Consider the following 288358-nt stretch of genomic DNA (forward strand, 5'->3'; position numbering starts at 1 on the left):
ATTCAAATGGAATTTGCTTTAGAAATGTGAGGTTGCCAAATAATTTTCTTTTAGCTGTGGTGACCTGAGTTAGTTACTTAAGGAAAGAGGTACAGTGGGAGCCTGACATCTCTTGATTTCTGGGGGACAAAACACTGTTGTGTAGAGTTTGGGTTTCTACAAAATGCTGATTTAGGCAGTTGAGTTTGACTGAATTGCCTTCAGGCTAAATCAAATAACTTAACTCATATGGGTGGCAACAGGTGATGTCTATTGTGCCTTACATTACAAGCAGAGGAGAGATTTCATTTTCTTGATGTTGGTGTACCGCACCACAGGATACTAGGAACTGTAATATAACCTCTGACAGGATGCTACATGCAGCATTCCAATAGTGAATTTTGTGAGACACTGACATGTGCATGGCTGAAATGTTCGTATTGCTATGATTCAGACAGTTGGAAAAACATTGGTTCCTAGGTTCCTAGTAATTTGCCATCCATGTTAGCTTGAGGTCGGGGGGGGGGGGGCAGGTGCACTCAGCAAATGTCACAGATGTGGTACAGAATAGTTGTTAAACCTTTAGTAATCAAGGAGCTCTTGACCCCTTAAGCTGACCAAACACCATTATTGGCCATGTCTGATTTAACATGGAAGATCATTTATTAATTAACATGTTATTTTAGTACCAAATTTGCAGTGATACAGTACCACACGGTACACCGACTATCTTGGTGTTATATGGCCCGCACATAAAAAATGTGTTTATGCATAATGCTGGACACATTACTTAATCTTTTTTCAGTATTTATGACATGGGTACAGAGACAAGACATGCTGCATTCTATGCCAACAATCATTTGAAAAATCCTGATTTTTCAAGTGTATGTTGGCTAAACACTGCAGATATGTTATGTGCTTCATTTATGTGTTGACATGAATCACAGATCATTTGCATCAGCAATGTTAAACAACTTGCTGCATCAGACTGCTTGTTAATGCATCCCACCCTCTATAAAGACTCAATAATTAGAAATGGAACTTAACGGTTTATATACGTATGCAAATCATACTATAAACGTTTTAAATTTCCATTGTCAGAAGTGCCCCAAAATGTGTTTTCACATCTTGTGGCATCAGTTTTTATTTGTTTTTTTCAGAAAAATATTCAGATAAGAAGCATTAAAATGTTTTACTTTTTTATTCACAACAGAGTACCATGAACCTGTAATACGGAATTCTTATGAAAAATATTAAAAATGTTATGTTAAGTAGCTGCTATGAGTTTTGCAAGCGAAAGCAATTGACCTTAATTTTCAGAACCTTAAGTGGAATGTGCAGTTCACAGATTACTTCACATCTTTGAATTATTCTAATAATTTCCATTTTGAGAAGTGCTCTTAAAAACCGACTCTCAAGATTTTTAACTTTAAATTTCAAATAAATATGGAAAAGATGATATCATAAACTAGCAATGGAGTGTGTGTTGTTATGTCCCTAAATACAAGAAGCTGGTCTTCCTCAAGATACCAAAGCTACACACACACACACACACACACACACACACACACACACACACACACACACGCACACGCACACACACACCCACACCCTCACACACCCACACACCCACACACACACACACACACACACACACACACACACACACACACACACACACACACACAAACACATCCAGGGCTGGATTCCATAATGTTTGTGAAATCTGAGACATTTCACAGATCTTCTTCTTCTTTCGGCTGCTTCCATTAGAGGTCGCCACAGCAGAATATCTGTTTCCTTTTCTTCCTGTTCTCTGCATCTTGTTCTGTCACACCACCCACCTGCATGTCCTCTCACACCACATCCATAAACCTTATCTTAGGCCTTCCTCTTTTCCTGTTACCTGGCAGCTTCATCCTTAGCATCTTTTTCCCAATATACTCTGCATCCCTCCTCAGCACATGTCCAAACCAACGTAATCTTGCCACTCTAGCTTTGTCTCCAAACCTTCTAACCTGGGCCGACCCTCTAATATACTTATTGCTAATCCTGTCCACCCTCATCACACCCAGTGCAAATCTTAACATCTTTAACTCTGCCACGTCCAGCTCTGACTCCTGCCTTTTTGTCAATGCCACTGTCTCCAACCCATATAACATAGCTGGTCTCACTACCCTCTTGTAGACCTTCCCTTTCACTCTTACTGGTACTTGTCTGTCACAAATAACTCCTGACACTCTTCTCCACCCACTCCATCCTGCCTGTACTCTCTTCTTCACCTCTCTTCCACACTCACCATTACTCTCAACTGTTGATCCCAAGTATTTAAACTCATCCACCTTCACCACATCTACACCCTGCATCCTCATCATTCCTCTAGCCTCCCTCTCATTCACACACATATATTCTGTCTTAGTCCTACTGACCTTCATTCCTCTTCTCTCTAGAGCATATATCCACCTCTCCAGGGTCTCCTCCAACTTTTCCCTACTCTCACTGTCTGTCTTCGTTCGGCTTATCCCGGTTAGGGGTCGCCACAGCGGAACTCCGGTCCGCTAATGTTTGGTAGTGGATTTTTACGTGCCGAGTTACCAGCCCTGACACACAACCTTCAACAAAGGCCCATTCACACATGCCTCCACACAGAAGATGCTCTAGCTGAGAATCGAAAGCGACAATGTCTTGCTGAGAGGTGACAACGCTACCGCAGCTCCACTACCACGGGTTACCTTTTCCCTACTCTCACTACAGATCACAATGTCATCTGCAAACATCATAGTCCACGGGGACTCCTGTCTGAACGCATCTGTCAACCTGTCCATCACCATTGCAAATAAGAAAGGGCTCAGAGCTGATCCTTGATGTAATCCCGCCTCCACTTTAAACGCATCTGTCACTCCCACGGCAGACCTCACTGCTGTCACACTACCCTCATACATATCCTGTACCACTCTTACATACTTCTCTGACACTCCTGACTTTCTCATATAATACTATAACTCCTCTCTAGGCACTCTGCCATATGTTTTCTCTAAGTCCACAAAGACACAATGCAACTCCTTCTGACCTTCTCTGTACTTCTCCATCAACACTCTCAGAGCAAATATCGCATCTGTAGTGCTCTTTCCTGGCATGAAACCATACTGCTGATCACTAATCATCACCTCCCTTCTTAACCTAGCTTCCACTACTCTTTCCCATAACTTCATGCTGTGACTGATCAATTTAATCCCTCTGTATTTACTACAGCTCTGCACATCACCCTTATTCTTAAAAAAATGGTACCAAAACACTTTTTCTCCATTCCTCAGGCATCCTCTCACTTTCCAATATTTCGTTAAACAATCCAGTTAAAAACTCCACTGCCATTTCACCAAAACACTTCCATGTTTCCACAGGTATGTTATCTGGACCAACAGCCTTTCCATTCTTCACCCTCTTCATAGCTATCCTTACTTCCTCCTTGCTAATCCACTGCACTTCCTGATTCACTGTCCGCACATCATCCAACCTTCTCTCCCTCTCATTCTCTTCATTCATCAGCCCCTCAAAGTACTCTTTCCATCTGGTCAACAGACTCTCCTCGCTTGTGAGTATGTTTTCCCTCATTATCCTTTATCACTCTTACCTGCTGCACGTCTTTACTAGCTCAGTCCCTCTGTCTAGCCAGTGGGTACAGGTCCTTTTCTCCCTCCTTAATGTCCAACCTTACATACAACTCTTCATACACCGTATCCTTAGCCTTCACCACCTCTCTCTTTACCATGCACCTCCTCTCCTTATACTCTTGTCTACTTTCTTCATCTCTCTGACAATCCGACTTCTTCTTCGCCAACCTCTTTCTCTGTATACTCTCGTGTATTTCTTCATTCCACCATCAGGTCTCCTTGTCCTCCTTCCTCTTTCCAGATGTCACACCAAGCACCTTTCTAGCCATCTCCCTTACTAGCGCTGCTGTAGTTACCCAGCTATTCGGTAACTCTTCACTGCCACCCAGTGCCTGTCTTACCTCTTCCCTGAACTCCACCTCAAAATTACCATTTTTCAATTTCCACCATTTGATCCTTGGTACTGCTCTCACACTCCTCCTCCTCTTCTTGATCACCAATGTCATCCTACAAACCACCATCCTATGTTGCCTAACTACACTTTCCCCTGCCACCACTTTACAGTCTCCAATCTCCTTCAGACTGGCCCTTCTACATAAGATATAATCCACCTGTGTGCATCTTCCTCCACTCTTGTATGTCACCCTATCCCTCTTGTTAAAATACGTATTCACCACAGCCAAGTCCATCCTTTCCGCAAAATCCACTACCATCTGACCTTCTGCATTTCTTTGCTTAACACCATACCTACCCATCACTTCCTCATCCCCTCTATTCCCTTCACCAACATGCCCATTGAAATCTGCTCCAATCACCAGTCTCTCACCCTTGGGTACAGTCATCACCACTTCATCCAACTCACTCCAAAATGTTTCTTTCTCATCCATTGCATACTCAACTTGTGGAACACTAACAACATTCATCATTACACAATCAATTTCCAGCTTCTTAAACATCACTCTATCTGACGCTGTTTTCACCTACAAAACACTCTTAGCATACAGTTCCTTCAGGATAACCCCTACGCCATTTCTCCTCCCATCCACACCATGATAAAACAACTTGAACCCACCTCTGATATACCTAGCCTTGCTCCCCTTCCATCTGGTCTCTTGCACACACAATATACCAACCTTCCTTTTGTCCATCATATCAGCTAGCTCTCTCCCTATACTAGTCATGCTGCCAACATTCAAAGTTTCTACCCTCACTATCACAGTCCTAGCCTTTACCTGCCTTCGGGCATGCCTTCCCCCTCTTCTCCTCCTTTGGCCAACAGTAGCCCAATTTCTGCCAGCACCCTGTTGGCCAACAGTACTGGTGGCGGTCGTTGTTAACCCGGGCCTCGACCGATCTGGTATATATATCTGTACTGTTGTCCGCATGTATGATTTGGCAAAATTTTACTCCGGATGCCCTTCCTGACGCAACCCTCCCCATTTATCCAGTCTTAGGACAGGCACAAAGAAATGCACTGGCTTGTGCATCTCTAGTGGCTGGGTTGACACATTTCACTGATATCAATGCAAAAATAGTGGCTAGGCCTGTAATCTGCAAATATGCCTCTGTGAACTTAAACTATCTCAGCATATAACAGAGATGAGCAGCAGCATCAGCCCACTGACTAGCAGTCACAGCCATTCCGTAAGTCATGAAACTGTCTCATAAAGCTTGATGTACATTAACAAAGTTACAGAAATTATACTATCCCAATGCAAACTGCATAACCTTCTTAAGTAATCCATATCCTCAGCAATCCCTCCAGTAAACCCACAGACAAGTACAGATGTCACTGTAAGTCATGTACTAATAAAATACACTTGGTGGAAATTATGGATTGTGATGGAATATGTACATTTCTAATAATAAAAAAATGAATAAAGGCAAAGAGCAACCATGGTCACTTTGCCAAAGCTAACAGTACCTAACAACAGGTGCTGGCATGTGTAGGGAACACTGGTAATGCACACACCTAAGTAAATAGGGAGATAGAAAAGCAGATGTGGGGTATGGGTGAAAAACAGGGACACCCAAGAAGCATGTTGGAAAAAGGAAATCTGAGGGACTGTCAGAAGTATGTGGGCACTGTTTTGGGTGGGAATAGGTCCCATTTTTTTGTTTTTTGGAGAATAGAAGGAAAGGAAAAGACAGGAAAAGAGGAGAAGAAGGACAAAACAGCAGCTATAAACATAACAAATATCACAAACATGACAAACCAATGTTGGAAATAAACAGTAAGGAAAGGTAAGGCACACAAATGGCACACTCTACAACATGGGCAACAGAAAGTTGACAAAGAGGGCGGGGATGCCTAGCAGCCATGGTGATATGAAAACTACATATGTACCTATGCACTATTATGTTATGACATGTTGCAAACTGTGTAGCAGTCATACCTTAATTTGTATGACTGATTGCTGTAGTGTGTTGTAGGGTAATAAACAAGGGTCACATACACATTGGATACTGAATCCAATACCCATGTAGCCTGTTAGCAGTACAAGCAGAAGCTAAGCAACAGAACAGATGAGCAAATGTCACACATAACATGCTGGACAGAATAAAACTCCCAACCATGCATATGTAAGGCAAACAACAAAGCACAATGCTAAATAGTACCCCTGTAGCAAAGCAACACAACAGTTGCTACTTACACAAGTAGATGTACATAACCCAAACAGATGTCTAATGAAATGCGTATGTCACATAGACATGCCATGTCAGAGGCAACACACAGGTGTGTATGTATGACCTGTATTGGCCTTCCATGAAACTATCAGGAAGCAATGTCAATATACATACCCTCACCAATGACATGTAACAATATACATTGTGAAATCTACAATTAATGCTATATAACAACTATCAGATTGTGCACATGAAGTCCAACAAATTACACTGGTTAATATGTAACACACAAGTATAACAAGAACAAGGATGTATTGCAAGCAATAGTCAGCAACGTGTGTGCAATATGTTCTGCATCTGTACAATGTCCATAGGGTGGCATAAGCTAAGAATCAGTATCATATGCACATATACTGTCATGCCAATGTACAACAATATGTGGAATAAACACCTGCATTTATATAGATATAAAGATAGATATATAGATATAGATATAGATATAGATAAAGATATAGCTACATATCAGTGACCATGGGTATGACTGAGCAAAGGACAGTCTTGTAAACAACACTGCAGCACATTGACATGAAGTCAATGACTGTTCATAGTCCCAAGGTACAATGGTATTCCTCTATTGAGCAGAATATGTGCAGAGACATATACATAAATCAGTGTATATGTACACCATTTGTCAATATATGAGAGTTTATGTGAATAAGGAATGGGTGTGGGGCTGTAACCTATGCCAAAGAAAGCATCCCTTAATGTTACTATATAAATCAGCACTACCAAGGTGTATACAAGTATGGTACAGTGACTGTCTATTCATTCTGTAAAGTAGGACTGCCCATATATAGCGGACACAGTTATATGATACAGTATATCACCATCACTGTTAACACATTCCACACACAATAACAGTATGTCTGTGTAAGAGCACATGTGTCATGCAAAGCACCAGGGTGAGGTCATGTTCTGCTGTTGAACAGACATGACACAACAAACCACAAATCATACTCATCCTGCTTTATTATTTGTGCATTATGGACAAAATGTTGTTTGTGAGTTGCTGTCAATCCCACACATGTATACAGTGGAACTCTTGGGTCAGTATCAGTATTTAACTGCAAAATGCATAACTGTGCAGCATATAGGACCATAGTGAAATGGCCACACACACACACACACACACACACACACACACACACACACGTACCACACCTGCTGACTTGGAGCAATGTTTACATTAAGTGCAGAAACTCATAGACATCAGCATGTTGACTGAGTATGTAATGTAATGTGTGTCATGCACCTGTTGCAACATCATGTGAAATGTCACATGACACCTGCAGTGTACATTTGGATGTGTATCACACAAGCATAGCAGCAAAATGGTATGCATGTACAAGTGTGCGTATACTGTCCACTCGCTTATATGGCAAACATCATGGAGCAGTACGCAAGTCAATCACACAGACAATACTTATGGTCCTGAGGGAGATTGATCTCCTGGGCTATTTCCCTGAATGAATCCCACATCATCCATGCCATATCTTGAAAGAAATTTTCATTCATTTTCACTCATCTTTGTCTGAAAGACATCAGTCATCACCTCCTAGATCTGGTCCCAAAGATCATCTTGTGGTGGTGCTGGGCAGCCATCTCCTCTGGGTTGCAGTTGGGAGAATGGCATGTGCAGGTCCAGGTTCTTCCTCATTGATATCATCATCTCTATCATGGTCATCATTGTCATTGGAGGACTTGTGCAGTGGTCTGGCATGCACATGTCTTTGGCATCTGATGAGTGAACATCCACTGGTCACGTGCTCTGCCAAAGTGAATCACAAGTCAAGAAAGAAAGTCCATAATTTGCATGGCTGCAACTACATGAGTACATAACATATCTACTGTGACACAATGCACAAGCAGAAAACAGTCCATATGGCACCTTACAATAAGGTGTGTGCCATAGAAAAGTGTACCAGCATGCGATGCAGGTCATGAATTCAAACCATAACAGTGAAAGCCACGTCTATCAGGCCACACATTCCTGTGAAAAGCATGCTTGACATTAAACACAAAATGATGTAACTGACATTAACTACTGTGGCTTCAACATATGACCTCTGCATATGAGAAGAAAGTTAATCACCATACATTGCAGGTGTTGTTAAAAACATTCTGAGATGATATGGCATAAAGGGATTATGTAGAAGTAATATGCTGCTAGTGGATGGATATTCATGCAAATGACATATTCCTTATATCCTATTATTTATACTTTTGGATTATTTCAATACAGGTTCAAGCTAGGGCCAACACATCTATCACAAAATGAGATCAGGTTGCTCCAGGCCATGCCATGGCATGCATAACACAGCTTAGCTGTGGAAATCCTGCCATTACTTGACCACTTGTTTGTCAACCATCATTATGCAAGACAAGCATGCGCACAACCAGGATACTTACATATTATGACAATTGAAGAGAAACATGCTATGACATATCCAGTATTCACATATGTCTACATTGCAAAATAACTGCTACATTGTTAGATCATTATAAAATTAACAAAACCCAAGTACTGAGATCTGCAGTGGATGATATATGATGTATACCTCACTACATTGTCCAGTGGACTGTCTGACAAAATACCATTATTTCCAAGTTTCCTGTCTTGTATGTGTGTCTTGCACATTTATGTCTGCATGTGGATATATGAATCACATACAACTGTAACCCTGGTGTCTGTGCATGTAATGAGTCATGTGAACAACCACCAATTAACATATTGGTATAATATAATGAAATGACAATCTAGTGGGAAATATAAAAGCTATATGCAAAAGGCAGCATGGTCATTGGCTGACACATCAAATTCTTGGAATGCAATACACCACCTGAGAAATAATAGACAATCATAAACACAGTGATAGCCTGTGACATATAAAAGCATAGGCTACATCCTGCAAGCAATATTGTATGTCTATTATGTATCAATGCTAAACATACATTTATTAACAAGCACTATATATGACCTTGTAAAATACAAATAGCATAATGCTGATTGGGGATTATGTAACAGAGAGTTAGAAATGAAGAGCAGGAATGGCTATATACACAACTTTCCTTAAACAAAGGATATAAGGATTTTGCAACTAAATCATCAAAGGGGTTGTAAGCAGAAGAGAAACCCATGTAAAACTGAAGTAAATACTATAATCCACTAGCAACATTACAAACACTGAGACAACAAAAACCCATTCCACACATAAGTACGCAGGCTCCAGACTAAGTACAGCAATATTAACTTGTATTTGAACCATCACAATGCAAAGCACAGTGACAGTTACAAATAACTGACTTTCATCTAGGTTGTGATGCACAATTCATAACATTACCTTCAGCAAACATGATTAGCTCCTAACTCATATGTAAACATATTTTTATGGAATTCATACCAGTAAGCATACGGATTGTATGACTATTGCAGTTACCTTACAGATGAATGATGGGTATTCTTATATTAGTAGAAGTATGCAAGGTAATGCAAGGAAAAAAAAAGCCAATTCTAGTTGCAAAATGTGAAAAAGTAATCAACTTACCTCTCTCCCTGCACTGCTCCTCCAGCCTGTGCATCCCCTTGATGCACAAGACACAGATCCTAGCTTCTGCCTCATCACATGCAAAAAGTAAAAAGCATGTATGAATGACACTATGTAGGTATAAAATGACAGTGAAATATGTTGAGCAACTCATGTTTTCTAACGTTTACATTGAATAACATTACAAAATATAACTCCATGTTCTTTGATTTCTCACATACAATACTTTGCACATTGGAAGACTAATGAACACAGATTAGAAGACCTAAGATTCAAACTTGTAACTCTTAATTATGTTCACACACTAAACTTGACACCTACCTACCTAGCTAATCCATCTTCCCTGGGTTTTCATAGAGGAATTGAAGTTAAACAAATCAGAATTATGAATTTTCAAGGGTGGGATAGTACCATGGATCATGGCTTATAGTTTATTAGATGCTTTACATACCTTTCAATCTGTTGTGTATTTGTATAACAAAGAAATTGCAAGCATAAATGCATGTCAGCATGTTGGTCACAGTACAAAAAAAAATTGTAAAATTTCATACCTTATTGTAATCATAGCAGTAGTGAACCTGCACTGCAGTCCTGTAGAGTCCCATTCATTGTTGATGCTCCCTCACAGTCCAGTTCCAGATGTCAATCATTGTGAAGTTATGTGGTGTGGCTCTGATATGATGCTCCACTTCAGCAGAGATGGTCAGCATCTGGATGGTCTCCTCCTCAGTCCAGTTGGGCACCCAGACATGTTAAAGCCTCCCAGAAGTAGTCATCTGATGATAATGGTGAAATGTTGATATTGTCGAATTCAATAAATTGCTCACTGAGGTCCCACTCAGTTTGCAGTTAGCAATGGTTTGATCTGTAAATGTATCAAAATCACAATTTATAAGTGGTGCTTATGGGATGGTATCAGACCATTAGAAGGTAATGGGAACATGCTATATATGTTTCTGTTTTAATATACTTATTGGGTAAATGGGCGGAGCACCTTCCCATTACATCACACCATAGGTTAATGCACCAGATGTTGAGAACTTTGGATGTGTGCAAATAGGATTCCAAAGCCTTGAATTTTGATGAATCTTCATTAATTATGTAAGGCACAAACGGGGATTAAAAGCTGTGTGCACATAGCTGGCCTTGCTTTCAGTTATACGTGACTCATAGGTAGCTGCAAAGGTAATGTTGCACCTGCTAGCAATACTGTGGTGGGATATGTTGCTTTCCTTCTAGACCTATGCTATCATTATTCTCTTGAAATGTATCTGTTTATGCTTAAAATAATGCATTTACAGAAAATAGTGTGCAATACTAAAAATGTATGTGACTTACTGGAGGGGTGTAGGATTGTCCTGTATGCATACAGGTGGGTACGTCTGCATCACTAGCAAGTAGTACTTCCCAATATGCACTTGTACAGAAAAATGCAAATAGCATCTGTGAGCAGTACATAAGGACGCACTAACCAATTTTCCATATATATTGCTGGTGACTCAGTACAGTCTGTGCTATAGATGGGGAAACTTGCAGATTCTAGCATTATCTGTATGTTGCTAAGTATCTGTATGTTGCTAAGTATCTGTATGTTGCTAAGTATCTGTATGTTGCTAAGTAGTATTCTTTTGTAGTTATGTTACAGATATTTATTCAATCGATGATTATTAAAACGTACAGGAAATATCTTTTATGCCTGTTTACTATGTACTTTCTGTGGTATGATTACAGATATGGATGATTTTGACATTTTCCTTAAGTTGTTCAAGTGATAATGTACAGATACACCAATTTTCTTGTCATACAGATGAAATGGGGATGGCATTCACTGCTCACTACTGATGTGTTGATATAAGCTATTCATACACACCAATTCAGGGCTAGAAATGCACTTTGCAGGAATGAAGTGTGGAACGACCACATCAACTTGATTAATGCCGTGGGAGGTCACAATAGATCCCTGGAGGCCTGTTGCCAATGGTGCTCTGACATGATCTATCAAGCAGCCAACAGAGTACACTGGTACAAGAGGTCAAGGGATACCACCAGTGGACTCCTTTAATTGGAATTCCCACATGAGATCACACAATTTCTCGCATCACTGCATATGGCAAATGTGGAGTGCTGCATACCTGGGTGCGATAGAAGCAGGTGTTCCAGGCTGCACATGTATATGTTTCTTGGAATAGCATTTCTGTATATGGAGCACCTCAGTACAGATTGTTGTTACATGCGTTTTCATGTATTGTTATTTTTGTGTTGCAGCAGCAGAACTACATTATGCACACGGGTCCATACAGGCTTATACTGACCAATGTAAGTGTATTGACATTGCCATACAACTTCAGTACATACATAACAGTACAACCAACATGTTTAATGTTGTTTGCACATGTCCATCCAGTTCTGCACAACAGCAGGACAGCTGGACATGACAGATGAGCGTCTCCATATATTGTTCTTGTGACCATTACTTGTTATTGTCTCTGCCTCCTATCATGCCAGCAGTGCATAGTGTCATACTGATATTCCCTGGACATTGTAACCTTCAGGTACATCTTCTGAGGACGTAAGCCATGCAGGTGCACTTACAGACAGACCAGGTATGGTTTTCCACTGTGTTGATAGGCTGCAGAACTGTGCAACATAACTATACTGTATGAAATTAATGTTGTTTTTCTACAGAGGGCATACCTCTCAACCTCTAAGCACAAGAAATATGGACAAAGCGTATAATAACTGATGGAGAATGGCCCAAAAATAGGGACATACTGTAAACATTGTTCTTATAAACAGAAAAAAGTTGCTAGAATAACAGGACTTGTAGTACCATGCATTTTCTGAAGGATATGATGTCTGAAACTCAAATGTATTTCATTATTTAGTGACATCAATCCTCAGTGATTTGCCTGAAAACCATACATTTTATGAGGAATAGATCAAAAATATGAGGCAAAAATGAGGACATTCTGTGAAAATCTGTACAGTTGATAGCTATGACACAGGGACATCTGGCTAACAGATACTCTTTACAAATATACTTAACCAACATGCCTCCCCTCGAACAACCAGGATTAAAAAAAACATGCTCCATGGCTAACTCAGGAAACCAAAACATTCCTCAAAAATAGAAACAAAGCTTGGTCTAGCTACCAAAAAACTAAATCTCAACAGGACCACCAAAAATTCCTTGAATTACGCAACAAAGCTAAAAAACTTATCAGAAAGGACAAAATCAACTATTACCAAAATATACAGCATAAATATATTAATAACCCAAAAAAGTTCTGGGCTGCTATCAACTCCGTGTTACAACCAGGCAAAACAACTACCCCCACACCCAATACATCTGCCAACCAAGAAAACACCCCCACACAGTTCAACAAATTCTTCACAAAATCTATCCAAGCTCTTTCTAACAATCAACTCAGCCCTAACTACTTCACATCAACACCCTTACCCTCTCCACCAATAGCTTCAACCAGTGCCCACAGCTTCAAAATAAACCCTGTACCCACCAAGACCATAGAAAAACTTCTTCTAAAACTCAAACCTACCACCCCTGCCACTGACAAACTACCCACGGAATACCTGCAACTAGCTGCTGAAGCAATAGCGTACCCTGTCTCCATCCTAATTAACAGATCCATCTCTGAGAGTAGAGTACCCTGCTGTGGAAAATATCTCATATTATTCCACTGCACAAAAGCGGGAGCTTTCTTGAACTCAACAACTACCGCCCCATAGCCATACTACCCCCCTTATCAAAGATACTAGAGAGAGTAGTCCACAAACAACGGATTAATTACCTCCTAGAAAACAAACAGCTATGCTCACAGCAGCACGGCTTCAGACCCTTTCACAGCACCACCACTGCACTTACTGTATTCACCAATACCATTAACAATTTCCGCAACAACGGACTACTAGTATCAGCCACCTTCCTAGACTTATCCAAAGCTTTTGACATGGTTAACCATGCTAAGCTCCTCCATTCACTATTCGCCCTCAGCCTTAGTAACTCTCCTGGTTCATGAGCTACCTAGATTGCAGGCAGCAAACTGTACTATGGAAAAATCAACTATCTCCACAACTACCTGTCCACTTAGGGGTTCCCCAAGGCTCCATCCTGGGACCACTGCTGTTCACACTATTCACCAATCAACTCCATACCAGCATCCCCAATGCCTCAATTGTACGATATGCTGATGACACCACCATAATTTGTGCAGCCAAAACAATTGACCACCTCCTCTCCCAAACACAAGAATGTTTTTCTCTAGCTGAATCATGTTTCATTAATAAAAAACTCATTCTTAATCCTTCCAAAACAAAATTACTCATTTTTAGCTACCACAAAGTCACACCCTCTTCAGATAGTTTCTCAATCACCTCTAACAATAACACCACCGTCTCCCCCACCAATCTGCTAGGTATGGAAATTGACAATCACCTTAGATTCGACCTACAAATTTCACTTACCATTAAAAAAGTGCACAAAAAAACTGGGCCTCCTCTATCGTAATAAACAATTTCTCTCCAATCACTCTAAAATAACAATCACCAGAACCCATCTTATATCCACCTTATTCTATTCCTCCCCTGTCCTTACTAACCTCCACAAAACAGACCTAAACAAACTAGATTGCTGTTATAACAAGATAGCCAGATTTGCCACAGACTCCCCCTTTCAAACTCATCACTGTGAATCCCTGAAAAAACTAAATTGGCTAGAACTCCCACTATTACTTCAGTTTAGTGCAGAGGATTAAGGCCATGATTTGAAGTGTTAGGTCGTTTCACTCTGTAGTTCTGAGTTTGATTCTTTTAGCTTCCATTTGCCAGCTGTGTGATTCTGAAAAAAAATGACTTTATTAGACAATCCTCTTGGATCAGCCTGACTAGAAGAATGTATGTTTCTTCATCAAGAAACACATAAAATAAAAATAAAAGCATGCAGATTACAGTGGTAGACCACTAATGTAAAGATGTTTTTACTTTGTAAGTATGTCAGCAATATGCCCACATCATGAGAAGGCAAAAGGCTGAACAGATTGTTATCTGCACTACAGAAGTAATCTAGTAAAATAAGAAAAAATGTTGCAGCTATGCATCCTACTGCAACACTGGGCACTGTCTTACAACAGGAGCTTTATGAAACCACACTGAAGTGCACTGCAGCTTTATATAACACAACACAAATTGTGGCCCTTTACCTCATATTGTAGATGATATGACAACCTGCATAACTCCATTTCTTACTGAAAGCAGGTCATGCGGCAACCACCACTCCCACCCCAAATAAACTGCCCCACTATCCAAAGAAACTGCCATGTTACCTCTGTAGCTAGTGTTTCAGTAAGTAAAACAGTATGATTGCATCTTTTATAAGCTCTTTATTGCAGGGAAACAATGTATGGTTTATCCATTGGTGCTTGCAGTTGTAGTAACAGATTCTGGTGTTGCCCTGGCATGAAGGGGTCAACTAATCTGATATGTGCCATGTGGGTGGTGCACTGGTTAACACTGTCACCTCACAGCAAGAGGTTTTCTGGCATGATTCTAGGTTGGGTGTCTTCTGTGCGAAGTCGGCATGTCCTCCCTGCATTTGCGTGGGCTTCCTCTGGGTACTCTGGCTTCCTCCCACATTCCAAAGACATGTGTCGTGAGCATTTCTCCCTGGGTCTCTGTTGAAACATTTCAGACTGTTTCGTCAAGGTTTTAACACAGAAAGACTGACTGGCACAACTATATACAAATAGGCACATGATAGCACATAAAAGCTCACCAAATAGCACTTTAAAAAATTCTAGATTGTTACTAACAAATGTAACTAACCATATTACAGAAGAAGAAAATCCTAACAGCATAGCTTGTTTTTCCTTTCTTTTTCTTTCTTTCTTTTTGCTTAAATTTATTTATCTAGTTGAGTTTATTGAATAAGACCCAGTAGGTAATAGGATAACAGCAAGACAATGGTCTGCATGAATGGCTGCTTTAGTGCCAAACAGTATGCGAGAAGTTCTAGCATCAAGCCCAAGAGTGGACTGCAGGATGTAGCATCTTTGCTTGGCCATTACCTTAATTGATAAGTTATTCTGTCAGCCATCTCAACCGCAAAGTTATATTTAGCTGAAAAACACTGCTTAGCACCCCCCCCCCTCAAAAAAAGAGGGAGATTGCATTGCAGTGGACAAATACATTCTCTTGCAAAAGGTATCACAAACATAAATTAGTCTAGTTTACCACTAATTTCATATAATGAATTTATAGAAGTTCTCTGAGAGATCTAACATCATAGATTGTTGTTCAGGTCCAAGGCTGTATGATGCTGTGATATACTAGCTTTTTGCATACTTAATCAGAATCATTGATTTTCGAGGCACTTTGCAGGGAAGGCATTAATCCATATCTGTGATGTCTTGCTGCAATATTCTGAGATAGATGTAAATGAAAGCAGGGAGCTTGTTTTAAAATACTGATTTAATAAACTATCTCATGCTATGAATTGCATTACTTTAGCAACATTAATTTGTGCACTTGTTCATCTGTCAGACTTGTGCAAGTTATTTTGAGCAAGCGTCTTGAGAGCAATTAAAGCTACAAAGGCTGCCAAAGCTAAAGAAGGAAAAATAAGTGGACAGACTCCGGGCACTACTGTATAGTAAATCCAGCCTGTCCAAACAGTTCTAGCTAGATTCACAATAAAAGTAAACATTGTACAAGGTTAGGGATTTATCAGCTAATATGTGGTAATCTAAAAATGTTTCTTTGGGTAAACATTTAATTGAAACTATGTTTCTTCTAGAACCTACTCAACAGATTTGTAACTGTGTTAGTGGACTATGGGCTTTGTAACAGCTCCCATAATAGTTTCAGTTAATTATTACTACCTTTAATAACTGCAAAGCTCAGAAATGATCTAGAAAAAAATTATAGATATGAGAAACTCTCTTGACCAGGCCATGACAGAAACATAAGGTTTATAAAAAGCAAATAAATTAACACTGGATCAAAAGAAATACAACAAAATATATTGGCATTGCAAGCATATCTGGCTTATGTCAATTCAGGTGAATTCATATTTTCTGACATACTTTGTCTGCTCTATATTATATGGAATATTTATGAAGTGTATAGGTAAAGTGTATTTGTGTCTATAAATTGCTTTGCTATCAGGCTCTTATTTAAACTTGCAGTGACATATTTGCAAAGCAATAAAGATGATCAGTCTTGAACTTAACTTTAATCAAATTTATGTTCACTGGGAAAAAATGATGCTAAAGGAAAGAAAAAATAATCAGAGTTGATGGTCTACAAAATGCATTGCAAAGTCTTAACTTACTAACGCATTTAGTGCAGTTATGAAATACAATACATACATGTATTTAAGAGCTATTTTTTTCAGACATTCTAAGTATCATGTATGTTCATGCAAGCACACACACACACACACACACACACACACACACACACACACACACACACACACACACACACACACACACACACATATATATATGTACACATATGTTTACTATCAAAATTCTGAAACACATTCCGAGTAATGACTTACTCAAAAAATAATACTGAATATAAAAACATTGTCTAGTCAAAATAACGAAAGCGGTAATTTCAACACATCCATATTCGACAAAGTCGATATTACCCAGCATAACTTGCCTTCCAGTCATTTCCAACTAAAGTTTTGCAGGGTGGTAAGCCCCCCTGCACCTCCCACACCTCTTGCTAATTTTATATATATATATATATATATATATATATATATATATATATATATATATATATATATATATATATATATATATACACAAACTCTGTAATCATACTACAGTGTGGAAATAGGTACATTTCCTGATCCCCACTATACCGAGATCTCCAAGCAGAATGTCACCCTCAAAACAGCAAATGCACACTAGCATTTGCTGTTGTGAAGTCTACCATTTTCAATTGTGAACTGGAAAATAGCCTTTTGACCATCCCAATTCACATGAATGCTGTCTGAAATTTTGGTAGCAGATCTATATATATCTATCTATCTATCTACATATATATATATATATATATATATATATATATATATATATATATATATATATATATATATATATATATATATATATATATATATATATATATAGATAGATAGATAGATATAGATAGCTATACAGAACAGTTTTTTAAAGACAGCTAATTTAATAATAAATAAATATTAATGTACAGTGAGAATGGTCTTGTAGGTTATAGGTTCATAGGTAGGTACTAGGCTATCTGCCCAAAGGCATTTATAAGCCTAGCCAGAATGTGTTGGCTTTTGCTGCCCCCTTAGATTAGTTCCCTGTACCTCTGTCCAGCAGACCCATTGAAGTGATTCCTATGGTAAACTTTCTGTTTCCCATCCACTCGTCAAGTTTTCTCCTGAAGAGGGTTAGCGAGGAGCTCTGCCTAATGTAGATTGGAATCTTGTTCCAGAGCATGGGAAATCTCTGGGACAGAATCTATCCCTCCAGCATGTCCTATTTATTGTTGTGGTGAGGTTTTGATCCCTGGAACATGTGGCTGGAGGGGATATGATTTTCTTTAGGTGGAGCATGTCCATCTGTTCTGGGTTGGACATAGTCTTGTACGTCAGGTAGAGATCACCTCTAAGTAGGTGGTATGCAACCGAGTATAGCTGGAGTTTCTTCAGTCGAGCTGCATAGGGCATCTTCTTGAGGCCAGTGATCCTCTTGGTGAGGTACTTCTGTGGTCTTTCCAGTTGTTGCAGGTGTCTTGTAAGGTACATCCCAAATGGGGCATTGTACTCTATGATGGGTCTGATGAGTGATGCATAGAGGGGTCCAATGACATCTTTTGATCTGGATGCAAACCCGTTTGTGATTAGGTGGGCCACACAGAATGATTTTCTAACCACTTTGCCAATGTGATTATCAAAGAAGAGGTTACTATCTACTTGGGTCTCCAGATCCCTCATTACGTCTTCCATATTTAGGGGGCTACCACCTATGTGTTAGTTTGTGGGTACTTTGTTTTTCCAAAGGGGATGACTATGCACTTTTTGGCATTTAGCTTGAGGCCATGGTTTTGACACCAGGTATCTGTCTCAGTGAGACCCTTTTGGAGGATGTTTGTGTCAGCTGGAGAGTCAATTATAGCCCCTAGTTTGCAGTCGTCTGCAAAATTGGTCAGCGATAGTTCTCCTGTGCTTGCCTGTACCTCTGAGAAGTATATGCCAAACAGGAGGGGTCCTAGGACTGAGCCCTGGTGAATGCCACTTGTAACCGGTTTAGAGTCAAACTTAGCTCCCACAACTCTTGCCATGTGTGTTCTGTCCATGAGCCAGTTGGCAATGCATCTCATGATGTAGGGGTTTATGTTCAGGCTGGTGAGCTTGTCTATAATACCTGAGTGGGAAATGGTGTTGAAGGCCTTTGCGAGGTCTAGGTAGGCTGTGCAGACCACCTTTCCCTCATCTATAGACTTAGTAACTGTCTCAAAGAAGTCCACCAGGTTTAAGAGGCATGATCTGCCCTTAGCAAAGCTGAACTGGGTAGGGTCCAGTGTTTGGAGGTTTCCTATGTCTCTGTTAATGAGATCCATGATGATGCGCTCCATAGCTTTGTAGACCAAACTAGTCAGGCTTATTGGGTGATAGTTCCCTGGGTTCGTTGTGGCTCCACCTTTGTGGAGCAGAATAACCATTGCTGTGTGCCACTCTGTGGGCCTGTAGCCTGTGGAGAGGCTGAGTTTAAACAGTTTGTTTATGTGAGGGGTTAGTTCATCTTTGAGCTCGTGTAAGATGCAGCCTGGGACACCATCCGGTCCCACTGATGCTGTGTTTTTGGCTTTGGAGAGGGCTGTTTTAACCTGAGCGTCTGTGTTTTCAGGGGCACTACATTCTGCTGGTATAGTTATGGGACCTTTTGGAGGTGAGAGGGGGATGAAATTTGCACTGAACCTGTCTGCCAGGATGTTGGCTATATCGGTCGGTTCAGTGTATTTTGTGTCATTCTGCACTAACTCTGAGCAGATCTGAGAATTGCCACTTAGATTCTTGACATAGCTAAAGAATGCCTTGTGGTTATCTTTGGTGTCCATGGCAATTTTTCTTTCAAAGCTAGCCTTGGATGATTTTATGAGGGAATGTAGTTTCTTGCTGATACTGATCAGGGATCTCTTCCCTTCTTGGGATTTGACTCTTTTCTGTACTAGTTTCCTCCTTCTATTGTATAGCTTGTTTATGGTAGGGGTCCACCAGACTGGTTTCCTTTTCTTGGAGGAGCGAGTCTTGGTTTTGTTTGGGATAGCACGATCCATGCATTCTTGTAGTTGCCCATAGAGTGCATTAGTAAAGGATTTTGCAGCTTGGACAATGTTATCCTTTAGCATGGGAGCTTTGAAACTTCCCACCTCGGCCTTAAGTAATGTGAAGTTTGCTTTTGAAAAGTTTTTCACGGTGGTTTCTTTGACCGGGGGTGGTGGCAGAATGTGGATATCCAGAGTGATTAATTTATGGTCAGACCTAATCAGCGAAGGGTGGAACACTGGTCACCCATGTTGGTGATGACCAGGTCCAATATGTTGTCACCTCAGGTGGGAGTGTTGACCAGTTGATCCAAGGCATTTGAATTTATAAATTCTAGGAAATTTTGGGCAAGGGAGTTTGTACTTGAGTAGTTCTCACAGTTAATGTTTGGGTAATTGAAATCACCCAATATCAGGGTGTCTGGTAGAACCTTTATATTTCCCAGTTTTTCCAGGAATGTGAAGTGGGGGTCCTGGGACATGGTGTGTGATCTGTAGCAAGCAATAATTTGGATGACAGTTTTGCCTGTTGTTAGTTGCACATGGATGATCTCTGAAGCATTGTGCTGTGCCACTAACCTGGAGGTGTGGGTATCCTTGATGACTATGGATACTCTCCCGCCTATTGTATTTTGGTCAAGGTTTTGTGGCCAAAATGTATAGTATAAGTTGTAGCCTAGTACTGCTGGGGTGCTCTCTGGAGCATTAAACCAGGTTTCTGTTACTACACATATATCGATTTTCTCAATACTGAGGAGTGCCTCTAGTGTGTGCATTTTGAGCTTTAGACTTCTGGCATTGAGTAGCATTACCCTCAGTTTTTTGTTACTTGTGCTATTTACAGTGGTGGGTTTGTCATTTGAGCCTTGCCTAAAAAAGGCACTATGGGGGAGGCAAGAGCCTTGGCCAGTATTCAAAAGCCTAAGGGTGACAGGTGCAAGCTGTCTTTAGCAAAGCAACATGGCTTGTCGAGCATGTCATCCCAGGCTGACAGACATTGGATCCCCTTTGAATGACACCAGAAGCTTAGCCAATTGTTGAAACTGATCATTTTTTCTCTATACCATGGTATCATTCTTGGTGAGGGCAGGATGCTACTCAGCATCAGGGTCATACCGGCCTGGGCTACGTGATGACAGAGTTCCTCCATGTCTCTTTTCATGTAGTCCAGGGAGGTATGGCTCAGGTCATTCACATCAACATGGACAATGACAGAGTCATATTTGTACTTATTCTGGAGTGACCTGAGTACTTGTGTTATGTGGCGGATCCTAGCACCGGACAGGCAGCTAACAGTAACCTTCTCCTTGTTCAGCCTAGTGAGTGGGAAGTCAGTGTGCCTGACTATAGAGTCACCTTGTTAAATAAATTCGTTAGAGTCAGACTGTAAAAATCATTGAGTTATTCAAAAACAATGTCAATCAATAACAAACAATAATGCAGGAGAGCTTGAGTATCTAAACTTCTAATGTACATTAGGAGCCAAAAAACCATACACAAGTTTGTACAGAATTTTGTCTAACTTTATTCACAGAGTACACCTGTTTTATACAGGTCATTATCAGTTTTGCCCACCTCACTGGTGTGGTCAGTGACAGGGTCTTTACATCACAGTAATTCATGAAAAGTGCTGAATTTGTGTTTTTCAAAAAGTCTTTTTCCCATGAGAATGTTACAGCCTTGCAAGCAGCTGGTCAGTCACGATGACCTCCTGAGGATGTAGCCAATTCAAGGTTCTCTGATTAGTTCAAATACAATAGATGTATGTCTTCCTTAATGCCTTTCTTTGTCTTCCTCGTACCCAGCTGCGCACTATCAGAGATAGTGCACACAAGGCTACTCTCCTGGTGGAGGCAGGAAAGAGGACACACATGCGAACAGATTTATTATTTTCTAACTTTGCAAAATAATCTTTACTTGAAAGACATGAGCCAGGCTGTGTTTGCAAGCTGCCAAGGTCAAATTTCTGATTACACTGCAGCTTGTGCTTCAAGCAATGCAGGTTTATTTCTACTATTATTCTAGTAAGACAGAATTAAATGCATTACATAAACTTTGTTCTCTATTATGGATTTAAGTACATTTATTCCTAAATAAAGCACACATTTCTCTATATATTTGATCACACAACTTATATATGTTTGAATGTTTAAATACACATCTTCCTAAGCAGCACACATTGTAAATATATTTTTCTAGGCAGCATGTATGTAAATATATTTTCTAAGCAGCATGTATAGATTTTTCTAACATTCTCCCTCCTGTTAATGCATTTAATGCTTATTTGAAACATAAACAGTATTAGTTCATTTCTTAGCCTTTTCCTTTCAAGGATTTTCAGCTAAGTAAGTCATTTGTTTTATATTTCAGATAGGCTTTCACTTGGTATCAACAAATTCAATTCCATATCTTGGTACATGGTTTCAGTCACTGATACATCAACTAAATCTTTAACTAATTTTTTCACACAGGGTATCCCAGCAGACACATGCTCCAATTATGAGCAGTACCACACAAATTGCAATCAGAATGTTCATAAGGACCGACCCCCACCCCCCAAACAGATTCTGGAAAAAGTTCGTCAGAGGGTTTGGGCCTGGTTCTGCCATTGCTGACACCTGCTGTATTACCTCCAGGTGATCATTAATTTCATGCTGGTTGTCTGGAATGTACGCACAGCATTCTTCTTTGATAAGCGCCAAGACGCATTACCACCTCTCGCCGCTAGGGTGAAGTCGAGAGCCATTCGGTTCTGTAATACAACTGTTCTCATTGCATTCATTTCATCAGTCACAAGTTCAAGAGCGGAAAAAGTCGCATTGCTCATTACTTGAGGAGTTTTGACAATTTCCTCAGTTCCCAAATTGATTTGACTGCTCCGTAGGCTGGGAATATCCCAGCCCAGGATATAACACTGTCACTCAAGTCCATATGGGTCAATTTTTCTTTGTCCTTCACAGATGAATGATCCTTCCAGCTTGCTTCAATCTTACCCACTGGATTAGTAGGTTTTCTGACTGTTTTTTCGGCTTGCTGAGCTACGTCTCTCACATTACGTATTTTACCCAGGGGCAATTCTGCAGTATGTCTTATGGCTGGAACCAGATAACCCAAAAAACAACTGCCGGACCAATTCTCAGGTAACCATTTATAGGCTTTTTTCCCACAAACAAAATAACAGTTTTCTACTTTTGTACTGATGTGGGTTAACCCTGAATGAAACATTTTCTTATCTATAACAGATAATTGTCTATATATTTCAGGAGTTTTTTGCACATCTCTCAATGTTGTTTTCATCAAGCTTAAGTATGAACCATAATTCGTGCTACAACTAGTACCTTGGTCTATAGGTTTTATATAACATTTGTAAGACACAGTTATGTTACAGTTACTCCAACCAACCTGGAGTGTATCATTTTTAACAAAACAAACAATTCCTTTCTGGGTAACAGGCAAAAATAATGCCACTTTGTCTTGTGATCTCACAGTGCCTGTGTCAAATAACAGGTTTTCCCAAGTTTCATTTATTCCCAAGGGGACAGCAGACATCAAAAGTCCTCCATATGCTGTGGGTATTGCAGTACAAACCCAGCAATTTGAAACGTTCATAGTCTCTACATAAACTCGTTTCATAGCCAGGTATGTGTTAAAGTTTGGGTGCCAGTCTATAGCCAGTCCTTCATCACGTTTTATTAATTTCACTTCTGTAGTTATATGCAGGAAAAACCATAACAACAAAAAGGTCACTACAAACATAGTTATTAAGTGTATGATCAGTAGGCCAGTGAACCAATGTCTCTGGGGTTGTTTCACATTTTTATTCATTCTGCCTCTGGCCATCCTGTTCCTGTGGTATGTCCAAACTAAATTTCTTAACAGGTTTGCAGTGGGTTAAATGAACCCAAGATGATCTCTCAGCAATTTTCACTGCAGTGGGTGTTGCCAATAGTACCTGGTACGGACCTTCCCACCTTGGACTCGCCCAGTTCTTTCTCTTTATGATTTTCAGCCAAATCCAGGACCCCGGGGTCAGCACGGCCTCCGGTTTTGCTTCTTGTTTATCTGAAAAAGAGTTCAACTGCAAAACAGTCTTATTTGTTAATAACTTCTTCATGTAACTAGCTAACGAGCCATCGGCCTCCAGCTCTGCAGGCATGAGGGCCTTCCATTGTGGCACACAATATGCCCTTCAAACACTATCTCAAAAGGGGTCAAGCCCTTTACATTTGGAACAGTTCTCATGCTCAGCAGTGCTAAAGGCAGACAGCAAATCCAAGTCTTTTGAGTCTCACTCATTAATTTTCTCAACTTGTTTTCAAGATTCCATTGTACCTCTCCACCAGTCCTGCTGACTGAGGGTGATAAGCACAATGGTTTTTCAAAGAAATCCCAAAAAATCTCCCAAGCTGTTGTATTGTCTGGTTTACGAAATGTGTCCCATTGTCACTATAAATTCTTTCTGGTATGCCAAATCTAGGAATGATTTCTTTCACTAGGGCCTTTGCTACTGTTGCTGCATCCGGATTTCTAGTTGGAAAAGCTTCTACCCATTTTGAAAACATATCTATGATTACTAAACAGTATTTTTCCCTTCACATTTATTCAGTTCTATGAAATCCATACAAATAGTATGGAGCGGATAGGGTGGTGTTGGAAAGCTCCCTCGCTTTGGTTTAAATGCTCCCTGTGCATGATGTTTGCTACAAATATGACATGTTGCACAAAATTTTTGTGTATAATTCGTGAATCCATATGTTTGGAATGTTTTGTTAACTAACTGTACCATCCCCTGTGGAGACATGGCTCTGCCCATGACTCAACAAAGCTGCATATCTAAACAAATTAGATGGCAATATGGGCTTTTTCTCTTTGGAGATGTACAGTCCCTCTTCAAGGATTGCTCCTCGTTTTATCCACTTTTGCTTTTCTGCTTTTGTAGCTAATGTCTGCATTGTTTTTAACATTTCTAAATCTAGAGTCTCAGAAGGTTGTAGTTCTTCATTTAAAAGCACAGTTTCTGGGTCTGAGGCAGCTTGCCGCAGCTGCATCAGCCCGAGCATTCCCTTTTGAAATCCTATCTTGTTGTTTTGTATGGGCTGCACATTTACAGATAGCTATTCTAGTGGGTAACTGAATAGAATCTAACAGGTTCAGAATCAATTGTGCATGATTAATCGGCTTGCCAGTAGATGTTATCATTCCCTGTTTTTCCATTGTTGTGCAAAGACATGCACTGTAGAGAAAGCATACTGACTGTCAGTATATATGTTAGCACATTTGCCTTTCGCTAGAGTGCAAGCACGTGTCAAAGCTATCAATTCTGCTGCTTGAGCTGACAGGTTATGTTGCAGGGGTTGTGCTTCTATGATTTCGTCATCAGTCACTACTGCATAGCCCACTAGGTTCTTCCCTGTAGGACCTCGTCTACAGGACCCATCCACAAAAATGTCACCTCTCGTCAGCTAAAGGTACATCAGTAAGATCTTGTCTGGGTGTGGTTGTTTGTTCCATTTCCTGTAGGCAGCTGTGTGGTATGCCATCCACAGGAATTGGAAGTAATGTCGATGGATTTAATGTTGTACAACGTTCAATTGTCATATGGGGTTGACTCAATAGTATGGTCATGCAAGAAAGATGTCTGGCAGGGGATAAAATGCTATTTTTCTGCAGTAAAATTATCGCAACTGCATGAGGTACTCTCAACGTGAGAGGATGAAACAACACCACTGAGGCTGAAGCTTGCACTGCCATAGCTGCTGCGACTACTGCTTGTACGCAGGGTGGTAATGATCGTGCCACCGGATCTAACTGTGATGAATAGTAAGCTATGGGGCGTTGCTTGCCGCCATGTTGTTGCGTCAGTACTGGCGTCATATATCCCTGCCTACAATCTACAGTTTGAAAAAATCTCTTATGGTAATTGGAAGCCCTAAAACTAATGATGAAGCTATCAGTTGTTTTAGTCTACAAAGGCTGCTTCTGCTTCTGGAGTCCAGTGCAGTGTTTCTTGTGCTGCCATTGGTGTTTTAAATATTAAATCAGCCAATGGAGCCGTTTCTAAAGCATAATTCGGTATCCAACTTCGACAAAAATTAGTCGTTCCCAAGAAGGACATCATTTCCTTTTGGTAGTTGGTTTAGGTGCTTGTAAGATAGCTGTTTTCCGATCTTCATCTAATGTTCTACCTTCTTTGGATATCACATATCCCAGGTATTTAACCTGTTCTTTCCAAAGTTGCAATTTATGTTTGTTCACTTTATGCCCCTGCTCAGCTAAGAATTTCAACAATGCTATTGTATCTTCCCTACACTGCTGCTGGGTAGGGGCTGCAAGCAGGATGTCATCTACATAAAGTAGTACTTGGCTGCCCCCTGGTGGAGAAAACCCTGCCAGGTTGCTAGCCATCTCTTGTGCGAATATTGTTGGACTTTCACTATATCCCTGTGGTAGTCGGGTGTACGTATACCTTTTGCCCTGAAATGTAAATGCAAACCAATGCTGGCTGTCAGGGTGGATAGGTATTGAGAAAAATGCATTGCTAATATCTACCACGGTGAAATATTTTTGTTGCGGCTTCAAATCATTTAACAAGGTATGTGGGTCTGGCACCGTAGGTGCTCTTGGTATTACCGCATCATTTACAGCTTGTAAATCTTGTACCATCCGCCATTCCCGTTTGCTTTTTACAGGAAATAGAGGAGTATTACATGGTGAATCTAAAGATTCCACCAGTATCCCTTCCTTAAGTAATGCCATTATGATAGGTTTGATTCCTGTTCCGCATCCTTGCTCAAAGGATATTGTCTTTTCTTGGTCTAAAGGCTGATTTTGGTGTAATAACTACTGGCCCTGCTGTTCGAATAAGTCCTACATCTGATTTTCCTGTTGACCAAAGAACATTTGGTATTTCACTCAAAGCTTTTTCTTCTTCTTCTATCAAGAACGCCAATCAGCTGTCTTCACTCTGTTGTAAGTGTACAGCTGGGCGTGCTTGCGTTAACCAATTCAGTTTCTGTTTCTGTACTCCTAAGTCCGATAATTCTGAGTCAGTTAGTCTCTCCCATCCTGTCACTTTGTCACCCAAGTCTACCCACCTAACATTCTTGTTTTTGGTTAGGCTAACGTGTGGTAGTTTATTGGATTTGTACAATTCCAAAAACTCCTGAGGTAACGAACAACTCACTACACTGTTGCCCTCAGTGTCCCAGTATAGGGTCCGTAGTATCAGTCTATTTGCAGGATTCCTGAACAACTTTTGTTCGTATTCTTTATCAGGTCCTGATGTGCTACAATAATATAGGGTGCAATGTAATGAATGTTGCTGGTCAACATCGAGGGGAGGCACCTTGCTGGTGGCTACATTCATCAGTTCCTTGGTCACTGCCCCTGGACTGGTTGTAACCAGATCCTGGCTGTACCAATAATAAGCTTCACCCTCCGACCGTACTACAAAAGTATCAGTTTGTCTCTGTGCCTCCATACCGTTCATGGTAGGGACTACTGCTATGCCAAAAAGTTGCATAAGATCTCTTCCTAATAAGTTCATGGGGCATTTGGCAGAAAGTACTATTTTACTCCTTTGGGTCATGCCCGAGACGGGGTCAGTTATTGCTATATCATGGGAAAGTGGTTCCCTGTACAGCTGTCCGTTTGCTGCTTTCACTAATATGTAATCAGGTGACTCAGAATGTTCCGGTAACTTTGAAGGATGTATCAAAGTTCGTGATGCTCCTGAATCACACAAAAATTTGACTTCTCTCCCTTCCACCAGAAGTGTAACTTCCGGTTTCGTGTCTGCTAAATAGAGCTCTAAGCTCAGTAGTGCCAGATCTAAAACTTCACTTTCCCCAACTTCTACATCCAGTTGCATGTCATCTGCTTCTTCTAAGGTATTTACATCATCCCCCTGCTCATTAGTCTCTCCTGGTGACTGCTGAGCAGCATAACTGTCATATAGTCAATCCTCATCTTCCTTATCCTTTTTTTCCGCAGGTGCCTTGCTCCTGCAATCCCTTGCCAAATGTCCCTTCTTACCGCAATTGAAGCACTCACCTTTTTTCTTTCTGCTCTCATAAATTTCTGAGTTTCTGTCAGGGCGTTTGTTACCCTGAGTATTTTGCTTACCCTTTTGGCTGCTTGTACTACAAAAACTTCCGCACCGTCTTCAGCTGTGAAGACCTGCGTTTTCTTTTCTTTTACTGTTAAAATGTTTTTCGGCATGTCTAGCATACTCTAACAAGGCTTGAAGCCTACTTGTTCGGTGATCTATCATGTGCTTCGTGATGAAGCTATTGATAGGGCAATACAACCTTTCAAAAATGCATTCTTCAATTGTTGTTCATATGAACTATCATTCTTTTGATTTTCAGGAACAGGCATGCCACTATGGTTATTAAAACATTCTAATAATCTACCATAGTATGCATCCACAGTTTCATTATCTTGTTGTACACACTGGTTAATGCAAGTCCAGTCTGCCCTAGGTTTCCATTTTTCAGTAATGCGGTCTGTAAGACCCTTCAATCTAGCATCTAGTTCTGCGTCACTATGTGGGAGTGGCCTGTGTTGCGCGTCACGGGCATTCCAGGCGCCACAAATCATGTGCCAGTCTGGACCTAAAATTTGTCTAACTACTCTTTCTACCTCTTCCCCATTTAAGTGGTAACTCAATCTCATACCCTGTAAATCCTGTAGAAATTTCTCAAAGTTAATTTTTGGATGGAATTCCTTCTGTAGCTTTTCGGATGTCTTCCGGTGTCCATGGTCTATACACTAAGAGAGTTGAGGCCTGGCCCTCCTGTCCTGCCTGTGGGTTTGGTACTTCTATTAATGGACAGATTTCCTCACTCTCATCTAATAAACTTCCGCTTGGTTGTATATCCACAAGCGTTTGGCGTGTTCGGGATCTAGTCCCGATAGGTTCTCTTACAAATGGTTGTCTTAATATCCCTGTTGTCTCTGGGTAGCGTGGGGGTTCAGCCCGCCTCCGCTTCATATTCTGAGTAAGGCATCGGTGGGCGTGGTAGGGAGGGACCGATGCTACTATTATGTTATTATCCTCTTTGTCTAAAAATAATGCCTTTGCATTTTTATTTTTCTGTTCCCTTCGGTTCGCTTCCTCAATCCACCTATGTGCTTGAGGAACACCCAACTGTCGTTGTTTTTTTGCCTGACCTTCTGCGTCAGATTTTAACTGTCTCAAAAGTTTTATTAATGACATTTTATCCAATTTACCATCAAAGTCATACTTGTTAACCCATTTTGCAAAATATCTCACATTATCTGCTCTCTGTGATTGCATATATTTTGCATCTTCTGTTAGGGGCGGGTCACGTGACCCTTTAGTGCACTCATTTCCCATGTCTCTGAAAGAGAAAAAAAGAAGAGAGAGAGAGAGAGAGAAAAAAAACAACAGAACTGTTACGTAACCCTTTCTCTTGTACCACGTGGTATCTTATTCCCCGTATTCACAGTAGTGTCTAGAATGACTGTTTACTTTGCTTTGTTTTATTTCCTGATCTATGACTCAAGATACAATACTTCGACTACCTCTCTCCCTGCTATCACAAACCTTAGCAATAGCACAGTGTAACCTGGTCCCCGATCTAAAACAAAACAAAGAGAGGAATTCTGCTTACCCGAGCCTCCTGCTTATGTTTGATAGGCTTTTTAGGACCCAGTTTTCCGCTTTTCGGCCACAGATCAGACAAGTGGACAGCCTCTTTGGGCACGACAATTCAGTCGGAGGTCTTTCCTTCTTCTGCGCAGACTTCAGTACCACCTATATATTCTGACCTGTAGCTTACCAAGGGAATTCCGGCACGATTAGGACCAAGATGTTAAATAAATTCGTTAGAGTCAGACTGTAAAAATCATTGAGTTATTCAAAAACAATGTCAATCAATAACAAACAATAATGCAGGAGAGCTTGAGTATCTAAACTTCTAATGTACATTAGGAGCCAAAAAACCATACACAAGTTTGTACAGAATTTTGTCTAACTTTATTCACAGAGTACACCTGTTTTATACAGGTCATTATCAGTTTTGCCCACCTCACTGGTGTGGTCAGTGACAGGGTCTTTACATCACAGTAATTCATGAAAAGTGCTGAATTTGTGTTTTTCAAAAAGTCTTTTTCCCATGAGAATGTTACAGCCTTGCAAGCAGCTGGTCAGTCACGATGACCTCCTGAGGATGTAGCCAATTCAAGGTTCTCTGATTAGTTCAAATACAATAGATGTATGTCTTCCTTAATGCCTTTCTTTGTCTTCCTCGTACCCAGCTGCGCACTATCAGAGATAGTGCACACAAGGCTACTCTCCTGGTGGAGGCAGGAAAGAGGACACACATGCGAACAGATTTATTATTTTCTAACTTTGCAAAATAATCTTTACTTGAAAGACATGAGCCAGGCTGTGTTTGCAAGCTGCCAAGGTCAAATTTCTGATTACACTGCAGCTTGTGCTTCAAGCAATGCAGGTTTATTTCTACTATTATTCTAGTAAGACAGAATTAAATGCATTACATAAACTTTGTTCTCTATTATGGATTTAAGTACATTTATTCCTAACTAAAGCACACATTTCTCTATATATTTGATCACACAACTTATATATGTTTGAATGTTTAAATACACATCTTCCTAAGCAGCACACATTGTAAATATATTTTTCTAGGCAGCATGTATGTAAATATATTTTCTAAGCAGCATGTATAGATTTTTCTAACACACCTATTACTAGTGTGTTGGGTATGTTATTTTGCCTTATGGGCTGTGATTGTGTGGCACACTGGTTTTGTGAAGTATGTGTTTCATGTTTTATGTTGGGGGGTGGAAGTTGCTTGGATGTCTGCTTTGGAGGTCTCTGTTGCTTTTGCAGATTTTTGTTTAGAGCCTCCAAGTATGTTTTTGTGTATTTATGTGTGTTTTTTGCCACTGCTGGTTTCATAGGTCTATGTGAGACTGGTGATGTGATGCAAGTAATTCCCTTCTCCTCTTGACTGCCTGGTCCAGTCTTGGGTTGAGAGAGCTTAGCCTCCAGTTTGACTGTGTAATTGCATCTCTCGCATGTAATAGTGTTTCGTGGAAGGAGGAGAGGGTTGTCTGTGTACATGAGGCAATTGTAACATTGCTTCAAAATGCCCAGATTCACAAGTTGGACTGGAGAGTACACCTGAAACTGCCCTTTGTACATGCCTAGATAGGTACAGTGAACTGTTTTACTGATTGGCTGGTAAGGTCAAATAGAGAGCCTTGTCCTTCTCTACAGTCTAGTGCTAAGGTTTATTAGTGCTTGCTATGAGTTTTGAGCAAGTGCCGGGATGAGAAGTGAATGGTTTGAGTGCTTAAGTTAAAAGTTTGTCTAGTTCCAGGGAAAAATTGAAGACTAGACTTTGTGGAGCCACGAGTAGTTATACCCTAGCTAACTGGCGCTGCCCAGCACGCAAAACCTTGCAAATGCATGTTTTATAGCAGGGAAATGAAAGAGATAGAAATTAGCCCAAAATTGCTAATAAACTACTAATTTCTGGGCTGAAACCACTCCTCCAGGGACAGATAGGCTGCTCAAAGCTCCCTCTCTCACAGTGAACAGAGAAACTTCCTTCTATCCAAGTAAAGTATGGGCAAACACAGAAACTTGTAACACAGCCCTGAATTCAGCACTAACCTGAAAACTGGACTATACTAGCTTAGAAAGGTGGGAAAACAAGTAAATTTGTTTTGCTTTTTTTGTTTTTTTTTCAGAAAATAAAGCAGATACAATAAAAAAACACTTTAAATGCACATAAATGGCTATCACACTTGAGTGTGTAGCCTACAACAGTTAAACAGGTAATTTAAACACAAAAACAACTTTGTTAAAGTGCAGGCAGTAAAATAGGTACAATATGTAGCTGAAACAAGCTTTTTAAATCATAGAAACTCTAGAAATTAAGCATTTTAGCGGAATTAGCTAAAGGCAGAATGAAAATGCAGAAAAATGATACTTAATCACTCCAAAGTCTCTCTTTTGTCTCTCTGCTGCTGTAGAACTCTGCAGGGCACTAGGCAGGAGCTTGCTGAGCTGTATACTAGCACAAAATCTTGCAAATGTGGGTTTTATAGCAGGGAAATGAAAGAGATAGAAATTAGCCCAAAATGGCCAATAAACTACTAATTTCTGGGCTGAAACCACTCCTCCAGGGACAGATAGGCTGCTTAAAGTTCCCTCTCTCACAGTGAACAGAGAAACTTCCTTCTATCCAAGTTAGGTATGGGCAAACACAGAAACTTGTAACACAGCCCTGAATTCAGCACGAACCTGAAAACTGGACTATACTAGCTTAGAAAGGCAGGAAAACAAGTATTTTTTTTGTTTTTTTTTCAGAAAATAAAGCAGATACAATAAAAGAAATGCTTTAAATGCACAGAAATGGCTATCACACTTGAGTGTGTAGCCTACAACAATTAAACAGATAATTTAAACACAAAAATTACTTTGTCTTGTTACAATTATGCACTTGTAAAATAACAAGATCAGTTTTAATGCAGTTTTAGTACATAGCTTGCTTTGCATGCCCACTTTTAACAAGAAGTAAAAAGAGGAACAGCTGTGTGAAAAAAGGCACATGTAAGTACAAGAAGGGCAGTATTATGTACAAGAGACACGGTAATACATTGCATTTGTAAAGTAAGTGTTAATTACCTGTGATGAATGACAGATAAGACATACTAAAAGGTATGCAGCTGAGGTTAACTTAAGGAAAAACATATCAGACATCGCTTTTCATGAAGAACAGTTGTTACTTGGCCTTCTTTGTTCATTACTTACCAACAAAAAGCAACGCATTCTATTTAATAATACCTTAACTCACCTCTCATAAGAACTGCTTTGTACATGACTTTCTGTTCACATCTGCTAAAGTTTCTCCCCTTACCTATTTCTTTTCTGTCTTCATATTTCACCCTTTTCCTTATAATCTCTCTGTCTCTTTTTGAAGTAGACACCCATTTACACTCTGTGGGGTCCCTCTCGTTGGTCTCTTTTTGAAGTAGACACCCATTTACACTCTGTGGGTTCCCTCTTGTTGCATTCTTTCCATGGGGTAAAACCTGTTAAATATCTTTGCACTACTTATGTACTGTCTGGTATAGATTTCATATCCTTTATTTTGACCTGCAATGAATTGCCTGTAATATGTCCTTGTGATTATGGACAGGACATCCTCAGGTCTTCACAGGATTTATTATGAATAATCACATCTCATTTAATCAACATGTGATTAAATCAACATAAAAAGTCTGAAAACGTCTTTTTTTTCTTTACAAGAGGAAAGCTTCCCTGTACCCTGTGGCATGGGCATGTCCCTACACACTTATCTGCACTTACGCTAACTACAAGGGTGTACAGACACCAAAAAAAGAGACAGAATTGAAGAAACATACAATTTATTTCCCTCTTCTCTGACTGTAAAATTGATTAAACCAACCCATTAATGTGCCAGTTACAATGCTCTGAGTGTCTCTTAAATGGAATTTGATAAAACTGTAGCTTTTCAGATGCATTAAATATTTTATAATGGAGTCCTACAATCTGAATATATAGAGGAATAATGCTGACTTTGTTTTTGATACTAATGGCACATATTTTTCTCAGATTTATTAGTATATTCATTCAATTTGTTATGTTATCCTGGGTCCTGTTTCTGCATACATAGCTGCTATTACTTTCTCAGCTTTCTTATTTTTATCATGGGCAATTTTGCATTAAATTTACACTGTCATATTTTAGAATATTCCACATAGTTTGTGAATTCTGAAGCATTGGATTCTTCAGTTCTCTTATTTTATGACATAAGCAAAAAGGAAAATGTGCCTTTCTGTACTATCCTGCAATGTTGATTATTAAGATAATAGTTACCATGGTTACCAGCTTGTCCTTTTCATACACCAGTCTCAGGATAGAAACCATTGAAACAAGTACTGCAACACCTACAGGTCAGAGAGTGTACGTGCAAACCATTTGAGTGTTATGGTAAGCAAACTGGTCTGAAACATTAAAGCGATGTCATTCTACAAATGTTGCATGCAATATTCAAAAGTATCTCCCTGTGGAATGCTTACTGACTAATATGTCTTCTCTGGAAAATTATGAGTCTAAATTTTCTATAGTGCCTGTATTATCACATTATTAACCAGATGTACCTTTATCACCTTTTATTTTTATCCTTTTCTGCATCCCCTTTCATCTTATTACTTTTTTTTTAATTTTAGTTTATAGTGCATTGACTATGTGCATGTTCCATTGAACACCAAGTCCATTTAAGATCATCACATTTAGAAATGCTTTAAAGGTTTGCTTGGTTCCTGGCCTTGTCTGTCTACTGGTTCCAGTAGTGTAGCCTTAGAACTATTTATTTAACTTCAGGAGATTCTCATCACGTATCTCAATGCATCTTGGGTAACGATCAGGGTGGAATTCAGCGCTTTGCTCTCATAACCAACATTCCCAGCTGTTTTGATTGAGCTGCTTATGCCTTTTCTTTCTTCTCTTGCTTTTGTTAATGTTTCTATCACCTTCTCTATTTTTTTCTCTCAGGACCTCCCTGTTATTCAACTTCCTTCTCTTCATGCTTCTACATTCCCATTTTTCTTTTTAGCCATCTAGTCTTCTATTAGCAGTTAGGTCCTCCATTTTGTTTGCTCAACTCTTGTTAGATTGACTTACTTCATCCTCTCTGCGCTTCTCTTCCTGACTCTTTTCCCATTGAAGTAATTTCACTTGCCTCCTCTGACTTATTGTCTTATTAAATGATAAATTAGATTTAGTTTAATGATGCTCATTTGTTTTTATTTTAAGGAATGAGAGTCATGGACAATTTCCTTTGTTTGCAACACTTTTTGGATCTTCTGGCTTCCTATAGTCTGCAGAAAATAGCTTGGTGGCTATTAATATTTACAGCAGGGAGAACAGGGCATTACATTCTGCAACTGTCCCCCTGCTTTCTGAGTTCATGCCTGACAGTCCTCATTGCATTGCATTGTTCAGTATCCATTTCTTGGCCGTGTGCACATTGGACCTGCAGATTTTGTGCTTGGGTTGCACTGTGGATCATGATCTTTTCCCTGATTTTGTCTCAAGCGCCACGTTTCTTGAGTGATCCATGTATATTTGTACTGTTTTTATAAAGGATGCAAGCAGTTCATCACTTATTTTACTCTGAGTGTATGGTCAGTTGCTCTTCTGGAGCTCTTAACTTGGATGTCCTTGCAATAAGTTTTTTTTTTCTTGGAACTTTACCTTTTCTTGATTGTCTACTCTGATTTTTTTTTCAGTTAACTACTGTTGCTACTTTCAGGAATTCCGTATTGCTTGATACTTTCTCCATTATAGTGAGGATTTTGATCATGGCCACTGCTATACTTTCATATTCTGTTGTGCTACCTTTCTTCTATGGGCTATTTCTGGTTTTCTACTTCCTAGATATTGTACAAAATCCATTTGGGCCTCTGTAAAGCTCTGAATGAAGCTGTTCTCCTGTTGAAGCTCCTTCTGGGAAGTCTTCTGTCAGTATCTAAAATTAATAACAATTAGTCTTGTGCTGTTCACATTTTCTTTGCACCACTAGATGCTGTATAACAAAAAAGTTCTTTTTAATGGCTGGATAGAGTGATTAAATACTTAGGAGCATGGGTTTTTTGCAGACAGGAAATGGCTAAAGATTAAGCAGCATTCAAAGAACTGAAATGGTAATCAATGCTAGAATAACTCACTATGCTAATAGATAAGTATCTGCAGAATATAAATAGTCAAGGCGTGTTACAGTCTTACAATTTTTTATTCTTTAAGCTTCTTTAGCAAGCATTCATCAATGGTTAGATGAGATAAGCCACATATTTCTTCAGGACTCCCCTTATACCTTATGTTTAATCAAAATGCACTCTGTAAAAGGAAATGGAAGGGTTGGATTTAGCTGTACTGTTTCTCTACATATCTACTTGTAGTACACATGAATATTCTTGCACCATGGCTCTCTACAACTATGAAGAAAGCTCAAAAGTACTTAACATAGAGACTATGCCAACAAAGCTTTCTGCAGACTTGAATAAGTCTAAATGACTACATATATGGACTTTACTTAGTGACTGAGTTGTCAAGAATAAAAAAGTAAAGAATGATTTTATTGTGGTATGCATATATGATAAATATTGTAACCCTAGCAAAGTTTCTGGTAGCTGCATAAAGTTAAATATCATAATAGTTTACTACAGTCATTCAGAGAAACAAAATTATTTTGATGGACATGCCCAAGTGGACTTACAAAGTGGGCATGGAAGGGGAAAACTCACTAACCTTATTCAATTAAAGAACATATGTCAGTTTTATGCAATATAGCCATGAATGATTTGAAGTGATAATTAGAAATCTACTCCAATTTTAGCAGAACTATACATTAGGTATAAGAAGAAGATGATTATGAAAAAGCTAAACTTAATGAATTCACTTTAACAACACATACTCTGTATTGTTTATTCTACCTGGAGCAATCACACTATTTTTCATTATTAGACAGAACTTTTATAAATTTTGTTATTGAAACAATTAAAAAAAGCAGAGGAAGAAAATGAAAGAGAAAGAATGGAATAGGACAGATTTAGGAACTTCAGTAAGAAATAACGTGAATGTACGATCAAAATGTCTGAATACTTCCACATCTTCTTCTTCTTCTTCTTTTCGCTGCTCCCGTTAAGGGTCGCCACAGAAGATCAACTGTTTCCATTTCTTCCCGTCCTCTGCATCTTGCTCTGTCACACCAACCACCTGCATGTCCTCTCTCACCACATCCATAAACCTTATCTTAGGCCTCCCTCTTTTTCTGTTACCTGGCAGCTTCATCCTTAGCATCTTTTTCCCAGTATACTCTGCATCCCTCCTCAGCACATGTCCAAACCAACATAATCTTCTTGCCTCTCTGGCTTTGTCTCCAAACCTTCCAAAGTGGGCTGACCCTCTAATATACTTATTCCTAATCCTGTCCATCCTCGTCACACCCAGTGCAAATCTTAACATCTTCAGCTCTGCCATGTCAAGCTCTGACTCCTGCCTTTTCTTCAGTGCCACTGTCTCCAATCCATATAACATAGCTGGTCTCACTACCCTCTTGTAGACCTTCCCTTTCACTCTTATTGGTACTCCTCTGTCACAAATCACTCCTGACACTCTTCTCCACCCACTCCATCCTGCCTGTACTCTCTTCTTCACCTCTCTTCCACACTCACCATTACTCTAAACTGTTGACCCCAAGTACTTAAACTCATCCACCTTCCCCAACTCTACTCCCTGCATCCTCACCATTCCTCTATCCTCCCTCTCATTCACACACATATATTCTGTCTTAGTCCTGCTGACCTTCATTCCTCTTCTCTCTAGAGCATATCTCCACCTCTCCAGGGTCTACTCCACCTGTTCCCTACTCTCACTACAGATCACAATGTCATCTGCAAACATCATAGTCCATGGGGAGTCCTGTCTGATCTCATCTGTCTACCCACCCATCACCATTGCAAATAAGAAAGGGCTCAGAGCTGATCCTTGATGTAATCCCACCTCCACCTTAAATGCATCCATCATTCCCGCCACAGACCTCACCGCTGTCACACTACCCTTGTACATATCCTGTACCACTCTTACATACTTCTCTGACACTACAAAATGATTATATTTGTTATAAAACCGAAGGAATAAATCTATAAATTCCAATGAATCCACTACATTAATCTAAAAGCTTAATCCACAAATTAGCGTCATTTCTCTCAACAGTCCAGATTTTCACAGTGTGTCTAGATTTTTGCTTCATATTTTTGGTCTGCACCTCATAATATTTGAGGTTTACTGGTAAATCATTGAGGACTGAATTCACTAAAAAATGTCAGAAATTTGAGATTTAGACTTCATATCCTTAAGAAACTGCATACTAATGCAAAACCTATACTTTTTGTAACTTTCTGAGTTTATAATAATAATAATCAAAATTTGACCCTATTTTCAGGCCTATGTCCCCACATTACTTTTGGCTTAGTCCAGATTTCTGGTGATAAGAGGTTGGGAGGTATGAATAGCACTTCTGTGACAAGAATTGCCTGTAGGTACAAGAGAAATTTCATTAAAATAAACCCTCATCATCAACTTATTCCAATTACTTACTGAAGGCAAATCCTTTGCTTTCATTGTCTAATAATGAGAGGTATTCAAGAACGTACCACTGAAATTAACACACCTCAGTGTACATATTGCAGTACCTTTCCCTGTTTCACCAACTGCCCTAAAATGGTGCTTCATGACTATCTAACACACGAACATTCAACACCATGTAGAGATGGCCCTGCAGCCATGCTGAATACTAATGAGGCATTCTGGGGAGAGGCATGTACTAATTCCCCATGTGGTCTTACTCCTCAGAACTGACTCCTAGAAGGCATCTACACTGCTGAGTGATTCAAGAAATTGCTTAGGTGAGTTGATCAACAGAGACATTCCTACCACATTGCAGTATTGAACATGACCAAAAGGCTGTGTTTAACAAGTGTTTTGAACAAGGCAGAAGTACAAGTAGACCACCAGGAAATAATCCTATAGTGCCATAATAGCACTAATCACAGTATGGAGATTATTGGCTGGGGGAACCACTAAACACCAGGGAATATTTTAAAGTTTCATAACAGCACTAATGGCAGTACAAGGATTAGGGGTGGAGGGAACCACTAGATACCCAGGAATGTTGTGATTAGAAGTGCCATAAAGGGACCAGCAGTGTTACAGGAATCAGGGATGGGAGATACAATAGCCAACAGGGCATAACACATAAGTACCATAATGGCACTTCAAATATTATGGAGGTGGGAAAAATGGGAGGCCATACAGATTAGGGACTGAAGTGTGTGTGTGTGTGTGTGTGTGTGTGTGTGTGTGTGTGTGTGTGTGTGTGTGTGTGTGTGTGTGTGTGTGTGTGTGTGTGCGCGCGCGCGTGTGGGGAGGGGGTGACTGGAGGGATAGAATGCCACTGCTTACATGAGCAGCTGTTTACTACCACAGTGTAGTTGTAAATGTGATTCAGAGGAATGAAGATTAGCTGATAATGACATCTTACCTAAACATGGCTGAAATGTCTCAATCACAATGGACATGTTATGGGAGAAGGGTCTTTTTTTCATGAGATATATGGTTATGCTAGGCACTTCAATATATTCCTGGGAATGTATTTTTATTAACGCTTGCATACATTCATCCATAAGAGGTTATTAGTTTAATAGCCCTAAGGCCTTTATAAGCCTAGTCATGTTATACCTGTGTTCCCTAATTAAACTGATTTTAGTTACATGGTCGTTATTTGCAGAATGAGTCTATGATCAGTACCGACTGTCCCTGTCCATGAGGGACATAGGTGTCACCCGCAGGGTCAATTTATAGTCTCCCATCCAATTGTCTAGGTTGCACTTGAATAAGGATATTGAGGAGCTCTGCTTCACATGAACTGGAGTTTATTCCAGAGGAGTGACAATAACTGGGAAATATAGCTGTCTCTCCAGCATGTCCTGTTAATGTCATAGGCTAGGTTGAGAACCCTAGACTGAGTGAGTCTTGTCCAATTTGATTTGCAGACATGCACCATTTCCATTATTGCAGGGTCAGTGGCTGCTCTCTAGACAAGACACAAGTCACCTGTCAGCAGCCTGTAGGATACCAAGTACAGTGACAGACCTTTAAGTCTTTCCATGTAGGTTATGTTTTGGAGGGCCTGAGTTTTCCTGGTGATAAACCTCTGTGGTCTCTCCAGCTTCTGCAGATATCTGGTGCGGTACATGTTAAAGGGAGTGTATTTCTCTGTTAGTGGTCTGATGAGGGTTGAGTACAGAGGAGTTATAACATCCATACTCTTGGATGTGATGCCCTTACTTATGAGATGCACAGTGTAGAAGGCTTTCCTTACCACTGTGGATACATGGTGATTGAAGTTTAGATTGCTATCAAACTGTGTTCCCAAATCTCACACCACTGGATTTGAGTTTAGGGGGCTGCTGTCAATATTGTAATTTGCAGGGATTTAGTCTTTGCCAAAGGTGATAATAATGCACTTTTTTGTATTTAGTTTAGTCCATGACTTTTGCACCAATCATTTGTCTGTGTTAGCCCTTTTTGCAATATGTTAACATCATTCAGGGATTCAATGAGTGCGATCAGTTTGCAATTATCAGCAAACTTGGTAAGCCACAAGCCATCTACTTTCACCTGGACTTCTCGAGAAATAGATTCCATATAACAGCTATGAATGAAAAATTGTGCTGTGATGTAATTTGTATAGATTTAACTTCAGCATTTGACAGGGTCATACACAAAACACTGATCAATAAATTAGTACAACTAGGTATTGATGTACTCTTGATAAGATGGATAGGTGCATGGCTTACAAATAGGACACAGCAAGTATCATACAGCAACCCGACAGGTGAAATCCTTGGTTACAGTCAGGGTGTCCCACAGGGCCCTGTCCTAGGTCCTTACTTGTTTAGATTGTATCTTTCAGACCTAACTTTTTCATCTGAGATGTTCTACAGTCTATATGCAGATGACCTGAAACTGGGTAAACTGATTACATGTGTTACAGATAAGTCATGTCTGAAAATAACTTGACTAAATTGATCATTTGGGGACAGGAGAATAATATGCTGATAAATACATCAAATGCTAAGCATATGAGATTTGGGAGATATAAATTGAAAGGTGAATATTTAATACAGCACACAGTGATTGAAACTATAGACTCATTTAAGGACCTGAGCATATGGGTATATTCAGCTATGATTTTTTTTCTAATTATAGCAACCAATTGGTTAATAATAGTTATAGAACTATACATTGTATAAAATGATTTATAAAGTCTAGGAAATCAAAAATGATGAAGCCCTTGTTTGTTATTTACATTAGACCCAAACGTGAGTATGGAATAACAATATGGACACCCTATAAGAAAACAAGCATGAGTAAACTAAAAGGATTACAATGGAAATATACCAAGGATATCCATGGATGTGAAAATTTAAGTTATTATGAAAGACTAAAATATCTGAACTTGTACAGTGTCTTACAGATATCTAAGAGGAGATTTTATTCAGGTACATAGAGTATTTAGAGACAACTACCTCTGGGAATGTTTGGGGTCACCAAAAAGTACTACAGAATCATCAGACAACCCATGTAGAAGATATTAGAGTAATGAGAAGTGCACTAATTAGTTCTCTGAAACAGTAGCTGATGCTTGGAACAGACTACCAATTTACATTAAAGCAAATACTAGTTTAGATATCTTTAAGAACAGCCTGGACATTTATTATGGGAACAAGTGGTTTGGTATATTTACAAGCTAGAAGGGCATTAATGCCCGTGCTTGAAATATTTGTATGACTGAAACCAGTAGAGGGTCCAGCATAGATCCTTGTGGTGCACCACTGGTATGATCCCTCTTAAGAAATATTTGGAAGGAATGGCATTCCAAATAACAATGTAGATACTAAAAGAAAAAGATTCAACATTCCGTATATTTGACATAGTAAGAAAACTTTATTCCAGATTTTAATTTTTGTACCCATAACAAACATATGATTCCAATCACCCATGATATTTTTGTTATATCTGCAACTCTTTATAAAAATGTATAAAAATAATGTAGAAAGAAAAGTATGTCTCCAAACATAAATTTTATAACAAAGTAAAGAAGTAACCATATATGGAATACACCATAGGGTATCATACTCTTTAAATGAAATGTGATATGCAGTACAGTAACATCTTGTTACAGTAAGTCTCAACCATGTTTCACAATGAGCAGAAAATTGTAGCTATAAAACATAGCTTAGAGATACCTTTTAGCAACACTCCTCCAATTATTACCCACTGGAGAAGATACCTTAACATAGTCAGTTAATTTGTTAGCAGTATCTTTAATATGCTCAGGCAGTTGGAGGTTGGCATAATGGTTAAAATGTTTATCTTATAGATAAAAGGTACAAGGTTTGATTCTTGTCTTTGAAAGAGAAATTGGCTAAGCTTAAAATGGCCTGCAAGGACAGCTAACCCAGTACTGGTCAGATTTATTAGAATTAAATTTGCATCTTGCTTTAGCAAAATCCAAAAATTTCAACACAAATTAGATGAAAAAAGTATATAATACTTCACAATTCCAGTCATTAAACTTACATCAAATCACATTCAATAATAATTTACCAGAAATATAGAAATTTAATTTAGACATTCTTAATGGATACATTTGAATATAATTACATAGTTCAAAAAAAGTCTTTCATTATTTTGTTTATTGTGAAATGTTTATCTATAATAGAATGTGGTAGCTGGATAACACCTAAAATCAAACCATAAGTCAGTCTCTCTCTCTTTTCCTCTCCATATATACATACACATATGCATATGTATGTGTATGTGTGGGTGTTAGTCAGCTGTCATTGAGAGCACACATCATCTGATCAGGAATAATCAAACAAATTGCAGCAAAACTTTTTTGTAAATTCTAGTATGGGTCTTACAAGGGGGGAGAGATGAGTTTATTTTCTCTCTGTAGTTGATTGGGGTTTACTTTATTCTGTCGAAAGTTGAAAAGGGCAACTACAAATAGTGTGACACATAAAGAGCAAACCATGAATACGTCAAATGAAACCGCGAAAAAAGAAGTGTTGAATCATCATAGTTGGCCCATCTGCGGTATACCTCCGTAAGGTAAGTGTGTGATAGTTATGGACCTTAGGGTTAAGGTGCGGGTTAAGGTAAGTGAATAGGTAGGTAATGTATGTAAGGTTTAGTGTAGGGTTTTGTTAAGTGTATGTGTGTGGAATATTTATTTTGTTTGGGTATAGCTCCGTAGGGGAAGTGTGCGGTAGTTACGGACCTTAAGGTTAGGGAGGGGTTAAGGATAGTGCATAGATAGTTGTGTATATAGGGTTTAGTGTAGGGTTAGCAGTAGGGTTTTGGTGGTTTAATTTAGGGTTAGAAGTAGGGTTTTGGTTAGTGTATGTATGTGTTTTTGAATTGTGTTTGGGTAGATAGTGTGTTGAGGGCGGTGGGTTGGCCGACTATGACAGTTCGAGGTTTAAAATTTCGCAGTTTAGGACGTTCGACATATTTGCAGTTCAGTCTTTATGTGTCACTCTATTTGTATTTGCCCTTTTCAGCTTTCAACAGAATAAAGTAGACCCGTTCATTGGTAGTATGGATATGTTCATGCACCAATGTCCACAAAATCAGTGGTGCAGACTCTTCTCGTACAAAGAGATGAATCACGAGCAATAACCTTCTCTAATGACAACTAAAGAAGGAAAAAAACATGCAAAATACATTCTTAACTTCAGAATCTCTTAGATAGGCCTAATATTCTGCTTAATTTGTGTATTGTTTTCTGTCGTAATGATTCTCCACTCTGGTGACAGCACCAAGAAAGTGTCCGTAGAGGTTGCTAGTTAGTACCCCCATGATACATGACCGTAGTGTTAAAGGCAAGAAGTGTGACAGTGATTCCTTTACTGATCTAAGCACTATCCTGCCCTAATTAGCCATTTCCATCTTTTCCAGTGGATTCATTGTTAGACTACAGTTCTGTAACAATCGCTGCAACTACATCAATAACCATTGTACACTCACAGTGCAGAATTCTTGGACATCACAATTCACTTCCCTGCATTCATATTTTGTGCACTAAACAGGCATTATTTCCATTTGTTCTTTATAAATGACACATTTCTTTACCATTACACCTTCTTAATGGTGCCACCAGTCTCCTGGATGTGCACAGGTGTGCCCTAACTGGCCATTGCTCACACTGATGGGATAGACTTGGTTTCTTCTCTTTCCATCCCCATTCTTAGCTGCACTCTGATTTGCAAGATTTATACTTACATTACTATTCCTCTTTTCATCCCTAACAAGTTCCACACACTCCTTTTACCTTGCTACTGCATGATGCTAGCTTATAACTAACAAATTGTTTGCCCCCACAGGAAGTCTGCCCCATCTGATTGCCTCCACTTCCAGTTCAAAAATATAATAGCAAATGTCAGTATACACTAGTCCAAAATCATTGACCAGTCTTCTGTCTGTATCTCAGTCTCAGCATCAGTTGCTTCCCTTGCTTACTTGATACAGCAAAGGGCAGTTCGTCTAGCTAACGGCAGACCTACCGTTATCATCATGCACAAAGACAGAAAAATCAGCATGTCCACCAGCAGCTACATGTCCTTTCACCAGTCATAAATACAGTTCTCTTCATTATAACCCTCGCAGACCAACAGCAACTGAAATATTTTCTGAAGTATAATAATACTGCTGAACAAGACAACTAGCAACACTTCTTCATTTCCTGTTCCTTATTGTAACTACATTGTAGGATAAATGACCAGTGATACATAGCATTAAAAGGGTGCAGATTATAAACTGTTTTACTGTAAGACATGAGTAAAGCATGCAACTTACAAACACCTGCAAATACTTACCATCCTCTGTTTATGGTGCATTCAAACCAGTCCTGGACCACATGACTCAGCAAATACAGCCACTCCTACCACCCCCACAGCACAGCATGCCAAACACAAGCTTCTGACCTTTGCATCCCTTAGCTGTGGCCGCCTCAACATAAAATTAGACCAGGTCCAAGTCTAGCTCTCACAAAACACAAGTGACATCTGTGTAATATCTGGAACTTTGCTCAGATTCCGCTCACACATGCTGCACCTCCTCTTTACTAATGATAATTGTATTCAGAGAGGCAGACCAGGTGCCAGTATTGGTGCTGGCTGATTGCTGCTTCTCAAACCGACCACACACAACAAAGTCATTGACACATCTGCCTCCCTAGATGAACACACTTGGTTACTTTTAAACCTCTCACTACCCATAAACCCACAACCAGTTATAAGTGCTGTCTACTCCATCACTAGCCTTGTACACAATAGTCTCTTTTGCATCATTCCAAAACTTAATACAAACTCTCACAAAACATGCCAAAACAAACAAAAACTACTCCTTAACTGTAAAAACACCAGCTTCCTTGTGTATAACAAGCACAACCTCACTGACCTACTCTCTGACCACCCTCTGTACCTGTTAATCTAATAGACAAAACCACTACTAATAAAAGCAGCCTACAAGATATTAGCATACCCAGTCATCCTTTATATTTCTAAGACATAGCAGTACAGTATTTTAATATCAGTGGCCACTGTGATGTAACATTTATATACTCCCCAAAGAAACCAAAATCCCCACCTATACTGTACCCACTCCATCCCAGTACCATTAACAGCTTACAACTTGTTAAGTCTGCTATTGCAAATATCAACAGGTTTATAATTCGCTCCACAACTAATGCCATTGAAGTAACTATCTTCCTATCTCAAGCTCTGCATAGTAAGCAAAATCAGTTCTTTCCAAACAAATTAAGATTATGCAAGCCAACACATCTACCATGGCTTACCCTGCAATTTCAACAATTACTCAAAACAGGGATAAATACTGTTACTACATGGTCATGGCACAAACATTTGCTTAATTAGACAAAAACATTTTTCGTTAAAACTTGGAGTCCAGCTGGGCATTTCTAGTCTTGGAGAAAGCATATGACAGTGTCTCAATAAAGATGATTTGGACAGTCCTGCCATGGTTCAAAGTCTGAGACAAATTGCTAGAATTAGTGCAGGTTCCATACAAGGGTCCAATGTCTCAAGTATAAACAGTGTTCGATCTCACAGAAGGGTTCACAGTGGGAGTGGATGTGCATCAGTATTCCGTTCTGAGCCAATGCTGTTCATAACTAGTGATGGACTACATTAGCAAACAGGTCAGAGGGTGCAGCTTAGCATGCAGGCAATGTGGCATCATGTGCAGATTCTGAACAAGCATTTCAACAAAGGATCGGGCAAAAGTGAAGGCCCAGAGGAGGAAACTGAGTGCAGATAAGGCAACTGTAATAGCAGCAACTGAGGAAAATCAGAAGAAGTTGAGAACTGAAACAGAAGGGAAAATAGTGGAACAGGTTAACAGTTTCAGGTATCTAGGAGAGGTGGCTGAGGAGAAGTCTAAATAAGGAGGCAAAAGCTAGAATCAGAGGTGCTGCAGTGAACTGGCACAGAGTGTAAGGGGTAGTGTATGACATAGAAATGCTAAAGAAGTTGAATAATAAGGTGTATAAAACATTGGTGTGACCAGTACTACTGTATGGTACAGAAACCTGGGCAGTGAAGTCAGAACAGTTGAGCAAGCTAGAGGTGATTGACATGAAATGTCCGAAATGGGTGGTAGATGCACACTGTGGGACAGATAAAGAAATCAGGACATCAGAGCAAAAAGCCAAGGTGCTCCAATTGCATAGACGGTCAAAGAAAACAGATTACTGTGGTTTGGTGCATGTAGAGGAAAGCAGAAGGAACTCTGCTGAAGAAGATTTTTGGGACAGAAAGGAAGAAGGCAAGAGGAAATGAGGGCATCCAGAAAAGAAATGGATGGATTGTGTGAGAGAAGACCTGCAATAGTTAGGCGTGACTGTTGAAAAAGGTAGAAGAGTAGTACTGAATCTAGACAGATTGCAACAGTTGAAGTAACACCTCAGTGCCATGTAGAAAATAGGAACAAGGGGTTGATGATGATGTTGACCAAAATAGTTATTAAAGCACTTTATGAAATACAGTTCTTCACCGTCTCTAACTCCAGGTTCTTCTGGAAAGAGGTTAACTACCTTTCTGGTCACATCAAAGCTTAACTAATATTGCAAGGCATAACCACATCCAACATCATAACAGAGTTTATCAAATTCCATGCTACGTATGGTGTAGTAAACCTTCAAAAATCAGAACCACTAGAACCATGACTATCTCTTTTTTTGTCTCAAAAAAAAAAAAAAAAAAAAGAAAAGAAAATTAAACTCTTACACAGGGACTGCTCAACGCTGGCCCACCTAATTATAATGGTCTATTCCCATGTTTTCTAAAGAAATATGGAGATCTCACATGATTCTACATCCACTATGTTTTTAACCTCTCATTCTTTCAATAGGTATTCCTTGACATATGGGCAAAAAGCGATAGTTACCCCCTTCCATAAATTTACCAAGCCATTATCCACCTTAGACTTTGGGTAAATCTCTTCTTTTATCGCACCTCATTTGGCTGCTCGATATAACAGTCTACAAACAACTCCCTGTCTTCCTTTTACCTGTGCAGTATCTTTTCCTCCAATCAGCATAGATTCTAAAGCAAAATAAAATACCAAACCAGCCCTAAACATTGCAGTCAGCACTGTACTTAATAACACTAAGCAAAGACTCCTTACTAGAGCCCTCTTTGTAGATCGTATCAAAGGCTTTGTGTCAGTCAGTCTCACACTTCTACTTGACAGCTTTGCCAATCCAGTTTTGGCTCCTCCACATTGCAGTGGTCCAGCAGCTACCTTTCCAACAGACCCGTCTTAGTTAAAAGCAGTAACTCTTCATCACTTCTACCGCAAATTACTGAAAAAGTCTACAAGGATCTATGATTGCACATCCTCTCTTTAACAGCTTTGTTAACTCACTTTGCATGACTTAAAAACAAGCATCATTTTATTTGCTGTTGATGTTATCACTTCCCGCTCTTCCAACAACTATATAGAGGATTATGATCAGTTCGCCACTCATAGCCCACTTATTATGTATTTGAGACATGGATGTCAAGAGATTCACCTTGACAGTGAAGCTCAAGAGGTGAATCTTGCATCCATGCCAAAAACACATCATTTAGGGTTTTCACTGGTGAAACAATCATAATTGTTTGTAGTGAATGAACTTTTAACTGCTCCATGTACTGCCATCTATGGGGAAAAATCGCAAAGCATTTTGCCTGATTTCAACATCACAAAATACAACAGATGCTGTCAGAAAGGCAGTGTAATGCTGTACACTACATTTACAGTTACCATTCATGCCTTTCCACTGTCCATGTTTTTGCAGAACTTCCAGATTATTGCTTCATATTTTTGGTTTGTTCCTCATAATCTGTGGTTTTTGGACAAACCACTGAGTATTGAAGTCACTAAATAAAAATGTATCAGAGTTTCAGAGTTTGTATCCTTCAAAAAATACATGCAAACACAAATCCTGTTATTCTAGCAAGTTTCTAAGTTCATTACAGGAACTTAGGGACATGTTACAAAACAGACAGCAGTCAGAAACATTTCTTGATCAGTACAGGCAGATTTTACTGCCTAGCATGGAACCAGACCTTAACACCTTTCACAGGAGGTGCTTAACATTTATTAAGTTTGCTCTGATGCTTAACAGGTTTGTTTTTTTTTCTGAATATCAGAGCATAGTCAGCTAGCTTCATGCACTACAATATTAGTCTGACTGAAGTTCAAAAAAAAAAAAAAAAAAACAAATCCAAAAGCTGCAACTCTTGCTACTCAGCAAGCAGTTAACAATGAGCCCTAAAAGAGACTACAGTCATGATGCTTGACTCTGCACAAGTACTACCTTCTCTGCCCTCCACGCTGTCTTATAACTCACAACCACCTGAATGAGTACTCCTTCTCCGATACCTATGTGTAGCATTAAAACCAGGTTTAAACATCTTCTTGCATATCCTCCCTGTAGTCGCGTGGGTTTCCTCCAGTGCTCTGGTTTCCTCCCACATCCCAAAGACATGCTGTAGGTGGATTGGACACCCTAAATTGGCCCTAAGTGTGAGTGCATGCATGTGTGTGCCTTCTCTGGAAGGTTGGGCGCTGGGCTGGCAACTTGACACTGTAAAACTCCACTGCCAATCATGGGCGACAGGTGATCTGCTGTGGTGATGCCTAACCAGGAAAAGCCGAAGGAAGAAGAAGTCTCTATGGTTGTCATCAAATACCCCAATTTCTTACCCCTAATGGCAGAAGAGCAATAAGTAATAATGTCCTGTATCCCTAACATGATACTGTCCTATGCCTCTGACAAAGATCTCAAAGCCCCTATCAATCAAAGTTTGTCAGTTCATGCACATATCTCCTAGAAATGAAGACTGCTATAATACATTCAAACAGGTCACTTGTCTTTCTGGCATCATTAATAAACTAAAAAACTAAATGCAAAACCCTATGTTATCCAGCAAACGATCTCTCCAACAGAATACAGTTAATTGGTGTTGGAAGCACACTCTCAACCAAAACAGTAGTTACTGGCAGTATACCCCAGGATCTGTATTGGGATCAGTCCTATGAGGTATCTAGTTCTCCAACACCAAGGCCAAAACCAACAGCCTATAGCTGATGAAGTTTGCTAATGACTGCAATCTGGAGCTATTATAAACCCCCAAAATGACCGCCAAATTGTCCAGGCACACCTAATGTGCACTAATGAGTGGAGTTTATACCATAGTTTCAAGCTTAATGCCAAGAAATGTAGTATTGTGTCCTTTGGCAAACTCAACACTCATACCCCTATCACATAGTTAACACCTCTCCTAAAAATATACTCATTCGTTAAAGAGTTGTGCACTTTCATTGACAATAAACTATCCTTTGAACACAGTGTAAGCACTGTTGTTAGAAAATGTTTTACATCGCCAGACTGATCACTAGGGGTATATATTCTAAATCCAAAAAAGTCATCATTCCCCTCTACTCCTCCATTTCAGAGAGAGCAGAGGGCAGAGTATTATGCCCTCTTTGGTAAGTAATTATCTAAGCCCATGACCCTGCTTGAGAGACTACAGCATTTCCTTTCTTAGACAATCAGTGGTATGCCCACCGTGAGCTGCTGTGACTGCATTAATGCATGCTCATTCTTTTCCATGGCCTATTGACTTTTGAGAGGAGCCTTCTGTCTATCATATAGATCCCTGAAGGATCTGATCTTATGACATCTCCTCCACATCCACAACTAATAACACTCTAAACACTCACAAAAGATATCTGAACTTCCACCACAGTATAAATAGGACCTGGCATGATGGATATCAGACACTTAGAATATCTGTTTTATAAAATAGACTCCCCCTGAATGTAAAGGATAGCAGTTCCCAGACCATTGAACACCCTGGTCAGAAACCTCTAACCCTTATGGAAAAAGAATGTAGCTGGGTCCAAAATGATTCATCGTGTTGGGGGTCTGGTATTAATTTCATGTCTTGGAAAATTCAGTGTGGGGTCTTATGGCTAGAATACAAATGGTTCCACTGGATCATCAGCCTAGTATTGAACTACGAACTTATGTATAATTCCATTTATTCACATGATGATCAGTAACTGACTGAATGAAAGAGACATTTTTAATTAAACCATTTTGACTTTCTTTTGATACTACTAAATATTTAGTACATGTTTCTGGTCAAACGCCTGAAATATCTATTTTCAAGAACTATTAAAGTATTACAACTGATATGCAAAAAGTTCATTTTGAAAATATTATTTTCAATATTTGTTCCCTTATTTTATTTATTTAACAATAAGAATATACTATTAAAATAATATTTGATGGATGTGAGATAGTCATATAATATCATTAGAAATAAAGTTAATCATAGCAAGACAAGATATTATCAAAATTTATGTTAAGAAGAAGAAGATGTTTTATGAAATAACATAATGGGCATCAACCAGAATCCAAGAGTGAGGAACCTTTTAAGAGGTATATGCAACCTCACTATCAGGGTTCTCCTATGAGTTCATGGAAGGATATAATAATGAATATGATATGGTGGATTATAGAAATCTAAAAAATGGGTAAGGTTTTTCATTGGAAGGGTCTGCGTTACACTACTGAATAATGCTGGATCCTAATATGATAACTATAGATCTGAAGATGGCAAACATTGAAACATGGACATTTGAGGGATTTAGACTGTGCATTATCCTCCATAATGAACATGGAAACATTTTATAACTGTTTTCTTTCTGCATAAAAAATGTGTAGAAAGCATTCCAACCCATATATTGCAAGATGGTCCTTAGGCAAGTAAATCCTCATAGCATGTATGTATGTATGTCTTTTTTTTTTAAATACCTTTATTAAATTATCACATTTGATTTGTCCCAGACTTTAATACTGTTAGTAATTGGTTACATGGTTTCTAGAGGAATAAACAGGAGAGATTACTCTAACCTGTCTCAAAGAGTTTTCAGTTTGAAGCATCACTCTGTTCAATGACCTGGCGAGGTCTTCATACAAATAATTCTCTTTTTTAAGCACTTCATATTCTCAAGTCTCTTATATGATGGTTGGGACACCAAAGCTGCTTTCATATGTAATATAATGATGTCTGAGATTCTTTCTCACTGGAACTGAGCCTTGAATTTATATAGATCTGAGTGGGTGGTAGTGCATTTTTTAAATTTTGAGAATAAATCTGCTAATAGATGGAATTGCTGGATGATAGCCACATGCGTTTTAATAGAATTGTTATAACAAAAGCTGGATCAAGGGTATCACAATGTCAGATTGGTCCTCTCCTTGCTTCACCCCATTTCTAGATTTCAGGCTTATTTCCTTTGTCTCATTCAATCTCAGGCTTATTTAAAGTATTCCTGCATTAGTGTAGATGTTTATTTTGCTTCTGGCTTTAAGACTTACAAACAGGAAGCCTGCTTCTTGTTAACTTTATATCTGGAATTACTATGTACTTTAACAACTGAGTTAAGCCCCCCTCTACTGAAAAGCATGCAAAGTAAAAGAAAATCATTTGATGCAAGATTTAATTTGGACATATTAATGTTTCAGACTTATTCAAGTCTGATATCGCTACATCTTGAGGCAAGGACAGTAACCCTAGTTTGGTCATCCCTATCAATTGATTTATGATTTGGGCAGGTGCATTGTCTCAGTCTATGTCATTGCAAAATGTTTTATTGCCAGATTTATAAAAACAGTTATGCATTTTTGGTCATATATGAAAATGGAAGAAGATATACTAAGAAATGTTGTTTTCCCATCTGAAATTATGTCAAATGCTCTAGACAAAGAATCAGAAATAATGTGGAGCTGGCTTTCTCTATAAACAGTTCTGGGTAGCTACTGTTTTGAAATCTGTTGTTGCAGCAATAGTAGTTGTCATTTATGTCTCTTTCCTAGTTAGTGGGTATATAAATTCCTTCAGCAAATCCACTTTTACTTCCTTAACAAAAAGCACTATATATTGTGCAATTATATTAATTTGTAGTGTAATGCCTATTAATATAGTGTGTGATTTTGTGACACTAAATGTCATTGGTCGATGTTATAAATGTCATAATGCAACTTGTAAATAGGATCTGCAATTAGCAAATTTATGCTTCCATTGCATATACAGAAGCTAAATAAGCTTTTAAGTAAGGGAAACACCAGAGCCAGTAAGTTCTTCAAAACCACATTATAGTCATTCTTTCCTTATAGTACATTTCACAGTTTAGATTGTGAAGATGTTTACGATAAACATAAACTGGCCAACTACGGTACCTGGAAAATTCTGATCCATGTTTATTTGGGGGATAAAATAACACCAGAGACTGGCTGTGCTGGCATAGAACTTGATCGTGGTGTATTAAGCTGCTGTTTACGTCAACTATCCACCACTTGAGAGTCTTGAGGGAAAGGGGATAACTGAGCAACTCATGGCCAGCGCTCCAATGTCTCGGAAGGGGAGGACTGTTGTCCCACAAGTGTCATCTGTTATGTATGTGTACGTGCACAAGCATTTCCCTGCATGAGAACAGAAGGCAGGAAAACATCACTGATGGCATGATGGTTCTAGTACAGCAGGTATTAGTGAGCACTGCATATTCAGTGTGCATAAACAGCCTGCAGAGTAGATGCATTATTAAGATAATCCTCTCCAGCTGTGAATGATAACCTCCTGATGTTTGACTGTCACCAACCTATAAATCAGCAGCAATTGTGGGCATAAAAAGACTAATATCTACCAGAAAGTAAGGACCCACCTTGGATGTAGGGTGCTACTGTGCTAGGTGAGATCAGAGGAACAAATTGATTGAGCAGTTCATGTGGCCTGTACTTTAACTGTGGAATCATTTTGAACACAATTACACATTCTAGTCTATGGAGACAATTGCTTACTACCATCTGTCCATCTGATGTAACATGAAGAACATATTACAGTTATATGACAGTGCACAAGAAACATCTGCAGTGTCTTAGCTTTTCTGTATTCTCTTGCAGATGCCAAACTAATAATGACCATTATGTGCTGCTCTTTAATACAGATACTCATGAAATAAACTGCTTTGATTGTGTTGTATTTAATAGTCCATTAGAGGTGACAAGAATGAATTTGGCCAAGGAACAATTTACCAAAACCTACTCACACAATTCTTCAGTCCCCAAAAGTGGATTTAGTAGGGTGAAACTCCAACTCCAGTGTCATGGAAGGCCTCCTAAATCCACAAATAAATATAAACAGATCTGGCAAAGTAATATACTAATCCATATCAGGATATGGTATGCTGCCTTAAAACTCTGAAATTCAGAATCCTGAGTCTGAAAGCGCGAAAACAATTGAAAATAACCTTTCAGCAGCCATCATATGATAATGATTTGCTCTCAGCACTCTCACTGTTACTATTTTGCATTGTCACGCGTTACCAGAATTTGAAATAAGTATAATTTCCATTCAAATCTTCAAATATCAGTATCAGAGGCCTGTGTTTTGAAATTCTAACACCGGAAAGAAAATATAAATCCACTCATATTTGGCACGTAGTCTAGGAAAAATGTGTTGGAATATCTGAAGAGCCTGTGGCATTTGAAATGCTGAATGTTGTTGAGTATACAGCAGACAGACAACACTGGAAAGGTGCATTGGTGTGGATCCATGGCTACTAAGGATTAGTACAGTCCAAGGGTGCTGTATAAAACAGAATATGTTTAACCACTGAAGTAATTTAAATCACTGTAATCGGGTTACTTCAGAGTTCCATACAACAGGCAATGAATATGACAGGGGATATATTTTACAGAATTCTGACAGATGAACTGTAGAGAGGAACAATTATTCACAAGCAAAAAGGATTAATTTTACTCTTTTCAAAGATGCAAGGGGGGAGTGAATGGGTCTGCTGCCGAAACATAATTGGGCCCATTTGTAGAAATAATTCTTAACCACTATGAAATAATACTGCAATATACTGCAGAAGCAGTAGGGCTTTGTAGGGCAAGTGCATTTAACTACATATAACACATGAAAGTAAAAAACGGCAATAATATATAAAAACAATCACTACTTTATTAGTACTAATTGATGGTAAGCACTTTTGTTCAATAAATGAACTGCATTAGACCATCTAATTCAAAACATTCATTTATAGCAACCCTCCCATATCATATGATCAACTTCTTTTAATGCATTAACCCATTCCTTTTTAAAACAACTTTAAAATGTTCACAGTCATTAATACCTGGACTTATACAGGCATTCAACTCCAACTGCCAACAGTATTCCTCCAATCTAGTTCATCCTCTAGCTTATTCTCTGCATCCCATCTAGTACTGAAACCAACCACCTAATCTAAAACGGAAAACTTAAAAATAGCTGCCCAACTATTTTTAAATTTTTAAGTTTTCCCTTATTAGATTATGTGATTGGTTGCTATAAATGAGTTTTGAATTGAATTAGATGGTCTGATACAGTTCATTTATTGAATGAAAGCGCTCACCATCAAGTTGTACTAATAAAGTAGTGATTGTTTTTATATATTATTGCCATTTTTTTACTTTCATTTATGTTTTTTGTGGCTATTTCTTTGACCCTTTGAAGTATACATATAAAATATATACGCTAGCGCCATGTGAGCGGAAATGATTCCCAGGCTTTGGTCCACTGCTTCTGGGTTTAGAGTTCAGTTAGCAGAGTTGGTTCCTGAGGAGTCAGTGAGGGTGGAGTGGGTGGATAGGATTGTGAATGAGAAGAGATATAGGATTCTAGCTAGAGGTGTATTTTGAAGAGACCTGGGGGACTCTGACCCTACTATCAAAAGTATGGGAACATGCAAATTTATTATGTGCAGAGAAGTCACATGCTGATGTCATTGTGTATCAGGCATGGAACAGGAATGTGGGAAGGTAATAAAAAAAATCTTACTGCCATCAGTGTGACACCATAGTGCTGTATCCCAATCTCTTTTCCAGCTACTCCCCCAGAATTCTGCACCGATCCTTTCACTCTGATGAACCCTGGCTCATAGAGGACACTGGTCATGTGCCAGATGGAAGTCTTGGGTACAGACACTGAGAAGGGCTCCTAAACACAGCAGTCTGTAGACTGCATGAGGAGACAAAGCAAATAAGTTAATACAGAAACAAACAAATAAATACTTACACACATACACAAATAAATAAAAATAGTACACATAACTTAAATGCACTCATGGATGGCCCAGTTAAGAGACTGGTAGAATTCTACATTCTTATTGAGATAATCTGAATCAATAAATAACAAACTTGCACCACGCATCATGCATGGCATGTTACTCTAAGAGAAGTAACACTACTGGTACATGGGTACTGACATTATAAATATATTGATGTTCCTCATATGTTAATTCGAAAGAGTATGTCCTGTTAAAAGAATGCAAATACTTAAAACACCATAAAGTATAGGAAAACAATGTACTCTGTGATTTTTAGTATAAGTGCCTTCAGCATTGGGATTTTATTCTTCTTAGACATGTGAGGTAAATGACTCATTGTTATTGTGGTAATTCTGGTGTAGGTTTCATATTCTGTTGTGCCAAATACCTGTTTACCATAATTAGTTCTGTTTATGGTGCTCCTGCAGTGTTTCTTCATGTTGTCATGTCTGACACTAACCAAAGAAAAAATGACACTTCAATATGAGAACTGGATTTTCCAGAGCAGAGCTATGTGAAGCTAGGCCTAAAAGTGAAAAGTAGAAACAGAACTAGATCACATGAGAGAGAAAGTGTGGGAGATAGTGAGACGGAGATAGTCTGAAAACCAAAGCAGAATGTGTACGAATGAATGGAAGAGAGAGTACAGACAGCAGGAGACAATTTTGTAAAATAAATATTGAGAAGCACAGAAAGGCAGCTATCATAAATGTGGCAGCTATTCAATTATAGACCATGAGAAATTTAATTTAAAAAAGCCAGAGAACTGGAATAAATGTATTCTGTGATTTCAGTGGGACAGAAAAGCATCAGGTTTAACTGAAAAGATGATGAAATACAGATTTCAGCAGTGATATATAGAATGCTATGGGAAAAAAAATGTTGGTTCTCTATTAAACTGACACTGGATGAGTGAGTGAAATAGAAAAGAGAGTTAGAGACAGAAGACAGGCAGTAAAATAGCTAGGAACAAAATTTATTTTAAGAGATAGTTCACACCGTTCAAAACAGATTTCAAAATAAAAAGAATCAGGGAATGGATTACAGGGGCATGATGGAGGGAGGAGTCAGTAGACAGATACATGTTATTGCAGGTCATTTCTTTGCAGTTTTATAGTGCTCAGGCAAGTGCTGTGAATTGTCACATACTACTGTAAATATACAAAGCTGTCAACTACTCATACCATCATTATATTAAACTGACTTTTAACAAATATTCTCTGAGTTACGTATGCACTGTTAATTCAATCTTTAATAAAGAAACGAGTTCAAAATGTAAGAGCTGCCTAATGACTAATAGGTTGGATATGATGTAACTTCTTTAGCATGGTCAGATAAAAGAAAATATTGGTGAATAAGCAAAATATTTGGGGATTTTGCAAGCACTCAGCCAGCCATCTAAAGCAAATACATTATTGAAAAACTAAGCTCCTTAACAGATGCTAGTTGAGTTCAGACACCTAGTCAAGCTATAGACTACAAAGATCCGAATGAAAAGAGAATATTCAGCAACTCATTCCTGAACAAGGAATAAACACACGCGGGCATATCGCTTAACATTTCACCACACAAAATCTGAATAAAGCCTAAAATAATGAGGAGTCAAAGACCCCAGAATAGGGACAGATTCTCAACATTGCTCTTATAAACTTAGAAAGTTGCTAGCATAACAGGATTTGTGTTAGCATATATTTTTTGAAAGATATGAAGACTGAAACTCAAATATATGTCATTTAGTGACTTCAAACTTCAGTGATGTGCCAGAAAACCACAAATTTTAAGAGGACCAGACCAAGAACATGAGGCAAAAATCTGGACATTGTGTGAAAATGTGGACAGTTGAGAGATGTGCATTCAGGCTAAAAACTATAGACCAGTGATGGTAAAATAACCATATTCAGGAGATGGGATTATGGAAAGACTCTTTGTTTGAATGAGCAGGGTAATATTCTTACCCCTCTAATTATAATAATTAGAAGAAGGTGCATGTTACAAATCCCTGTTGGAGAGTTTAAGTCGGGGAGAACCTATCATAGAAAACCATCATTAAAAAGTTAATCTCTGTACAATGTACAGTTGCTGTAGTTTTCTTCTACTTCGCTTTGTAGACCCTCAGAAATGGCACAATGTCATTGTGAAGTAGCTAAGCACATTGAAGTCTGTATGAGCCGAGACCTTTAAGTGGCTAATAAAATATATAAAATGCAAAATAAAACAGTTGCCATTTGTAAATCCTTGATACACAAGAGCATTGTGTACTGTTTTTGGATATGCATTTCAGATGGTCAATGTCACTTACCTTCCACATTAACAAATTGAGAAAAGTGATGAGAAAATTTAGAAAATGAGACCTCCACATATATTGATACACACACACACACACACACACACACACACACACACACACACACACACACACACACACACACACACACACACATGCATGCGCGCACGCACACACACACACACACACACACACACACACACACACACACACACAGACACACATGCACGCGCGCACACACACACGCACACACACACACGTGTGTGTGTGTGTGTGTGTGTGTGTGTGTGTGTGTGTGTGTATGGGTGCAGTACATTTAATCTCTGTATTCCCGTGCATGTTAATGTCAAATGATGACTATATCAAACTATGTTTAGGTCAAGTGAAGAGTCATCATCATTTGTTATCATCACAGGTTATTGATAATGTTGTTGTATACCTGTTGTGCATTTGAATGAAGTTGAGATGTATTTGAACAGTAGTGTAGGTGGTTCTGATTGGTTGACTAGTTTTGATTTCTAAAACCACAAATAAAACGAGGAACCAGGAAAAATCAGAACTAATAACCAAAAAATATTCCCAGGTGAAACAGACTGCTCAGGAGCCACAAACCAAGAAAGACATGTTTATTTAAGCTTTAAGTGAATACAAATCAGCTTTTTATCAGTATGACTTTTTCAGAATACAGTAAACTCACTGAATCAGTTTACATATATATATATATATATATATATATATATATATATATATATATATATACACTAATCAGCAAAATTGGAGGATATGTTCCTTGAGAGAGAGGGTACCCTGAGCTTTTTGGCTTTTTGTGAGAACTATTAGCACAGAGGTTGCCCAAAATAGAGGGAAGAAATATCTAGCCCTCTTGGGAACAGCCTTAAACAAGGGAGCTGTTTTGATATCTGACAACAGTAGTATTCAAAATGAGGAAGACTTAGTAGTTGCTTGTCCGCAGTTAGATTATGAGGAAGTAGTAAAGGCTAGAGACTTCCCTAGAGCTATAGTACTTGAATATGGTGCTGGTTTCAATATCATTAGGGGCATCATAAGTAAAAATTGAGGAATATTGGTAGAAAAGGGAGAAATCAGAGACATGGTGGGTGATAGACCTACTTTTAAATACAAAAAAGGTAAAAATATCAAGAAAATTTTAGAATCTAATGGTGACAACAAGGAGAAGAAAAAATTAGTGAAGGTACCCACAAATGTGGAATGTGTAGCCAGTGTAAATATATATTGGGCCATCCAGTGATGCAAAATGCAGCAAAGTCTATCAGCCACTCACAGGAAGGGCATTGTCTACCTAAGGGAGCGGTATATTTGGCTGTGTGTATGTCCTGCCCAGCATTTTATGTAGGAAAAACAGAAAGGTAGCTAAAGAAAAGGACATATGAACACCAGTAATGAGATAACTAATAAAAATCCAAACAATGCTTTGTATAGACATTCTGCCTGTTGTAGTGGCTTTAAGCAATTTTTGTTTACTATATTAGAAAATGTTCCTGCTGATCCTAGAGGGGGTGGGTGGAAAGATAAATTGGAATTAAAAGAGCTGAGTTGGCAAATTAAATTAGATGTAACCCATTTCCCTGGAATTAATAACTGCCTATCCCTATCACCCTTACTAAAATTTAGGGCAGAGAAATATTAGTTAGCCTAAACACACAAAAAGGCATTATTGTTTATGCTGGAGGTTCCACTATTATTGGATATTATATACATATGTAAATATATATTACTTAGAACCTAAATAAGTTATGTTTTTTTCAATTTTTACTGTGTTTTATACTGTGGTTTTATAACGTTTTACTGGGTATATTTACTTATTCTTTATTACAGTTTTTTATATGTATAAAGTTTTTTATATATTTTATTCATTTTTTATGGCAGAGGAAAAATGTTTTAGTGGTGTATTTTTTAAACTTCACTTTAGGTCTTTTCATTTTGTCATAATTAAATTTGATTAAGACTGTCAGCTGATTAGTGCATTTATCTATCTATCTATATATAGAGAGAGACAGAGAGATAGAGAAACTGGTTCAGTGGGTTTATTATATTCTGAAGAAGTCTTACTGTTGAAAAGCTGATTTGTATTCATTTAAATGAATGTTTCATACTTGCTTTTGGCTCCTGAGCAGTCCGTTTCATCTGAGAATATTTTTTGGTTATTAGTTATGATTTTTGTTTGTATAGTAGTGAAGGCTTGAGTGGCATGGGTCAGGAACTTTAATTAGGTGGGTGTGTGACGTGCATTATGTTGGCTGTGACTATTGCTGTGTTTGCTTTGGGTGGCATTGCCATTGGCTTATTATTATGAGTGATCCTGAGGAGGGTTCTTCTTCTGCGGTGTCCAGACCCAGTGTCATTGGATGAACTTATGGCTGTGGCATATCAAGGTGTGGAAAAGACATGCTGCTTGTAGATGGCTAATTGTAGAACTTGGAGCACAGTGTAAAGAAAAAAGGTATTGGTGCTGTCAACTCAAACTTCAAAAGAAGTGTTGCAGAGCTATAACAATATTTAGTAGTTCTGGGATATTTTTGAAAAATCAACATCATATGATCATTTGCCATATTGTAGAGTTACTGAGTGTAATGTGGCTGTGGCAAACATTAAAGCATGAGAGCTCAGCATTGCAGAGATTACCCTTGTGGTCAGTGACGTGCTCAGTAATGTTGGGGAGGAGGCTACAGTGAAAATGTCATCAGGTAAGGCATTGTGTTGGACTGTGCACACAGTACAGCAGACATTTGTTTTTTTCATTTAGACATAGTCTGTCTTGTATGGGTTAAACTGAACCATATACCTGACTATTACATGTTACCAAATATATGTTTCACTGTATTTATGATGAGAAAGGGATATGTGTCATGCTTCTTTTGTCCACACGTTGGGATTTACAAGATCTGTCTATGTCTTCTATGTGGATTATGGATAGCATTTACTTACTGAGAGAATATTTGTTAAGGCAGTTGTATTCCACTCAAGGATGTGTGAATATCAATGGTAAATGTAAGAGTCTTCCTGTTGTGACTGTTCTTATGTTATACAAGTCATACAGATCTTATAGTCTTATGTAGAGTGCTATATTTTCATTGTTCTGTGAGCTTGGATATAGTACTAACCCAGCATATATAGTTTTGGATTTTTGAGCTAGCAATGTTAAAAGATTTACAGAGGAATTTCCCATCGTCTTTGACTAGCTAGTTCTTTCATCTTACAATGAGTGTGTGGCAACATATACATGGCTTGGGTTGTCTTCTAAATATGCATCTGATTTATTTTTTTGAGGAGCTGTGAACCAAATATTATGTTTAGCATTTTCTATCAGATTAAATACTTGAGGCATTTCAAAGCCTTGCCCATTCACTCCCAGGTTATGCATCAGAATTGATTGAATATATTGAGCAGTATTATGTTTTAGGGAAACAATATAAATTCCTAATTAAGTTTACTGTATTGCCATGCTCACCCTTGTATACATCCATCATCTTGTTGGTCTGTGCTTGCTGTTACAAATGCTACCCTAATCCGAACACAGAATTTAGATGAAGGAATAAATAAATGCATTAAGTGCCTCCTTGGACATCATGCTGTTGATTTGGGTTGTAAAATGGATTTAGTGATAAAACAGGGGCTTATGGATGTGATGTGTGTGCATTTAGCTCCTGGAGAATGTTTTAGTACACCACTTGTGGTGGTACAGTGGTAGCGTTGTAGCCTCACAGCAAGATCCTGTTCGGCTGGAGTGCCTTCTGTGTGGCTGGAGTGCCTTCTGTGTGGAGTCTGCATGTCCTCCCCGCGGTCAAGTGGCCTCCGAAAGACATGCGTGAATGGGCGTACCTTCACTGAAGGTTGGGTGTTGGGCTGGCAAGTCAGCACCATAAAAATCTACTGCCAATCATTAGCTGACTGGAGTTCCACTGTGGCGACCCCTAACAGAGAAAAGCCGAAAAGACAAACAAACAGAGGTCCTGTTTGGAGAAGGAGCATGTGTCAAGGCAATTGATTGACAATCGACCATCCTATTCAATTTTAGAGTATTTGTGATTACTGGCATTGCATTTTGCTGCCCTGTGTATCTTCCCTTAAAAAGTATTATGTGAAGAGAGAGGCATTTATTTATATTGCAGTTCTACTCTAGATTTTGAGGACTGATAAAGTATTTTTGTGGTTGTCAATGAAACAACCATTTTTAATTGTTTAAGTGATTTAGTGTACTTTGATATATAACTGGCATTTCTCACTGTTTCAGTTTGCTAGTCAAGTGATTTATTGACATGTAATCATATATATGTGTGTGTGTGTGTGTGTGTGTGTGTGTGTGTGTGTGTGTGTGTGTGTGTGTGTGTGTGTGTATGTATCAGATCATTTTACTGTGATTTTAAATAGACAGTAAAGGGACTGCGTGCTTGGTAGTTTATGCTTTGCACATTAAACACTTCACACATCCTTAAGTAAATGACCCACGTTATAAAAAGATAATCACTGGCCTAACTCCCTACTATTTTATGTAGAGTATGTGGAGCTGCATCACATTATATTAGCATGAGAGAAGAAGGAGACAATAAGCATATTTAGTCAGATTTGTTTTTCTTTCATTTAACATTTTACATTACCTCAGTTCCTATCCTTCTTCTCACATTCTTTCACCAGTCCCATACCCTCATGAATGCTACTCTGGATTCTGTCACTACCACCCACTGTGGTAGTCTGTTCCATAGATCCACATCTCTTTTTGTAAAGTACTTTTGAAGGTGTAAGGAGTAGTTAGTTCTTAGAATCTGCTGCCTGTGATACCTTGTCTGATCTCTGACCTTTAAGAGCAAAATGTCCGCTTCACATCTCTCTGACATAATCTTTGCAGCAGTATCATAGGCTCATAGGCATTTAGTAGGCTAACAAGCATAAGAACTTTTTAAGCCTAGCCATACATCGTAAATCTCCGACAAGTTCTTGTACCTTTGATAAGCGTAAGCAGAGGCTTGGGAGATGAAGCATTTACAAGCAGGAGCCTAGAAGTTGAACTATTTGCGGGCTGTCTATGTCATTTAGAAACAAAGGTGCTAAAACAAGGGATGAATTTCCTGTTCTCCATCCAATTGTCCAAGTTATACTTGAATTGGACGTAGCACCCAAAGAACGACTTGAGGAGTCACATAGATGGGGAGCCTGTTCCAAAGAAGGGTAATCTCTGGGATACATAACTGTCTCTACAGTGTGTCCTTTTTATGTCACAGGCAAGATTTAAGCTTTAGAATGGGTAATTCTGGTGCTGTTTGTTTTGCGGCTATACAGGAAGTCCACCAAAGTGGGGTCTGACAATGCCTTGTATGCTAAGCATAAATCTCTCCTCATCAGCCTGTACAACTCAGAATACAGGGACAGGGCCCTGAAGTGGTCTGCACATGACATGTCACTTATGCCCTGTATTCTTTTAGTGAGGAATCTTTGTGGATGTTACAGTTGTTAGATATGCCCAGTTAGGTACATACCAAAGGGGCACTGTACTCAGTGAAAGGTCTGATGAATGTCAAATACAGTGGAACAATTACTTCCTTGAATCTAGATGCCATACCTTTGTTTATAAGTTGCACAACATAGAATGATTTCCTCACCACTATAGACACATGATGGTCAAAGGCTAAATTATATCTATATGTGTCACCAATTCCTTGACTAATGGGTCAGCTCTAAGGGGTGTGTTGTCAATATGATAGTTACCAGGGGTGGATGATTTCACAAAGGATACTAATATGCATTTCATGATCTTTAGTTTTAGTCTATGGCTCTGAAACCAGATATTTGTCTGAAACAGACTTTACTGAAGAACATTTGTGTCAGTGGGGGATTCAATGACTGCTCCTAATTTGCAATCTTCTCCAAATTTAGTCAGCCAGAGGCCAGTGACAGTAACCTTGAATTCAGTGAAGTAAATGCCAAAATGGAGTGGCCCAAGGACCAAACCTGAGGGACTCCACTATCATGCCTCACTTATCTCATTTGGGCTCTTCTGAGAGGAGCTATAGCTTTTGTATTCTTTGATCATGTTTTCTTCTTCCATGACAAACACCTTTCTGGTGGCTTTTCATTGGAATCCTTCCTGTTGCCTGCTTTCTTTGTGACTTTTCATTGGAATCCTTCCTGCCGTCTGTTTTCTTTTTCATGTATTACCTTCATTGATGCTACAGTATTGAAGATATATCTCTCAAAGACCCTATGAAATGCAAAATTATGCTTGTGGAGTCGATCCCTGTCAGGATTCACCCCAACATTTTATATGTTGCTGCTATAGCCCACTCATTAGGCTCCTAGTCATTTGGTCCAGTTGAGATCAATTCCCCAAGATAATTTGTATGCTTTCTTGCTGCCAGTTCTGCTCTGTCTAGTTGATATTCTTAGCAGGACAGCAGGATTCATAGCTGCCCTTAGTGCAGTACTTTACATTTGCAAACACTGAACTTCAAATACAATTTTTGGCCACTTGGTTAGCTTTTCATAATCCTTCCGTAGACAGTTTCTTTATCTTCTACTCCTGCGAATATGTCCACATCATCATCATCATCGGGGTGGCAGAGCCTGTTCTCTGTTCCTCAGATACATTTGAAACATTAAAGAATACTGGACAGAGGACTAACCCCCCCCTGCTAACTGCTTACTTTCCTTACTCACAACATCGTCTCTCCCACTACAACCCTCTATGCTCTACTAGTTAGCAATACAGAAATCTAATTCCTCGTTGTTGATTTTATACTAACCCCTTCATTTTGCAAGCAGTTATTCGTATAGGACTAAGTCAACGGCTTTTTAAAAAGTCCAGGTATACCACGCCAGCTTGAACTCTCCAATAATGCCTACCTCTAACCCAGTCTTAAAACTGGCTCAGGTTTTACTGATGGTCATCAACCCATGCTGGTTGCAGTCTCCCTCTCAGGATTCTACATATGACCTTTACAAAAATTCTTGTAAAACCCATGCACTAATACTTCCCAGGACTGTTCTGCCTCCCACCTTATTCAAGAGTACCAACTTGTTGTCATCTAGTCTCCAGGCTTCCAGTAATCTGTTATAGATTTCCCCCATAATGTCTGCCTGCACACTGGCTTGATTTGTAAGGCTTCTGGGAGGCAGCCCTCTATGTCCTTATGCATTATTCTGCCAAAGAACAGCTAATTTGCTCTTCACGTGTTCTTGTTGCATCCTTCTCCCTGTCCAGTGTACTCCACATTCTGCTGTCTTCTCTCCAGCATAGCCCCTCCCCTTGCTTTACATTACACAGACTGACTCAGATTATTTATTCAGTAGCTCTGCTTCCCTTCCCAGTCTTGTGTGACCTTTCTCACTTCTTTACTTAGGCTGGCCATGGCAGTCTTTCTCTTTTCTTCCATTTCATGTTATAGCCACCTCAAAACCCACAAGGATAGTTTCTTTTGTAAAGATAAGTTGAAAGGATATCATATAATGCAGGATATGAATCCCCTTGAGTACAGCATTCTTCCCCAATGCTGCATTTGAATGCTAAGGTTTGGGTGAAACTCCAGCTCTGTCCAGTACTACCATGGAACAGTCCCGATTTTGTTTTATGATTTTTATCCTGGAACCCATGCTGCTGGCAGAGTGCTACCTCCTCCTCCTCCCTCCAATTCGCCACTTTTTCAATCTCCCATTTTTTAAGGTACTTCACCAACGACATCTGAACTCGCCAAGTGTAAATACTTCTGAGACCGCTATAACATGCCTTATTTTCTAATCACTAAATAAATGTTGTCTCCCTTCCTACTCTTCCTTGTAGGACTCATCATGAATTTTTAATTAAAAACCTTTATTTTTATTTTGCTCTTATCAGTTTGATAGATATGCATATGACACATCATCTCATAATACTTATGAAAACTGCACTTATTGAAACAATTTAGATGGAAGCTATGTACTTTCTTCATGATTAAGAAAAGTGCATGTTTATCAGATTCAGCCTTAATTTAATCATTCAGAATTCTCACTTTCCCCCACTTAGTCCATCATACTACTAATACATTGTAGAATTCATAGCTAAAACCTATAGTGTATATAACTCTCTTTGTTCAATATTAAGTTACAATCACATGTAGATTATAGAGCTATTTGCATATTTCATTTTGTTTGTTTCTGATCCTATGCATGCCGATTACTTGAATTTAAATATGTTATTTGCTGGACCTTCTATGGATGGTGCAATGGTGCAGCGATAGCATTATCACCTCACAGCAAGAGATTCTCCAATTCGATTCTCACCTAAGGTGGCTTCTGTGTGGAGTCTGCATGTCTTTCCTGCATTCATGTGTGCTTTGTTCCAGTGCTCTGGATTTTTCCTCTGTTGCAAAGACATACATCTGGAGTGTTTCTCCCTGTGCCTCCACTGAAAATTGGCTTTGTTTCAAGTCGAACTTTCCAGGTAAGCAAATGTTAAATAATAAAATAAATGTATATCATTGTTCATAGGTAGTTACTAGGCTTGTAGTCCAGGAGACCATTAAAAAGCCTAGCCTAAATTCCCAGTTTCCTCCAAGCTCTGTTAGTTAAGTAAATTGCTTAAGTCTACACAGTAGGCAAATGAGGACTAAGGGACTCAAACTCTGTACAATTGCAGCCCACGACATTTAAACCTCAGCACCAACTGACAAACTGTTGTTGCTGTATGTGATTTTTTTTCATATTTAATGTTATATGTGGTATTTTGCATTGTTTTTTACCTAGCAGCTAAAATGTGCCTATTTGGTCATTCCACAACTCATATTATGAAGCTTACATTTTTTTCTTTTATTGACCAGGTTAGTCCCACTAGGCTGATGGCCTCTTTTCAGTGGAAACCCCAAATGCCATGAGATCATGTGCATCTATCGAAGCTACCACTAACTCAAGCAAATGGGGCCTCTGCATAATGAATGTTTTATCCAAAGGACGATCGCACGCTCAGAAGTGCAACACCCCAAGCTAACCGATCACCTGCAGAGGGAATAGAACCCAAAGCTGTTTGGTTTTCCAGCACCAAAGGTAAGTATACTACCTGTTATACCACTGATACCTGTAAATAATACTGCATTGTTTTTGGTGCAGATTATGAAAAAAATGGTCCTTCGACCAGCAAATCTACCTGGTTACTAAATGATGACAAAAAATAAAAAAATAAAAAAATCGTATTGCAGGGCATTACAGGACTTTTCCTGTATCCCCAACAGCCTCATTTGAATGTACTTCTGTGGAGCAGATGCTTTGTATCCAGGCATACCCAGCAGATGCTTCCACCATCTAATCACCTCCACCATCCTGTAGTATATTCCACACAACACTGCTTTTATGCTGTCGATGACTAGTTCATGACCAGCATCCAGAAATTCATACCCACCTTTCACATGAAGGACAGCCAATATTATAGTATTTTATTCACTCAGATTTGCCTTGCAACTTCTAGGTTATTAATATTCCCTGAGTAGTAGCAAAACAGATAGGAGTTAACATCAGGCATGTCGCACAGAACAATATTCTTTGATTTTTTTTTTTCTTCCTAATATGAATACATCATTTGCTTAACAGTTAAATGGCAAATTCTTAATAAAGACAGCTGCTGTTGGTGTGATAAAATACATAATCAGCCTATATATAACTTATAACTATAGCTTATAGCTGGAAAAGTGCCTATATTAAAGCTGCAGGTACAGGTTCATTATAAAACTTAAAATAATATAGTGCCCGCTAGGTTTCAGACACATTTACACTTTATAACTATATAAATCAAAATACTTAAAATAAATGGAACCAAACTTCAGCTCTTTAGTAACAATTCTATACTCTCACATGACAAATGAAATGTTTACTGGAGGACTATATACCTGTACCTCCTACCTAGTTTACTTTTATTTATTAATTCTAAGCATACTTTTTATGTAGTACAACTTTTAGATTGTGTACCATGCTAACGCAAACAGCAGCTGTTGATCAAACATTTGAAATCTGATGACCACTAATATGTTCTTTCTAAGTGATGGAGTCTGAATGAAGCAGCTGCTTTCCAGATAGTAATCCTTGCTACGCTCCTTATGCATTTTTATTTTTCACACCATTTGATGATAACAATCACCAATCCTATGAGCAAACCATCTCTTGTGTTCCTGTTTGGGTGCAGTCGTGTCAAAGAACACAACATGTCTACATACTTTTATGTATGCACACATCCTGGCTATAGTGTAAACACTCTGTTTAGTGGACAGATGGATGTCCATGGAACATCATGCGGCCTACTGTCAGAGATGCAGCTAGTGACTCCAGCACCCAGTGCTATCTGCCAGTCTGGCACCCTGTTAACTCTAAGTTGAAGTCCTCTACCATAAACTGCTAATTAGTTAAATTTTATCAAAAACTCTCCATTCTTCCTTTTAAACAGCATTTTCTACACTTTGTGCTACACATGGACTGTTAAGCACTTTATCTCAGTTCTTAGACAGATAGCTCTTTTTTCTGTTTAAGGAGTAGCAAACTGCTTGCTACAATATAGCAAGCAGTTGCTACTGTTTATGCCCTGCATAGGGCAGTAAGCTCTTCAGTTCTGACCACAGTTGCAATATTGGCATTAGAATGCCAGTAATGTGTAGCACTAAAGACTGATCTACATCTGCTGCTCTTGCCCCTTCCCTGGTACTTTGTGCCTGGTATGGCTGCCCTCTTCACTTCACCATAATTACACTAACACTTATCCAGCAATGCAACAAATCTGATGGATTTCTTTCCCTTAGGATGAGTTAGCAGGTTTCATACACTCATTTATATAGTTGCAACTCCAACAGTGACTAGGCCACTAATCAATCCTGTGTCAAGTGTGTCACAGTCAGGTCTTTAACCCTGATGGCCACAGAGCTGGTGTCTGCTCTCATACTTAACAAGACTGCCAAAATCTCATTAGGAAAACCATGGGTTATGGTCCCTCATCTAAATATAATCCACTGTACAAGAAAATGGATCATTAAGGGTACTCTGCTTTATGGCTTTACCTACAAGCTGCAAAGGATTTTGCAGAGCTAGACAGAAATGAAAAAGCTTAAGAAATACATTGTAGCAATCACTAAGACACTGCGGAAAATACAAATACCTGTAAGGAAAACAAAAAACATGTTTAAAGCCCTGATGTTATTCTGGATAACCAATTTTTAACTAGCAGCCCAGGATCTGGAAGAGAGGGTTTCAGGGAGGTGGGAAATAAGAGGCAATTCCCATATCAGCCATCTTAGGGAAAGAGATGTACTGAATTCTCCTCACAGAATCTAGAAAACTATGCTCACACCTGGGGGCTGCCATTTGTTGGGATTTGATTGGGAATATACTGCACTGCAACCGCAGGTAATTAGCAGAAGTCACAACTACAGAAATGAATAGGGAGGTAGGTGCACATCTCAAAACTACAGCAAAATGGGGGGGAGATAGGTGCACAGCTCACAACTACAGCAAATGGAGGGGGAATAGGTGCACATTTCAAAACTACAGCAAATGGGAGGGAGATAGGTGCACAACTTACAACTACGGCAAGTGAGAGAGAGATAGGTGCACAGCTCACAACTACAGCAAATGGAGGGGGGATAGGTGCACATTTCAAAACAACAGCAAATGGGAGGGAGATAGGGTCACAGCTCATAACTATAGCAAATGGGAGGGAGATAGGAGCACAGCTCATAACTACAGCAAATGAGAGGGAGAAAGGTACACAACTTACAACTACGGCAAGTGAGAGGGAGATAGGTGCACAGCTCACAAGTATGGCAAGTGAGGAGATAGGTGCACAGCTCACAACTACAGCAATTGAAAGGGAGATAGGTACACAGCTCACAACTACAGCAAATAAGAGGGAGATAGGTGTAGAGTTCATAACTACTGCGAGTAAGAGGGAAGTAGATGCACAGCTCACAACAACAGCAAATGAGAGGGAGATAGGTGCACAGACCAAAAAATTTTAAATTGCATGACAGATAATGGCCTTTTACCGGGGCATTTGTGTCTAAACTCCTTTAGAAAATAATGGGGCAGAAGGGGCTTGTTCCTGGCAAGGAACAAAGGAGTCAGTAGAATGGCTGAAGAAAAGGACTGATGATCATTGTGGGGTCTAGGAAACAGAAATAAACATATTTAGAGAAAGAAAAACATGGGGAATCCCTAATACAATACATATTAAGTATTGTACATATTGCTGAGTTACTCGAGAAAGCAGGCATGGATACTGAAAAAAGAAATTCCTGAAGAAACATTTTGTCGCACACACACACACACACACACACACACACACACACACACACACATCTATATATATATATATATATATATATATATATATATATATATATAGATGTGTGTATGTGTGTGTGTGTGTACAGGTACAGAAACCTGGGCAGTAAAGGCAGAACAGTTGAAGAAGTTAGAGGTGATGGAAATGAAGTGCCTGAGAAAGGTGGAAGGATGCACAGTGTGGGACAGATGAAGAAATGAGGACATAAGAGCAGAAGCCAAAGTAGCTACAATTGCAGAAAAGATCAAAGAGAACAGATTACAGTGGTTTGGGCATGTGTAGAAAAGCAGAAGACAATCGGGTAAGGAAGATCTGGGAGAGACAGGAAGAAGGTAAGAAGAAATGAGAACGTCCAGAAAAGAAGTGGATAGACTGTGTGAAAGAAGATCTGCGGCAGTCAGACATGAGTGGTGGAAGAAGGTAGAAGTGTGGCACTGAATTGAGAGAGTTGGCAACATTTAACAAGGTAGAATAAAACACACAAAAAATGAAGAAGATGAAACACCAGGTAAATTTTAATCCTGGTACCTCAGCCTTTCACCTTCAAGGGGTAATTATTTACAAATAAACAATGCCTTTAATAACAAGTATAATAAAGTAATTAAATCTCAGTCACATCAATAATTTAATTAATTAATTAATTAATTAATCACCATAGCAGTGCATAAAATAAATGCAACAAAAATCCACATTTAAAATGACAGTATAAATGGAAATACATCATTGGTATTCAAATAACAGCAAAAATTAGCAAAATGAAGATCATGCCATGGTCACAACAAGATTCTGAATATTAAAATTCATAAAAAATTTCCTGATTTAATCCCCAGGAAATAAAGAGCTATAATTAAAGATAAATTCTATACATAATCAGGCCACCATTCTAAAAGCTAAAAATTCATAGGCACTTCCTGATTTAGCCCCGCCAGATGTAAAGTACCATAATTGAAAATAAATGTAGTTTCCAAGTGATTTAACCTTAAATGAACAATTTTCATCTGTCCATGGTGGGGATGGTTCATCTTTATTTTTTAGTGTTTTGGCTAAGGTTGAGGGGTCGAGAGGTGATTTTCATCTTCTCTAGCTAGCTTGCTTATTGAAGCGAGCAGATTTTGTCACAAATTGCACCTGAGTGTTTTTTTCAAGGAATGTCAATAATGTCCATGATAATGAGTCTATGCTTCCTAATAATAGTGATGATTCTCTGCTGAACCTATAGTTGTATGATTATGATGACAGTTTTTTGGAAAGCATGGTAAATAATGAAGTTGTTAATGAAGGTATGGATGTTTTTAATACAGGCTATGGTCGTTTAAACGTACCTACACTTCCTTTTTCTTTTAGTACTTTGCTTCTACCTAAAATAAACCAGTTCTTGTGTTGATTTGAGAAATTGTTATATCATAACATTGAAAAGGAGTTTAAAAACTTTCGGTGTAAGAATTTTAATTTATCTAAGGGGGAATGGCAGGCCCTAAAAGAATTACGAGCCCAAGTTAATAATATAGTGTTCAAAGAAGCAGATAAAGGATGTAACTGGGTGTTAATGAAAATAATTCATTATAATAAAATGTTTTTTGATTTATTGGAATGGGTGAATTATTAAACCTGTTTATCTGTGAACCCAGTTAAAAGTTTTAACAGAATGCTACTTGAACTTTTGGAGAAGGGAGAAAGGCTATGATTTTTGACAAATTCAGATGTTAAAAGTTTATATATTTCTGACCCCCGTGACCCCATATTCTTTGGCATTCCCAAGATTCACAAGGACAAGCAGGGGACCCCCTGGGTAGACCCACTGTATCTGGAAGGCGTTTTCTTATGTATAATATTGGCACTTTTCTGGATTCTCTGTTGAAACCTTATGTCATCAAGATTCCATTTTACATCAGGAATGGGCAGGATTTTTGGAAATGCATCAAGAATTTATAATGGTAAAATTATTACTTTTGGGTTAGCTTAGATGTGGTTGCCCTTTATACAAATATTGACCTGCAGTGGGGGCTTAAAGCTACTGAGTGAACCCTTGGTGAGGGTCCACATTCCTCATATATTTTGGAACTGGTGGAATTTTGTTTGAATCGCAGTTATTTTTTGTTTGACAACAGGGTTTTCCTACAGAATAGAGGAACTGCTATGGGGGTGGCATATGCCCCTTCATATGCAATTCTTTATATGGGTGAGTTCAAAAAGCAATTCATGTATTCAATGGAATTGAATTGAATATGCCCCTTCATATGCAATTCTTTATATGGGTGAGTTTGAAAAGCAATTCATGTATTCAATGGAATTCTTCAAGAATAGGGTAGTTGTGTATAAATGGTTTATAGATGATTTGCTTATTATTTGTAAGGGTTCATTGTGGAATTTGAAATATTTTTGAAAGGCTAAACACAAACCCTCATGGGTTAAAATTAAGTTACCATCTGGACAGGAAAACTATCAGTTTTTTAAATTTATGTTTTTTTGTTGATGGTAATATGAGAGTTCGACATAAACCCTTTGAAAACCCACCACGGTAAACAATTTCTTGCATGCTTCCAGTATGCATTCTGCACATTTGATAAACGCATTGCCCTTTGGAGAATTTAAGCATATTTGGGCAAATACTACCCAGGATTTTCTTAAAGGAACTTTTTTAGATAAAGCTAAGACTGCTTTAAGTAACTGAGGGGTTACTTGAAGGAGAATTTAGAATCTGAAGAAATAGGATTATCAAGAGTAAAAGCAGGAATAATACACACGGGAATTTTGCTCAAGGGCGCAACTTTTGGTCTGAGGAAACTAAAGAAGATTTTTTTTTATATTATGAAATATAATGTTTTCTCAGATAGGTTAGTATATATTGTCAAACAGTTGTGGCCGATGAGAAGTTCTGATGAATTTCTGGGCAGTATTTTTCCCAAAAAGGTAACCTTTTCTTATGGCAGATTTTCTAATCTCAAGGAATTATTGAACAAACCAATGTTGCAAATAGAGGCAAATGCTCGACATGGAGCTTTTCCCTGTGGCAATTGCAACCTTTGTTCAAAAATTAAGAACCTCTCAGGTACTATTATTAATGGCAGGAAATATCAAACTATGGGGAAGTTTAACTGTAAGTCCTGTGGAGTTGTATATTTATTTATTAATTAATTAATTTATTTATTTGTCTTTTGTTAACCAGGTTGGTCCACTGGGCTGGGGGCCCATTTTCAGTGGAGACCCGAGGAGAAAAAAGTTACAAAAATGTATAGCAATACTAAAATCATTAAAATCAAAGAAAATGCAATACAAATGTCTAAAAGTTATACAATGCTTACATATATGATATAGAAGATGTAATGCTGAAAGAAGAAGAAGAATACTTAGGTGGGGTGGTGTCAGTTACAAGATGGAGAGTTGGCCAGGTATATATATTGGGATGTGGCTGTGAGAATGCAAGATGATATATAGGACAAACAAAGAGGATGGCCAAAATAAGAGTTATGGAGCATCTTTTGGATATAAGAAATAATAAGAGAGAAAGCCCAGTTGCTACATATTTTTCATCTGTCCTTGGTGGGGATGGTTCATCTTTATTCTTTAGTGTTTTGGCTAAAGTTGTGGGGTTGAGAGGTGATTTTCATTTAAGGTTAAATCACTTGGAAACTACATTTATTTTCAATTATGGTACTTTACATCCGGAGGGGCTAAAACAGGAAGTGCCTATGAATTTTTAGCTTTTAGAATGCTGGCATGATTATGCATAGAGTTTATCTTTAATTATAGCTCTTTATTTCCAGGGGGTTAAGTCAGGACGTTTTTATGAATTTTAATATTCAGAATGTTGTTGTGACCATGCAACATTCTTCATTTTGCTAATTTTTGCTGTTATTTGGATACCAATCATGTATTTCCATTTATACTGTCATTTTAAATGTGGATTTTTGTTGTATTAATTTTATGCACTGCTATGGTGATTAATTAATTAATTAAATTGATTGAATTATTGATGTGATTGAGATTTAATTACTTTATTATACATGTTATTTAAGGTATGTTGTTTTGTAAAGAATTATTTTATTTTATTTATTTTATTTTATTTTACATTTGTTGATTGGGCTAGTCTAACTGGATACATGTCCATTTTCAGTAGAGGCCCAGGGAGATAAGCTCCGTGCAAAAAATGATAGCAAAAAAAACATTTTTACAAACAATGTTTGTTACAGGTTAATACAGAAATTATCATAGAGGTCTAAGTACCTCCCATTTTAAAATTTGGGTACAATACTAAAGATAGGTCTAATAATATACTATAGTCTGGGAGAAATAGGTCTGGGATAGGAGGAAATAAAACCTTTATATTTACAAAGAACATTAGAAGTTAGGCTGGAAAAAAATCAAAGAGGACAGAAATACTTCACAGTGCCAAAGGCAGGTACAGTGGAAAAATTACAGAGAGGGCAGAAATACTTTGCAGTGCAGTAGGCAGGCACAGTTCAGATTACAGATAGAATACAGAAAGTCAAAATAAAAGAGGCATAAGTGTGTCTTTTATATAAATAAAAGAGTTTTCACACTATGTGTAAGCTTAGGGGATGAAAAGAACAGTAAGGATTAGGAAAAAGGTAAAGTGGCAAGAAGGAAGGTAGAGCTAGTTGTAGGGAAGTAGTGGGTAGGTAGTACCTGTTATGAGTAGAAAAAGTAGAAAAATGATCAGTCAGCTTTAGTACAGGGGCATAGCCAGTGTGTTCTTAGGAAAAGTTTCAGTCTGTTTTTGAAAAGAGACATGGAGGAAACTGAGGAAAGTTCACTGGGGAAAAGGTTCCAGGATTTTCCAACAGTGTTGCTGAAAAGAGAGTCCCCAGTCTTGTTATTAGATTTAGAGGTGTTTACAAGAAGTTTGTGTGATGAGCGCAAGGATTTCAGATTCTTCTAGGGATAGATGAGGTTAGTTAATATATGAGTACTGGAAGGTTGGTAAAGAGTCTTATGGGCAATGGTTAGTTGGTGGAATTTAAGCAGATTCTGAATTTCTAGCCATCCAATCTGCTTAAGATTATAGCAGTGGTGGGTTCTGAATGTGTTGCCAGTAGCAAACCTGGCAATGTTATTGTAGGAGATTTCCAGTTTGGCGAGGTTATTTTTAGACAAATTAGTAAATATGGGTGAGGCATAGAGGAGTGTAGAGATTAGATGGGTATAAGCAATAGTTTTTCTGACTGTTGGTGAAAGGAATGGTTTGATTCTGTAGAGAGAGCCTAGCTTTTTATTGACGGTTTTTATATTATTGTTGATATGGGTGTCAAAGTTAAAACTGTTGTCTATGGTAATACCAAGTAGTTTAGTAGTTGGGTCAGGTGATAGGGGAGTACCATTTGTGGATATAACTGAGAAATCTATTGGGACGGTCTTACGAGTAGGATTGAAAAGGAGGAGTTTCATTTTTTTGGGGTTCAACAGAAGGCAATGTTGTGTAAACCATTGTTCTACTGTATTAAATACTTCTTGGGTAAGGGAGTGAAGTTTAGAAGTGGATGTGGCTGTACATATAAGCGTAGAATCATCGGCGTACTGAACACATGTAGCTTGGGGGATTGCTAGATGAAGGTCATTGATAAATATGGAGAAAAGAAGAGGACCTAATATGGACCCTTGTGGGACGCCAATGTTAATGGGCAGGTGGGTAGATAGAGTGTTGTGCCAAAGTGCTGCCTGTTGTCTGTTATCTAAATAGGATTGGAACCATTTAATAGTGAGTGTATCTAGTGAGAGGGATTTCAGGATATCTATAAGTATTTGGTAATTAACCATATCAAATGCCTTGGACAGATCGATAAATAGTGCTGAGGAAAGTATATTGGCATTTTGGCTTTTGTTAATACAGTCACTAAAGGAAAGGAGGGCAGTAGTAGTGCTGTGGGATGGTCTGAAACCATGTTGACAGCTGGAAAGTAAGTTATTTTGGATTAGGTGGTCTAGTAGTTGCTTATGGATGCATTTTTACATTAGTTTTGCCAAAGGTGAAAGTAGGGCTATGGGACGGTAGTTGGAGAAATCAGTAGATTTTCCACCTTTATGAAGGGGGATAATATGGGAGACTTTCCAGATGCTTGGGATGTGTCCTTCACTAATGGTTCTGTTAATCAGAATGGAAATGGGATAGGCGATGGATTTGGCTGATTTCTGTATATATTCAGCTGGTAATTGATCTGCTGAAGGAGAGCAAGGTTTAAGTTGTTGGATAAGGGAAAGAATTATCCCTTGAAGGTGAAAGGCCAAGGTACCAGGATTAAAATTTACCTGGTGTTTCATCTACTTCATTTTTTGTGTGTTTTATTCTATTTTCCAGCTAACCGTTTGTTGTATTTAACAAAAGGGGGCTGATGATGATGATATTATATGTATACATGTGTATGTGTATATATATATATATATATATATATATATATATATATATATATATATATGTGTGTGTGTGTGTGTGTGTGTGTGTGAGTGTTTTGCAAAGAGTGTACTCAGAGTGTTTCATTTAATTTCTATGACTTGCAACTTTTAAATACTCATTGATTGACAATGTTCTTTTCAAGCTTGTTTTATCTGTCCAATGTGTACGTTCACACAGTATGAGCTGAAACTGAATTTTTTACTTAGTTGATGTGCCATTCTTCTGTATTAGACTTTGTACTATGTTTATTCAACTGTAACCATATTGTGTTAGTGTAGAGCTTTTCTCCTCTGGCCTCTGCTGAAAATGGGATATTATCCCAATTGCACTTTCTCAGTAAATAAATGTCAAATAAAAGAAAATAAATAAATAAAAGAATGCATTTTGTTTTGAAACTAATAAATACATGTGTAGCATATATCTGGCTTAACAGCACCATTACTCAAAGGGATAAAAATGCTAGTGTTTATGTTGTTTGGAACAAATTAAACAATATTAAATGACATTCCTGGGATTCAATAAAGCTTTTATTCCATGCAGGAATAGTGTAGTAGCTCCTGCATGGAATATGGCCACCGAGAGATCCAGTAAACAAGCCTGGGGACGTGAATGAGCCTGCTAGCACTATTCTGCCATGGACTTGACTAGATTATGCTAATGACCTCATTTGCTGGTGAAACCCTTGCAAATGAGGTTAATTAGCGATCCAGTAAGCAGGCAGGCATCCGTGGCGGAATAGTGTAGCTTGCAGAAATGTATTTTTCTGCAAAAATCAAAACAGAGGCATGACAGCTCAAAGTAAAGCATGTATTATAATCCTTAGGCATGCCAATGGCCAAATATATGGCCATTGGCATGGAAAAGTGTTGCAAAATTATAAAAATAAAAGTTTTTTTTTGGCCGATCTCGGTCGTTTAAGCATAGGGCAGCAGCGGGCAAATGGGATCATGCTGAAAATAAAAAAATATGAGAAAAGTCAATTTTAAGTGAAATCTGCATTTTGACATTATAGTCTATGGCATGCAGAATCAAAACAATAGCAGGGAACAGTGGTTGCTAAGGGGAAAGGCTCGGGTGTAGTGCTGTAACTGTGGACTAAGGCAGTGGGGTATGCTAATGAAGGAAAGTTACTGAATCACAAAAAGGACACAATTGCCAAATTGCACCTAACAGTGTATGACCTATAAGGTAGTGATGTAAACAGGAGAAGCAGCTGACATGAAAAGGGTGTGTGTCATTCTTGGTGTAAGCACATTGAAGCTTCACGGCTTCCAGTTGCACAGCTAAGCAAGCGGTGTGTCTCAGGCTGTATTGACTTATTCCATGAAATGAAGAGCGTGTTCGTATCCAGGGGAGGGCCATTTCTGCTTCAAAGTGTTTACTTTAGCTAAACAGGTTTGCATGGCACACACTGGGTCTAAAACAAAGCAAAATAAAAACAAACCCGAAAATAGCAGAATTGTTTACATTTGGGCACCGGGTTTGCATGGTGCGCCTCCGGACTTAAAAGGGGCAGAAATGGGAAGGAAAAAAAGAAAAAAAAAGCAAACAGCAGAATAAAAGCAATCAAGTACTAATAAAATAGCAAGCAGGTGGAATGTATCATAGCCAGCCAATCATACAGGCAGCATCTGCAGCACAAAAGTATAAACTGTGCAAACACCTTTCAGTCTGGTTTTCACACAAACCTTGCACCATTGGTGTACACATGCTGGGGAATTTTAATCAAAAAATGTTAGGGGTTGCTGTTGCTTTGATCTATCAGTATGTGTTAGAGGCTGACAGCGGTGAGAAGGATAATGCTGACAACCACCCCAGACTGAGGAGGAGGAGAAAAGTGTTCAGACCCAGGATAACCTACCAGGGGCTACATGAGCTGGAGATAGTAGAGCGTTACAGGGTGGACAGAGAAATACTTCAGCAAACCATCAAGCTGTGCCAGCTTCAACTCAGACCCAGAGCCACCAGAGGGAAACCCATCCCAGTGGATACCATGGTATGTGTAGTCTTAAGAATACTAGCTTCAGGTACTTTCCAAAGACTTACTGGGGACATGATGGGGGGGGGGGGTCTCACAGGCATTTCTATCCAGGGTACTCCACCAGTTCCTGGATGCCATGCTACCACATTCCAATGACCACATTTACTTCCCCAACACCCATGAGGAAAGGACCAATAATATGCATCTCTTCCACCATGTAGCAGAATACCCAGAGGTACTGGGTGTGATAGAAAGCATGCATATCCACATCAAAGCACCACCCAGTGAACAGGATAGGGTCTACATAAACCACCATGGCTTCCCCTCCATCAACTGCCAGGTCATGTGCAATGACCAGGGTATTATCATGAATGTGTGTGCTGGCAGCCCTGGAAGCTATCACGACTCCCACATCTGGCATTCATCACAGGTGTACCAGGCATTTGCCAGTGAGGACATCTCATATGGCCATCTGGTGGGAGATGCTGGCTATGCACTGGAGCTGTGGATGATGACACCCATCAGAAATGCACACACACCTACTCAAGAATGCCATAATGAGGCACACGCACAAACCAGGATCATTATAGAGCATGTGTTTGGGATGCTCAAGTCACAGTTCCTCTGCCTTGACATATCTGGTGGAGCCTTGCCGTACTCTCCAGCCACATGTGCACACATGTTCATAGTATGTGCCATGCTACACAATATGATTCTGTGGAAACAGCTGCAGAAGGAACAGCATGAGGAAGGGCCACACAGCCCCCCATCATTGCCAAGGTCCCCACAGGCACAGAGAGACTTGGAGGAGGAAGCCCCTGAGCCTGCTCCTGTAGGGAGACAGAGGCATGCCCAGTATGCCCAGGCCTTGCCAAAGAGGCAACACATAGCATACACACTGACACTGTAAGGACCCAGAGACTGACATCTCTCTCCAACTTGCACACACACACAGTAAAATGGATGGCACACACATCACATTCCCTGTAGCTTACCCTGTATAAGCAGTGTACTGCATGCAGCCAACAGAGTTAGCCCTCACCCACCATCCCCACAACTGCCACAGGCACAAGGTACGTCAGTCTCTAAACAATAAATTAATGGAGTAGTATGTTCTGGTAGCATATCTATGGTATCGCTGCATGCATCCAAGGTAATGGGCTGGCCTACTGCGGTAGTAGCAGACAACTGACAGTTATGTGGGACACCAGAAAATGTCTGCCCAGTACTGGCTTCCCCACACTATACAGTATTATCCAAGGTGACAAATCCCACTGCAGTATATGCAGGGGGCCAATGAAGGGGTGGGCATAGGTCTTATGCATTGATGTCAATGTGGGGATCCCATATTCATGCCTCGGAGTAACCCAGCATGTCAGCCAAAGAAAACTATAAAGGAATGTCTGGCAAAGGCCCACAAATGGCAACAATGATGGAATACCCCCCTACAGACTTACACAGTAATATCACAGCAGGCCTTCCAGTTGCAGTAAGGCTCTGAAGGGTAAGAAGTCTGAAACTCAATTGTATGCCATTACAATCTAACCTGTGGTCTCTAGTAATATACTTCTATTTTCCAAGACAGGGCACAATACTATGCTAAATGGAACCAAAATGTAAAGCCAATATCAGCACAGTATGTGCAAATGTATACCGTTGACAGGTGTGCCCCCTCACACCCATATTCCCATAGAAATGCAGTAACATGTAGGCTTGTATGGTAATAGCAGCAGAGCACACATTGCCAGGCTGTCCCGATCAACATGATAACTTGTTGCATGCCCACAATATGCAGGGGTCAATGATCTATGTATATGCATGGGAAATACTGTCAGGATGTGGCCAGCACTTACTCCCGGCTGCTCTGTCTTAGTTGCCTAGATACAGTACTGTGGTAGACAAAGCCATGTTCCAAGAATTTCATTGCCAATTATTTTGCATGTCAGCCACACCTATGGTGGGAATTGTACACAATGTCCAGATGTCAATATCCATTATTGCCGGTAAGCTGGACAGGTCATGGACAGGGGTATGAACAGTATACAGGTTGGAGTAACCTACACAGTCCCTACCATACCGCTCAACTGTACATACCTTTTGCAGACTGTACAGAGGATTGTATCATGTTTGTGGTGTCCCTATCATGAAATGGTAGTTGTGTGGCAAACCACTGGCAAACCACGAATGTCTAAAGTCAGAAGATAATGCCAGATTGTAGTGACTCAGAACTCAAACCCTATAGAAAATGCATGCTAATGCACGATCTGTTACTGGATCACCCTTCTAGGTTTCTAAGGCCTGTAGTTAAAATGGTCCTTATATTTAATGTTTTGTCACCCAATTGCTTGTGGTTTTTCGAGATGTCTGGCTCTCATACGTACAGAGGTATGGCGCCTAGTAGCACAGCAGGTACCCGAAGGTCAGTGTACTGGCAGTTCATAAAAGGCTGCCACCTCACTGTGTCAGCACTGACAACATGTCACTGGCCAACAGCCATACCTCTGGAATGGCAGGTTGTCACAAGAAGGACCACAAGTATGCCTTGTATATCAGTTCTGCTTGTCTTAACATTGCATTTGCCTGCAAAGTTGCAAATCAGGAAAAGGTCATGTCAAAATATCAATGGCAGACAGTGGATAAGCAGATGTCACACCCATAACAGAAAGCAAGCAAGTAACAAACTGGTCCCCCAACTGTCTATGTATGGCAGAACAGTATCAACATCCTGTCCTCATGCGTGGGCCTTCATCTGACTTCATATGTGGGCCTGTCCAGATGTCATACTTAGTGACAGTTTGACAGCTAGGCCAACATGTAGTGATATAATAACATAGTAACAGAAACTGGCTGAAGAACCGAGCAGATGTAGTGGTGCAATGATGGGCAACCAGCCAAACAGGTATGATCAGAGGTGTGTAGTTCATAACCTTGAGTGTGATGTTATGGCACTTACCATGCTCACACCACAATTACAAATACATAACAGCAGCCACTGTGGGCAAAGCCTGTGACCAGACTACAGAAGGATAAAGAGACACACAGAAGGAGGAGGGGAACCACTGGCCAGACAAATGGAGAATGTGCACACCAGAGCACATTTTGCAGTAACATAGGTGACCTGCAGTGTATGGCATCAGTAAGCATCACCTGCAAATACACAATACACACCTGCATAAGTGGAGGTCCACAACAAATCAAACCCCGGCCACGCATACGCCACACACCAGGGTCCTGCAAACATTAAGGCTGTACCATACACAAAACATCTTACTCATAGTAGACTCCACTGTGAGACACACAGATGTGCCACACACCAGGCAGGATAAGGCGAAAGTCACAATTACATGTTTTGCATGAGCAATAAACTGCATTATCACACATGCACTCAAGTCACCCCACAACAGGTACAGGTATCACACTAGCCTGGTCCATGGTGGTCTGAATGATGTCAGAAGAGCCTCATGGACTATAGAAAGACAGACATGATGCAGCGTGCTGAATATGTGTCCAATGCAGGTATGTCCCTAGCCATAAGCAGCATCCTGCTGTCACCCAGAATGATGGATCAACATGAACAGAAAGTTATAGTCAGTATCTTCTGACTCACTTACCACTGACACCCCAGGGGTTCCACTGCCCGGCAGCCTGGGAAGATATGAGTGACTGAAAGCACTGCCTTGTTACAGATAGCCTGCATCAGTCTCATATGGTCTACAGGCCTCTGGCAAAGGCCCATGCTTCACCCATCATGCCATTTTAGTGAATGTTGTGGGGTCTATACTACCAACATAACACAGTCAACAAAATGCAAATGAAAGGCCATGCCGCTAAATGCTAGTAGCATACCTCTCAACCTCGTAGAGAAAGAAATCTGGACAAATACATACATAATGGTGGGATAAATGCCCAAATATAGGGACACTTTTGAAATAATGCTCTCATAATGTTAGAAAGCTGACAGAATAACAGAGGGGATGCATAGTAGCATGGATGTCATGAAGGGTGTGAAGTCTGAAACTCTAATGTTCGGTCATTGTTCTCTGACTGCAACCCTGAGTGATTTGCAACAAACTTGTTAGAAAACCACAATGTTAAGGGAAACTGACCAGATATATGAGGCATGAATCTATATAATCTGTGAGAGTCTGTACAGTTGAAAGGTATGGCCACACCAGGATATGACCTTCCAGATAAGAAGAATACCGCACAACCAGGAGATCCCCAGCCAGTATATCACCAAGGTGCTGGACCTTTTACACAACTTCAGCAGTCAATTGATTGCAGCCACACCTCCCAACTGGCTAGATTGTGCAAGACTGTCTAGCCTTTGCCTCATAATATTGGTCTGTGCATCATCCATTTTGAATTTCTCTGATAAATAACTGTGATGATCAGATGATATCTATCAGTAGGTAATGACACAGTACATTAAAGTGTCAAACATTGCATAAGTCAGAAAATGTCTGCTAAAACAAACCTTGTAACTCAAGCAACTTATACATTAATAAGAGCAATAGTGACAGTATTCCCCTATGTCTGCACCATTCCCTATATTGGCAGCCTATCTCCAGATATCCTGCACAAACAGGTTGCAAGGTATGGCTGTAGCACACAACACCCCGGACTGGAATTACAACTATTCCTGGAATGGATTCCTACACTTACTATAGAAGGTCATACTGGGCATGCTCCTACACTTAGAGAATAAGGCCCATGTCTGAAACCACAACAGACTATATATATATATATATATATATATATATATATATATATATATATATATATACCTGTATTGTGCAGATGTCTTTGCATATGCACAGCTATGTACACCTAACTGTCTCCACACACACCCATCAGACAGGATTACCCACAGTCAGTTGTAGGTGGTCCATATGTGGTATTTCTGCATCTGTTGCATGTGATGCACACACATATCTATATTGGCAACATATTACAATATGTCAAGCATACACAAACATAGACATTGGGAAGAGAGAGAGACAGATAGTGACAGACTGAGACACACAGGGAGGCACACACAGAGAGTGAGTCATGCAAAGGAATACCCTGAATGGCAGTGAGTGATGTCCTGCTGCAGACAGTGACATACCAGTTGTGACTATTGGCAAGTGCCAGCATGAAGATGAGCTTCATTGTCTGATGGTATTGAGGTGGGGGTTGTAATATCACATCACTTACCTTTATGTATGTGTGTGTGTGTGTGTGTGTGTGTGTGTGTGTGTGTGTGTGTGTGTGTGTGCGTGTGTGCGTGTGTGTGTGTGTGTGTGTGTGTGTGTGTGTGTGTCTGTAGGTCCCACTATTATGATGCCTTACCCACCCAGTACACTTCCCATTGCCCTACTTTACAAGATCTGCTGATGTCATTCACCTTAGAAGTACCTTTGGAGTGACTTTAGTCCTGTAAGCTCCATAGCATGTGTGATAACTGTTTAACACTATAATACACATAACTAGATAGGTAGGAGTGCTAATCACAGTCTTATCATATGTAAGTGTATGTGTGTTTATGTGTGTGTGTGTGTGTGTGTGTGTGTGTGTGTGTGTGTGTGTGTGTGTGTGTGTGTGTGTGTGTGTGTGTGTGTGTGTGTGTGTGCATGTGTGTGTGTGTATGTGTGTGTGTATGTGTGTATATGTGTTTATATGTGTGTATGTGTGTATATGTGTGTATGTGTGTGTGTGTATGTGTGTGTATGTGTATGTGTGTATGTGTATGTGTATGTGTATGTGTAGGTGTATGTATGTGTATGCGTATGCGTGTGTTAAAGATTTTGAGCCCATTCACAACCAGTACACTTCTTACTGCTACTTTAGCAGTCCTGATGTCAGTCACCTTAGAAGTACCTTAAAGCAGGCCTCAGCCTTATAAGCTCTGCACCACATGTGAAATCTGTATAACACTGTAGTACAAATAACTAGTTAGACAGGGGTTCTAATCTTAGATCTGGCAAATTTAAATGTGTGTTTGTAGGTTAAAGATTTTGAGCCATTCACAATCAGTACACTTCCCATTACCCTACTTCAGCAATCCTGCTGTCAGTCACCTTAGAAGTACCTTAGGGCAACCCTTGCCCCTATAAGCTCTGTGGTGCATGTGATAACTGTGTAATACTATAATACAAATAACTAGTTAAATAGGGGGTTTAATCTCAGTCCTGGCAATTTTAAACGTGTGTATGTGTTTGTAGGTTAAAGATTTTGAGCTCATTCACAACCAGTACACTTCTTATTGCACTACTTTAACAGTCCTGCTGATGTCAGTCACCTTAGAAGTACCTTAGGACAGCCCTCAGCCCTATAAGCTCTGTAGCTCATGTGATAATTGTGTAACACTATAGTACAAATAGCAAGTTAGATAGGGGTTCTAATCTTAGTCCTGGCAAATGTGTGTGTGAGTGCATTTGTGTTTGTAAGTGTGTATATCTGTAGGTTAAAGTATTTTGTGACCTTTCTCACCTAGTACATCTCCCAGTGCTATACATTACAAGGGCTAGTGATGTTCCTCACCCTAGAAGTACCTTGGGACACCCTATACCCTATAAGCTCCATGGCACATGCAATAAATGCATAGCACTGTAGTAGCAGTAGCTAGATAGGTAGGGGTTCTAATCTCAGTCCCGACAAGTGTGTGTGTGTGTGTGTGTGTGTGTGTGTGTGTGTGTGTGTGTGTGAACAGTATCCTGTGTGTGTGTTTGGGTGGCAGCCATATTCATTGGGTGGTGGGATTTGCAATTTTTTGTTGTGGTCCACCCGGTACACATCCCAATGTCCACTTTACAAGGTCTACTGTTGTCATACACTGTACAGGTAGCTGTAGACACTTTGCAGCCCTATAAACTCTGTGCCATTTGAAATAATGATGTAACAGTATGGAATAAATAACAGCACAGGCAGGGCTTCTAATCCTTTGATAGCATTCCCCAATCAAGAATCTTAGACAAACACAGTCAGCTAGGCATCAACAACCTATATCACTAGGTGGGTTGCAAACTGGCTCACAGATAGAACCCACAGTGTGAAAGCAGCAGACTCCATGTCAGACTGCTGACCAGTCATGAGGGGAGTACCACAGGGTTTGCTTCTGGGTCCTCTTGTGTTCGGTATCTATGCCTCTGAAGTGCAGCCCAACATGAAGGGTCTCTGGCTGACAATGTTTCCAGATGACTGCAAGGTGGGTGCTATTATTACCTCCCCAAGTGATGTTGACATCCTGCAGAAAGGCTTCACTGAGACCTATGACTGTTGTCAGAACCCTGGACTTAAGCTCAATGCCAGAAAATGTGTCGCCATCCCCTGTGGGAACAACTTGGTGCCCATGACTTACCACATCGATGGACGTCCACTGATTGCAGAAATCATTATAAGCGAGCTAGTAACACAGATTGACAGCAACCTCTCTGTTGACCACCACAGTGCCAATGTGGTCAGAAAGTCTTTCCATGTGGCACATCTCATTACTAAGGGTGTTGCATCCAGGAAGAAAGAGGTCATAGTCTCCCTCCACTCTTCCCTCATTAGCCCAATCATCAAGTACAATGACCCATTTGGCATGTACCTCACTAGACACATGCAACACCTGGAGAGGCTGAAAAAGCACCTCACAAAGAGGATCCTAGGCATTAAACACTTATGGACAGACTCCAATAACTCCAAATATTCTCTGTCTCATATTGGCTACTTAGACGTGATCTCTGCTTGACTTAAAATGCCATGTCTGACCCAGCTCTGTTAGGCATGCTACATCTAAAGAACCCCCCCCCCTTGATCTGTCCACACTACATGCCCCCAAGACCTCAGCAGAACATGCTGGAGGGACAGGTTCATAACGCAGAGACTGGCCATGCTATGGAATAGACTTCAGATACATGTCAAGCAGAGGACCTCACTGGCCCTTTTCAAGAGAAATCTGGATGAGTGGATGGGGACTTGAGATCTCACCCTGGGGATCACTCCAGTGGCTATACTTGATAGAGACACTGGGGAGTAATGTCAGGTGGCATGATACCAGGGTAATCCTATGGGCGAGGCTTGTAAGGGCTCCATGGCCATTCACCTAGTACACACCTATGAAACTATGAACCTATGGATCTCAGTACTGGCATACGTGTGTGTGTGTGTGTGTGTGTGTGTGTGTGTGTGTGTGTGTGTGTGTGTGTGTGTTTGTGTGTGTGCATTAGTGTGTACAAAAGTGTTTGTGAGTGTGTAAACATGTAGGTGAAAGTAGTTTGAGACTCTTCTCACCTACTACACCTCCCATTGCCATACGATACAAGGACTGGTGATGTTATTCACTTTGTAGGTACTTTGGGGTACTCTTCACCCTACAAGTCCCATGGTGTGTGTGGTACCTGTATAACACTATAGTACCAATAAGTAGATAGGTAGGGTTTCTAATCTGAGTCCTGGCTAATGTGTGTGTGTGTGTGTGTGTGTGTGTGTGTGTGTGTGTGTGTGTGTGTGTGTGTGTGTGTGCGTGTAAGTGTTTGTAAGTGTGTATGTTTGTAGAATACAACATTTTGAGGCCTCACTCTCCCAGTACACTGCCCATTGCCATACTTTACAAGGGCTGGTGATGTTGTTCACCTTAGAAGATCAGTGGGACACTCTCCACCCTATAAGCTTCATGGCATGTGCAATAAATGCATACCACTGTAGTAGCAACAGCTAGATAGGTAGGGGTTCTAATCTCAGTCCTGACACCTGTGTGTGTGTGTGTGTGTGTGTGTGTGTGTGTGTGTGTGTGTGTGTGTGTGTGAGAGAGAGAGAGAAGTTTATCTTGTGTATGTGTATGAATGAGAACTATATCCACTGGGGTGTGGGTTTTATATTTTTCAGCCATGGTACTCCCAGTACATGTCCCAAGGTCCACTTTACAAGGCCTGCTTTCCTCATCAACTGTACAGGTATCTGTTGACACTTTTCAGCCCAATAAGCCTCATGTCTCACGCAGGAACTATTTAACAGTATGAACTGACTAACAAGATAAATAAGGCTGCTAATCTTGGTCCTGGCAAATGTGTGTATGAGTGTATTTGTGTTTGTAAGTGTGTATAACTGTAGGTTAATGTATTTGGCATCAATTCTCACCAAGTACACCTCCCTTGCCATACTTTACAAGGTCTGGTGATATTGTTCACCTTAGAATTACCTTAGGACACTTCTCACCCTGTAAGCTTCATGTTGCATGTGATAAATGCATAACACTGTAGTAGCAATAGCTAGATATGTAGAGGTTCTAATCTCAGTCATGGCAAGTGTGTGTGAAAACAGTGTTGTGTGTGCTTGAGTGAGAACTATATCCACTGTGCGGCCGTGGTTTACAATTTTAGGCCATGGTACTTCCAGTACATATTCCAAGGTCCCCTTTATGAAGACCGCTGTTCAAATCTACCTTAGACAAATCTGTAGATACTCATCAGCCCTATAAGACCCATGCCACGTGCAACAGCTATTTAACAGTATGGAACGAATAACATGATAAACTGGATGGCTAATGTCAGTACTTGCAAATGTGTGTGTGTGTGTGCATTGGTGTGTATAGCAGTGTTTGTGAGTGTGTAGACTTATAGGTGACAGTATAATGAGTCCTTTCCCACCCAGTACACCCCCCATTGCCATACCTTACAAGGGCATGTGATGTTATTCACTTCACAAGTACCTTGGAACAGTCATCACACTATTAGTTCCATGCCACTTGCGATAACCTTATAACACTGTAGTACCACTAACTAGATGGGTAGTGGTTCCACACCCAACACTGGCAACTGTGATCCTTTGTGTGTGTGTGTGTGTGTGTGTGTGTGTGTGTGTGTGTGTGTGTGTGTGTGTGTGTGTGTGACTGTGTGTGGGGGTGTGAGGTTTACCAATCTGAGGTGTGTTCCACCCACTACACTTACCATTGTCCACTTTACAAGAGTTGCTGATGTCAACAATCATAGACTTACCTGTATACACCCCTCAGCCCTATTAGCTCTTTGGCACATGCAATAACTGTTACACAGACCTGGTAAATGTGTACATATACAGCTGTACCTTGGCTATGACACAGTCACTGTGTTCACATTCTGCCATACCCCTCATTGGCATTGTCTGCAGGGCCACATCTGGTTGACACACATAGAGCACAAACAGAATACAGTATGTGAGACTACATTCAGTCAGCATTACTAACACCAATAATGCATCATGACTTGAAGAGGTGCACACACTCAGAAGTGTACTCTTTACATATGCCAGCTGACAGCACCTTACACAGCATTATATAGCTAAACTGTACTGAATTCACAGTGTGCATCAGAACCATATTAGCATGTCCCTGCATTGGTGGTATGGATGACAAGAATGTGGCACAGGCATCACCATATACACAGGGTGTTGTGTGGGTTTGCCAGAGGCCTAGGCTGGCTCATACGGTTGACATCATATGTGTGTGTTTTGAAGGGTGTTCTATGAATGGGCTAGTGGTACTGCCACTGTAGGAGTGTGAAGGCGCATGGCCATGTAGACTCTTAGCTGATGCTGGTGCTGACTTACAACCATCTGGCTGATGCCCATCTTCCACCACACGCTGCAGCACAAACATTTCATGGTCAAGGATTTCCAATCTCACCCCTCCGTTTGTTCATGCCCTCAGTATTTTGATGTGTGGCCTCAACAAGGTCACATATGCCATCAAGTAAGCCAGGAAGAGTTGCATCCAAGACGCTGAGTATTTGTCTGGTGTTGCATTCACTACCTGCCTGTGCATCCATGACAGCCTAAAACATGTGTCTGGTGACACCAGCTGTGGCACTTGCGACAGCATCCTGATGGGCAGCAGTCCTCCTTTGAGCAACCCTGTCCATCCACCTGTGTGGAACCTCACCTGGACTCTGGCTATGACTAGTGTCTACACTCACACTTGCTGTAGTCACCACACTAGCCTGTTCCATGCCACTACCCACCAACTGTCCATTATCTGTGGCTGCTGGGGATGGGGTATGTGTGGGCATTGTGACTGCATGCGGGGACATTGTGGATGACTGTGGGATGCCAACCAATGGCACAGATTCAGCCCCTGACAACCCCACCTGTGCCTCAGTAGGGCCACCATCATTGTCAGAATCTGCAGAGACACTGATATCAGATTATGAGCAGGAGGGACCATGACCATCATGTCCAACTTTGAGGGGAAGCCTACCTATGTAAATTAATACCTGCACTATGAGTTTGTTGGTACGCACACATGCATGCACACACACACACACACACACACACGCACACACGCACACACGCACACACGCACACACGCACACACACACACACACAGACACATACAGGTGAGGTGGCACAAAGGCATTACACAGACCTCACAATAGCCAACTGGTGACATTCTTGACACACAGTCAGACCACAATATACAAACTCTGGACAGGCCCTCAACATCATGCAGTGCAGCCTTTTCCACTTAATGTTACTACTAATATACACCTCTGGGATATGTGAGTAGTGTTAGTAGGTGATGGGCCTTCACCTAGCACACACTGCATCCATATACACATTATTGCTGTTCACCTGTATAGCACAGTGGCAACTCCTACAGAACATACTTCTCAACTGTACAGAGTTCCACTGAATGTCTAGATGTGTGGCTCATATTTTTGTCTGTTCCTTATAAATCCTATGTTTATCGGATGCATTACTGGGATGATCTGAGGGTTGGCGTCACTAATTAATGACATAATTTGAGTTGCAGACTTCAAAACCTCCAATAAATGTATGTTAAAACAAGTCTGGTTACTCTAACAACTTTCTAAGCTCACAGTGGATATGATAAGTGTACACATCCCTGTTAACATGCCAGGTTTTTGTGATATATAACACGAGACCACAAAAATCATGTCATAACTTCTTCCATCTTTAATGTTTCCTATAACCTGTGCAATCCAATTGAAGAACATACACGTTGGTTAGGGGTAACATATAGTAAATGAAATACATACAATAAGCTGGTTGCATGAGTGTGCACACCCTTAAACTAATACTTTGCTAAAGCACATTCTGATTTAACTACAGCGTTCAGTCCTCTTGGGAAGGAGTCTATCAGCATGGCACATCTTGACCTGGCAATATTTGTACACTCTCCCTTGCAAAAGCTCTCCAAGTCTATCAGATTGTGAGGGCATCTCTAGTGCACAGCCCTCTTCAGGTCACCCCACAGATTTTCAATTGGATGTAGGTGTGGGGTCTGGCTGGGCCATTCCAAAACATTGAATGTCTTCTGCTAAAGCCATTCTTTTGTTGATTTGAATGTATGGTTTGGGTCATTATCATGTGGAAAGGTGAAATTCCTCCCCATCTACAGCCATCTAGCAGATACCTGAAGATTTTTGGCCAAAAGAGACTGGTATTTGGAACTGTTCATAATCCCCCTCCACCTTGGCAAAAGCCCCAGTTCCAGCTTAGGAACAGCAGCCTCAAAGCAGGACACTGCCATCACCATGCTTCACATTAGGGATGGTGTTCTTTTGGTGATGTGCAGTGTTGTTCACGTCAAACAAACCTTTTGGAATTGTGGCCAAAAAGTTCAGCCTTGGTCTCATCTGACCATAACACATTTTGCCATGTGCTTTGGGGAGACTTTATGTATTGTTTTTCAGAATTTAGGCAGGCCTGGATGTTGTTCTGTGTGAGAAAAGGCTTCCTTCTTCCAACCCTACCCCATAGGCAAGACATATGGAGAATACGAGAGATTGTTGTCACATGTAATATACAACCAGTACTTGCCAGAGATTCCTGCAACTCTTTTAGTGTTGCTGTAGGTCTCCTGGCAGCCTCCCTGACCAGTTTTGGTCTTGTCTTTTCATGAAATTTGGAGGGACATCCACTTCTTTGCAATGTCACTGTTGCCCCATATTTTCTCCATCTTTTGATGGCTGTCTTCACCATGTTCCATGGTACATGCAATGCTGTGGAAATATTTTTGTACCCTTCTCTGGGCTTATACCTTTCAACAATGAGATCCCTTTGATGCTTTGTAAGCTCTCTGCGAACCATGGCTGTTGCTGTAGCAGGCAACTGAGTAAAGGTCAGTAAAAGGCTAGTAGGACAGCTGACTGTTATTTGTTCTTAATGAAAGAGTTTCTTCAATTGCTGGCAGATGTGTACCCAAGAAGAAGTAATGCTGTAATTAAATCCAAAGCTGCTTAAACAAAGTATACTTGCTCTCCTAACAGATTTGTTTGTTTTTCAATTGAATTGTACAGGTTGTAGGTCACATTAAAGGTGGGAAGAGTTGTTAAATATTTTATTGTGGTCTCATTTTTGTATATCACAAATACCTGGCATTTTAACAGGGATGTGTACACTTTTTATATGCACTGTATAACAGTACTTTTAAAATATATCCCTATTTTTGACCCTTTGTCCCCCCATTTTGTCAGTCTTTGTCCAGATTTCTTGCACTGACAGGCTGTGAGGCATGCTACAGATATGTTACATTTCCTGCGAATAGGCCCCTGTGATGACCACTTTGATGCAATGCAGTTATCCCCACCACAAGTGAAGATGCACATATTGCAATATGGCTAAGAGTAGCAGATGTGTGCATGGTAAAATGCATGACCTTAACATGCCTGGGGTATTGTTGAGCCACAACGGGACAATACCATACTCACTGGCTTCAGGCTGCTGTCCCACATCCAGACCAGAGGTACCTATGTAGTTGTAGGAGAGAGGTATTGTCAGCAGACTCACATGTGGCATTGGTACAAGATGAATGCTTCTTTTCTGCACATGCACAGTACAAACTTTGATACTACGCAATTTCCTGTCCTTCACCATAGATGTCCACATGTGTGCATTACAAAACCCCACTCACAAATGCAGTTTGACTTGACATATGTGTCTAGATACTCTATGGAAGCCAATATGACTGCTACAGTATTCAATTTATGTACACTGGGGCCTTACCTGGATGCTCCTCCCCGTTGTCTGGGTGCCACCCACCTCCACAACTTGTATCTGTTGACTTTGCTGGCATGTAGTGGCTGCCCCAAGGTTGGCAAAGAGCTCCTTTGTGTAGAGGGTTGAGAGTGGCAGTCTTCCTTGCAGATCGGATGTCAATAGTACTCAGGCTTTGCTTGCATACAGTGTGTAATGGAGCTGGGAGCATATGCCTGAGTTCATGTAGGATGCAGACAGGGATGTTATCAGGTCCCATGAAAACCTGTTTCCCCACATCCTCACCCTTGCCTGTTGTCTGGGTGCCACCCACCTCCACGACTTGTATGTGTTGACTTTGCTGGCATGTTGTGGCTGCTCCAAGGTTGGCAAGGGGCTCCTCCATTGGTGTAAGTGGGGCCTGCATAGCAGGACCCCACCAGTGGTGGTACGGTCCCTGGCCACAGCAGTAGCCCTTTGCCGGGCATGGCATATCAGGTCAGTCGCTCGATGCCTGACCTGATCGTATGTGTGTCCATGATGGCCCAAGTTGTTTACTTTGTGGACAAGCTCACCCCACAGGGTGATCCACTCCCACAGAATCTGTTGGTTATGGCCAAACATCACCCCATGGTGCTGGATTATCAAATCGGTAATGGTCACAGTTTCAGCTGCAGTGTATGCTGGCTGCCTTGCATGCTGCATTTCACCTAGAAGACATAAACAGGGAAACACATCACAGGACCTCATACATCAGTCAATGTTATTTACATAACGTGCACATCAACATAGACTAGCATTAGCCACCACTTACGACCACATCATACCCCTGTCATCTATCAGCACAGTATGAGCTTGCATTGTGCTCCTGGTCCTGATGTGTCATGTTTCCCCCCAATGAGGGCCAGTAAATTGCATAATCCACCATTCATCTTTCACCTTTGTGTAGTGGGATGACAGTGGCTGTCTTCCTTGCAGATGAGATGTCAATAGTGCTCAGGCTTTGCTTGCATACAGTGTGTAATGGACCTGGGAGACTATACCTGAGTTCATGTAGGATGCAGGCAGGGATGTCATCAGGACCCATGGAGACTTACTTTTGTTGTCTTTGATTAGACATTATGGACCTGCTCCCTGATGATGAGGGGAGGGGTACGGGTGCTGTGCATATCCAGCTATACTGATGATGGGACAGGAAGGTGATGTTTTCCCTTAACCTGTCTGCAGTAGGTTGGCTATAGCTATGCTGTGCGTTTATGTAGTGTGATTGACCACCAGTACAGGGTGGGTTGGGTTGTTGCCTCTGAGATTGAAGACATATGTGAAGATGGCCTTGTGATTGGCCTTGATGGATGTGTCCAATATGTACTCATAGCTAGCCTTACAGTAATTCACCTGTGACCTTATTTGCTTGTTCAGTCACAGGTTGACTTGCTATCAAGTTGGTGCCTGCTCTTACTTGGCCCTGTACAGCCAAGTAAGAGCAGGCACCAACTTGGTATCTGCTCTTACTTGGCCCTGTACAGCCAATGTAGCAACCGATATGTGGTTTCTGTATTGCTGCTGACAAGCAATGGGGATTACTCTACCTTGGTGGAGGCAGGTTTTACGAGTCAGGTATTGCTGAGTCCATACAGCTTTGTAGGTGCTCATATAGCTGTTTGTAGTAGCTATGGACCCAAGGTCATAACACAGTTGGACACCTCTCCATTTTCAACCTGATAATCATGCTTATTCTAGTACCAATGTCTGTGTCTGGGCAATGCAACAACCAGTAGCTGTAGACATTTATGTCTGTTTGATGCACAGAAAGTAAGATTACACATATGTACAACATGTACAGCTTATTTACTTGACATTTTGCATCTCATGTCTGTTGTTTTGAGACTTCCAGCTAAACCTACTCATACATACATGTGCACAGGAAATACCTGATATGCATTTCTGTTCTATGTCAGTATGGCACACTGTATTTATACTCTTGCTGCTCAGTCATACCTCTCAACCTGTTAGAGCAGGACATCTGCAGGATGACACACATAAATGGGGGGCAATGGCCCAAAATTAATGACACTTTATTAATATTGCTTTAACACACTTAAGCTAGCTGATAGCACAGTAGGCTTTGCATTCACAGAAATACCCAGGAGGATGTCCGACACTCAAATGCATGCTATTATGTTCTAATGTCAGTATTCACAGATTTGCCAATGATTTGCCAGACATAACACAACTCTATGAGTAAATGACTACAAATATGAGGCACACATATGGTCACTGTACATAACACTGGACAGTTGAATGGTATGAGCTCAGTATATCACATACAGTTCAACAGACACATCTGCAACAGTAGTTTACTATACACATACCCTGTATAGGTCTTAGATTTGTGAAACAAATGTGTATCATAGTTGTATTCACAAGTAACATATGGATATTTACAACATCCCACTAGCTTGCCTAGCAGTGTCACAGTCAGTATTGTTCAACAGACACTCCAGTAGTAGTCATATGCGAGACGTCCTTTCCTGGGGTGACTCAGGGGCCTGAGCTGTGATGCATGTCACTGGAGACAGACCCAGATGCTATGGCAATAGGTGCTGATCAGCAATATATCAGTGCAGCAAGTCTTGTTGAGACATATTTGTTTAACATTCTACTTCCTATTATTGCATACCCCCTACTGCATTCCACTACATGCTTACTTGTTTGACATACTTTTTTTCCAAGTATTGTTGGTTTCTGTTTCTGTTTCTGTCTCTCTCTCTCTCTGTCTGTCTGTCTACACATGTGAGGTATAGACCTGTTTTTTACAGGCAGCAGCTTGACTTTTGTAGTTAATGCTCATGAGCAAGTGATGGCATTTGCACCAATTGGTGTCCCCCACTTGTAATTGCATGCAGAACAGCTGTGTTGTTATTCCTATAGCCAATGGCATGGCTATGCACTCCTATAATTCATTACTTCTTGTGGGTGTTGCCCCTTTTCCTTGCCTTTGAGGTGGACATCATGGAGGTGTGTGGGCAACAACATCACAGAGTATAGTTGGAAATACCTCTTACTACAAAAAATGTTGAGACAGCCCAACAAAATGGGGGAGAAGATTCCAGACTTAGGGACAGAATGTAAGTATTGCTGTTATAGAGTTGGATTAATGCTAGTTTTAACAGGGTTTGTGTGGACATGGATTTTCTGTGTGATTTTAACTCTGACAGTATTATCTGGTTGACATAACTCTCGCTGTAGGGCTATCTGCAGAATGAACAGAGGATTGACTCTTATGTTTGGTCTGTTCCTCAGACAGTTTTTGCCTTTGGCAAATCAGTAGCCTACTCTGGGGATTGTAGTCAGTAAATGCTAACATCTATTTGTGTTTCTGCCTTCATATCCCTCAGAAAAGATATGTTACAACAAATCCTGTAAGACCAGCAACTTTTTCAGTTTATAACAGCAATATTTCAAATATGCCCCTGCTTTTGTGCCTCTGTCCCCCAATTATATCAGGCTTTGTCCAGATGTCATGCAGTAAGAGGTTGATAGTTATGGTATATCATTATTTAGTGCCTTCATTCCTGATATCATCCCAGTGATGTAGCAGAATGCCAGATATGTTATGAGGAAGAGGCCATATATATGAGGACAAAGCCTGGACATTCTGTGGGAATCTGTACAGTTGAGAGGTCTGTGTATGTCTGGCAATTGTTAACAGACTGTTAAGAATGTGTAGCAGTGCAGTATATACATGTTAGTTGGGCTGTGTATGGAGGGGGTGGATGTAAGTGTCATGGCTCCTTTTCTATCTGACTGTACATGCTGCTCCAGTTTCTGGTGGTCTATCAGCTGTATATGTTTGTAGGGGCAGACTGAGACATGTCCCGTACTACCTCAGGATTCCTAATGCACTGAGACTTGGGGCACTATATTTAGGGGTAGTGTGTGAGTGGTAAACATGATATTTTGGTTCACACAGTCATTATTCTCTATTGTTCATTTGGCTTACCAGTATGTCACTGCGACTGTGGTGAAATTGGATGTGGGTATGCACTTTCACATTGGTGTCTTTTTTTTCACTACTGTTACATCCCTGTAGTGCCTGATATATTTGCAAATGCATGTGTAATTCCCCATAGCTGAGTTGGGATAGTGTTGTGTCAATCTGACTGTAGTTTGGATGGTGCTTGGTGACATGCATAGTAGCTCAGTATAGTTTCCCTAATGTCATGTTTTGTCAAGATATGTGTAGGCTGTCCAGTTGTCTGGCTCATATCTTTGGTCGGGTCCCCGTAAGTGTTGTGTATTTCTGACAAATAAGTAGGCTGATGTGAAGATTTAAGTCACTAACTAATGAGAAGCAACTGAGTCTTGCACTTGTGCTATTTCAGTCAATATATTTTAGACCAGACGGTGTTACTGCAGCAACTGTCTCAGCTTATCTACTCAAGTATGTCAGATATGTCCCCATTTTCATAGATTTCACCCCCCACTTTGTTAGGCTTTGTCCAGATTCATTGCACTAATGGGTTCTAAGCATACCTATCAACTGACTGGATTGTTTTAGAATATCCAGGTTTATTGCTCATACTTTTGGTCTGTTCCACAAATTATTTTTATTTCTCTGGTAAATCACTCTGGTGATCTGAGGATTTCTGTCAGTAAATGATGATATACATTTCAGTTTCAGACCTCATATCCTTCAGAAAATTTATGCTGAAACAAACCCTGTTACTCTAGCAACTTTTTAGATTTATAATAGCAATATTTAACATATGTCCCTAGTTATGGCCCATTGTCCCCCCATTCTGACATCCTTTGCCCAGATATCTTGCACTAAGAGGTATGGTTTTCAGGTATGACTGCACTACATGTTGTGTGTGTGTGTGTGTGTGTGTGTGTGTGTGTGTGTGTGTGTGTGTATATATATATATATATATACATATATATATATATATATATATATATATATATATATATATATATATATATATATATATATATATATATATATATATATGTGTGTGTGTATATATATATATATATATATATATATATATATATATATATATATATATATATATATATATATATATATATAATATATATATATATATATATATATATATATATATATATATATATATATGCACACACATATATATATGTATATATACAAAACCTAAGTGATTCCACAGAACGTTTTCCTTACTGTTGAATGACTCTAATTCATGATCTGTTTGAAAAAGCAGCAGAAAATCCTACAGCTCAAATGGTGTAGTGGTACATTGCTCTGAATAAAGTGTTCAGGATCCTGGGTTTGAGACTTATTATTTTGTTGCTAGCCAGAACAGAGGCTGATGGTGCCAGAGTGATTAAAGCAGTTTTAAGCAGCTTTAACCGGGTTTGTATAGGTTTGCAAGATGCTATGTGATGCCAATATGTGGTTAGGTGTAGAGATGCTTAATCTGTTTTGGCTTCATTTAGCATCGCACAAACTCGCTTACTCCCACTTACTCCTGCTTACACCCGAGCAAATTTCTTTAAAAGAACAGAAAAAGGGGTGATAAGAAACTGGTGATAAAGGGGCATGCAGATGGAAAAACAATATGAAAGGTAGCTAGTGATGTGCAGGATGGGTATAGGGAAGGTCCATAGCTGTCCATTTCTTATACAGCAACAGCTATCCATTTGTTCGGAATTTGTACTGGAGACGGGTGCCATGGCCAGACGGGGTGGGACAGGTGGATCTGTTGGGATCGGCCTTCACAAATGTTCTATAGTACTGAGGTTTTCCAAGATATATTAGTTAGTCATGAACAAAACATTTCAATATTAGTTTTAACAGCATGCATGAGTGTTTCAATTAACCCAAAACAGATGTGAAACAGTTACATAACAAACAGAACACATGTATAGATGGAGCAACAGTAAGCATTGTAACAGCTTGCCAGTAACAATGATGGCAACAGGCTGCCAACAATGGTATTTCAACAAAGTATGTTAACATGCAAGCAATTAATTATATGAACAATAATTGAACACGTCCCAACATTAGGTTTTGTAAAAACATACCCATAGTATATGAATAATAATTAGTGATGCAGATGAGGGGTGGTGGGAGAGAAGAAAAGTCCATTAACAACAGCATAGGATTCTATTTTTCACAAGAGTACAGCTCAATACTCTAGAGGTCTGCCCTCACTTTACATCTTCGTATGGCCTACCTATGACATACCCATATTTGTTAGGTGGGCCATGTAGACATCCTTCCGTACAATGGTGCCACATGGTGGGAAACTGTCATGTTGCTACTAGCCTCGGTGCACAAGTCGCCTCACACCTGATTGCATGCTCAGTACATTATTGCTGTCATACTTAGTGTGGATGACATCTGCCACAGCAGGGGGGAATGATGCCTCTCCTGGCATTCAGTTTGCAATAATGCTTCTTGCACCCGTCAGTAATTGAGTGAGTGCATCTTGGGGTACACTCACATCAGTAGGGGAATGTAAGACAGTGGTCAGCTTGCAAGCATCTGTACACCTGGTCAGCCACAGACCACTGCTTTTGTCCTCTACCTCAGATACATATATCTCAAACAGTAGAGGCCCACAGACTGATCCTTGGGGTACATCACTGTGGATGAATCTACTACTAGAGGTGGGTTCCACTACTTTGACTGAGTGGGTACTATCATTGAGCCAGTTAGCTACCCATCTGTTAACCTACAGGTTGGTGCCTAGCTGTGTAGGCATAGGTATCTTGTCCATCTGGGGATTAGTGTGAGAGGATTGGGCTAGGTGAAGGTAGGTATTGTTCACCATCTTCCCCTCATCCCTGCGTTTGTTGACCACATCAGAGAGGTTGACCAGGTTTAACAGGCCCAATCTCCCTTTGACACTACCATGGTGTGTGGGGCCAGGCATTTTAATGTTGCTGATGTCCCTGTTCATAATGTCCTTGATATTGCCTTCCTTGCCCTTGCAGAGCAGGCTAGTTAGGTTGATGTGCATAATATTGGCTGGGTCAGTGGATTGGTCTGCCTTTGTGTATAGGGATGACAGTGGCTGACTTCTGTGTAGATGGGCTGTCACCAGTGCTCAGGCTGTCATTAACTACAGTGCAGAATGGATCTGAGAGCCCATGCCTGTGTTCTTGTAGGGTGCAGCCAGGGATGGTATCAGGCCTCTAGGGACCTCTGTGTGTTGCCTCTGAGAGGGCATTATGGATCTGCTTCCTGATGATGAGGGGGGGCAGGTTCTGTACGTGCACATGTGTATCAATGAGGGGACAAGGGAGTAATGTTTACACTTCACCTGTCTGCAGCTGGTTGCCTATATCTATGCCATATATGTATGTGACTATCACTACAGAGCAGATTTGTGTGTTGCCTCTGGAATTGCAGACACATGTGTGGAAGGCCTAGTGATTGGCCTTGGTGGATGTGTCCAATTTGCACTCAAAGACAGCCTAAGGGTACATCACCTGCGACCTTATTTTCTTGTGCAGACCAAGGTGACATTGTTTCCAGTGAGGCACCTCTTCCTTCTTGGCCCATCCAGCAATTGTTTCGACCTATTATGGTATTTGTGTATTGCTGCTGTCCACCACAGGCATTTACCCTACCTTGAGGGAGATGATATTGTCCTGTCCAGTACTGCTGAGTCCATGCAGCTATTTAGGTGCCCACATAGTATTGTGGTGTGGGCCTGGACACTGCTGCTAGTTCCAACAAATGGGATGCTGGCTGTACAGCTACTTCTACCTGCTCTGATGGGATTTATAGTCATTTGTTCATAGGTTCATAGGTAGGTACTAGGCTATTGGCCCTAGGGCCTATATAAGCCTATCCAAATGGTACCCTGGCTTTTGCCACCCAAGAATATTATTTTCCTGTGTGTGTACAGTTCAGTCTGTTTGATACTGTAAAGGGGGGGGGGCAGGGGATATGGTGACCTTAACATTGATGGCTATGTGCTCAGATATTACCAAGGATGATGGCACTGAAGGAGTGCTACATTGGCTACTCATGTTGGTTAGGACCAGCTGCAGGATATTTCCACCTGTTGTAGGAGTGTTGACTGGCTGATCCACTACATTGCCATTGACAAAGCCGAGGAATATATGTGCATTCATGCTCAGGTGGCATAGGTCATGCACACTATGGTTGGGTATTTGAAGTCACCCAGGAGCAGGGTAGATGATTAAATCCTGACAGATTCCAGCAGGTCCCAATAGGTGTGGTGGGTGTCCATAGTCAGGGTTGGAGGCCAGTAGCCATCAATGATTTGAGTAGGTGTTTTGTCAACTGTTAACTACACTCGGGATGTCACACATGCATCATACTCTTTGGCCAGCCTGGAGGTGTGTGTGTATGCTAATGTTCAACACCCCACCTGCTGTGGCTTTGCAGGCCTTCATTTGAGGTCTAAACATATAATGAGATGCGTGACCTGGCAAGTTTGGTGTGTTCTCCACAGCTACAAAGCAGGTGTCAGTGACTGCCCAAATGTCAGCATCCTACAGGATAAGGTACTCTTGCATTTATATGAGTTTCATGGTAAGACACCTAGCTGCTGTTAGAGCAAGACATCTGCACAAAGGCACACATCAGTGATGGGCAAAGAATAGTAAATAGTGTCACTTTATGGATCTACCTGAAACACACTTAGTTGCCTGTAAAGACGATGGCGGACTCACAGGTCTACTCTGCAGTATATGATGGTTTACTATCGAAAGACTGAAATTCATATGGTCGACAGTCATAATGTCGAAAGTCATTACACCAAACGTTCAAAATACTGAAAGAAATGTCAAAGTTTAAATGGTCGAAAAACACCTGCAGTGCTGACAGTAGTATTTTTGCATGGGGGCAAGCCCCCCTGCACCCCTGACACCCCCCTGATACTTATATATTATACTTATATATTACAACTCTGAGATTGCACTACAGTGCTGACAAGGGTATATCTTGCCCTGTTGTCAACATTATGTTGAAAGGTAATTTGCATGTACTTCCTGTCGACCAAATGAACCACTTAATATTCATGTGCCAATCATATGGGTTGATCAAATGAACATTAGATTATATGAATTTCAACCATTTGATAGTAAACCAGATATGACATCTGACAATCAAATCTATGTTAATATGTTATAGCTTCAGTCTTTAATGGGTTACCAGTGATGTGCTAGACAATACACAACTGTCTGAGGCATTGACTACAAATATGAGGTGGACATATGGTCAATCTGCAAAACTCTGGGCAGTTGTCAGGTATGGGCTCAGTATATCACATACAGTTCAACACACACATCTGCTCCTGTTGTGTAGTATGCACATAGCCTCTATATACATCTCTTACATTTATAAGACAAGCATATGTATCACAGTAGCATTTACAGGTGACATATGAATAATTACAATATTCCATGTAGCTGGCTTAGCAATGACACACTCAGTATTGTTCAAAAGACACTCCAGCAGTAGTCATACATGAGCTGACCTTTTCTGGGGTGACTCAGGGACCAGAGATGTGCTCCATGTCAATGCAGACAGGGCAAGCGGTAATAGACATAGGTGCCAGACAGCAGCATGTGAGTCCAGCAGGTCTTGTTGTGGCCTAGTGTTAATGTCGCATTTGACATCATTGCATCCCCCTTCTGCATTCCATTACAAGCTTACATGATTGACATACCTGTTATAATGCTGAAGAGTTTCCTCACAACAATGCAAATGGTTAGATTTGTGTAGTCGCAGTCTGTTTATGTGTAGTTGGGTTGAGACGTGCGTTGTATAGGCAGCAGCTTGTTTTTTGTAGGCACTGCCCATGAGCAGGTGATGGCTTGTGCACCAATCAGTATTTCCCACTTGCTACTTGCATCCAGAGCAGCTGTGTTGTCTTTCCATTTGCCAATGCCATAGCAACACAGTGTTATAATTACATCCTTCATGTTGGGCCTTACCCCTTTTCCTTGCCTGTGTGGAGGACATTATGGAGGTGAGGGAGCTATAGCTTCACAGAGAGTAGGTGGGAATATCTCTCAGGACAGGACATGTGGAGACAGCCCAACAACATGGGGGACAAAGCCCCAGAATTGGGTACAGATTGTAAGTCAGTAGTGCTGTTATACACATAAAGGGTTGTTAGATTAACAGGGTTCATCTGGACATGCATTTCTGCGTGACTTGATGTCTGAAAGTGATATGTCTCTGACATACCTCTCAAATGTCCTGATGCCACAGACTGCCGAAAGATTTGCCTGTTATGTTTGGTCTGTTCTTCAGACAACGTCTGTTTTTGTGCAATCAGTAGGATAATGCCCCCAAGTATGTCATGCTTTGTCCAGATGTCTTTCAATAAGAGGTTCAGAGGTATGGTATAACATTATTTAGTGACTGCACTCCAAGTATGTTTTTATATAGATATATATGTATATATGGGTCTACCTGATAATGCCGGAAGTCCACAATGCCGACGACGAGAACACCGACACCGGAAGATCGACAACGGAGATAATCGACAGTTGAAAATCCTGACGCTGAGAACACCGACATGTTAAGGTAAGTGTGCGATAGTGATGGACTGTAGGGTTAGGGGCAGATTAAGCGAGTTAGGGTTAGGGCACGGGTTAGGTGAGTGTGCGATAGTGACAGACTGTAGGGTTGGGGGAAGGTTAAGTAAGTTAGGGTTAGGGCATGGGTTAGGTGAGTGTGCGATAGTGGCGGACCTTAGGGTTAGGGTTTGGGTTAAGGTTAGTGCATAGATAGTTGTGCATGTAAGGTTTAGTGTAGGTTTGTAAGGTTTTTGGTGTGCGTGTGTCATGTGTGTGCTTTTTGGACAGGGGATTTGTTTTGTTTGTTGATTGTCAGGATTGTGGTTTGTAGGGCATGTGAAGTTTTGTGTTTTTGAACCTTCAGTTTTGTGGTGTTGGTGATTTCATTGTCAGTGTTTTAGCATGTCGGTGTTATCAGGTAGACCCGTATATATATATATATATATATATATATATTTATGTGTATATATATATATATATATATATATATATATATATATCTATATATATATATATATATATATATATATATATATATATATATATATATATATTTATCTGTCTATATATATATATATATATATATATATGTATATATATATATATATATATTTGTAAAAACATCACAATTTTGTAAAACTCAGATGGTGTGGAGGTATGTTGCTGTGGTTATAGTGCACAGAGTCCTGGGTTCCAGACATTGAAGTGTTGACTTTTTTTCATTAATGTTAAATGACCCGAATGAATGATATGTTTGTAAAAGCGTTACAGATTCCCGCAGCTCTGATGATGATGTAGTGGTAAGTTGCTGTGATTGTAGTGCACAGTATCCCAGGTTTGAGACTTTGCAGAACTTATTATTTTTTTGTCAGGCAGAACAAGGGCTGATGGAAACAGAGTGATTAAGCAGTTGTAAGCGGGTTTGCATAGTTTTGCTCAGAGCTAAGTGATGCTAAGAGATGGTTAAGCTCTCTTAGCTTCACTGTGCACTGCTTACTCCTGCTTACACCCCTCACTAATTTTAATTAAAGAAAAGAAAAAAGGGTGATAGGATAGTGGTGAAATGGGGGCAAGCAGGGGGTGCAACATTAGGAAAAGCAGCTAGGGATGTGCAGGACCAGTGTAGGAAAGGACCATAGCTCTGCACTTCTTCTGCAGCAATAGGTGTGAATAATCTGTAGAATTTGGATTTACAGCCTCACACTCCACAGGGAAGGGTGATGACACCAGACATTTGCAAAATAATCTGTGGGTTGATTGATTAGTTTCACTGTACATGGGGATAAAATGTACAGCTATGTATGGGGCAATTTTGTTTTGTGGGACAGATGCCTTTTTTTTAAGGTGAGAGTGGGGTGTTGGGTATGGGCTCTAGGTATGTTTGGGGAGGTAGGTTGGGTAAGATAGGTTGCATTTGCAGACAGACAAGACAGCAGACAGTGGCCATATATGACACATGAGGAGGGTAAAAACCTTTGACGGGAAGGGTGGTTGGGAATCCAAAGCCCATGAGCCTCCAAATGGATCCAGTGGGACTGATGTCCCCACCCATGGGTAGTCATCACTGCTCCTTCATAGCCCTGAAGGTGGCTGTGCTGGGGGATGGAGAGGAGGGGTGGCCTGCCCCTTGAGGGGCACCAGATGGCCCTCAATCTGGTACAGCTGCCCACGCAACTCTGGTCGGATGGCGCTGCACACCAAACCCCCGAACTGACTGTGGGTAACAGGCACTGCGCCTGCTCCCTGGGTGGAGGGATGGGCTCCGTCCCCTGAGGTGGTTCCACCCAAAAGTGGTGCATGACCAATGGAAGAGAAAGTCCTGGGTTGTGTCCCAGAAGTGCTGGGGCCCGGTGCCATGGCCAGGTGAGGTGGGACAGGCGGATCCACCGGGATCTGCCTCCCAAACGTGCTATGGTTTTGAGTTTTTACAAAATATGTTGGTTAGTCATGAACAACACATTTCAAGATTAGTTATAAGAGCATGCATGGGTGTTCCAATTAACCCCATAAAACAGACTTGAAACAGTTGTATAGCAAACAGATCACATGCATAAATGGTACAACAATATACGTCTTAACAGCATGCCCATAACATTGTTGACAACAGGCCACCAACAATGGTATATGAAAATGGTATGTTAACATGCAACCAATCAAATATATGAACAGTAATAGAACACAGGTCCCAACATTAGGTTTGGAGAACAACATACCCATAGTATATGAATAATAATTATTGATGAAGATGAGGGGGTGGGGGGAGAGACAAAGAGTCCATTAACAACTGTTTATGCTTCTATTTTCTACAACAGTACTGCTTAATACTCTATGGGTCTACCCTCACTTTACATCTACCTATGGCCCATAGCTTCTGTAGCACAAACATACCTATTAAACTGTCAGCCTGGAATGGTATTCTGCAAACTATGACAACTCTGGGTACATGGTGAGAGAGGACTCATGCATGTCAGGATTACATATTGGGCATAGGAGGGGTACCCTAAACTGCTGTTATGTGAGTGTGCTACTGACATACTTCAACTAGTTTCCTATCTGTGTCCAGGGTTATTGGCAGCAGTGACCACTAGCTGTGACAGCATGACACTTGAAAGACATGTATTGGGAAGTGTGCATGTTGTATGTACCTATCTTGCTGTCATTTGCAGGCATGTGGTGGGACAGTTGAACAGTTGGATTATTTCAGTATACCTTTCATACAGCTACTACCTACATTTCCTTACCTGAAAAACCTGTGGAGAAAATATATGTTAACACTACCTGACTGTTTTTACATATAATCCTGATTCATTGTGTGTAGATATGCACACATCTTGGTACCACTCCCTGGATCTGAACCGTGTCTGGCTGTGCAAAAAAACAACTAAGCTAATTCTCATCACACCGGGCTACTGGGGAACTGCTGTTGCTTGTTTTGCTGGTTTCTGCCTATTAGTCTCTTGGTTAGGCAGTCTGAACTTGTAATCCTTTGATGCATGCATGAAAGATAGTGTACTGTGCATTAATTCTTTGAATTACTGCAATCTGGAAAGCAAAGGTTAACACCAGGCATATATATCTGGTTTTACAGCTCCATTCTAAGTCTACAACAACATATCAGAGTAAACACAACAGTTTCTGTTATAGATATTTATTTCAGATCAATCTTACTTGGTCATACTTTATTTATTCATTTAACACAGTAACAGTATACTTACTATCACTACACAATGTACTCCTTCTTAGTTATTTGCACAATATAGTACAAAGTAGATTTTTACTCACCAGCCTGTCAGCACAGCCTCATCAGTCTGTTGGCATGGGCTTCAATGTTACTAGCCCTCTCTGCTACAGCTTTAGGGGAGAAAAACAAACATTATGCATACCTGTCTATCACATCCTCAGTCTAGAATTTGTTACACATATATCTGTGATACTTACAAACTGCTGGAGCACAGTTGCCTCTGGCATCTTGGATCCACTGGTCCAAGAGCACCCCCTCCCTCCACTTTAAGTCGTCATAGTGGTGCCTGACCTGCTCACCAGTTCAGGGGATGCCAGTAGCACTGGTGAGATCATGGATGAGATGGTCACAGGCCTCCGTTTTATACTGGGAGTCCTGGTACTGGCCCTGCAGCAGTCTCTCATCATGGTTAATTACGAGGAGTCCAGCTATGACCCTGGACTCCACAATGCCCCAGTGCTGCACCCTAAAGTGCAAACCCTCACCTATGCCAGCCATGGTTCCTGCACAGGTTGAACTATAACAGGCACTGGCTGTGTTCCTGACTGTGCGGTTTAAATAAGTCCATATTCCTGCCCTTATCTGTAATTGGTCGATTTTGAAACTGCTGAGCACAGCTTAGCAATGCGCAAACCCACTAAGCTGGGTTGAAAAGTGCTTAACGGGGTAACTGTTGAACATTGCTTACTTGTGCTCAAATCCATTTAGCTGAGCTGACTACTGCTTAGCATTGACATTTAAGCAATGCTTACACTAGCTAAGCATAGCTGATCACTGCTAACCATTGCTGACTTTTCATTTTATTAAAATATCAGGATAATAATTTAATTAATAATTGCTGACATATTAGTAAGTGTATATGATTTACTTTACATGACGTCCCTCTGTGTGCTTTCATTACATTACCATGGGGTGTGATTATAGTGTATTGGACACTTTTGTGTACATGGGTTATTTCACATGTTATATGCACTCATACTTACAATTTATACCTGGTATACTACCCTGTTGACAGATATCAATTACTACATCATTTAAAGAAAAGAAAACATTTTAATACTGATTTTCTATCTAAAAATGATACAAACAAGCCAAAAACTTACAAAACCAAGTAAAAAAATCCCAAAGGCAGTCAATGAATTTAAAAACAGCTTGAAGAGCGACTGTAGACTGTATACAAGTACTCAAAAGGTGCAAGCACCACTTTAATAGATAAAACAATAAAAACTGGTTAGCGATTTCATTTCACAATGTGTAAAACTTCATCAGACCAGTCGTTCTTCAAGCTGTTTTTACATTCATTGACTGCCTTTGGGATTTTTTACTATCTAAAAATGAAACACCTGTCTTGTTACTTGAACCATGAATTCCTGCATACATAGCCAGGACTCTAACCACTACACAATCTGAGGGTTAGGATTTCAGCTGCATATTTTTATTTATCTCCTCTGGGGTGTTTAAGCAATGCTGGGCAGGGGGCCATAACATGCACACCCACTCAGCTATGCTTAAACATACCTTAGTATGGAAAAAATATTTTTAATTATTTATGGCCTAGTACAGCTTTGTTACTCTACGAGGTTGACAGGTATGTGAGGCAGGCATCTGGGCATTCTGCAGACACCTGTACAGTTGAGGGCTTTGCCTGTACAGCACTTTCACATGGCAGACATTCGTGTTTCAGTCTTCATACCCTGAAGGACATCCGTGCAAATCTTTTATTCTGTCAGCTTTCAGGTATGTCAGTGCACTTTTTAAAACATGTCCCTATTTATGTGCCTTTGTTCCCCCATTATTTATAGCGTTGTACAGCGTTCTTGCTCTAGGAGGTTAAGCGGTATGTGAGGCAGGCATCTGGGCATTCTGCTGAAACCTGTACAGTTTCGGGCTATGCATACCTCTCAACGCTACAGATTTTCGCAGAATGTCCAGATTTTTGTCTTATATTTTTGGCCTGTTTCTGATCAAATTGTGGTTTTCTGGCAAGTCATTGAGGACTGCAGTCAGGACATAATGGCATACATTTGAGTTTCAGACTTCTATCCTTCAGAAAATTCATGCTAATGCATAACCTGTTTTCTATCAACTTTCTAGGTTTGTAAGAGCAATATTTAAAAAGTGTCCCTTTTTGTCCCACCATTATTTGTGCCTTTGTCCAGATTTCTTGCTTAAACAGGTTGGGAGGTATGGGGCTATGGGCGTACGGCATTTGTACAATGCAGGGGGTGTGTGACAGAATCTGTCACACACCACCTGCATTGCTTTCTTGATCCCCTATGTACTTCAGTGTCCATGGACACTGAAATACTCATTTATTTAATTTCATTGTCTGCAGACACTGAAATACTGGCATAATATTAGAGAAGTTCTCTAATAATATGCTGACATACTTTTACAAAGTGCCATATGACATTTTCTGAGTGCAGGGGGCATGTTAACTGTGCGAGCACTACTGGAACATGCCCCCTGCACTCATTCACTGTTTGTGTCCGTACAGAGCTTATCAGTAGCACACCTTCATGAATATGCAAGGCGCACTGCTGTTAGGGCTCTGCAGAAATGGACATGGTTCACTCTGTTCAAGAATAGCACTATTCCTGCATGATGTTTATTGAATTCCAGGGATTATCTTTGCATTGTTAGACAGTTTTCTTGGTATTGAACTGCTTTGAAACTAACAAACACGATTGGTAGTACATGCTCAGTGTTAACCTCTGCAGATATTAGCAGGTGTTGTCATGCATGCAAAATTTAGCAGGTGATATGGCAAGTCAAGACTAACTCAAATCTGTACTTATATACCACAATGGTGTGAGATGGTACAGCTTGGCTGCAAAGTGGAGATAGCAATTTGAAGCACACAGGAATGTGAATATTCCTTAAAGGACTATGGTTTGATGGAAGGTAGCACATGGCTTTGTCACTGAAAGCCACTTTTAGCAAATGGGAGCTGTTGCACTTTCTCCACTGCTTTTTGACTGTAAAGTTGATATAAAAAGGCTTGAAATCATGTTCTCTGAAAATGGTTTTCAGTGAATCACATTCATGCATTCATCCAACAAAAAATAATCCTTTAAAGAATTATCATGAATCCGATGTATACCACCTTAGTAGGACATGCAGCAGTCCACACAGAACCGATGAGCACTTCTGTCTGACATCAAAGATTGAAACAATACTGAATTCATGAACTTTAATCATAATTTGACTTAGGAATGGGGTCCATTCCTGTCATGGTACAGTAGACTCCCTCTTATCTGGTCTCACTGGGACCAGACCTTAGACTGGATAAAGGAATGGCTGGTTAATCAGAAAAAGCATACAAAATGATATTTTTAGGTTATAAATAAGCTAGAATAACAGTATTTGTGTTAGTATACATTTTACTTATGAATATGAAGTCTAAAACTCAAATATCTGTCATTATTTAGCCCAGAGGAGGTGGAAGTGTTGTTCCTCTCTGTTATCTTTTGCTAGGACTATGGTAGAAATTTGATGGCTGGTTAAATAGGAGGCTGGTTAAAGAGAGGTCTGATAAGAACAAGTTTACTGCATTATAAACTCAAAAGATTTGGAGAAACTAAACAAGAAGAAAGCAGAATTTATATAAAATCTGCAGAGAGATTACACATGACAGAGATGTGTATCCATTTGTTGTTACATGGAAATGCTAGGTGCACTCACAAGTAATCTTGGTCATTTACCCACAGAGGGAAGCACTAGCTGGAGTGGGTCTTGTGCAGCTGCATCTGCAGCAAGTTCAGAGGTGTCAGTGCTGTTCACCAGAAGTACCTACTGCAGGGTAATTCAGAGCACTGTATGTATGCAGTAGATCCATCATGAGGCTCAGCAAAGCTAAAGTTATAGTGTAAATGATACACTACCACTCACATGGTGAGAAAATAATACTGAATGAAAGCGTGCAATCCAATGTAAGAGTACGTGTGATACACTGAACACTAACTTGAAGGAGTCAGATGCAACGAGGAGTGTAGATACAAAGTTTCCATGACTGAGTTACTGGCATGTCATCAAGATGTAAATAAATAGCACTGTGTCCTATGTGAAACATCCTTCACATTGTTCAAACAACAGAATACCAGAAAGAGAGATGTAACTCACATGCACAATACTCTGCTTATAGCTGTAGAAATATGTCATTGCCTTCACACACTGATAACCATGCCAATATGTGAGATGACTCCCTGTTATCCACAAATGTACATGTTATAATGCAGACACATAATTAAGGTTTCAAAGCCTCGATAAAGACAAACAAAAATAAATCAGTGCAAACAGTAACATAAACCTTTCAAGCAACATAACCAAGAAAATCTCCACAGAGGACGAGGGACAGAGGATTTAGAAGAGCAGGTGTGCAGTAGTACTTAATAATCTACAATGGCCATGCACAGTAACAGAACTTTACCACCCCCAGTGCTTTTACCTTCTGTAGCATCCTTTGCTTCCTCCTCATACTTCATTCTTCACTATGTCAGTTCTGCATTCCACAGGCATGTCAGCAATGCTGTCACCCTCTCACTCTGTAGCAGCTACTCTCAGTGGTAGTGAATGTTGGAAACTGTCCAAACTATCTGCTGATGCTGCTACTGTCACATCAGATCCAGGAAATGCTGTTTTGGTGGTCCCCAGTGGTTCCTTTAGAAGCAGTGACCAAGCAAGTATCTGATGTCCAAGACAGTAGCATGGACTGCAGGCTACTATACCAATTCACATCCATAATCATTATCTGACAAGGTTCAATGTGACAGTCAAGTTATACTTGTCCTCCAAAACAAACTGAAGGCTCTGCTACACATTTGCATAGGTGTGCGTGTGTGTGTGTGTGTGTGTGTGTGTGTGTGTGTGTGTGTGTGTGTGTGTGTGTGTGTGTGTGAGCATGCCAGCATGCATATACACAAATATTCATGTTACTACTACCATGACTGCAGCATGGATATAGGTCACAATAATCATTGATACCATTCTAGCATGTATGCAGAGAGATATGTGCCACAGTACTGTTTTGGTATTTTGTTTGTCATTTGAGGAAAAGTCATCTAATTAATCCAGATGAGTTAAACAATCTGAATTTTCACTTCATTTTTGTTTAACTAACTTTGAGATCTGGAGGATTTGGTGTTAGTACTTACAAAGACAGGAGAGTAGGTTTTCTTCCTTGCACATGGCTGTTTGCCCCTCCCACCCACAAGACATATTTTGTGAAAGTTCCATTCCATTTGATTGGGCTTGATTTATTGGCATTCATGGAGTTATTCTTTGATTAATATCTATTCTGCTTCATAGCAGATATATCTAATTCTAGACTGTATGCTGAAAACAGTATGGAAAAGCATTGTCACCTCTGTGTTCATGTCAAACATGTCCTCGATACAGGCCTAACAGTACCTGTTGGGCTTGTTCAACCACAATAGATACACAATGACAAACCACACTTTGGACATTTACCCTTTGAGAGCACACACACAGCACTGCGACCTAGTAGCACTGTCTGCACTACAGGAGTCATCTCTAATCCTGTGTTCATGAATGAAAACAGCACATTGCAGCACACTGATTTTGATAAATTTGCAGTACATGGATATTATGTTGACACTGAGGTACCTTTCACAGGAGTTTCATATGCATCAAACCTTCAGTTTAATTTGATTACAGGGAAAGGAAAAATTCCTATATTGCCTGCTTTCATTCTAGTCTGTTTTTCAAATCCTCATAAATATCATCCGATCCTTTGTTGTAGTAGTTCAGTCAAGATCTTAGTACAATGACCTAGTTTGCAGTCTTCACTGTCTTCTAATTACCTTCCTTTTGTTTACTTGTTCATTTATCATTTAAGTGGGCTGATCTGTGGACCATTTTCATGTTCAGCTATGAATGGAGACCAATTGGCATGCTAGTCCACTGATAATTGGCATGGCAATAACATATTTTACAAGAACAAATAGTGCAAATAAATACAAGAGAAGGTCAGTGCAGTACTAATACCCAAGTTCCTATATTCTTGAAACCAGACTGTAGTATGCAGTGTTCCACACTAGGTACATATAATCTTCTCGGAGTCCTAGGATGATATCCCTTTATGGCTTTTATGTAGTGCTTCTTAGATTAATAGTGCTGATGTTTTGAGATAGTAGACATTTTTTAATACTGTAATTCAATCTGAATAACAGTTTTGTACAGTTTTAAACTTTATTGTCCATTAATGCTTCTACAGTGTGCTGATGTTTTGCATAAGTATCGAATGTCAGTAGGTTCCAGTGCATAATGTTAGTTGCAAATTCATTGTTTTTTCTAAGTAGTGTTTTCTTCTTTTATTTGTGTTATAACATTTTGTCAGGCCAGTAGTCCCAGATATATAATGAAAGTTCTAGTTTTATGAACTGCTGGTAAAGGCAAAGTTTGAATACAATAAAGCTTCAGAGCTGTGAATATTCAATTTACATTTTCTTGTTTAGAGAATGGCTACATGGGCTTCAGCCCTTGTTTGTCTCTGTTAATATTTAGGAATAGCTTGTCTTTCTTTTTTTCCTCTTTCTTTCTTTATTTTTTAATCAGTTTCTTTCACCATGAGAAAATAATCAGCATTCACATGACTCAGCCAGAGTATTTAGTCACCATGGAGGAGATCCATTTACAGAAGGTTATCATCAACACAACCATCAGAACTTTTCCACTTTAAGCTCTACCTCCCAGTTTCCATTGGCAGCTGATGCATACAGTATGATTTCAGTCTTTTTGTGCATGTATGTTTCAACACCATTTTGGCTAAGGGCTACATTGTGCCTGACAAGGACTGCATGCGTGGACTTTGTACAAGGTCGGTATACTAATATCAGTTAGTCAGGTTACCTGTTGTGCTGTACCAGACCTCAGCATCTCCCTGCACCTGGGATGGGTGAGTATTTTTTTGGCTTTTTCATTTCCACACCTCATCAGACTCTTCTAGCAACTGAGCTGACATTCAAACCAGGGCCAGCCTTTCATCAATTAGTGACCTAGGCAAAAGGGCTCCACAGTACCCCCCCCACACACACACACACACACCACCCACTGTCTCCATCTTAGTTTACATACACTATCCAGATTACGTTTTTCTTCATTTTCTTACAGATTGTCTTAATCTTCAGTTTTCCTGTTTTCATTCAACACATTTTAAAGAAACATTCTTTACTACAAAAAAATAAACAAATAAATACTGGAAAAGTGCCCCTGCTAGAGAGGCACCCTAGGCGGCCATCTAGTTCGCCTATGCCTAAGGGCAGCCATGATTCAAACCTGGTTAATCTGTGGTATGATCAGAGCTTCAAGCCTGTATACCATAGAACTGACAGTGATGTTTTCTTTTACTATGAATTGACTCATCAATATGGCTTTCGGATATTGGCAAAGGCTCTTGCTACCATCATAGTGCCTTTTTTTGGCAAGGCTCAAAAGACAAACCCACCTCCATAGGTATCACAAGGGATAAGAAACTAAGAGTAATGCTACTCAATGCCAGAAGTCTAAACCTCAAGATGCATGCACTTGAAACTCTCCTTAGCATGGAGAACATCGATATCTGTGCAGTAACAGAAACCTGGTTCAAGGCTCCCGAGAGCACCCCAGCACTATCAGGTTATACCTCATACCATGCTTTTCGGCCACAAAACTTGGACCGAACCACAAAAGGAGGGGGAGTATCAATATTCACAAAGATACCCACACCTCCAGGTTGGTGGCACAGCACGAAGCATCAGAGACTATCCATGTGCAACTAACAGTGGGTAAAACTGCCTTCCAGTTTATAGCCTGCTACAGACCACCCTCCCAAACCCAGGAACCCCACTCGGCCTTCCTGAGAACACTGGAAAATATGAAGGTCTCTCCAAACATCATTATATTGGGCGACTTCAACTACCCAAACATAGACTGGGAGCATTACTCTAGCTCCAACACCCCAGCCCAAAGGTTCCTAGAATTTATAAACTCAAATGCTATGGAACAACTTGTTACCACTCCCACAAGAGGGGAAAACATACTGGACCTGATCATCACCAACATGGGGACTCTATGCTCCAGACCAGAAGTGTATCCCTCACTGGTAAGATCAGACCATAAACTAATCTCACTGGATATTCACATCCCGACCCCACCCCCTGCCCAGAAAACCACAGTGAAAAACTTCTGTAAAGCAAATTTCACACTCCTCAAAACCAATGTGGAACACTTCAAAGCCCCTGGGCCTGAGGAAAATACGGCCCAAACCGCAGAATCCTTTATAAACGCATTCTATGAACACCTTCAGGAATGCATGGATCATGCAATCCCAAATAAAACCAAGACCCAATCCTCCAAAGGCAGACGTCCTGTCTGGTGGACTCCAGCCATAAACAAACTATACAATAGAAGGAGGAAGCTACTACATGATAGAGCAAAATCCCAAACAGGGAAGGCATCTCTGATCAGTATTAGCAAAAAACTACGGGCACTCATAAAATCGTCTAAGGCCAGCTTCGAGAGAAAAATTGCACAGGACACTAAGGATAATCACAAGGCTTTCTTTAGTTATGTTAGGAACCTGGGTGTGAATTCCCAGATATGCTCAGAATTAGTCCAAAATGACAGAAAATACACTGAACCCACAGACATTGCCAACATCCAAGCTGACAGGTTCAGCGCAAACCCCGCCCCCAACCAAAAGGGCAAATATCTATCCCAGCAGAGTGCTGCCCCCCTGACATCTCAGATGCTCAGGTAAGAGCCGCCCTCTCCAAAGAAAAAAACACAGCATCAATGGGACCAGATGGTGTCCCAGGCTGCGTCCTACATGAACTCCAAGAAGAGCTAAATCCAAACATAAAACTACTGTTCAATCTCAGCCTTACTACAGGATATGTACCCAAAGAGTGGTGTACAGCAACAGTGGTCCCTCTCCACAAAGGTGGTGCCTCAACGGATCCTGGAAATTATCGCCCCATAAGCCTGACTAGCTTGGTCTACAAAGCTATGGAAAGGATCATCATGGACCTCATAAATAAAGATATTGGGGACCTACAGACACTGGATCCTACCCAGTTCGGCTTTGTTAAGGGCAGATCCTGCCTCTTAAACCTGGTCGATTTCTTTGAAACAGTCACCAAGGCCATTGACGAGGGGAAGGTGGTCCACACAGCCTACCTGGACCTCGCAAAAGCCTTTGATACAATACCCCACTCAGGCATTATAGATAAGCTCACCAGCTTAAATATAAACCCCTATGTCACTAGATGGGTTGCAAACTGGCTCAAGGACAGAACCCACATGGTTAGAATTGCTGGAGCCATGTCAGACTCCAAACCAGTTACAAGTGGCATCCCACAAGGCTCAGTCCTGGGACCTCTCTTGTTTGGTATATATTTCTCGGAAGTACAGGCCAACATGGAAGGACTGTGGCTGACCAAGTTCGCAGATGACTGCAAACTGGGCGCCATAATCGACTCTCTAGCTGATACAAGCATCCTCCAAAAGGGCCTCATAGAAACAGACAACTGGTGCCAGAGCCATGGCCTCAAGCTAAACGCCAAAAAGTGTATAGTCATCCCCTTTGGCAAAAACAAAGTGCCCACAAATTACCACATAGGTGGTAATCCATTAAGTACAAAAGAAGTAATTAGGGACCTGGGGACCCAAGTTGATAGCAATCTCTCATTTGACAACCACGTGGCCAAAGTGGTTAGAAAAACATTTTATATAGCCCACCTAATCATGAAAGGATTCACATCTAGATCAGGGGAGGTCTCATCGTGCCTCTTTACTCATCCCTCATCAGGCCCATAATTGAGTACAATGCCCCTTTTGGGATGTACCTTACCAGACACCTGCAGCGACTGGAAAGACCCCAAAAGTACCTCAACAAGAGGATCAAATGGCTCAAACAGATGCCATATGCTGCCCGGTTAAAGAAACTCCAGCTCTACTCAGTGGCATACCGCCTGCTCAGAGGCGATCTGTGCCTGACGTATAAAGCCATGTCCAACCTGGAATTAATGGACATGCTGCACCTCAGAAAATCCAAATCCCATCGAGCTACGCGCTCGAGAGACTTGAACCTCAGCACTGAAATAAATAGGACATGCTGGAGGGACAGATTCATAACCCAGAGGCTCCCTTCACTCTGGAATAAAATCCCAGTCCAGGTTAGGCAGAGCCCCTCATTGACTCTCTTCAAGAGGAATCTTGATGAGTGGATGGGAGATCGTAGGTTTACCCCAGGTATCACTTCTGTGTCACTGTTAGACAGAGGCACAGTATATTAACCTCGAAAAAGAGCATAGCAAAATTAATTTAAAATGGGTGGCGAAAGCCAAACACACTCTGGCTAGGCTTGTAAATGCCCTAGGGCAGATAGCCTAGTATGAACCTATGAACCTATGAACCTATAAATAGTATAAAGGGAAAGTGATACCTTTAAAGCCACATCCGTTCTTTTATGTATTTGGAGGAAATCTATTTTGGTTATGGGGCATGCTCTGAGTTTAGGTATTACACAAATACTCCTCTGGGTTTAGCAGCTTGTACTTCATGCTGAAAAAAGCGTTTGGCTGTTTCAGTGCACAGAACCTCTCCCTTTGAACTCCTGACCTCTCTGTTGGACCCTTAAGGGGTATACTCAGGTTTAAAAGAATGGCCTGCCCAGCAAGTGTTTACTACATCTGTCTCTATGGTTTCTTTAATGAAATATTAGTGACATACTAGGAATTGTGCTTCTCAGTACTGATGCATCTATAATAGAATCATTACTTATGGCAGTATATTGGAGGTTTATTTTAATGGAAGACACCATAAGTCAGGTGGATATCTTGCCTCTATCTGTATAAAAAGGAGATGCACTGAAAAACTCCTATAATTGCTTAGGATAGGCAGATATCACTTACTGTATATGGAATTATTATATTCAGTTCATTCAATCATCATAACTCTGTGCTTTCTTTTTTAGATCCGATCATATTGTGACAATGAAAGATGATGCTGAGAGCTGATGGACTGGAATATGTAACTGCTTTCATCTCTAGTCATTCTCCTTTGTTGATAAACTCTGCTTTGGCAAAAAGAGGCCTTTCAATTCTGGTCCTTAATAATAATATCAATGAAATCTGGAAATGCCAAACTTGCATGACCTCCTTAGATAATGAGATTAAAGGCATTAACCTTCACTTGGTTGAATGTAACATGGACGATTTGTAAATTCATCTAGATCAAAAATGGAACTTCCTGATAACTGCTCCTCACTGAAAATCACTTCTGGTATGGTTATGTTTGTGTTAAAGCAGTGATTCAATTTGTGTGGGCTGTTTTCACAATTTTGAAAATCATGGAGTTAACATGTATAAGTAAGGAGGTATGTAGGGGTGCAGTAATGTACCCATTTAAAATGCTGGGCCTAATAATGTTGAGTCCCAGAATATGAATCCTGAATGACTGAAAATCCAAATTCAAAGTTCAAGATAGCCATCTCTGGGAAAATTCCTTTTCTCCTAAGTACAGTTTAGAAATATATATATATATATATATATATATATATATATATATGTACTAGACTAGCTGCCCTTGTTGGCCATTGTAAGCCTAACCAATTTTCCTCAAATGTAAGAATCAAACCTTGTACTCTGTGTCTGTGAGGTAAACACCTTAAACATTATGCCATCCCCCAACCCCCAACACATTTTACATTCATTTGGTCCCTTGCAAATAATCACGTTTTAAGGACACAAGTAAAGTTCAATATTCTCTGTTCTTTTTTTTATTTATTTTGTCATTTCATGGCTTACTATTGTGAATCTTGATATTTCAATAGGTAGGCATGCTGGAAGGCTTGCTTCCTTGAAAAAAACTGCTTTTGTCTTTGTTTTTTATTTGGATTTGTAGAGCTGAAGCTTTGATGTGTCTTGGGAAGTTTCATTTGACTGAAGTTTCATGAGAATTTAGACTTGAAGAAACACTGGAAAATTATTTAAGAAGGTACTTAACTTATTAGAAAACTTGTAGTGCCACAGATATTCTCTAACACTAGGTTCATAGGTGTGTGCTAGGCTAATGGCCCTGGAGACTTTACAAGCCTTGCCCATAGAAGTGCCCTGGCATTGTGCCACCCAACCTTAGTTCCCAGTGCCTCTATCAAGTAGAGCCACTGGAGTGATCCCCGGGATAAACTTTCTATTTCCCATCCACTCAGCAAGATTTCTCTTGAAGAGGGCCAGTGAGATGCTTGCTTGACATGTATGGGAAGTCTATTCCAGAGTATGGGCAGTCTCTAGGTTATGAACCTGTCTCTCCAGCATGTTATAGGCTCTGGCAAAAGTACTTCTATTGCTTTCACTGAATAAAGAATCACTTACAGAATACTTATTACATTTCCAGTTTCTACATGCTTGAGGAATTCCAAAAATCCTCTCCCAGGTTAAACAGGCTAAGATACTGGAGAATTAAAAATATCAACAGTTTTTTTTTTGCTTTAATGGGTGTTTTTTTTGAAGGAGGCCCTAGGCTGAAACAAATGTTTCACATACCGAGGCTTCAGTCAAACAGTCAAACATATGGGCACTGGCTCAACTGGCATTCATTTATCAGGGACAATGTAAAAAACGTGTGGGATATTTTGGAGTTTCAGAGTATATTACTCTTTAACATATACAAAGCACAATACTCAGCTTCCGGGGAACAGAATGACTTCCTTTAGTCCTTAAAAGTCACAGCCTTTGATCTAAAATTATTGGCTTCCTTAATGGCTTCCAAAGTAGTTGCCTAGTTGAAGCACACCATCAGCAACATGAAGCCTGATAGGACTGAGGAAGAAAAATTGTAAATGGGGATTTTTAACTGAGTAAAAGTTCTGAATCATCTTTATGTACACCTGTTCAGCTTTTCCCTGCAAAAGTGCACATTATCTTATAATTTCTAACACATAGTTGTTTCAGTGATAGTGATATATAGGAAGTATAAAATGGCTTGTAATCATTATACACTAGAAGGTATTTGCTTGAACTATACTCTCCTTGACCATAGATTGTAATGTATCTTTATAGTTGAAACCTACAGCTGTGATAATATTAAGAAGACAGTGGCAGTAATTAAACCCACTGTGTGTGTGTGTGTGTGTGTGTGTGTGTGTGTGTGTGTGTGTGTGTGTGTGTGTGTGTGTGTGTGTGTGTGTGTGTGTGTGTGTGTGTGCTCCCTGTAAATATCTCTCGGCAGCATTTGGCCAGCATTATCTTCTTACTGCAGACATTAAATCTCCCTCAGAGAAATTACTAGGCAACAAAAACCCTTGGCATTCCCTGGAAGAAAGAAAAAGAGGTGGCTTCTTGGTGTTTGAATTTCTCCCCTCCCAAGCTCTCCTTCAAGACATCAGGTAGCAAATGAACCTCAGTTTCTAGTGTAGCAGATGAAACCTTTTTGGCTTTACCATTGATGTGATTTGGGACATACATATCTGAGTACTGGCATAGCATGAAAAGGAGAGGGTGTGTTTTGTTTTCTTTTTCCTTTTTATTCTTTAAAAGATGCTGTGCAACAAATGTGTCTCCCTTTCATCATTTCAGGAGTACTGCAATTTTGCATCGATGACAGATGCATGATCTGGTATTGTGCTGTGCATGGACTTCCCGAAACATCAGTTAACTAAATTTATGATGTGTAATGAGATCTTTTGTGCTACTAGGTTATTTCTCTCCATTTGACTTTCTGTGAGCTTACATTTAAATGCGACACAAGAAATGTATATACTTTGTGTACTTTAGTAGCAGCTTTGATAGACTTATCATAGTGCCTATAATGCACTATAGGCACTATAATAAGTCTAATGAAGCTGCTCAAATATTTCCATGTATTATGAATATGTAATACAGACATTGCTAATTTAAGACTATTATATAGCATTGCCTTTTGACTGTACATATCCATTTAATGTATTGTATGTCTACAGTAGAGTCAATTGGTGTGAAATACTTGAAGTGTTACTATCATTTCAGTTTAGCTACTGGGTTGTTTTAAATAAAAATTGCCTATTTGGCTAAACTAATTTTGCATACTGATGTTTCTAAAACCACCAAGTATCACTGGGTAACCATAGGTGCACTGTCATACTTGGTATCAGAAGCGGCATCTCCTTGATGAACAACTGATAAAAGCACCTTATCGGTTACAAAAATATTGTTCCAACCAACTGGAAGTGACTGCACAGGCTCAAAGTCATATATAGTCCTAAAAAAACATTGCTTTATCTTGTAACACAAGCATTTTCCTGAATTTGAACTGCTCTCCCCATAAATAAAACCTATCTCTTCAATAATGATAAAACTTAATCTACCAGAGCCATTTGATTTCCAAAATCCTTTTGTTGGCCTGCCATGTAGTGATCAAATTAATCTACAGACAATGCAGTGCGAAGGGGAGTCCATATACAGTGATTTTTAACTGCTGAGGGCCTTGAGTGTTACATTTGTGTCAGTGATTAGCATACTAAATGAAAATCTTGCTCCAGAAATACATGAAAGTGTGTTTTCACAAATGTGTACAAAGAAATGGTTAAAGTGTTAGAGCTTTTGTAAAGTGATTGTATGAAATGGTTGGAACCTATGAGTTTAATGTCACAAAAGATGCCATCACATAAATGCATCTTTGGTCCCCCATCCCCAAATGAAGAATAAACCTGTACATAATGCAGGCTCCTAAAGTGTTCAAAATGCATGAGACAGAGTACTGTAATGTACTGTAACCATTATGTAGTATGTAATGTATCACATATTTAGGCAAAGGATCAGCAAGGTGAAAGGCCACACATCAGCTCCCACCAACGTCTAGGTCACCATAGCCACAGTCAGAAGAGGACTCTGAGGAGGAATACCCAGCTGCTGTCCTTGCAGGCAGGTGTAAGTGTGCTCAGTATGCCCTTGTTATGGCTAAGAGATAGTGCATAGCATATTCAGTGACTACCTAGGGACCTAATACGTTCTTCTACTCACATACATATATAAAAATCGATGCCAGGCAACTCACACAACCATTACATACCCATGTATTGGCTGTGTACTGCTTGCATCAGACAGAGTCAGCCCTAAACTAAAGGTATGACAACTACTGCATTTGCAAGGTAAGTCCTGAATCTAGACTGTATTCTTGAAGATTATTATGACATATCCTTGTATCTCTTAACATGGTGCAGTAAGCAAGTAAATAGTGATGGATTTGTACAGAAATTACATTAACAGGGGACTACAGACACTTATGTTACTAATATGTGTCCATTTGTAATTAGTAGACCTCAGGCATGAAACATTCACACAATCATACCTCTGCAGAATACTGGTAAATCATTCAAAAGAGAAGTTAAAAAGTGAGGCTACACATTGCAGTTTCTGACTTTAGACTGGTTTGTGTCATAACAGTAAGTGCGCTTTGTTCCCTCACCCCCAAAGAGCAGTGTATCTTTGTACCTACCACAACAGTAACTCAGCTATGCTACCCCCAAACCCATAGTATATGTGCATTTATGCCACAGTTAATATCCTCTTACATTTTAAGGGCAATTAAATAGAATTACTTACACATTGCATGTAAGACAGAGAGATGTATATCTGTGACCATAATTATGACAGGTTGTGTGCTACTATCTGCTCTGTGTCCAAATATAATACAGAAAGTTTCTTGTACAATATACAGTCATGGTTTGATAGCATTGTACATTCTTATACAGTTGGTTGTGTGATGAATGACCCCAGTTCTGTGCTGGTAAGCTACTTCTGTGGCAAAGAAGACTAAGGAAGCCATCCTGTTTGCTGAAGCTGTATTGGTGTGAGGGCTCTAATCCTGACATAAGTAGAAATTTTGGATGTGTACTATCAATTGGTAGTGTATTTTTACAGACTTTGCTTATGTGTCTCATACTTTTAGTATTTATCTTTTTTTGGGCCGCATTCACGAAGGCTTGCATGGAGTCTAAGAGTAGAGTAGGACTCCAGACAGCCAATATGTCTGCCGAGCGATCCAAGAACAGCCAGCAGGGGCGTGCATGAGAGCTCCTAAAACTACCCTTGCACGGATAGTGTTATGTTATGCAAATTACCTCATTTGCTGCTGAAAGCTATGCAAATGAGGTAAATTTGCGATCCAGGAAACACTAACCTGTCCAAGTAAGAGTAGTGTTGGTAATGGAGTACCGTTCTGCAAATAGCAAAATGGAGCTATGACAGCTCCAAATAAGGGATGCATCCAGTTGAGGAAGCATGCCAATGGCCAAATATAAGGCCATTGGTGTTTTTATTCATTGCTAAATAATAAAAAATATTTTTCCCCTGATCTCCGATGTTTAAGCGTAGCACAGTGCCGCGCAAATGTGCGGCGCTTTAAAAACCAGAAAAAAAAATAAAAGCCAAAAATAGGCATTTTATTAAAAATATTCATCTGTCATGAAGGTGAATGGCAGTCTGAAGACAACATGGCTACAGAGTAGTGGTTGCTAAGGGGGGAAGCTCAGTCTGAGCGATGTAACCAAGCATTACTAGGCAATCCTATGCAAATGAGGATAAGGATAGTGAATCCCAATTTTGCCTGCTATATGAACCATGTCCCTAGAGTGTAAGAGTAGGATTAGGGGAGTAACAGAGTAGAAAATAGGTGACATCATGAAGGGGTATGTTTCAAAGACTGTAAGCTTATTGGAGCAGAGTGGCATGTGTTTGCTGTGAGTGACTCAGGACTGGAAGAGGCGTGTCTACAGTTGTCTTAACTGAAACTCAGAAACCGAAGTTGTATGCCGTGGATATCACCAAAGTTTCCTGCAAAGATGCTTACTCTGTGTGCGTGCGTGTGCGTGCCTGTAAACCCGTCTAAGCCTGTGTGCACATGTGTGCACCAGTGTAAGCCTGTGTAAGGCTGTCTAAGCCTGTGTGTGCATACGTGCACCCGCCTAAGCCTGTGTAAGCTTGTGTGCGCGCGTGTGCACTCGTGTGCACATGTTTGCACGGCGCTGCCCCTTGCGGAAACAGAAAGGGAAAAGGAAGGAAAAGAAGAAGTAGGAAGTTAACCAAGGTGAACTAGCAGAGCAGCCAGGTGAAATCATTCAGAATCAGCCAATTACACAGGCAGTACACTAGCCCAGCCCAGCCCAGCACTTAAAACTCTGCAAACAACATTCCCCCATGTTTTTCTCAGAAACACTGCAACACTGCAGTCTACAAAGAGAAGTGAAAACTTAAAAAGCTTAAATGAGACAAAAAATGTTAGGGGCTGCCATTGCTATTATAAGGCAACATGTGCAAGATGCTGAGGGTGGTGCCATTGTGAATGCTGCTGAGCAACCCACAGTGAGGAGACAGAGAAGAGTGTACAGACCCAGGGTAACCTACCAGGGGCTACATGAGCTGGAGATAGTGGAGCTCTATAGAGTGGACAGAGACCTCCTGCAGCAAATTGTTGAGCTGTGCAGGCCACACCTCATACACAGAACCAACAGAGGGGAACCCATCCCAGTGGAAACCAAGGTATGTGTTGGCCTAAGAATACTAGCAACAGGTACCTTCCAGAGACCAACTGGTGATATGATGGGGATTTCACAGGCATCAGCATCCAGGGTACTGCACCAGTTCCTGAATGCCATGTCAGCACATGTCAGTGATCATGTATATTTCCCCAATTCCCATGAGGTATTGGCCAGCAATATGCGTCTCTTCCAGCAAATAGCGGAATACCCTGAGGTAGTGGGTGCAATTGACTGCACGCACATACACATCAAAGCACCAGCTGGTGAGCGGGGTAGGGCCTACATCAACCACAAGGGCTTCCACTCCATCAACTGCCAGGTCATGTGCAATGCCCAGGGCATAATACTGAATGTGTGTGCTGGCTACCCTGGAAGCTACCATGATTCCCATATCTGGCATCTGACGCAGCTGTACCAGACATTTGCTAATGGGGACATCCCTGACAGTCACCTAGTGGGGGATGCTGGATACGCACTGGAGCCATGGCTGATGACACCCATAAGAAATGCACACACACCTGAACAAGAACTCCATAATGAGGCACACGCACAAACACAAAATGTAATAGAGCGTGTGTTTGGGATGCTCAAGTCATGGTTTTGGTGCCTGGTCACATCTGGTGGAGCCTTGCACTACTCACCAACTACATGTACCCAAATTGTCATGGTATGTGCCATGCTACACAATATGATCCTGTGAATATAGCTGCAGCAGGAACAGCATGGGGCAGGGCCAAACAGCCCGCCACCATTGCCAAGGCCTGCACAGGCACAGCGTGACTCGGAGGAGGAACAACCTGAGCCTGCCCCAGTAGGCAGAAGGAGGCATGCCTAGTATGACTTGGCCTTGTCAAAGAGGCAATGCATAGCACATACACTGGCTCAGTAGGAACCCTGGAAATGATACCTCTCTCTGACTCACACATAAAATAAAAGGGATGCCTAACTTGACACTACCTGTTTCCAAACATGTATAGGGAGTGTAGTATGTGCATCCAACATAAGCAGCCCTGCATCACCACCTGAGGCATGATTGCCATGTTTTAAGCAATATAAAGCAGTGCTAAGCAGCTTTTACCAATATTTAGTATATGTAAACAAAATTGCCCGTGCTAACTAGCGCAATGTCAGGCAACGTTGAACAATGTTGGGCAAGGTCGGGCAAAGTTGAGCAAAGACAGGTAAACATGCTCATATTAGCTTTACTGTCCCTTAAGCAGTCTGGTCTGCCCAGCAAGAAAATAAAAAGCAGTGACAGGGCTTGATCCCAGGATACTGTGCACTATAGTCAGAGTACTGAACCACTAAGCCATGATAGCATTTCAGTAGCATAGACACAGCAGGACAAGTGTGCACTAATGCAAACACACAGAATTGCTGTAACATGCCCCTAAAGAGGTATATGGGTAACCTCACCCACAGGCTTATGCAGACAGAGAACATTAGGCCAGGCGTTGTGATGTGGGTTGTGTAGGCTATGAAGTTGCAATCTAATATACATGGCATTGGACGCTAAGAAGTGTAGTACAGTAGTATGCCTCAAGCCAGTACGATAGGCAACAGTACAGACTGAAATGGTGTACCGTACATAGCAGTGCAGACATAGCAAATGTGTATAAGTGTCAGGTAAACCCCTCATCCTATGTACACCCACAGTAACAATCAAGTGTGCCCCCGGGTAGAAATGTACAAAGAATAGCTGTCCCTCCTGTATGTAGAAATGTTGATAAGTCTATGCAAAGTGTCTCATGGAAGCCCTGCAGGCACAGCATGATCCCTGTTGATCTATGACACAAAGGTGAGGCCTGCTGTAAAAATACAACTTGATTTTCCATACACATATAGTATAAATGTCTATACCAGGCATGCTCACACACTCCAACAAATGTAGTGGATTTCATTCAGCATCACACTGAAAGGTCATACTGGGCATGCTCACACACAAACGAAGCAAATGTCAGGCAACAACATACTGAAAGGTCATACTGAGCATGCTCACACACCTATGCTAAATACGGAGGTGATAATAAGGGATCTATGGACAAATGTGGATAGACATCTCTACTTCCAGAAACACATTCACAAAGTTGTCAGAAAATCATGCTATGTGTTCACACAAACTGCCAAGGTCTGTGCATGTAGGTCAAAGGAGGTTCCCACTACTCCTTAGTCATCAGACCCATCAGAGAGTACCACAACACACTTGCGATGAATCTGACTAGGCATGTTCAGCAGCCAGAAAGACCACTGAAGTACCCCAACAAGAGGATTACTGGCCTCAAAGAGCTATCCCATGCAACAAGACTAAATGTAACCTGTTCTGTACTCTGTTGCATACTGTCTACTCAGGAGATCTCTGCCCAGCAGACAGGTCCATGTCATGACTACACTCAGATCTGTTCTGAGTTGTAGCTCAATGGCACGAAATATACAGACCCAACTGATATTGCCAACATCCTGGCAGATAGGATCATTGTTAACTTTACCCCCTCTCACCCATGAAAGAGCACATCTCTATAATGGAAGACTGCAAAGTTGCTGTCATCATGGCTGCACAGGTAAAAAACACTCTCCAAAGCCAGTATCACAGCAGCCATGGGACCAAATAACTTCACAGGCCATGTTACACATAAACCACAGAACAAACAGGCACCACACTGACGTACCATGTGCAGTCATAGCCTCACCTCATGCTTTGTGCCTGCTGAATGGTGCACAGTGATGGTTATCCCACTACACAAGGGTGGAGACACCATGTACCCCAGAAACTAGCACCCCATTAGCCTGATGAGCCCACTCTTCAAGGCCATGGAATGTATCATCATACAACATATAAAAAATTACATTGGTAATCCCCAAACCCTGACCACAACCATGTTGGGTTTGTAAAATGCAGATCATGTCTCCTAAACATGATAGCTGACATTGAAGCAGTCAACAGAACTGTAGACAAGGGTAAGGTGGTTCACACAGCCTATGTTGATCCTGCCACGGCTTACAACGCCACCCCACACTCTGGAAATATAGATAAACCCACTAAACTAGGTATAAATTGCTATGTCACAAGATGGGTTGCCAGTAGGCCTACTGACAGAACACACACTGTGAAAGTAGCAGACTCCAAGTATGAATTTGGACCAGTGACGAGTGCAGTACCACAAGGTCCAGTCCTGTGTCTTGTCCTGTTTAGTATCTACTTCCCTGAAGTAAACTTTAACATGGAAGGTCTGTGGCTACTGAAGTTTCCAGAGGACTGCAAACTAGGAGCCATAATTGTACACACTAAAGATGTGGACATCCTACAAAAGGGCCTCACTGAGACAGATGGCTGTTGTCAAAGCCATGGGCTCTAGCTCAATGCCAAAAGGTGCTTTGTCATCCCCTTTGTTAACAACTCTTCAGCCAAGAACTACAACATAGGCAGTAGTATACTTAACACTGAAAGTGTGACAAGAAACCTTGAGTCACAGGTGGACAGTGGACACAACTGTGATAATCACATCCCCACAGTAGTCAGGAAACCCTGCTATGTGGCACACCTGATCACAAAATGTGTCTCATGCAGAATAGAAGTGGACATTGTTCCCCACTACTCATCACTCACTAGAACTATAATAGAGTACAACGCTACTTTTGCTATGTACCTCACAAGACAACTACAACAACTGGAAAGCCTGCAGCAATACCTCACAAAGAGCATTAGCAGCCTGAAATACATGCCATACACAGACCATCTCAAAATGCTCCATCTGTACTCCCTTGCATATCGCCTACTCAGATGTGTTCACTGCCTAACATACAGAGCTATGTCAAACGCAGAGCTGTTGGTCATGCTCCACATAAAACACTCACAATCCCTCTGACCTTCGGACCCAAAACCATGAGTGAAATACAAAAGGAAGGGGTGTACCCATTTACCTTATGGATACCCACACCTTCAGGTTAGTGGCACAGCATGAGGCCTTGGAGACCATGTAAGTGCAACTAACATTGGGCAAAGCTGCTCATCAGATTGTACCCTGCTACAGATCACCTGCCTTGTCTCAGGAACCTCACTCAGTATTCCTGAGAACAGTAGAAAATATAAAGGTCCTATCAAACACCATTATATGAGGTGATGACAACTACCCAAATATTGAGTGGGAGAATTACTCATGTACAACGTCCTTTGCCCAATGTCTCCTAGAGTTAAAAAACTCTAACAGACTGGAACAGCTGGTCACGATGCTCACTAGAGGTGATACCATACTGGACATGATCATCACCAACATGGGGTACCAGTGTTCCACAACAGAGATAAAACCCTCGCTGGTAATATCAGATCATAAAGTAATCACACTGGACATTCACATCCCCCCCCCACACACACACACAGTCAATGAAACCACCGTGAAGACATTTACAAAAGCAAACTGCACACTTCCCAAGACCAAAGTGGAAAGTTCCGAAGCCCTCATGCTATAGGATAATGGTATACAATCTGCCGAATCATTTACAAGTGCATCCTATGAGCATCTACAGGGATGCATGGATCAAGACATCACAAATAAAACCAAGATGCACTCCTCCAAAAATAAGAAAACAATCTGGTGGTCATTGCCCATAAATAAGCTAGACAACAGAAGGAGGAAACTAACACCTGTTAGAGCCAACTTCACTAAAGGAAAGGCATCACTGATCATTATTAGGAAGAAATAATGATCACTCATAAAATAATTTAAGGACAGTTTCTAAAGACAAATCGCCAAGGAATGTAAGAATAACAACCACAAAGCCTGCAGTAGCTATACCAGACATGTAGGTGTCAACTTCCAAATATGCTGTCAGCTACTGAAAAATGGCAAAAAATACACTGAACCAGCTTTCATTGCCCACATCCTGGGGGACAAGTTCAGTGTAAACTTCCCCCCATCACCCCCAAAAGGGCCTGTGTCCATCACAGAAGGATGCAGAGCCCCAGACGTCATGGACATGCAGGTAAGGACAGCCCTCTCCAAAGCCAAGAACACAGCATCAATGGGACTGGATGGTGTCCCAGGCTGTGTCTTACACTAGGCCCAAAAGGAACTACACCCTCACCTACATTCACTGCCCAGACTCAATCATACCACAGGCTATGTACCCAAAGAATGGCATACACTAACAGTCATCCAGCTCCACAAAGGGGGTGCCACAACAGAACCTGGAAAACGTTGACCTATATGTCTACTCAGCCTGGTCTACAAAGCTATTGAGCAAATTGTCATGGAACCCATAAACAGAGACATTGGGGATCTCCAGACACTGGACTCTACACAATCTCGCCTTGTTAAAGGCAGATCCTGCCTCCTAAACATAGTTGACTTATTTCAAACAGTTACCAAGGACATAGATGGAGGTGAAAGTAGTCCACACAGCCCACCTGGACCTCACTAAGAACTTTTTACACCATTCCCCACTCTGTCATCATGGGCACACTTACCAGCTTGAACATTAACAGCTATGTCACAGGATGGGTGGCCAAGTGGCTCACAGATCAAACACACATGTTCAGAGTTACGGGTGCCATGTCCAACTCTAAGCCAGTCACAAATGGCATCCCACAGGTCTTGGTCCTGGGACCCCACCTGTTCAGTAGACACTGCTCAGAGGTACAGGCAAGCACAGGAGTATGGCTGAACAGGTTTGCAGATGACTGCTAACTGTGGTCCATAATCAACTCTATGGCTGACACACACATCCTCCAGAAGGTGCTTACAGAGACAAATACTTGTTGTCAAAACAATGCCCCAAGCAGAATGCCAAAGAATGCATAGTCATCCCCTTTGGCTAAAACAAAGTGCAAACTAATTACCACATAGGTGGTACTCCAGTATGTACGGAGAAAGTCATGAAGGCTTTGGGGACACAGTTAGATAGTAAACTCTCCTTTGATGATCACATGGCCAAAGTGTTTAGACATTCCTTCTATGTAGCCCACCCAATGTCACCTAATGTGACCCACTTTGTCTAGTCTGATGATGTCACCATCCTACAAATATACCTGTGGAAAGTAGAACTCACAGGGATGTGTATAGCTCATTGTGTAAGTGCGTGCACCTGTAGTATCATAGACTAGTTAGGTAGGGGTTTGAATCCTGCATTTGACAAGTGTGTGTATGTTTTTTGTGTGATCTCCTTGGAGAGGAGCAACCCTTTTCGCGAGTAGTAAAACACCTTAAAAGTGGTATACTAATCTTGGTCAAGTCTGATGATGTCACCATCCTACAAATATACCTGTGTAAAGTAGAGCTCACAGTAATGTGTTTTGCATGCTGTGTAAATGGGTACACCTGTGGTATCATAAACCAGTTAGGTAGGGGTTTCAATCCTGCACTTGACAAGTATGTGTGTGATCTTCTTGGGGAGGAGCAACCTTTTTGGAGAGTACTCAAACACCTTAAAAGTGGTATACTAATCTTTGTCAGGTTTGATGATGTCACCATCCTACAAATATACCTGTGGGAAAAAGAGTTCATAGTAATGTATATAGCGCATTGTGTAAATGTGTAGTCCTGTAGTATCATAAACCGGTTAGGTAGGGGTTTGAATCCTGCACTTGACAAGTGTGTCTGTTTGTGTGTGATCTCCTTGGAGAAGCGCAACTTTTTTGGAGAGTACTTATCCACCTCAAAAGTGGTATACTAATCTTTGTCAGGTCTGATGATGTCACCATCCTACAAATATACCTGTGGAAAAGCAAACTCACAGTAATGTGTATAACGTGTCATGTTAATGCATACTTCTTTAGTATAATGAAATAGTTGGTAGGGGTTTGAATCCTCCACTTAGTGAGTGTGTGTTCTATCTGTGTGACACTGTTGGTCAATGTGTTGTGAGTTTTGCTTTTACTACTGTATGACATATCAGTATGACAGCAGTATGTGCATTCCACATGTGAGGTAGCTGTGTGTCAAATAAATATATGTACATGTGACCTCAATTATTGCATGTGTGGGAACCCTGCTTTCTCCAAGAACACATCTGTCATCTTTTCCAGAGTGTGCTGCTGCTTTCCAGACCTTAGGTCATATCTGTATGCTTGTGACAAGGCCAGCCACTGCAGTGATCCCTGGCCTAGGTTAAGCATGTCACACACACTCATTACATTTTCTATAGAATTGTGTGAGTGAGGGTTTCTGGCCGAGGTATATGTCAGACCTGTTCAAACACAGCAAAGTCTGTCAATGATGGCTATTCATTATAGGTGTACAACAACCTTTGTGGATATGCATGCAGACCCCTTATTGCTTATGTGAGCCACCGAGAGATTTAAAAATACCTTTGGAAATGTGATTATCAAAGGAGAGATGACGTACCACTTGATTGCATGTACACATCGGTACCTGTTCTTCATGTTGGTGGCTACTACCTATGTGGTACTGTGGGGATACTATGTTCCATAAAGGTGGATGACTATGCTTTGGTTGGCTTATAGCTTTACAGCATGAGTTTGACAACAGGGATCTGTCTGTGTGATACCCTTGTGGAGGATGTGAGTGTCATCTGGAGAATGCATTATAGGCCACAGTATGCATTACCAGACATGGACGGACATATCCCTACTGTGATTGCTTGTACCTAAGAGAGCTATATGCCAAACAGGAGTGGTCTCAGTAATGGGTGCAGGTGAATACCACTGGTTACTGGCATAGTATAGTACCTGAAGGATCCAAATGTTACTGTGTGTCCTACATCTGTGTGTCAGTTGTCAAGACATCATCTAACGATTGGTTATGGTCAGGCTGTCGAAGTTATGTATACTACCAGAATTCAAAACAATGACAGATAGTAACAGTATCACCCACAGCACAGTGTCAAACCATGTCATACACACATGCAAAGTCAAATTCCGAAATGTGTGCAGTTCAATGCATACTGGCCACCAATAGAAACTATGGAGTGTTACTGTGTAATACAGGGCATGTCACCCTGCCCATGTGTCCACTATGCACGTACATGCAGACAGTGCACCTCCACTATGTTCACAAATGTACACCTGCAAATCTGTGCCACACACATCCCACACATACTGTCCACTCTCTAACACATGCTGCCAATACTACACACATCAGCCAAGTGGCACGTGGGTGGACAATACACTATTGGAACTAACCCTGGTGTAAACATTACTACATTGACAATCATAGCTTAAATGCATCACGCCTGCTCAGCAACACCTTCAAGCATATCATTACACTCTACTGCTGACAACATGCTAACATTGCTATACTGCTATAAAGTCACCCTGTGCATCAGCACCATGGTGGCCTGTTCCTGCATCAATGTTACAGATGACAGGAGGTGGCACAGGTTTCATCATATGCACAGAGTGTGCTGTTAGTTTGCCAGAGGCCTAGGGTGAGCCATACAATCGACATGTATGTGTGTGTGTGTGTGTATGTGTGTGTGTGTGTTTGTCTGAGGGCCAAGAGTACTGGTATGGCCAATGTTGATGTAATATGTGCAGGTATGTGTTAGCCCTAGGTGTCTTGTTTATGTGTGTGTCTGCATGCACACAGTTCCACCATGTGGTTGCCATATATGGATATTTGTGGGACAGCCACAGACTGTACCTGCCAGGCTTTACAGATTACCATCTCTGGCCATGGATACGGTACCTGTGCCTGGCAGGGGTGCTACTGACACTATCAGGTACTAAGCCAGACTGGGTACTATCCCCAGAGGTAGATGGATGTACACTGGACCTAGGTCCCTGCTGGGACTGTCCAGAGCCACATGCACGTGGTCTTCTTGGACTGTCTATGGACAGCCCACCCCCAACATTGCTGGGGCTGGTACTGGCACTATTGGAGCAGCTGTGACTTGAGGGACATCCACGGCAACTGCCAGCTGCTGATGTTGCTGGCATATGTCCACATCAATGACTCAACCATCCCACACTATCCTGACACATGGACATGACATTGCGGAGGACATCTAATGTCTCACCCCAATGTCTATCAGTGACCTCAGTGTAATGACAGATGGCACCTGCTAGGTTATGGATACTGTCAATTACAGTGGTGTTATGTGCCCTCTGTGCCCTTAGTCCCTGTCTGGTGTACCGTTCCATACATGCCTGTGCCTCCATGACAGCCTGGAACATGATTGAGGTTGTAAGACCTGTGGCACATCTGCCAGTGGCATGATGAGCAGCAGTGCTCCGACAAGAACCCCTGGACATCTGCCTATGTGGTACCCTTCCAGACATCTGGGTATGGCTACTGTGTCAGGATTCATGTGCCATAGATACCACACTGTCCTGGCCAATGCCAGCTGTGTGCTGTCCCTCAGCTAAGAGCATTGGTGATGGATGGATTGGCAGTATGACTGTGTGCATGGATGGGGTGGTGCAATGACAGACCCTGGCAAACATGCCTGTGCCTCAACACACCTATCATCATTATCACTATTATGCTCAGTGACATCAGTTTCCCTGCTGCAGTGAACCAGCCCAAACTCAGCACCTGTGAGAGGAAGACAGGAAACACACTTTATGACCTGTACATGATGTCGGCACACATGCACACATGAACACATGAACACATGAACACATGAACACATGCACACATGCACACATGCACACATGAACACATGCACACATGCACACATGAAGACATGCACACATGCACACATGAACACATGCACACAAATACACTCCTCACTAAAACAGACAGACACACACACACACACACCTCCAGCAATCCAGAACATACTCAATAGCATGTGATGGTGGGGTACAGTATCACAAGCCAAACATTTATATCTTACGTGTCAGCATGCAGGATGTGTGCTGCTCAACAGCATGCAGTGTGAATGTAGACAGACCTTGCTAATAGTATACATGGCTTTGATGCATGTGTGTTTTTGTTCAGTGATTGGCCTCACCCTGGAATGCAATGTGTACATGGACACAACATTGCTGTGCAAGTATTAAAAGCTCTGCAATATCCTGTGCACCATCACTCACAGGTATACATACCATGGCTGGATGTGTATCTGTGTGTCACATAGATATCCATTTCTGATTAGAGCATCTGTGTCTTTAGTAGATAATTGTGGGCACAGGTTTAACACATGCATGCTATGTATACACACAGGATGAGTGGTGCATGTATACCTGATGGAATACCATTGCTCAACATAGCCATTGTACAGTGGTTATGGTGAGTGTAGGACATATTGTGGACATGCCAGTGCCAGCCATGACATGGCATGCTACAACACAACTGCAACATTAAACATCACACATACACAATGTGTGTCATGTGACCTATACACTCAATAGCATTACAAGACATATGTGTGTCACTTTGTACAAATGGTGATTGCTATGCATAATGTGTATAGGTGCATATGTTTGCACACACACAGCATTGAGGTGCATAGCAATTAATGATATGTGTAGAACTGTGGCCACTGTAACTGGATGGGGTGTAGTACCATGAGCCATCATCATGCAGCATCATGTGGTCACTCAAGGCTACTAATGTGTGCCAGACCGGCACATAGCATGCTGTACCTGAACTGCAGTACCATGGCTGCATTCACCATTTCACAGCCAGTTGTTAAATGGGTTTGTAAGGTGCCCAATAGGGGGCATTGCCTAACATGAATGTGTTATGTGTTAAAGAGTGTCGCACAGCCACATGAGAGGCCTCTACCCCTCAGGTATATTATGTGTGCTGTGTGGATGACATTTGGGATACTGGAGTGTGACCTTACAGCGGGTGTCTGAATACGCCATGTGTAGCATGTTAACGTGTACTGCGTATGACACAGTTGTGTATGTTGTGTGCATGTGTATCGACTCTGCCTATGCAATGTCCACTACAGTGTTGCTACAATTGTGTGGGATGCTCTGTGTATTGCATGTGTTTGAGGCAGCTACTCACATTACTGAGATGTGCATAATCTCACAGCAAACATGCACAGCATGCATTATGCACAGGTGTGTGACGTGTACATGGCCTACATCTCACCTATGACATGCACATTTAATTAGCAATATTAAATGCAGAACACACTCACCAGCATGGGTTTGCTGCCTTGCTGTCACACCAGAGGGACCTACATGGATATGAGACAGTTTGTCACTGGCAACAACTGTGGCATTGCTACTGTATGTTTGCAATCTTACAGTAGTACGACGGTTGACAGTCACAGGCCTGCAGATTATATTCCTAATTATTATTATTGCACAAAACTAGGCACCACATATTGTAACTACACAGTACACATCTCACATAAGCATGATCTACCAATAGAGGTAACAGTAGTGTACAGCTATGCCATGTTACCTGCACACTACGTGTCAACTTGCTGGGTGGTTCCGGCCTCCATGATGATACATGTTAGTTGCTGTTGTTATTGTTGTTGTTGGCCAGCAGCCACCTGGCTCAGGAGCAGCTCCTCCACTCTGGTGAGGGGGAATGGATGGCTACCCCACCACCTGTGGCAAGCTGCTGTCTATGGATATCAGACACATGCTGCCAGACATGTCTAATTAAATCACTGCAGTGATGGTGTACCTGCTCATATGTCCGGTTATGCATGCCTATGTCATTTACCCTACGGACAAGATCTTGCCACAGTACAGTCCACTCATGCTGCTCCTGACTGGTTCTTGAGAACAGCAGGGCATAGTGCTGAACCATGGTGGTTGTAATCACTTCCTCCTCTGCTGGGCTATATGAGGGATTTTGATGGTGAGCCAGGACCCTGGAAGACAATGAAACAATATGTGTGAGTAAGTCAAGTGGCACACTTAACATTCTAAAGTACAGATATCAATTAACTGCCATATATAGCAACCTATTGGCTGTCAGGGAATACGCACTTTCAATACCACATATCAGTGCTCAACCCACAACTGCCTGACAGTGCCTGGCACACTCTATATATCAAACCATGTTTTGCACAGCAACAAAGATAAACCAGTATGTAAGACTATACAACAATACATGGCACACTGTATGCGACACAATGCACCACCTAGACACAGGGGGTATATATCAAGCTAATGCATAACGTAACATGTAATCCATTGCAATGATTGTAAAGTCCAGTTACAGTATTACCAGTATACCACACTAGTCATTGATGGCAAACCCCTGCCTAACATATGTGCTCATTTGTTAATATAGGTGGCATACTGCTGTACTAGACTATACATGTTGCTAGATATACACCTATATCCTGTAACACACATATGACTGAGGCCATGGTACAGGCATACACACACACACACACACACACACACACACACACACACACACACACACACACACACCCACACACACACACACACACACACACACACACACACACACACACACACACACACACACACACACACACATCAGACATACATACCAGACACAAATGTATGGCAACCCACATGACCTTTACCTGTGTACCATACAGTACTGTGTGTCAGTAGTTACAAAACCTTATGCCTGAGGTATGTCATCTGTGAGGACTATGGGGAACACACAAAACCGTGGTTCCAAGAAATGTGGACATACACCATACTGTGCTGTTTAGGCATACAGCTTCAGGCAGTACTACAGTTCATACAGGGGTTGGATTCACCAGCAGTAACACTCAATAAGCATACATGTACTGCTGTAGCCTACAATGGGACACCCCAGTCGACCCCAACGGACTACGTCATACTGTATGGCAAACTGCTTTTTCTGCCTAGCAATAGCATACACATCTTTTGCTGGGATCACAGCTAGGACACATAATAGCATGACAGAAACAGTTTCCCACTTAGCTATCATACATATACAGAACTCTGACACATTCACCAACACATTCACCATCACACTCAGTCAACCTCACATAGCAATTATTGCAACAAGTACATGTGGGTGTGTATCAGTTCATAGGTAGGTTATAGGCTATTGGCCCTAGGACCTATAGATGTCTAGCCATATGCTACCCTGGCCTTTGACACACAAGTCATTTCATTTCACGTGGCCCTGTCAAGCAGAGCCACAGAGGTGATTCCCGGGGTGTATTTCCTATCTCCCATACAATCATCAGGATTATATATGACGACTACAAATTAGGAGCTTTGTTTGCTATTGATAGGTGGTTTGTTCCAGAGTATGGGATGTCTCTGAGATAGGAATCTATCCCTCCAGCATGTGCTGTTTATTGAGGTGACAAGGTTTAGGTCCCTAGAGCATGGAGCTCATAGGGATTGTGATCTGTTTACTTGGAGCATGTCCAACAGCTCTGGGTTTCACATAGTTTTGTATGTTAGGCAGAGGTCACCTCTGGGTAGGTGGGATGCGACACAGTCTAGCTGTTGTTTTGTGAGACGGTCTGCATAGGGCATCTGTTTGTGGCTGGTATTACTCTTTGTGAGGTATGTCTGTGTCCTTTCCAGTTGCTGTAGATGTCTTGTGAGGTACATACCACATGGGGCATTGTACTCTATCATGGGTTTTATGTGTGTGGAGTAGAGGGAAACACTGACTTATATTTCCCTGGATGACACACCTTTTGTGATGACATGTGCCACGTAGACAGATTACATGACAAGTATGGCACTGTGATTATCAAAGAGTAGACTACTGTCCACCTGTGTCCCATGGTGTCTTATCACACCTTTGGTGTTAAGCAGACTACCACCTATGTGGTAGTTAATGGTTACTGTGTTTTCGCAAGGAGGAATGCCAATGCAGTGTCAACATTGAGCTTGAGTCCATGGCTTTGTCACCAGGCATCTGTTGCAGTAAATATGACCCTGTCTCTCTCTCTCTCTCTCTCTCTATATATATATATATATATATATATGTATATATAGACATCCATTGGTGCACATATAGATATACATATAGGCACATACACAGTCCACCTTTCATGGTGGGAATATCAAGTATGCGAAGGTTGTGAGGTATACAGTTATGTCATAATATTGCACAGTGTTGGGTGGAATGCATTGAAGGTGTTCTCAGCCCATGTAGCTTTAGCAGGCCTCACTGGCTGCAACACTGCAAACCTGATGAATCATACCCACAGGGTTTAATCACCACATGTCATATACCAGCACTGTATGCTGTCTGGTTTGCCACACACTACAACCTACATAGAAATATGCACATAACAACCTTCAACAACATATATATGTCCACCTTTCACAAACAGTTGCAGTATGTCCCTTGGTATATGCATATGTACAGATGCTAATATATCTGACACAGACAGATCTCTTCGTATGTATGTGCCATACACACACAAGAACCACACTGTTGTAAGTCCGTGTACCTCACGGCTGACCTGTTGGGCCTTGCTGCAACATGAACAGGTGTCACATGTGAGCACACAGTAATATTAGAGGGCGTATATATAGCTGCAAATGCTAGATTAGCATACTAGCTGGGTACAGCAGTTGCCAATGCTAAGCTACACGTTAATATAACTATCATGCATTTGTTACTCTGTCACATCCATGTTTACATAACTGTATGCACTACTCCCCCAAACAGACATTGTACACACTACTGTACAGAACACAGATAACATGGATCAGATGTTTGGCATTTAATGCTGAACTACATATGTCACAGTCATATCCCACTGCACACAGCTACATACTGATTTCTCCATGGCAGTAGTTATGCAGGACATCTGTGCATAGATACGTACTGCTCCCACATATGAATGATTCAAACTATGTAGAGTACTCTTCAAAAACATCTACTACATGCCAGCAAATACATATCTGTTACATACTTTTCCTTTGTATGTGTTTGTGGTAGTTAGTTCCGTGTGTTTAGTACACTTTTTTTTACATATCTTATATTTTTTTTCAATAATTTTTTTTCAATATATTATTTTTTCAATATATATTTTTTAAAATATAAATATATATTTTTTCAATATATTTTTTCAATATATATATTTTTCAATATATATATTTTTTTCAATATATTTTCTTTTTCTATCTTTTTTGTTTCCTGTTGCTGTGGTCTGTGTCTCTCTGTGCCTCTCTGTGTCACTCTGTGTCGCTCTCTCCCTCACTCTCCGTACCTGCAATGAAATGATTGCATGTGTGGACAGCAAGTACAGCCTGCTTTTATAAGTATCTGCACATGTGCATGTGATGGCCTCTGCACCAATTGTTGGCCACCATTTGGCAACTGCATGCAGGCTGCTGTGTGGTACTTGCAGTACTCACTGTCATAGCAACCAAATGCTATAAATTGCTAAGTCAGGTAGGTGTAGCCCTTTCAGCTTTCCAAAGTGGGAACCATGCTTGTTTGCTCTGGACACCATTGTGTAAGTCAAAAGGTTGGTATACTTCTTGTATCTGATGCTAGGGGTGTAGCCAGTGATTTGAATGTTGTACTCTGACCTGAATGTTGCCACTTCCAGTACACAGTTGTCAGCGTAGAATTGTACTCACCCCTACAAATGCTAACACACGATACATGGGAGTATGTAGTTTCTTTTTTACTTATACAATTAGCTGCCATACATACGTAGTTATTGAGATGTTTTCATTTGGCACATGAACTGTTTCTGAACTGCTATACTGTTTATATTAATGTACTCACTTCTGCACAGTTTGTGTTTTTTTTTGTTGACATTAGCACAGGATGCTCATGAAAACCTGACAATTCCAGTACTGAGTATGCCTACCTACATTCTTGCTGGACCTTGAACACACAGGTATTTAGTACATTTGGGTGGGGATTGTCCTGCTATGATACTGTGTGGGGGTTGTAAAGTGCTGCTGTAACATTATTTACTGCTACAATGGCTGGTTCGGTTATCACAGTCATGTAATGCAATTCCACAACAACTGCTGGTAAAGTTCCACAGAACAGGTTTTGTGTTATGGCATTCCTATCTTACCTTTACATTCACTCATTCTGATGCATGATATATATATATATTTCAGCAACAACCTGCTGTATATCTACTGTGACTTAGTGGTACTTCATGCAGTCTAGTGTGCCCAAGGTCTGGGGTTCGAGACTGACAGTGGTGTTTTATTTTGCTGCTGAGTAGAACAAGGGCCATCACATGCAGGGTGACTAAGGCACTTTTAAGCAATTGTAAGTGGGTTTGCATGGGTTTGCGCAAAGCTTAGCAATACTTAGCTAAGCGCACACAAGTGCACACTTGTGCAAACCCGCTAACTACTGCTTAAAAGTGCTTACTCCCGCTAACCCCCGTGCTCATTTCTTTGAAAGAAAAGAAAATGGGGAGATAGGAAAGTGGTGAAAAAGGGGCACAAAGAGGGAAAGACAGTAGGGGAAACAGCTTGGGATGTGCAGGACGGGTGTAGGGAAGGTTCATAGCTGCCCATTTCTTCAACAGCAGCAGCAGCTGTGCATATATTAGTAATTTGGAGGTAAATTTGAATCCTTCCACCCCTGAGAGGGTGAGGACAATGAAGTATGTTGTGCTGCCAATTAAATTTCAGTTTATGTGTCCAGCGAACATGTGTGCAAAATGGGCAGCTATGTATGGGGAGTAATTTTTTTGTGGGAGCAGATTGCCCATTTTTTTTTTTTCAGGTGAGAGGAATGTGGGGTAGGGGAAGTAGGTATATTTTGGGAGGTAGGTTGGGAAGGTAAACAGACAAGACAAACAAGATGCATACATGGGCAGAATATGACACATGGGGTGGGTGAACACCATTGACGGGAAAGGATGTTTGGAAATCGCAAGCCCATGAGCCCACAGATGGCAACAGTGGAACTGAGATCCCCACCCATGGGCAGTCACCACTGCACCTTCAAAGCCCAGAGGGTGGCTGTGCTGGGGGCTGCATAGGAGGGGTAGGCTCAACTGTGATTCACGCCACTCTTACCTCGAGCTGGCGTAGAGGATTAGTGACTGAACGCTCGATCTGCCTATGCACCACAGCCCGGACCATTCGGAGGGTGATAAGTGGCCCTCCTCCAGCCACGCTTGCATGGGGGGGTGAGCCTTATCCCCTGCATTGCTTCTACCCAAAGGTGGTACAGGACCAACAGAGGGGGAGGTCCCGGGCTGGGCACCGGACCTGCTGGTGTCAGGTGCCATCGCCAGCTGAGGTGGGACAGGTGGGTCCGCTGGGATCGACCTTCCCATACGTTCTATGTTTAGGAGGATTTAATGACAATATGGGTTAGTAATAGCCAACAGCATTCCAATTTAATTGTAACAGCATACAGTAGTATTCCCATTAACACAACACACCAGAGTTCCAACAGTTGAACAGCAAGCATAACACGTGCATATATAGAACAACAGTGGACATTCCAACAGCATGCAGGATTGATTGGTGGCAACAGGCCACCAAGATTGTGGTATGTGAACAGGGCACATGCAGCAAAGTAAATGCAGATATTTATAAAGCAATAGGACATGTGTCCCAACAAATGTTATGAGATTAGACATACCCATTGAGGTGTGGAATTGCATTGTTTATGCACATACAGTAGGGTGTAAAAAGATACCTCCATTAACAACTTATATATACTTATAGTTTACACTACATTCCCATTGACTGCAGTTATATATCCCCTACATGTATTATTACACTAGGCAATGTCCGTTAAATTGTGAAATGGGTTTTGCTAGTTCTCGATATACCTGACCTGTATTTGACATACAAACTGTCCTGGATGCAGATGTTATTGCTACATATTTATATATTTCATTTATATTTATATATCTACATATCTGGATGTGTTCAGGTGACATTATCAGGTATATGTTAGCAGCCCCCTACATTTCTAGCAGCACACTGACATTTCTGGGGAACAAAATAACAAGCTACTCATGTGCCAGATTAACCTGTACATGCCGGCCATGAACCGACAGTTGAGGACTGTATATATGCTTAACAGCTACTGGCACTCCCTTCATCCACTTTATATGGGCCTACCCATGTGTGGGTTGACTGCGCTTAATACAACAGTACTATTACTATAATGCAAGGGTACAACAACATATCGAAGAAAGTGACATGGACACACTCCAGGAATTATACCTTCATTAATTACATTACACAATTTTCTAGTGGCTCTCTCATTTATTTGATATATCAGTGCATGCAGAGGACTTTTATTCAAGACATATTATACCTTTATTAATGGGTTACAACACTTTTTCACGCTCACTTATTTTATATAACAGTACATGCAGAGAAGTTATTCAAGACTTATTATACCTTTATTAATGGGTCACAACACTCTTTTTCAGGCTCTCTCACTTCTTTTATATGACTACACATGCAGAATAATTACTAACCTGCCTGGTGGCGCAGCTTTAGCAGCCTATATGCATAGGCTTACTGATTTGCAGCACATACACCTGCAACTGTTTAGTAAATGGAGGGATATTGAGACATACCTATCCATAATATAGACCACAATAGCAATTCTTACACACTTCATTCCATGGCTACATACTCAGTAGTAGGGCATTTTCCATTTCACGGGCCTCCTGTATCCAATGGTTCAGTTGGTCCTCCTTGCATCTCTTCAGGTCTGAGTAGTGGTGTCTGACCTGCTCACCAGTCCGAGGGACGCCTGTGGCACTGGTGAGATCATGTGCTAGATGGTTCCAGGCTTCTGCTTTGTACTCAATGCCTTGAAACTGGCCCTGCAGGAGTCTTGCATCATGATGATGGATGAGGAGCCAAATCTTTACTTTTGACTCCTCAATGCCTCACTGTTGCACTCGAAAATGAGAGCCCTCTCCAACTCCAGCCATACTGTCTGCAGATGGGAGCTACAACCAGTTATGGTAATTATTCCAGCCTATGGAGCTTAAATATGCCTCAATTCCCACACTTATTTGTGATTGGCCAGTTTTGAAAAATCTCAACTAAAAGCAAACCTGCTTAGCAATGGGTAAACTTCCATTGATATATATGAGTGTGTTGGAAATGCATCCATATGTAAAGCTGTCATGGCTTAGTGGTTTAGTACTGTGATTATGGTGCACAGTATCCCTGGTTCGAGGCCTGTCATTGCTTTTTATTTTACTACTGGCCAGACTGGCTAGGAGGTGTGGCTATGTTTAGCCAACTTTGATCAACTTTGCCCAGCATTGCTCTACGTTGCCCGACATTGCCCGACGTTGCCCGACGTTGCACTAGTTAGCATGGTGCGCAGCTCTGCGCAAACATGTTTTGTTTCCGCTAGTTGGCGCGATGCGCAGCTCCGCGCAAAGCCATTGCGCTAGTTAAAGCAGTGCTAAGCTATGGGCAATTATATTTAACTGTGCTTAATACTAGTAAACTTTGCTTAGCGGTGTGTCACATTGCTTAAGATACGTTACTTATGCATTTATCAGTATGCATGACCATTCCACCTTCTTTTATATATATATATATATATATATATATATATATATATATATATATATATATATATATAAAATATCGTTCACTACCACATAGGCCATTTCAATGCATTTTACTAAAATTTAAAAGGTAAATGTCAGGAATTATTTTTATGCACAGATTTCCTACAGAAAATGGAAAGGGGGGTGGCGGGACTCAAACCGGGAATGCCTCTTCTTTGTGCGAAGGCTCTACCATTACGCTATTGCTATTTGGCTTAATTTGCATATAAGTAGTTTATTATCCTCTTTGATGTCTACACTACTAACTGTAGCTAAGCAATGGGCAAACCCGCGCACACACACACAAATACGGGCAGCTATATCTGGAATAATAAAAAAAAAAAGGAAAGCTTTACATTTTAAACTTGTACAGGGATTTAGAATGTGGGGGAGTGTTGTGTTGGGTATGTAGACATTTGAGCGGACTCGCTCATTTTAGTTGACATTTGCAGTTTAGGCACTTGCAGGGGCGTGGATATTTGGACTGCCCAGCAGTCTGACATGCCCCCTGCACTCATGCACGCTCCGTGTTAGCCTTAGAGTTGAGTCAGCATGCCCTCATGAATATGCATGACACGCTGATGTCATACTCTTAGACTGCAGTTTCCGAGTAAGACTTAGTCTTACACGGAGGATTAGTGAATCCTGGCCTTTGTCTTCTTTTAATTCCACATTTGTGCAATGATCCACATCTAGGGAACATTTTTAAGAAGGCTTATTTATTTATTCATTTATTTTACATTTGTTTACCCTGACATTCTGACTGGACACAGGTCCTTTTTCAGAAAATGCCGGGGGAGAAAAGCTCCATGAGTAACAGTAAATTTTATCAATAATCTATAAAGTATAAAGTAAACAAAATGTAGTATACATAAGAAAATACAAATATGTTACATCATGACAACAAAACCTATGCATTGAATATAGCTAGTACTATTTGTAAAGTATGACTTATGTCAAGATATAAGGTTAAGGCAGGCCGGTAGGAATAAAATATTAAACACCGGGGAAGAAGTTAGATATGGTTGGGGTATACTGTAACATATCAGAGCATTGACAAAGGGTTAGTACAGGAACATAGCTACTTATTTCTTAGATAAACTTTAAATGATGGCTTAAATTGTTAGTGGATGAGACTGAGAGAATGGAGTTAGGAAGGGTGTTCCATATACAAAATATATAGCTGGAAAATAAAGATTCTCCTGCAGTGTTGTTGGCCTTGGAGACAGTGAGTAAGTTTTTACTCTTAGAGTGAAGTAGTCTGCTGGAACTGTAAGGAAGGATACGATTTTGTAGTGCAGGGGTTTTGGTTGGTTGTGTTACAATTTTGTGAGTTACAGAGAGTTGGTTGTAATGAATGATGTTGGGAAGTTCAAGCAAGTCTAGTATCATTAAACTTGTACAATGGTGTGTTCTATATGGGCAGTCAAATGCAAACTTAGCAATTTTATTATAACACGCTTTTAGCTTATCTAGTTTGCATGAAGCACAGCATTGTAGAAACAGGGAAAATACAGATAAGATGTATGTTAGACAGACTTCCAATAACAGAAAACAGATACATTCAATTATTGCTGTCAGTCATTGGGAAATCCCAGCTTGCAGTAGGGTTAGGAGTGTGCTATAATAGCAGATATATATGGTTAGAAGGTTTGGAGACAAAGCCAGAGAGGCAAGATTATGTTGGTTTGGACATGTGCTGAGGAGGGATGCTAAGTATATTGGGAAAAAGATGCTAAGGATGAAGCTACCAGGTAACGGGAAAAGAGGAATGCCTACGATAAGGTTTATGGATGTGGTGAGAGAGGACATGCAGTTGGTTGGTGTGACAGAGCAAGATGCAGAGGACAGGATGAAATGGAAACAGATGATCTGCTGTGGCGACCACTAACGGGAACAGCCGAAAGAAGATGTAGATGATGATTAAATAATAGTAGGTCTCAGATATTAGCAATGGAGAGCACGTTTACACACTGCTTACCTACACGCAAACAGGTAAAGAGGCAAATGCGCATGCCTGTATACTTAGTTAACCACAATGCAAATATGATGCTTCTTGTGCTATTACATTATATATATATATATATATATATATATATATATATATATATATATATATATATATATATAAAATATGCTCTTATTGCTTTACATTTCGCAGTTCCTTTGACCTAAAACTACATGTGGAAACATTGCAAACTGAGTTCACAATATAACTATATGTACATATATTTACAATCCATCCATTTGTTTCCCCACCAACAACCACACCGACAATCAGTACAACCCTGGGATTTCTTTAATTTTTCAACACATAAATCAACCACAATACAAAGTGTAATATATAATGTTGTTTGTGCCTGCATCGACAGGGTCATTTGGTGGTGCTCACAGGCTTAGTCTGCCGAACACAAACAGACAAATATGTTCAGAAAGGGTACTTGTGTTGTTACACAGCTAGGCTTCTAAACAGTATTCTTCTGTTAGGCTACTAGCCTCAGATGACACGAAGAAGAGGTGTGTCTATGCAGGCCTCCCAAGCTGTTTTTTTTTTCCAATATGGCTTGCTGATTTCATCTACTATTGTGTTCTGTAGTCTGTGCACTTAGATAGGTATGGGGTTGGTTCTCACTGAAGTAGACTGTGTGTGTGTGTGTGTGTGTGTGTGTGTGTGTGTGTGTGTGTGTGTGTGTATGTGTGTGTGTGTGTGTGTGTGTGTGTGTGTGTGTGTGTGTGTGTGTGTGTGTGTGTGTGTGTGTGTGTGTGTGTGTGTGTGTGTGTGTGTGTGTGTGAGTGTGTTTGTGTATGTGTGTATGTGTGTGTTTCCCATAAAGAAGAGTGGAAGTGTGCATCCCTAACTGACTTTTCCAATGGCATGGTTTTGCAGTGTTTTGGTGCTTGCATAAACATCCATTTCAAGCAGGCTTCCAACCTCTTGTCCCCCACATGGTCAGCAGATGTCAACTACTATATGGTCAACTGCAGTCCTATTAAAATCAAACTTCAGCTGTGGTGTGAGCATTAAGTACGATGCTCTGTAGTCTGTGTACTTATTCAAGTAGGGGTTCTATATCAATGCAGTCAACTGGGGAAGGTGTGTGTGTCTGAGTTGTTTCTGGACATTACAAAGAGAGCTGTTTTACAACAGCGCATGGAACACTTCTATGCACATTCATCACACCATTGTTTTTAGCCACTGTTATGAAGTGAATGCCCTGCAGTATGTCCAGCTGCCACTTTTACTTATGTAAGAAAAAGTATAGTTCAGTTCTTTTGTGTTGTTATGATTAATTTTGGAAAATATTATGCAGTTTTTGACTCTGTTTCCTATGTAATGTTATGAACAAACAAATTGTCAACTACTGCTTCTATTCAACTGCAGTTGTGTTACCTGCACTATATATTGGAGTCACACTGGATAAATCCAGTTCAGTTCAACTATTAATAAGTAATCATCATGATACATGATTTCTGAGAAAACACCTCTCCACCCTTGTGCTTGGAGAGCAGTATATATTTGAAGGTACCTGTTTCTGGTCTCATTTCAAGCTTTAACAGTGTTTAATTGTCTTAGCTGCTATGGTCTTGTTTGCATGCAGAGAGCTTATCTCTTTGCAGTTGTAGATGCAGAAAAAATAATACAATTATTTTCCATTACAATTGACCAATACTATCTAAAAGAGCAGATCTTCAAAAGCTCAACATAGTTGGTCAAATTTCAGTTAAACATGCAGTAATATCACATTTTATCTCTCCACAACAGAAATATAGATCCCGCTTTGGATACACCTCCTACTGTACACCCCATATGTTAGCCCCTCTAAAATAGCACCATATCACATAACCACATCCTTTTCTCACTCTCTGTTTATATACCAGGATCACATCTCACATAATCAGCTGTCAGTTCCCCTGTTTTTCTTCTGCTAGCCTAGCTGACATGTTTTTATTGACTCAGTGTCGATAATGCCTCAGGCCTATATTACAATATCAATGAAGTGCCATCATGGGCAGAGGTACTCTTCAGCAACCTACATAAACAGCAGCGACATCTAAAGCTCACGCATGGTACCCCTAACACTAAACCTAAAGCACACAATACACATAAAAAAGGAGCAAAGTGCTTAAGACAATAGTTTTCTTTTGAAAGTGGTGTCCTTAAAGTTAACTGTACAGTGAGCCATATACCCGCCCCACTCTCCAGCTTAAACAAGGTGAAATTTAGGGTCAGCTGTGTGGCACAAGTAGTTATATCACACATGCAATCAAGTTTCTCTACAGCAAGTCCCACTATTAATTCATCATTGTTGGTGTTGATATGAACAGCCTGAGAAGTATCTCTTGTGAATATAAGGAGACAGACATGATTGAGCTCACCAAATATGTGTCCCAGGCATGTATGTCCCTATATTTGATCAGCATTATAAGCTTGCCTGGAATGTGACAACAGTATAAAGAACAGATGATCTTCTGAAATTGGTTATTTGTCTGGTGTCATTCTAATGAGCTCCAGTTCAGTGTGGGTTGACATTGTGGATAGAGCATGTTGCTTTGCAATACATGGACTTCACCTGGCAAGTCTAGGCTTTCATTTGCTGGCTAAGGCACTTGCATCCACCATAATGCCTTTATTAGACCAGTTCACAAAAACAGAAGTTACTATGTGAAAATATATAACTCCAACAAAGTAAGGGTCATGCTGTTAATCTGTAGGAGTTAACATCAGAAACTACACTTTCTGTCAGCATTTTTCCCAATGGGAGTAGTGGACGTCTGTGCAGTCACACAAAGCTGATTCAAGGCCACGGTAATTAACCCAGCCTTGCAAAGCTACAATGCCTTCCACACATTCAGACTGCAATTTGAAGTTGTGGGAACCACAGGAGGTGGATTATCTCTCTTCATTGAAGATAATTCCTCCTTTACAGGGGCTAGATAACATACATCTATTGAATTAATGCAACTTCAGTTTACTGTAGCTAAGAAACCCCTTAATGTTATTGCCAGTTATATGTCCCCTTTCTTGAAAAAGAAAGGTCACTCAGACTATTTATAAGTACTAGTAACAATTAAAATTGAACAAATCAGCATACACGGGGATGATTTCAATTATAACTACACTTATTGCGAAATTTATATGAGGCCAAACTCTCTTGCAGAATAATTCCTGGACTTTGCTAACTCATATATGGCATGGAACTAAGACTGTACCACCCCACAAGTGTCTGTAATATTCTAGATCTAGTTCTCACAAATAGCATTGACTAATGCAACCCCTCATGTGTAGGACCTGCATTGTTTCAATCCAACCATAAAGTATTTTTTTATTAGAATTTGCAATAGGTACAGAATTACAAAATGAGAGTTCAGCTGAAAATATATCTTCCAAGGTAACTACACCATCCAAAGGGATGGTATAATCTTCTTCCAAACTACAGTTTCCACAGAGGACATTGACAACTATAGTAAGGTATACTCTGATGCCCTGTATAAACATCTATACAAATGTATAGACATAGATGTACCTGATAGGCTCAAAGATAGAGCCTTACAAAATAATAACCATGCAGATGTATGTCTGACATTACTTGATTATACAGTAAGCAAACAAAGCTGATGTCTACAAATACAAAAGTGTAAATCCCAAATTGGAAGACAAACATCCCCAGCCTAAACTAGACAACAAGACATCTTGTAAAATCCTCACAGAACAGCTATGGGAAATATGTCAAAACCATTGCCAAGGATAACCATAAGGCTTTCCTCTGCTACATCTACAATATCAAAGGTATAACTCAAGTGTGTGCTAAACTAAATGTGGATGGGATTGCACACACTGACCCAGTGTAAATTGAAAACCTGATAGCAGACATGCTTGGATAAAAATGATCCCCCCACCCATCTCCAAGCTTACCATAACACATGTTTTCAACATCACCTCCAACCTCCCTCTACAAAGAGCAAGCAATCACTGCTGTCTCCAAGACTAGGAACACAGCCTCCATGGGACCAGATGGCATTCTGGCATGCATTCACAATGTTCTTAACCAGAGAACTGTCCTGAGGCACAGTACTCAGACTGTGACGATTCAAGTCAAAGTCTGAGTACTGCCTTTATCCACACAGATATGACATCAGCAAACTATTTCCCTTTACACAAGGGTGGATCAGCAACATACACGTATACTTATAGGCTCTCAAATTTTACAAACCTCAACTTTAAGATAATGGAATGGATTTTTATGGATGTCAGATACAAGGACAGAATTGACATCCAAACCAAACACTACATCTGTTCCTGCATGGTTTTCTCAAGGGAAAGTTGTGCATGCTAAATCAGAGATATAGCATGTGTGAGCAGCCCTGACCTTGACTATTTTGACTTGGCCAAGGCCTGCCACAGAATTCCACATTCATCTGTCAGTGAGAATAGAAGCCAGGTGAATATCAACTGCTATGTTTCCCGCGGGTTGCAAACTGACTCACAGACAAACAACACTCATTTCAAGTAGGAGAGTTCATCTCTTTCAGCAGAACAATCACAAATGTCACTGCTGTATCCATTCATGTTCACCATGTACTTCTCAGAAGTCAAGATCAAAACAGAGTGTCTGGCTGCTAAACAACCTTCATATAAATGCATAATCATTTTCTTTGGTATTAACAATGTCCAGGCTTATTAAGGCATAGCCCTGAATACCCTAATCACCAATTCTGTATTGATAGACCGGGGAACACAAGTAGACTGCAACATGTGTCTACTATGGTGAGGAAGGTTTTCTACATATTACATTAGATTAGCAAAGCCATTGCAGCAGTATCAACTTCAGTTCTAAATACCCTATAGTCATCCATCCTCAGGCCTGCTCCCTTTGCTATGCAGTATAACAAACTCCTGCAGAAACTTGACAGATCTCAGAGATTTACAAGAAATATAAATCAGGGTGTCAAATGTGTCTAATAAAGACAAACTGATGTAACTGTCACTGTACCCAGTATGAGATAGACTGCTTTGAGGTGACTTATGTGTGCCTTACAGTGCTATCTCTGATCCAATTGTAATGAAATGCTGTCCCTACATATGTCATTTGGGACTACAGACAGCTGTTCAAGGGCCATCAACATAGACTGACATATATAGGACATGCTGGAGAGACATACATCTCTCATAGGTTGCCACACCTCTAGAATGGGTTTCAAAACCATGTCAAGCTGAGTACCCCCATGACACTGTTCCATCACAGCCTGGATGACATGATGTGAAACTGTTAATCTCTGCCCTAGATTGCTCTTGTTACTCACCTAGACATGGGTAGTCATTGCTAGACAAATCTTGCTCATACATGTTATCTGACATATAATTTTATATTGTGATTTAATGGTTAGGCTTCTATAAACACCATCTGGTCAATAACCTAGTAACATCCTATGTACCTATGAAACTATGGTGATGTACATGCCAGAAATACTGTTATACTGTATTACTGTTTTGATGAGAGTTGACTACAGTGCATACTTAAAATGCTGATATCTGACTCTGATGTTGTAACTTTTGATGTGCACCATAACTCTGTAATTAGAATAATTACAAGATAATTTCAAATTGTATGATACAAATTTCAGTTGTTAATTTCACAACCCTTCCAAGAGCATCCACTGTAAAGTAGTGAAATTATGACAGTAGCATCTGTATAACTGATACAAGTACAATATAACTGACAGGTGCAATCATCAGTTCAACACCAGACATGTAGATGTAATCATAATTTATGTAAATAGTCACCCTGTGCATCAGACACATAGCTTTACTATCCCTGACTCCAAAAGATAGAAAACAGGGATATGGCACAGTTATTATCACTTGGACAGGGTGTTGTGTAGGGGTGCAGGAGGCCTAGGCTTACACAAAAAGTATGTGAGTGTGTGTGTGCGTAAGGAAGTGAAGTAGGCAAGATGGACCATGAAAATGTGTGTGTGTGTGTGTATGTGTGTGTGTGTGTGTGTGTGTGTGTGTGTGTGTGTGTGTGTGTGTGTGTGTGTGTGTGTGTGTGTGTGTTTGTGTGTGTATGTGTGTGTGTGTGTCTCTGTAGGTGCCCTCAATGTAACATTGGTGCTTGAGTGTGTGCATGCACACAGCCAAGTTCAGTGCTAGTTGTATGTGTTTGTATGTCAGACAGACGTTAGTTGACAGAATCATCATTGTCATCCCCAACCATGAGAACTGGCTCTGCCAGGAGCTGCACTGGCACCTCCATTCCCAAGGTCAGATGGAGGGCTACTACCTGCAGGTGAGTGATGTCTGCTGGATGTGGTTCCTTCACAGGAATGCCCAGGACCACGACCACATGGCCTGCCATGTCTGGGTGTTGACAGCTCACTCCCTGATGGAGCAGTGGAACTACTACCACTACGGGAGCATGATTAGACACAGCCAGATTGGCTCACAGCACATGAAGTTGCTGACCTACACAAATGAGGCCAACGTTCTCCTCCCAGCAGATGTTCCATCACAGACTCTCCACATCCCATTACAGACACACCTTGCTTCAATGTGTTATTCATCCAATCCATGGAATCAATAACACAGTAGAGGCAGTCATGGATGTCAGACTGTGTTACATATACAGTCCTTAGCATTTGTCTGGAGTTCCTTTCTGAACATGCCTGTGTCTCCATGATGGCCCTAAACATATGTTATGTCACACGTGAAGAGACACCTGTACCAGGTGGAGGAGGGACAGCAGGCCTCCTCTGAGCACCCTTATCAAGCCTCCTTTGTGGCACCTCACCAACAGTTTCACTTGGGCCAGAGTCAACAGCCTCTGAAGTAGCAGTAGATACACTTCTCTGGTCAATGTCCTCACCCTCCACCTGTGCAATATCTTTGGCCTCAGTGGACTGGAGATGTGTAGGTTTACTTGCTGTGTATGGGAAATATGAGGGGGGGGGTCATTGAGTGTCAACCTCTGTGTCAGATTCAGCCTCTGAAACCCCTGGCTGTGCCTCACTTTGGCCACCAACATCATCAGAGTCTGATGAGACACTGGCATTAGGTGGTGCAGGGGATACAGAACCACTTCCATTATCACCTGTGATAAAAGGAAGAAACACAGGAATACATTAATACCTGCACTAGTATGCTGCAATATATGATAAACAATTTACACTGCTGTAACTATTACAGACAGTCATACCTCTCAACTGTCTTACAGCAAGAAATCTGGACACAGCCATAAATAATGGGTGGATAAAGGTTCACGAATAGGTACAATTTTGAAATATTGTTCTTACAAACTTAGAAAGTTGATAGAATAATAGGTTTTGTTTTAGCATGATAGTTCAGATCTCTGTCAATACATTATGTATTCAATCTTTAATGAATTGTCAATAATTTGCCAGAAAATCACTATGATATGAACTATGGTCCAGAAATATGAGGCAAAAGTCTGGACATTCAACAAAAGTCTGTACAGTTGACAGGTATGCAGACAGTACAGCAATACATATGACAGGCCTGAGAGGACAGGTTATCAGATATCTTGGAATTTATCCTGAAATGAGTAAAGGAAGAGGTAATGGCAACAGCGCCACATTTAATAATATAACAGATAGTAATACCTTTACTCATCTATAGCTGTAGTAACTCAAATGTTAACAAGAATGTGGCTGACAACTTCAAAATAAGCTTAAAACTGCAGCTATCTTAAATCCCCCCACCCAAAAAACTACTTGACACACATATAAACTACTGACATTATTTCAGAATACCACAGTATTCTAATTATGATCTAACAAAGCATACCTGGAAGCTCCTCTTGAGATGCAGGAGTGGTGCCCATGTCCAGAATGTACTGGGTCATTGACTCTTGGGAACTGTCCTGTGTGGCAACATTTGCCAAGAATTCCTCTGTGGCAGTGAGAGGGGGTTCTGCAGCAGGCCCAATACCGGTGATCTGGCGAGCATGTGCCACTGCAGCTGAGTGCTTCCTTGCATCTACAAATCATATTAGTGGCTCTGTGATGCACCCACTCATAATTGTGACTGTGTTGCCCAATATCATTTACAGATAAAGCAGTAAAGGAAGGCTGTCAGTATTCTCCACTTGATAGACTTTAAAGATTCAACAGGGGTCAAAAACTAGTGGTGGAGGATACAAAACAAGGAGTGCAATAAGAGAAACCTATCCTTGTTTGGGCCAGAGCAAATACTCAGCTATGCTCACCCACACAAAATAATAGTCCATTCTAGTTAGTGCCATTGCAGGATCTCGTATTTGTCCCCCCCCCCCCCCAAACAAAATAACAGGCTATGGACCAATTGTGCTAACCAAACAACTGTGAAATGCTATGAAAGGACTTTTCCATGAAACGTGTACATAGTTATCACATAGCATTATAATTTTAGCCTATCTACATAACTCTGTACTTTTGAAATGGCTTGAAGAACAAGGCCATGCCCCGATTACAGTTCTAAAAAAATGCATACAGATTTACTTCACATTATTCGCAACTACATTCCAGCATATGCACTATGTAGGTAACAAAATGGATACATACCTGCTGCAGTACAATACTCCACTGTAGAGATAATACTGTTCACTGTTCAAAGACCCGCGGTAGTGGTGCTGCGGTAGCATTGTCATCTCACAGCAAGACATTGTCCCGTTCGATTCTCAGCTAGAGCATCTTATGTGTGGAGGCATGCGTGAATGGGCATGCCTTCGTTGAAGGTTGTGCGTCAGGGCTGGTAACTTGGCACGTAAAAATCCACTACCAAACATTAGTGGACCGGAGTTCCGCTGTGGCGACCCCTAACCGGGATAAGCCGAAAGACACAAGAGATAATACTGTTCAAAATAAATGTGCTACTGAGTTAAACAATGCAATAACTCTCATCCACATCAGTTTGCCTAGCTACATATTTGCCTTTTTATAATGGAGTATATTAGTAATTGTTTGTGTTTGTCTTAGTCTGTGCTTCAGAGATGCTAATTGCAGCATAAACAGCTGAATTGCATGCTATTCAACCAATTGTGTACAGCTAGTCAACAAGATATAAACATCCATGTAGACTTTGTGAAAAGAACAAAGGGGCCACAGACCCCAAAACAAGGTACCTTTGCCTGTAGGAAATGTGCAGCATGTCTTTTATTTCTGATATCAAGACATTTAAGCATCCTATTTTAGATCATATATATATATATATATGGATCTATCTTACTACGTCGACAAGTCAGAACGCCGACAGCGAGAACACCGACGCCAGAAGATCAAAAACGGAGAAGACCGACGGATCAAAACCCCGACGCTGAGAACATCGACATGGGAAAAGGCTGTGTATGTATGCGGTAGTGACGGACGTTAGGGTGCGAGTAAGGTAAGTGTGCGACTGTGATAGTTTGTGGGTTAGGGGCGGGTTAAGTGAGTTAGGGTTAGGGCGCGGGCTAGGTAAGTGTGCGACTGTGATAGTTTGTGGGTTAGGGGCGGGTTAAGTGAGTTAGGGTTAGGGCGCGGGCTAGGTAAGTGTGCGACTGTGATAGTTTGTGGGTTAGGCGGGTTAAGTGAGTTAGGGTTAGGGGGCGGGTTAGGTGAGTGTGCGATAGTGGCGGACCTTAGGGTTAGGGTTTGGGTTAAGGTTGTAGGTAGTTGTGTATGTGAGGTTTAGTGTTGGTTTGTAAGGATTTTGGTGTGCTTGTGTTGTGTGTGTGCTTTGTGGACCAGGGATTTGTTTTGTTTGTTGCTTGTCGGGATTATGGTGTGTCGGGCATGTGAGGTTTCGTGTTTGTGAAATGTCGGTTATGTGGTGTCGGTGATTTTGTTGTCAGCGTTTTGACTTGTCGACGTAGTAAGATAGATCCATATATATATATATATATATATATATATATATATATATATATACACAAATACATATATATATATATATATATATATATATATATATATATATATATATATATATATATATATACACACATACATATATATATATATATATATATATATATATATACACACATACATATATATATATATATACACACACACACACACACACACACACACACACACACACACACACACACACACACACACACACACACACACACACACACACACACACACCTAGGTTTTATTCAGATTGTTGTAGTAAGAATCTAGTTTATCTTGCATTTTGTATTTTATGTGGTAGTTTCTATGTAGGTAAAACTAGTAGGACTTTAAAAGATAGAATATTAGAACGTGTTGGTAGGACTTTAAAAGATAGAATATTAGAACGTGTTGGTTATATCAGAAATAAAGATATTAATAGTCCTTTATATGGACATGTTCAAGTATTTAAGGGACATTCAGTTTGGTTTTTAGTATTACAAAGTACTGATGTCAACAAAAGGGGGGGGGGTCATGTGAATAATAGTATTGAGGAATTTGAAACTAGATGGATTACATTATTGGAGGCACATAGACCTCCGGAATTAAATGTGCCTTTAAAACCCATTCTGAAGGAAAGGAAGTTATGTCATTAATTGTCTGCTTTAATTGTTTGCAATTGCTATAAATTCAAGTTGGAAACTGTTTTATTTGTGTGATGAAGTGCCTGTAGAGGCATGAACGTGCTAACCTTCATTAAATTCTGTTTTTACCTGAAGCTTTGCTTGGTCCTGGATTTATAATTTGTTTTCTACCTTTCAAAGGCTGACAGGGGACATGCTTGGTGTGTCATAGGCATCAACATCCAGGATCTTCCAAACATTCCTGCATGCTACTCTATAGCTTTGCAGAGAGCACATATATTTTACCATTATTTCTGGGGAGAGGGTCACAAGAATGTTACAACTGTACCATTTATTGCACTATGCTGAACTAATGTGTGCCATACATCACAGTCATGTACACCTGAAAACAACACCTGGGGAACAGGGTAGAGTCTACATTAACCATAAGGTCTATCACTCGAACAACTGCCCAGGTATGTGTTAGGGCAAGGGAATCATCTGGAACGTGTGTGTTGGCAACCCTGACAGTTAACACGACTCCCATATTTGCCAAATCTCCCAACTGCACCAGATGTGTGCTACAGGGATATCTCACAGGCTCATTTAGGGATGGATGCATGCTATGCACTGGAATTATGGCTGATGAAACCCATCAGAAATGCACACACACACACACACACACACACACACACACACACACACACACACACATGCACACACACACACACACACACACACACACACACACACACACACACACACACACACACACACACACACACACACACACAGAAGACAACCTTAATGAGACACAGAGTCCAACCTGTAATGTCATACAGCATGTTTTTGAATGACTACAGTCACAGTGGCAGTGCCTACATACATCTGGCCAAGGCCTCTATTACAATCCACTGACATGTCCCACAATGAGCATAGTATGTGCTATGTGACCCAAGTTCATTTGTGGAAACAGCTGCAGCAGGAACAACAAGGGGAAGGGGAAGAGAAACACATCCCCCTGACAATGCCAAGTTCACCACAGCAACAGGCCGATGATGAGTCAGCGGAGGAACCAGCAGCTGGTGTGGCTGTAGGCAGACATAGGCATGCTCAGTATGTCCTTGCATTGGCTAGAAGACAAGCCATAGCACACTGACTCACCACCCAGGAGCCTAAAACCAACCTCCTACTTCACCATACGTTTGTACTGGGAAAGGATTACAGAGAAAAGTTCAACAGTAAGGATACACATTGCAGTTTCTGACTTCTCAACCCTCCCTAAATCAGACAACAGGCAGGATGCCAAACAAGCAGAGTAACCAGACCAACACAGCATTGTTAGTGTCACACCTTTGCTCCCCCACCCCCAAAAGAAGAGTCCGTGCTTGTTTGTGACATCCAATGTGACTTTCCTTAGTTGGCAACTGCATATCATATTATTCCTAGTTAATATCATTTGACATTGTAAGTGCAATGATATTGAATGGTTTACACACTGCATGTCCCAGAGTACTTCTCAGATAACTGTTGAATGACCAAGGACCACAGAAAGGCAAGACAGTGCTGTATATTTAAGCAAGAATGATAACACTGTGTGCAATCACTAAGTGCAGTATTTTCAAGGATGGATATTTCACTAAATGTACAATTAACATGCAATGTTTTAATATAACTGTTCATTCTGTTTAATTTGTTTGTGTTGAATGAGTGTTGCTGCTTGTTATAAAGGTGTTTGTATGAAAAACAGGGTTAAGGCACCCATCCTTTGTTCTGAATGTGCATTGTATGGTGATTTGGATTCCAGACCTATGTAGGTATATTTCATGTGTACTAACATATTGTACTGTGTATGTCCTACATTGATTTCTGTTTCTGCCTGTTATTACTTGCTTTTTTCTCTTACGTTTTGGGCCATTATTTGCATGGTGCTGTGCTTAGTACAACGGCTTTGCCTATGCTCAGCTGGTATGCATGCACAGCAGCAGTGCACATACTGGACAATTGGACCCCCCAAGTAGCAGACAGGAGCTAGACATCTAAAAATAGACATAGCATGCATACTATTAATGTGATTGTGCCTGGACTAAACCCACTAAGTGGTGTGCTGCGTTTAACAGTGTGAACCTCAAAATGAATACTAATACTGTTGTGACCTTGCATTAGATAGCAATGATGTAAAACCTAGACAAGTATTTTTTCATTCTTCTTGTGGCAACAGCTATGAGTGTAAGACTATCATACATAAGGTCCAGGTTTCGAATACAGCAGATTCCATTCTTTTTTAATGGTCTCCCACTTCAGATTACAGTCACTCTCAATTCTAGCAGTTGACCTAGTATTTCTTATATCATAATTATTTTCCAGATGGCCAACACACTAATATTGTGTCAGTTATGTAGTTTTGTATTAATCCCTGTATTGGTTATAATCACTGTAGTGGTTACTATTGTGCAAACACATTGACTATGTTTGCGCAATGATGTGTACCATTTTCAAATGTTGCAAAATCCAAAAGTGTGTGCTTTCAGTATCTGTAATAACTGGAATTGGCTGGAAGCATCATTACAGATTGGTCTTCATCTGCTTTAAACATGGCTGGTGTTAGTGGAGAGGTTTTGAGATTTTAGTCTCAAAGGTGGGGTGTGTAGGAGTCCAAAATGTCTGTTGGACTCTTAGTGAATGACTATGTTCCACAGCTTTTGCAGGAGTGCTATCATGCATCTGCTTACAAATCAGATGCATGAAATAATTTATCCCAGGCTTTTTCCAGTGCTACTGCACTGGCAAACAATGTAGAAATCACTACAGAGACCTCGGGATAAGGAAGAGGAATACACTCGACTGTTGGATCCAGGAATGCCGCACTGGTGACTCTTCACAAATATTTAAGTATTGCTTACAGGAACTACTTGATGGAGTTAGCAGCTGCATTTGATCTGAATTGGTATTCATAATGGTATTCTGTTGTGTTCTGTTGTGTTCTGCTTTTTTCACAGTTCATGCAGATAAATTACTGAATATGCAAACTTATGAAGTAAAATTGGTATGGATTTGAGACGCAAGTGGTATGCATGCATCCAAACAGAACTGCTATTGTAGCATTAAGAGTAAATACAGCTTATTATGTTAAACACTTGTATCATATTGAGTATACATTTGTCAACTGTAAATAAAGAGTTTGCATACATTAGTTTGTAGGATAAAACAAGAGTCCAGTTATGATGTGGATATCCTGCCACTCCCAACCAAATGTGATGTGGATATCTCACCACTGCCAACCAAATGTGACACCCCACACTGGCCCAGTAGTCAAGGAGCCTCAATCCTCACCATTGGCAACAGTGGGAGATGTACACTGGGAGGATGACAAGTACAAACAAAGAATTTCCAGATACAGCTCTCCACATCAAGTGCAATTTCCCTTAAGAGCACTCAGAGACCACAGTCAGTATGGGGCTAATTTCTCCCTCTTCCTCCAGATCCCCAGTAAGACTCCCCACTGGTGAAGCTATAGAGTTGAGATCTCATCTGAGTGACCAAGCCAAGACCTCCAGTACCCTCTCTGTCCAAACAGTGCTCTGTGTCCTTGCCCAAGTAGCTGACACATGCACTCTTTGAGGTTTGATTTACACACATGCACACACACCTGGGAGAGGCTGGTACAGGTTTACTAGCTATGCCCCCTTCTGCCCAGACTATAAGGTAGTTACCACTGACACCAGTCAACTGCTTATCAGTTACTTTAGAGCCCTTAACAAAGGGTGTCCAATCTTCCTGTGTAATATTAATATTAATATCAACACAAATGATAGTTTGACCAAGAGCAAGGCTATTAGGAGTAGCCCACACAGTATCACCAAATAAATATGCAAGTAGTCTCAAAACTTAAATATCTCTACACAGATCATCCCCAATGAAATGTTTAAATATATTTAATAATAAATAATCAAAGAACAAGGCAATATTATAAATATATATTCACAGTGACATTAGAGTTCAAAACCACAGGAAGTATTTAAAACAATATTGCAGGACAGTCTCAAATAAATAAAGAAAAATATCTAAACTAAGTTTCACTATTTTCCTGACTGAATCTAAGAGAATTATACTATAATCCAGGAACTTACTAATAGAGCAAGGTAGATATGGTGAATGGATTTTTTAGTTGTTGTCTGGTCCAAGACAGAATGCAGATTGCTCTGTTACTAAAAGACTTCTTAAACTAATATCTCAAATATTACTGCTGTGATAGCTTGCAGAATGACATCATTTCTTGTCATTTGGCTTCTAGTCCACAGGCCAAAACAACCATTGAAGAAGCTGGCAGTATTCAGCATCTAACTGTAAAAATATACAGACAAGGCCTTCTCCTCAGATCTCAAGACTGATGCTGGAAGTCATAAGACAAGTGCATTCCTTCATGCTTTCAAGACTAGTAATTAGTTCACCCTAATGACAATACAGAAAGTTTCCGAGTGCAGACATTGTGTTTGCTGCATTGAAAACTGAAAGATGCCATCTTTTATGGCCTAGCCATAAAGAAATTTAGTTTCAGTTATTTTTCTGAAGTTTGCTGGACTGAAGATAATTTGTATTCCAGTTTCCACTGTTAAAATATATAGATTTAAACAGTTACAATAGTGTTCTCTTCCAGTAGGGCACACTGTGGTTACATTCAAACACAGTACTCTACAAATACCTTTTCAACATACATGTCTGTATAACCAGTTTGATATACACATTACATACCATTCTAATATATTTGTAACACAAGCATCTTGTATAAATCATTTCAATATTCACCAATGGCATATACTTATTTACAAAAATTCCAGCTAGCTCTACTGGTGATGCCTTCTTTTGTCACACCAGTATTATAGAGTAGTCAGAGGTTGTCGGTTCAAAAACCTCAATTCTCAACTATACAATACTGTTTAGGTTTACATCAATATTGCAATGTAACATAAGACCTATAAACCAGGGACAATAGCCTTCTGAAGATTGTCATCAGTATAACTGGAACATGCAGATGTACAATACCTGTACATATCCATGATTGCTTGAGGCAATCGGTAATATACTGTGCATCAGTTATAAACTTTGTTGTCTTAACAGTGTAAAAGTTATTTGATAAGAGTTGGTAGTGTTAAAGATAAAGATAAAGGTAGCAGAATCATACCTCTCAACTGTTCAGATTTTTGCAGAACGTCCAGATTTGTGTTTCATATTTTTGGTATGTTCTGCATAAAATGTGTGGTTTTCTGAGATTTTCTGAGGACTAAATTCACTAAATAATGACATACATTTGAGTTTCAGACTTCAAATCATTCCTAAAATGTATGTTCTAACAAACCTTGTTACTCTAGCAACTATCTAAGTTAATAGGAGTAATATTTAAAATATGTTCTTATCTTTGGGCCTTTTGTCAGGGGTTTGTCCAGAATTCTTGCACTAAGAGGCAGAGCAGTATGAGCAGAAATTAGTCATAAAATTGTATACATGTGCATTGCATGTTACATATGGCATTAGTCATTTTTTTCCTTTTTTTTCTCACCCCACCCCTTTTCTTCTTTTTTTATTTTTTGTATTTTTTATTACCTAATTTTTAAATGTTATTATTTTAATTGTGTTTATATATTTTTATAATTGGTACACAATGTACAGCATCACTAAACAATGGTAAAAAGAAGTACTATTAGTTATATAAATTATTTGATTCCACTTAACATGTAGCACCAAGCATTTCATTATTACTCCACTGAGAGCATAAACAGCTGATGGCAAAGATTCATAAAGATCGCAATTTATAATCTTGATTTACAGAAAAAAGTATTTGAAATTATAGATATAGCTATATTTGAATCCAGTACCATCTAAACCAAAACAAGATACCCTTAATGCATTTGACAGATGGTGCTACACAGTCATTTGAGTAGCAGGTGTACTTTACACATTCAACTAAACTGCTGTTGCATACATCTGCTACTTGAGTAAATCTTTGGCAGCAGGTAGTAATTGACTTCAAGTAGTTTTAAGTACCTTTTATAGACCACATGCAACTGGTTTGGAATGCAGGTGTAGGTAATTAATTTCAGCAATATTGTCATTCCTGATACATAATTTATTTTTTATTAGCCTTAATTTGGCGATGCTGCATGATGTGCATCATTGTACAAACATGCTTTCTATATAAAATGTGACAATTAATATCGATTGTATAAAATACATCTACTAATTAACTGACTCTGGGGCTAGATGTGCTAATGCATTGTTAATAAAGGCAGATAGTACTGGGTCTGAAATGGGGTGTAAGTATAATTTTTACAAGTGTGTATGATAGATTTTCATACATTCACTGATACTACTGCTGTTTTTAACAATGCTGTGCTTCACTCACACATTCTTTAAAGAAAAGAAATGGGGGAAACAGAAGTGGTGAAAAGAGGAGCAAGAATCTTAGCTGAGTTTGGACTGTCACCGACAGAGAGAGGGGTGACAACAACATAACTGTGTTGTGAAGCCAATTGGACCAAATTAAGTGTGTCAAGTAGACATGTGTACATGTGTATGAAATGAAGAGCAATATATGGGATGATATTTTCCTTTTGGGACAGGTGACCCCCCCCCTTTTTTTTTTAAGAAGAGAGGTGGATGTTGCAAAGGGACATAGGCAGGCCTGGGACAGGCAAGTTGAAAAGGTGAGGAAGCATTTGCTGACAGACAAGACATATGAGACAAGAATCAAGGTTGGTGAAGGAAAAAAAGAGGAGGATGAACACCATGGTTAGGGTGGGGGAGAGGAGATTGAGATCCAACGGGCGTCAGGCACTGTAACAGTGTGACTCCAGTCCTCACTCAGTGGACTGTCATCAATGTTCCATCACTGCACCACTGGCTGCAGTGGCTGACATCTTTGCCTATGATGGGTATTCTGTACCAAGATGGAAAGCAGGCTCTCCATCCGAGGTAGGTGCGTGCCTACATCTGGTGCACAAGCCTACGGCCCTAGCCTTTACTGCAGAAATACCCAAGGGTCCAGGTAGAGTAGGGTCAGCAGGGGGGAGGTGCCAACAGGCTGCAGCTCAGAAGTGCTAGGCCTTAGTGCTGTAGCCGGTGGAGCAAGTATAGGCAGATCACAGGGAACCCTGGTCTACCCTGCAGTGCTATAGTAATAACATAAAAAATTTAAAATACAATAATGAAATAAAACATAAACTAAAAAAAAAATGGAAATAAAATTAAAACTATATTATAAATTATTATAAAAATACTAAATATAATTACAGACAGAATTATAAATAACAAATGAAAAAATAAAAAAGATAAGAAAATTAACTATAAAAGCAAATGAAGAGAAGGGGTGGGGGTGAGAGAAAAAAAAGAACATTAGTAACTTCACAGTTAATATACAAAGATTTCTATAATTAATTTTTACTCTGTTCTGTTACATTTTCCTTTTAACACTACCAACCCCTAAGACATTTCTTTATTACTTTGAATACTAGCCTGTTTATAACATATACACACGCTAGTACAGATTAGATTGCATCCAGCAATCATTCATGTGTGCATATATTGCACATATGCATATTCCATGTACACTGATTCCACTTAACAGCAGGCCATTCAAGCCACAGTTATAGACATCTGAACTTTAAATGCTAATGATGGAACTGTAACAGTATTGTAAATTTAATGATGAAAACCTAAAATAGCTTTGTAAATAAGTAGGTTTTATATTTGGGAAGTGTGGTATTTGAACCCATGACCAGTGAATACTGTAATACTGCTGTACTTTTCTTTTGGACTGCAGCATAATGCATGCATAGTTTCCTTTTACACTTTATAGATTCATGCTCACTGTTATCTGAGAATGTGCAACTGTTGCTTTGTGCTACAGACCATACCTGTCAACCTCTTACAGCAATATATCTGGACAGATCGTAAAAATTGAGGTACAATGACCCAAAAGTAGGGATACATTTTAAATATTGTTCTTACAATCTTGGAAAGTTCCATAGGATTCGTGTTAACATTCATTTTGACACTCATTATTTACTATGTATAAAAGTCAATGGCAAGGAGCGAAGCAGAATGAAGTATCCAACATGAAATATCCAAACTATGAATATCCAGCTGTAAGATTTAGTTAACCAGGTAAGTCCACATGAAACACAGATTCTGATGATATGTGCACAAGAACTTTATTGTATCAGACAAGCGCTTTCACTAACTAGAGCTTCTTCAGATCTATTCAGTGATACATAAAATAAGAACGCCCATTATATAGGTGTACCAATAAATCAATTATATTAATAGTTCATTGTTAAACCTCTCATTACACATTTAAAAGGGAAATGTAAAAAAAGAAACACAATCCCTTGTGGTTAAAAACAATGTACAAAAATATGTATATATTCATAATGCAATAAAATATGGAGAACCTCTATTCATGAAATATGTCATTAAAAAACAAACTTTAAAAGATCCAGGAGAAATGTATAGATGCCAAAATAAACTAGATGGTACATATATATAAAGAAGAGGATGCACAAGTACTCATAGAGCATATCAAAAATGTTGAAAATAAATAAAACAAAAATGAAAATAAAAATAAAAATAAAAATAAATAACAACAATAACGTACTATTTGTCTCTATAGAACATCACATAACACAAAACAAAGACTGAAGGGCTGAGTAAAAAGTGGATGCAAATATGTATGTAACTTATATGTAGGTACACTCTCACTTAATGTTCCTACGTTTCCTTAGCCTTGGTTTAATAGAGGCTCTCTCATTTAGGCCTGACCCACTATCAGCTCTTAGTCGTATGATCCAATCACTCTCCCTACTTTCCATATGACTCCTAATATCACCACCTTTCATATTGATGGGTAGAACCTCCAGCACTCTAAAAAGAAAAGTGTGTGACTGATCGCTGTTCCCGACATGTTTAGCTAAGGCATTGTTGGATGACCCTTTCCTAATGTGGTATACATGTTATCTTATTCTATCTCTAAATTTGCAATTCGTTTTCCCTACATACAAACTAGTGCAGGCTTGACATATAGCAAGATATACCACATTACATGTCATACAATTTGCTTTAGCAGTAGTCCTAAAGATTCGTTGTGTATCAGGATGTATAAAATTTGTGCCAGTGTCAATGTAAGAACAAAAATGACATTGCCCACATGGTGCAGTATATCCTATAGTTATCTCATTCCTAGTCTCTTTAGGATAACACAACGTTCTCTTGAGGTTCTTCTTATTCTTATATTATAGATCATTATTATGCATCTATGAAGAATATGTTGAATGACAGTTTTTATGAAGTCATTACTACTGCCATATCAATAAATATTATAAGATTGATTAGAGATACATTACATGATATTTACTTGAGTGGACTCATAGAAAAAGACCTTTATGGATATCTTACCATCAGGGAACCATTGATTCCTATCATGCATGGGCTCCCGAAGATCCATAAAGATGCTGATGACCCTCCCATGCGACCGATAGTTTCTGGTCATGGGTGGGTCACTGAATATCTCTCAGTATATGTAGAGAAGAACTTAGACCCATATTGAATGATAATAAGTATGTCCTAAGGGACTCGAAGCAATTTCTTTTGGATTTCTATGATTCTATTGAACACTGCAATGGCTTGGATGGGTGTATTTTTGCTACACTCGACATTCAATCATTATTCACTGTCATCCCCAATAATATTGGCCTTACATATGTTTCTAATTATCTGAGAGCACATAGTAGCTATACTATAGTGAAAATAGACTTATTAGTACACTTTTTAGAACTAGTACTAGAAAATAATATTTTCATATTTGATGATATCATCTACAGGCAAGTCGATGGTGTTGCAATGGGCACACCTTGCGCTAATAGCTATGCAAACATGTTCCTAGCCCAATGGGAGGAGAATGTTTTGTTTAAAATAGAAGCGTTTATGCAACATGTGGTCTTTTTTCGACGTTTTGTTGATGATGTTTTTATTTTATGGAAGGGGACAGTAGAGCAACTGAGACTGTTGTTAGAGGTTATGAATAGGTTAACTACCTATCTTAAATTTACCTTGAATTACTCTGTGGATAAGATTGAGTTTTTGGATTTATATATTGAGAGACTACCCAGTGGCTTGATCAACACAGGTATATTTAGGAAAACATGCTATAGTAACTCCCTGCTATTGAGATCTAGTATGCATCCCTCTTTTGTTTTTAAAAATATCATTAAAGGTCAAGCAATTAGGGCCTCTAGACTAAATCCAACTGAGGAAGGCTTTAATACAGAGCTTGAGAACTTAAAGGGTAGGCTGATAGATAGAGGTTACAATATTGATGAAGTGAATAACAATTTGGAAGATATACATGATCTAAGACATACTATTGCCGTACCATATTTTGGACCCAAAGAGGGTATAGATACCTCTGTTAAGGACACCAATACCATACCTGTGGTGAAATTCACCACCACTTTTACATCTGTCCATCATAGGATTAGAGACATAATTAGTAGGTTTTGGACAATATTTCAAATAGATGATGACATAAGAAATATTGTTGGTGATACTCCAAAATTTCAATATAAGAATAAGAAGAACCTCAAGAGAATGTTGTGTTATATCCTAAAGAGACTAGGAATGAGATAACTATAGGATATACTGCACCATGTGGGCAATGTCATTTTTGTTCTTACATTGACACTGGCACGAATTTTATACATCCTGATACACAACAAATCTTTAGGACTACTGCTAAAGCAAATTGTATGACATGTAATGTGGTATATCTTGCTATATGTCAAGCCTGCACTAGTTTGTATGTAGGGAAAACGAATTGCAAATTTAGAGATAGAATAAGAGAACATGTATACCACATTAGGAAAGGGTCATCCAACAATGCCTTAGCTAAACATGTCGGGAACAGCGATCAGTCACACACTTTTCTTTTTAGAGTGCTGGAGGTTCTACCCATCAATATGAGAGGTGGTGATATTAGGAGTCATACGGAAAGTAGGGAGAGTGATTGGATCATACGACTAAGAGCTGATAGTGGGTCAGGCCTAAATGAGAGAGCCTCTATTAAACCAAGGCTAAGGAAACGTAGGAACATTAAGTGAGAGTGTACCTACATATAAGTTACATACATATTTGCCATCCACTTTTTACTCAGCCCTTCAGTCTTTGTTTTGTGTTATGTGATGTTCTATAGAGACTAATAGTACTTTATTTTTGTTATTTATTTTTATTTTTATTTTCATTTTTGTTTTATTTATTTTCAACATTTTTGAAATGCTCTATGAGTACTTGTGCATACTCTTCGTTATATATATGTACCATCTAGTTTATGTTGGCATCTATACATTTCTCCTGGATCTTTTAAAGTTTGGTTTTTAATGACATATTTCATGAATAGAGGTTCTCCATATTTTATTGCATTATGAATATATACATATTTTTGTACATTGTTTTTAACCACAAGGGATTGTGTTTCTTTTTTTACATTTCCCTTTTAAATGTGTAATGAGAGGTTTAACAATGAACTATTAATATAATTGATTTATTGGTACACCTATATAATGGGCGTTCTTATTTTATGTATCACTGAATAGATCTGAAGAAGCTCTAGTTAGCGAAAGCGCTTGTCTGATACAATAAAGTTCTTGTGCACATATCATCAGAATCTGTGTTTCATGTGGACTTATCCTGGTTAACTAAATCTTACAGCTGGATATTGATAGTTTGGATATTTCATGTTGGATACTTCATTCTGCTTCGCTCCTTGCCATTGACTTTTATACATTGCTTTTATTTATTACTTGGAGAAGGAGCATTTACCTAAGAGGTGACTATATATATTTTTTCTGACAACTCATTATTTACTGCCTTCAATCTCAGTTATTTGTCAGAAAACCATAAATGCTATGAGGAACACACCAAAACAGTGAGTCAAAACTCTGAATATTCAGTGAAGATATGATCACTTGAGAGCTATGCTACAGGCTAATGTATGCATACTTGCTTTTACAGTTGAGATATGCATGCTCAATCTTATACAACTGCATAATATAACAACTAAACAGTCTGTATAATATAACAACTAAACAGTCTGTATAATATAACAACTAAACAGTCTTTAACTGTTACGGCTACAATAACAGTACGTTATATAATTATGCTTGCATGCCACATGCTTCTCTCATCCTTGTCAGTTGTGACCAGTGGGACCTGAGGTCACATTCAAGGCCCTCTCTTCTTCAGCTGTAGATAAAGAAAGGAAAAAAAGAATGCCGTTACGAATACCAGCCTTGACTATATTCAGCTTTAATATTTACAATTACTTAATGCAATTTATACATATACATTTCTGGGATGTTCCTTGCCTGGCTTTCCATGATCTAATGATCAAGGGTATCCCATTTCTTCCTTTGATCATCATAGTGATGGTGGCATTGTCCTCCAGTCCGTGGGATATCTGTTGCACTAGACAAAGCCCTAAACACACAATTCCAGGCTTTGGACTAGTACTGAGAGCCTCTATAGTTATCCTGAAAGATGCAAGAGCTATGTTCCTTAACTAGAAGCCCAACAAAGACCTTGGACTCCTAAACACCCCAGCACTGAGCTTGGAAGCAGATACCATCTTTAACGACACCAGCCATGCCTACAGAAGATCAAGCTCAATGCCAAATATGCATTGCCTGCCAATTCCACTTTAAATATCATGTTTACCTGCCAACTGCATGTATCGTGCTTATTGAGAGTGTACCTGTGTGCATTTTGATATATTTGAAAAATGCTCTGGTTACCATTGAGCAGACATGGTAAGCCAAATGCATTTGTTTGCATAATGGTAAGCAGAGCACATCTTTTTCAAATGTATGATAAACTATACAGTGCGCATTTTCAAGGTTATTTCATATACAGCCACTGGTGCAACTCTGTTATTCAAATGGGAGAGCAGAACTATGCATTCATGAACATTGTCATATCAGCAAAACTATGTCAGGTATTATAAGTTAGAGTAAATATAATGTGAGATGGAACAAAATTAGGTGATTATAGTAAAGTAAAATGTGTATGGAATACACAGTATTTGAACCCAGGACATGTGTACAGTAGTCCTAAACTTACAGCTCTTGCCATAAGAATGGTGAGATAACACTTGTCTATGTAGCACTTTTTATGTATAATCTGCAATGTCACAACAGTATAAGAAAAGCTTGCATACCCTGTACTAGAACACAAGACCATCTGCACTTCAGTCTTAGACTTAACACCTGCTTGTGCACTACACAGGATTAGTTACATGAGGTCCCCTATATTGTTATTCATTGTTAACTTCATTGTATTAGCGCCTCATAGCCTTGCCTACCAGGTTTGCTCAATGCCCAGCATTATTAATTGAATGCATCAGGTTTCTGTTTTTGGATGTCTCATTATGTGTGATACATGGATGGTCTAATACATGGGAGGTCCAGTCACGGAAACGAGGTAAGCATAGCCAAAGCCATTTGCAGCAAGTGGCACATCAAGCAAACTTCCGAAGAAAAAAATACAAAATAAAAAAGAGAGAAGATTAAACAATTACACAAAGCAATACATAACTGGGGGGAGGGGTGGACAAAGGCCCAAGAATAGGGAATGGTTTGAAATATTGCTCTTATAAAGTTAGAAAGTTGATAGACTAACAGGTTTTGCATTATCATGACTTTTCCAAAGCATATGAAGTCTGAATCTCAGATGTCTATCATTTTCTGACTTCGGTGTTCAAAAATTCTGTAATGATTTGCCAGTAAACCACAATTTTATGAGTAACAGGCCAAAGATATGAGGTGGACATCTGGACATTCTTCAAAAGTCTGTACAGTTGAGAGGTATGCAGAAGTGCTATTGCTATTCGCATTCACAAAGAGATTTTTGCAAAATCTTTTTTAAGCGTGCAGAGCTTCATTAATATTGTTTGCATGCCACTGACACAGGCACTAATTCCTATACATAGTAACACTCAGTGTAGGCTCTACATGAACCGTACATGGAGTTACTGAATCCTGGGGACAGAACTGTGATTATGGTGATATAGAAGTCTCTCAAAAGTTACAAATCAAAGTTAGCCTAACTTTACAAAAAGCAATAAGAATTGCCAGAGAGAGTTAGTTTCAAACAAAATGCTAATTTTTACCAAGGCAGATGATATATGTGAGGCAAAATGCAAAGTTAATGGCAAGTTTAAAAAGAGGCATAATGCGAGTCAAAGTAAACATATGCATGGAAGTAGAATGAGTGTAAGCCTCGCAAGTGCATGCTGTTACCACGATGCGAGTGCAATGTGCTGCACCTTGTAAAGGTGTAGCACATATAAAGTATGCATGCACAGCATTCACAGTAGACTTATTGCAGCAATCTGTGTACATTCATTACAAAAACAGCTTAGAAAGGCATGTAGATATCATGACCCCTTAGGAAGACCTGCAGGACACCATCAAGAGTCAGATTCTTTGCAAACAGAAGTAGAAAGTGGCTCGGACTTTTGGTAAGAAAGCATTATGAATTCAGTATAATAAGGGCTGATGTGCAGAGTATAAAGGTGTGGGAAGTACACTTAAATTAGGAATTGTCACTAACATTGGGATGGCTGTGCTTAAGCTTGTGAAGTTTTCTTTCCATTATGTGGTCCACAGTGAAATGAGTAAGACAGTGGGCCACGTATCTTTCAACTGTTAAAGTATTGGCCCACCAATCCATCTGAGATATGAGGGCCCAAAAATATAATGAATGCAAACCTTGTTGTTAATATCGCCACAAAAATGTGAGGAGAAAAAGAAAGATTAATCAACACTTTGGTGCTTCTAAATTGAGGAATTAAGCTACACTTCCTTACTGTGGGATTTGTAAAAAGTCCTGCAATAAGTAACTAAGCCAGATGCCCAGGTAATGAAGCATAAGTAATGCTAGAATGCAGCAATTGGTGTATATACACTAATATACAGGTATATGCATGTCTGCATAATTGGGAAAATAGCTCTCTTTTATACAACAGAGGCAGAGCTGTATTCTACATTATTCAGGACAGGCAAAGTGTGGCAGATGGTTGTACTAAGATATGTGGGCTATAGGAAATGACAGCATCTCCTGGGTCATTCTAACATGTCCCATAAGATGCCGTGATATCAAATTCATAGCAACAATCTGCTGATCTGAAACAGGGTTGCAGATAATTCAGAAGACATGCACACTGAAATCAGAGTAATTTAAAAAGGATGCCTCTGCAAATCCATGTGCATATTTCAAGATGAGCACTTAGTTTGATCATAGTTGGTACACACACAATAGGCGGGTATGGCAATTCACAGTAAAAGGACAGTTGGAACTTTAATAAATAAATTCCATTTTCCATGTGACTAAGAAAAAAAACTTTGTATGAGAGTCCTTAAAAGTTGTGAATAAAGCTTAAAATATAAACAAATTATGGCCAATGAACTGGTGACTTGCTAAAGTAAATGAAGTATGTATGTACATGTTAGCTGTGATACTATGGTCTACAGATAATCTGGCTATCCTCTTTGTTTACACATTTTTAGTTTTAGGTCTGCGTTACAAATGCTGGTAGATCTACACCAAGCAATAAGTAACCAAGAGCAGCACTAGTGGTTGAAAGAACATGAAGTTAACATGTTTCTGAGTTCATGATAAAAAGCTAAACAGAAGGGGAGAAGATGTATATGTGGAATACAGTGGGAAAGGAGGATCTACCAACTAGTATCCTTATGACTGCTACTGTCTGTAAATCTTCTCCAAACATAACTATAAACACTGCACAATCCCTTTTATTTTATCTTCAAGTATCACAATGTTCTAATTGATTAATTTATGTTAAATTAAAGGACATTTGAAGGCAAATGTTTGAGTTCCATTCTCCCATGAAGAAAAAGGTAGAAGGCTGATCTAGAGACAGTTCTCCTCAGACCTGCACTAGGGGGAGGGCAGTACAGGGAGAGAACCATGTAAAGATACATAACGACTTTGACTGGATAAAAGAAAAAAAAAATAGGAATTATGTTTTGATTGGTCAATTAAAGTCTGATGATGGCAAACAAAAGTAGAAGGACATGCTTGTACTGAGGCTGCAGTGCTAACCTTCAAAAACCTTAAAGACTGATTGGTCTGTCTCTATTCCTGGATAACATATTAGGGTATTAATTTTTAGCGTGTTTGCTTATCAAGCAGTACTTAACTCATACATAAATTGCCTGAAAATACTGTTCTATTCTAACTAGTGTGCACATGTTCAGATGGAGAGGGATGGATTAGACACACATACATTAATGTCAGTGATAGAAAAATATAGAGGATTTGCTTCCTAATATACCAGTGAACGTGAGTCCTCAGAACATGTATAACACTAGATATAAGCTGAGAATGTGAATGAAGTGTTAAGTCATTTTCATTAATACAATACATTCTGCTCATCATCTCAGAATGCATTTGTAGTCTGACTGATTAGTTTTGGATTAATGCTTCATACTGCAAATGACACATATTATAACAAATGCTGATTTATCCTAGCCAGATCATGTTTGACCTACAATATTATAACTTTCCTAACAAACCCACTCATTGAGATGCACATCACTCTGCTGATCACATCCATATTTCTCCAGTTACTTCACACAATCTTAACTCACCGAGTAATTCAATGAATGGTATTAATTTTAAAGTAAATGAGGTTTTATGTCACTTCACATGGGAATATTCATCTAAAGACTGCTAAAATAGTTAAAAATGCTTTCTTTCCTCTGTGTGCTTTTCTTACTCTGGGGCTCACCCTTCTTAATATCTTAGCTGTCTCATTTTCGAATCTTTTCTCAGCTCTTTCAGTCCTTTCTCTAACACATCCAAAAACTGCTTTCCTACCCATCTGTAACTGTTGCTGCTTAACGTTTTCATGTGTCACACTATCTGCATAAATTATTAGGTCCACCTATGCTTCTCAGCTGTCCCTGATTTTCAGTGATGTCAGTGGTTTTGACAACTGTCAATTTTAGGAGATATGATGGTGTATTACTCTTAGAAACTAATGACTACAGTTAAAAGTTATAGACATCTTACTTGAGAAAATTCACATTAATTCACATTATTTTATTCTGTCAATTTTTCACATTAGTGGCATTAATATTTTAATAGGATTGTCTCTGATTATTTGTGGATTTGTATCTGATTCTGGTGGTAAGGCTCTAGTAGACTATATCTCTAAATGAAATGTACTATGATATATGAATGCCTATTTTGAAGCTAGGATGTATATGTGCCTGTAAATTCTTACTGTCTCTCTCTCTCACTTTCTCTCTTTTTCTAAGTTTATAAGTTGTACTTTCATGTGTAAAATTCATTTACTTGACTTACCGATCTTAGTCTTATTTTGAGGAGTTTGGTATTTATCTTAAGAATTTAGCGAACACTTCAACTAATGAAGTTTCATAAATAAACGTTTATACAAATATTGCATAACTAATGTTCTTCCTAGTTAACATATTTTTATATTATACAAGGTGTTGGATCATTTTATTTTGCAGTTTAATGTTACCTCAGCAGTCGTATTTCTATTTCTATCCTTTATAATAGCATAATAACACTAAGTTAACTATTTAACATATGGCTACAGTCAATTGAGTTTAAAAATGTTTCTATTTTTTTCAATCAATTGTACTCTTTTTATCATTTTTATGATTGCCTTCATAATTGGATGCATTTTAGAGGATATGCTTTAAAATATACTGCGTGTGCTCTGCAATGAATTTCTCTCAGCACTTTTTTTTATTGAGCCCCATGGGAATGCCAGTATAGCTAAATCATATAAACGGAATCATAAAATCATAAGTAATAATTTGTAAATTCACTGACATTTTATATACAATTCCTTGTCATCATGTTATCATTCTAAACAAAGTTTCATATTTATAATTTGCACATTTGTGCATTACATTTACTAAATATTTTACAGATTTTCAGTGCAGATACAATTAAACTAAAATGATTGTGGATATAACAGTTATAACACTTTTTATTTTGTCAATTTTTGATTTTGAGGGTCTTTGTTATTATTTATTTATTTGCACAATCTGTTTTTATCCAATTATCTCCTGTGCTGATAATCTTTGTGCAAGTCTCAATTAGCTAACCTCACTTTTATTGCTCCATGACCCTCTCTATACCTTAGGGGCAGGGATTATTACAGAATCTCACTGTGGTCCTGTGGGTTGACCTTCACTCTCCAGAAGGAGAATGATCTCATGGTCTACACCCTCTAAGACTTGCTGTTGCCCTTTTAAAAGAAATAAGAAGGGCGAGGTAGGCATCATCTACATGGCTAGGGGTGGGGATTTAGAGTATAGGGGAGGGAATCCATATCTGAGTAAGGTTAGCATGATGACATAGACATCCCCATCCATGCCACCAGCTCACTGATGCACCTCCACTATTGTAGTAGCTTGCTTGTAACCAGAGAGTAACGCACCAGTCTCCACCCAGAAATGCCCTGATAACATACAGATCCTCTATTCCTCCCCCTCAGAATGGACAAACTGACATAGGCTACTCATCCTGCTATCTGGCCTTCCAGAACCTGAGCAGTAAAGTGAACTCAGGACACCTGGGTCTCAATAAGGTCTCTGTCCCTCCACACTACAGATTCAGGTAAGTTCTTTATCACCTTTTTCAAATTCTCATTAATTATGTTATTATATTCCTCACTTTTCAACATGAATACTATACTATTAATGAATGTAGTTCTAATTTTATTTGCTTTTAATATTTCATCATGTCTGAATTTACATCTCCTTTTTTATTTAATAACAATTGTCATTTATTTTACTTCACACTTCTTATAATGCAGGAACCATCAGAAACTTCCTATACTGTATAGTTTTTCGATAACTGTGTAATTCCAGATATTCATATAAGTTCATCTCTAGAAATTGCTTGTTTTGAATCTGATGAATCATGCATAAGAATTCAAATCTGATTGCAAGCAAAGGTGCCCAAAGAGGGTACATGATGAGTGCATTAAGCATGAAATGTCTAGGTGCTCTGAGAGCACTCTTCTCATTAATGCAATCAATATTTCATACTCAGTTCATAATTCTTTCTTCCCAAAAGTCAAAGTCACTTTCAACTTTTGTTTGCAAATGATCTGGAAATGTGCCTGTCACTCTTGATGGTATCCTGCAGGTCTGTGTAGGGGGTCATGATTTTGACATATTCTTCTAAGCTGCTCTCATAATGACAGGGCACAGATTGCTGCAATTTGTCTACTCTAAATGCTGTCCATCAATGCTTTTATATCGCACTATCATTAAATTGTGCTGCCAATGCATCTCTTTCTGCTTGAATAAACTATCAAAGTAATTCATCCAAAATATTAAAGGTCACAGTCCATTACAAAAAATATAAACTTTTTAATGTTAGAGCATATAACTGCATACTTCAAAAGTACATTTGAAGCCAGTTAGGTTTTAATGGTATAGTAATATTTTGTTGTGAGAGTTTACATGCAGTTTTGCCAATATAAAATGCTTCACAACTACTGCAGAGGAGCTATATAAATCATACCAACAGAATTATATTAAAATGCTGTTTGATAACAAGCATTTTATTTATATGAAAAAGGATCAGACCAATAATTGGAACAATATTCCTAAGATAAAGTGCCAACATATGTGTTGAAAAAAATACTTTGAAAAATACCTCATCTTTATCTAGCAAAGTTTTTAATTTGGTGCATCTTTTTCTTAAGAAAAATGGCACTCAGTCTATAGTTTGGATGAAATGTGGGTGCACACAAAACAATGTTGAAAAAATAAAGTAAAACATAATTTTTTGCAAGGGCACACATTAATTATATATACTAACTCTGAGATTGCACAATCCCTGGGTTAAGGGAATATTCCCCTACTTGCATAAAGTTGATCTTGCATGTCTGTTGACCATCTGTGCAGTTGATTCAATTTTGTCAGCTAAACAAATGTTGACCAAAGGGAGATTCATCCATATTCATTATATATCTATCTATCTATCTATCTATATATATATATATATATATATATATATATATATGTAAGTGTGTGTGTGTATATATAAAAAAAAAAATATATATATATATATATATATATATATATATATATATATATATATATATATATATGCAAATAAAACCAACAAGCTGCAAAATGAAGAAAGAACTTTACACTGGCAAAAAACAAGCATGCTCAATTCCTGGTTCTGGTGTTGTTGTCTTTTCCTATAGCTGTAGACGTTTTTTGCCAATACACATATATACATACACACACAACACACACACACACACACACACACACACACACACACACACACACACACACACACACACATATACACTTATATATATTTATGTGTTTGTGTGTGTGTGTGTGTGTGTGTGTGTGTGTGTGTGTATCATAGGTCTCAACGTCTTAGTGCAAAAAATCAGCACAAGGCCTAAAAAAATGGGGGGACAAAGGCCCAAAAATAGAGACAGATTTTAAAGATTGCTCTTATAAACTTAAAAAGTTGTTAGAATAGCATATTTTGTGTTTGCATGCATTTTCTGAAGGATGTGAATTGTGAAGCTCAAATGCCTATCATTATTTAATGACTTCAATCCTCTTTGATTTGCTAACAACACATTTTATGATGAACAGTCTAAAAATATAAGGAAAAAATCTGGACAGTTGAGAGGTATGGCGTGTGTGTGTGTGAGTGTGTGTGTGTGTGTGTGTGTGTGTGTGTGTGTGTGTGTGTGTATTTATATATATATATATATATATATATATGTGTGTATGTATATATAAAAAAAATAGATAAACTTGTGGTCTTAAAAGTTCATTGATGAGGTCAATCACAATAATTTCCAAAAATCATGAAACTCGGCTAGTGCTCCAAAGCGACAAACCTTTATTTATCACGGACGAGCATTCCTCAGAAACAAAAAAATCAGAAATATTTTAACAGTGTTAAACATATCAGATTTTATATACTTAGAAGTAGGTGTGGAAACTGTACGTACTGTTTAATTTTAAACCAGCCTATTCATTGAAAACAATATAAACTGGGCTGTAAAAGTGATTTTAGAACAGCAAGTACCCACCCCCACACATTACTACTGATTAGATCAAACTAAATCCTAGTTAAGAAAAACACTACCCATCTATTTGCTTCCCACATTCCAAGAGCAGGTATTAAGAAAAGCATAACATATACATAAAAAGATATACATAGAAGACCTTTAACTAAAATCACTTTTTTCTAACTAATGCAATAAAGCCTTCATCGATTCCTTGTCAAGAGCTAAAATCAAGAAAAAAACATATAGCTATCTAACCACCAACATATGAACAAACAACACCTTTAGTGGTGCTCATGGACAAGAAACTCTAGCCAGCAATAAATCATGAAAAAGAAGTTTATTAACTTCAATTTAGCACTTCATTCCTATTACTTTTGTAACTTCATCAGAACTAAAACCATCTTGTAAAAAATATTTAAGTACAGAAATTATAAAAAATCACAGTGGTACCAACCAATGAAAATAATAAAACAATTAATGCTTCACTTTACCTGCAATACATTATGATGTTTCATTCTTAAGACAAAGTTTATAGAACAGGCATCATTTAGCCCTGGGTGGACCATGACATTTTGTATTAATTGCCATTTTAACTCCCTTGAATCCAAGTGTTCATTAGTTATCCATTCCTGGGAATTCTGTCTAATATATTCTATAACTATAAACTTAAAATAATGAGTGTTAAACTCAATATTATGTTTGTAGAGAGGTTTTGTGATTTTACCTTTGTGTATATCTAAAAGATGTTCATAGATTTGATATTTTAACTTCCTAGAGGTCTTCCCTATGTTCTGTCATGCCATGTAAAAAGCAGGACACAACTGACATCTTGCTAGGTATACTACCCTTTTAGAATAACAAGAATAATGTCTTTTGATTTTACATACTTGATTTCTGATGGTGAATCTATCCCCCATCGTGATACTGGGATACTGGGAGCAGCAACCACATTTTAATGTTCCATTTCTATTTTATTTTAATTCATTATGAAACTTTTTGTTGGATTCTAACAAATGTTTAAATCTTTTATCCTTTTTAAAAATAATCTGTGGTTTGTCATCAATCTTTTTTCAAAATATCATTATCTGATAGGAATAAATTCCAATTTTTATTGATGCATCCAATTGTGGAATAACTATCTAAGGAAAGTGCTGAAATAAATTAATTCTTACTTTTGTCAAACTCTGAGAACCCCTTTAGAAATGATGCTATATCACCACTACCACCATTTTCCTTCCTAGTATATGTGTATATATTCCTTTCTCTCTAGTACTAACCACCTGATCCCCAATTTAAATTTTAAATGTATTAGGGTAACCTCTCCTAGAAAACATGTTCAAAAGAACATCCCATTCAGTGTTAAATGTTTCAACCTCAGAGATCATCCTGCCCAGTAAACTAAATGTCCTTTTGCTACAGATTTTTTTTGGTATCTGCGGTGCCAGCTGGAATAGTGGAGGTAAAAGAAAATGTTGGCTTTCTATATGCAAATATATATATATATATATATATATATATATATATATATATATATATATATATACACATATACATATTTTATATTGGAAAAATATTTGTTATGAGACCAATCTTTTTGACACCTCTATATCCAAAAAGGCTATCATTTTTTCATTTGACATAACTGAAAATTTAAGAAAATCTGCAGTAGTATTGATATATTCCAAAAATATATTTAATTAACCTAGGATATCATTCCATAAAATTAATATATCATCCAAAAAACTGGTATAAAGAGCCCAAAAAATGTTTAACTTCACTGTTAAAATGTATTGGGTTTCCCATTGGGTCATGACATAAATTGCAAACATGGGGCACAAACTGCCCCCATTGCTACACCTGCAGTTTGACTAAAAAATAACCTCTCAAAAAACAGATAATTGTTGTTTAGCATTATATCCATTAGTGCTACCATTGCATCAATCTTATGAGCTTTAAGGTTCACCATTTTAAACAATTGTCCCTCAAACCAACTAAGGCCCACATCATGTGGAATTATGGCAAACAAACTGTGAACATCAGTAGTCACAAATATAGAATTCACACAAAAAGGGATGTCATTTAACACACCTAAAAAATGCCATGAGTCCTTACAAATATAAAATATGTTGGACAAGCCTTTCTTCAATGTATAATCTAAAAACTTGGCAATAAAAAAGGTTTTTGATTGGGTGGTGTGCACAATAGGTTTAAAAAGGGATTGGACCAGACTCTTATGAATTTTTCATATTCCAAAAATGTTTGCAATAGCAGGTTTGCCATTATACATAAAATCATGTTCATCTTTGGTTATCTGTCCCTGTACCAACTTATTGTACAACAATAAATCTATTTTTTTTTAAAAAAAGCAACATTAACTTTATTCTTAGACACTATAAGTATCATCTATTAGTAAAGCATTCATATTGTTGAAATAATCTACAAACTCCATGACAACTGACATTCCCCCTTTCATTATTTGGATACATTTGTCATTTGTAAGTTCACACAATAGTTTGCTTTTAGATACAGTTAAGTTAAAATGGATTTTTAGCCACACCATTTGGGTATCACCATAGCCTTAGACCTTTGGAAACTTGCAGTTCGATATTTTTTGCCATGTAGCTATTTTCCAATTGAAGTCTTTTTAAAGAAGACACTAGTTTTTCAAAAGTATACAGTTAATCTTCCATGGAGCTCATTTTATTAACTTGACAGTTGTGCCTACGGTTGTTAATTTCCATAACAAAGCGATTTGTTTTCTAGTCATTAAATTCAAAAGTAGAATGAGAATCTCGATTGTGGTTCCGACCTGACACTCCAATTTGTTCTGTGAGTAGTAACCCAAAAATATCGTTACTAAAACATATAGCTCCTCTTTGTGTGGATTGGAGTCCCATATTAGTATTAGAAACAGATGCAAAATGCTGACCCACATGTTGTAATAGAAGTGTCAGATCTTCAACAGCTTTTAGATTCTCAGCACTTAAACTGTTATTGTCCATTCCTGCACTCCCACCGGAGGAAGACATACTTGAACAAAGAAACAAACAGAACAGGTGAACATAAGCAAACTAGAGCACTATAAATTTAAAAATACATCTGTGTAATAATATCTAGTAAATATCCACCCATGTGCATCAGTGTGCATAAAAATGAAGTTATTAACAGCTGTCAGTGTTTTGCAAAAAACTAAAAAGAGAAATGAAAACTAGTAGAAAAACTACACCAAAAATATAGAAAACACTGGATGAAGTAAACTGGTAATGCATAAAAGTATGCAGATGTGTGGATGAGTGTGCATGAGTGCCCACCAGTATGTTAAATGGGGGAATTATACCAACAGTAAAAAAATGCGTGTTTTGAATGTATCAATTTATATATCTATATCTATATATATATATATATATATATATATATATATATATATATATATTTATTTATTTTTTTTATTTATTTGCCGTTGGTTTACCAGGATAGTCCACTGGGCCAAGATGAACCCATTTTCAATGGAGTCCTGGGGAGAAAAGCTCCAAAAACAAACAAGATTACAGTAAGATTTTAGGTTACAATCATTACAAATACTACAGACTAGTGAAAAATATTACAATATGAATACTGAGAAGCCATTACATATTAAGGAACCTTGCACTTAAGAGGTGCATTCTAATATATTCATTGTAAATAGCTTAGCACATGCCAGAGCAGGATGTATGAGTTAGGAAAGTAAGTGAAATGGATGTTGCTAGTATAAAGAGGGGAGGAAATTATGTGAGGTGGGAGCCAGAGTATTCCCACTGGGATATTAGATGTGATTGAAGAGATTTTTTTAATGAAAAGCAGTTTGAGGTGGTATGGATGGAAGGAGGAAGGGAGTTCCAGAGACGTGCAAGACCATAGGATAGGAGCTTTTTACCTGGGGAACAAATTGGTTTATACAATTCTATTAGGTTTTGGTTGTTAGATCTTAGTAGTCTATCAGGGAGGTACATTTTAAAGACAGAGGAAAGGGAGGGACAAAGGGAGATGTTGAAAATGAGCTTGTGTGCAAGAGTAAGTTGAGTGTAGGTGAGATGATTGAATAGTTCTAGCCATTTTAGTTTGTGGAGAGATATACAGTGGTGGGTAGAGGACTTATAGCTGGTAGCGAACTTGGCAATTTTGTTATAACAAGAGGAGAGTTGTGTTTTAAGGGCAGACTGTAGGTTAGTTAGGAGTGGGGTTCCATAGAGGAGGGAGGGGATGAGAAATGTGGTAGAGAGAGTGAATTTAGTAGAGGGGTTGAGGTAACGATTTTGTTGGCAGAGCATGCCAAGTTTTTGGTGGATTTTTTTGATATTTAGTTGTAGGTGGGAGTTGAATTTAAGCTGATTGTCAATTTGGACCCCTAGTAATTTGGCCTCTGATACCAATTCGAGAGATGTATTATTATGGCTAGTGATAGAGAATGGGCTAACACTGAAAGAGGTGGCTTTAGACAGAGTAAATACCATTAATTTGGTTTTACAGGCATTTAGTGCTAGGTGATATTTTTTCATACATTGTTCGGTGGTTGACAACGCGTCTTGTGTAAGCTTTAGGAGTGTAGAGATGGAGGTGGCAGAACAGATAATAGTTGAATCATCTGCATATTGGATAATATTAGTGAAAGGGCTGCTGTGGCGGAAATCGTTTATAAATATATTCAAGAGGAGGGGACCCAGTATGGATCCCTGGGGAACTCCAGTTGGGGTGTTAAGGAATGAGGAGGTGGCTTTTTTCCATTTGACTGCTTGATATCTATTGGATAGGTAACCAGTGAACCAGGTGAGAGAAGAGGGGGATAGGTTAAGCTTAGAGAGTTTAGTTAGAAGAAGATTGTGAGAGATGTGGAAGGCCTTAGAGAGGTCAAGTGGGAGGATAGATACAATGTTGCCAGAGTCCCGGGCTTTATTCAGAGTTTCCAGGAAGGAAAGAAGGGTGGTTATAGTGCTGTGACTGGGTCTAAAACCATGTTGTGTGGGAGTTAGTAGATGATTGTCTGTGGTATGGGGTAGGAGTTGTAGATGGATACACTTTTCTAGGAGGTTATAGATGGGAGATAGAATGGCGATGGGACGGAAATTAGTGATATTGCTATTGTTGCCACCTTTATGCAAAGGTATGATAAAAGCTTTTTTCCAAATTTGGGGTACAAAACTTCCTTGGATAGAGCAGTTGATTAGAATGCTGATCAGTTAGGCAATGGCTTCAGCAGTCATACTAAGAAAGTATGAAGGAATGTTATTGGGGGCATTAGAGCATGGCTTCAGTTTCTGAAGGAGTTTTCTTATGGTAGATGTGGGTATAGGTTTTAATGAGAAAGGTGGAGACTGGGAAGAGAGGGTATTTAAGGGTGGTGATGATGGAAAAGAAATGGAAGGAGAAGCAGAAGTAGGGGGTGTAGTGTTGTTAGAGGAGGATGGGGTGAAGTGGAGGATGTGGTGGTGTAAGAGAAGGATGAGGTTAGTTTGGAAATAGAATCAATGAAAAAAGAGTTCAATTGTGTTGCCAAATCTATGTCTGGTGCATTAGGGTCTGGGCTTGGGTTATCTGTTTTGCTTGGATTAAGGAGGGTGGTGATTCCTTTCCAAAATTTTTGAGGGTTTGTTTTATGGTTGTTTTGGAGTATGGAGAAGTAGTTCTGTTGATCAGTGATGACAAGCTTTTTGACTTTGTTTCTAAGTGATTTGTATTCATTATGGGTAGGAGGGGGGTCTTATTTTTCTTGTAATATGCCCAGGCTTTATCTCTGAGACGCATAGTCACTAGTGTGTTTTTGGTTAATCAAGGGGCGGTTTGGGTTTTTGCTCTTTTTGTCTTTATGGGAGCATGGTGGTCTAAGAGGTTTAAGAAAGTTGAGTTAAAGTGGGCAACTGCGTTTTCCAGGGGTAGAGTTTTTAGAATGTTTTTAGAGAGTTAGAAAAGGTAGTAGGGTTGAAGTATTTTGGTAGCGAATAGTAATATAATTATGAGTAAGATGTAACAGTGAAGGAAGTCGATGTGTGAATGCGGGTAGGTGGTCACTAAGGGGATTGGGAAGGGTGCCACTCTCAGAGAAATAATGGGGGTGAGATACTAAAATCCAGTCTAGGGTACTACCACTGGAGAGGTTTGTTGAGGGCTGGGTTATGGAGTTGATTAGCTGTGAGAAGTTGTAGACGTTGATGTTTAGTGGGTTTATGGGAGACTGAATGGAGGACCAATTGATATTCATGTCTCCCAGAATTATTGATTCATTGCTAATATTGGTAGAAAGCCAGGAGAGGATGTCCTTAAGTGTAGAAATATTGCCAGCAGGGGGGATGTAAAGGGAGGCTATACATATGTGTTTGTGTTTATTAACTTGAAGTAGTGCTAGGAGTAATTCAGCATTATTGAAGTGGGGAGGAGGTTTGTTATAGGGAGTAACTGATAAGGAGGATAGGTATAGGAGAGCTACTCCTCCACCTTTTTTGTGGGCTCTATCTTTTCTAATGATAGAATAGTTAGGTGGTGTTATTTCAGAATCTTTTATGTGGAGTTTTAACCAAGTTTCAGAGATGGACAGGATGTCAGGTTTATTATGTGTGAGCCAGGCATGGAGATTAGGGATTTTGTTAGCTATACTTTGGGTCTTTAAAGAGATAAATATGATGGATTTATCTGTAGAGGGGAAGGTGGGAGGGCCTGGGTTAGGATGTATATCACCAGATAGTAGAATGGTAGTTAGATGTTGGATTAGGTTGGAGAGGTACGTGGACTGCTTAGAATCTAGGTTGACTTTTATTAGATTTGTGAGGGTTTTGTTAGTTACTGAGGGGGTAGGGTACGTATGAGGAGTAATAAGTTTATAGGGAAAGAGCAGATTTGTTTTATGGGATATAGGCAGGGAGATATTGGGATATGTTGGTATAAGAGTGGTGAGGTAAGATGGTTGGTTATATGAAAGGATGGTGAGTGGTTAGTATTAATGGGCTGGGTGAGGTAGTAGATATAGGATATGTTGAGAAGAAGTAGTAGTTGAATAGAGAAGGATGAGGGTTTTGAAAGCATGGTGAGATAGGGCTAGTAAGAGTAGGTATGATTGTGGCTGAGTAATTTACAGGGACAGGTGAGTTGTATGTTTAGGGAGGAGCAGGTGAGAATATAGGTTATGGGAGGGAAGGGAGAGGTGACTGATGGTTGATATGGGGTGGGAATAGGAAGTAAGTTCTGTTTCAGATAACTAAGCTTAAACTGTTTCTGTATACTCACCCATTCTTTTAGTCCACCCTAATCACTTCTCTCAACATGCTTCCATTAACATATTTCCTGCTCTTCTGTCTCTGTACCTCTTGTAACCCAGTACCCACATTTATTTTTTCAATACAACCACTCTGCCACATATTATTCTTGTACTCTTTCTATGCTTCTCTATCTCTCTCTCTCTCGCTCTTAGTCTCTCACTCTCTCAGTGATCCACTTACCTTCACATATACCCACCTCTTATCCCATTTTCTCACATTATTTCTCTTTTAGCCACCTGAAAGCTGAATACCATGAAGTCTATGTTCTCTTCCTTCCCTGTCCCTTTATACTTCTTTGTATTTTCTTCCTTTCAATCTCTCCTTCCACACAAGTCCGTCCTACTTACTTCTAATTTTCTCCTTGCTGTAGTTCTTATCCTTCTTACCCTTCCATTCACATTCAAATCCATCTGCAGTCATGTATATACATGCTGTAAGGATACACATTATGTACAGCGGTTTGATCACACATATCCCTGCTGTTATCTGTTTCCTTTACACCATTCATTGTTGTCCTTTTTTTCAAGATTGTCATCTGTATGTGAACAATTTGTCTTATGCACTGAAAAACTATATGCAGATCCAAAGAAGCTATAAATATTATGGAATTTTCCAGTTGTATCTGATTTTCGATTTATAATACTTTGAACAATTCCTTATCAACTTTTGCAAAAAAACCTATCATATTATTTTTGGTGTCTTTATGTTTCATTGACATATTAACATGAATTTGGTTACACTTTTCCAAAAATCCATTGCTGAGAATCATAGCTCAAAAAATGTAAAAGAGTACAAGAAAATCTCGCAGAGTGGCGAGCAACCCCCTCCAGTCCCATAATTTATATATAGGTAATCAATGGTTATTCTACAGTGGAAGAAAAAGGAACAATCCCCCAAATGTGTACCACTAGATCACACAATACAACACATTGTGGTTAAATGAACCACAACATTCATTTTATTATGAAAAGGCAGACAATTGTGCAATCATCAACAAAGCACTAGTATTCTACTTTTACTGCTTTCCCATGTCGGCTATTACTATATATTTTGTATCTGCATTAAATTCCAAGACCATGTGTTCATTGCTGTTTCACTGCAACTGTCCTTTGTAACAAGACAAATGGGCTCCACTTGGCTGGAACTTCCTACTTAAGAAATGTAAATAACTACAGCATTTCTTCAAACCTTCATAAAGCTCAGCTATAATGCATCTCCTAAACAATTTGACTGTTTCAACACCAGATATTAGCTTGGTAGTTTACTCATAGATAAAATGAAAAACAATAAACTAATATAAAACAAAATGAAGGCCACAGATCCAAAGGTAATGACTTTAATAATGTGAGCGCTTTCGTTTACTCAGTTCAAACAGACTTCTTTAGACAAATTAAGCCACAATAACCCTTCCTTATAGAGGCATCTAATCACATGACAAATATAAGCTGTATTACATCAGCAATACACACAGTAAAAAATTCCTTGTTTTTAAAATGGCATATCACTATGTTGCAAACAATATAAATAGCATAAATAATAAAAATAGTAACCTGCATCCAACCTAACTTAAAACTAAATATAGGTATATACAGTATTAAAAAGCATTCCTTATGAACAATTAATACACTAAAGCAGTCAACGGCCAAGCTATTGAGTTTCAATAAACACATAACAGAACATTGATCAGCGAGCAAATACGTTGTACCTAAGGCTTAATGCTCACAGCTAACACAATAGCAGTTCACAATAAACTGAAAAGACAAATGGTTGTAAGGATATGTGGGTATCAAGAGGGAAGCCAGTGAATAAACAACTTAATCAGGCAGCTCTAATCTCTTAAGATTTAAACTGCTCTTTTGTGACATTGAAAATATTATTTTTATGATCCTGTGGCCAAAAACATCTGTCGACAAACCTAGTAAATCTGCTGGGCATTGTCTGTACTTGTACAAGGTTGCTAAGGCCTTGAAATCCTTGCCTGTATCCATCAGTTCTATACCCTCCCTCATACCTTTCAAAACCACTCTGAAAGACTTCCTAGCTAAAAATCTGGCTCTGTTCTTGTCAAAATTAGGATAAACTGTACCCCAAAATGTGAGCAAGTACCTTTTCATTCCTTATACCTCCTTACTGTCCCTTTTTCGCTTACTTCCCTACTAATTTTCTTCCCTGACTTTCTCGCTAAATATACTATAAGCCTGTTTTTCCCTCACTTCATATTGCAGTTCCTGTTTGTATTAGACTAACTTACCTTTAATTTATCTACAAGCTGTCTAAAATTTCTCTAAGTATTAAATGATTCTCATATACTTTGAATCAATTCTTAACCAGTGTCTTTATATTATGTCTAATTTGTTATAATTATTTAAACTGCAGATGTTATTGTTTGAGTTTTGAAGATTGTATAATTATTGTTCTTAAAATGTTTTGTAATAATTTGGAGTATTTCTCCCCAGGCCTCTGCTGAAAATGGGCTTCTATCTATTCTGACTTTTTCAGTAATTGAATGTCAGTAAATAAATTAATTAATTAATGCACTAATTCTTAGGGCTTAACAAGTCAGTTTCTAACAGTGATTATTCACTGGTTAAGACTGATTAAGCACAGTCACCTGGAATTACAGCAAATTCAAGTGTCAGTAAATACTGTCCAACATACCTCATGGTATGTCTGCTTTACTGTCCTGCAACTGAAAGAACAGAAAATAGATTTAAGTAACAATCAATTCTGCAGCTATTATGTTTCATCTCCCACTGCCACTATTGTTAAGCACTTTAAAGCAAGTCTTGAGGCTCAGAAGTGATGGACATTTCAACAACCAAAACTAAGATTTCTTCTCATATCTTCTGAAAAAGAATATACTTTCAAGCATCACAACATTACTCCAAAAGAAGAAAAAAGATATTCCATAGTAAAAAAAAATGAGAAACATTTGCATTGGATAAACTTCATAATGTTTAACTCCATTGAAATTATCCATTGGACAAATCTCAAATCAAGTTAAACTCTAAAATGTCTGACATAATACAAAAAAAATGATCATTCAGAGTCCCAAATTGCAGACTGTGAAGATGGACACCAAAAAATATAACAACAATCCAGTCACTATAAAGAACAGATAAAAATAATAAAGGAGAACTTACTGTATGTTGTAGTCAGAAACAGCAGGAATAATATCATCATCAGGGGCTGCCAGAGAAATATGATCATGAGGCTTTATAAGAGACTATACAACTCAAATACAAATACAATTAGTTTGCTTCCTTGAAGATGATACAGAAGCAAGAAACATTGTTATAAAATGAGGGGATACGCAAATATCAAAAAGAGGACATACCAAGACTAATCTATACCAAAATGTTAAATTATCAAGATGTTGTCCAAATTCTCAAAGTAGCCAGAAACAAAAAAATATATTTCATTTGGAATGGTTGCAAAATAAACTTTGCTCAATTTCCCCCACAAAGTATAAATGTGAATAGACAAAATCTGGCTCCATAGTGTGCATATCTAATTAAATTAGACATTAAATTCCATATGGTATACCTTAATAAATTTTTGTTTGTGTTCAGTGGCAATAAGTACATACTAAACTCAGAGGTAGAAGCCAAACAAACTTTTACTAAACTCTTTAACCTTAATATGATTTCATAATACTTTTGTTAACTGGAAGGTAAATCAGCCTTTCATGTTGCTTTACCTTGTTGGCTAAGTACTTGCCATGAAGCCTTCATGGTTTGCTGTTCAGTCCCTAGACAGGAAGCTGAACTGATAACATAATGGATGCAACTCTGATTTATATGACAGGGTCACTAAAATTCATACTTAGGTTTTTGCAGTTTCATTTGAGTGTTCTACACTGATGAACTCTCTCAAAGACTACAACTATTTACAATGTTTTTGTAACATGTTTATGACTTTAGATTATTGAAGCAGAAGATGCAAGACTTTTCTAAATGCTCCATAGGTTTAATTGTTTACAACTTTATTCCACTTTGTTTCAAAGTTTTGTATGTTAGAAATGCTAGATATATGAGGTTTAGGGCGTAGATCAGTTATTTACGTAATATTTACAACTTTCCCCAGACTTTGGGCTGCATTATATAGAGATTTGAAGATAAGTTTTTATTAATTTTGCTATAGTTAGGCCAGCAGCTTTATGCCAGCATCTTGGAGATTAAGCTAAAATATTTGTGCTATATTTCTACTTTCCTGGTTAAGACCATTTTGCCCTGTTGGTACTATTATATTATTCGATTGCTACCATATTCATAGTTTCTGGAACAATAAGTAGTATAAGGGTTAGACACATTGTGTATGGAGGGGAAACCCTGAATTTTGTGTGGACTGAGCTCTTTACTTAGATACATATGCTATGAAATCCTATATACAAGAAGTCATAACTCTGTCAAACCTCCCGTCAGTTTGGATGATTAATTTAAACATGATTAAAAGGGTTTCAAATTATAACATTAATACTCTTGTACTGAAGATTGGAAAAACACTTATTATACAAATAGATAGCTATACATCTAAGCTATAGTAATAAGAAGTTTAGACAGACACTAAGTGCTTGGATGACTACCACAAAACTGTTCCAAAAATGGACGTCCAAAAGGCTGAAGTTGAGTAAAAACAGTTTTAATAACAATAGTAAATGTACACAAGGCAAACTGGTGTGCACTTTTGTGGCTTACCCACTTCTTCAGACCATAAAAAATAAAATACTTTAAAAGCTTATATACAAATAACCAGCCATACAACTAAGAGATGTCAGGTCACATGATACAAATTAATGATGCAAACCTCTCCTCTTCAGAGCAGGTTTTAAAGACACAGCATTATTCAGACCCAGATACACTGTAGCCCTCAGGTCAAGAATCCATCTTAACTCTATATATTCTGTTTCATTAGCTATATCACCTCCTCTTATATTAGTATCAACTTTATGCAAAACCAGAAATTAAATCGATGGGTATCATCAGTTTCCATCACGTTTGGCTAACGCATTACTTACTTTTTTATTGCTTATGCCATTATTATGCTCAAGAACTCATTCTTTGAACATTCAGTTGGTTTTCCCAATACAGAACCCTTCACATACAATGGACAGTGCCCAATAAACTATGTTCTTATCTGTGCAGTTGGCATAAAAATTAAACTCAATCCTTTTCATAGTTCTAGGATGTGTAACAGAAGTAACCATCCACACATGCCTACAGGCACTACACGATCTACAGGCATACGTATGTCTCCTTTCAGAATGTACCCTGTCTATATAGTTCTTTATAGCACATAAAAATTGTTTCAAGGTTTTATTATTCTTAAAGGAAAATCGTACATGGGGCCCAACTACATTACTTACACTTGGGTCTGTCATAAGTATTGGCCAGTTCTTTTTCACCACATCACAAATGACGTTAATGATACTTGAATACGTTAAAGTCACCCTACTTGCATTACCTTCAGGTGAAATGTTTCTCCTTAGCTCGTTGGTCCAGGGGGTCAGAGAAATAGGGTCTAATCTCATTCCCAGTGGCAGATCTAACCTCTTCAATAGCCCTTTCAATGACCCCTATTTTGTAACCATGCTCTAACAATTCTATACATAGAGTATCCAGAACTTAGTGTTGTTGTTGTTTTTCTTTCGGCTTTTCCCAGTTAGGGGTCAAGACAGTGGTACTCTGGGCCGCTAATGATTGGCAGTAGATTTTTTATGTGTGCTGAGGTGCCAGCTCAACGCCCAACCTTCAATGAAGGCATGCCCATTCTACGCATGTCTTTAAAATGCCACTCGACCAAGGGGAGGACATGCAGGCTCCACACAGAAGGCGCTCCAGCCAGCAGTCTCATTACTCTGAGCACTTGGTTTTTAACCACATTTCTTGGAATGTGCCTAGGATAAATGCTAGTGTTGTACAGGATGTTATTCTTAATACAGGGTTTCCTAAACATACCTGTGCAAATGCTGCCTATTTCATCCTTCTTAACTACAGTGTCAAGAAAGTCTATGACCTCAGCAGAGTGAAGCATAGTAAATGAAAGAACGGTAGTTGTATTTTGTAAATAACCTACAAACTCCAATAGTAGATTAGTTGGTCCTTGCCAAACAAAAAAGACATTGTCCACAAATCATTTATAGAATTTCAACTGTGATCTAAACCTAGCATCTGTAAAAATGGACTGCTTTTCCCAATATTCCAAAACAATATTGGCATAAGGGTTGGCACATGCCATGCCCATTGCAACCCCCAGTTTTTGCAGAAAATATTCCAATTCAAAAATGAAAATATTATTCTCTAGTATTAGATCCCCTAGTGCACACAATAGCTCTACCTTTGAATTAGAAAAATCTCTGTCAGACGTCAAAAAAAGCCTCACACTATCTATTCCTACATCTTTTGGAATGTCCGTAAAAAGTGAATTAACATCTAATGCTACAAACAGAATGTCATTCAAATCATCCACATTTTTTGACCATTGATATAGGCATTGTAAGAACTGCTTAGTGTGTTTCAACACAGTTGTGATGGTGTCAAGAACCAATCTAAGTTGCTTTTTGGCATAAATATATATATATATATAGAGAGAGAGAGAGAGATAGAGATGGGCTCAGTCAGCCACCCTCTCCACAAAACTATATGTCCTAGAGGTGGGTTGACAGCATATTTATGCATTTTCAGTAACCCATAAATAATGGGTATTCTGGAATGGTCGACTGTGAAGTAGGTGTATAAACCATAATCAATCTGATTCATCATCAACAAATCATATAAATAAAAGTTAACTCTGTTAATGATTCCAGTAACTTGAAATCTTTGCAGCCTCATATAAACCTCTTCATCATTTGACATACTAGACATCTTTTCACTGTAAATACTTTTGTCTAGAACAACTATCCCTCCACCCCTATCAGGTGGTCTAATCATTAAATGTTGTTCCTTAGTTAAATCATTCAAAGTTTCCATTTCTTTAGAAGACAAATTATAAAAAGTGGCACCATTATACTTATTTGCTAATCTAATTCCTTAGGTCATTCTCACATATTCAAAAAAGCTTCTAAGGCTGGTTTGAATTCAGGAGTGAAAACACTTGCTTTCTTAAAAAAAATCATACGACTGAACTTTGTCTGGAAACATCACATTTAACATTATATTTCTAGCAAACAGTTTCAAGTCCAAAAAGACATCCGTTAAGTCTGTTTTAACTGCTGGAATAAAGGAAAGTCCTTTATTCAATACAGCAACCTGTTCTTTAGTAAGTTCAAATGCTGATAAAATTAAAAACTAGATCACTTGTTGCCATCCTCTTCTGTCTAATTTCCTCCACTTCATTGAACTGTCCGACCCTGTACTGGGCCTGCATTGCCAACTCTGCGAATGCCCCTTTCATTTCTCCTGCTGTATAGGTAAGACTTTCTCTAAAAAAACAGAGTTCAGGGGCTGAGAAGTGGTAGTGGCAGAAGCATTATTCAAAGCTTCATTAGATTTAGCCACAGGTCAAGTTTTCAGTTAAACGACCAGAGCCTGTTGATTCCATGGAATAAAACTGCTCAACATACTAGTTGAAGGCAGTACAATATATTCTCTAGTACTCAGCTGACTTATTACACATTGTTCAGGGAGACTAGTATCAGAAACAAGCTCTGTGGCTGCTAGAGCACTCCCTGAGGCTGATGCAGCCACATTTCCACCTTCTGGGGTCAGAATATCTTTCCTGTGATGTTCTTTCTTCTGGCAACTCCCTCCCTGTCTAAGCATTGTTCCTATGGGTTAGCTTAGGCTATTAGGTCCACTCACATCTGTGTTCCCTCTGGGCCATGAAAAAACATAGCCTCTTTGAAAGTCTAGTGAGTCCCTTTTCAGTTTATTTAGCTTTTCACTCTGTAATCTCCGCTCATAGAGCAAAATGTTACAGAGCAGTTCTTCCATGAGCTCTATATATATATTCTCCTTTATGAGTATCCCTCAGCTCAGCAAACATTTCGTTGATTTCTCTGGCAAGGGATTCCTTCTCAGGATGAAAATAGTCATTCAGTAGATGCATGTAATTGAGACTAAGCTGTAAATTTAATTCTTGACAGCATTTTAGTAGCTCAGGAAAACTGTCACCATATGAGGGCATTTTGAAAACACGCAACCCTCTGGGAACAATTTTATGATGCAAAGCTGCTTCAGAATAGAAATGCTGCCACTGCAGGTGTTTAAACTTAAAAAGATTATCTTCCAGAACCTTAAGTAACATACGAAAGTCATACACTGTGGGCTTGTTAGCAGTAGTCTCATCTGTAGTCTCTACTTTAAAACATATATCCATAAATGGATTGTGAGTTGTCATGAGCATGCATCCTGTTTCCAACATTCTAGTAGCATTGTTCCTAGTGGCTTTAAAACCACTCTTGTCAGGGCCATTCATTGTATCCAGAGGGTTATACTCAAGCTCAATGTTCACCTTCAGCCATGGTTCCTTCCAATAGCCCAAAAAAAAACGAATAAGATTATAACACAAGATCAGTAGGAACCCAGACTAAATAAAAACACAGTAATATTCCAAAAATGGACATCCAGAAGGCTGAAGTTAAGTAAAAACAGTTTTAATAACAATAACAAATGTATACGAGACAAACTGGTGAGCACTTTCACGGCTTGCCTGCTTCTTCAGAAGCTTTTTTGAATATATGTGAGAATTACCTAAGGAATTGTTTAGCAAATAAGTGTAATGGTGCAGCTTTTCATAATTTGACTTCTAAAGAAATGGAAGCTTTGAATGATTTAACTAAGGCACATCATTTAATGATTAGACCAGCTGATAAGGGTGGAGGGATAATTGTTCTAGACAAAAGTATTTACATTGAAAAGATGTCTAGTATGTCAAATGATGAAGAGGTTTATATGAGGCTGCAAAGATTTCAAGTTACTGGAATAATTAACAGAGTTAATTTTTATTTATATGATTTGCTAATGATGAATCAGATTGATTACTGTTTATACACCTACTTCATAGTCGACCATCCCAGAATACTCATTATTTATGGGTTACTGAAAATGCATAAAGATGCTGTCAACCCCCCTCTTTGACCTATAGTTTTGGGGAGAGAGGGGCTGATTGAGCCCATCTCTATATATGCTGAAAAGCAACTTAGATTGGTTCTTGGCACCATCACAACTGTGTTTAAAGACACTAAGCAATTTCTACAAGACCAATATCAATGGTCAAAAAATGTGGATGATTTGAATGACATTCTGTTTGTAGCATTAGATGTTAATTCACTTTTTACGGACATTCCAAATGATGTAGGAATAGATAGTGTGAGGCTTTTTTTGATGTCTGACAGAGATTTTTCTAATTCAAAGGTAGAGCTATTGTGTGCACTAGGGGAGCTAATACTAGAGAATAATATTTTCATTTTTGAATCAGAATATTTTCTGCAAAAACTGGGGGTTGCAATGGGCACAGCATGTGCCAACTCTTATGCCAATATTGTTTTGGAATATTGGGAAAAGCAGTCCATTTTTACAGATGCTAGGTTTAGATCACAGTTGAAATTCTATAAACGATTTGTGGACAATGTCTTTTTTGTTTGGCAAGGACCAACTAATCTACTATTGGAGTTTGCAGGTTATTTACAAAATACAACTACCGTTCTTTCATTTACTATGCTTCACTCTGCTGAGGTCATAGACTTTCTTGACACTGTAGTTAAGAAGGATGAGCTAGGTAGCATTTGCACAGGTATGTTTAGGAAATCCTGTATTAAGAACAACATCCTGCACAACACTAGCATGCACCCTAGGCACATTCCAAGAAATGTGATTAAAAAACAAGTGCTCAGAGTAATGAGACTGCACACTAATGAAACTAAGCTAGAAGAAGTTCTGGGTACTCTAGGTATAGAATTATTAGAGCGTGGTTACAAAATAGGGGTCATTGAAAGGGCTATTGAAGAGGTTAGATCTGCCACTGGGAATGAGATTAGACCCTATTTCTATGACCCCCTGGACCAATGAGATAAGGAGAAACATTTGCCTGAAGGCAATGCAAGGAGGGTGACTTTAACGTCTTCAAGTTACATTAACGTCATTTGCGATGTGGTGAAAAAGAACTGGCCAATACTTATGACAGACCCAAGTGTAAGCAATGTAGTTGGGCACCATCCACAATTTACCTTTAAAATAATAAAACCCTGAGACAACATTTATGCTATAGAAAGAACTATATAGACAGGGTACATTCTGAAAGGAGACATATGTATGCCTGTAGATCATGTAGTGCCTGCAGGCTTGTGTGAACAGTTACTTCTGTTACACGTCTTAGAACTATGAAAAGGATTGAGTTTAATTTTTATATCGACTGCACAGATAAGAACATAGTTTATTCAGCATAGTGCATTGTATGTGAAAAGTTCTATACTGCGAAGTCCAATTGACCATTAAAAGAATGAGTTCTTTAGCATATTATTGACATACGCAACAGGAAAGAAAGTAATGCGTTAGCCAAACATGTGATGGAAACTGATGATACCCATTGATTTAAGTTTCTGGTTTTGCATAAAGTTGATACTAATATAAGAGGAGGTGATATAGCTAATGAAACAGAATATATGGAGTTAAGATGGATTCTTTACTTGAGGGCTACAGAGTACCCAGGTCTGAATAATGCTGTGTCTTTAAAACCTGCTCTGAAGAGGAGAGGTTTGCATCATTAATTTGCATCATGTGACTTGACGTCTCTTAGTTGCATGGCTGGTTATCTGTATACAAGCTTTTAAAGTGTTTTATTTTTTATGGTCTGAATAAGTGGGTAAGTTGCAAAAGCGCTCACCAGTTTGTCTTGAGTACATTTACTATTGTTATTAAAGCTGTTTTTACTCAACTTCAGCCTTCTAGACATCCATTTTTTGGAATATTACTATGCTTGGATTTAGTCTGAGTTCCTACTGAGCGTTTGTTATAATCTATCAGAGAAATGTGTCTACATAAAAAGCAAAGAACAGTCAGGTTCTTGTATATCCCTTCCAATCATAATTCACAATCTTGTTTGGCTGTAGAAATATACACCTGATCTGAACAATGACTTGATATATACAATCTTGGAATATTAGAGGCTTGCAAGATCAGAAAAAATGCTTTTTTTCTGCATTCATATTACAAATCATCCATGTAAATATTTTTATATTCAAGAAACACATACGTTAAAGGAACAATTGCTTCCCCTGAAGAAAAGACAGATCGTACATAAAATAACATAAGGAATAAAGGAACTGAAAAGGAAAGCAGGTGCTGCAATTTTTTAATAAATACAGTTAATAAATACAGTAATTAAAACTAACTTTGCCCAGATGAGTACTGGTGTTATGCCATTTGCCTAGTACATAATCTAAATAAAACTTTTTTTTATTAAACATTTATGTATCTAATGTAGATCAAATTTATCATCTACCTATGATATACAAAAATCATCATGCATTTATAGGGAGAGATTGGAATACAATTCTTGATCCAGTTTCTAATTCTATTAAAAACTTGTGATTTTTTGGTAAGAAAATTGCTTTAGCTATTTTAGTTCTAATTACAGAACACAACTCATAAAATCCTCCCATTTAATATAGTAGCATTAGCTCTAGTAATAATACTCCGAAACTAACTTTACATACTTCTCACCATGTTATAAACCATGGTTACATATAGCTTTCTAATATCTAACAACATTATAAAAACAATAGATTTTCAAACTGAACATAGACCATTATCTGATTATTCAAATAGTTTGTTAACTTTAAATTGGGATACAGTACACCATTGAAAACTTTGGAGCAATAAATGGACATTGAATCCTACTTTTTAGAGAAGGAAGATATAAAATCAGAAATAAGTGAACTTTTACAAAAACTTACAGAACACAGAAATAAAAAAAAACTTGATATAAATTCGGCAACATTAAAAGCTCACTTCAGAGGGGTACAAATTAGGAAAGCTGCTTAATACAGAACATTTATAAAGAAAAAGAAATGGAACTGAAAAAATCATTACAAAATTAAAAGAATAAAATAATCAAAAATTATGATAAAAATTTTGAAAATGAGATAAACTTACTTTGAAAAGACCTTACACTTATACACATGACACAACCGTCATGGTACAAAACTATTATTTTAGCCCATTATTCAGAATGAGTACAAATTCAGCCCAGGTTACTTGCTCAATTCATCAAAGCTCAAAAAAACAAATACCACATTCCAAGAGAAAAAACATAGGCATAAGATAATTTCTTCTAATGAGCAAATTATTCGTGTCTTTGAACAGTACTACTCTGATACTTACAATAGCAAAGTCAATACAAACACTGAGGATGACATTAACAACTTTTATAACAGATTAATTTGCAGAAGAACATAAATCTATTTTGAATCATTCAATTACTTTTATTGAAATTGGCCAAACTATCAAACAAATAAGACATCGTATAACACCTGGACCTGATGCTTTTTTCCTCCAAATTCTATAAACAGTTCTCAGGTATTTTAGCTAAAATTCTAAAGATAATATTTTTAGATATCAGAGAAATGGATTCTCTAATCAATATCTAAATAGATCCAAAACCATCTCAGTTCTAAAACCTAAAACTGATCCCACAGATCCAATTGATTCTTATTTTTTTCCGTGTGTGTGTGTATGTGTGTGTGTGTGTGTGTTCTATCAAATATATTGAAGATTATAGTTTCAGTTATCATTTCTCCCTTCTAGGCTACAATTATAAAAAAACAGACAGAATAATGATCATTTTTTCATGCTGAATATGCTCCTAACATTTAAGACTCATTGTAGCAATCAAATGTTTGCTATAGTGTTAGATGTTTTAAAGGTATTTTTGCACAAATATTACATTTTTACAATAAGTCTTAAATAAATTCAAGTTTCCTTCGTATTCTGAAGAAGTTCACTGTGTTTGTGGACAAAAGTGCTAAATCAATTATTCTTTTTCTACAATGACAGTGGGTTATTGCCAGCTTTTTGGGTACTTTTGTTTGAGTTGTTACTATTTTGGGCAGTACAACACCAGTCGTTTGCTTTCTTTTTATTCTTATTTCCTTAACATTTTATGAATATTACATCAAAGACTCTCCACACAATTTTTTATTAACAAAGCTCTGTTGAAACCTATTCAAATTGCATAAAGAGTTAGACAAGGCTGCCAGCTGTCTCCACACTTTTAAAAATATATATAGAAATGATATTTTTATTCTTAATACAAAAATCACATATTAAATTTCCCAGAATGTTCCATACCAGAATTCTATTAACTGTGTGTGCAGATGATATACACATAAACCTAGCCACTCCAAGCTACTGTTTACCCCAGATTTTAAATGTAATAAACCATTTTTCTGAAGTATCTAAGTATAAACTTAAATCAATCTAGATTTTCTATCTTTCATGTAATTATGATTATATCAATGTGTGTTTATTAAAGGGAATTAAACGGTTTTCTATTGTAAAAAATATTTAGGAATTCACTTCTGTCAAGGCAACAAAGCACTCTTGCAATTTAATCTAATTAATTCTTGGCAGAATATACAAAATATAATCACTAGATCAGAAAATGTAAATATTTCACTCTTTTCAAAGACAACTATAATTAAAATTAACATCTTCCCCAAAAATCTGTTTTCTTTATGTCTGCTTCTTTTCAACCAATACCTGAATATACCTATAAAAATATAAAACCATGATTAAGCAGTTTCATTTATCACCCCAAATCGGTAAGCATTACCTAGTCAAAACTTATGGCTCCCCAACACTGGGATGTCTGGAGCTCCCAGAATTTGCACTTTATTACTATATCATAAATGCAATTAGTAAATATATGGTATGGATATCTTAACTTTCAAATAAACTGTAACAAGCTAGCATTTCTGTTTGTCTCTGGTAAGTGTTAAGAAGTCTGTTCTTCTCTTATCTCCATCCATCATTAGCAGAAAACCAATAAGACATTGAAAGTAGATTGGAAAAAAAAATACATATTACACAAATAAACAGCAGCGTATCTAAGATAAACTAATTACAAGTTTAGGTAGACACTAAGAGCATGGCAGACTACCATAAACTTTTATCACCATAAAAGCAAAGAACAGACAAGTTCAGGAATATTCCTTCAAATCATAATTCATAACGTTGTTTGTCAGTATAAATATGTAATTATTATTCAGAGACTGTTGGTTAGCATGTTTCTTACATATGCTACACTTTCTTATGACTTCATTCACATGTTTACACTAACAAAGCTATATTCAATTACAAGACCTGTAACAAAACAAAGATGGACTGCAGAGACATATTATTTACGTTTCTAACTGCTTCACTGGAGCACGCAATGTTCCTTTGTTTCACAACAAAGCAGTATTATAAGCATATCTAGATAAAGGCATGAACATGTTTTTGGTCTTAAATACACAAATCCATTTTGTCAGTTTTAATGTCTAAAATAATTATATTTTGGTATTACAATATAGGTCTAACAATGAGGACCTTAAAACCGTAAAAGTCAATAAAACTTTGGTTAGTTTAATTAAACTTTTCAGAAGTTAATTTAAATGTTAGATCTGAAGAGTTGTTTTTGCTGCTGCCACCAATTAATAACCCAAATATTAAATTAAATAGCAAAACTTTAAACATGAAAGACAGCACTTTAAAGACAAATCATTACCTTATTTAATATTAAATAATGCCAATTTTCTTGACTCCCAAAGAAGGAATCTAAATCTTCCTAAAGGTTATATAGAAGCACTGAGACAAATAAAAGACCCTTTTTTGGATTGAATATGATAATATTCTAATTACTGATAAGCTTTTGGTCAAAATAAGAACGTTACTTCCCTCAAAAACTTTAGTACACATAACTAATGATTATTATTAATACATATTTAACTCCAAAAATAGCTTTATTTAACCTCTACAAGTCAATATTATGTACTGTTTCTACAGCTGAATTTGGAGATTTGTGACACAGTTTTTGATTTTGCCCATAAGCAAAATCCCTTTGGGAGAATTTTAAAATACATCTTGATAAATTTGGTTATAGTAACATCAAATGGAGCTGGCAACTAGCCCATCTACATCTTGCTCCAGGAAATATAAAAATTACTGATGTAAATGTATTGACACTTCTTTTTGTTACCAATAATTGGCTGCATAGAAGTGAAATGTCCTCTGAGTCAGATTCCAAAACTCTGTTCTAAACTACTTAAAACACTACACATGTATACATGAAAACAACAAATTTAGATTACATTTACTCAAACATTAACTGTAATACTAGACCTTATTACACCAGAATCTGCTTAACTCATACATAATCCAATTACTACTATGTTTTTATTTTTTTCCCATGTAGATGTTAACAGCTTTCTAATAAAATATATTTGAAAACAAAATGCTTGCAAGGACATGTAAATCAGATTGGAAAATAGTATCTCTCTTCTCCCCCCACTATAAGGAGGTAGGCACTTTCTGTGTACCTCCCTCTAGCATAAAACGGGGTGAAAAATAAGGCAAAATGGTCACAGTCTTATTTCAAGGTGTTGTTTTCATTCATACGTATACACTGCAAGCCTCCTATCCCCTGCCTCTAAAAGATACCACCTTCTGTGCTCCCCTCTGATGTCAGACAAGGGCAAAACTGAACAAACAAATAAATCATAATGCATTTGCTATCAGATAACTATAAATGGCACACATCCTTATCTTCCCTTAGAAGATAGCCACCTATATATGTAATTGATGTTTGATTGTGAGGAAAGTGAAAAAAAAACAATGACTACATTAATGTTTCCAAAGTATTACTTCTCAACAGTACACTGCACGTATACAAACTACAGTGACTCTCTATGTACTCCTCTGAAGTTTATGAGGAAAGTGAAAAACAACACTGTTCACAGCCAAACAAGATGGAGTGATCTCTGGGTTTATTTTGAAGGACATTATCCACAGCCCCCACAGAAGCTAAAGCAACCTTGTATATACACCTCTGAGCATGGATAACTGTAGACTAAGTGGGATTCAGGGCATTTCTAAACCCATGTCAAAATCCATTTATATAGCCTTGGTATGTGGGGGTCCTCAGAAGCTTTGAAGATCTGGGTATTTTGTGATCATTTTGTCCCTTATTTTCTGAAAGATGACTATTTAACAAGGTCAGTTACTTTAATGCAGCCAACACCCCCCAGCCAAGCATTTATAGCCACCTCTATTTGCAATTCTGATGTCTCATTGTGATTAAAGAGGATAGCTATGTAATGGATTGCATCTTCGTTCCAAACAGTTGCCATGCCTTTCAATATTTTAAGCTGATTCATACAAGTCATATTACTCTTGCAAGGCCATAATAAAAAGGAAGAAATAGCAGATAGTCAATTTTCTCCAAAGACAGCACTAACATAAACATACCCTGTCTGTGCATATCAGGTGACCAATTAGGTAGCCCATAGTGCCGTAAAGACACAGTGGTTGTTTAACCTGAACAAATGATAAGAGGATCAGTTATTTTCATCCAGCCAACCTCAATTGACAGGTAGCAGTTATAGCCACCTGTGTTTACAATTCAGACATGTAATGTATTTTAACTTTGTTCCACATAAACAGTTGCCACACATAAATGCATTCCAATTTGCTCTACAGCCAGAATAATGAACAAAGATCTCTATCTTGAAATTTCCTCCATGGACAGCCCCAGCAATTGTTATTACTTTGTTATGCACAGATATCTTTCTGTCCTAGTACTACAAAAGCTGCCCAACATACCTCTCACCTCCATCCTGGATTTTGCTTGATAAGTCTGCTGTGAATATCATAAAATTTGTAATTTTATGGTAAATCACTGAAGATTACACTCTGTTAATAATACCAGACATTAGAGCTTCATATTTCTTATTGTTCATAAAATATATGGTTATATGCAATATCTGTTGTTCTATTAATGTTTTTACATAAATATTTTAAATTTGTCACTGATTTTGGTCCTTTGGTTTCCTGCCTTAATCCTGACTATTTTTGGCTTAGTCCTGATCCTTCACAGAGCAAATATTTCAGCAAATATCTGGTGTATCACTGCCAGTATCATTACAACACAATAATAATAAAGAAACTCCCTGATTTTCTCTCATAATGTTGACTTGTCCATTATAAAAGTTTTCTGGTAACTTGTTGAAGATTGCAGTCAGTCAATAAAGCCAGACACTGAAGATATATCCTTCTTATTGTTCATAAAATGCGCATTTTGATGAAAAACCTTGTGAATGAAGAAGTATGTATTGTGTGGCTTTGCTCCTACATCTGAACATTGCAAGGTCTCTGCCCTGAGACCTCACAACATTCAAGCTTAACATTATGCAACTTGAATAGTCAAGTCAAGTGGATCACCTCCCACCTTGGCCACCCGCCATGCTTTGGGCATGTTTTGCTTTAACACGGGCACCATATCTATTTATTTATTTATGTATGTATGTCTATGGCAAAAATTGATGCATTCCATTGCTCTAAATAAATTAATAAATATGGAAAGAGTACTCCTTAAAGCATGGTGCCCTAGACAGCCTCATATTTGGTCTGTGCATAAGGCCAGCTGTGCTTCTATACCGGTGATTTGTGTGGGAGTTCCACCATGTAGGCTTATTTTAGAAGTTATCATTGTTCTCTTGGTAGGGGAACATCATTTTCAATTCACTTATTCATGTGAGATTGAAACTCTGAGGACTATGCAGAAGCAAGGGTGATATCATTAATTGGATTGTGCCATGGGCTACAACAGATGTAGTTGTCTGGGGTATTAGTAATTAGCAATAAGATATTTTACAATAATTCTGAAATTCTTTAGGGTTTTCATGGGTGGGGAGGCTTGTTTTAAATGTGATGATTAGAGCCAGGTGAAATGATTTAATCACTTGAGGTGGTGACAAGCAGAATGATTCAGGAGGGAAAGCATTTGGCAGAGACAATAGCAAGGAGGGGTTTGCACTATGGATTTCTATTTAGAAAATCAAAAAAAAAAAAACTAAATGAAAACTCCAGCCAAGCTAGAACTTCCAATGAGTGACCTCCCAAACCTCCTGTAACAGAGGCACATGGGATATATGCAAATGACCCCTATGAACATCAGGTGTTTCAGCTATACGGCGATTCTGATTTCCCATGACTTTTACATTTGAAGTCGTTTTAATGGACAATTTTATGAACAATAAACCACAAATGTTCTTATATCCTGGATGGGTGGAATGCTTTATTGGCCTGAAATTGTCCATTAAAACGACTTCAAATGTAAAAGTCATGGGCAATCAGAACCGCCATACAGCTGAAACACCTGATGTTCATAGGGGTAATTTGCATATATCCCATGTGCCTCTGTTACAGGAGGTTTGGGAGGTCACTCATTGGAAGTTCTAGCTTGGCTGGAGTCTTCATTTAGTTTTTAATGATTGTTTTTTCAGTGTGATCTTCTAACTCTTTGTTTTATTTAAAAAATCAAGGAAACCCTGGGTGGTTTATTTATTATGATTTTATAGGTTAGCTATCTACTATCTCATTGATGGTTAGTTAAAATTACTCATAATAAGGGTTGCTTTTTTCATTTGTAGCTTTTTTGAGTTAAATGGAATGCACAGTATGATTTAAAGAGGACACAGAAGGGAATCTTTAGCCAGCAGTGAAGTTGCAGCTATTTTTGTTGAAATAAATCACAAATTTTCTTATATCCTGGATGGGTGGAATGCGAGATTTAACTTGAGTTAGTAGAGTTCCTGATAAATATGGATATTCCTCCATAGTTTCCAGTAATCCTGACTGTATGATAAGCATATTTTGCATTGAATCTCTTAGCATTAAGTAGACAGATCCTGATTTTACTCAAAATGAGAATTGAACTAAGGCAAAAAAGACATTGTGGAGGAAACTCAACCAGTACATACAATTAAAGGAAAATGAATTGCATACTATCCACAGCAAGGCAGGGTAGGGCATTTACCATTTAGTTCTAGCCAGAAAAGCATAAGATCCCCCTAGATTTGTGCCACTTATCAGATCAAATTTTTCTAGCACTTATTTTTCTTTGATTGTAAACATTATTCTTAGTGAGGGAAGATGAATACTTAATGCTAGTGATTTACCAGACTCAGAGACACAGGTGATGAGATGAGTTGTTAGTGATTTACCTGCCTCAGAGACAAAGGTGATGAGATGAGTTGTTAGTGATTTATCTGCCTCAGAGACACGGGTGATGAGATAAGTTTTTTGTGATTTACCTGTCTCAGAGACACTGGTGATGAGATGAGTTATTAGTGATTTACTTTCCTCAGAGGCACAGGTGATGAGATGAGTTGTTAGTGATTTACCTGCCTGAGAAACACAGGTTATGAGATGAGTTATTAGTGATTTACTTTCCTTGGAGATACAGGTGATGAGATGAGCTGTTAGTGATTTATCTGCCTCAGAGACACAGGTGATGGGAAGAGTTGTTAGTGATTTACCTTCCTCAGAGACAGAGGCGATGATATGAGTTGTTTGTGATTTACCTGCCTCAGAGACACAGGTGATGAAATTAGATGTTAGTGATTTACTTTTCTCAGAGACACAGGTGATGAGATGAGTTGTTAGTGATTTACCTGTCTCAGAGGCACAGGTGATGAGATGAGTTATTAGTGATTTACTTTCCTTGGAGATACAGGTGATGAGATGAGCTGTTAGTAATTTATCTGCCTCAGAGACACAGGTGATGGGAAGAGTTGTTAGTGATTTACCTTCCTCAGAGACAGAGGCGATGAGATGAGTTGTTTGTGATTTACCTGCCTCAGAGACACAGGTGATGAAATTAGATGTTAGTGATTTACTTTTCTCAGAGACACAGGTGATGAGATGAGTTGTTAGTGATTTACCTGTCTCAGAGGCACAGGTGATGAGATGAGTTATTAGTGATTTACCTGTCTCAGAGGCACAGGTGATGAGATGAGTTATTAGTGATTTACTTTCCTCAGAGGTACAGGTGATGAGATGAGTTGTTAGTGATTTATCTGCCTCAGAGACACAGGTGATGAGATGAGTTATTAGTGATTTACTTTCCTCAGAGGTACAGGTGATGAGATGAGTTGTTAGTGATTTATCTGCCTCAGAGGCACAGGTGATGAGATGACTTGTTAGTGATTTACTTTCCTCAGAGACACAGGTGATGAAATGAGTCATTAGTGATTTACTTTCCTCAGAGGTACAGGTGATGAGATGAGTTGTTAGTGATTTATCTGCCTCAGAGACACAGGTGATGAGATGAGTTGTTAGTGATTTACCTGCCTCAGAGACACAGGTGATGAGATGAGTTGTTAGTGATTTACCTGCCTCAGAGACACAGGTGATGAGATGAGTTGTTAGTAATTTACTTTCCTCAGAGGCACAGGTGATGAGATGAGTTGTTAGTGATTTACCTGCCTCAGAGACACAGGTGATGAGATGAGTTGTTAGTAATTTACTTTCCTCAGAGGCACAGGTGATGAGATGAGTTGTTAGTGATTTACCTGCCTGAGAAACACAGGTTATGAGATGAGTTATTAGTGATTTACTTTCCTTGGAGATACAGGTGATGAGATGAGCTGTTAGTGATTTATCTGCCTCAGAGACACAGGTGATGGGAAGAGTTGTTAGTGATTTACCTTCCTCAGAGACAGAGGCGATGAGATGAGTTGTTTGTGATTTACCTGCCTCAGAGACACAGGTGATGAAATTAGATGTTAGTGATTTACTTTTCTCAGAGACACAGGTGATGAGATGAGTTGTTAGTGATTTACCTGTCTCAGAGGCACAGGTGATGAGATGAGTTATTAGTGATTTACCTGTCTCAGAGGCACAGGTGATGAGATGAGTTATTAGTGATTTATTTGCCTCAGAGGCACAGGTGATGAGATGAGTTTTTTGTGATTTACCTGTCTCAGAGGCACAGGTGATGAGATGAGTTGTTAGTGATTTACCTGCCTCAGAGACACAAGGGATGGGATGAGTTATTAGTGATTTACTTTCCTCAGAGTCACAGGTGAGATGAGTTGTTAGTGATTTATCTGCCTCAGAGACACGGGTGATGAGATAAGTTTTTTGTGATTTACCTGTCTCAGAGGCACAGGTGATGAGATGAGTTATTAGTGATTTACTTTCCTCAGAGGCACAGGTGATGAGATGAGTTGTTAGTGATTTACCTGCCTCAGAGGCACAGGTGATAAGATGAGTTATTATTGATTTACTTTCCTCAGAGACACAGGTGATGATATGAGTTTGTTTCTTATTGCATCTCCCTTGGGGTAGAGCTTCTATGATCCTTCACTTCTACACTGGCAACAGTGACGACATACTTATATTTCGGATAATGAAAAGTCCTGAAAGCCTCTGTAATGTCATTGAACTAGAACCAGGGACAAATTACTTTACACCTGGACTCCTGAGTATGGCATTACTGTGTCTGACAACAGAATCATCTATAAAAAATACTTTATGATTTGAATCCAGCCTATGTGACTGTATGGGTTCAGAGCTGGAGTGACTCCTTGAAGAAGTATGTGTAGTTACAATTGCAGGATTAAATCCTAGAATGCCTATAGATAAATAGTATATCCTTAGATGGAGATGTCTTTTACATGGGTGCCTGGGAGGCTTAGGAAGGGAATATTGGTGAGCATTAGCATAAGCAGGTGTAATGGTATACAGCTATTTTCTGACAGTATAAAGAATAGAGATATGCATCTAATCAGAGTATATATTAGAAACATCTGGAGATAAGGTAATATCAGTAAACATGAGATACTTCCTACACTTCCTTGAGTTACTTTGCACTAATAAACTGGTTATGTGAGAGGTAAGAACAATGCATGGCATCATAATTACAGACCATATGTTAACTGCATTCTTTTACAGTACTGATGGGGTTAAGCCAAATAAAGTATTAGAGAACTGGTGTTAAGATAAGGTGTAATAGGTAGCATTGTTGCCTCACAGTAAGACGTCCTGTTCGATTCTCAGCTAGAGCGTCTTCTGTGTGGAGACATGCTTGAATGGGCGTACCTTCGTTGAAGGTTGTGCATCAGAGCTGGCAACTCAGCACGTAAAAATGTACTGCCAATCATTAGTGGACATGAGTTCCGCTGTGGTGACCCCTAACTGGGAAAAGCCAAAAGAGACAACACTGTAGGTATTGTATTAGGGGACTGGCATGAAGATAATTTATATTGACAGAGGAATGGGTCATTTGGAAACAGTTAAGGAAAACAGTAGAGAAGGATCTAGCTCACAGTGTTGTATGCGCAGGTTAGTATACTAGTTACAGCAGCTAGGGTGAAAAATAACCAAGAACAGGGATTATCAGCAGTTAAATAGAACAGAATTTGTAACTTAAGGAAAGAAAGAAAGAAAGAAAGAAAGAAAGAAAGAAAGAAAGAAAGAAAGAAAGAAAGAAAGAAAGAAAAAGAAAGAAAGAAAATAAGCAGTTCTACATATGATTTGCATTGTCTAAGTGCTACAAAAATAACAAAAACAGTGTAAAGGTAATACAGTCCGAAAGAGCAAAATCCATAAAACAGTCTAAGGGCATAAAAACAGTTCAACAAGCAACAGCTGGATATGTAGAATAAAAGAACAGAGATGCTAACCTTGATGCTAGCAGTTGTACGGCATGGCTCAGTAAAGGAGGGTCTGCAAATTATCTGATTCAGTGTACGGTGTAGTATAATCTCACAGTAGATAGCAATTTTGTAATTCACTACATAGTACAACTAGACCACAGATGGAGCAGGATTTAACAGCATGTCAAAGGTTATCCATGACAAGATGGTGAATCACAGATGTTATAAGGGTGAGCTAGCACCATTCAGAGTGCCCCCTACAGCTATAGTTCTACCCTTATCAAGTAGACTTTAGTAGTAGGTTTGGGTAGGTGACAATCTTTTTATTACAATGTAGGTGTAGGACTCAAAGGAGAAGTAATACAGAGAATAAAATAATGCTTTGACAATGAAAGACAAGCATTGCTGGCTTTTTGTTGAAATAACCTCTGTACTACTGCAGAGTCCATGGCTCAGCCAGAGTATTGAGGAACACAGACATCCATATTGAAAAATCCAGGTGGCTGCCTATCAAACAGAACCCAGCTAATCAGAAAAGGCCCAAGTGAAACTTATGAAGAATATTGCCTTTCCTCTCATGAAAAGCAAGGTAGAAAAAAACTTCCAGTCAGATCCAAGCATATAACTTACATAGAAATCTTCCAAAATGCAGCATACTGCAGTCTGAGGCCTTTGTAGGACAGTACTAGAAAACAGGCCAGTGATTTCAAAACTAAATTGTATCAGGGGTCAATGCTCTAGTTACTGCAGTGTTCATCTACTGGATGGTATGATATGAAAGGGAAGGAAACTGAAATCTTTCCTGGATAAAGCACTCATTACTTTTATTAGCTAAGATAACTCTGTAAAAGCCTTCTAAACTCAGATTTAAAAGAAGGAAGGCATCTCAAGAGCTACTAGATTTAAGAGCACAAAAGGAACAGGTTGTGTAATGTGAGAAACTCTGGAAAAGTCAAAGAGCATCAATCATACTACACAGGCAGGTCACAGACTAAACTTTGTCCTTCTCTGTTCAACCTAAATAAAGTGCTGCATTTCAGCTCCTCAGGCAATTCAGACAGAATTAATCTCTTTGCAGTCAAAGAATGCAGAAAAAAATCCTTGCTTACTAGCCATGACAAAGAACTTTTTTTAAAACTCCAAGAAAATAAAACACACACATACACTTAAAGTAAACCTTATGTCAATAATAAAAAAAAGACTAAGAAATATGTGTGAATGCTATAAATCAAGAGATCCAAATATTATAGAGAGGTGGTGACTATCACAGATTGTTGAAGTGTTCTGAATGTATACCCATCAGCAATGCCATTCTAAGAAATGCATTTCTATCAGTATTGTGGTAGAGACTCCCCCTGTCCTGCATCTGGTATGCATTGTGGAGGGTGGCTATGAATCTCATTGGCTGGGGAGTAAGATAAAAATCTAGCATATTAGTCACAATTCAATATATTTAATCAGAAATGGGGGGGATGTATTTTAAGGCTTTGTCCCTAACCCTTATTCGTTATTCTACTTCTCAGTGTAACATACTACTATGCTGAAACATACACATACAATAATTATAATAATAATAATAATAATAATAATAATACTAAAAATAATAATAATCATACGCATTGCATTGACTCCTGTCCTATTAACTGCATAGATGTTTCCGACTGACTGTTGGTCTTGCATTGGGAATATTTCTAAAAACCTGTCTGCTGAAAAACAGAATTGTATAAATTACTTTAACTGCATTATACAGCATGAATGCGCCAGGCACATCCTGACCACAGAATTGTAATATCTGAAATATTACAAATGTTTTGAGATATTATACAGCATGAATGCACCAGGCACATCCTGACCACAGAATTGTAATGTCTGAAATATTACAAATGTTTTGAGATATTATAGAGCATGAATGTGCCAGGCACATCCTGACCACAGAATTGTAATGTCTGAAATATTACAAATGTTTTGAGATATTTTTTCCATAGTTGCTAACCATTAAAACTATTGTTGTTTCTAAATGTTGATACATAAAGTTAAGATACTTGATTCTGATATTTGACACATTTTACTTATGCATTTTCAAATGCAGCATTACTTCTGAGACTTGCTTTACTTGTTTGACAGAATACTCTACATTTAAAATATTTATTATTTTTCCTGGCATTCATATCTCCTGACAGATAGACTCCTCTCCATGCCAGTGATGGGCTACATGTGCGGCCTTCAACCTCTTAAATCTCACACCTTTTAAAACTCCACAGGAAAAATGCACTGGTAAACAGTACACATTTTAATTGTAGTTGGGAATATATAATTACAATAAATCTCTGTATGTTACTTTAGTAGAAATACTGTTGCATATGTCAAGAAGAATGTTTGCTAGCTATAAATAGATTTCTTCCTTCACTGAATAAATAGAGAGGCAACTATAATAAGCACTCTCATTAATTTTTAATATGTTATTCTGTTCATTATTTCCAACTTGCCTAGCTGCCTTGCATGTTATTTTATTCCAGCTTTTAAAATAGTATCAGCTATTACTTCATAGCAAATAGCCGTTAAAAGACAATCAACAGAAATAAACATTGCCTGTTTTATTTTAAAATGGAGTCTTGAAAATAAGCAGAGTTCATTTAGTTTCATCAATTGACTAATACCACATTCCAGAGAAAAGTACATATGTTTGATCATTATATTTTCAATTCATCACCTGCTTGAAATTCCAATTATGTCAGTGGCAGTTTATCAAAATATGACCCCCCCCCCGTACGTATGTGATAGTCTTAATTTCAGCATACAGTGGCATGGGGGGAGGGGTAGAGGAGACTAAAATGTCTATACCAGAAGAGAGTGTGGGGATTTTCCAGAAAGGAAGGTCCTGTTATTATATTTTAAATTAGTTGTCTTTTGAAAACATTTTCAGTGAACCACATTCATTTAAGATTTTTGTGATTATGTATACTTTACAGATTGGACATTAGCCAAACCCATATATATAGATTTTCTTTGGGCTTTTCCCGGTTATGGGTCGCCACAGCAGAACTTCAGTCTGCTAATGGTTGGCAGTCAATTTTATGGTGCCAAGGTGCCAGCCCAATGCCCAGCCTTCAACGAAGGCATGCCCATTCACGCATGTCTTTCACTCGGTCGTGGGAAGGACATGCAGACTCCACACAGAAGGTGCTCCAGCCGAGAATCGAATGGGAGAACCTCTTGCCATGAGACCGTCCAGGTTATCATGCAAAGAATCACATTTCATGAATGAGTTCGGTGAGCTCAGGAAAGGACTAATGAACAGAGGATATAGTCCACATGAAATTTCCAAGGTTTACTCGAATGTAGGGACCTTAAGAACCACTAGAGCAAAACCATATTTCTCAGAAAGAGAGTGCGTGGGTACTAATATCAACAATAGGGATAGTCATCTGAGAGAACCCTTTGTTTTACCTTATAGCAACAACATGAATATCGTTAAAGAAGCTGTTGCAAAGAATTGGAATATTCTCATGGTAGATGAGAGAGTTAGGGACATTGTTGGCAACCATCCCACATTTGTTCACAGCAACATGAAGAGCCTTAAACGGGTTCTTTGTCATAATACCATAGATGTTACATCTAATAAGTTCAATGGTGGTGGTTTTGAGGCAACCAGGAAATGCGGTAAATGTGTACAATGTAATTTCATTGACGAATCCCATTATTTCAAACATCCTGACACTGGACGTTTATGGGAATTGAGAAACAACAGTGATTGTACCACAAAACATGTGGTTTATGTTGCACACTGCATGAAATGTTTTTGTTATTACGTGGGTAAGACAAATAGAACTTTAAGGGAACGTATAAGGGATCACATTTATTGTTATAACAGAAAGCAAGACTGCAGTGCCTTAGCCAAACATACTTTGAATGAGGGGCTTGACCATACATTTTTATTTCAAGTTCTCCATGTTCAATTAGAGACAACTCGAATAGGGGACATAATTAATTTAACTGAGCAGGCCGAGCTTCGTTGGATGCTTAGATTAGCAGCACAAAGAGGCAGAGGCCTTAATGAGACTGTTTCTTTGAAACCTCATTTGAGAGGTAGAAAGTTACGCTAATGCCCTGTCATTTTATTTTATTAATGTAATTATTTTATTAATGTAATAGTTTAACTACAGACATATCGTATCATGAATTTTTTGAATTTTTTGTTTATTTAATGTTCTCAATTTTATTAAGATTTTAAGGTTTTTTTAATTAATTGATGAATTGCAACAGCAGTCACATGATTAGAGTATGCACTATATATTGAGTTGTTTTAATCCTTTGTAAATATGTCTGATGAAGCGGAGACAGCATCCGTGAAAGCGCTTACTTCTTTATATACTTTGTTATAATAAAGACTTTTTACGTCCCTGGACTTTTGATCCTTGGAAGTTTAGAGCTGTTATTTGAATATATATACTTTTGCGCTTGGCTCCTTGTTGTTTGGGCTGATTTTGCTGATCTTTGTTCGTACGTTCTTGGGGATTGTTAACATATAATATATATATATATATATATATATATATACCCTGTTTATTTGTTGCTGATAGACATTTCTAATATTTCAAGTCTAGCCTTTAACAACAGCCCAGACATATGCCGGCTTCTCCAATGTAGTTTTCATGGGGAAAGAAGATGTTAAATTTCACAAAAAATTTCTAATTAACTGGGATTTCAAGCAGCATGTGCAAGTGATACCATAACTCCTGAAACAGAGCCAGTTAATTAAAATCATAGCTCCCATGTGAAAAAGCTTATAAATGGTAAACAAAAACAGCTCAAAATAAAATTCATAGCACCAGTCAAATTTCAACGTAGTACTAATTAATATTGCCTTTTTAGCAGAATCCTTTAATAAACACTGCAGAGGCCCTAAAGAGCAAGTCTAAGAGAGATAAGCAGTGAAAAAATACATGCACATGAATTACCGTCTATTTTGACATGGTTTCTTGTGATACCAGGTAAGAGTCTGCTATTAAGGTAATTAAGTGAAATCATTTGAAGAAACATGGATCGGGGAGGGAGCTGAGAATTAGAGAGAGAGTGAGATACAGTTTAACCTTAATGTATGCAGGATTGCTTTATGAAGTGATCGAGATGATTTTAAAATTCTGTTGTGCACAAATGGTATTCAAATGTACTTTAATCTTCTAATGCTGACAGAACTTGAATAGTTTAAGCCAGTAAATAAAGAAGTAACCTTATTTGGCCTCAATGCTGATGACAGGTGAATTTACAAAAGAAATAAACAGCTGGCCAATCTAAGCTTGCTATGAACCCTTCTTATGACACTGACCACAAACTTATCCAGTTTTGCCTCTTGCTCTTTTAAAAACCTACACATATACACTGAAGGATTTATTCAATATTAAAGTCTTCAAATGGATATTTCTTAGCAGGTTTATCAGGTTGTATTTGTCTAGAAATAAAACATTTGTGTTATGTACTATTGATTTCATTCTGGATGCACCAGAGACAAGCTGAGATGCAGTAAATCAAATCTTTCAAGGCTGAAACTGTTAACAACTGTAAAGACATCTGGAATGCATCACTTTCTGAAAAATGAAAGGCAAGTCATGAGCATGCTATTGAAGTTAGCTTTTCCTAATTTAGTGTCAAAAGTTAGTGATAAAATCTTACATAAAATGCATTTCAGTGACAGAGATGAGCCATGCTCAGCCCTTATTACTGTTTGAAATCACTTGGAGCAATAATAAGGAAAGCCATTTTAAGTAGATGAGTTCAGCTGTTGACATTTGAGCTAAGTTAGCAGCATTTCACAATTAACCAAATGAATATTTTTACAGAACAAGGCAGATCAAATCAGAATGGCCCAACAAGCACTCAAAGGGAGCAGTGACACTGTCATGCTTAGAATAGTTGCTACACAAGAAGTTGGCCTACATTATATTCCTGTCCATTGCATGGCTGTTCAGGTACCGTTGGTGGCATAGTGCTTAGCACAGCTTCTGGCCAGACAGAGAAGTTGGATTCAAGCTGAATCACTGCACAATAATGTAGTTAGTGCTTGCAGTTCAGCAACATGTGCTTTACCTTTGTTGCAGAGAATGTCCTTCACCTACTACAGTTAGGTTTGGCCTTTGGTTTGCCTTGTTTGTAAAGTATCTGCCCATCTATAACTGATGTTCTATGAACAAATCCAGTACCTTTTTTACTAAAATTGAAAATTTAAAATGCTGGAGATGTGATAATAACTTGAATGCAGACTGGAAACTTGATTCTGAAATGTCAAATGGCTGCTCCATTATGGGAAGAGTTTGAAAATTTTGCTAAAGCATTATGGTCAGACAACTGTAATGTTACAAATTCTTTGATTTTATTTAATGTTCCATTTCAAGATCATATTCCCATATCACAGTTGCCTCTCCTATGATCTATCTTGCCAGAAAGGTTATCACAATTACTTGGAAAGACAAAAACATCCTCTCTTTTTCAGAATTCATTTGTCTAGCAAAGAATGTATGTGATGAAGAATTGCTAACTTTATAGAATAGAACTGAAAATATTACTCAGAAGAAATTATCTTGACTAATGTTTAAAGATATTTTAGAAAACATTTAATGTTGATGATTAATGATAATATTTGTTATAGACATTGTATACAGTTTTGTTAGTTTATTTATGTGTTGGTTGAATTTTGATAATTTTGTTCATGTCTGTTAAAATCCAATAGAAAAATTAAAAAAAAATCCAGTACATAGACACATTTGCCATAACATGTTTCTTCTCCTCACATAGGCAGATACTAAAGTGTCATCCTCCTTCCTAAACTGGTCTGGGATCAGGTTATCCCAGTCCCAAATTCCTAATGATTGAATCAGTGAAAACCTACATTACCACTCTTAAAGTAATATGCAGTCCCTCAGTCATTCCCAGCCATGACAGTGATTGTAAATGTCCAAGCAGTGCACACATCATGGTGGTGATTACAAACTCCTGCCCAGCAACCATCCTGGAAGTGACTGAGATCCTATACCTAAACTCTTCTCTCAACTAGAAGTAGCTTAAGTTCTTTAATATCCCAGTGATACCTCGATAGTAGCTTCAGTCTTCAGATGGTCCCTAGACTCAACACATCACTGATTACACAACACTACTGACTTCCCTGTCTACTCAGTAGGTGATAAGAAAACACTTCCAATTCACCACTCATCCTGACAGAAACTGAATTATCCCTTTTACTTCTCTATACAACTCGGCAGTGACTGAGACCTCCATCTTCCTCAAGTTACACTGTTTCTGATTTGAATCCTCTTCTAATTCCATTGTCATTCCAGTCATAATCTAAGCTCCTGGCTTACTTGCCATGTTGCCTGTCAATAACATATGTCATATACCATCTTTAACAACTATTCCAATCTTAACTGGCTTCTCTTTACCCTGCTTTCCCGTCCTTTGTGAAGTCAGCTACCCACACCACAATACTTGGGAAGGTAGACTCTGGTAGTTAGAAATGAAAAGGCAATTCTCTCCTTCCCATTGCTTGGACAAGAATAAAAGGTCTTATCATTGTGGCAAAAAAAAAAAAAAACAGTTTCCTCAGGTAACTGACTTTTTGTATTGTCTAATACAGTATTATTACCAGATCAATATGTTTTACAGATCACCTCAAGTAGCAGGCATGATATGCTACTGCAGGGGTCTATATTATAATCTCAAAGGTTTAAAACTTCGAATCACTAAAGATCGAGCTTTAGTGATCGAAGTCTCAAACTATCAAAACCAAAAAATAAAAATATATACTAAATAAAAAACAAACTAAATAGTGTGTCGGCAGGGGGGCAAGCCCTCCTGCACCCCCCACATGGGGGGGCACAGCACCCACCTACTTAAATATACTAACTCCGGGAAAGCACTACATTGAAGTAAACGGAAATTTCCCCCTACAGAGATTTTCCATTAAAACATTCGATGTAGTGCACTTTCAGTATTCAAGTGTGGACAATATCGTATTTGATAATGTCAGACTACAATATTTTAATATAGACCTGCTACTGCAGACCCCAGAGTACAGAACACAACTGCTGAGGAGGTATCTTGTTTTTTTTTTTTTTTTCATTACTAGGACCTCACTTCCATGAGGCAGGGTGGACAGATTAGTGTGCCATGACAAACATGTCCTACAAAATTGTTCCATGTTAGACCCCCCCACCAGCCTACATATTTCTATAGATAGATTTCCAACGCCATCTCTGGCACTGGCACTGGAGACAGCCTTAGTTAAAGATTCTGTAATGTATGCCAGCAAAATGCAATATTAAACAATGACGTGTGCTTTCTGCTGAGTATTTTTTTACTTTTTCCACCTTTCCTTTATCTTTTCAAGGATGTGACCTTATGTCATGGCTGTCTGAAACAAGCCAGCAATAGATGAGACTATAATGGCAAACTGATAACAATGTAGAAATGTTCTACTTAAATAATAAAAAACTGAAAGTACATTAAATACTTTTTAATAAGTATTACTGAAACATCTTAATCTTTTACATGCAGTGTGATGATAGGAGGCACTACCAGCCATGCCAGGAGAAGTAGGGCAGTAGATGTATAACTTGTGCCAGCACAGCTAGCTAGAATATTGTAAACAATTATATGTCATTTGTATATCAAACTTGTTTGTACAGATTTTTGTACTGCAAATGTATTTGTGAGGTTTACTTGTGTTATAATGTATCAACTGTGCACCCTGCTGGAATGAAAAGACATATACATGTATTATTGTAACTGAATTAAATATATATGTTTTAATAAGAGGATACTGGGACAGCAAAGGTTAACCAGCTGGCTAATTTTAAGAAAAACAAGGAAAATGTAAATGAGCTGTTAAACCATTAAAATGTCACCCCATACTGCTGAATAGGACTGGAGATGTTAAGTCTGGAAGAAGCCTCTGTTCATTAGCTCAGTAAAAAGAGGGAAAGCCTCAGGCACCGTCATAAACATTTAAGATGTGTATTGTAGCCATCTATGCTAAATTCCTGTCTCTGTTTCAAAGGAGGTTACTGTGAGAACCTAGAGTCAGGTACCCAGATGAGGTCATTCCACACACCATCTTGGATATTATATTTTACAGGTAGTAATCTCTGATCATGGTGTATTCTGTTTTGGGGAATCTGACTAGAAAGAATGCTCACATATTTCATTATACCTTGCTCTACCAAGTAAGTTATTAGGGAATAGTAATTCTTCTAGATTTAGTCCGGAAAATATAGTAAAGCTTAGTTTAGATATTGTTTTTGCTTATTTGTTTGAGTCTGTCCATCAGTGTTGTTTTCAATATTCCCTGTAATTTGAACTCTGTGGTTTACTGTAAATATATATTTAGTATTTTCTTGTTCTTTTATTACTTATTATTAAATATATTTGAAACTTGTATTGTGGTTGCTTTTATTACTTATTATTAAATACATTTAAAACTTTTATTGTGGCTGGTTCTTGTTAAAAGTACTTAACCTTTGAGAGTGCTTAAATTTATTTGGTGACACTCTGTGTACAACTCCAAAAGGCCTAGCAGTCTTGGTCAACTACTACCATTTGTATTAGTATTAATATTACACAATATATTTGGACACCCTTTAATAAGGGCCTTAGAGTAGCTGATTGTGGAGTATCTGGTGGCAGTGATAACTACCTTATACTCTGGGCAGAAGGAGGCACAGCAGGTAAATCTGTGCCAGCCTTTCCCAAGTGTGTGTGAGTAAAAAATCAAATCTCTCAGTGTGTGGGTGTCAGCTACTTAGGGCAGGGACACAAAGCACTGGGTTTACAGAGAGGTCTGCATCTGGAAATACTGAGTGTATCAATTTGTATTCCAAGTGCACTTCCCTCTCCAGTGTCAGTGATGAGGATTCAGGCCTCTTGATTACTGGCCCAGCATGGAGACATCACATATTATTTGGCAGTGATGGGGCAGTCACTCATCACATATTGGTTGGCAGTGGTGGGACCATCACTCGTCACATGTAGAAAGTATGCTTTCTGAATCAGTATATATGTAGTTGAGCATTTCTACTATTGTACAGTAAGTAGATCTCAGAATTTAAAATTCAGAAGCAAAAAATTTGAGAAAAGATGTAAATTATTTTATTGGCTTCATTTGTCAAGTAAAAAATATGTTTTCCTACCAACCTGAAGACCTTTGATTCCTATAGGTTCATAGGTTCATAGGTAGGTACTAGGCTATCAGCCCAAGATCCTAAGTAAGCCTAGCCAACAAGGTTTCCTGGCTTACACCACCCAAGAAAGTTAATTTCCTGTACCCTGTTTAGCAGAGCCACAGAAGCGATCCCTGGGGTGTATTTCCTATTTCCCATCCACTCATCAAGATTTTTCTTCAAGAGTGCTAATGAGGAACTTTGCTTGACATAGATGGGTAGCTTGTTCCAGAGTATAGGAAGTCTCTGGGACAGGAATCTATCCCTCCAGCATGTCCTGTGGTGACAAGGTTTAGGTCCCTAGAGCATGTAGCTTGGAGGGATTGGGATTTCTTTAGGTGTAGCATGTCCAACAGCTCTGGGTTTACCAAAGCTTTATATGTTAGGCAGAGATTTCCTCGAGGTAGGCGATATGCTACAGAGTAAAGCTTGAGTTTTTTGAGATGGTCAGTGTAGGGCATCTGTTTGAGGCCAGTAATCCTCTTTGTGAGGTATTTCTGTGGCCTTTCCTACTGTTGCAGATATCTTGTGAGGTACATTCCAAAAGGAGAGTTGTACTCTATAATTGGTACAATGAGTGCCGAGTAGAAGGGAACAATGACCTCTTTTTTCCTGGATGAGAAACCTTTTGTGATGAGGTGTGCCACACAGAAAGATTTCCTAATTACTGTGGCGATGTGATTATCAAAGGACAGACTACTGTCCACCTGGGTTGCAAGGTCTCTTATCACTCATTCAGAGTTAAGTAGACTGCCATTTATGTGGTAGTTCATGGGTACAGAGTTTTTACCAAAGGGGATGACAATGCAATTTTTGGCCTTGAGCTTGAGGCCATGCCTCTGACACCAGGCATCTGTCTCAGTAAGGCCCTTCTGTAGGATGCCCACATCATTTAGGGACTCAACTATGACTCTTAGTTTGCAGTCATCTGAGAACCAAGTTAGCCAGAGACCTTCTGTGTTAGCCTGTACTTCAGAGAAGTAGATACCAAACAGGAGAGGTCCCTGTACTCCACTTGTTACTGGTTTGAAGTCAGATTTGGAGTCTGCAACTTTTACAGTGTGGGTTCTATCAGTGAGCCAGTTGGCAACTCATCTTGTGACATAGGGATTTATACCTAGTTTAGTAAGTTTAACTATAATTCCAGAATGGGGGATGGTGTTGAAAGCTTTGGCAAGGTCAAGATAGGCTGTGTGAACCACCTTACCCTCGTTTATGGCTTTGATGACTGTCTCAAAGAAGAAGATCAGGTTTAGAAGGCATGATATGCATTTCACAAACCCGAAATGGGTGAGGTCCAGAGTTTGGAGGTTACCAATGTCTTTGTTTATGAGTTCAATGATGATACTTTCCATGGCCTTGCATACCAGGCTCCTTAATCAAATAGGGCAATATTTCCTAGGATCAGTAGTGGCTCACCCTTTGTGGAGTGGGATAACTGTTGCTGTGCACCATTCAGTGGGCACAAAGCCAGATGTGAGACTATAATTGGACATGGTGCTTAGGTGGGGAGCCAGTTCATCCTGAAGTTCATGTAAAACGCAGCCTGGGATGTTGTCCGGACCCATGGATGTTGTGTTTTTGGTTTTAGAGACTGCAGCTTTTACCTGCATAGATGTGATTACAAGGACTCTGCATTCTTCCTGTATAGATATGGGCCCTTTAGGGGGTGAGAGGGGGGTAAAGTTAGTACTGAACTTATCTGCCAGGGTGTTGGCAATATCAGTTAGTTCTGTAATTTTCATGCCATTGCACTGGAACTCAGAGGAGATCTGGATGTTGTCATTGAGATTCTTGGCATAGCTATAGATTGCTTTTTGGTTGCCCTTAGAATCAGTGGCAATTTTGTTTTAGTAGCTAGCTTTGGAGAATCTTATAAGGGTTCTCAGCTTCTTACTGAGGCTGACCAGGGAGCTCCTCCACTCATGGGATTTTACTCTGTTTTGCAACAGTTTCTTCCTTCTGTTGTAGAGTTTGTTTAGGGCAGGGGACCACCAGATTGGCTTCCTTTTTTGGAGGATAGCATCTCGGTTCTGTTTGGGATAGCACAATCCATGCACTTGTGTAAGTGCTTATAGAGTGCATTTGTGTAGGATTCAGCAGTCATAACTGTATTGTCCATCTGCATGGATGTCATGAAGTTTGCCACTTCTGTCTTAAGAAGCATGAAGTTGGCTTTGGAGACATTTTTTACCATGGTTTCCTTAATGGTGGCTGGGGGCAGGATGCGGATATCTAGGGTGATTAGCTTATGGTTGGATCTGACCAACAAGGAGTTGACTTCAGGTGTGGAATACCGGTCACTCATGTTTGTAATGACTAGGTCTAGGATATTATTGACTCTAGTGGGGGTGTGGATAAGTTGATCCAGGGCATTGGAATTTATGAATTCCAGGAAGTGTTGAATGAAGGAGCTGGTACATGAGTAGTTTTCCTAGTTAATGGTGGGGTAGCTGAAATCACCCATTATTAGGGTGTTTGGTTGAACCGTAATATTTTCCAGTATATCAAGAAAAGAGGAGTGGGAATCCTGGGGCATGGTGGGGGATCTGTAGCAAGCTACAATTTATATTGCAGTTTTGCCCAGAGTTAGTTGCATTTGGATAACCTTGGATGCATTATGCTGCACAACTAGCCTGGAGGTGTGGATATCCTTAATGAATATGGACACACCTCTGCCTTTGGTGTACTAGTTCAGTTTAGATGGCTGAAAAGTGTGGTATGAGTTATAGCCTGGTAATGCAGGGGTGCTCTCTAGAGCCTTGAGCAGGTCTTCGTCACTGCACAGATATTGATGTTCTCCATTTTAAGGAGTGCCTCGAGTGAGTGCATTTTGAGATTTAGACTTCTAGCATTGAGTAGCATTACTCTCGTTTTTTCTTTGCCTGTTCCTGTTATGGTGGTGAATTTGTCATTTGAACCTTGCCGAAAAATGGCACTATAGGGGCGGCAATAGCCTTAGCAAGAATCCAGAATCCCAGGGGAGACAGTTGCAGGCCATCTCTAGCAAAGCATCGTGATCTGTCGACCATGTCATCCCTGGCAGACAGATACTGGATCCCCTTAGAATGACACCAGAAGCTTAGCCAATTGTTGAAGTCAATCATTTTTTTCCTTGTACTGCAGTATCAATCTGGGCAATGGCAGGATGCTACTCTGGGCTAGGGTCATACCTGCCTGGGCTACAAGATTGGAGAGCACTTCCATGTCTCTTTTCATGTTGTCCAGGAAGGTACGTCTCAGGTAATTCACACCAACATAGACAATGACAGAGTCATATTTCTACTTGTTGTGGAGTGACCTGAATGTGTGGGTTATGTGGCGGATCCTGGCACCCGATAGGCAGCCAACAGTAACCTTCTCCTTATGTAGCCTAGTGAGTGGGACATCAGTGTGCCTGACTATAGAGTCACCTATGACTAGTGTGTTAGGTACGTTGTTTTGCCTTATGAGCTGTGGTTTATTGGCACACTGAGTCTGTGGGCTATGTGCCATTTGGGTTGTGTTGGGGTGGAGGTTGCTTGTGTTTCTGCTTTGGAGATCTCTTGTTGCTTGAGCAGATTATTATTGAAAGTCTCTGTGAATGTTTTTGTGTTTTTATGTATGGATTTTGGTGGTGTAGGTTTAGTGGGACTATGTGATGAGTGTGGTGTGGTGCAAGTGTTTACCTACTCCTCTTGACTGTCAAGTTCAGTCTTGGTTGGAGAGAGCTTTACTTCCAGTTTGGCTAGATAAGTGCGTCTCTCACAGGTTATGGTGTTGAGTGGTAGGAGAAGAGGGCTGTCTGTATACATGAGGCAATTGCTACATTGCCTCAAGATGCCCAGATTCATCAGATAGACAGGGGAGAAAACTGGTAGCTGACCATTGAACATGCCTGAATAAAAAATCTACTTTCCTCTAGACAAGTGAGAAAAGTGAGTATAAGAGCTGTTTTTCTCTAAGCAAGTGAGGAAAGTAAGTACAAAAACTGTTTTGCTCTAGGTAAAGAGGAAGGTTGAGTGTTGAAGTAATTTGTAGCCTATTTAGTGCTAACAACAAGTTCAGAACAAGTGCTGAGCATGAATAAGCAAATTCAAGTTCAAAAACTAAGAATCTGTACCTGGATCTTGTAGTAGATAGGCTACCCAGTGCTTACCACTCTCACTGATAAGCTAGAATGCTTCCCTCCAACACAGAAAGGCTTGGGGAGCTAAGAAGATTACAAACAGTCCTGGATACAGCAAATCTATTTCTGGACTAGACTAGTTACAGGAAAGATGAAAAATAAGCTTAAATGCGGGCTTTTAAACCAGAAAGTTGAAAGAAATGGAAAAACTGCACAAACAGCCAATAAACTACAATTTCTAGGTCAGAAACCACTCATGTGGTAGATAGGCTACCTAGTGCTTACCACTACCACTGATAAGCTAGAATACTTACTGCCAACACAGAAAGTCTTGGGGGGATCAGAAGCTTGCAAACAGTCCTGGATGCAGCAAATCTGTATCTGGACTAGACTAGTTACAGGAAAGGTGGGAAACAAGTGCAAACACATACGTTTAAACCAGAAAGCTGAAAGAGATGGAAAAACTGCCAAACAGCCAATAAACTACAATTACAGGGCCAGAAACCACTCTTGTGGTAGATAGGCTACCTAGTGCTTACCACTCCCACTGATAAGCTAGAAGGCTTTTCTCCAACACAGGATGGCTTGGGGGGCTCAGAAGCTTACAGTCATGGATACAGCAAATCTGCATCTGGACTAGACTAGTTGCAGGAAAGGTGGGAAACAAGAGCAAATGTGAGATTTTAAACCAGAAAGTTGAAAGAGATAGAAAAACTGCAAAAGGCCAATAAACTACAATTTCAGGGCCAGAAACCACTCTTGCGGTAGATAGGCTACCTAGCACTTACCACTCCCACTGATAAGTTAGAAGGCTTCCCTCCAGCACAGAAAGGCTTGGGGGGCTCAGAAGCTTACAGTCATGGATACAGCAAATCTGTATATGGACTAGACTAGTTACAGGAAAGGTGGAAAACAAGTGCAAACACAGGCTTTTAAACCAGAAAATTGAAAGATATGGAAAAACTTCCCAAACGGCCAATAAACTACAATTTCTGGGCCAGAAACCACTCTTGTGGTAGATAGGCTACCTAGTGCTTACCACTCCCACTGATAAGCTAGAAAGCTTCCCTCCAACACAGAAAGGCTTGGGGGCTCAGAAGCTTACAAACAGTCCTGGATAAAGCAAATCTGAATCTGGACTAGACTAATTACAGGAAAGGTGAGAAACAAATGCAAACACAGGCTTTTAAACCAGAAAGTTGAAAGAGATGGAATAACTGCCCAAATGACCAATAAACTACAATTTCTGGGCCAGAGACCACTCTTGTGGTAGCTATGCTACCTAGTGCTTACCACTCCCACTGATAAGCTAGAAGGCTTCCCTCTAACACAGAAAGGTTTTGAAAGCTCAGAAGCTTACAAACAGTCCTGGTTACAGCAAATCTGTATCTGGACTAAACTAGTTACATGAAAGGCAGGAAACAAGTTTAGAATTTTTTTTTTGGAAAGTGGAAAGGGAGAAAGGAGAAACAGAAGATAATTCAAAAGTAAGGACCTAAGTGGCTTGCCCTTCACAAATGTTCTCTCTGTATTAGGTAGAATGAGCTAGTGACAGTAGACTGGAATACAGCTGGGATAGAGCTGAACAGATGGGACTCGTAGGAGTGTCTGAAGTCAAAATATGATCTCACTGTACTTGGTTGAGTGAGCAAATGAGATAGAGTCAGGAGGAGTGTTCAAACACAAATTTACAGGAGGGACAGGCAATTCTAATGCCACCAAGTTTAATACCAGAACAAGAACAGGGAGGGCAGGCAGGAAACTAACTGCAGAGACACAGAGAGACCACAGTATTCTATGAAACAATTAAATGGAAAAAATAAATAACTACAGAGAGACACAGACCACAATATTCAATGAAACAATTAAATAGACAGGAAAATAAAATGCAGTACAATCTTTAACATTGCAAGTTTGTATTTAACTCAGCTAGTAATGCAGTTGATTGTAGGTATGCAGCAAAAGCCAAACAGCTCATATATTGAGCAGTAATAAATTCAAAGATATGTGACTAACACTTATAAATACAGAGAAACCCTCTAGGCTAAGAGTTTAATACTGTATATCAATGAAGTGAAACACAATAGCCCCGACTTACTGCAGAGACAGAGAGAGACCATTGTATTCTATGAAACAATTAAATAGAAAAATACAAAAACAACAGAGAGGCACAGACCACAATATTCAATGCAACAATTAAATAGACAGAAAAATAAAATGCAGTAGAATCTTTAACACTGCAAGTTTGTACTTAACTCAGCTAGTAATGCAGTTGATTGTAGATGCAGAAGAAGCCACAAAACTCAGATATTGAGCAGTAATAAATTCAAAGATATGTGGCTAACACTTATAAATACATAGAAACCCTCTTGGCTAAGAGTTTAACACTGAATATCAATGAAGTGAAACACAATAGTCCCCACTAACTGCAGAGAGAGAGAGAGAGACCACAGTATTCTATGAAGCAATTAAATAGAAAAATAAATAACTACAGAGAGACACATACCACAATATTCAATGAAACAAATAGAAAAATAAAATGCAGTACAATCTTTAACACTGCAAGTTTGTACTTAACTCAGCTAGTAATGCAGCTGATTGTAGGTATGTAACAAAAGCCAAACAACTCAGATAGTGAGCAGTAATAAATTCAGAGTTAATTGTAACTCATTGTTCCATAACCCCAAAAACTGGTGAACTGACTTTTGAATTTGAACAAATAAACAAGAGCTGTTTGAAGTTATCTGTACTATCTGATAAATATTTGTGCACATGACAGCCCTTTAACTGACTTCAAATCATATCTTATCTGTCTCCTTCTGAAAGACACTATTGTTTTTGTCTTTGATACTTCCCTTGAGGTTCTTAAATGTTTGTATTATTTCCCTTACCCATGTAGGGTATATTCATTAAGTTCTTTAATTTCTATTTTTTTGAACACAGATCTTTCCCATTGTTTGCAAGCTTTATTTGACTATCACTATCTTATCTTACAACTAACAAAGATACTGCCTTTAAAACCTACATATGCCCCAAAAGATAGGATTCTGCTACATGACAGTGTATTCAAATAAAACCTCATTGCTTTCTGTTAGCAGCACTGCCTGATCCCTTGTAATGGTAACAACATGCTCTTACTTACCAAGTGGTCATATGGGCTGTCAGTATTGTAGTTATCTAATATGAAAAATATTCTGACTCGTTTCTATGTTGTTGATTCTCAGTAATTTCCTATGGATTTTATCTCTTCAGATCCATGGCTCATACCCCCCCCCCCCAGTAATTAATTTGCCCTCACTTGCTACATACCAGCCTGGTCCCAGCATGATCCATCAACATGACAGACTATAAGGATCTTAAAAGATGGAATTAACAGACTGAATTTTAAAGCTCTTTATTTTTGCCTGTTGGATATTGGTCAGGGAGAAAGGGATGAGAGTGGTTGATTGCTTGGGTATTTAACATTTATGATAAGGGTTTTACTGTCTTCATTGTTTGTCACTGGAATTATTATTTTTAGGGAGAAAAAGACAGAAAATTGTCAAAAATAGCCACACATTGCAACAAAAGTGTGAATTTTTTCATCTGGCAACCCAACAGTCAGTTTATCATTCCAATGATGTTCTAACTTTAGCAGGCTAACTCTTAAATGTACATTGGTTCTTTAATTTGCTGAAGTTTAGCATTGAAACTAATGATTTTATTTTAGTTTAGATTTCAATGTATTGAGTTCAGCAAATGAGGAAGTAGGTGAAATGAAAAACTTCAGTTCATTCATAAGGTTTACTTGTTTATTGTAGGCTGCATAAATAATACATAAGCTTAACTCAGAACTGTTTCTTATGTCAGTGACTGAACTTGATACATTGTTACACTGAGGCTCAGTGCTGAAATAATTTTCATGGATTGCTTAAGTTTGTATTTATCTTTGGCACAAAGCATTATTTTGAAAAGAAATCTGCTGCTGTTCACTTAAAAGAATAATTACTTGGCTTTCTGTAGATGGTTTCATAACTGATCTGCTCTCAATAAGCTAATATGCTATAGATAAATGGAATATGTTTCCTAAAGGTAATAAATGTGCAGCTTTTATTCTGATAAAAAATATGATAGTCCTTTGTATTTATCCAGTTTAGCCATTGAGCTTCACTAAGCAATAATGGAGTGGAAGAAAAACTAATCATTTTGCTTATCTATAGCCACTGTTTAAATGTGTTTTCCTGAATTAAAGAGGGAAACACATTTCATGATATGCCATTTCTGAATTGGCTAAAAGAACATCTTTTATCTGTATATCCTCTATCTGTTTAAAAGAATTGCTTGCAGCCTCACTTTCCTTTCTTCTTTCTTTCATGTGGGAAGTCTGTCTTTATTAAACTGCTCCCTCAGCCATGTTTAGTTTAAATTACTTACTTAGCCACCTTTTTCATTCACTGAAATTTATGCAAACAATTGGTTATCTTACCTTCACAACTTTTCTGTGGCATATAATGTGGTTGCCTTAAGAAAAACATGAAAATAAACAAACGTTTCGCTTGTTCAGAAGCTTTAGAACATACACAGTGTCTCACAAGCTAAGTGCACACAATCAAATTGAACTAGCAATGTAATTTTGGCTTCATTGTTTAAATGGTGGTTGAACTTGAACTGGAATTAAAGAAAAAGTCATTATTGGGTGCATTTATTTAAGAACACAATGGATATAGATTTCAATGTACATATTCAGTTTGTCACAAATGTAGTACTTCTTACCAAAGCTACATAATAACTATCAATGCTACTGATTTTAAAAATAACAATGAGTGGCTTGTTTCCACCTCACCTTCCATTAGTAGGAATGAAAGCAACAGGTTTTGCAGGCATCAGCTTTATGACAGCAAATCCCACTCACTTTATGATTGCAATAAAAAGAAATTAAAAAAAAACACTGCTTTTAGAATTAGTGAGAAAGGAAATGCAGTGTGTCACAAATAGGCTAGATATACTCAAGTTCACCCAATGAGAAGAAAGAAGAAATTCTATGAATTCCATTATCCATTTATAGTGCTTGCACATGATGCATACTGAAGCTTAGCTTGTGTTCAGCATTCTTTATAGTTCAAAATTCCTCACTGAAATATCTTAAATAAAGCAGCAACTATTTATTTAAGATTTCTTGTGTGGTCTTTCTCAATGCTGTATTTCTGTTTTATGTAAGTATCTGTTTTTCAGCCTACTGCTATTTACAGAGTTGCAGACTGCAGTGAAGGATCCAGGAAACTGCAAAAGGAGGGCTGCAGTTTGGTTAGTCGTCTACCGGGGTGGAATAATGAAACACTGGGTTTGGGAGATGTGGGATGATCATCTTTAGATGCTCTGACATTTTATGAAAAAAGAAAACAATTTACATTCAGTTGCACATGATTTTTCTGTGGATGTTGTAATTCCTGTGTAGCACACAGTAAATCTGCAGACAGTACAAGTTTTTGCAACGGATGCCTGGAAGAGATGATTGGTTGTCCATGCCAAGTCACAGTGGGCATGTGCACTGTTATAACCTAGGAAAGAGTCCCACTGAAGGTGATATTAGTAACCGCGAGAACCATAGTACATTTAAGTAATTTTTTGTAAATTAATAATGATTTATGTGGAAACTGGCAAGTTCAGTTATGTAAAAGTAACAGAGCAAAGGAGGACGTAGGTGAAATGAAAAACTTCTACAAAGCAAATACTCGGTATAATAATGTGCAACACATAAAAACTATTGTAATCGTAGCATTTTTGATAGAACGGTAAGTCAAAATCTACTTTATTGTCATGCAACATCAAACATAAACCACAGGCACAGAGGTTTAGGTAAATCAGCAAAGGATTCATTTAATTGGTGTACCAAATAACTGAACTCAAAAGATTTTCTAAGCAGATCATAATGTTTTTTGGACAGTTCAATTATTTTTGGTGGTTTTAAGCACAATTCACTTTTCTGTTAGAAGTCTTTTGGTAAGAAAAGGTCTTCCTGTACCTTTTCTCCTTTTAACAAGTTTTAGAATGTGTTTGGGAGGGGGAGATAATGCTCGTCTCCAGGAGTTCAAGAATGCCATGTTTGCTTGTCTGCTTTCTCAAGTCAAAGCCCATTGCGATGCAAAATTGTTTTCTGTAACTTCAATGTTTTTCCAAATTTATGGTCATCTGAACTTGAATACTTTTCTCTCTCAACACACAGCTCCTTTGAGCGTGATGTTCTGTCATGCCTAACTTGAAATCAGCTTGGAATGCAGTCAACCCAGTTTCAGAGAAATAGTTTTCCTGATTTCAGGAGTACCATACTTTCTACAAGTGCAATTGTCTGGTCATTGGAACAATCTGTAGCGTTGTCCTTTTTTGGGATTGGAATATAAACTGACATTTTCCAATCCAGTGGCTACTGTCCTGTTTTCCACAGTTGATAGCAAATGACATGCAGCAGTGTTGCATCATCATTTTGCAGGATTTTAAAGAATTCTGCTGGTATTTCAGCTTTATTAGCAATAAATAGTGTCAATTTAACTTTACTCTCCAGTATGTTTGGGTCTAATTAGAGAATACACCATTGTGATGTTGGTGTCCTTCTTCCTAAATTAATATATTGTCAAAGGCATTTGATACTGTCTTGCACCAGTAACTACTCATTCAACTCTCCTCAATAGGACTCTCACAGTGCTCCTTGTTGTGGTTGCTTAGTTACCTGGCTGGAAGGCAAGAAGCTGTTAATGGCAACAAGCCTACTCATCCTATCAACCAGTTACTGTAGGTGCCCCTCTGGGCTCTATCCTGGGTCCCCTACTATTTAATATATTTATTAATGACATCTATACCCCACGGTGATGGTGCTGCGGTAGCGTTGTCACCTCACAGTAAGACTCTGTCCGGTTCGATTCTCAGCTAGAGCGTCTTCTGCGTGTAGACATGTGTAAATGGGCGTACCTTCGTTGAAGGTTGTGCATCAGGGCTGGTAACTTGGCACATAAAAATCAACTACCAATCATTAGCGGACAAGAGTTCCACCGGGAAAAGCCGAAAGACATAACATTAGTGAACTCTATACACATGCTAGTTTAGTTCACTATGCAGATGACACAGCATTAATATGTGCATCTTCAACAATAAATAAGCTCCAAGACATTACCCCCAAATCTTTCTCTTCTGCAAAAACCTGGCTAAAAGAATCAAACCTCCTATTCAACCCCAGAAAACTAAGTTAATGCTTTTCACCTCAAAAATTCGCCAAAATCAAAAGCAATATTTTACCATAAAGTCAACAAATAATACTGTAATTGAAACTGCAACTCACAATAAACTTCTAGGCATTAAAATATATGACAGTCTCAAATATGACCACTAATTACTGCACACCATTAAATCTACACACTAGAAATTAGGCTCCCTATATAGAATCGATGGACTCCTTACAGATACTGCAAGAAAATCTATAGCCAACACTGTCTTGTACTCTATTCCTATCTTAGCAAATATAAGCAATGCTCAAAGAAAAAACTCCTCCTGCTACAACAAAATAGCTAAATGTCCCACCAGTATCCCTCATAGGATCCGGCATCGTCTTAGCTTGAAAAAATTAAACTGGCTTGAACAGCATAACTGTCTAACATGTTCACAACTGACTACAGCACACAAACTCAATCATCATCCAGAAAAATGCCCTTCATGACAAAACTTAATACTACACTACTGTCCAGCAAGGAACCTCCATTCCAGTAACCAATTCTTATTGCTTACAAATAAGTCAAATAATGTTGCAGAACACTCAATCTACTCAAATTGCATTGCTAAAGTCTGGAATAGTATCCCTATGCAAATAAAACTCTGACAAATTTAGTAGTTTTAAACAGGTCTATATTATATATTTGAATGCTTAAAAAAGCAAACACTGATTGATCGAACTTATTTTCATTAAACTGCAAAATATTGAAGCAGCAGAAACTCGAATTTTTTCCTAGGGAAAGAATTTGGTTGTCGGTTTCTGTTGCTTCGGTATTTTCAGTGTTATGATGGAAAGTTACCGGTTGGATTCAAATAAGTGTGCGATTGTGTGGATGTGAGTGTTAGGGTGATTTAGGTGAGTTAGGATTAGGGCTCGGGTTAGATGTGTGTGCGATTGAGTGGACATGAGGGTTAGGGCAGATTTAAGTGAGTTAGGGTTAGGGAGCGAGTAAGGTGAGTGTGCGATAGTGATGGACCTTAGGGTTAGGGTTTGGGTTAAGGTAAGTGGGTAGTTATTGGTGTGTGCATAGTTTAGTGTAGGGTTAGGTATCAGATTTTAGGTGTATGTGTGTGGATTTCTGTTTGTTTGGTGTGCTTTTGTTGTGTGTATGTGTTTTGGATCAGTGATTTTTTTCCCTGGGGAAAAAAATCACTGATCTGACAGTTTGAGATTGTAAGCTTTCGCTTAAATTAGGTCGATCAATCAGCGTTCGCTTTTTTAAGCATTCGATGATATAATATAGACCCTTTAAACCACTGCTTAAACAACATCTTAACCAGTCCTGGTCTGAGCTTAAAACTTTTTCACTGTACAATCCTATCCAAATGCTGTCCTTAAACATAATATTTTCAACCTCTTATTGAAATAACAAAAATGTTTATACATAATGGCTGCCTGTACAGTCCACTAAGTTGCACATGTGCTTTGTCTTTGGTAACTTCCACCTCTGTAAAATCTTAGAAGGTATACATAGAAATGTAACTACTGTTTGTGTATAAATGTAAATAGAAATGTACCTACTGTTTTTGTAATAATGTTAATAGAAATGTAACTACTCTGACTGGAACTTAGTATAATGGAATGTAAGCAAACAAAGCTTTTCTCCAGGGCCTCCACTGAAAATAGATATTATCCAGTCAGACTTTCCTAGTTCACAAAGACAAATAAATAAATAGAAGTGTAAATTGTCTGTGGAGCAGGTCACCAGTGACAGTACTATTCATGGTTTTGCCCTTTGTCATGCCCATTGTTAACTTGAAGTTTCCCTTAATATTACTTATCTTCTTGAACAGATTTACTGCCTTTCACGTTCTATTGTCTTGGCCCATTCCATTACTCACGTACACATCTCTCCTTATCTACTCTTGCTATTATTGATGAAACTCTGCATTCGATTTTACATAGTACCCCTATCTCCATGGCCTTTTGATATCCTTTTTTTTCAGCTTCTTCTAAAGCCTTCACAAACAGTCATTTTGCTTTCTTAATCTTCTTTCTATTTAGACTTATTTTTGCAACTTCCTGGATAATAACTCAAAGTTCTGTTCATAGTTCTTCAGGTACTCGGTCCACCATGCCTAATCCCTTATCTGTATTCTTCACCTGCAGTAGATGTTCATTTGTAATGTTGCCCAGCTGATATATCACTTGTATAGTCGTTTTTTTTTGTTTTCCATAAGTTTTAAAATTTTCAGGAGGGAATGCCAACAGCAGAATAACAAATTATACTATTAACAGTTTGGTAAATATAAACTGCAACACAGAAAAACGTGAACCAACTGTGGTTGTGTCACAGACAGAAAAATCATGCCCAAGGGAGAAGCAGCTATAATATGCATCCTAACCCATCAATACATCTACATCTATATTTGTATATACACAAAAATCTCGATAGATAATGTATATTGCACAAAAAAATTAGCATGTATTGTGACACCATTTGTACCTGTCATATTGACAGCTCCTTGAAACATGTTTTAATAGTCAGTGCTAGTTCAATGAACACTGAATCATCTACACAGCACTGTGTGTTTTATTGTCCACCAATAGCATGTCCTAGTAGCATGATAAGATACCAGACACACTGAGACTGTTTACTGTTTGGCAACAGGAGTACGCTCTACTAGACAATATAGGCTGCACCCCTGAGATGCCTTATTTTGGTTATAAAATAAACCAAGAGCATAACAAATAAAGATAAATGAAATGCAAAGTATAAGCAAATAAGCAACAGAGGAAATCAAAAATTATTGTGAAAAAAAGAAAAAAAAATAGTCCCTTAGATTAAATTGCTTGTGATAGTCATACTGGTTTTATCTCATGTGGCAAAGTACAGGGTTTGATTATTTCCTTTGGGATGGGAAATTTGGCTACACTTAAAATGACCCACAAAGATAGATAGTCTAATATTAACCTATGAACTCACACATACACACACACACACACACACACACACACACACACACACACACACACACACACACACATACACACACACACACACACACACACACACACACACACACACACACACACGCACAATTCTTCTGTTACTGCCCAAAACAAAACAAGATAAGTGTATATATCCAGTTCTCATCCTAATTATCAAAAAGAAAGTGTCTGAGGTAAAATTAGCTCCATCTCAATTATAAAACACATTTTATAAAAGCCCAATAATAATTTTAAATATAAAATTCAATAACTATTCATAGACTGCATTATGATATACCTATCGTATTTTATAATACTCTTCAGCTGCTTAAATATCAAAGAAAGAAGAAAGGTTTCCAAAGCCCTACACCAACCTCTGGCTCAGACATACAGTATAATACTTTGGGCAACACAATTTGTTATTCTGCAAATGTGCAGTAATTGTGATTATTTCAAGGTGCTCTAATAGAGACTTTAAGAAACCTATTAAGAATACAGAGTACAGTGAAGCCTCATTTTTGATTGGACAAAGCCACTTTTTATGGTATTTCCATAGTTTGCCTAGGCAGAAAAATGGACTTTCAGAGTATTAAGCAACATCTGCTGAATACTTAGCCCTGGTCCCTGACCATACCTCTCAACTGTCCAGATTTTTAAAGAATGTTCAGATTTTCACCTCACATAATTTGTGGTTTCTGGGAAATCAGTGATGATTGAACTCATTAACAATGACATACATGTGTGTTTCAAACTTCATTCTATCAACTAGTTGAGTTAAGTACAAACTTGCAGTGTTAAAGATTGCACTGCATTTTATTTTATTTTTCTGTGTATTTAATTGTTTCATTGGTCTGTGTCTCTCTGTAGTTATTTATTTTCTATTTAATTGTTTCATACGATACTGTGGTCTCTCTCTGTATCTGCAGTTAGTGGGGGCTATTGTGTTTCACTTCATTGATATTCAGTGTTAAACTCTTAGCCTAGAGGGTTCCTGTGAATTTATAAGTGTTAGTCACATATCTTTAAATTTATTACTGCTCAATTTCTGACTTGTTTGGCTTCTGCTACATACCTACAATCAGCTGCATTACTAGCTGAGTTAAGTACATACTTGCAGTGTTAAATATTGTACTGCATTTTATAGGTTCATAGGATGGTACTAGGCTATCGGCCTTATGGTCTATACAAGCCTATCAATAACAATTCCCTGGCTATGTCTTCCCACACTATTTACTTCCCTGGACCCCTGTCTAGCAGGGTGACTGACATGTTCCCCGGGGTGAATTTCCTATTTGCCATACAATCATCAAGGTTCCTTTTGAAGAGGGCCAAAGAGGTGCTCTGCTTGACATGTATGGGCAGTCTATTTCAGAGTCTGGGGAGTCTCTGGGTCAGGAACCTATCGCTCCATCATGTTTTGTTCATTGTGATGACAAGGTTTAGATTCCTGGAGCATGTGCCTCTGAGTGATTGGGATATCTTTAAGTGTAGCATGTCCAACAGCTCTGGGTTTGACATGGCCTTGTATGTTAAGCAGAAATCTCATCTGAGTAGATGATAAGCAACAGAGTATAGGTGGAGTTTTTTTATATTTCAGCATAGGGAATCTGTTTAGGCCTGTGATTCTTTTAGTGAGGTATTTCTGCGGCCTTTCCAGTTGTTGCAGATGTCTTGAGATATACATACCAAATGGGGCATTGCATTCTATAATGGGTCTAATGAGGGATGAGTACAGTGGGACAATGACCTCCTTTTTTTCTGGATGAAATGCACTTAGTGATGAGGTGTGCCACATAGAAGGATTTTTTGACCATTATGGTGATGTGGTTATCAAAGGTGAGACCACTGTCCACCTGTGTCCCTAAGTCTCTTATCACACTTTCAGTGTTTAGTGTACTGCCACCTATGTGGTTATTCATGGGTAAATGTTTTTTTCCCAAAGGGGATAACTATATATTTCTTGGCATTGAGCTTGAGCCCATTATCTGGCACCAAGCATCTGTTTCTGTAAGGCCCTTTTGTAGAATATCCACATCATTTGAAGATTCAATAATGGTTCCCAGTTTGCAGTCATCTGCGAACTTTGTTAGCCAGAGTCCCTTAGTGTTGGCCTGTACTTCAAAGAAGTAGATGCCAAACAAGAGCACTCCCAGGACTGAACCCTGAGGTACTCCACTTGTCACTTGTCTGGAGCTGGATGTGGAGTCGGCTACTTTTACAGTGCGGGCTCTGTCAGTAAGCTAGTTGGCAACCCATTGAGTGATGTAGGGATTAATGTCCAACTTAGTAAGTTTATCGATAATTCCAGAGTGGGGGATGGTGTCAAAGGCCTTGGTGAGATCCAGATAGGATGTGTGGACCACCTTACTCTTGTCCACAGCTCTGGAGACTGAGTAGAAGAAGTTAATCAGGTTCAGGACTCAAGATTGGTCCTTCACAAACCCAAACTGCATGGGGTCCAGTGTTTGAAGGTTGCCAATGTCTTTGTTTATAAGTTCCATGATAATACGTACCATGGCCTTGCAGAACAGACTTGTCAGACTGATGGGGTGGTAGTTCCCGGGATCCAAGGTGGTTCGCCCCTTGTGGAGTGGGATAACTGTAGCTATGCACCACTCAGTAGGCATGAAGCCTGAGGTGAGCCTCTGATTAAACATGACACTTAGGTGAGGTGCCAGTTCATTTTGTAGTTCATGTAGTACACAGCCTGGGATGTCGTCTGGTCCCATGGATGCTGTATTCTTAGCTTTAGAGAGTGCGTTATTTACTTGCGTGGCCATTATTACCGGAATTTGGCAATTTTTCGGTATTGAGATGGGCCCTTTAGTGGGGTGAGAGGGGGGGGCAAAGTCTGCATTGAATCGATCTGCCAGGACATTAGCAATATCCTTGGGATCAGTATATTTCATGACATTCTGTTGTAGCTCAGAGCAGATCTGAGCATTGCCATTTAGATTCTTGACATATAGAATATATATAGCTATAGAATGTCTTGTGGCTGTCTTTGGAATTTTTGGCAATTTTGTTTCATAACTAGCTTTGGAGGATTTGATGAGGGATTTCAGCTTCTTACTGAGGCTGGTAAGGGAATTTTTTTGCATCCTGGGATTTTCCTCTTTTCTGCAACAGTTTCTTGCTTTTGTTGTAGAGTTTGTTTATGGTAAGGGACTACCAGATTGGCTACCTTTTTTGGAGAAGCACGTCTTGGTTCTATTGGGGATGGCATGATTCATGCATGAGTGGATGTGCTCATACAGTGCCTTAGTGTAGGATTCAGCAGTCAAACTTTCAGTTCCTGTCTGCATGGGTGTCATGAAGTTTGTCACTTCTGACATGAGTAGCATGAAGTTGGCTTTGGAGAAGTTTTTTACGGAGGTTTCCTTACTGGGGGTGGGGGTGGAATGTGAATGTCAAGGGTGATTAGCTTATGGTCAGACCTGACCAGTGAGAGGGTGACCATAGGTGTGGAGTATCAATTTCCCATGTTGGCATTGACCAGGTCTAGGATATTGGAGCCTTGTTGGCACTAAGGATTAGTTGATCCTGTGCATTGGAATTTATGAATTCCAAGAACCATTGGGCAAAGGTGTTGGTACATGAGTAGTTTTCCCAATTAATGGCAGGGTAGTTGACATCACACAGTATTAGGGTGTTTGGTTGTATCTTAATATTTTCCAGTATGTTTAGAAAGGTGTATTGAGAATCATGGGGCATGGTGGGGGATCTGTAGCAAGCTACAATTTGGATTGCAGTCTTACCTAGTGTTAGTTGCACCTGGAAAATTTCAGACGCATTGCGTTGGGCAACTAGCCTGGTGTTGTGAATATCCTTGGCGAATATGGACACTCCTCCAACTTTCGTGTTTTGGTCCTGGTTTCTTTGTATTTGATTGTTTCATTGGTTTGTGTCTCTCTATATTTATTTATTTTTCTATTTAATTGTTTCATAGAATGCTGTGGTCTCTCTATGTCTCTGCAGTTAGTGGGAGCTATTGTGTTTCACTTAATTGATATTCAGTTTTAAACTCTTAGCCTAGAGGGTTTCTGTGTATTTATAAGTGTTGGTCACATATCTTTGAATTTATTACTGCTCAATTTCTGAGTTGTTTGGCTTCTGCTACATACCTGCAATCAACTGCATTACTAGCTGAGTTAAGTACAAACTTGTAGTGTTATAGATTGTACTGCATTTTATTTTATTTTTCTGTGTATTCAATTATTGCATTGATCTGTGTCTCTCTGTAGTTATTTTTTTTTCTATTTAATTGTTTCATAGAATACTGTGGTCCCTCACTGTCTCTGCAGTTAGTAGGGGCTATTGTGTTTCACTTCATTGATATTCAGTGTTAAACTCTTAGCGTAGATGGATTCTGTGTATTTTTAAGTGTTAGTCACATATCTTTGAATTTATTACTGCTATTTCTGAGTTGTTTGGCTTCTGCTACATACCTACAATCAGCTGCATTACTAGCTGAGTTAAGTACAAACTTGCAGTGTTAAGGATAGTACTGCATTTTATTTTATTTTTCTGTGTATTTAATTGTTTCATTGGTCTGTGTCTCTCTGAAGTTATTTACTTTTCTATTTAATTGTTTCATAGAATACTGTGGTCTCTCTCTATCTCTACAGTTAGTTGGGGCTAATGTGTTTCACTTCATTGATATTCAGTGTTAAACTCTTAGCCTAGAGGGTTTCTGTGTATTTATAAGTGTTAGTCACATATCTTTGAATTTATTACTGCTCAATTTCTGAGTTGTATGGCTTCTGCTACATACCTACAATCAACTACATTACTTGCTGAGTTAAGTACATACTTGCAGTGTTAAAGATTGTACTGCATTTTATAGGTTCATAGGTTGGTACTAGGCTATCGGCCCTAGGGCCTATACAAGCCTAGCCATAACAATTCCCTTACTATTTCTTCCCACACTATTTACTTCCCTGGACCCCTGTCTAGCAAGGTGACTGACATGATCCCCGGGGTGAATTTCCTATCTTCCATCCAATCATCAAGGTTTCTTTTGAAGAGGGCAAAAGAGGTGTTCTGCTTGACATGTATGGGCAGCCTATTCTAGTGTCTGGGGAGTCTCTGGTCAGGAACCTATCCCTTCATCATCTTTTGTTCATTGTGATAACAAGGTTTAGATCCCTGGAGCGTGCGTCTCTAAGGGACTGGGATTTCCTTAAGTGTAGCATGTCCAACAGCTCTGGGCTTGACATGGCCTTGTATGTTAAGCAGAGATCTCATCTTGGTAGACAATATGCGACAGAGTATAGGTGGAGTTTTTTAGACAGTCAGCATATGGCATCTGCTTTAGGCCTGTGATTTTTTTAGTGAGTTTTTCTGTTGCCTTTCACGTTGTTGCAGATGTCTTGAGATGTACATACCAAATGGGGCGTTGTATTCTATAATGGGTCTAATGAGGGATGGGTGTAATGGGACAATGACCTCCTTTTTATGGATGAAAAGCCCTTAGTGATGAGGTGTGCCACATAGAAGGGTTTCCTGACTGTTGTGGCGATATAGGTATCGAAGGTGTGACCACTCTCCACCTGTGTCCCTAAGTCTCTTATCACACTTTTGGTGTTTAGTGTACTGCCTGTGTGTTTTTTCATGGGTACATATTTTTTCCCAAAGGGGATAACTTTACATTTCTTGGCATTAAGCTTGAGCCCATGCCTCTGGTACCAATCATCTGTTTCTGTAAGGCTCTTTTGTAGAATATCCACATCATTTGGGGATTCAATAATGGCTCCCAGTTTGCAGTCATCTGCGAACTTTGTTAACCAGAGTCCCTTAGTGTTGGCCTTTACTTCAGAGAAGTAGATGCCAAACAAGAACTGTCCCAGGACTGAACCCTGAGGTACTCCACTTGTCATTTGTCTGGAGCTGGATTTGGAGTTGGCTATTTTAACAGTGCAGGTTCTATCAGTAAGCCAGTTGGCAACTCATCGAGTGAGGTAGGAATTAATGCTCAGCTTAGTAAGTTTATCTATGATTCCAGAGTGGAGGATGGTGTCAAAGGCCTTGGCAAGGTCCAGATAGGCTGTGTGGACCACCTTACCCTTGTCCACGGATCTGAAGACTGATTTGAAGTCAATCAGGTTCAGAAGACAAGATCGGCCCTTCACAAAACCAAACTGCATGGGGTCCAGTGTTTGAAGGTTGCCAATGTCTTTGTTTATAAGTTCCATGGTAATATGTTCCATGGCTTTGCAGATCAGGCTTGTCAGACTGATAGGGCATTAGTTCCCGGGATCCAAGGTGGATCCCCCCTTGTGGAGTGGGATAACTGTAGCTGTGTGCCACTCAGTGTACACGAAGCCTGAGGTGAGGCTATGATTTTACATGACACTTAGGTGAGGTGCCAGTTCATTTTGTAGTTCATGTAGTACACAGCCTGGGATGTCATCTGGTCCCATGGATGCTGTATTCTTAGCTTTGGAGATGTGTTTTTTACCTGTGTGACCGTTATTACCGAAATTTGGCAATCTTTCGGTATTGAGATTGGCCTTTTAGGGGGTGAGAGAGGGGTGAAGTTTGCACTGAATCAATCTGCCAGGACATTAGCAATATCCTTGGCATCAGTATATTTAGTCCCATTCTGTTGTAGCTCAGAGCAGATATGAGCACTGCCATTTAGATTCTTGACATAGCTATAGAATGCCTTGTGGTTGCCTTTGGAATCTTTGGCAATTGTATTTTCATAACTAGCTTTGGAGGATTTTATGAGGGATCTCAGCTTCTTATTGAGGCTGGTAAGGGAGTTTTTTGCATCCTGGCATTTTTTTCTTTTCTGCAACAGTTTCTTCCTTTTGTTGTAAAGTTTGTTTATGGCAAGGGACCACAAGATTGGCTTCCTTTTTTTGGAGGAGAGCATCTTGGTTCTACTGGGGATGGCACTAGCCATGCATGAGTGGATGTGCTTGTACAGTGCCTTAATGTATGATTCAGCAGTCAAACTTTCAGTTCCTGTCTGCATGGATGTCATGAAGTTTGTCATGTCTGACTTGAGTAGCATGAAGTTGACTTTGGAGAAGTTTTTTACGGTGGTTTCCTTACTGGGGGTGGGGTGGGATGTGGATGTCAAGGGTGATTAGCTTATGGTCAGACCTGACCAGCAAGGGGGTGTCCATAGGTGTGAAGCATTGATTTCCCATGTTGCTAATGACCAGGTCTAGAAATTGGAGCCCCTGGTGAGACTAATGATTAGTTGAGAAGGGCATTGGATTTTATGAATTCCAAGAACCATTGGGCCAAGGTGTTGGTACACGAGTAGTTTTCTGTTGGTACACGAGTAGTTTTCCCAGTTAATGGCAGGGTAGTTGAAATCACCCAGTATTAAGGTGTTTGGTTGTATCTTAATATTTTCCAGTATGTTTAGAAAGGTGTAGTGACTATCTTGGGGCATGGTGTGGGATTTGGATTGCAGTCTTACCTAGTGTTTGTTGAACCTGGAGAATTTTAGATGCATTGTGCTGGGAAACTAGCCTGGTGTTGTGAATATCCTTGGTGAATATGGACTCTCCTCCACCTTTAGTGTTTTGGTCCTGGTTTCTGTGTATTTAATTGGTTCATTGGTCTGTGTCTCTCTATAGTTATTTATTTTTCTGTTTAATTGTTTCAGACAATACTGTGGTCTCTCTCTGTCTCTGCAGTTAGTGGGGGCCATTGTGTTTCACTAAATTGATATTCATTATTAAATTCTTAGCCTAGAGGGTTTCGGTGTATTTATAAGTGTGTATTTAATAAGTGTCAGTCACATATCCTTGAATTTATTACTGCTCAATTTCTGAGTTGTTTGGCTTCTGCTACATACCTACAATCAACTGCATTACAAGCTGAGTAAAGAACAAACTTGCAGTGTTAAAGATTGTACTGCATTTTATTTTATTTTTCTGTTTAATTGTTTTATTGGTCTGTGTCTCTCTTTATTTATTTTTCTATTTAATTGTTTCGTAGAATACTGTGGTCTCTCTGTGTCTCTGCAGTTAGTTTCCTGTCCACCCTTCCTTCCCCTTCTCGTTCTGCTATTAATCTTGGTGGCTTTGAAATTGCCCACCCCTCCTGTAAATTTGTGTTTGTACACTCCTTTTGGGTCTATATCATTTGCTCACTCAACCAAATACAGTGAGATCATATCTTGACTTCAGACACTCCTCCCAGTCCCATCTGTTCAGCTCTATTCCAGTCTAGTGTCACTAGCTCATTCTACCTAATACAGAGAGAACATTTGTGAAGGGCAAGCCATTTAGGTCCTTAATTTTGAATTATCTTTTGTTTCTCCTTTCTCCTTTTCCACTTTCCAAAAAAAAAATTCTAAGCTTGTTTTCTGCCTTTCCTGTAACTAGTTTAGTCCAGATACAGATTTGCTGTAACCAGGACTGTTTGTAAGCTTCTGAGCCCCATAGCCTTTTTGTGTTGGAGGGAAGCCTTCTAGCTTATCAGTGGGAATGTTAACCACCTGTTATTTTATAAAGAAGGGTTCCTTTTATTTGAAATTGTTTCTGATGAAGTTTGCATTCGGGCTTAAGAAAAGCACTTAAAACAGTTTAATAAATAGTTTATTCAGTAATTTTGTGGACTATCTTGCTGGTTTCCCGAACCAACCTTTTATTTTTTTATTTTTATCAGTGGGAGTGGAAAGCAATAGGTAGCCTATCTCCCACAAGAGTGGCTTCTGGCTCTGAAATTGTAGTTTATTGGCTGTTTGGGCAGTTTTTCCATCTCTTTCAACTTTCTGGTTTAAAAGCCCACATTTGTGCTTGTTTCCCACCTTTCCTGTAACTAGTCTAGCCCAGATAACGATTTGCTGTACCCAGGACTGTTTGTAAGCTTCTGAGCCCCCCCAAGACTTTCTGTGTTGGAGGGATGCCTTCTACCTTATCAGTGGGAATGGTAAGCACTAGGTAGCCTATCTACCAAAAAAGTGGTTTCTGGCCCAGAAATTGCAGTTTATTGGCCATTTGGCAGTTTTTCTATCTCTTTCAACTTACTGGTTTAAAAGCCCACATTTGTGCTTGTTTCCCATCTTTCCTGTAACTAGTCTAGTCCAGATACAGGTTTGCTGTATCCAGGACTGTTTGTAAGCTTCTGAGCCCCCCCCCCCAAGCCTTTCTGTGTTGGAGGAAAGCCTTCTAGCTTATCAGTGGGAGCGGTAAGCACTAGGTAGCCTAGCTATCACAAGATCCAGGTACAGATTCTTAGTTTTAGCACTTGAATTTCCTTATTCGTGCTCAGCACTTGTTCAGAACTTGTTGTTAGTACTAAATAAGCTACAAATTACTACAGCACTCAACTTTCCTCTTTACCTAGAGGAAAGTAGTTTTTTATTCAGGCATGTCCAAGGGTTATCTCCCAGTGTTCTCTCCTGTCTATCTGATGAATCTGGGCATCTTGAGGCAATGTAGCAATTGCCTCATGTACACAGACAAGCCTCTTCTCCTACCACCCAACACCACACACTGTGAGAGATGCACTTATTTAGCCAAACTGGAGGTAAAGCGCTCTCCAACCAAGACTGAACTTGACAATCAAGAGGAGGAGGTAAACACTTGCACCACACCACACTCATCACATAGTCCCACTAAACCTACACCACCAAAATCCACACATAGAAACACAAAAACATTCCAGAGGCTCTCGATAATAATCTGCTCAAGCAATAGAGACCTCCAAAGCAGAAGCGCAAGCAACCTCCACCCCCCAACACAACCCAAATGACACATAGCCCACAGACTCAGTGTGCCAATAAACCACAGCCCATAAGGCAAACCAACATACCCAACACACTAGTCATAGGGGACTCTATAGTCAAGTACACTGATGTCCCACTCACCAGGCTAAAAAAGGAGAAGGTTACTGTTGGCTGCCTGTCAGGTGCCAGTATCCTCCACATAACCCATGCACTCAGGTCACTCCACAACAAGTACAAATATGACTCTGTCATTGTCCATGTTGGTGTGAACGACCTGAGACATACCTCCCTGGACTACTTGAAAAGAGACATGCAAGAGCTCTCCGATCTTGTAGCCCAGCCAGGTATGACCATAGCCCTAAGTAGCATCCTGCCATCATCCAGAATGATACCGCAGTACAAGGACAGAATGATTGACTTCAAAAATTGACTAAGCTTCTGGTGTCTTTCTGAGGGGCTCCATTATATGTCTGCCTGGGACGACATGGTTGACAGACCACGATGCTTTGCCAGAGATGCCTGCATCTGTCACCCCTGGGATTGCGGATACTGGGTAAGGCTCTTGCCATCCTTATAGTGACTTTTTAGGCAAGGTTCAAATGACAAATTCACCAATATAACTAGAACAGGCAAGCAAAAACTGAGGCTAATGCTACTCAATGCTAGAAGTCTAAATCTCAAAATGCACTCACTCGAGGCACTCCTTAAAATGGAGAACATCGATATCTGTGCAGTGACTGAGACCTGGTTCAAGGCTCTAGAGAGCACTCCTGCATTACCAGGCTATAACTCATAACAAACTTTTCAGCCATCTAACCTGGACCAGATCACCAAAGGCAGAGGTTTGTCCATATTCATTAAGGATATCCATACCTCCAGGCTAGTTGTGCATCATAATGCATCCGAGGTTATCCAAATACAACTAACTCTGGGCAAAACTGCAATCCAAATTGTAGCTTTCTACAGATGCCCCACCATAACCCAGGATTCCCACTCCTCGTTTCTTGATTTACTGGAAAAGTTAGAGTTCAACCAAACACCCTAATAATGGGCAATTTCACCTACCCCACCATTAACTGGGAAAACTACTCATGTACCAACTCCTTTACTCAACGCTTTCTGGAATTCATAAATTCCAATACCATGGATCAACTTATCCACACCCCCACCAGGGGCAACAATATCCTAGACCAAGTCATTACCAACATGAGTGACCAGTGCTCCACACCTGAAATCAACTCCTCGTTGGTCAGATCCGACCATAAGCTAATCACCATAGATTTCCGCATCCCTCCCCCACCCACCATTAAGGAAACCATGGTAAAAAATGTCTCCAAAACCAACTTCATGCTTCTTAAGACAGAAGTGGTGAACTTCATGACACCCGTGCAGATGGACAATACATTTACAACTGCTGAATCCTACACAAATGCACTCTATAAGCAGTTACATGCGTGCATGGATCGTGCTATCCCAAACAGAACCAAGATGCTATCCTCCAAAAAAAGGAAGTCAATCTGGTAGTCACCTGCAATAAACAAACTCTACAACAGAAGGAATAAACTGTTGCAAAAGAGAGTAAAATCCCATGAGTGGAGGAGCTGCCTGGTCAGCCTTAGTGAGATGCTGAGATCCCTCATAATATCCTCCAAAGCTAGCTTACAAAAACAAAATTGCAACTGATTCTAAGAGAAGCCACCAAGCATTCTATATCTATGTCAAGAATCTCAATGGCAACAGCCAGATCTGCTCTGAGTTACAGCACAATGGCATGAAAATTACAGAACCAACTGATATTGCCAACGTCCAGGCAGATAGGTTCAGTGCTAACTTTATCCCCTCTTACTCACTAAAAGGCCCATATCTATACAGAAGACTTCAGAGTCCCTCTAATCACATCTATGCAGATAAAAGCTGCAGTCTCTAAAACCAAAAACACAGCATTCATGGGAACAGACTCCATCCCTGGCTGCATTTTATATGAACTTCAGAAATAACTGTCTCCCCACCTAAGCACCATGTTCATTCATAGTCTTACATCTGGCTTTGTGCCCACTGAATGGCGCACAGCAACAGTTATCACACTCCACAAAGACAAAGGGGGAGCCACCACTGATCCTGGGAACTATTGCCCTATTAGCCTGATGAGCCTGGTCTGCAAGGCCATGGAATGTATCATCATGGAACTCATAAACAAAGACATTGGTAACCTCCAAAATCTGGACCCCACCCAGTTCATGTTTGTGAAAGGCAGATCATGCCTTCTGAACCTGACTGACTTCTTTGAGGCAGTCACCAAAGCCGTAGACAAGGGTAAGGTGGTTCACACAGCCTATCTTTACCTCATGAAGGCTTTTAACACCATCCCCCATTCTGGAATTATAGCTAAACTCACTAAACTAGGTATAAATCCCTACGTCACAAGATGGGCTGCCAACTGGCTCGCTGACAGAACCCACAATGTAAAAGTTGCAGACTCCAAATCTGACTTCAAACCAGTGACAAGTGGAGCACCACAGGCTTCAGTCCTGGGACCTCTCCTGTTTGGTATCTGCTTCTTTGAAGTACAGGCTAACACAGAAGGCCACTGGCTGATGAAGTTCACAGATGACTGCAAACTAGGAGCCATAGTCGTGTCCCCAAATGATGTGGACATCCTACAGAAGGGCCTCACTGAGACAGATGCCTGGCATCAGAGGCATGGCCTCAAGCTCAATGCCAAAAAGTGCATTGTCATCCCCTTTGGTAAAAACTCTGCACCTGTGGACTACCACATAAATGGCAGTCTACTTAACGCCGAATGTGAGATAAGAGATCTTGGGACCCAGGTGGACAGTAGTCTTTCCTTTGATAATCACATCACCAAAGTAGTCAGAAAATCCTTCTATGTGGCACACCTCATCACAAATGTGTTTTCATCCAGGAAAAAGAGGTCATTGTTCCCCTCTACTCGGCACTCATTAGACCCATTATAGAGTACAAAGCCTTTTTTGGAAACAAGACATCTGCAGCAGCTGGAAAGGCCACAGAAGTACCTCACAAAGAGGATAACTGGCCTCAAACAGATGCCCTACACTGACCGTCTCAAAAAAACACCAGCTTTACTCTGTAGCATATCATCTTCTCCGAGGAGATCTCTGTTCAACATATAAAGCTATGTCAAACCCAGAGCTGTTGGATATGCTACACCTAAAGAAATCCCAATCCCTCCAAGCTACACACTCTAGGGACCTAAACCTTGTCACCACAATAAACAGGACATGCTGGAGGGATAGATTCCTGTCCCAGAGACTTCCCATACTCTGGAACAAGCTACCCATCTATGTCAAGCAAAGTTCCGCATTAGCACTCTTCAAGAAAAATCTTGATGAGTGGATGGGAAATAGGAAATACACCCCAGGGATCACTTCTGTGGCTCTGCTCGACAGGGGCACAGGATATTAACTTTCTTGGGTGGCGTTAGCCAGGGAACCTTGTTGGCTAGGCTTACTTAGGCCCATGGGCCGATAGCCTAGTACCTACCTATGAACCTATGAACTTTCTAACTTTAAACTTTAAAAGAGCAACATTAAATACATATCAATATTTTTGGGCCTCTGACCCCATTAGTTTAGGCTTTGTCCAGCTTTCTTGTACTAACAGGTTGAGAAGTATGCTCCCTGATGCTGCTTTCATGAGAGACAGATACATATGTTACATTTATAATGACCAAGAAGATACAAATAATTTAAATTAGGAAGGTATGGGTAGCTTGCCCCTACACAATGGGAATACAGGAGAGACTACCCCCCCCTGCAAAAACACTTAAATTTCAATTATCGTTAGGGGTTTAATCCTGGGTGAGTCATAGAGTAAGGGTTTACTTTATCATTGCTTTAAAAATCAGGATGAATATACATTAAAATTATGCTTGGCTTTGCAGCATTGCTACTTATCAAGAGATGTAGCTGCATTGCTTGCTTTCTTTCTCTAAATGTTTTGGTGATCCCTTCAGTAATTTGTCCATGAAAGCACAAGCATTTCACTGACATCAAAATGAAATATCTCACCCCCAATCTCTTCAGTAGTTTGTCCATGCATGCATAAGCACCAGAATGAAACATTTTCCCAGTGACCTCTTCAACAGTCTGTCCAATTATGCACAAGCACCAGAAATAAATATTTCTCCCAAGAACCCCTTCAGCAGTAACAAACATGTAAGACAGGATAGATTGAGAAGAGATTCAATGTGAATGCACAGCACGCCAAATGAGGTACACTCTCAAATGTACCGCTTTGGTGGGATTTCTTCAAGTCCTGCTTGTGGAAAATAGATTACCTCAAGGTCTCTGAACACTGATTCTCACTTAAGAATTGATGGAACAAGATCTTCATGATTGATATCAACTCTGCACTTTCGGTTTAACCACAACTAATACTAATTGCTACACTGCTACTTCTGTAATACTGATAAATATGTTTTTTTTTCTTAAGAATTGAATCATCCGACAGTCAATAATCAGATGTGGCACAGTCAATGAACTACAATCAGAAATGCAATTTTAGGAGCTATTGTCAGGATTGTAGAACAGATCACCTGACTACAACCTCCAATCACATCTCTGATGCATCTCTGATGCAAGTAATAAAATAAAAAAAAGTGTTGGTAAAATGAAATGCTAAGTTGTCATGGTCCAACTAAAAATTACACAAACACCCACAGACTTTTGACAACCTTTATTGTAATGAACAATAAGAATGGAAACAATTGAAACTTTGTTGAAACAATTCAATACAAACTCATTGCAATAAAATAACATAAATAATCATAAGGGCAGCATGCCTGCTCACCTTTAGATAAGAAGCATCCCCCACTTGCTTACTTGTCATTATAATAACAAGGCAGTGTCCCAGCTCACCTCAGCATATCACTGATCCAATCCTTCCAATCCAAATCTTCCACCATCAAAATTTCATCACCTCCAATACCAATTATCCTCCTGAGGGGGAACAAAAGAGGGCTAACCTGTCCCTTTTCTCCACCCCACCAACCACCACCAAACTGGAATGGGATCTTAAGCCTACCTTACTTTCTCCCTCACCTACCCATTAGCTTAACCCTTTCCTAACTGCTCCCTACCCACATACTTAACCCATCTTACCTATCTCCCTACGTTCTAACATTTACCTCTCCTGCCACAAATTGAAGCTGTCCAGTGACAACTTCATCACCTGTTCCCAAACTTTGTTTGTCACAGTCCAACTAAAAATTACACAAACACACGCAGACTTTTGACAACCTTTATTGTAATGAACAATAAAAATGGAAACATGGAAACTTTGTTGAAACAATCCAATATAAACTCATTGCAACAAAATAACATAAATAAACATAAGGGCAGCATGTCCATTCACCCTTAGATAAGCAGTGTACCCAACTTGCTCACTTATCATTGTAATAACATGGCAGCATCCCAGCTCGCCTTAGCATATCACCAGTCCAATCCTTCCAATCGAAATCTTCCACCATCAAAATTTCATCACATCCAATTCCAATTATCCTCCTGAGGGAAAGAGAAGAGTGGCAAGCCTGCCCTCTTCTCTGCCCACCAGCCCCAATAGGGCTGTTCCCCCTCACACCATACCCCACTTTATGAGATCCTCCATCGTTAACCCCAAATTAAGGTTAAACAAATCCAAACCAAATTCACTGAGATGAACCTCATATGTCCTGTACCACATGGGATCTTTGCCCTCCAACTCCTCATGTTGTAACATATGCTCCCCAAATCCTTTCAAATATTTTGCCAAAATAAAGTTAACATACCTCCAAGCCCTCTCAACTACAGAAAAACGTTTTGCCTCCCTCCAACACAACCTGGGAATAATCTCAGACAAAAGCAGTACCACTGATGGATAAAGCCTTCTCAATGCTAAGACATCCTCACAAATGTGATAAACTAACTGCCTTTTCAGGGTTTTACCCAAATCTTTTCCCCCTAAATGCAGCACCAAAACATGCAGCAATCCCCACTGACTCTGCAACATGTTAAATACCTGCTATATTCAGCTCCACATCAACCCTCTAACACCATGTCAGTTGATCTTCAAACCGAACTGCTCCAAACCCAAATCCATTCCATTGTGTCTAATCGCTGCACACCTAGCCGCCCAATATATGAAAGAATGACCCAAAATGATGACCCTTTTCTCACCTAAAAGGGGAGAAAAAAATATTAACCAAGATATCTCACCAAACTACTTAATATAAGACAAAAAGGCATTAGAGGACCACCATCCCACACTCTTGATAACTTCAATTGAACTTCCCCCCTTCACTAAATCTGACACCCTACTCATCCTGAAAGAATGGGAAGAAAACTTATCCCCCGCCTGACCAACACTAGTAAGAGCCCTTCTCATGGTCAAGTTCAAGTGCTCACCCATCAACACCCTATCACCTACTGATGTGAAAACTAACCCTTGAGCTCTACCATCTTTACCCACACACAATCTCTTTCCCCACACCACTGAACATCTCCAAGTTGACTCCACCTTTTCCAAGGCAATCAGCATCCCCTTCCCCTCCTGATCCCTCTTCGAAGACCTCAGTCTAATATGCACTGCCCCAGGCAATTTAAGCACATCATCCCACATCAAGTAACCCAATAACTCAGACACACGAAACACCCCACAATACATCCACACACTTACCATACTCCACACCACATAGTCTTTCAAACATCCACATACTCCACCTAAGCCCTTCAGCAACATTCGTAAAATCCCATTAGTCACAGGCCATCTCCTATCTGTAGCAGAACCTTCAACTCTACCCCACCCTTTCAGTACTCGCCCCACCAACCAAGACTTACTGCAGTCCTCTAATCTAGACAACCGAGCAAATGCCCCAATAGCTGCCAATGTCACCTTCACTGTTCAAACTCCCTTACCCTGCTCCCACAAACTGGTTAAATAATGCAACAACAAACTCTCTGACCACTCACACTCATGATCTGGTAACTGCCTCAAAAAAGTGTCAAAATCACACAAAGCCCTACTGTAAGTTCTCCTTGTAGATACCACCTATGACTGCTGCACCAACATGTCGATTATTAATGGCCAATCTGCAAATTTCATCTGGAATGACTGAGAGATGCAAAGCTGCTGTAATCTGCAAATCTGAAAACAAGACAAACTGTCAGCTATCTCATTCTTAACCCCAGGCCCATGTAACCCTGTAAATGAAAAATTAATCAATAAACTTTGTAACACAGGTTTATGAAGAACCAGTAACAAACAAGGGGTTTTAGCCAACTTAACCTGCAACACGCTCACCACTATAATATTGTCTGAATTAGACACCACCCTCCTATCCCTCAAACGTTCCTGCCATGCCACTTAAGCCACCCAAATTGACATTACCTCCAAAAAGGCAATATCTCGCTTCCAATCGTCGGACCAATGAGCAGGCCAAGGCACCGAAAACCATTGCCCTGCAAAGTAAGCTCCCATACCCAAACCACCGGCCGAATCTGTAAACAATTGCAACTCCTCTTGTCCAACCCAATCCAATTGCCAAAATGAAATCCCATTGAACTGATGTAAAAACTTCATCCACAAATCTAAATCCTCCTGAGCTAACTTACTGACCAATACTCTGTGGTGCTTACTCCTCCTACCTTTTAAGAGAAAAGTCACCGATCGACAACACGTATGTCACAGATGTACTGCCTTGCAAGCAAAATTCATCAAACCCAACAATTCCATCACATCCCTCACATGAACCTTACTCTTGGACCTCACCCATTTGATCTTCTCCTGCCGCTGAACCACCTTATCCTAAACAAACCAAACCCTGTCTTGCATCAACTGTCAAACCCAAAAAATCCAAAATCATCGCCGAGCCTTCCAACGTATGCTTAACCAGTGACATTCCCAAGGCATTACACATCCTGACAAACTCCTGCATTGCCACCTGTGCCTCTTCAATTCCTTCACTGACTAAGAAAAAGTCATCCAGATAGTGCACTGTCTGCTGCCCATCTACCCTATGCTACCATATCCAATGCAAAGCTGTGCTAAACTTCTCAAAATTAGAACATACAACTGCACACCCCATAGGCATGGTAGTATAAAAATAAAAAAACATCATCCACTGCCATACCCAATAATGGCCAATCCTCCTCCCACACTGGCAACAGGTGAAAAGCCGACTCATTATCTGCCTTCACCAACCAGGGAATCAGAAAACTCCTAATGATCCAAGTGGAAAAGCCAATGAATTATCCCTCTCCAAACATACTGCCATGTAAAATATAAACCCCAAGACCCAATTATCCCATGTCCTAGGCCGAAAACTACCCACCCGCTTATGACCTATAGCTGCCAATGCCGCCAACAAATCCTTACCATTAGCCAACTTGGCTTCCATTAAATGCTGCACCCCATCCACATCAATCAGGTCAAAAATATCAATAAATTCCCCTTTCCAAATCTTCTCCTTCACAACCAGCAATATGTGAACGGTCAAGAGAATTCGCACTTCCTCCTGCTGCAATGCCTGTGTTGTCAACCAATCTTCCAGCTGCGATCCAATCTCTGACACTACCTCATCTAGATCAGGTCCCACATCCTGCTCTAACAATGAAAGGGCATTATCAAAACCCAACGCTTGACCCTGACTCATTCCCCACAACTGCACCAACTTCTGCTACCTCCACCAAACCTGGTGAATCATTACCTGCAGAAGTTGAAGGTATGGCCACAGGCATCTCGACCTCCAAAGCACTCTTTTCTGTTGCCATCTGCCTGGATCTCTTAGCTCTTGATGTCCGAGATCCTGATGCCATCTGCTGCTTCCTTCAAGTGTTTGGACCCTAGGTACTGGCTGTCAGAACAGAATTAGGATCTCTTCAAACAGCTCTTCTGCTTGTGCCACAATGCTGGCCCACTTCTGTCTCATAGCTTCTGCCATGATCACCACAGACCCTAAAGAAAAGAAATGAAAGACATTAAAGCAGAAACAAATAAATCCTTATCAAAGCCAAACAATCAGCAGTTCCAAAAATTAACTATCCACCCCCAAATAATTCTGGTAACTCCAACCCAGGTAGCATACCTGCCTAGAGACAAACCTGGTATCCTATACACTAAATGGGTGTCGAAAGCCAAACACACTCTGGCTAGGCTTGTAAATGCCCTAGGCCAGATAGCCTAGTATGAACCTATGAACCTATGAACCTAAATTCACAACAATGTATCAGTACACCATCTGCTCTGACAGACCCTATTACAATATATTCCTCGCTACCAAGTCTCAAACCCAGAGCCATGCACCCCATGGCCAGAGTACTATCCCCTAACCCATGAGAACTACCATGTATAAAGTTCCCCTACCATCCAAAGCCTCCCCCTTTAACTTGCACCCTTACCAGTGCACACTTTCTACTGTTTACCTACTTACCTGTTATAATTCTTTATTTTATATATATATATATATATATATATATATATATATATATATATTTTATGCCTACTTTCTAAGTTATATATAATGTATGTATATTCTATAGCAATAGAGGGGACCCTCCTAGCCAAACCATGTCTTTAAACCTAATAGAGCCTCCACCCTACCAAATAAACAGCACTAGCAGTCTTGAACCCAGGACCCTGCAAACCGCATCCACAACAATTTACACTAAGCCATCTGGGCTGTAACAAACTAACCTGGCAGGTCTTGAACCCAGGACCCTGTACACCATAGCAAAGCAATTTACCATGAAGGACCCCCAAACTGGCCATTGTACTTAATCATGCAAATCAGGAGATGCTGTTTGTGTTTGCATGTTAAGTACCTAATACCTACCCTAATCTAGCCTCTTTTTTCATCTTTTTTTTTTAACGAACCAAACTCTATACCTTGTAACTGAGCACACAGTACATGTAGGACACAATGCCCTATGCACCCCTATAACTTTCAATAAATCCTACAAAAGGTAGGCTACATTAAAATTTCTTCTCTTTTTTTTTGTGAAGATTTACACATGTGCAGTCCCATCCTCAGCAAGGAGCACACATTAATGGCTCCTACACTGCCATAACAACCACTCTGACCACCAGGGACAATACTAATACTACCAATGAGAATAGAAACCCAACTCCAAAGCACCAAACACTCAGAGAATTCCCCATGAAGACTTTCCAAATTGAAATCATTCCTAATCTTGGATCTACCTAATCAATGGACTACCTGCCGACTGTGCATGTGCAGACCCAGAAAATGGCTCTGCATATCCATGAAACAACACTACCACCAATGAACCATCCCTACAAAACCAACGGATCTCCTGGAACAGCCTATCTGCGAACGACAGCCAGCCTGGCAACCAGAGACTGAGGAAAGAACCATTGACCACCATCACGCCACCTCAGCACTGACAAAGGCACCCACAACAATCAACCTCCATAGGAAGACAACAGGAAACTCAGGACCATGCTACTGTAAATAAAACAGCATACTAGCAGCATTCCCTAAGCCTCCTCTTTCAATCTAACTCTCCCGATAATGCACAAATCCCTTTCTCTGACACTATCACATTCTCTCTTCTGGCCTAGTGTGCATATATATATATATATATATATATATATATATATATATATATATATATTTTTTTTTTTATGGCTCAAATCCATCCTTTCTTAAACTACACTAACTATACCAATACCCTAGCTCCATTCCTCATCAATTATTTTCTAGCCAACCATCCTCCATTCCTCAAAAGAAATATAAAAACACAGCCCATCCTGTAACTATGATGCCAAACAAATTGTACTCACCTTATATATTATTAAAACCACCCAAGGCCTACCTTTATACACCTCAGGCCATCAATGATGTGATCTTGCTTCAATAACAATATCTCACCAAATGTGCCTCCCAGCACTAAATCCCTCCTCAAAAACCTGTAAGATCCACTCCTTAAGCCTACCTCACTTCCTCCCTCACCTACCCATTAGCTTAACCCTTTCCTAACTGCTCCATACCCACACACTTAGCCCATCTTACCTATCACCCTACTTCCTAACCTTTACCTCCCCTACCCCAAACTGAAGCTGTCCTGTGACAACTTCGTCTGTTCCCAAACTTCATATGTACTGATTTCGTGGAGCATTAACTGATTTCTATAAAAGAACAGCGCACTTCTTTTTTAAGCTGCAATAGTACAAAAGGGGGAGGCATGCTCCCTTGCAACCAGGCCTCAATCTACCACTGGACTGTGAAAACAACACAGACCACTACTTAACAGAGAATTCTGAAATTACTAGATATAAAAGTATTGGGAATAGATGAGTACAGGCACACTTTTTTTTGGAAACTTCATTCATTTTTTAATGTCAGAAGAAATTAACCAAGCTGACTTTTACTTAGAAGTGAACATTTAATTTGCTCTTTTAAAGGTATGTTTATATGAAGCACAGCCATTTCTTTCTTAAATATCACTTTCATCAGCAATTTTTGTCATTTGTATTCCTTCTGCAAAGGGTGCTTAAAAATAATTCTAGGAAAGAAATGACTCAACTATGTATACTCCCTTTCAGCTAACATTTTCGTGGTTTTAATGATTTTTATTCAAACTATCAATAACCGTGCAATTACTGCCGTGACATTGCCAAAAAGATTTGTCCATTACTTCAGTTATAATAGTTAAAATATCTGGAATGTACAGTTCAATATTTGTTGAAATAAATTTATTCAGAGCAACAAAACAGCATACAAAACAAGAGTGAACAGAAAGCACTATGTAACAAGAACAGTAGACACTGCTACTATATATTGCTAACCCAATCAGATGTGAAATCATTCAGATTTATAGACGTATTCAAAACATGTTGATCCAATGGTACAAAAAGCCTTTCTGGTGCATGAGATTGTCACTATAAATTTATTTGCATAACAATGTATAAGTATATGATAACATTTATAACCAGTACAATCCAGAGCTACTAGTATTAATGTCTTTATTACACTCACCAAATAACAAAAAATGCTGTCTGAAGTGGAATGGATAAAGATTCCAATTGCTCATGGTGCTACCAAATGTGTCCTGGTATATGGGTGCTGGTTGTCAGGGCATGACCAAAGGATATGCAGACAGAATTATGCTGCTGGAACCTAAAACATTTTGAACACCTCGCTCCCTTAAGACACAGCAGGGGAAGGTTCCAGAACTGGTGTCCATTAAAATTCATAAAAGCTGCCTTGGTTGGGGTTTTATGAACCCATCAAAGAACACATACCTTGTACCATTCATTCCAAGAATTAGCAATGCCTACATATTATTCCTATTTATAACTGCCTTTGTCAAAACCATGAACCCATGACTGTCTGTAGGCTAAAATATAATGAACACGGTATCTTTGGGAACGCCAGTAAAGTCAGGTTTAAATAAGCTTAAGCAGAATTATGATGAGCCCCCTCCAAACACAAAACTTTTCCTAAATAATACTTATGAGTAGGACATATTGCCCAAATTAAGATCTTGAAATCTAGACTGAAAGGTGTTAGAAAAAATATTTGTAAAACAGACAGTTAATTTTTGTCAGATGTTGCATTTATATAGGACCAGAGCATCTGTACTTTAAATACTTGTTTTGTTACCTCTTCTGGACTGATCTACTATTATGGTTCCCACAGCAAAAGAAAGTTAAATGTTTTACTGGTTTCCAGTTTTGGAAAGGCTCCACTGAGTTGACAGGACAAGAATAATTAGCTCCTTGGAAAGGCAGATGGGGTTTGCTAATAGTTAATATTGCAAAGTCATTTACGCATAACAACATTTTCTGGAATGATAGAAAGTCCCAGAATTTGTGACTTAGATAAGATGATATGTGTTCACAAGGATCAGAGCAGTCCAATAGGTCGTATGTAAGAACATTAATTGAACAGAGTGCCATCATTTAAAAAAGAAAGAAAGAAAGAAAGAAAGAAAGAAAGAAAGAAAGAAAGAAAGAAAGAAAGAAAGAAAAAAAAATGAAGATCAGATAACCTCACTTGGAAAAGGAATATCAAGACCCACCCTATATCCTTTAGCATGACAGAGGACTGGTGTTTTCCAATGAGTACCTGGTGACCATGGAGCCCATGTAGCCCAATCAGGCTTCTTCCAAAAGAAAATGTGTAAATCTGCTATTTGGTTTTATCACCTTCAAGTCAAATGGTGGATCTGTGTACAATGCCACTGAAGCTGTAAGCAAGAAGAGGACAGAATAAGATAAACAAAATCATATTGATTCAATCTGGTTCTTGGAATGTGGAATATTCTTTAGTGGTGCTCTAGAAAGAGCCAAATCTTGTGTGAGAGGCAGGAAAGTAGCCCCACAGTATAGCTTATCTTCCTGGTTTTACTCATTCATACAATGTTGGTTCTAGAACCAAATTTCCTGGTCAGGGGTGGGCTATTTCCTACTCTGCAGTCACCCCTTGGGAGAAGCTCTGAGCAGTTGTGTGAATACTGATAAGCCCCACCTGGATAGCCTACAGCAGGTAATTGTACAAGTAGATGAAAGGAGCACTTAAATGAAAGTGCAACTGGTGGAACAGTAAACATAGATGTTTATGCATAAGTACCCGTAAGTGGGGTGCAGGACAGGGGTCAACACTGACCTACTTACTCTGTAGTCCTACTGGGAAACTTCAATGCTCTGTTTGTGTAGGATGGTCATACCGTATCCACGGTGATACAGCGATAGCGTTGTTACCTCACAGCAAGACGTTCTTCTGTTCGATTCTTGGCTGGAGTGCCTTCTGTATGGTGTATGCATGTCCTCCCCGTGGTCGAGTGGCCTCCGAAAGACATGCGTGAATGGGTGTGCCTTCGCTGAAGGTTGGGCGTCGGGCTGTCAACTCAGCACCATAAATAAAAAAAATCGACTGCCAATCATTAGCAGACCGGAGTTCCGCTGTGGCGACCCCTAACCGGGAAAAGATAAACAAACAAACTGGTCATGGACTGTACTCAATAAATGTGATAGTTAAATGAAAAGCTGCTCATAAGTGTTTTATATATGAAAGCACTTTGTGACAAGGGACACTGATCTATTGTGTATTTATATTTTCAGACATGATATCATACCTTCTGGGTACTTGCATCAGGAGAAATGCTGAGCTATCAGTTGATCACCACTTGGTGCTGAGTTGACTCAGAAGACTTGGGTGGATATTGTACATACCACCTCCTGCACACACACATGCACACGCACACACGCACACACACATTCACACTCTTGGTGGAGGTCAGAAACACAAAGTCTGACTGGAACATATTCAAGCCTCAGTGTTGGTACTGTGAGAAGGAATGTGGATAAAATGTTGCTTGCACTTGTTATGATGGCAACTTAAGACCAGCTGTTGTAACCTGTGGTAAGAAAGACCATCCAGTTAAAAATACAAATCTTTAACTAAATGGTAGTTGGATCTCCAGGTCAGAGCACAGAAGTGGTTGCCAATCTGCCATTAAGTCATCATATATAGCTGTCTGCAAAGCAAAGGCTCACGTTAACCAGTTTTGATAAGGTCATAGCCAGTAAGTTTGAAAGGCCTCAGAGAGGCTTAAGCAAACCATCTGGCAACTCAGGAGGGGATATTGCCTAGGCTTTCATTTGTAAGGTTGGAGAAATGATGACCTCAACTGGGGCATTTCTGAAGAAGTAGAAGGAATAAATTTTAAGGAACTTCTTAGTATTTCGTTCTCTGTAAATCCATTTAGGAAAATACCGATGGCAATGGATATTGCTGGACTGCCGTAGTTAATACACAATTTTATGTTATGTTGAAGACAGGATAGCATTTGTGCATTTGCAAACTGCTGTGTTAGTCCTCATTTTCAAAAAAGGGGACAGGAGTGTGTTGCACTTATAGAGGGATCATCTTCCTCACTATCTATAAGAAAGCCTAACACAGGGAGCTGGAAAGAAAATTTCAAGAAGAGCTCCTAAGATTGTCAAATGACTGTTTCAGGAGGAGCAATGAAGATTTTGTCCTGGCCATAGGATACTGAACCAGCCCTTTGTCATTTCACAGGTATTAGAGTTTAAAACTAGGATCACAGACTAGAGATATTTGTCATCCAGGTTGATGTAAGTTGAGATGGTCTAGGCTCTTAATGATTAGTTAGATCACTAGTTAGGTAGGTAGGTAGTTAGGTAGTTAATTGACAGGGGTAGCTCCCACTAGACAAATACATATTTTTACAGGACAACTAAAGCTGTATTTATACTAATTATGGGTAATTTTGCCAGGATAATGAGGATGTCCTTGTTCTGCCACTGACAGTTAGACTGCTCATTGGTGGTGGACAGTGTAGCAGACACAGAGGAATGCATGGTATGTTCATGAGAAGTAAACTTGCCTGATCTAAATCAGTTCCAAGATTCACTTATATTAATGCTGAGCTCTGTGACTAATAAATAGGCAACATATATGTGAGACACACACACACACACACACACACACACACACACACACACACGCACACACACGCACACACACACAAACATACTCACGCACACAAACATATATGATCAGAAAGTTTATACTCCCCTCTGTATAATTATTTGAGAAGGAAATAAAATATTGATGTTAAGTCAAGCTGATTGCTACTGCTAATACAAGTAAGGTGATATCTGATAAATATTGCTTTCCAAACTGCATCTACACAGACTTAATAAGTACAAGTACAATTCTTCCACAGAATAAATGAGATTTTGGGATGCTATATTGGAATACAGCTCTGAAATAATACACCTTTCATTAACTTTACAATTGATGACTAAGAAAGAACGGAGATTATAGCTGCTTTTTAAGGAACACATTTTTCAAAGTTTGTTAATTTCTTATGAACACTGAACAGTGCTTAGATGTTTGCTTCCCCTGCTTGTGTTGTGACTAATGAGTACATATTCTATACAACGTGTCAGCTAAGATAGTTTGTTTTATGTAAAATTAAGAATCCTCTTGCCTGAAGGTGTAATTCTACTAATGCTGGTGATGAAGAGGAGAAATTTAGAGAAGAAGCACCATTGATAGACAAAATGGACTGTTAGGAGACACTGGTAATGGTCTTATGGTTGGATAGCTGTGGGGAGACACTGGTAATGGCCTTATGGTTGGATAGTTGTGGTAGCCACACTGCTAAGGCAAAGATGCTGTTTCCAAGATATGTTACAGGCAATCCTTAAAGGGACTTCACAGAATTTGAATTGGGCTGGTCATTTGAGGACTTATACTAAGACTGGAGTCATATGAGGTGGACAATGGTAATTTAGTGAAGATATGCTGATACTGTTGAAGCAAAATGCTGGGAATGTTTGAGATAAAACTCGGAGATATATGGCCATATATGTATATATACTTTTTACTGAGCTTCAGTGGATGAGTTTAAAATACAAAATAAGAAGGTTGTAGATGAATAGTATACTGTAAGGGGAAGAAAGCTTAGATTGTTTGAGTTTTACTAAATCCGAGATGGTAGTGTGAACTGATTTTCCAAAATGGACTGTATTTACTAAACAAGCCTACAGGTTGCCATTGAGCTTGGCTGAAGGAAATATGGCAAAACACAGATTATATTTGCTTTGTCTGTTTCACAGTATGAGAAAAACAGATGCTATGGCAGGCAGGTAAGAAATGATCTTTTGGGAGGCATCCTGTATTTTTGACCATGACTTTTATCTACCAGTCTAAAACAAAAGCAACACATTTTTGAATAAGTTGTAACAGTACAAGAGGCAAACATATGGCTATATACTGATTTTGTAGCTTACATGGAAAGTACTTTTTTTCTGAATGGTAATAAAGTATTTTTAAATGCAAAGTCAACTTTAGCAAGACTGAGCAGCACGGGGCAAAGGGTGTGCATGCTCAGTAAGTTATAGCATATGAGAAAGCATGCCAAGAGGAAGTGCAAGGACATCATTTACCTGGTAGACTGCCTATTTAGTCTGCAACTGGCTTTCATTGGTCAAAAGGAGTTTAATGTCACCATGATTAAAACTTACTTAAAGTATCTGGCCAGGTATTGCTACTTTATATGAGAAGCAATGCTAAAATGCTAGGGATGTCTGTCAGTTTTTGCTATTAATAGTTAAGGCAAATGATAGAAGAACTGCATCAATTGATGATGTTAATGCATTTTTACTGCCTTCTACCATTTCTGTCTTAGTAACTGAATGATAAAACCTATTATTAAGAAACATGTGAAGACAATGTAAAACAATACCACAGGATTAAGAAAGTCTATTGCTGCCAGCGCTAATGGAACAAATGCCCTGTTACCCAATAACATAATTACTATAATCTGCACCATTCAATTAATGGATTATTATAATGCGTCTTAATCAAAAACTATTCTGTTAGAACTAATCATGCTGTTATTCACCCTGCCAGCCTGTGCAGCATAATGGCACAGTCACCCTCTAACATGTGTGTGGCAAACACACACACACACACACACACACACACACACACACACACACACACACACACACACACACACACACACACACACACACATATACACACAAACATACACCCAGACACACACGAATGTACAACTGTACATGTACACAGAGACACACATAAAATACAGCCATTCTCCCCAAACACACTTGCACACACATACGCACACATGACACTCAGACATGATCCCGACCATTCACATATAGACACAGACATCAAAGGCGCTGCAAACAGCAGAAACACACACAAACACACACACACACACACACACACACACACACACACACACACACACACACACACACATATACACACAAACATACACCCAGACACACACGGATGTACAACTGTACATGTACACAGAGACACACATAAAATACAGCCATTCTCCCCAAACACACTTGCACACACATACGCACACATGACACTCAGACATGATCCCGACCATTCACATATAGACACAGACATCAAAGGCGCTGCAAACAGCAGAAACACACACACACACACACACACACACACACACACACACACACACACACACACACACACACACACACACACACACACTCAGTCAAGCTAACAACCCTCATTTTTCCACTGAAGTGAATAGGTGTGTGTTGTCAAAAGACAAATACTTTTTCCATTTCATGCCCAAACAGCATGCTAGAGCTATTCTCTGAATCACTTTATGTCATAATTCAGATGCTCGCAGTATTTCTTAGGGAAACCACATGGCTTATTAGTATTAGGCATCCACCTGAACTACCACACTTAGCATGCAACTTCCCTAATTAGACCACTGCCTTAGTTACAGGCTGGTACCTTTCTACCACTGAAGTGGTAAAGCAGTTTATGAACTGTAGAAGTATAAAGCACTACAAAATCCTGGAAAAGACAAGTTTTTACAGTACTTCATGGCTTTCTGAATCCCAGGGATGATGTGTATTTATATCTGTTTCTGCCTTCTACAGTTTGAAGACTAAAAGTGAATAACAGTAAAATTTAAAATTAAGTAGTTTACGTAGGCCCATACTGTTACAATGTGCAGCTCTTTAAATGATTGATAGTGCTACTAAATGAACTGATAAAGCTTTTCATACTTAAAAGTAATTATATAACTGGAGTAGGATCAGTCTGTTATGATACAATTTCTCAACTTTCTTTATATTAGAGTGGTGTGTAGTTTGTTGAAATGGCTTTGAACAATGTTATTTTAACATTTATGTTTATGTTGAATTTATATGCATCTACTGCCTCTGCCAATGTGTATGCTTACCGAAGTCTGTTTGTTAATGACTGTGATGATTGTGTAAATATATTCAATGATAACTGAGACATCTAGGAGTAATATCTGTGCATTTATTATTTAACACAATTCCTGAATTGAAGTCTCATTGATTATGTTGTTAAATATGGGTGCTGCCAATAGTTCGATTAAGAGTTGAAAAATGTACCTAAACTGTATTATCACTTAAATGAAGATTTCTTGGTTTACTATGGTGTGTGCGAATGTCATGCTGTTGAACACTGTGTGTTCGAAATCATGGTCTGAAAGGTTCAGTTAATCGAATCCTGGTTCTCATATGGTCGAATTGCATGGTGCACTCAACCATAAGAGAATTGATGTACCGACACTGTGAAGTGAGGTCACACTGCAGTGAGGAACAGGGGATTAGACCATTTCCTCACTGTAGTGCAATCTCAAAGTTGGTATATTTAATATGCAGGGGGTGTGGGGGGTGCTCCCCTGCAAAATACTGGATTTAACATACAGTTGAATGTTTAGTTCAACGGTACATTAATATGCATAGCAGAAGGTGACTGACATCACTTTCTGCTATGTCGAAAACATCGAATGATGTTTTCATGTTCGCATTTGTTTACTGTGCGAAGGTTAGAATCCGACATTTAGGTTCGAAGTTCTTAATGTTCGACCAATGTGGATTTGAAATTTCTCTAGTAAACCTGATTTCTTAATATGTTATTTATTTAGTTAGTTTGTTTATTTACTAAATGACTGAAGTACTGACATATTTACTTTTTTGATTCTGTTTGTTAACATGGGAAATCCAGTTGGGTAAAAAAAAAACATCTTTCAGTGTAATCCAGGGATGACCAGCTCAACATACAAAATACAGATACAATTTATGAAAATGATATGTGCAGCAATGAAAGTTAGTGGAGTGGAACAGGCAGAATTTTAAATACTGTGTACAGTATAACAGCAAATATTACAGTAGTTATTAGTCATGCTAATACAGGCAATTTCATTTAGCTATTGTGATTTTATATATTTTAGAGTTTAAAAGTATGCAGCAAATTACCTTTGCCATAATTCAATTAACACAGAGATAATAATAGCAAAGTTAGAGAAATAATCTAGGAAGACCAAATTTGTAGGTATATAAGTTACGTCAGTCTTTTAAAAGAAGATAATGGAGAAAGAAATACTAGGATAGAAAAAATAAGGTCATTATACTAGATTTGTTTCTAGTATTGAAAAATTAATAACCAAGTTAGATCTTTGACGAATGACATTCTGGATAAGTTGAGTCTTTATTATCAGAATATGAGCTTTGTATGCAGCTTGACACATGTACTATACATTTTTTATTATTTTATGTTGGTTAAGAATATTTTAGTGATTGACTATGAGTGGATTTCTGTTTTGACAGATTTCTGTAGTTTAATCACAGATACTAAATACAGAGAATTTCTACAATCATTGCATGGTTTTACTAAAAATCTGTCCATCCCCAACCCCTTTTTGCATATGGGTTCACAGTGTGACTTCAACAGTGAGATTCATCTCGAGCCAAGGTTTACACTGCCGGGTGGCTAGCCCTGCCTCAGTAGTTCATTCATACTACTCACTCACACGTACAGCCAATTTAGCATTTCCAATCCAACTACTGCATGTCTTTGGAATGTGTGAGGAAACCAGAGTACCTGGAGGAAACCCACATGACTTTAGGCAGGACATGCAGACTCCGCACATAAGGCACCCCAGATGAAAATCGAACCGGAGAACCTCTTGCTGTGAGGCACCAGTGCTAACCACTGCACCATTCTGGCCACCCTTACTACAAATAATAGATATGGTTAAGATACTAAAGTAGTCAGTAATTGTAGTAATAGGTTAATGGGGTAAAACAAACCCAAGTAACCTATTTGTTGTGATTAATGATTTTCAGCATGATACTCATTCTGTTCAAGGGGCGAGTGGTAGGGGTTTGAACCCATGTGCAATGTATGCTGCCAAACAGGATTGTGTAGTGAGAATTTAATACAATTTAAAGGAAGGCTGGACCAGAATATTTTATGTTAGTGTCAGTCAGCCTTGCATGCTGTGTTTGAGTGAGCATGAATATGTTAGTGAAAGCTGCAGAAATGGTCAGTATTGTATGCATGATATGAGTATGGCATGGTAGTAACCTGAATGCAGTAAAAAGTAGCTCTAAAGGCACTACTGAGAATGAATAGAATAACGACTTTGAACTAAGGTAAAACAATATACAGTTGTAAGATAAATTATATGCGCTGCTTCGGTTAAGTACTTTTAAAGGCAAGAAGTCTAAAGTTTTTAAAAGGAAAGTAAAGAGAAATGAGAAAAAGGCAGGAGTTGCTTATTTTTCCCGTTGGAGAGGGTGAATGGAAATGTTGACTGGCTGTTTTAAAGGTTAAATGATGCCTTGGCAGTGGTACTCAGCTGAACAGATCTAAATATTAAATCCAAATACACCACAGGGGAGACCTAAATATTATATTAATGAATGATTAGGAGACAAATTGGTTAAACTTTTTTGTTATAAAAGAGAAGTGCCTTGCCTTCAGTGAGGTTTAATGCCTCTTTTCTCACAGTGGCTATGTGGACCTGGAAGTCTGTACCTTTGATGTCAAGAGGTTGTATTTGCCTTCTGTTTGGAAAGGTATTAGGTGGCCACATTGCTTAAGTGGTGCAACCACCTGTTCATTTTCTGACAGGATTCCTCAACTGATTTATGGGATGAATTACCTGGTATAAGCTGGTAATTACCAATGGAAGATGAGAGGATTTGTCTTGTGGTATTTTTGATTCAGGCCATTGAAATGAAGGAAAGTAAGATCCTCATTTTGTCTCTTTTTTTTTTTTTGTTTTGTTTTAGTCCTTGTATCTTACTTGGAAGGTACCTCTTGGTGAGTGATTCACTGATATAAATGCCAATGCAAGTAGTTTCAAGGTTTGTTTGAACCACTATGGGAGCAAAATAAGTTTATGTGGTTAGTTCTTTATAAAGTCTATAAGTATATGCTATTACTTTTAAAACTGGTATGTTGATCAACCATAGAGGGGTATAGACAAGGTCATTCTTAAGTGAATCAGGTTAGTTAAGGCTGAAGACCAGAAAGGGAACACAAGGTATGAGAATGTTATGACTAATGGTTTTATAATGCAGCAGGTTAGCTACATGTTATCTGAGTGTTGACTGAGACTTTCTTGCTGCAGGATGGTAAATGCATAGTAAGATACCCAGGGCAGTATTTAAATGTAGAAGGCCTAGTTTTAAGGGTGATGTTGTCACTGATGGTTGATATATGTGTAACAGTGCAGTGCATGAACCTGGGTAAGGTTAAGTAAGAACTGATTAAGTATGTATAGAAGGTTGGGGGGAAATGATATCTGGTTTTGAGTATATATTTATTTAAGAATCAATACTGTCATATGTATATGAGGTGCAGTTAGGTAGTATGCCTTGACAAAATAATAAGGTAGAAGTGGATATATGGTTCCTTAGTTAAATCTATCTGCTTTTCTTGGCAGGGGGTAGTTTAGAAATATAACTATTAAAATAGTCACCTAGGTATAACTACCGTGTATAATAACCTCTATTGCATACCTCTCAATCTGTAATCATAAAAACTCTGGCAAAGCTAAATATAATGAGGGGACAAAATTCCAAAATCAGGGACACATTTTAAATATTGCTCTTATAAATTTAGAAAATTACTTTTGCTGCTTTTGCAATTACATGCATTTTCTGAATTATATGAATTCTCAGACTTAAATGTTTATCATTATTAATGATGCAAATTCTCCATGATTTGAGTAAAAAAACACAAACATTATTAGGAATAGAGCAAAAATATAAGGGAAAACTCCAAACATTCCGTGAAAAGTTGGACAGATGAGATGTATGTGTATCGCATTTTAATATACTTGAGTGTTTCACCTCTTTCTCAGTACTTATAATCCATAAATGAAGTAGGAAACACTGCACTATAACAATTCTTATGAAATGGTAAAGTCTTTAGTATTTTTCTAATATTTATTGCAGGAATGAAAGACAAGCGGTTATTGCAAAGATGACTATTCTCAAGATAGTTATGGGTAATAAAGGTGTTTATTTTTTCCAAAAAATGTGTTCATTTGTGAGTCACAGAATTATGTTTTATGAGTCATACTACTTTTTGGCATGAAACTAAAATATGTAAATATTCATAATGCACATTAAACATTTTATTTATTTTTATTTACTTATTGACATTTGTTAACTGGGTTGGTCCAGATGGGCTTGTGGCCCATTTTTCACTGGAAACCCGAGGAGAAAAGTTCCAAAAAAAAAACACAAACAGTTTACAAAGAATCAAACATTTGAGTAAAAAATATGGTCAAAATCGGTTATACAAGAAAGTTAGAGAGACAAAGCAGAAATGCAAACACATGATATATACTTATAAATATTTTTACTGAAAAACATTTTTATGAAAAAAAAAGAAGCTGGAGAGAATTTGAATACTGAAGTTGAGAGAATAGTTTCTTCTGTTTAAATGAAGAAAGAGCTTACATGTTGTTTGAATTGCATGATATCAATACCAATAAGGTTAAACTGTTCGAATAACAGTATATATATATATATATATATATATATAGAGAGAGAGAGAGAAGTAGGAAGATATGAATACATAAACATATGCTTCTCTCAATTTAATATCTCCAGTTCTTTTTGGTTTCTAATACAATGACAGGAATGGACCCCATTCCTAATTCAAGGTACGATTAGATTTCATAAAATTACTATTGTTTCAGTCTTTGATGTTAGCCAAGAGTGCTTTTCTCAGTACTCACATGTTCAATAAAGCTTTTACTATGTGTCTCTGAGTAGCTCTGATAGGATTTGTCAAAGGATTAGGAATAAGTATATTACAATAAAAAATAAATAAATAAAAATCTGCCCCCCACACCCCACCTAGGAGGCAACTCCTCCTTGCTCACACACATATGTGTGTGTGTGTGTATATATATATATATATATATATATATATATATATATATATATATATATATATATATATATATATGGGTCCCCTACGTTAGACCAAAAGCTCGGAAGATCGACAATCACATCACTGATGCCAGAAGACCGATGGAGCAGATAACTGACAACTCGTAATCCCGACAGCGAAAACACCGACATGGGAAACATGTGAGTGTGACTCGGTAAGTGTGCGATAGTGAGGGATTTATAGTTAGGGTGCGGGTAAGGTGAGTGTGCGATAGTGAGGGACTTAGGGTTAGGGTGCGGGTAAGGTAAGTGTGCGATAGTGAGGGATTTAGGGTTAGGGTGCGGGTAAGGTGTGTGTGTGATAGTGAGGGATTTAGGGTTAGGGTGCGTGTAAGTAACTGTGTGAAAGTGACGGACTTAGGGTTAGGGTGCGGGTAAGGTAAGTGTGCGATAGTGAGGGACTTGAGAGTTAGGGGTGGATTAAGTGAGTTAGGGTTAGGGTGCGGGTAAGATAAGAGTGCGATAGTGACGGACCTTAGGGTTAGGGTTTGGGTTAAGATTAGTGCATAGATAGTTGTGTGTAAGGTGTAGTGTAGGTTTTCAGGTTGTTGGTGTGCTTGCGTTGTGTGTGTGTTGTGTGGAACAGCAAATTTTTGTTTTGTTAACTGTCGGGATTGTGGTTTGTTGGGCATGTGAACTTTCGTGTTTTTGCGGTTTCGTTCTTGTGGTGTCGGTGTTGTGGTTGTTGGTGTTGTGTACTGTCAGTTTACTGTAGTAGACCCATATATATATATATATATATATATATATATATATATATATATATATATATATTTTTTTTTTTTTATTTAGCATTTGTTTACCAGGAAAGTCTGACTTGGAATGAAGAAAATTTTCAGCAGAGACTAAGAAAGAAATGCTCCCGACACATGTCTTTGTAACATGGGAGTAAACCAGAGCACCCACAGGAAACCTACATGAATACAGAGAGGACATGCAGACTCCGCACAGAAGGCATCCCAGCCAAGAATCAAACCGAAGAACCTCTTGCTGTGATGTGGCAATACAACGTCTGCACCACTGTGCCATCCTTATACTAACTCTTGCAGTAGTAAAGTAGAAACAATGCTAGGAATGATGTCCTTTGAAGAAGTGACCATTACGAGCTTCATCTCGCCCAGCTGTGATTGTGTTGCAACCTTGTTCATTTTCCACTCGACCATCTTTATGGAGGCTATCTAAATAAAGTTATTCAATTTTGTTTAGTTTAATGAGAGTGCTTTTATCCTGGAGTTAGTATATATAGTAAGGGGGGGTGTGGGGGACACAGCACCCCACATTTGGGCAGGGGAAGGCGTAGCCCACCACATAGTTTGGGTATATATTGTCTTCTAAAAAGAGTTATTCATTGGAGTTGTAAGTATCCATGTATATTGTTTAAAATGTATAAAATAGGTGGGGGGTTATGCCCACCACACAACCCCAAATGTGGTGGGCTCTGCCTCCCACACCACCATTACTATATATACTAACACCAAGATCGCACTACAGTGGGGAAAAGGGCATATACCTTTCAGCGAAATGAGTTTCAATCAAATGAGTTTTCAGTGAAGTGAGCTTCCATCAAGTGTGCTCAGTCAAATGAATTTCAGAGAAATGAGATTTCAGTGAAGTGAAGTAGACCCATATATATATATATATATATATATATATATATATATATATATATATATATATATAGATATATATATATATATATATATATATATATATATATATATACACACACACACACACACACACACACACACACACACACACACACACGCACGCACGCACGCACGTGCGCACACATGCACACATGCACACACACACACGCATACAGTTTAATTTTTCACCTAGAATATACATATTCATGCACACATGGTGCATGTGCATGTGTGTGTGAATGTCTGAAGACAGAGGGTACTTTTTTGCAAATTTAAAGATCAATAATTGCTGTTCAAATAGTTTGATTTCATGGTTGGAAATGTCTGCCAGGCAAATGTTTCTGTCAGAGTGAGCAAGTAAAGGTACATGAATAGCCAGGAGGTATGGCATTAGATATGGTTAGCTGAACATTTTACATGACATTTTCAAAGAGCCCATGTATATGTCTAATAAACCAACTTTGCATCCTGGCAGAAAAAAATCAAATAGGTATTGTCTATTAAATGCAGGAATAAGTATCTGACTTGCTGGGGATAGACTGATGTACAATGGTCAGCTCACTCTATGAAGAAAGACATGACTAGTGAGTGAATGTGTCAGAGCCTTATCTAGGTCCCGGGTTATTTAGCATGCTGTAGGTGTCATTGTTCTGAAGTCAAAATGCATGTCTAGTATGTGTAAGATAACATTCACTAGACAAAAAGTATCACATTTATTATAGCTATTTTGTTCATCCATAATAATAGTAAGAAAAATTTTGAATATGTTTTGCTTTTTAGTGAATTTCATTTAGTGCTTTGCTGAAATTCATATGCAGCATTGAACAGTTTGAGTGATCATCCACTGTGGGCTCACAGATGCAACTCAAGTGCTCTCTATAAAATGACAACATGGTGTTGAAACAACCTTCTAATCACTACTTACTCACCTTTATGTTATTCAAAGAAACGTTTAAAGGCAGATTGAACAATAATTGCCTCATACAACTTTTTTCACCAGGAATCCTGCCAATAAAAAATGAAATACAAAGCTAAAAGTACATAAAGAGTAAATAAAATGCAGTATAAAAGTACATCTGTCATCATAGGTGATTAAATTTAGTAAAGAGCATTCACAGATAGAAAGAGAAGAGTGGAATATTCTGCTCAGATATAGACAGTATTGTCTCCTATATACAGTAAAAACATCATTTACTTAATAAAAAACATAAGAAATAATTGTAAGTAAAGGAATGAAACATTGTGTAAGCAGAGATGAATGCTATGTCTGGATTTATTATTTCCCATTGTCCCTAAAGTATTCACATACTACATCTTTGTAAATATTGTAAAATATACTGAAATTTAGAAGACAATTTCAGACTTTACCTCAGAATGTTTACTAGGGTTTATTATTATTTCCCCGAATTGCACAATGGCGATTCACAGTTATTCCAAACCGAAACCACGAAATATAAAATCACAAACAGAAAAAAACTTGAAGTGTGGTGACTGTAAATATCGGCTTGCCCCCCACCCCTGCTTCTTATATATACAAACTCTGGGATTGCACTACAGTGAGGGAAAGGGTACATTTCTCGATCCCCACTATAGTGTGATCTACATCACACTGTCGAAACTCACAACAGTGAATGCTGTTTTGCATTCACTGTTACAGGTTTCGACATTGTGACATTCATTTTTTCATAGTGCTAAACTGCCATTTTGCACTAGTGAAAATAGATTGAAGTCACATCAGTGAAATAATAGTAAACCATTTACGATTGCAATTTATACTTTTAAGTAAATGTGCAATATAGTTAGATAGATAGACAGGGGTTCCCTTCAGAATATTTTCTTCTTCTTCTTCTTTTGGCTGCTCCCATTAGGGGATGCCACAGTGGATAATCTGTTTCCATTTCTTTCTGTCCTCTGCATCTTGTTCTGTCACACCAACCACCTGCATGTCTTCTCTTACCACATCCATAAATCTTATCTTAGGCCTTCCTCTTTTACTGTTACCTGGCAGCTTCATCCTTAGCATCTTTTTTCTAAATAGACTCTGCATCCCTCCTCAGCCCATGTCCAAACCAGTGTAATCTTGCCTCTATGGCTTTGTCCCCAAACCTTCCAACCTGGGCTGACCCGCTAATATACTTATTCCTAATCCTGTCCACCCTCGTCACACCCAGTACAAATCTTAACATCTTTAACTCTGCCATGTCCAGCTCTGACTCCTGCCTTTTTGTCAGTGCCATTGTCTCCAACCCATATAACATAGCTGGTCTCACTACCCTCTTGTAGACCTTCCCTTTTACTCTTACTGGTACTCGTCTGTCACAAATCACTCCTGACACTCTTCTCCACCCACTCCATCCTGCCTGTACTCTCTTCTTCACCTCTCTTCCACACTCACCATTACTCTGAACTGTTGATCCCAAGTATTTAAACTCATCCCCGTTTGCCACCTCTACTCCCTGCATTCTCACCATTCCTCTATTCTCCCTCTCAATCACACGCATATATTCTGTCTTAGTCCTGCTGACCTTCATTCCTCTTCTCTATAGAGCATATCTCCACCTCTCCAGGGTCTCCTCCACCTGTTCCCTATTCTCACTATAGATCATAATGTCATCTACAAACATCATAGTCCACGGGGACTCCTGTCTGATCTCATCTGTCAACCTGTCCATCACAATTGCAAATAAGAAAGGGCTCAGAGCTGATCCTTGATGTAATTCCACCTCCACCTTAAATGCATCTGTCACTCCCACCGCAGACCTCACCACTGTCACACTACCCTCGTACATATAATATACCACTCTTACATACTTCTCTGACACTCCTGACTTCCTCATACAATACCACAACTCCTCTCTAGGCACCCTGTCATATCCTTTCTCTAAGTCCACAAAGACACAATGCAACTATTTCTGACCTTCTCTGTACTTCTCCATCAACACTCTCAGAGCAAACATCGCATCTGTAGTGCTCTTTCCTGGCGTGAAACCATACTGCTGATCACTAATCATCACCTCCCTTCTTAAACTAGCTTCCACTGCTCTTTCCCATAACTTCATGCTATGACTGATCAATTTAATCCCTCTGTAGTTACTACAGCTCTGCACATCACCCTTATTCTTAAAAATCAGTACAAAAATGTGTCGCCCTTACCCTGGCCCAGCAATCAAGGAGCTTCAGTCCTCACCACTAACACCAGAGAGCTAGCCTCATATATGAGGAAAGGATAACAATTACATACAGTAAAGTGCAACTTCTCTTAAGAGCACAGAGAGATCACAGTCAGTCCGGGGCTGGTCGTTCCCTTGCTTCCCAGGTCCCCTTCAGAATGTCGAATGTCCAAAATGTCAAATTTCATATGGTTGAGACCATATGATCGAAGTTGCAGAATCCTGACATTCTGAATGGAGATCTGCATACAGAGCGGAATGGGAGATTTCCCTTTTCCTCGCTGTAGTGTGATCTCAGAGTTGGTATATTTAAGTAGCGGGGGTGTTGAGGGTGCAGGGGGGCTTGCCCCCCTGCATAAATGTTGAGAATGTTTTATTTTTTTTATTTTAGGATTTATTTTACAATGTCAAGATTCTGAAACTTCAATCAAACGGTCTCGACCATATGAAAGTCGATGTTCCGGAAATTCACTATTGTAAAGTGAATCCATAGACAGACATATGGAGTTATAGGAATATATACACACACAAATACATAAATATACTTTATATATATATATATATATATATATATATATATATATATATATATATATATATATATATATGTGTGTGTGTGTGTGTGTGTGTGTGTGTGTATAGTTCCCCTTTATAATCTCAAAATACTGAAATCTCGAAATTCAGTATCCCGAGACTATAAAGGCAAATTTTTAGAGTAGCGAAAGTGCATATTCGCGAATTTGAATATCTCAAATTTGCGGTTATGGCTTTACGCTTCTTAATATATGATGCTTTGTGTGGATGGTGTACACTGTCGTGTGTGGATTTGGATGCAATTTAAGGTGACTGTTTTTTAAGGGATTTGGGTAGGAGTTTGAATGTATTTGAGTGTGTTTGTAAGTTGTATGTGTGGGCTAGGGTAGGCAGGTGAATGTATGAGTAAGTGTTGGATGTATTGCTGTTTGTATATGTGTGATGTATGTGTGTGTGTGTGTGTGTGTGTGTGTGTGTGTGTGTGTGTGTGTGTGTGTGTGTGTGTGTGTGTGTATGTGTGTGTGTGTATGCGCGCATGCTTGCGAGAGGGACTGTAGAATGTCTGGGTGTGAGTTTGATGTCTTTTCCTGTTTGTGCGATCCTGAAGTTAGTATATATAAGTACAGGGGTGTGGGAGGCATATGCCCCCCTGCTTATGTGTAGTGTAGGTGTGTTGGTTTGTGTTGTTGTGTTTGTGAATTTTTTTTGTCTGATTTTTTGTAGTGTGGGTAGGATAGTGTATGTGTTGTGTGGTTTATGGTGTGTTTATGTTCGATATTTTGTATTTCGAGGTTTTGGGGTTTTGGGATTTTGAACGTTCACCTTTATGGCCTCGAGATACAGAAATTCGAGAACTATATATATATATATATATATATATATATATATATATATATATAGATATATATATATATATATATATTTGTTGTTGTTGTTGTGTCTTTCTGCTTTTCCCGGTTAGGGGTCGCCTATATATATATATATATATATATATATATATATATATATATATATATATATATATATGTACTAGCAGTCCTAGTAAAAGGCCATAACAACTACTAATTATCAATTTCTCAGTAACATTGATGTTCAGAGCTAAATTTCCCTTGAAACTCAAAGATTGTCAAGTTAATTAAAATGTATACAGAATGAAAACCGCCTCTTCAAAATAAAAAAGGAAAACCAATATTTCGTAAATAACTTCTATTTTCACAGTCCTTTTGGCAACACTGAGAACTGAATGTCACAATATTGCATTTTTGATGACTGCACATTTCCTGCATTATTGCCTAAACTATAGATTTTAATAAATTAGCAAATAAAGAGGTACATACTCAGAGAAAGATTTCATTTTTGTTTTAATTCTATTTACTTAATGGCTGGTGGGGTATGCATACTTTTTTAGCAATGACCATGGCTCAAAACTAAACAACCAAACAGCACTTATGCTAGGATTTAGAGATAAACAACTGTAACAACTCTAGTGCTAAGACTCACAGATGGACACTGCCCCAGGTGTGCAGCACTACTTTATTCAGCATCTGAATTCACAGATGAGCACTACTCCACATGTGCAGCACTACTATTTGTGCAGCATCTGGATTCAGAGATGAGCATGGCCCCAAATGTACAGCAGTACTATTTGTTCAGCATCTGGATTCAGAGACGAGCACTGTGCCAGATGTGCAGCACTATTTATTCAGTATCTAAATTCACAGATGAGCACTACCCCACATGTGCAGCACTACTATTTGTGCAGCATCTGGATTTAGAGATGAGCATGGCCCCAAATGTACAGCAGTACTATTTGTTCAGCATCTGGATTCATGGATGAGCACTGTCTCAGATGTGCAGCACTACTATTTGTTCAACATCTGGATTCACAGATGGGACCTGTCCCAGATGTGCAGCACTATTATTTGTTTAGTATCTATATGCCTGTGTCTGAATGCTGTCCAACCACCTTTCATGTGCATACCATCATTGTCTGCCTGAGCCCATGTTCCATGTTTGTCTGTCCCTGCCACATCTATCCCAGCCATGACATGTCATGGTTCCTTCTGCTTGATGTACTCTCCTTTCTATCCCATTCTTGTCCACATTTATAAGGCAAACAGGACAAACACTTTGCTGTTCACACCCGCAGCAATCTAACTGATGGCCTCTGTTATATTTTTTATTCTGGTTATGCATGACATACAGGTATGAGGTGTGACATTGCTTGTGTGAGTGTGCACTGACTTGAGTGCACTGGCCTGCTTTTGTTGTGATTTACTGCTACAATTGTCACGTGCTTTCTTATAGTGCTGTTGCACTGCTTTTCCTATTGTCACTACACTTCGCTTAAATGATGCTATCCCTTAATCTGACCATTATTAAATACCTAATATATATATTATTAGCCTTGCAGCATCTCAGGCATGATGTCTTTGAGCTTGAATGATACATGCATGTACAGTGCTTGTTTGTAAATTCTGGTCTACATGCTATGCCTTTCAAATATGTAACAAGACAGCCAGCTAGGCAGACTTAAGAAGAAGCAGTCAGTGCTAGGGAAGCATGGATTCCCTTGTGAATTTTAGACAGAATCAAAACTGAAAAATATAGATATAACTTTTCATTATCATATATTGCTTTCCTGACACAGTGCTTTCCTCAGTAATCAAAAGTTTCATTTGAAAAGCAGAATCTTGTTTAAAACTTTCTGCAATATTCAGCATTATTAATTTGGCAATAAACCTCAAAAATGAAGTTTGATATATTACAATGACTCCATTATTCACCTTATCAGATGTGAGACTCATTATGTTTTTGTTTTGATGGAAATATTTGGTTATGTCTGAATGAACTAAGGTAAGTTTATTAAAATGACAGTAAGATTCATCTGCTTTAAATCATGAGAACCCTAGTGTCAAATACATTAACAAATGTTATGCACATAGATAAAAAAAAACTATATATATATATATATATATATATATATATATATATAGCTATGAATACATTTCTGTTCAAACTCTTCTAACTTACAGATAACTGCCAGAAATAATTGTAAAATAATTACTCAGCAAACCAATGATCAAGCTAAAATGTTGAATATTGATCCATAATCATCCCTCAGAGCCTATAAACTATAAAAAAATTGTGTGCTACTAAAGGTTCTGTTTCTTACACACTGTTCCTTCAGAACCATCCATAAGTCATCCAAATAAATTTATTGCTTTTCTAAACCCATTTTCTTGACTGAAAAATTCATGCAGACGTACAGCAGGCAGCATTATCAAAGAGACCGATAGCAGAGATCTTCATTTACTGTCTCATCTGAAGAACACAAACCTCATTCAATACAGATCTTATTCTTCTGGTGCAGTCAGATACCAGTGCTGTTCATGTACAACCTCAGTCTCTCCTGGTGCAAGAAATCACATTCTATAGGTTCAAAGGTGATAAGCTACCATCTATGTCATGTTGATCACTTTCTGTCCTTCAATGTATATATCAACATTGGTTTACTATCAATATGTCGAACGTCAAAACAATTTTCATCCAACATATCGAAATTAAACCATGAAAATTAAAATAACGATCAGGACACAATGTCCAATCCGCTGATCAAAGTCAGCAGATTTGACATTGTTTCTGAACACATCATGTGATGTCAGCATAGGAGCTAAAGTAAACAAATCTCTTATAGGTCCCTCACACTCCTGCTAACTATATATTCCAACTCCGAGATCGCACTACAGTGAGGTAAGGGATGAATTTCTCAATCTGCACTGTACCGCGATCTCTATACATTTCTTCAAATTTGTATTAGCGAATCCACAGTTCATTCACTAATATAAACATTCGAACATTGAGATGTTCATACAGATGAACATTCGAACAACTGTGTTTTGGATTTTCATCTGCGAACATCTCAACATCGCTATTTTGATAGAAAACCATCAGCGTCAGTGGTTCAGCAAGTTACACACAGACATTTGATGGCAGAAAAATTTAAAAGCTGTGAGTTCCCCACACCATTTTTCTGGATATATGCGCCAGTCCTGACACTGTAATTTAGGAATGGGCAGGACTGAGTGGGGTACTGTACTCCAGAGATAGCTTTCTTTGAAATGAAACATTAAACTGAGGTCCAGGCTGCCTTAACTGTTGGTGGCTTAGATGCATGTTAAGGATCAATTAAAGGGGTATTTTATATTACTTAGATACTTTCAAAGATATTCACAGTGCAACTAGATAATATGTATATATATATATATATATATATATATATATATATATATATATATATGTATATCTATATATATATATATATATATATATATATATATATATATATATATATATATATATATATATATATATTACTTTCATTGTGTCCAGGATAACAAGTTCAAATATTTTGCATTTAGTTTCCTAATGCCCATCTTAATTCCCTTAGATGTATTCAATGTCACACTAAAACCTTCTCTATCAATGTCCTTTAACATTTTTGTACTTTCTATGCCTTGTCATACATATGCATATGTGCATACACACACACACACACACACACACACACACACACACACACACACACATATATATATATATATATATATATAATACATATATATATATTTATATAGGGAGAGAGAGAGATAAATAGGTATTTTTGAATAGTAACTTGTATTCTTTACTTTTTTGTCAATTAACCTGTAGCCCACTCTGATTCTGTTTCTTCCCCAAATCCATTTGGATGAAGCTTCGGGTATCTGTCTTTAAGAACTACAGAAAATATTTATATTTTCCCTGACTGCACCTGGTAGATACTGTATATGCATGACAAATGAATAACACATAATAACCAAAAATATAAATACAATCAGTGCTAGCATAACACATTCTTAAAATATTTTGCTTTCTTAGATAAGAGAGAGGCATCTAACAGAGTCAAGGTTTATTTGTGCAGCTATACCACACCTAGCTCTAGAAAGAAATCTTTGCACTGAAAAACGTCATTATAAAATATCCTTTTAAATTTTCCACTTTGTGACAATTATCTCTGAAACAAATTTTTCTTTCCTCCCCTTCTGCTTCATCTAATTCCAAACTGCTGGCTTCTATAAAAGAGCAAACCAACCATTCTGCCATTGAGTTCTAGGGAAAGATTTTTCCTTCAATATGTCTAATGTGTTTTGAATCCTAACTTCTTCTCTTTCTGTAGTAGCATATAGTTTACTTGTTCACTCCTGATAAACTGGTTTAACTATTAATTACCTTTCATTAAATTTTTATTAGTAATTCCCAATTTCTTTAACCCAAGTACTGATTTATAATAAATCTTTATTGAACCATTTTGCAGTAGTACTACACCATATATGATTTCGATTTTTTTTAGTCTAATTGTATTTTCATCATCTCTGTTAGATGCCTCAAACTGACTAATATTTGAAATAAGATAGTTTGTCATCACCTCCATTCATCGCTCCATTATATCTATTACTTATTCACAGAGACATTATAATTGACTGGATTAAGCTAAGTTTCCCAAATCATTCTGTGATTAGTGTGATCAGGGCTCTGTCACAGTAAGCAAAATGTTTAAAACAAATCATAAAGCAAAAAAAGCTTCCATATTAGTTACAATTCCTTGCAGTAATAAGAAATCATATTCAAAAAATTAGATGGCATATATAGTCTTAGTACATAAACTTTCTTCTAGATTTGTTTCACTGATTGCAACTTTACATTTATTTTTACATTTTAATCTATAATTATCAGCATCTTATACTCCAAAGCTTCCAGTAGCTTTATTCTTTTAAAAGTATGTTAATTTTATGTCAGTTTTTTAAGTATTATTTTAACATTCTTGACTGTAAATCTCATCTCTAACATTCTGGTTCTTCCTCAGAATATGAAATCAGATTCCGATGTATTATCTCAAAATCTCTGGGCTTTACCATATTAGCTTGAAAGCCAAACATCTTTTAATTTCTTATTAAGATAAAGCATTATTCCCTCAATCTCTTCGTTCATATGCCTACTAAAATGCCATTTGAATATGACATTATACTTGGGAATTATTTTAGCAACCAGTGTAGCTAAACATATCCTAAATTCTTGCATAAAAGTTTATGTATACAACTCGTGATGGAGCTTTATTTTATATCCCTGCTCATTCTGTCTTTACCTTCTATATAGCACTTTGGAAAATGGATAGGCTAGCATTAAAATCTGAATAGTCACATTAAAGCAATAACATAGCTGTTATTTCCTCATAGATGAGATTTGGGAGCAAAGCAATTTGTCCAGAGACACTTTAAGTGGTTAGTGGTTAGAGGAAAGGTGGGTAGAGGGAGTCTAAATATTTGGTGGTGGAAGATGTTAGGGTTGAGTAGAAAGTGGGAAGAGTTTAAGTAGAATAGTGGGTAAGGTAGGGTTAAGTCTGGATGGATGAATGCTGTGGAGGAAATGAGGTAAGTGTAAAGAGGAGCTAATTGGTTTTATGTGAGTGTAGCTGAGTTGGAAAGTCAGATGTATGCATTAACTTGATGCAATTGCTACTGTAGGTTATGTCCTGGATGACCAGTACGTACTTCGTGGCTAGGTAGGGCTTGGGTTAATAGCAGCAAGTAGGGAAGACATGGGTGATGGTTGTATAAAGTTTTTTTCTTTCTATGGATGAAGGGTTTCATGCCTTTGGTTGGAGTGGGCTTTGAGATACCTGGTGATGTGAGTGCTTATTGATTTTGATAGCCTTTTTGCTGATTGGCTTGTCTTAGTCATTGGTTACTCTGGCTGGATTTCTGTTGGCTCATAGTTCACTTCTTGATGTTTTGGGGGATTGGACAGCCATTCATTAGTTCAGTCACAGTAGTTGTGGTGGTTTTTCCCTGTTGCAGCACAAAGAAATGGCACATAGGCAAAGGTTGGAGTCACATAAACCAAAGGATGTCAACAAACAACCACAGCTGAGGATACAACAGTTTAATGGAAACACCATTTAAAAAAACCTTGTTTACCCATTTGCTTTGTTTTCAGTTATTCCCCACGATGAAGGTTTGGAGTGTTTTTAAGAAAAAATGTGTTTACTATGAGGGGGAATTTTTTTAAACAGCAGAGAGGTGTTGCAATGGGAGCAACTTTAGCCCCTGTTTTTGACAATATATTTCTTTGGTATTGTAAAAGTACAAAACTTTTTAATTGCACCCTTTTTCTAAGGTTATGACATACTTGAGGTACCTGGATGACATATATATTATATGGAAGAGCACTATCAACAAGTTGGGACATTTTGCTGATTTTTTAAACCATTCTACTAGTTTCTTGAGTTTTACATGTCAATGCAATGACAGTTCTATTAACCTTTTAGATATTATTGTTTACGAAAACCTGATGCTTGGTAGATACAAGTCCAATATTTACAGAAAGGACACTTTCCAATTCCTATTTGCATTTTGGCAGTCAACATCCCTTTTGGCAAAAAAAAAAAAAAGAATTTGGTTTAGGGTCGGCTTTTTAGACTAAGTAGATTAGTTTCTTAGGACCACATTTTCAAAAAGAATTTGGTCTAGGGTCAGCTTGTTAGACTAAGTAGATTAGTTTCTAAGGACCACATTTTCAATCAGGAGGCTGTCAAATTTGCGGTTTGTTTAAAGATCATGGATATCATCTGAATCTATTGGAAGACCTGATAAAATGGATCAGTGGGACTAGCTATACTACTTATGGGACATTGTTGTTTTCCTTAAATATTTTGGTTAACAACATGAGTAATGTGACAACCGATTCATCACAGGTTTTTGTTATTCAGTTTAACAAAAATGTTTTTTTTCTCTTAAAATGTTATTGATTGCCACTGGAGAACTGTACTAGAAACCATTGAGTTCCTTAACCAGTTAGGGGAGCATCTGAAATTTGTATGCAAGCATTGTAAAAACATGAAGGCTATTTCAGAAAAGAATAATGACACACTTGGTAGTTCTAACAGAAATTTATCCATGAAATGTGTGCCTGTAATTTTTTACACTTGCTCAAAGTGTGCGGGTGTACATCCAGCTGTTCACTGTGGCCATCTGGAAGGGAATGTGATTAATCTGGGCTCATTTCCAACTGAAGTAGGAGTGTTATTTCCTGTACTCCAGGGATTTCAAGGCAATTGGGAGTGAGGTAGTTTTTGAGGACATAGGAAAGGAGTGTATTTTTGGAGACAGAGGGGAAGACCGACTGATGTGTTTACTCATTATGGTGCAGGCATTGCGGTTCATGTTCAGGCAATTTTCTGATTCAGCAGTGGTGGAGGAATTAATTAAATATTTTCTGTAGGATTTTTTTATTAAATCAGTGCTTAAGGGTGAGGGCTCAATCTGTAAGAATATGTGTTCAGTGCAGGGGAAGAAGGAGATTTAAAAGATTTGCTGGAGAAGGAATGGGCTGTGGGCCGGTTACAGGGCCTGTTTGATTGTCCTCCCTTTGACAGTTTTAGGGTGTCACCATTTGATTTGGTCCCTAAGAAGTCACCTAGTTAATTTTGGTTGATTCACCATTTCTCTTATCCTGAAGGGAACTCAGTCAATGATTTAATTTCTGTAGAAGATGCAAAAGTTCGGTATGCTTCATTGGGCGACATGGTGCAGCTCATTCTGGGGTTTACAGATCCATAGTTGGTAAAGGTGGATATTGAATCTACTTTTCAGTTACTACCAGTACGGGTGGGAGAGTGGCCATAATTGGGCATGATGCTTGAGAACAAGTTTTACTTTGGCATGTCCATGCTTCTGGGGTGTTCAGTAGCTTTTGCCACTTTTGAGAAGTTTATCACCGCACTCCATTGGATCTAGCAGCAACGTATGGGCATTCAGAGGTGGTGCATTATTTGGATGATTTCTTATTGGTAGATGAAGGGTTTGAAGGAACAATGGAGGGTATGTGGGCATTTTTGCAATGTGCGAGCACCTGTTTGTTCCAGTGGCTACACGGATGTTGGAAGGCCCTGCCAAGGCATTGTACTTTTTGGGATTGTTAGTAGATGTGGGATGAGGCTTGTTATGTTTACCACTCAAGAAGATAGAGCACTTAAAGGAAAAGATTGCTTGGGTAACGGGCAAGGATAAGGTGCAGATTAGGGGCATTATGTAACTTTTAGGGCTAATGATTTTGCTTGCCAGGCAATTCATTCAATTTTGTAGGTCTATGGATTTTTTTGTTGAAAGGCAGGAGAAGCAAACATCATTGGTTGAGGGTTGGTAAGCTGGTTTGTGCTGATTTAATGTTGTGCTTGTCCTTTTGGATCACTTTAATGGCATTTAATCGGATTGGGTTGGTCAATGGGAGTTGCAATTTTTTACATAAGTTGCAGGGATGCATTGGGAAAGGAGCTTTTTTTAGAGCTGAATGGTTTGTACCTTGATGACTTGATGACTGGAAGAATAAATGGAAGAAAGATGTGGCTTTTTTGGAATTGATTCCTAATTGGGCGGTGTCTGAGGTGTGACCAGAGCATTGCATGGTAAGAAGTTAATTTTTCATTCAGACGATATTGCAGTGGTGTAGATTTTACAGTCAAAGACAGCAAAATCTAGATTGTTTTTGCTAGTATTACGTAAATTGTTTTTGCAGAATTATTTGATAAACTTGTCTTTTGCAGGTGTTAGGAACAGGACTGTTGACAATTTGTCTCATTTTCAGTTTTCCAGGTTTTTTCAGTAAGCCCCAGAGGCAGAGGACAAACCAGTCTGGTTGCCAGATGAGGTGTGGCAGATTGAACTGAAGTAATGTTCCAGGTGGTGCAGCTGTCTTTGGCAGTTTCTACAAGGAAGGTGTGTGGTAGGTCTTTACATGATTTTGATAAATTTGTTTTGCAGTTGCCTGAGGAAGAGGCAGTTTGGTCAGAGAAATTGTTATTGCAATATTTAGCTCAGGCTTGGGTGCAAGGTAAGGCTGTACAGTTGGTTAAGGTGGATTTGAATGCTACTAGTATATTTGCATGGGTGGCAGGGTTGCAGGATATGATGAAGTCTTTGACAATAGCACTTATGTTGAAGGGCTGGGATAGAGTTGCTGGTGGTAGGGTAGACAAGCAATGGCTGATGACAACACAAGCCTTAAGGTTTTGTTGCCGGTTTTAGAGTTAGTGAATGCTGCTTCAGCAGATTATAATTTGTGGGTGATGTTGTTTCTATGTTGTATCATGGAGAGTTTAGGGTTTGGCAAGATATGACTGTATTTTCCGCATCAGTAGAGATATGGTTGCATAGATCTAAGACAGACCAGATGGGGAGGGGTGGGCAGATTGTTCTCTTGAAGGACAGACATGAGTTATTGTGTATGGTGGGTGGGCAAGGAGGTTATGGCAGATTCATTCTGGGACTCCACAGGACTTGATATTTTGATTGAAAAAGGGTAAGATGATAACTGGAAATCATTAATTTCGCATTGGAAGGACTTCTGATTTGGTGAGAGAAGGTAGGTCAGTGGAGGCTACTAAGAGAGTAAATTATTGATCTTCAAATGTATTTTTGTCTTATATTAGATAATTGGCCAATTTGCTAATTTTAATATATATATATATATATATATATATATATATATATATATATTTTTTTTTTTTTTTTTTTTTTTTTTTTTAGGAAAAGATGTTGTCATTCTGGGTCATTCCTATATTCATTGGGTGGTAAAGCAGGCTACATTTAGGCCTGATGGCAGGAAGTTGGGTTTACATAGGTTCAGGTGGATAGTCCTATAGCATGCTATCAGAGGCCTCAGATGGCATTAACTCATGCAGAAGTTTGAGGACATACACTCACAGATTGGGATTCTGTGAGTTTTAGTGGTTAATTTGGCATGTAATGATTTGGGAGTAAATGTAAATGGCAGTTGGTCTATATGATATTGGAGGACTTAGCTACTTTAACGAGGACATTTCTGGGCATGAGTATTGTGCGGTCGGAAATAGTACCCCATTTGTTTTGGAAGAATGCCAGCAGTTTTATGGGAGTAGAGCAGGCCATCGGTTTGTTAATGTTAGGTTGTCAAGGCATTTGGAAAATTTGGGTATTCATATAATAGAGCACAGAGACTTTGATGACAGGGACGCAGTTTGGTTGGGGAAGATGGAGTGTACATGAGTGAGTTTGGATTGGATTTATTTAATGTACACCTGACTTTGTTATTGGAAGGTTTGGTGAAAGTGTTGCAGTAAGTAAGGGGGAACAACCTGTTTCATGGCCAGGGTTGTCCCTCTTCTGTTGCCCCTCTGGTGCTCAGCATTGGATTCAAAGAGTTCGGTTGAGGATGGAAGTGAATGGTGTTGCGCTTCTTTGATAAGTAACAGTAAGCGAGCAGTTGAGTCATTGCTGCTTATTTCTGGGCAGGCTGAGCAGGATATGCTGCCCTGGGAATTGTTAAATGGATGTTCATGTTGTAATTAATAAATCTAAGAACTTTGTTGAATAATGTTGTGATTAAATAAGTTTTAATAAAGTTTGTCAAATACCATTTTAGTGTGGTATGAGTAACTTGAAGGGGATGGAGACATTGCTCTGTAAAAAGTTACTTCCAGAAAGGACAAATTGCAGTAAAGTATCAATGGGCCATTAACAGAGAAGCGTCATAAAATAGATGACCACTCTTTTCAAAAGTCAGAAAAAAACTAACAATCACAAAACTCCACTCCAAAAATATGAGTAAATCAATAAAAAACAACTAAGAGCAGAAACATACAACATTACCTGTTGCTTTGAGCCTCATAAAAAAGTATTGAAAAAATGAGAAAATACTTTGAAGTTAACAAACAAATCTGCTTTTTTGCCTTATTTGTTCAGTATAAATCATTTTATTACATTTAAAGCAAGCAACAAGCAACTCATAACAAAAGTCAAGCTAAATGCATACTAGGAGAAAGAAAACAAGTAAAACCATTAAACGTGCTTAAAACCATCATTCTTTCTTTTTTACCCAGCGAAACAAGAAAAGCAAGAGAAGCCAGATGTATCATGTAAACATATCAATAATATCAAACATGTATTATAAAGTAAACGATACAATAATTTGTATTCCACATGAGCATGCTTGCTTAAAAATAAAACATATCAGTCTTTGTTTCATTATTAATGTTTAATGTAATTAACCACCATGCACTTAATACTTGACAGAAATGGTGTAATCATTAACATAACAAAGCACAATCATAGCATGTAAAAGGGACAATTTTTTATGAAAACAAGCATAATCATGCAAAAAGACACACACACACACACACACACACACACACACACACACACACACACACACACGCACGCACACACACAGAAATATAGCAGCACAGACAAACACAATATCAACAAACAGACACTGGTGATTTTTCTATGCATATTAATGCTGTATTGGGTGGCAATTTAAGGAAAGTATTGAACCTTCCAGGGTGAAGATGCCCTTTATCTATGGCATTAGACCTCACAACTCCTTCAGCAGACTGCTATTTCCATAATTCCCATCATATCAAACATTATTCTATATTTAATGATAGGCATCATCCATGTATGTTTATGTACTTAGAAACAAAAAAAAACTAATAGCAACCCATAGCAAGTGTATAAAAATACAAATAATAAAAAGGCTTCAAAGACTGGATGTGAATAAATTTGAGTACTCTCATCTCACATTTATTAGAGACTTCCTCAGCATCAGAACTTCTTGAACCCATCATCTTCAATCAAGCTAAAAGGTCTCTGGCTGCTGGACAGGCCATCTGCATTGTAAAGGATAACACCAGAATGATGCTAAACCAAGAAATGGAAATGTTGTATCATGGGGATCACATGTATATTTTGTTATTTATTTATTTATTTGTTTTTTTTGTTCATAGGTTTATAGGTAGGTACCTGGCTTACGCCACTCAAGAAAGTTAATTTCCTGTGCCCCTGTTGAACAGAGCCACAGAAGTGATCCCCGAGGTGTATTTCCTATTTCCCATCCAATCATCACGATTTTTTTTGAAGAGTGCTAATGAAGAACTTTGCTTGACATAGATGGGTAGCTTGTTCCAGAGTATAGGAAGTATCTGGGACAGCACTCTATCCCTCCAGCATGTCCTCTTTATTGTGGTGACAAGGTTTAGGTCCCTAGAGCATGTAGCTCAGAGGGATTGGGATTTCTTTAGGTGTAGCATGTCCAACAGCTCTGGGTTTAACATAGCTTTATATGTTAGGCAGAGATCTCCTCGGAGTAGGCAATATGCTACAGACTAAAGCTGGAGTTTTTTGAGATGGTCATTGTAGGGCATCTGTTTGAGGCCAGTAATCCACTTTGTAAGGTACTTCTGTAGCCTTTCCAGCTGCTGCAGATGTCCTGTGAGGTACATTCCAAAAGGGGCATTGTATTCTATAATGGGTCTAATAAGTGCCGATTAGAGGGGAACAATGACATCTTTTTTCCTGGATGATAACCCTTTTGTGATGAGGTGTGCCACATACATGGATTTCCCGACTATTGTGGTGATGTGATTGCCATTCAGTGGGCACAAAGCCTGATGTGAGACTATGATTGAACATGGTGCTTAGGTGGGGAGCCAGTTCGTTTTGAAGTTCATGTAAAATGCAGCCTGGGATATTGTCCAGTCCCATGGATGCTGTGTTTTTGGTTTTAGAGAGTGCAGCTTTTACCTGCATAGATGTGATTACAGGGACTCTGCATTGTTCCTGTATAGATATGGGCCCTTTAGGGTGTGAGGGGGGAGGGGTAAAGTTAGCACTGAACCTATCTGCCAGGATGTTGGCAATATCAGTGAGTTCTGCAATTTTCGTGCCATTGTACTGTAACTCAGAGCAGCTCTGGGTGCTGCCATTGAGATTCTTGACATAGCTATAGAATGCTTTATGGATGCCCTTAGAATCAGTGGTGATTTTGTTTTCGTAGCTACCTTTGGAGGATCTCATAAGGGATCTCATCTTCTTACTGAGGCTGACCAGGGAGCTCCTCCACTCATGAGATTTTACTTTCTTTTGCAACAGTTTCTTCCTTCTGTTGTAGAGTTTGTTTATGGCAGGGGACCACCAGATTGGGTTCCTTTTTTGGAGGATTGACTCTTGGTTCTGTTTGGGATAACACGATCCATGCACTCGTGTAAGTGCTTATAGAGTGCATTTGTGTAGGATTCAGCACTTGTAACTGTATTGTCGATCTGCATGGGTGTCACAAAGTTCACCACTTCTGTCTTAAGAAGCATGAAGTTGGCTTTGGAGAAATTTTTTACCATGGTTTCCTTAATGGTAGGTGGAGGCGGGATGCAGATATCTAGGGTGATGAGCTTATGGTTGGATCTGACCAACGAGAGGTGACTTCAGGTGTGGAACACCAGTCACTCATGTTGGTAATGACAATGTCTAGGATATTGTTGCCCCTGGTGGGGGTTTGGATAAGTTGATCCAGGGCATTGGAATTTATGAATTCCAGAAAGTGTTGAGTGAAGGAGTTGGTACTTGAGCAGTTTTCCCAGTTACTGCTGGGGTAGTTGAAATTGCCCATTATTAGGGTGTTTGGTTGAACCCTAATATTTTTCAGTATATCAAGAAATGAGGAGTGGGAATCCTGGGGCATGGTGGGGGATCTGTAGAAAGCTAAAATTTGGATTGCAGTTTTGCTCAGAGTTAGTTGCACTTGGATAACCTCAGATGCATTATGCTGCACAACTAGCCTGGAGGTGTGGATATCTTTAATGAATATGGACACACCTCCACCTTTGATGTTCTGGTCCAGGTTAGATGGCCGAAAAGTGTGGTATGAATTATAGCCTGGTAATGCAGGGGTCCTCTCTAGAGCCTTGAACCAGGTCTCAGTCACTGCACAGGTACTGATGTTCTCCATTTTAAGGAGTGCCTCGAGTGAGGGCTTTTTGGGATTTAGACTTCTAGCATTGAGTAGCATTACCCTCAGCTTGTTCTTGCCTGTTCCTCTTATGATGGTGAATTTGTCATTTGAACCTTGCCTAAAACAGGCACTATAGGGGCAGCAAGACCCTTAGCCAGTATCCAGAATCCCAGGGGTGACAGGTGCAGGCCATCTCTGGCAAAGCATCCTGGTCTGTCGACCATGTCGTCCCAGGCAGACAAATGCTGGATCCCCTTAGAATGACACCAGAAGCTTAGCCAATTGTTGAAGTAAATCATTTTGTCCTTGTACTGCGGTATCATTCTTGGCAATGGCAGGATGCTACTCATGGCTAGGGACGTACCTGCCTGGGCTACAAGATCGGAGAGCTCCTCCATGTCTCTTTTCATATAGTCCAGGGAGGTAAGTCTCAGGTCATTCACACCAACATGTGCAATGACAGAGTCATATTTGTGCTTGTTGTGGAGTGACTTGAGTACGTGGGTTATGTGGCAGATCCTGGCACCTGACAGGCAGCTGACAGTAACCTTCTCTTTGTTTAGCTTGGTGAGCGGGACATTAGTGTTTTGATGAAACCAGTGATGGGTGGTCATCTGTGACAATGGTGAACTCCCTGCTCATCAGATGGTACTCCTAGGAGCTGAAAGCCCATCGATGGCCAAACACTCTCGTTGTCAGTCATGGAGTATATAACTTATGTGCTACTGAACTGATTACTAAGGTTAAATACTATATGTTTACCATTGCCTATTTTCTTTGTCAGCAGAGAAGTCAGGAGAAATCAGGATCAGCTCTGAACAGATACATTTCTGAAGTTTTGAAAATCTTCCTTGGCCACTAGGTCTAGTTGACCTGCTCTAGCAGCCTTCTCTTGGTGAGACTGGTAATGGATCATGCTGCACAGGCAAACTATAGAATACCTATTCATCAACCCGTGTTTGTCAAAGTTACACTTTAGTGAATGGACTGTTCAGTGAAACTTTTCCCAGGGATAACTAATGGTAGGCCACCATCTGGAATTTGCCCTTTTCACCACTGTAGTGCAATCTCTGAGTTAGTATATTTAGTTAGGGGGTGTGGGGGAATAGCCCCCCACTGGGGTAGGTTTTAAGTTTTATGAATTTTTACGTCAGTAGGTTGGCCTACCATTGGTTATCCCTTGGAAAGGTTTCATGGAAAAGTCTGTCTGCTGAAGTGTAGCTTTGAAGAAAAAGGGTCTACGAATAGATATTCAGTGAATTAGTTTGTTCAACTAACTGATATAGACCCTAGCAAATGTGCCAGTTCATAAATGTCGATGTTTTCCTTTCAATGCTTTATTAGACCTCTTGCTATCATCAACTATCTCCTCTCAGTGATCTTTATTTCACAACTAATGGTGTTAACAGTAAGCACTGCTTGCTTGCTTCAATGAACTAAGCATTAGTTCTACCTTGTATAGATGGAAAACCTAACCTTGTGAATGGATGACAATATCATTTTTGTTGGCTTCAGTTTACATCTGATGAGGATTTGGCACTCTGTCCATCTGCCTTTGCTACATGATGTAGTTCCATGGGAACAAATTGTAAAACCGTAAAATGAAACAACCCATTAGCCATGGAGAAAGTTAACCTTTTACCTTCATTTGTTAATAGGATCTTCCAGTACCTCTTTGTCAGTTCATGGTGGTTAAGAGCCTTGTCTTCCCCAACATTTCCACCTGCTCATCCACCCTAGACACAGGATAGGTGTCAAATTTAGAAATATTACTACATTTCTTGAAATCATTGTAGTACTCTACTGTGTCATCCATCCATTGAGCAAAGGTAATGGGGCAATTCAAGTCACTGTGGCTCTTCAGTAACCCATAAGTTCTTAATATTTTTTTAGCTCTTCTTCCCCAGCTTGTTTTTGTACTTCTGGTGCCCTGTAGAAACTTAGGTTGACCATCTTCCCTAATACTGGTTCTTACTAAGGGGTGTTCTCCTTGGTTATTCTGAAAATACCTCTATGTTCATCAGAAGAAACTCCTGGGGTGGCTCTTGCTATTGGGCTTCAGGACTGCAGCCCCCCCAGCAGTAAAACAAAAAGAAATGAAAAAAATAAAAACAAGTGCGAGTCACGGAACATCGCGCATGCACACTTGCCGCATTTCCCGATATCTGGACTGCTGGTGAACCAGTTTGGAGCATGCGCACAGAATCCAGACTGTCTCACCAGCAGTCCGGATTAGGAAGACAGCATTGAGCAGCAATATCCCAGAGGTCTATGCAGTTACAACTGAATAGACTGGAAGGGGATTAGACTACAACATCCTCAGTCTGGGCATCACCCAGCTTGTTCTGCTCTCCCAGGAAGGACTTGCTCTCTCGGTATGGGCTTTTGGATGTTACAGACATTAGGGGAAGGACATGCTGTCATTTTACAGATGTGTGGAACTGCAGGAAGGCTTCTCTGTCTCGTGGGAAGGACTTGCTCTCTTGGTGCAGCCTTTTGGATGTTACAGACATTAGGGGAAGGACTTGTCATTTTACAGACATGTGGAACTGCAGGAAGGTTTCTCTGTCTCACAGACTTTAAGGTATGGAACTGTATTTGGGCTCAGGGTGTGTGTGTGTGTGTGTGTGTGTGTGTGTGTGTGTGTGTGTGTGTGTGTGTGTGTGTGTGTGTGTGTGTGTGTGTGTGTGTTTGTGTGTGTGAAATGCCCCAGTTGCTATATGGTGGTGGGTAGAGAATACCACAGGCTTGAACCCTGTACCTTGGGCATAGGTGGCAAGAGCCTGAATTCCCTACCCACCACCATTTGTAAAAAAAATTGCAGATTTTTGCCTCATATTTGTTCTGTTCTATTCCTCATAAAATCTGTGGTTTCTGCATTTTTGTGTCCTTACACAGTCAGTAGTGCAGTACTGCAGTGGTAGCATTGCTGCCTATCAACTACAGGTTATCTGGTTTGATTCTTGGCTGGGGTGCCTTCTGTGTGGAGTCTGCATGTCCTCCCTGTGTTTGTGTGGGTTTGCTCTGATGTCCTCCCATCTTACAAAGACATGTGTCTGGAGTGATTCTCCCTGGGCCTCTACTGAAAATTGGCAGACTTTCCTGGTTAACAAATTTTAAATAAATAAAAAATGACAAGCATTTGACTTTCAGATTTCATATTATTCAGAAAGTACATGGTAACACAAAACCTTTTATTCTAGCAATTGTCTAAGTTTATAAGATGGATATTTGAAACGTGTCCTTATTTTTGGGACTGTATTCCCCCATTATTGGCTTCATCCAGATTTTTTGTGCTAAAGTTGAGAGCTATGGTATGAACTAAATTCACTGAATATGCTTGGGGGCTGTCTTACCCCATTACTGGCTTTGTCCAGTTTTTTTTAGCTAAGAGGTTGAGAGCTATG

The sequence above is a fragment of the Protopterus annectens genome, chromosome 12.part0, assembly GCF_019279795.1.
Source record: "Protopterus annectens isolate FY-2018-M chromosome 12.part0, PAN1.0, whole genome shotgun sequence".
Classification (NCBI taxonomy): Eukaryota; Metazoa; Chordata; order Ceratodontiformes; family Protopteridae; genus Protopterus; species Protopterus annectens.